Source organism: Nomascus leucogenys, chromosome 17 (genome assembly GCF_006542625.1).
Source record: "Nomascus leucogenys isolate Asia chromosome 17, Asia_NLE_v1, whole genome shotgun sequence".
Taxonomy (NCBI): domain Eukaryota; kingdom Metazoa; phylum Chordata; class Mammalia; order Primates; family Hylobatidae; genus Nomascus; species Nomascus leucogenys.
The window spans coordinates 85434052-85722409 of NC_044397.1; the positions used below are offsets into that span (position 1 = coordinate 85434052).

Here is a 288358-nt window from a genome sequence, read left to right on the forward strand (position 1 = left end):
TTTATTTTATTGCATGGCTACACTGTGATGCTTTATCCACTCGCCTATCGGATTTGACGCTGTGTCCCACTCTTCATGTTGACAAGACATTCTGTGGTGACTATCCTCATACACATATTTTTTCCCTACGTGGAGTATTAATCCAGGAACTCGTTCATTCAGCTCTTATAAAGTACCCTGTGCCAGGCTGTGGGCAAGTCAAGGGCTTTAACAGAGACAGGGCAGGCACAGTCCTGCCTTCTCAGAGCTCACCGCTCAGTGGGGCTCTCGGAAGTGGGATAGTGGTCAAAGCATATGCACACTGAACACAATGAGGCCAGGGCTGGGTGTGATGGCTGAGCTCAAACTTGCAATTCCAGAGCTTCGGGAGGCCAAGGCAGGAGGTTGCTTGAGGCTAGGAGTTCAAGGCTGCAGTGAGCTATGATCATGCCACTGTACTCCTGCCTGGGCAACAGAGCGAGACTCCATCTCAAAAACCCCCAAAAACCCAAAAAATCATGGGCCAAAGTTGTTGTAAGTACTGCAGTCCCATCAGGAATATATGAAAATGTCCATCTCCAGTATCCCCACCTTTCTTGGAATAATGATTGGAGTAGAAAGTGCCTGTGTTCCTATGCCTACCTCTGCCCACACACCATCTTCACTTACACTTAGTCATCCACCACTTACCCTTTCACTAAGTGCTATTGATTATGTCCCTGTGGTGGACCAGATGGCAGGAGCCCCGAGATGTCCTGAGCAGCTCCCTCTATTGGTCCTTCCAAGAGTTCTGGTTCCACAGGTGACACACCTGAGCACAGGTGACCCCTGCAGAACCTGTGATTACCACTGAAGGCTGACAGTGAGTGGTGGGTGTTCCAGGAGGGGCCGTCACCTCCATGTACAGGGTTGGGGAAGGTGGAAGGGAGCAAGTGGCTGATGACTTTGGCTGTAAGGCTGGTGGACAGGCTGATGTGGGCTCCTGGGAAGGGATGGAGAGAAGAGGGGAGGGGAGGGGAGGGGAGGGAAGGGAACGATACAGAAGTTGGAACCTGCCTTCATGGACCAAGAACAGCAGGGAGGCCATCCAGGCTGCAGCTGGGGAGGGAAGACATGGGGAGTAGTGGGTCAAGGGAGAAGCAGACTGTGATTGACCTTGGGGGCTGGGCGGTGAGCAGAGGTATGTTACGTGTGTCTGTCCCTGCCATTGATATGAGGAGGGGTGGGGCTGTGGGTGACACCTGGGTCAGTGGGATTTCCTAGTGTCTGCTGTTCCCCAAAGCCTCTCCATATAGAGGGTCAGTATAGATCTGATGCTGTGTCTGGGGGAAGGGGCTGGTGGTCCGAGGCAGCCTGTGGTGCTTACTGTCCCTAGGGATGAGAGGAAAGGGATAAGGAAGCCTCTTTACAGTGAAGCCTCAGGTATGTGAAGCCACAGGTATCTCACCTGGTGACTGTCATCAGACATGTGCCTTGGGTGACAGTTTCAGGGTTCAGGTGGTTGTTACTGTTATGATGTTTGCCCGACAAGGACCCAGGTATCCAGGGATCCAGAGCACAAGACCCCTGGTGAGGGGAGGGTCAGATGAGAATGAGCAGGTTCAAGTGGTCAGAGTGGGAGGGACTCCTGGAGAGACTGAACTTCAAAACTCTTCCTGTCAGGAGCTGTGGCTGTGTCCAGGAGAGATGACAAAGGTGACCCAGGACATTGAGTGAGTCATTGAGACATTGGATATGAGGACAGGGCAGAGAGGACCCTGGTGACTGCTCAGATGTGGGATGTGAGGAGGGCTCTGACCCATGCACGTTACAGGATCCCCCAACCCCGAGCCCACAGGTGACCCTTACACTGGGGATTCTGAGTGCTGTGTGTGCCCAGCAGGGACACTGGATTGGCTGGACCTGAGTCCCTGTAAGGGCAGGGATGGTCTGTAGGGCCAGAGTCTTCTCTGTGGGTGTGATGTAAGCAGGAATGAGCAAGATGGAGGTGATAAGGTTTGGCTTGGAGGAGTTGGTAGAGGAGCCCAGGGGCTTGGGTCATCTCAGCTTCCCAGGGGCTCAGCTGGGGCTGGAGGAGCAGGATGCTGTGCTCAGGGCGTGCTTCAGGCAGGGTGATGTGTGTGGTTCCAGGGTCAGGCAAGAGGGTCAAAAATTAATCATGAAAAGTCCCCACCTTTTGTAGGTAGAGACAGTGGCCTGAGTGTCAGGGGCAGGAAGATGCATCATGAGGCAGGAACAGGCACTCAGCCTCCCAGAGACCACACCCTGGGTGCAGCACTCAGCCCTGCAGGGAGCGGCAACAGATGTGCCTACAACCCTAATGTCCAGGCACATGCAACAAATGTTTCTCCCTCATTGCATCTTTCTCATGTGGAATAGAATGGGCAGTGATATGATTTGGCTGTGTTCCAACCCAAATCTCATCTTGAATTGTAATTCCCATAATCCCTACATGTTGTGGGAGGGACCTGGTGGGAGGTAATTGAATCATGGGGGTGGTTTCCCCCATGCTAGTCTCATAATAGTAAGTTCTCGTGAGATCTGATGGTTTTATTAAGGGCCTCCCCCTTTGGTTGGCTCTCATTCTTCTCATTGATGCTGCCATTTGAAGGACATGTTTGCTTCCCCTTCTGCCATGATTATAAGTTTCCTGAGGCCTTCCTAGCCATGCTGAAGGTGAGTCAATTAAACTTCTTTCCTTTATAAATTACCCAGTCTCCAGCAGTTCTTTATAGCAGCTTCGGAACGGACTAATACAGGCAGCTTTTCCTGCAGTCTCTTTCCATCCATGTGCTGCCTGCTGTGATGCCTGGGAATGGGGCGGGCCCCCCCGAGTCACTGTCCAGGGTGCTGATGTCCATGAACTGTTGAAGAGCTGAGTTGTGATCTCCCAGTTACTTCTGCTTTCTTTTATTCTTAACAACCGAGCATGTCACCAAGGAGAAGATAGAGAGGTACTAGGGGCATGGAGAGCCCTCTGTCTCCCTCTCTCAGGACTTGGAGGGTGCTGGGGACATCACTACAGTCAGGATGACCTCATCCAGGTACCCATGTATAGTTTGTAATGAATGATGATGAGAAAATGGCCTTGAGAGGAGTGATGGACAGAACAAGAGCATCTCAAAGATGTGCTCATCCTCATCCCCATATCTGTGAATAAGTCTCATGGTAAAAGACACTTTACAGATTCAAGGAAAGATCATGAGATGGGGAGTGATAAGGCTTGGCTGTGTCCCCACCCAAATCTCATCTTGAATTCCCATGTATTATGGGAGGGGCCTGGCAGGAGGTAATTGAATCATGGGGGCAGGTCTTTCCCATGCTGTTCTTGTGATGGTGAGTGGGTCTCAGAAGATGTGATAGGTTTATAAGGGGGAGTTTCCCTGTACAAACTCTCTTTTTGCCTGCTGCCATCCATGTAAGACATGACTTGCTCCTCCTTCCCTTCTGCCATGATTTTGAGGCCTCCCCAGCCATGTGGAACTGTAAGTCCATTAAACCTCTTTCTTTTGTAAATTGCCCAGTCTCGGGTATGTCTTTATCAGCAGCATGAAAATAGACTAATATGGTAAATTGGTACCAGTAGAGTGGGGTGCTGCTGAAAAGATACCCCAAAATGTGGAAGCAACTTTGGAACTGGGTAACAGGCAGGGGTTGGAACAGTTTGGAGGGGTCAGAAAAAGACAGGAGAATATGGGAAAGTTTGGAACCTCCTAGAGACTTGTTGAATAGCTTTGCCCAAAATGCCGATAGCAATATGGACAATGGGCTGGGCGCGGTGGCTCACGCCTGTAATCCCAGCACTTTGGGAGGCCGAGGCGGGCGGATCACGAGGTCAGGAGATCGAGACCATCCTGGCTAACATGGTGAAACCCCGTCTCTACTAAAAATACAAAAATTAGCTGGGCGTGGTGGTGGGCACCTGTAGTCCCAACTACTCAGGAGGCTGAGGCAGGAGAATGGTGTGAACCTGGGAGGCGGAGCTTGCAGTGAGCCGAGATCGCACCACTGCACTCCAGCCTGGGTGACAGCGAGACTCCGTCTAAAAAAAAAAAAAAAAAAAAAAAAAAAAAAAAAAAGCAATATGGACAATAAAGTCCAGGCTGTGGTGGTCTCAGATGGAAGTGAGGAACTTGTTAGGAACTGGAGCAAAGGTGACTCTTGTTATGTTTTAACAAAGAGACTGGTGGCATTTTGCCCTAGCCCTAGAGATTTGTGGAACTTTGAGCTTGAAAGAGATGATTTAGGGTATCTGATGGAAGAAATTTCTTTCTTTTTTTCTTTTTTTTTTTTTTGAGACAGAGTTTCACTCTTGTTGCCTAGGCTGGAGTGCAGTGGCACGATCTTGGCTCACTGCAACCTCTGCCTCCTGGGTTCAAGTGATTCTCCTGCCTCAGCCTCCCGAGTAGTTGGGATTACAGGCATGCGCCACCACACCTGGCTAATTTTGTATTTTTAGTAGAGATGGGGTTTCTCTGTGTTGGTCAGGCTGGTCTCGAACTCCTAACCTCAGGTGATCTGGCCACCTCAGCCACCCAAAGTGTTGGGATTACAGGCATGAGCCACCACACCCAGCCCTCTGGTGGAAGAAATTTCTAAGCAGTGAAGCATTCAAGAGATGACTTGGATGCTGTTAAAGGCATTCAGTTTTATAAGGGAAGCAGAGCATAAACATTTGGAAAATTTGCAGCCTGACAATGCAATAGAAAAGAAAATCCCATTTTCTGAGGAGAAATTCAAGATGGCTGCATAAATTTGCATAAGTAATGAGGAGCCGAGTGTTAATCCCCAAGACGATGGGGAAAATATCTTCAGGGCATGTCAGAGTTCTTCACGGCAGCCCCTCCCATCACAGGCCCAGAGGCTTAGGAGGAAAAAGTGGTTTCATGGGTTGGGCCCAAGGTCTCTGTGTTGTGTGCAATGTAGAGACCTGTGCCCTGCATCCCATCTGCTCTAGCTGTGGCTGAAAGGGGCCAACATAGAGCTTGGGCCATGGCTTCAGAGGGTGCAAGCCCCAAGCCTTGGCAGCTTGCATGTGGTGTTGAGCCTATGGGTGCACAGAAGTCAAGAATTGGGGTTTCAGAACCTCCGCCTAGATTTCAGAAGAGGTATGGAAACACCTGGATGCTCAGACAGGAGTTTGCTGCAGGGGCAGGGCCCTCATGGAGAACCTCTTCTAGGGCAGTGCAGAAGAGAAATGTGGGGTTGGAGCCCCCACACAGAGTCCCTACTGGGGCACCACCTAGTGGTGCTGTGAGAAGAGGGCCACCGTCCTCCAGACCCCAGAATGGTATATCGACTGACAGCTTGTACCACGTGCCTGGAAAAGCTGCAGACACTCAATGCCAGCCCATGAAAATAGCCAGGAGGGAGGCTGTATCCTGCAAAGCCACAGGGGCGGAGCTGCCCAAGACCATAGGAACCCACCTCTTGCATCAGCGTGACCTGGATGTGAGACATGGAGTCAAAGGAGATCATTTTGGAGCTTTAAGATTTGACTGCCCCACTGGATTTCAGACTAGCATGGGGCCTATGGCCCATTCGTTTTCACCAATTTCTCCCATTTGGAATGGCTGTATTTATCTAATGTGTGTACCCCCCTTGTATCTAGGAAGTAACTAACTTGTTTTTGATTTTGCAGGCTCATAGGCAGAAGGGACTTGCCTTGTCTCGGATGAGACTTTGGGCTGTGGACTTTTGAGTTAATGCTGAAATGAGTTAAGTCTTTGGGGGACTGTTTGGAAGGCATGATTGGTTTTAAAATGTGAGGACATGAGATTTGGGATGGACTGGGGTGGAATAATATGGTTTGGCTCTGTCCCCACCCAAATCTCATATTGAATTACCACATGTTATGGTGGGAGGTAACTGAATCATGGGGGCAGGTCTTTCCCATGCTGTTCTTGTGATGGTGAGTGGGTCTCATGAGATCTGATGATTTTATAAGGGGGAGTTTCCCTGAACAAGCTCTCTCTTTTTGCCTGCTGCCATCCATGTAAGACATGACTTGGTCCTCCACCTTCTGCCATGATTGTGAGGCCTCCCCAGCCATGTGGAACTGTAAGTCCATTAAACCTCTTTCTTTCGTTTTTTTTTTTTTTTTTTTCTTTTTTCTTTTTTATTATACTTTAGGGTTTTAGGGTACATGTGCACAATGTGCAGGTTTGTTACATATGTATCCATGTGCCATGTTGATTTCCTGCACCCATTAACTCATCATTTAGCATTAGGTGTATCTCCTAATGCTGTCCCTCCCCCCTCCCCCCACCCCACAACAGTCCCCGGAGTGTGATGATCCCCTTCCTGTGTCCATGAGTTCTCATTGTTCAATTCCCACCTATGAGTGAGAACATGCGGTGTTTGGTTTTTTGTCCTTGCGATAGTTTACTGAGAATGATGTTTTCCAGTTTCATCCATGTCCCTACAAAGGACATGAACTCATCATTTTTTATGGCTGCATAGTATTCCATGGTGTATATGTGCCACATTTTCTTAATCCAGTCTATCGTTGTTGGACATTTGGGTTGGTTCCAACTCTTTGCTATTGTGAATAGTGCCGCAACAAACATACGTGTGCATGTGTCTTTATAGCAGCATGATTTATAGTCCTTTGGGTATATACCCAGTAATGGGATGGCTGGGTCAAATGGTATTTCTAGTTTGAGATCCCTGAGGAATCGCCACACTGACTTCCACAATGGTTGAACTAGTTTACAGTCCCACCAACAGTGTAAAAGTGTTCCTATTTCTCCACATCCTCTCCAGCACCTGTTGTTTCCTGATTTTTTAATGATGGCCATTCTAACTGGTGTGAGATGGTATCTCACTGTGGTTTTGATTTGCATTTCTCTGATGGCCAGTGATGATGAGCATTTCTTCATGTGTTTTTTGGCTGCATAAATGTCTTCTTTTGAGAAGTGTCTGTTCATGTCCTCTGCCCACTTTTTGATGGGGTGGTTTGTTTTTTTCTTGTAAATTTGTTTGAGTTCATTGTAGATTCTGGATATTAGCCCTTTGTCAGATGAGTAGGTTGCAAAAATTTTCTCCCATTATGTAGGTTGCCTGTTCACTCTGATGATAGTTTCTTTTGCTGTGCAGAAGCTCTTTAGTTTAATGAGATCCCATTTGTCAATTTTGGCTTTTGTTGCCATTGCTTTTGGTGTTTTAGACATGAAGTCCTTGCCCATGCCTATGTCCTGAATGGTATTGCCTAGGTTTTCTTGTAGGATTTTAATGGTTTTAGGTCTAACATATAAGTCTTTAATCCATCTTGAATTAATTTTTGTATAAGGTGTAAGGAAGGGATCCAGTTTCAGCTTTCTACATATGGCTAGCCAGTTTTCCCAGCACCATTTATTAAATAGGGAATCCTTTCCCCATTTCTTGTTTTTGTCAGGTTTGTCAAAGATCAGATAGTTGTAGATATGCGGCATCATTTCTGAGGGCTCTGTTCTGTTCCATTGATCTATGTCTCTGTTGTGGTACCAGTACCATGCTGTTTTGGTTACTGTAGCCTTGTAGTATAGTTTAAAGTCAGGTAGCGTGATGCCTCCAGCTTTGTTCTTTTGGCTTAGGATTGACTTGGCGATGAGGGCTTTTTTTGGTTTCATATGAACTTTAAAGTAGATTTTTCCAATTCTGTGAAGAAAGTCATTGGTAGCTTGATGGGGATGGCATTGAATCTATAAATTACCTTGGGCAGTATGGCCATTTTCATGATATTGATTCTTCCAACCCATGAGCATGGAATGTTCTTCCATTTGTTTGTATCCTCTTTTATTTCATTGAGCAGTGGTTTGTAGTTCTCCTTGAAGAGGTCCTTCACATCCCTTGTAAGTTGGATTCCTAGGTATTTTATTCTCTTTGAAGCAATTGTGAATGGGAGTTCACTCATGATTTGGCTCTCTGTTTGTCTGTGATTGGTGTACAAGAATGCTTGTGATTTTTGTACATTAATTTTGTATCCTGAGACTTTGCTGAAGTTGCTAATCAGCTTAAGGAGATTTTGGGCTGAGACAATGGGGTTTTCTAGATATACAATCATGTCATCTGCAAACAGGGACAATTTGACTTCCTCTTTTCCTAATTGAATACCCTTTATTTCCTTCTCCTGCCTGATTGCTCTGGCCAGAACTTCCAGCACTATGTTGAATAGGAGCGGTGAGAGAGGGCATCCCTGTCTTGTGCCAGTTTTCAGAGGGAATGCTTCCAGTTTTTGCCCATTCAGTATGATATTGGCTGTGGGTTTGTCATAGATAGCTCTTATTATTTTGAGATACGTCCCATCAATACCAAATTTATTGAGAGTTTTTAGCATGAAGGGTTGTTGAATTTTGTCAAAGGCCTTTTCTGCATCTATTGAGATAATCATGTGGTTTTTGTCTTTGGTTCTTTTTATATGCTGGATTACATTTATTGATTTGCGTATGTTGAACCAGCCTTGCATCCCAGGGATGAAGCCCACTTGATCATGGTGGATAAGCTTTTTGATGTGCTGCTGGATTCGGTTTGCCAGTATTTTATTGAGGATTTTTGCATCAATGTTCATCAAGGATATTGGTCTGAAATTCTCTTTTTTGGTTAAGTCTCTGCCAGGTTTTGGTATCAGGACGATGCTGGCTTCGTAAAATGTGTTAGGGAGGATTCCCTCTTTTTCTATCGATTGGAATAGTTTCAGAAGGAATGGTACCAGTTCCTCCTTGTACCTCTGGTAGAATTCAGCTGTGAATCCATCAGGTCCTGGGCTCTTTTTGGTTGGTAAGCTATTGATTATTGCCACAATTTCAGAACCTGTTATTGGTCTATTCAGAGATTCAACTTCTTCCTGGTTTAGTCTTGGGAGGGTGTATTTGTCGAGGAATTTATCCATTTCTTCTAGATTTTCTAGTTTATTTGCATAGAGGTGTTTGTAGTATTCTCTGATGGTAGATTGTATTTCTGTGGGATCGGTGGTGATATCCCCTTTTTCGTTTTTTATTGCATCTATTTGATTCTTCTTTCTTTTCTTCTTTATTAGTCTTGCTAGCGGTCCATCAATTTTGTTGATCCTTTCAAAAAACCAGCTCCTGGATTCATTAATTTTTTGAAGGGTTTTTTGTGTCTCTATTTCCTTCAGTTCTGCTCTGATTTTAGTTAGTTCTAGCCTTCTGCTAGCTTTTGAATGTGTTTGCTCTTGCTTTTCTAGTTCTTTTAATTGTGATGTTAGGGTGTCAATTTTGGATCTTTCCTGCTTTCTCTTGTGGGCATTTAGTGCTATAAATTTCCCTCTACACACTGCTTTGAACGTGTCCCAGAGATTCTGGTATGTTGTGTCTTTGTTCTCGTTGGTTTCAAAGAACATCTTTATTTCTGCCTTCATTTCATTATGTACCCAATAGTCATTCAGGAGCAGGTTGTTCAGTTTCCATGTAGTTGAGCGGTTTTGAGTGAGTTTCTTAATCCTGAGTTCTAGTTTGATTGCACTGTGGTCTGAGAGACAGTTTGTTATAATTTCTGTTCTTTTACATTTGCTGAGGAGAGCTTTACTTCCAACTATGTGGTCAATTTTGGAATAGATGTGGTGTGGTGCTGAAAAAAATGTATATTCTGTTGACTTGGGGTGGAGAGTTCTGTAGATGTCTATTAGGTCCACTTTATGTAGAGCTGAGTTCAATTCCTGGATATCCTTGTTAACTTTCTGTCTCATTGATCCGTCTAATGCTGACAGTGGGGTGTTAAAATCTCCCATTATTATTGTGTGGGAGTTTAAGTCCCTTTGTAGGTCACTGAGGACTTGCTTTATGAATCTGGGTGCTCCTGTGTTGGGTGCATATATATTTAGGATAGTTAGCTCTTCTTGTTGAATTGATCCCTTTACCATTATGTAATGGCCTTCTTTGTCTCTTTTGATCTTTGTTGGTTTAAAGTCTATTTTATCAGAGACTAGGATTGCAACCCCTGCCTTTTTTTGATTTCCAGTTGCTTGATAGATCTTCCTCCATCCCTTTATTTTGAGTCTATGTGTGTCTCTGCACGTGAGATGGGTTTCCTGAATACAGCACACTGATGGGTCCTGACTCCTTATCCAGTTTGCCAGTCTGTGTCTTTTGGTTGGAGCATTTAGCCCATTTACATTTAACGTTAATATTGTTATGTGTGAATCTGATCCTGTCATTATGATATTAGTTGGTTATTTTGCTCGTTAGTTGCTATACTTTCTTCCTAACCTCGATGGTCTTTACAGTTTGGCATGTTTTTGCAGTGGCTGGTGCCGGTTGTTCCTTTCCATGTTTAGTGCTTCCTTCAGGAGCTCTTTTAGGGCAGGCCTGGTGGTGACAAAATCACTCAGCGTTTGCTTATCTGTAAAGTATTTTATTTCTCCTTCACTTATGAAGCTTAGTTTGGCAGGATAGGAAATTCTGGGTTGAAAATTCTTTTCTTTAAGAATGGTGAATATCGGCCCCCACTCTCTTCTGGCTTGTAGAGTTTCTGCTGAGAGATCAGCTGTTAGTCTGATGGGCTTCCCTTTGTGGGTAACCCGACCTTTCTCTCTGGCTGCCCTTAACATTTTTTTCTTCATTTCAACTTTGGTGAATCTGACAATTATGTGTCTTGGAGTTGCCCTTCTCGAGGAGTATCTTTGTGGCGTTCTCTGTATTTCCTGAATCTGAATGCTGGCCTGCCTTGCTAGATTGGGGAAGTTCTCCTGGATAATATCTTGCAGAGTGTTTTCCAACTTGGTTCCATTCTCCCCATCATTTTCAGGTACACCAATCAGACGTAGGTTTGGTCTTTTCACATAGTCCCAAATTTCTTGGAGGCTTTGTTCATTTCTTTTTATTCTTTTTTCTCTAAACTTCCCTTCTCTCTTCATTTCATTCATTTCATCTTCCATCAGCGATACCCTTTCTTCCAGTTGATCGCATCTGCTACTGAGGCTTCTGCAATCTTCGTGTAGTTCTCGAAACTTGGCTTTCAGCTCCATCAGCTCCTTTAAGCCCTTCTCTCCATTGGTTATTCTAGTTATCCATTCTTCTAATTTTTTTTCAAAGTTTTTAACTTCTTTGCTATTGTTTTGAATTTCCTCTCGTAGCTCAGAGTAGTTTGATCGTCTGAAGCCTTCTTCTCTCAACTCATCAAAGTCATCCTCCATCCAGCTTTGTTCCGTTGCTGGTGAGGAACTGCGTTCCTTTGGAGGAGGAGAGGTGCTCTGTTTTTTAGAGTTTCCAGTTTTTGTGCTCTGTTTTTTCCCCATCTTTGTGGTTTTATCTACTTTTTGTCTTTGATGATGGTGATGTACAGATGGGTTTTTGGTGTGGATGTCCTTTCTGTTTGTTAGTTTTCCTTCTACCAGACAGGCCCCTCAGCTGCAGGTCTATTGGAGTTTACTAGAGGTCCACTCCAGACCCTGTTTGGCTGTGTGTCAGCAGCGGTGGCTGCAGAACAGCGGATTTTCGTGAGACCACAAATTCAGCTGTCTGATAGTTCCTCTGAAAGTTTTGTCTCAGAGGAGTACCCGGTTGAATGAGGTGTCAGTCTGTCCCTACTGGGGGTTGCCTCCCAGTTAGGCTGCTCAGGGGTGAGGGACCCACTTTAGGAGGCAGTCTGTCCGTTCTCAGATCTCCAGCTGCATGCTGGGAGAACCACTACTCTCTTCAAAGCTGTCAGTCAGACAGGGACATTTAAGTCTGTGGAAGTTCTTGCTGAGTTTTTGTTTGTCTGTGCCCTGCCCCCAGAGGTGGAGCCTACAGAGGCAGGCAGGCCTCCTTGAGCTGTGGTGGGCTCCACCCAGTTCGAGCTTCCTGGCTGCTTTGTTTACCTAAGCAAGCCTGGGCAATGGCGGGCGCCCCTCCCCCAGCCTCGCTGCCGCCTTGCAGCTTGATCTCAGACTGCTGTGCTAGCAATCAGCGAGACTCTGTGGGCATAGGACCCTCCGAGCCAGGTGCGGGACACAATCTCCTAGTGTGCCGTTTTCCAGGCCCGTTGGAAAAGCGCAGTATTAGGATGGGACTGACCCGATATTCCAGGTGCCGTCTGTTTCCCCTTTCTTTGACTAGGAAAGGGAACTCCCTGACCCCTTGCGCTTCCCGAGTGAGGCAATGCCTCGCCCTGCTTCGGCTCGCGCACAGTGCGCTTCACCTACTGTCCTGCACCCACTGTTAGGCACTCCCTAGTGAGATGAAACCGGTACCTCAAGCAGAAATGCAGAAATCACCCGTCTTCTGTGTCGCTGGGGCTGGGAGCTGGAGACCGGAGCTGTTCCTATTCGGCCATCTTGGCTCCACCCCCATTAAACCTCTTTCTTTTGTAAATTGCCCAGTCTCAGGTGTGTCTTTCTCAGCAGCATGAAAATGGACTAATACAGGGAGATTATTGTGGTTTATCCAAGATGCGTCCAAAATAACCACAAGGCCCCTTTCTTATAAGTAAGAGAGGGAGGCAGGTGTGGGTGGAGATGTGGAGACAGAAGCAGGGGACAGAGTGGTTTCAAGATGCTGCGCTGCTGTCTCTGAAGATGGAGAAAAAGGACACAACCAAAGATGTAGGCAACCTCTAGGAGGTGGAAAAGGAGAGGAAACAGACTCTGACCTGGAGCTTCCAGAAAGCACACAGCCATGAGGGCACCTTGGTTCATGTTTTTATGTCACTCAGCTTGTGGTAATTTGTCACAGCATCAACAAGAAACGAAAGAGATGTCACCTTTCCTCATCTGATGGTGTATGCAGGTGGGATAAGGGGTCATTTAGAGTTAAATCCTGATGCAAATCCTGATGTAAATCAACCCATTACCATTTGTTTTCTTACCTCTCGTCTCATGATGAACAGCCTGTGGCAGTGGCAGAACACCCTTGGGAACCGTAGCTCTGTGCTTTAGTGCAGGGACTGGCTTGTTTGTGGGAAGGTGCTGCCTGGTCCAAGTGAACCTACATGAGATCGTCACCCTTCCAGGGGCCCTCAGGGAAGGGCTGAGAGCCGCTGGCCCAGGTGTGTGGAGGAGCTGCAGGTGAGGCAGGGCTGGAGGGGCCAGGGAGAGGAGCAGAGAGGTTGTCCTGTCACCATGGGAGCCTGCATGAGCTTTAGCTTGGGGAGCCCTGCTCCTCTGACCTGGACGGTCCTGTGTGGAGAGGAGGCTTGCTCAGTGAGATCCATGCCAGGGGGTAAATTGGGAACTGATGAAATGAGGGGCTAGAGTCCTGGGTAGTGCCTTGGAGGACCTTGCTTGAGGACTGAATTTTTGGTCTGTCCCCACCTTGATTACTCTGACAGCCCCTCTCTGTGTCCCACCAGGGCTAAAGATGTCCTGAGCAGTGGCCATTGGGACAGAGGAGAACCTGGTGGCCAGGGCTAAGCATCCAGGATCCTGGATTTGGGGACAGGCAAACTCACTTGTGGAGGACAGTGATAGACAGGGCCGCCAGGGCCTGGGTGAAGAGGGCAGGAGGGCTCAGGACACTGGAGGCTGTGTGGGGGTCACACCCACGACCTGTACCACCCATGGATGCTCCTGCATTGCTGACCTTTGTGTGGACATCAGATAGCCCCATCTTCTGTGCTCCTGAGACCCCACATGCATTCACAGAGGGACCCAGGCTGGGGCTGTGCATGGCCATGGTCCCTGGGGTAGTGGGAAGACAGCTGAGTGCTTGGCTGGCTGGGCAGGGCTCCTGTGAATCCCACCCTTTCCTGTATAGGGTCCACCCCAGCCTGACTCCCAACCCCCTACTCCCATCTCCCAGGGAAGAGAGACTGGGGTTGAGATAAGGCGTTGATATTTTTCCTGTGTGACCTGGGAGAGAATGGACATGGAGTTTCAGGGCAGTTTCTGCTAAGTTCCCATGAGCAGAAAAAGCCAATGAGAGAAAGGGTCCTCTTTATTCAGATCCTTTTGAGGTGACCCCGGGTGGGCCACAGGCCCATTCACTTTCCCTGCAAGCCCCCGCTTCCTGTGGTGATGAGAGGCCTTTGTCCTGACCCACCCAGAGCCCAGCGCAGCCTGTCGGGATCTCCAGATATTCAGCAGGGACCCCCATCCCTCCCTGTCCCCAGGCCTGTGTCTCCTCAGGACTCAGAGCTGGTTCTCTGGCTCAGGCTCCATGTCCTTCCCCATCCCCAGGGCTGGGGGCTTTGGGGACGCTCCATCAACCCACAGGAGCAGCTCCCAGAGGAACCTAAGAAACCACATCTGCTTTGTGGTTGACCCAGCAGTAAATGTTTGTGTCATGGTTTAGCGATTCCTGAAAAAAAAAAAAAAAAAAAGAGAAGAGGCCTTGACCCCTGTGGCTTTCTCAGAACAGAGTCTGGTGTCTCCCAGGCTCTGGGCCCATCCAGGGCTGCTCTGATGCTGAACCTGGCTGTGCTCAGGGGGTTCCTGTTCCCAGGCCCCTTCCTCATCTGCTCACCACCCCCGGTTCTGTTTGCAGTTTCCTGAATCTCAGAGCTCAGCCAGGTGTGGGTGGGGGCAGATCCTGGGTCCCCCTGGAGCCTGTGGGACCAGAACACCTGTGGCCCACACTCACCTCATAGATGGAAGCGGCTGTCCTGGGGTCGGGTAGCGGGGCCTGGGCAGGGGAGAGAGGGGATGTCAGGGGACAGAGAGGGAGAGACATGGAAGGTTCCTGTCTCTGATCGGCCGGGACTTACTTCCCTGGGTCTACTTCTGGTCATTTCCCCTCAGGAGTGACCAGCTCTGCCCCTGAGCTCAGCCTCCCAGTGTGGACACAGCACCCCGACCCCTGTCCTGGCTGGGCCCACCCCGCACCCTTGTTAATGTGGGCCCCTGACTGATGCTCCCAGTGTCCACTCTGCACCTGCTGCACTCCAGGGGTCTCCTCAGGTGACAGAGGGCCCCAGGGTGGGGTCAGCACAAGGCGTGGGTGGTCCTGGCCCTGTAGGGAGGCCTGGATCTTGGCTGGAGGCACTCACTTTGACCTGACTGTTCTGGGGAAAGGTGGGTTTGTGCTATGCTGTGGGGTTGATGGTCCCCCTGCCCTGAACCTGTACTGCTGGGACCCCAGTAGAAAGGGGCTGGGGAGGGGATGGGCTTACAGGGTAGGTGGAGTTTTTTGAGGGACCATGGCCTGGGTGACAGAGACAGGAGTCAGCAGCCGGGTGGGAGGAGAGCCTGGGCCCCTCACGGAGGAGGGCATTGGGGTCCTGAACTCCCAGAGAGTAAGGGAGAAGGGGCATCTTACCAGGAGAGACCCTCCAGCCATTTTAGGGGCCAAGTGAGCAAGTGAGTTTGCAGAGGTGACCCATGATGAAGAGCCCACAGGTCAGGGCTGACCTGGCCAGTCGGGGTCCCCTGCAATGACGTTTTATGAGACTCCTCCTTGAAGCCCCATGGAAAGGATCAGAGAACCTCAGAGGGTGACTGGCAGGAGTGGACACTGTGGGCCAGGCCTAGGGGTTCCCAGCCACACCCAGGCTGAAGGGACACCAGGGAGCTGCTCTCTAAAGTCATGCTGGGCACTGGCCCTAGGAGAGGTCAGACTTATTTGTGAGGAGTGCAAGATTAAAAGCCAAACTTTGGAGTTAGAACAGGGGATGAAGAGGGGACCCTATTTCCAAAGAGGGGCATGGAGATCTCCTTTCTCCATTGGTTCTGTAGCAGGAGCTGAGCCAGGTGAGGGGATCGAAGACTTTACAAAGCCACATCTGTCCTGGCCAGAGGGGAAGGACCCTCAGGCAGATGCTGGGCCAGGAGAACATTGACCCAGGGACGCAGGAAAGGAACTGAGGGCCCAGGGAAGGAACCAGATCATGGGGGTTTGCCTGAGAGGAAGGGTTAAGGCCCCAGAGGGAAAGCAGGGCCAGGCACATGTGCAGGACACTGAGGGGACCACAAGTGTCTTGGATTCTCCCAGAACTCAGTGTCCCTACTGTGGCCAGACCCTGCACTCAGGGCCGGTGATGCTGAAATGGGACAACAGCCTTGTCTTCTCTCTCTACCCCTTGGCAAGAGACATAAAGGACATTCTAGGACATGCCATCCTGGGGCCCAGTTTCTCTTGTCTCACAGCTCAGGGGCTGCGGGAACTGCATTAGCCATGGGGGCACTGACCCTACCCAGCCTTTTCTTTTTCTTTTTTTGAGACGGAGTCTTGCTCTGTTGCCCAGGCTGGAGTGCAGTGGCGTGGTCTCGGCTCACTGCAACCTCTGCCTCCCAGGTTCAAGTAATTCTCCTGCCTCAGCCTCCCCAGTAGCTGGGATTACAGGCATGCACCACCATGCCTGGCTAATTTTTGTATGTTTAGTAGAGTCGAAGTTTCACCATGTTGCCCAGGCTGGCCTCCAACTCCTGACCTCAGGTGATCCACCCACCTCAGCCTCCCAAAGTGCTGGGATTACAGGCATGAGCCACTGCTCGGCCAGTTTTTGTTTCTTTTAAAGCAGTTCCAGAAATGTTTCTTGTCTAGCAGAAAAGCCCCAGCTCTTAGAGCCTGGCTGGCAAGCTTTGATATACAAATGAAGGCCATTAGAAACTGGGTCCACCCAAACATGGGGATTCCTGCCCTCTTCTTGCCCTTGCTCCCATATGTGCCTGGCAACATGGTCGCCCCCACATATCCCCACGTGTGTAGAACCATCAAGGCTCCCTGCGTTTGCATATTAAAAGGCCAGGGTGGAAGGGCCAGTTTCTTCTTGGGCTACATGAATGACGTGGCTGGTCAAACCAATCCCCTGAGCCCTACTCAAATCAGACACCACGTCCTCCGGCCTCCTCATACAACTGGCTGTTTTCTGCTGCACTTAGGGTTTCCTCTCTTTGCTTGGAACCCCACTCCATCTGTCCCTGTATGGGGGAGCTTTTTCCTTTTTTTTGCCTATTAAACTCTTTGCTCCACGTGTGTCTGTGTTGTTTTATGTAAATTGGCACAAGACCAAGGATCCTGGTATTGCTCCAGTCATCAGAGCCATATCAGTGTGACCCTAGTCAGTGACTGTGTCCCTATGCCTCAGTTTCCTTTCAATAAATAAGATAAATGCTATTTGGCTACAAGGTTGTTTATGAATTAACCTCAAAATGTTTACAATTACTTGATCTCAGCTCTGCACAGAGCAGCTGCCCAGATGAACAGCATGTATGTATTTGAAATGCTTGTTCCCCAGTGGTGTAAAGAAATAGCACCTGAACATAAATTTAATTTTCTCAGCAAGGCCATTTTATATTTTCTGCCAAAAGGGTACACTCACCAGCAGTTTTGCGATGAGAGTACACTGAACAAAGGAGATAGGGTCATTTATAATCTGACGTGTCTACCTTACTGCTGTGTCCGGTTTCCATTGGCTGGAACAGGACCTCACATTCTGTATTTGTGCCGATTGGCTAGCAACTTAGAACTTTTTAAAAGAGGCAAAGGCAGAGGAGAACAAAGGAAGGAGGAAGTAACTTGTGGAATGCTAAGAAAGGTAAAAACATCTTCAAATAAGGAAGAGGAACAGGCTATGACCTAATGCTTGCTTGGACCAGTATAAGCATACCAGGGCAAATATTTAGGCTAAATTGTGGGAGCTAAGAACATAAAATACATTGATTTTTTTTATTATGGCTAGCAGATATTTAAGAATGTTAGCACATGTCTTTGAGTAAATTTTGCTTCTAAGAGAAAAGTTGCTATTTATTCCTAATTAGACAGAGAGGAAGGTCTTTGAAGAGGAACCTCTACTTTACTTTTTACATATGCTTATTTGCCTCTAAGAGAAAGGGCCCTGGGCCTGATTTCAGGTGGAGAAGGAGCTGCTGGGAGCATCCTCTCTTTGTTTCCCCTAGGAACACTGAACTTCCAATGGAGTCACCGAAGTCCCCCAGGCAATGGGCTCATGCGCTAGTAATCTTGTCCCTCTGTGCTCTACATGCTGAGTCTCAGGTGAATGCTGAGGCTCTGTCCTTGCCCAGATGAGGGCCTGGGGGCTGAGCCCTGGCTAGTGACCAGCTCCAGGAGCCACTGCCCTTGGACAGCTGGTAAATTGTTGCTCCTGGTCAGCCCAGGAGGCAACAACCCAGCTGTGGCATAGGCTCCCCAGGGCTCCACAGGATTCCACAGACCCCTCAGGCCAGACCCTGACTTAGTTCTCCAGGGTCTTCTCAAGGTCATGTCCACAGGGAGGGCACGGGGTTCTTGGCTGAGACTGACCTCCCCCTGCTGAGTGCCCCCCATCAGACTGTCCTTCCTCTGCAGTGAATGTCTGCAGGGTCTGGATACAGGAAAGGAATTCTGATCTGTTGAAGTTTGTCTATCCCATATGTGTCCTGCAGTAAATGTTCAAGCCCCAACATGGGACGTAATACAGAAGGATATGCAGGCACAGCCCAGGCCTGACAATCCCATGTATGTGAAGTAGAACTGACCCCCAACAGTCAGACGCTGTGGGAGAATCACTCACGGTATACATGGAACTGGCCAGATACTTCTTCTTTCTCAGGGTTTATCTTTATGGCATGTAGGGTGTAGAATCCTGTGTCCTGGGTGACATTCTGGATCAGCAGGGATGCATTGGGGTATATTGTCTCTTGAATGCTGTGTGCAGGCCCTGAGGGTAGTTATTAGAGTTCCTATTACATATCCTGTAATATGGTGGTTGGTCTCCACCCTTTCCCCTTTGTACCAGTTGTAGCCAATAAGATCCTGGACCAGATTGTGAGTGAGTAGAAGAACCTCCTTCCAACTCTGTGGCATTGGACAGCATGGCTTCAACAGTGAGCCTGGCAGTAGTGGGTGGGTTCCAGAAAGTTAAAACTGAGGCTAAGGTGGGGGAGAGAGCATCAGTCAATATTGGGACCTATGTATTTGGATGGAAAGATGGGGCCCCGGGTTCTGAGGAGGTCTCTTCACCCCCCAGCCCTGGTGTGTGTGTGTGTGTGGGAGAGAGAGTGAGAGAGAGTGTGAGAGTGTGTGTGTGCATGTGTGGGTCCTGCTGAGTCAAGGTCAGCAGCATAACCCCCATTCCCTCAGCACCTCTGACCTTGGCACATCCCAGTTTGGAATCCTCTTCCCCACGAGTCTGCACAAGCCCCCACCTCTTATTGCCCTCAGATCCTGCTCACATCAGGACATCCTTGGGAGACCCTTCCCCTGACACCTCCTCTAGAGACCCTGGGTCTTTTCTTTCTGACCTTTCCCAGCTCTGTTCCCCCCAGGGCTCTTGTCAGCACCTGACCTCACATTCTAGATCTCTTTGGGTGTCTGTCTTCCTCCCCATGAGAGTGTGAGCTCCGTGAGGGTGGGGACTTGTGTGATATTGGTTGCACCCCAGTGCCTGGGACAGGCTGCAGACTCCTGTGGATGAGTTCATGAGTGTTCCCAGGACCCTCCACGGCCTGGGGTTTATTTGGCAATTTCGGAGGTTCGTGGGTAAGGACAATATTTAGTGGCCCTGCTTCTGTTTTTTCTGGAGAGTTACCCTAACATAACATTTTATTGTCATCAGTTTTCAGAATTTATTGATCAGTGATGGTTCACTTGCAGTATGTTAACGGTGGAGATTGTTTCTCCATTAACAGCTTCAGATCATTGAGATTTTCCTGGTGTGATCCTTGTCCCTCTCTGGTGTCCTCTCCTCTGAGGCTCCAACAGAAGCCCTCTGTCCCCCATCAGAGTCCCATCCTCCCTAGGAGATCCCAGTCAGTCTCTGTGCTCCCTCCTCCCACCCACTCCCAAGGAGTCCTCCCCTCACCTGTGAGAAGGAGCCCCTGCCAGGGGATGTGCCCTCTGCAGGGAGGGATGAGGGAAGAGCTTGAGCTCCAGGAACGCTCTTGTCAGGGCTGGTGTGACTGTCGGCTCTGCTGTCCTTCCTCCCTGTGTGCTGAGTCTCCTCCCAGCGCAGGAGCACTTCCCAGGGTCATAGGTGGGGGTGGGCTCTGCTCAGGAAGCCTCTCTGCCCCTCCCCGCTCAGTCCTGCCTTCTTGACCATTCTTTTTTCCTTTCTATCTTCATTTAAATTCCCCAGACTATGCTTTGAGAAGCAAGGTTTATTTGGACTCCTGTCCCTTAACTGGACAAATCACCCTCCCCAGCACTGATCTCTGCTATGTCTTGGCCTTGGGTTTGTCAACACCACACAGAGAGTTCCTGGGGTCCCTAAACCTGGTTTATTGTCTCTATGACAAAGAATCCCCTGGTGTATTCAGGGTCTTCTTAGTGTTCTTAAATGTCTGGGAAGGTTGGATTTCCTCCCAGCAAGGAGGTCACAAAGATGTCTGGGGTCCTAGAAATGGACACATCTAAGGCTAAAGCCCGGGTCTAAGATTCTTACTTGTTCTTTCTGCAGCGCTATGTGACCCTAATTTCCTGGGAGTAACTGAGAATGAAGCTGCATGTTGCTGTAGTATTATGTCATCCAGACCTCAGACATTTTTAGATCGCCTTTATGATTTTCTCTACAGCTTGTACCACATTTATTATTATTTACTTCATACTATTTTTCTTTTTTTAAGATGGGATTTTGCTCTTGTTGTCCAGGCTGGAGTGCAATGGCATGATCTGAGCTCAATGCAACCTCTGCCTTCCGGGTTCAAGTGATTCTCCTGCCTCAGCCTCCGGAGTAGCTGGGATTACAGGCATGCGACACCATACCCAGCTAATTTTTTGTATTTTTAGTAGAGATGGGGTTTCACTATGTTGGCCAGGCTGGTCTTGAACTCCTGACTTCAAGTGATCCACCCGCCTTGGCCTCCCAAAGTGCTGGGATTAGAGGCATGAGCCACTGTGGCCAGCCCATACTATTTTTTTCTAAATAAACTTAGTTTACAAAACATCTTTGTTCTATCAGGGCACGGTGGCTCACACCTGTGATCCCAGCTACTCGAGTGGCTGAGGTGGGAGGATTGCTTGAGGCCAGGAGTTGGAGACAAAACATCCTTGTCTTATGCAATATAATAGTCCATGAAATTACAGATTTGATGTGTGCTTCAATGTTTTTCTAACATGCATTAAAATAAACACATGAATATTAAAATTAAAAAAATAGCTTATGTAACTTTCACCTAAAATCAGTTGGGAAATGCTGATACAGTGACATAAGCGTGCACTTTATATCCAGATAGACCTGGGGTCAACTACTGGCTCCGTCACTTAACTATGTCAACTTGGACAAGTCACTTGGCTTCTGTGATCCTTGATTCCCTGATTTGTGAAAGGAGGATGGTAAAATCCACCTTGCAGAGTTGTTGGGAATAAGTGAGCTGCTGTGGGAGCCCCGTGCCCAGGCAGGTGTTGAGTACATGATGGTTATCATTGTGGTTATTGCTGTGGAATTCTGGTTATTTTCCAGAGCGAGTGTCTATGCTGGAATATTGGGCTTGTGGCTTTCTGCTGACGTGCATGTGTGATGTTACTTTTTCGCTCGTTAGGACTTGTGGTGCATCTGTCTTTATTTTCATGTCACAGTTTTACTATCTATTTGCTCTGCGATTTTTGTCAAGTTGCCTAACTTTTCTGTGCCTCATTTACCTAATTTGTAAAATGTGGGTAACAGTGAACTAGTGTGAGTGTGTATTTCCCAGATCTGACCACTAGAGGGCACAGAAGCACCAGCACCTGCTAACCGTGGGCCTATCAGTGCCGATGGTCTGCAAACATCATTCTCCCATGAAAGGAACCAGGGCTCACTGGAGACATATAGCTGATTCCAGGGCTGGGTCAGGAAAGCCTAGAGGAGCCTGGAGCTTTTTGTGGGGCCAGAAAGTAAGGAACTACACGAAAAATGATGGGGATGTGTCGAAAGTTCACAGATTTCCAAGGAGCTCTCAATGGTCAATTTTGGGACAATATGAACAACATAATAAATAATGATAGTAATGGATTCCAGTTCATAAATACCCATGGATCCATGCTGATATAAATAAATGATTGAATAAATTAAATAAATGAGGGAGCAGAAATAGTTTTTTTCCTGTAGCAGAATTCCAGTTAATAAATGTAGAAAGAGTGGTGGAAGTAGAAAATCACTATTTGGCTCACAACACAGTAATTGTTATTTGTAGGCAAGGATCATCATGGAATATGAAGGGGCCTGGAATGAGGCAGGAGTGAGAACAGGTGGCGTGATTTTGTTTCCCTGAGAGGAGGGAAGAGGCAAGCCATGAGTCAATGCCCTTTGATTTTTGTTTGACAATTCTTCTCTCTGTGTTTTTAAATTATCCCAGCCTGTTGCCTTGTCACAGAGTTGGTTGTGGGCTTTGCTACTGCAGGGGTTATAAAGCACCTGCAGGGGCCAGGGACTGTTCTAGGCAGTGGAGCCTGTGTGTGAATTGAAGGGTCAGGAAGGGCCTAAGCGTGGTCTGATGCAAACCACTGATGTGACTTTCTGGAAAATTCTAAAAATAATCTCTGCCTTCAGGAGGCTCAAGTCTAATGAGGGAGATGACGTCCACTTTATAAAGCCTAGAGATATGAGTGCAGTCATCTCTCAAAGTGGCAGAAGTGCACGGGGGACTCTGAGTTGGGTGGAGCTTGAGCTGGCCTCACAGGGCAGGGTAGGATTTGGGTTGGTGGAGGGCAGAGAGAACGGCTGTGCGGAGCAGGGATGTGTTGTAGGAGAGGCACTGTTTGGAGCTCTTTGTATGGAGACCATTGAGGGTAGGGGCTGTTTGTGTTCATTTTTGTATTCCCTGAACTCATAGAGCCTGGCCCTTTGGGAGTATTCTATAATTGACTGTCGAATGGAATGATCGTTTTGTAACCTGTTAACTGGGCCTGATGTGTTAGGAAATATGCAAAAGTGCAGCCTGTGTCTTAGAAAATACGTGAAAGTGCAGCCTATGAGCAGAAAGAAAATCTTACTGAAAAATGATCCCACGTACACATGGAGCCTGGTGCGGTCGCTTTACTTATGCTGCTGAGTTCTGCATCAGTCCACACTGAGGCCACCGCAGGGGCCGGGAGCTCCTCCTCAGGCCTTCCTCTGGGTACCTCAGTCTCTTTACCCCTCTGTTCTCCCAGGTCCTGCTCCCTGTCAGTTCACTGCATCTGGTTTCCCCTCCATGCACTTGGGATGGGTGTCACATCCTGTCATCACGGGTGGCTTTGGGACCCTCAGGTCCATTGATTAAAACACCTTTAAAACAAATGGACTTTCCTCTTGTTAACATGACAACTTCTTATAACTCATTTCAAGAACATTATTTGTGTCAAGAGTCTCTCTGATGTACAGAGGCTCTCCCTCCCCCAGGAAGGAGGTCAGGGGAATTTGGGAGAAAACACCGTCCTGTCTGGTTACTTATTTCCCTATTCTGCAGTGTACTTGGTAGACATTCAAAAATATTTGTTGACTTTGTCCATGATCCACATGGCTCTCATAGAGTCATTTATTCACACACACATATTCAGTGAGGCTTTGAGTGCCTAGTGTGTGCCTGGTATTTGCTAGATGGTGGATGCTGAGATCAGGTGTGCTGCTGTCTCTCAGGAGCTCTCACTATACACCTGGACCTAGGGCAATCGAGTCCACCTGCCCCACTTTACAGATGTGGAAATTAAAGTGCAGGCAAGTCATAGGACTAGTTCAATGTCACAAGGTCCCTAGCCTCAAAGTTACAGGAGTAAAGCAAGTTTCCTGACTTGCTGGATTTTCTGTTAGTGTGCAGCCGCCTGGCTGCTGCAGGTGCAGACATGGTGAGCTCCAATAGAAGAGAGAGGATGTTCAGAATGAAGTGGGAGCCCTGAGCACCCTGGATTAACCAGGAGGACATGCCGGGTCCAGCTGTGACTGCACAAAGTACCATTGGGAACATTTGCATTCTCTTTTTCACTTTGAGCTTGAAATGAGGAAAACTGATCCCAGAAAACCAAGAGTGGAAGGTATTTCACAGGGCATTGGTGAGATGGGTCAGAAAACCCTGTGTTGATGTCTGTCATGGTGTTTTTCACTGAACAGTAATGGTCTGACTTTAAATGGTTTCCATCTGTAGCCTGGAGCTCTGTGAGGCAGGGACCAGGTGTGATTCACCTTTGTCTCTCCAGTGACAGTACACGGCAGGCTCCGATAAGTATTTTTTTTTTTTTTTTGAGACGGAGTCTCGCTCTGTCGCCCAGGCTGGAGTGCAGTGGTATGATCTCTGCTCACTGCAAGCTCTGCCTCCAGGTTTCACGCCATTCTCCTGCCTCAGCCTCCCGAGTAGCTGGAACTACAGGCGCCCGCCACCACGCCTGGCTAATTTTTTTTGTATTTTTTTAGTAGAGATGGGGTTTCACCGTGTTAGCCAGGATGGTCTCGATCTCCTGACCTCATGGTCTGCCCGCCTCGGCCTCCCAAGGTGCTGGGATTACAGGCGTGAACCACCACACCCGGCCCTCCGATAAATATTTCTTACAACATAAAACAGAATAAAAAGTAGACACCTACACAGGTGTGGGATGACTAAGCAGGAAAAGTCAGCGTCCCCAGATCAGCTGATGTGGCATTTGGCTTCTAGATAGGGGTGAGGTGCCAGGACGGGGGTCCTGTGGCTCTGCTGCTCTGGGGAACACCCCTAGGATTTGGAGTGTCTGCTGTGGTTGCTGCACTTCACTTGACCATGGGAAAGTGACCAGAGGGTGTGGGGCTTCAGGTGACCCTATATGGGAAATGGCTGAGGGAAGATGGGGTGGGTGGCGCATGGGGTAGTCTACCCATATTTGAAGGTCAGTTCTATGAAAAGATGTTAAACTTATTTCAGCCTATGGGGAGAAAGATGAGGATTGGTGAGTGTGAAACAGACACATTTTGACTCAAGATGAAAAAGAACTGTTACAGTAAAGGAAGTTTCCTTGGAAAATTACAAGTTTACTGGCAGAATTCAAGCCAAGGCTGGGTGTCTGAAAATACCTCTTAGAATGATTTTTAAGGTAACAAGGGCAGAGCTTGGCTTGGAATGTAGTTTTCCACTGATATCACATACTAAAAAAATGTCCTTTGCAATGGGACATTGCTCAGTGATGCAGGCTGAGCTCTCTATGACAGTTACTTTCAGTCATGTGGGCAACTGTGATTCTCTCCAGTCTGTGACTTGGACTTCACCAACTAGCTCTGTTCCTGCCCCTGCCAGCCCTATCCCCTCCTTTACCCCAGGAGTTAGGTGCATTAACTGAAGATGGCCACAAGGTGGCAGTGCTGCTTTTTTTTTTCTTTTTCTGAGACGGAGTCTTACTCTGCTGCCCAGGCTGGAGTGCCGTGGTGCCATCTCGGCTCACTGCAACCTCCGCCTCCCGGGTTCAAGCGATTCTCCTGCCTCAGCCTCCCGAGCAGCCGAGTAGCTGGGATTACAGGTGCGTGCCACCACACCCAGCTAGTTTTTTTGTGTTTTTAGTAGAGACAGGGTTTCACCGTGTTAGCCAGGATGATCTTGATCTCCTGACTTTGTGATCCGCCTGCCTCGGCCTTCCAAAGTGCTGGGATGACAGGTGTGAGCCACCGCGCCCGGCCCTCTCTGGTGTTTTCTAAAACCTCTACCTGAATGTGGGCAAACCAAAGAGGCTTTTAGGATTAAGAAAAGGTCACGAATGAGGTGAAAGGTAAACTTCATTATTATTTTTCTGTTGTGAGGTGACATAGTTGAGTGTGAAATAGTTGCAATTTAGAACTGGAAGACACTGGAGAGAAGTGCTTCACAAATCTTTATGTGTTTATGGGTCACCTGAAGATCTTGATTAAATACAGATTCTGATTCTTTTGGTGGGGCCTGAGATTCTCAATTTCTAAGGCGCTTTTGGATGATGTCATTGCTGCTGGTTGGTGGACCACACTTTGAGTAGCAAGGCTTGAGGGTCATTTAGAGATTAATTCTCATTCCATGTGATTTATGGCTGAAGAGAGACCAAACTACAGAGAGAGAATATAACTTGCCTTCCATAGCCATGCCCTCACTGCATGACTTTTTGCATTTAAACCCAGGGCTTCAGCTTCTCCGTCCAATTCTCGTTTCATGCATCACATGGCCCCTACGCTGTTGTTGGTGCCATCTCTTTACCTTAGGAACCCAGAGCCCCATTTCCACCACCCACTGATCTTGGCTCAAGGTTTCACTTTGATTGGTTCTGCCCTTACTCAAAACCTTGAGGGGCTCTTCTATAATCACAAGATCAAATTTGAACCTCTGTGTCTACTGTTCATGCCTCTACAACATGTGATTCCCCCTTTAGCAAGCTTACATAACTTCCCTGTTTTTTTAACTGACTCTTTCTGCTCTAGCTCTCCCTGCTCCTTCCTGTTCCCTACACATACTTCGTTCAGGTCTCTCAATGTTAGTGGTGGTTACATGGTTTCTGGTGTTAGACTCACCGAGTTTCTAATTCCATATCCACCACCGACCTTGGCAAGTTACTTGCCCTTTCTGAGGATGAGCATCCTTCTCTGAAATAATTTCATGTATCGACTGAGAGATTAAATAAAGTAACATTTGCAAGCCCACTTTCCTTGTCATTCCTCGGACCCTCTTTAAAACTAGCATCTACACAGGGTAGGGAGCATCACACACCGGGGCCTGTCGTGGGGTGGAGGGAGGGGGGAGGGATAGCACTAGGAGATACACCTAATGTAAATGACGAGTAAATGGAGTGCAACACCAACATGGCACATGTATACATATGTAACAAACCTGCACATTGTGCACATGTACCCTGGAACTTAAAGTATAATTAAAAAAAAAAAACCAAAACCAAAAAAAACTAGCATCTACAGTGGTGCCTGACACCTGGTTCCCTGGCTTATGTTTCTCCATGTCTCTGCTTTCATAAGGCTGAAGCATTCAAGGCCTAACCTGAACCCTGTCTCTTTTGTGAGCATTTCTTTCTTTCTTTCTTTTTCCTTTTTTGTTTTGTTTTGAGACGGAGTCTCATTCTGTCGCCCAGGCTGGAGTGCAGTGGCACAATCTTGGCTCACTGTAACCTCCACCTCCCGGGTTCAAGCAATTCTCCTGCCTCAGCCTCCTGAGTAGCTGGGATTACAGGTGCATGCCACCATGCCCAGCTAATTTTTTTTTTTTTTTTTTGTATTTTAGTAGAGATGGGGTTTCACCATGTTGGTCAGGATGGTCTTGAACTCCTGACCTCAAGTGATCCGCCCGCCTCGGCCTCCCAGTGTTAAGATTATGGGCATGAGCTACGATGCCCGGCCTTATGAGCATTTCTGACCCAACTGATCCCACCATTCTATAAATTGTTTCACCCATGTGTTGGCATTTAATTATGTCCCAGTGAGACCCCATAGGGAGGCTGGAAGAGTACTGGCTGTGTGAGAATTGAAGGTGAATTGAGTGAGCTCCTTTCTTACTACCCCCTGAGTGTTAGAGCTGCCATCTCTTTTTTTTTTTTTTCAGCTATTGCCAGCAGCAGTTCCTCCTGCACCAGCTGCACCAGACCCTGGGCAGGCAAGTGAATACCTCAGGGATTGTTCCTGTCAGGGTCCTTCCTGCCTCTGGGTTTTGGTGAAATTGGCGTTTTCTTTTGCATCTTATCAGATGGCCCTTTTGAGGAGGTTATTGATGATATCCCTTTATGGAAACCCTAAGATAATAACTCCAAGGAAGTTGAGCACGGTATTTTCTAACTTAAACAGCTTGGTGGCAGGAGATGTGTACACTTTCCTATTTCATAAAATTTACAACAGATTCAGAAGAGATTAAGGACAAAGGACCAAATGGGGAGGACAGGTTTGTTTAAGGGAGGTCATGTACTTTCAATCTGGAGTCTATCAATTGTTCATTCAACTCTATGTGGAAGTGTGCATCTTTGCATGTGTGGTCATATATTTGGATCACATGATTCATAATTCTGTCCCTGTCAGTGGCAATTAGGAGCTCATGTCATTCTTACAAGAATAAACTATATGGGTGTGCACTATTACTGAAGCCAGGGCTTCTGATATCTGGAGAGAAAATAGGCCAGGAGGGCTGGTCACTTTACTTAGTGCCCTGCCTTTCTCTCTCTCTCTTTTTGAGATAGAGTCTCACTCTGACACCCAGGCTGGAGTGTAGTGGAGTATAGCTCACTTCAACCTCCACCTCCTGGGCTCAAGTGATCCTCCCATATCAGCCTCCTGATTAGCTGGGACCACAAGCACATGCCATCATGCCCAGCCTATTTTTTGTTTTGTTTATTTGTTTGTCTGTTTTTGTAGAGATGGGGTTTCACCATATTGCCCAGGTTGGTCTCGAACTTCTGGGCTCAAGTGATCTAGCCATTTGGGCCTCTTCCAAATGCTGGGATTACAAGTGTGAGCCACCCTGCCCGGCCCTGCCTTCTCTTTTTATTAGACAGCAGTCTACTCACTTGTCATGTTCCCAGTAAGGGGATTTTTAACCTTCTCGTTTTCCTACCAGGGGTCCATGCCAAAGTCCATATGTGTTTAATTGTGTCTAGAATTGGATGTTCTTTTTGAAAAGAGCAGCCCAATTAATGGCTTCTTAGCTGATTTCCAGGATTCTAATCTTCATTGTCTAAACTTTGGGTTTCCATTCCTGGATACTGGTTAGAGTCACTTGTAGGGCATTTAAAATGTACCAGTGTCTGTGCCTTCCCCAAGTACGTCTGATTGGATTGGTGCATTGTGTGGCCCAGGCATTGGTTGTTTAAGAATGCTTCCAAGGAAAATGGTCATTTTATTGTGGAGGAATTTTAGCCCAGGGCTCAAAGTTAACATCCCATTAATTAGAGATATCGACGTCTTAGGGCATCCTAATATAATGGATGGAGAAGGCACAAAATCACCTCTTTGGTTTTCTTGACCGAAGTGTATAACCTCAGTTTAATCATGAGAAAAAATTAGAAAAATTTAAACTGAGGGTGCCTTTACAAAATAACACGCCAATGCTTTTAAAAAATGTTAAGGTCATGAAGGCAAAAGAAATTCTGAGGAACTGTCCCAGATTAAAGGAGACTGAGAGGACAAAACAATGAGATGCAATGTGTAATTGTATATTGGACCCTGTTCCAGAAAAAGGACATTAGAGGGAAGATAAAGAGGATTTGAATAAGGTCTGCAGATTCATTCATTATATGATGTCAGCGATAATTTATTGATTTTAATGTTTGCACTGTGGTTATCTAAAACAATGTTTGGGGAAGTTGAGTGAAAAGTATATGGGGACTCTATTTTTGGAACATTTTTGAAAGTCTGAAATTATTTCAAAATGAAAAGTTTGAAAAAAAAAGGAGAAGAAATCTAGATATTTCTATTAAGTTACCAGAGTTGAAGACCATTTCCCAAGTTATCTTGCCTAATATTGTGGAGTAATCTTCATGGAAATGCTGTTTGTCACGTTTGTGAGCTTCTCAGAGCTTTCCAGTGACTTCTCTTATCTGTAGGATGGAGTTCCCATAACTTTGACTGCCACTGAGAGCCCTCATAGCCCGGCCCCAATCTACTCCCTTGATTTACATTGAAGGACCTGACCCACATTTTACTTTCTCATTTCCAAACATTTTCTAATTCTTTTCCCTGTTCATATCATACCCTTGCCTGTCTTCTCAGCCTCCTGAGTTGTTCTTTGTCCTAAAGGCCCATTTCAGACTCTGTCTCTTCACTGAAGCCTGTATAGTTATTTCTGTTAGAAGCAGTCATCTTTCCTTTCTTTGAATTCTTGTAGGTACAATGGTGTGGAGTGAAACATGAGTTTTATTTTATTATATTATATTTTAGAAAAAAATCAATTTATTCTGCTCATTAAAAGTTTTTCTTTTAAAAAAAATCTTAAAATTTTGATCGGAGAAGGATTAGAGATTAAATTGTTGATGTTTGAATTTCGTTGTGGTTTACGAAAACTTTTATTTTAGGTTCAGGGTACATGTGCAGCTTTGTTATGTAGGTAAACCTGTGTCACAGGGGTTTGATGTACAAATTATTTCATCACCCAGCTACTAGGCCTAATAGTAGTTGTTTCCTGCTCCTCTTCTTCCTCCCACTCTCCACCCTCTGGTAGGCCCCAGTGTCTGTTGTTCCCCTTTTTATGTCCATGTGTTCTCATCATTTAGCTCCCATTTCTTTTTTAATTTTAATTTAATTTAATTTAATTTTTTTTTTTTTGAGACAGAGTCTCTCTCTATCACCCAGGCTGGAGTGCAGTGGCGCGACCTCGGCTCATTGCAAGCTCCGCCTCCCGGGTTCATGCCATTCTCCTGCCTCAGCCTCTGGAATAGCCCGCCACCGTGCCCGGCTAATTTTTTTGTATTTTTAGTAGAGACGGGGTTTCACTGTGTTAGCCAGGAGGGTCTCAATCTCCTGACCTCATGATCCACCCACCTCAGCCTCCCAAAGTGTTGGGATTACAGGCGTGAGCCACCGCACCTGGCCTTAGCCCCACTTATAAGTGAGAACATGCAGTATTTGTTTTTCTGTTTCTGTGTTAGTTTGCTGAGGATAATGTCCTCTAGCTCCACCCATGTTCCTGCAAAAGAGATGATCACATTATTTTTTATGGCTGCATAGTATTCTGTGGTGTATATGTACCACATTAAAAAAATGCAGTTTTCCATTGAGAGGCATTTCGGTTGATTCTATGTCTTCTCTATTGTGAACAGTGCTGCAGTGAACATTCATGTGCATGTGTCTTTATGATGGAATGATTTATATTCCTCTGGGTATATACCCAGTAATGATATTGCTGGGTCAAATGGTAGTTCTGTTTCTAGCTCTTTGAGGAATTGCCATACTGCTTTCCACAATGATTGGACTAATAATTGACACTCCCAGCAACAGTGTATAAGCACCCCCTTTTCTCCGCAACCTTGCCAGCATGTTACTTTTTTTGACATTTTTTATAATAGCCATTCTGACTGGTGTGAGATGGTATCTCACTGTAGTTTTGATTTGCATTTCTGTAATGATCAGTGATAGTGAGCTTTCTTTCCTATGCTGTTGGCCACATGTATGTCTTCTTTTGAAAAGTGTCTGTTCACCAGGTGGAGTGGCTCACATCTGTAATCCTAGCACTTTGGGAGGCTGAGGTGGGTGGATCACTTGAGGTCAGGAGTTCAAAACCAGCCTGGTCAACATGGTGAAACTCTGTCTTTACTAAAAATACAAAAAAATTAGTTGGGTGTGGTGGCGGGCACCTGTAATCCCAGCTACTTGGGAGGCTGAGGCAGGAGAATTTCTTGAACTTGGGAGGTGGAGGTTGCAGTGAGCTGAGATTGCGCCACTGCACTAAAAAAAAAAAAAAGTGTGTTCATGTCCTTTGCCCACTTTTTAGTGGGTTTTTTTTCTTGTAAATTTGTTTAAGTTCTCTATAGATGCTGGATATTACATTTTAGTCAAATGCATAGTTTGCAAATATGTTTTCCCACTCTGTAAGTTGTCTGTTTACTCTGTTGATAGTGTATTTTGCTGGAAGCATGAGTTTTGGATTCAGAAATATGTGAGTCTGAGTCCTAGTTCCACCTTTTATCAGGTGAGATAAGGGACAAGTTAATTGATGTCTTGGAATAGAGGGATAATAGTGCCTATTTAAAGGGTCATTGTGAGCATTGGATGAGGTACAAACATAAAGGTCCCCAGCATGTAGCAGATTACTTCCTCTTCATTCCTGTAGCTCAGTGGTTCCAAAGGTATTGTGGGTGGTGTGAACTTTCTTATCAAAATTTTCTATAGATCCTTCAACTAGGATGACCTTGAACTGAACTGAATGCTTAGGACTTTAAGAAGTTCAACTGACATTTGGATTTTTGTGAACACAACTCAGTAAATAAGTTATCTGTCAACAGAGGAATGTAACTCAACAGAGGAAGAAGGTAATGACAATGGGATTGTAAATGGGAGAAAGCTGTGATGCCTTCCACATCCATCCCTTTGTTCTCAGTCAGACAATATCAAGGAAGTACAACTTCTAAAATTATGTAAAGGAAAATAAACACCTCAGGACTGCCAAACTCATTACACCAAAGGGATACTTCAGCCTGGAGACTGAGTCATGCAAGACCACCATTTTTTCCCCAAATGAACAACTGTTACTTTACAACCTTGTGTCAAAGCATTGTACATTAGCAAGAGCCCCAGGAGAAGACGAAAAGGCCCTAGGCATATCTGGATGACCTCCCTCACAAATTGTTTTTTTGCTGTCCTCGAACCACATTTGAAGTATATTTGTGGAACAGACTCTTACAAGTAGTCTTAAATATTGACTTCTCATAACTATGGAGATCGTGTCATTGGACTAGGAAAAAAAACCCAGGACTTTAGTTAAAAATAAATGCATTCATGATGATTGCTAACCCAACATTAAGCAGAACAAGAGTTAATTACATGAGGGTAAATTGATACAGGACTAAAATGATTTTTTCATGACCTTTTTTTTTTAAAAACAATTGCTGACTTTTTTAATGTTTTGTTCTCCAGAGTCAAAAAAGCTTTTTTTTTTCTTTTGAGCTTTTTAGCTTACAACAAATTGGGTAAAGTATAATTTTGTGAGCAAAATTTGAAAGATTTATCTTTCTCTCTACCCAATTTCTACAAAAATAAACTGTAGATATTCTTAATTTATGGCAATATAGATATTTGCATAAATTCCATAAGAATTTATTTTCTTTTATAACAGGACACAATTGGAGACATTGGTTATTTTACCGAGGCTTTGAGTGAAATGGTATATTTTCAGATATGACCAGAATGTTTTGAGGAATTGAGATTGACTTTATAGAACTGACAAAAAGCCTCTTGGACAGACTGACCTAGTTACTGTGTCTATGCAGTTTCTATAAAAAGTTAATGATCTGTGGTAAGTAAAGAATGTCACTTTCTGATAGGCCCAGGAACCCCCAAGTTATTTTGAGACCTCAAGAAAAGAGGAATTCACCAAATTCATACAGGTATCTACAGACGCAGATGAATTCCTGGCTCGCATAGCCTTGAGAGGCTTTTGGAAGTCTAATCTGAGATTCCTTATGGAAAAAAAGTCTCAGCAAAGCCAATTTAAAAAGACTCTCTATGGCCAACCACTATTCTTGCCATACTTTATGCAAATAATCAGGCCAGGTATAAGACTAAAACTTATTTTGCAAATACATTTGTCCTACTATGATTTGTCTTTCATAAAAATGGGAGCCTGGAGAGAGAAAAATTTGTGTTTCAAAAGAAAACTTCAGGACAACTGTTATTAAATTCTAGGCTTGTTCATTATTTTTGAGTTTTATTATTTGCCTATAATTTGGACTGAATCCTAAATTCTTTCCTGGCTATAAGTATCAAAAGTAATGATTTCAAGCTTTTCTTCATTTTGGAATATTAGAAATTAAAACTGCTTTTCTTCAAGCCCTGCAAACTGAAACTAGACAAGTTAAGTGAACTTTTGGAGAAATCACAGCAACTTATATATAAACAACCTTTGTGCCTGTTGACTACACAAAAGGGTCACATGAGTACTGGATTTGGACTGAGATTCAGAGAAATCTGTGAGATTGTCACTGCAGTTAGAAGATGCTTCAGAGACTCTAGAAAAATGAGTCTATAGGCTGGGCGTGGTGGCTTATGCCTGTAATCCCAGCACTTTGGGAGGCTGAAGTGGGTGGATCACGAGGTCAGGAGATCGAGACCATCCTGGCTAACGTGGTGAAACCCCGTCTCTACTAAAAAATACAAAAAATTAGCCGGGCGTGGTGGCAGGAGCCTGTAGTCCCAGCTACTCAAGAGGCTGAGGCAGGAGAATGGCATGAACCTGGGAGGTGGAGCTTGCAGTGAGCTGAGATCGCGCCACTGCACTCCAGTCTGGGCGACAGAGCCAGACTCCTTCTCAAAAAAAAAAAAAAAAAAAAAAAAAAAAAAAAGAGTCTATAGACTGCTGTAGACAATAGAGGTGAGCCAACATGCAACTGAAAGTGTTAGTGATCATGGCCCAAAGAATTGCTCTAATTGAGGAGGCAGTTGTGTATCCTTAATTGGAGTCCAGGATTATACTTTTTTTTTGTTGTTCTTGCTGTAATTAGTCCTTGGTCCTTTTCTGATTTGACTTCACCCCCTTTTCCATGGGAGATGACTTCCTAGGAATGAGCCTTCATAGTGATGTAAGATCAGATGAAACATAGCCACAAAGTCATGTATTTAACAGTAATTTCTCTGAAAGATTTAGAAGAATGTTGGGGGTGGGCAGGTGTGGTGGCACAGGCCTGTAATCTTCACATTTTGAAAGGCCGAGGTGGAAGGATTGCTTGAAGCCAGGAGTTCAAGACCAGCCTGAGCAACAAAATGAGACCACATCTCTACAAAAAAGAAAATAAAATAAATTAGCTGGGTGCAGTGGTGCATGCCTGTAGTCTCAGCTATTCGGGAGACTGATGTGGGAGGACCTCCTGAGCCCAGGAGTTCCAGGCTGCAGTGAGCTACGATCATGTCACTATACCCTAGCCTGGGTGACAGAGCAAGACCTTGCTTCTTAAAAAAAAAGCGGGAGGTGGGGTGGGGGGAACAGGAAGGCAAAAAGCCTCAGGGATCTCCAGATGACTGTCCTCTAAATAGTTCTTTGCTGGCCTCAAAATCTTTCAAGATGTATAGCGTTTCATAAAACAAGGCATGTCAATTATAACTTCAGGTATGCAATCAAAATCTAGCTCCTAAAACAAAAGCCTGTTAAGTTTTATTCTGATAATATTTATCTTCCCAGGCACAGAACAAAGGCAAGATGAGATCAATTATTCTTCCACCTATCCCATCTCTTTCTACCTGCCTTCCCCCCGTAAGAAAATATATAAATACTAAGCCTTCTGCAACCTCTTCAGAGAGAACACACCCACAGAGGTTTTCTGTGATTCATGTTTTCCCAGGGTGCACCCTCAAGCTCTGGCTCAATAAACCTTAACTGATCAAGACCCTTGCCTCAGTCAGTCATTCTGGATGACCACCATGAGTCTTGCACAGGCCTTCACTGATCCCTTTACTGCCCAGGTGATGTGTACCTAGGTGAGTCAGGTCCCCACGAGTCAAACACTCTTCTCCCTTTCTGCCTCCTCTACCTCCCTCTCCTTATTCAGTGCTGTGTGCCCTGGTCTGGCCCCGGCTCCAGGCCATTAGTATTAGCCTAAGAAAGCAAGGCCAGGAGGAACAGGCTGAGAAGGAAATCAGAGGCCAACAGGCATGAAAAGAGGCAGATGGGACTGTCATTTCTCAGAGCCACCCACTCTGGGTGTGTTTTATGACTGCTACTGGATTTGGAATCTTTTCCTCTTTGTGGCCATAATGGGAACTCACCCTTCTCCTACTTCCTTCCCATTACACTTTCTATGCATAGGGAACTCCTTTTATGACCAGAGAAAGGCTGTAAAAATAGTTGACAATTGAGTAAAACTGATTTTATAATGACTGGGAACCTGGCTCTGTTTTTTTCCAAAAGAGACTGACATTCCTCAAAGCCAGCTTTTATGCAGGGCTGTGCAGTTGTGAGTGTGGCATTAGGGAACAGGTACATAAGTGAAGGGTGAGACAGAAAACAAAATGCTGGCTCTTTGTCAAATCCTGAAAGTAGAGGGGGCAAAAATCATTCTGGAAGATGTATGTCATTCAGGAGACCTTGGAAATCTCAGGGTATCCTCTTCCCAGATGAAGTGGAGGATGAGGTTAAATTATGGAGTTGGGTGGGTGATACTAGGTACATTACTTCTCTGCCTCATTTTTTTTTTTTTTTTTTACGGAGTCTCGCTCTGTTGCCCGGGCTGGAGTGCAGTGGCATGATCTTGGCTCACTGCAAGCTCTGCCTCCTGGGTTCATGCCATTCTCCTGCCTCAGCCTCCCGAGTAGCTGGGACTACAGGCACCCGCCACCACGCCCGGCCAATTTTTTTGTATTTTTAGTAGAGATGGGGTTTTATGATGTTGGCCAGGATAGTCTTGAACTTCTGACCTTGTGATCCACCTGCCTCAGCCTCCCAAAGTGCTGGGATTACAGGTGTGAGCCACTGCACCCAGCCTGCCTCATTTTTTTAATCTGTAAAAATGGGGATAACATCCAGGAATTTTTGTGAAGATGTTAGCTACACGGAAAGATCTTAGGATAGTGCCTGACATATAGTGAGTTCTAAGTCAGTGCAAACTATTATTTTTATGGGAATAGGAAAAGGTGCCACCCTGGACGTGTAGAGTGAGGAGGTGTTTTCCAGCCAGGGTCCTAGCAGGCCAACTGGAGATGAAGATGGTTAAGCAGAAGCAGCTTAACTTCAGGAGTGGAAGGATTGGGGAGCAGTAGCTCATGCACAAGATTCTGTGAAAATGCCTTTACCTAACAGCAGAAATACCCAGAATGGATGTGGCTTCTGTCACAATTATTGTCTAAAAATGTGTCCTAGACTCAAATGGCTTTGCTGTAAGCCAAGTACGGAAAAGGGCTTCAGGGCTGCCTTGCACATAGCATTCATCTCGTCAAAGGAAAGCATTCATCTTGTTGAAGGAAAACATTCATTTTGCTAAAGGAATCCCGTCTTGTAGCCCTGGTTATTATTTTTGTCTCAGTACTATTCTTGTTTATAGTTTGTAAAGAGAAAGACTGAAGAAGTGTGAAATATGGAAGTGCATGTATGAATTAACAGGGCAGAACTGGGACTGGTACGTGTAAGTTAAGAGAAAGTGCGTATAAATTTATGTGAACATAAAGAGGACTTCTTGTTTTAAGCAGACCTCTTTGTATAAATAATGTGGTCTGTCTTGAGTGGATGGCAGACTCTATCACAAGAACATTCCAGCAGAGTCATGAGAGAATGGGGAGCATGACTTCTTTCTAAGTGGCAAGTTAAGAGTGTGTAAGTCGATGAAGAGAGAGGAGATGAAGGAGAAGATGGCTGAGGATGAGAGAAATGGGATGGAGAAAAGAACAGACTGAAAGGAATGTTTACCAAGGGCTCATCAGGTACCAGCCTCTGTGTCTAATACCTTACACATCTTAATTTACTCTTTGACTGTCATTTTCTGATACAGTAAGAGTCATCTTTGTGCCGCAGATGAGAAAAGGCTGTGGGAGGTGAAGTGAGTGGTCCAGGATCATCCAGCCAGTTCATAGCAGAGCTGGTGTGTTTCACCTCAAAGTTTGTACTCTTGCCTGTGATTCACACAAAACAGTGAGATATAGAAAGAAGGCAAATGAAATTTTTGTTGTGGATGATGTTTATGGAAGTTACCAGTGTTAGGCAGAATAACGGCCTCCCCAAAATGTCCACATCCTTATCCATGGAACCTGTGCATGTTACTTTATTTGGCAAAAAGACTTCACTCTTGAGATGGGGAGGTTATTCTGGATAATCTGGGGTGGCCCAGTGTAATCAGAAGGGTCCTTGTAAGTGAAAGAGTGAGGCAGGAAGGTCAGGGTGAAAATGCTGCAGTCTGAGAGACTCCACTAACCATTGCTGGCTGTGAACATGCATCAAAAGACAGAATTTCAACTAATGTAGTTATAGATCTAATTGGCTTTTAATTGTGATTCAGGATTTAGGGCAGCTCTCACTCTACAAATACAGTGATAGCTGCCCCTGGGCAATACAATAACAAAACAATGGGTTTTGTCAAATTGGAACCAGTAAACAGAGCCATAGAAATAAATGGATTGGTTAACATCAGGGTACTTCAGGTTACTCTTTTTGGGGTAAATGTTAAAGCAGAGGGGACTTCCTTCTGATGTTGACTCAGGGAGACTGGAATCTTCTGTTTTCAGAAAACATTGGTTTGTTTTGAGATCTGCTTCCTTAAAATTCAAGTTGGAGTATGTAGCATTTAGCATGAGTGGCTCTAATTTGGAGTCTTTAGACTCTCACTTAAGTGAGAGTGCGACCAAAACTTAAAGCATTAGCATTACTCTCAGTTATCATCATTTTTGGCTTCCATTGTTTATAGGTTATGATATCCTCCTGATCACACATTTCTTTGAGTTTATGTAATTCCAGCCAAATAGAGACCATTTGATATTTGATGGATGACAGCACGCAAACATTTAAAACTTTTAGAGATTACAGCACACCAGGGAGACCACTAGTATGACTATGAGGAAGATAATGTTAAGAGTTTGGAGTATGCACCTTTGGTAAGATACAAACCAACTGAAATAGAGTAGATAAAAGAATGAACCAGATGAGTGTAGCCATTTTAACCAAGTAGCATGTTTATTAACTTTTGCAACTGAGACTCTATAATATCTGATATATTTATCCATGTGCAACAAGAAGAGTCATAAACTACACAGACTCCTCTATGATCAGCCAATAGGGAGCAACTTTATTATCTAGCATTGCATGCCTGGGTTAAATTAAAACAGGCAGTGAGAACAAGTGAGTCTAGGAGTCTGACTCTAAAAGAGACCATAGTACATTTGAACAAAGAGTTGTGTTAAAGATGCTGCTAATGTCAGCCATTGGGTGGACTAAAGGATCTCGTACGTAAAAATTTGGGGTTGACACGATAGATTAGACACTCCGTTAATCTATCATTCTCTGTATTTTCTCAAACATAACATCCCAATCAAAGCCTTGATAATATAACCAATGTTTTAAAATATATCCCATTTTAAAGACAGCAGATTCTCACGGAACTTGTGCAAATAACTGAATTACCATAAACATATGAATACTCATGAATAGTTGCCCAGTTCTGTGGCAGTCAGGAGGGAGCAAAAGTAAATGTTATAATTTTTGTTCACAAAAGTCTACTTTACCAAATTGCAGTAAGGTATAGATAGCTTAAAAGATAAAGAAATTCATAAATCTGAAAAAGAAAACAAAGAATTGGCAATTTGTCAAATAAAAAAATCTTAAAAATGGGCCAGGTGCAGTGGCTCACGCCTGTAATCCCAGCACTTTGGGAGGCCGAGGCAGGCGGATCACGAGGTCAGGAGATTGAGACCATGGTGAAACCCCGTCTCTACTAAAAATACAAAAAATTAGCCGAGCGTGGTGGTGGGTGCCCATAGTCCCAGCTACTCAGGAGGCTGAGGCAGGAGAATGGCGTGAACTCGGGAGGCGGAGCTTGCAGTGAGTGGAGATTGTGCCACTGCACTCCAGCCTGGGCGACAGAGCGAGATTCCATCTCAAAAAAAAATCTTAAAAACATTATCCTCATTATTATTTAGTTCAATGAAATTGATTTTTTTTCCTTCTGTGTTTTGGTCGGCAACTTCACGAAGGTATCAGCCTGTTTGCAAGTTCTTAGGTTCTTAGACAGTCCAGTAGCATGATCTTAAAGTTATCAGAAACTTGTGTTCAAGAGTACTTGTCAGAGTCTTTTCCATAAATCTTGAAGAAGAAGCAATTTTGAACGGTAGCTGGTTGCAAATGCTTTGAGGAAGAATAAAAACAACTGTCTGTGAATGACAAAGATTGAAAATGACTGTGGTTAAAACTATGAGGGGAGTTCATTATGATAAAGACACAGCTCACATAGAAATTTAGTTACTTCTGTGGCATATGACATTATGACTGATAACATATTTGATTTCTAGGAATCTCATATAATTTTGGAACACTTATATCAGTAACATAACCATAAATATAACTTAGAGAAGGTTTAGCACCACTTATCAATTGACAATGCTTTCCATGTAATTTAACATATCAAATAAGGTGGCTTTTCCACTTAGCTTCTGTTTCTCAACTGGATTACTGATTTCTTGGTAGAGCCCATTAATGAACAGGGCCAGCAAAGTATAGGCTTTTATATGTTGAAAAAGTTTTCTAGGAAATTCTAATACTCCCAGCTAAAGAACCATTGTTTTAGCCTCATATTGTACGTATTAGAACAGGAGTTCTCCATCCTGGTTACATGTTAGTAGCATCTGGGAAGCCTTAAAAATTACCAATGCCTGGGTCCCACTCCAGACAGTAGGTCAGAATTTATGGATGGGGCTTTAGCATCATTTAAAAAAACATTTCTCAGTGATTCCAATGTGTAGCTATATTTCCCATCAGGTTTCTCTGATTTCTTGTGGCATTCACTTTTTCTACTTTGGTATCATGATTGTTTTTCATATCTTATCTCCTGTCTTAGGTTGTATGTTCTCTGGGTTAGGGACCTTGCCTTCTTCATTTCTGTATCTTCATGAACACATGAATTGGTCATCAGGAAAAGGTTCTCAACCACACGTAGGCTATGTCCTGAATCTCAGGTTCACACATTAATGCTAGAGTCATTGTTCTCCATGAGGTCAGAGGTTGCTTGCTTTGAAGGGTATATGGGTAACTCCACAGTTCAGATACTGGATGGGAGATTACCCTGTTTCTAGGCATAGCATTGGAACTACGAATTCTATGTGTATATGGGGTAGAGGGGCAGGGATGTGTAGGAAGACAGTCCTAATTAGGATGGAGGAATTATACTAGGGAGTAGAGGGAATGGAAGTGAGAAGAATTAGTAAAGAGAAGAAATGTGAACTTATCAAATAGGCCAGAGTAGGCCTCTGAAGATTCTTGAGTAAGTGAGTGAACTAGATTTTAGGAAGGTAATGAGACAGTCATATGCAAGGAAGATTTCAAATACTAGAGACAAGGAGTCAAGCAGGACTTGGAGCAGTTGTTGAGGTCTATGGGAGTGGAGAGAATGACACAAGTGAGAGATGTTAAGAAAGGATCAAAAGACTTTCGTAGTGCATTGAATCTGGGAAACAAATGAGCAGAGGCTGGGGATAATCACAGCTAAGAGACAGTGGGGTACAGGGAGCATGCAGACCAGGGAAGAAGAGACCTGCAGGAATTAGTGCTGAGAAGCAGGAGTTTATTGGGAGGAGGAGGAGATCCATTCCCAGGATACAGGTCCCTCTCCCAAGCATGGCGGTCAGCCCTGCAGGAAACAGGACAAGAGGAAAGGCCATCATACCTGCCAGTCTTCCTGAAATGCAGAAACTATACCAGGGCTACTATATCAGAGCCACGCTGGCCAGTACTCCAATCATGATGCTGACAGTGGCCCTAGCTGAGAGGCCAGGAGAACTTCCTTGTACTAAAGCATCTGTCATGAAAAGAAAAGAAGAGAAGGAATGAAGTTGATGCCATTTTACAGTGGGGTACCCCAGGAACCAGCTCCTAGCATGAAGTAGTCTCTACTTGTTTTTTCAAGGAATACATTATTTTTGTGGGAAGGTTGCTGGGACATGATTAGCCAACTATATTCTTGCAGGATTTTTTCCTCTCACCATGGTTGACGATCAGTCTTCTGTCAATTTCATCCTGGCATTTCTTTACTCAGATATTTTGAAGACTTTGTGATGTGAAAAAGCTGATTGCTATTTTATGTGTCATTAGAACTTTCTACCTTTTCACGGTTGCATCTTTGTCTCAGTGTCTTAGTTGTGGCAGGTCTCTTTGGCAGGGAGCTGATTGACAGAAGGCCCAGGTCAGTGCATTCCAAATTGACCACCTCCTTTGCACAGAGACCTCTCTTCCCAGGAGCTCCCAGCAGAAGTATGGAAGCAAGCCCAGTTTTGTGAGACTCTGTTTAACTCTGATGGGTGACTAGTTGGAGGACGCCCCATCAGCCTTGCCTAAACTCACTTAGAACTGCACTGCTATCTAAAACTTCTTTTTCTTCCTCCTTTACAGGAATCAAATCTGCATCGTGGTCTGAGGGCTCTCCCAGGCTCCTCTCACACCCGCCCCATTTCCCTCACGGGTGTTTTTCCTAATAAATTATCTTGCATGTCTAATCCCATCTTGGTTGCATCTCAGTGGGTAAAAACTAACATACCAGGTTTGATTCTTTGCGCTTAGCTTTTTTTTCTCTCTCTTTCACATGTAACCAGTAACCATGTCCTCGTGTTTTCTGTGTTGCCTCTTTTTTTTTATATGTGTGTGTATTTACCTAAGATACCTTTTACACACACACACACACACACACAATTTTTTGCATCTGTTTCTTTATTTCTATTGGAACCATTTACTTTTGGCCCTCACCAGTCAACTTGGGCTGATGATTAATGCTATGTTAGCTACTGTTGAGGGGCACCTCCTATGGGCCAGGCCCTGTGCTAAATACTTTACTTGTATCTCATTTGATTTATACAATAACCCTGTCAGGTAGACATTATTTCCATTTTACAGATGAGACGACAAAGGCTTAGAGTGGCAAAAAATCTTTACTGATGTCATATGGCTGGTGAGAAGTAGACTTGAGATTTGATTCTAGGAGTACCCAACTTCAAGCTAATGATAACAGTAGTAATATACCAGCTAAAATTTATGAAACATTTCCTCTGTGTGGGTGTTTTGCTAAAGGTTTCATTGATGATTACATCAAACCCTTAAAACAATGCTATGAAGCAAACACTGTTACTGCAATTTTCAGTTGAGGAATCAGAGGCTCAGAGAAGTTAAGAATCTTGTGCAAGAAATTTATAACTGTAAACCCTTACATTAAAAAAGAAGAAACATCTCAAATCAACAACCAAATTTACAACTTCATGGTATAGGAGAAAAACAAACTAAACCCAAATATATTGAATGAAGGAAGTAATAAGGATTAGAGTGGATATAAGTGAAATGGAGAATGGACAAACAATAGAGGAAATCAATGAAACCAAAAGTTGGTTCTTCAAAATAAGATCAGCAAAATTGACAACCATTAACTAGATTGACTAAGAAAAAAAGAGAGAAATGGAAATTACTAAAATCAGAAATGAAAATGGACTCCTGGCATGGTGGCTTACACCTTCAATCCCAGCACTTTGGGAAGCCAAATCGGGAGGATTGCTTGAGGCCTGGAGTTTGAAACCAGCTGGGGCAACGTAGGGAGACCCTGCCTCTACAAAATTAAAAAAAAAAAATCCGCTGGGCATGATGGCATGCACCTGTAGTTTCAGCTACCTGGGAAGCTGAGTTGGGAGGATTGCTTGAGCCCAGGAGGTTGAGGCTGCAGTGAGTTTTGATCGCACCTCTGCACTCCAGCCTGGTCTGGCCTAAAGAGTGAGACTCTGTCTTTCTCTCTCCCATTCAATGGGGAAAGTGCAGTCTTTTCAGCAAATGATTTTGGGAAAGCTGGAAATCCATGCAGAAGGATGAGCTGAACCTTTACCTGACACCATATACAAAAAACTAACCCACAGTAGATCAAAGACGAAATGTAAGAATAAAAACTATAAAACTCTCAGAAGAAAACACAGGGAAAAAAACTCCATGACATTGGATTTCACAGTGGTTTCTTGGTTATAATAACAAAAGCATAGGCAACAAAAGAAAAAATGGATAAGTTGGACTTCATGAAAATCAGTAACTTTTATATATCAAAGAACATTGTCGAGGAAGTGAAAAGGCAACCCTTGAAGTGGGAAAAATATTTGCAAATCATGTATGATAAGGGATCAGTTTTCAGAATATATGAAGAACTACTACAAATCCACAACAGCAAAAATCCAAAAACCCAGCTAAAAAAGGACAAAAGACTGAAATAGAGATTTCTCCAAGGAAGATATACAAATGGCCAATTAGCACATGCAAATATGCTCAACATCACTAATACTTAGAGATATGCAAAACAAAACCCCAATGATAGAATACCTCAAACACAGGATGGCTTTTATTAAAACACACACACACACACACACACACACACAAACAACAAGTGTTTTTAAGGAGGTGGAAAAGTTGGAGCTCTAGTGCATTGCTGATGGAAGTGTGAAATGTTATAGCCACTGTGGAAAACAGTATGGCTGTTTCTCAAACAATTAAACAAAGAATTACCATTGGATCCAGCAATTCCACTTCTGGACATATATGCAAGAGAATTGGAAGGAATTTGAACAGACATTTGTACACTGATGTTCACAGCAGCATTAGTCACACAATAGCCAAAAGGTGGAAACAACTGAAAAGTCCATTGAAAGATAAGTGGATAGAAAAATGAGGTGTATCCGTACAATGGAATGTTCTTCAATCTTAACAAGGAAGAAAATTCTGATACATGGTGCAAAATGGACGAACCTTAAAAACATTATGTTAAGTGAAACAAGCCAGACACAAAAGGCCAACTGTTATATAATTCCATTTATATAAGGTTGTTAGAATAGTCAATTACATGGAGACAGAAAGTAGAATGGAGGTTGCCAGGGGTTAGGGGGAGAAGGAGTGAGAGTTACTGTTTATTGGGCAGAGAAATTTATTTAATATGGTAAGATGAAAAAGTTCTGGAAATGGATGGTGGTGATGGTTACATAACACTAAATTGCACGCATAGAAATAGTTAATGGTGGCCGGGAGCAGTGGCTCATGCCTGTAATCCCAGCACTTTGGGAAGCCGAGGCGGGCAGATCACCTGAGGTCTGGAGTTCGAGACCAGCCTGATCAACATGGAGAAACCCCATCTCTACTAAAAATACAAAATTAGCTGGGCGTGTTGGCACATGCTGGTAATCCAGCTACTTGGGAGGCTGAAGCAGGAGAATTGCTTGAACCCAGGAGGCGGAGGGTGAGCCGAGATAGTGCCATTGCACTCCAGCCTGGGCAACTGGCCCTACCCCTTCCCTTTCATGCAGAGACCCTGTGGCTGAATCTCCCTGTGTCTCCAAGTGTGCATCACTCACTGTCCTCTGTGCTGTGTCCACAACCTCATACAGCTGTTGACTTCAGAGCCAGGGCACAGCTCAGGAGTCTTCACGGAGGCTCCCTGTCTTCCCATTTTTGTGCAGCCTGACTCGGGGGAGGCTTGGCTTCAACTGGCAACTTGATTTAGCCAGATTTGGGACAGGCCACCTGGGCACCTTCTCCATACACTCGGGTCCCACCCCAGGTGAAGTCAGGGCATGCCCTGTCACCAAGGGAGCTGGGAGTAGAGTCTGAGCTGCTCCTCCCTCATCCAAGGGGCTTCTTCCTCTTATTTGGGGAACGTTGTGGGCTTGTTTCAAAGCTTTGGATGTTTCTTGCAGCTAATGGCATAGGTAAAAGAAAACAAAGGGGTAACGGAAACATAGGGGTGCCATGTGTTGGTGACAAAGAAAAGCAACTTGACCTTGAGGACCCTCCTTCTTCCCCCTTTGTGGAGTCCTTTCCATGACATAGGGCTCTGGGGCTGATGAAGGCCCCTTTCCACGTTTCTCAGGTTAGCCCCAAGGTCAGCCAAGAGAAATCAGAAAAACAGGCAGAAGAGCGTCTATAGAGATAAACTGGGAGGGTTTAGGAGAAAAGTTGGGGATTTGCTTGTGCATTTGGACACAGGCTGGGAATGAAACTTTTTTTCTGGCTCGCCTCTGAAAGCCAGATAGACTCTACCAGAAAACATACTGCCAGTGCTCCAGGGATCCACTTACCAGAGACTGTGATCATCCTGACTGTGGTCCTGTTGCGGCCAGTGGCTGAGTTAGTGGCGTGGCAGGCATAGGATCCGCTGTTCTTTGCAGTGATGTTGGGGATAAAGAGCTTTTGTGTGTGTTGCTGGAATGTGCCATTGACAGACCAAGAATACTGTGAGGGTGGATTAGAGGCCGCATGGCAGGAGAGGTTGAGATTTACCCCTGCATGGTAATAGGTGTCTGAAGGGAAAATGGTGGGGGCATCTGGGCCATCTGGAGCAAAAGAATAAAGTCACAGGTGATGTCATCAGAGGGAAGGGGAAGCTCCTGGTCTGTGGAAGAGCCACAGTGTCCCTCTGAGCCAAGTCACAACCCTGAAGTCCCAACCAAACCCCTGCTGTTTCTATTGAGACAGAGTCCAAGACATTTACCTGTTTCTCCCATCAGAAGATATGGACTCCAAGTCTCCCATGACAGGAGCACCCCCTCCCCTCTTATTCTTGGTCAAGGCTGGGCCTACCCATGTTTGCCTGGGGCAGAAAGTCATGACCAGCTGGGTTTCTAGGGGTGGGTGGGGATCTGCATTTTTGGAGCTGAGAGGGACTGAGAGGCCTGGCCTCTGGCTGTGTGGATTTGGGCTGGCGGCCTGGGCCACAGAGGAACAGAAGATACTCACAGAGGACATTCAGGGTGACTGGGTCACTGAAGTTCGCACTCACTGGGTTCTGTATTTCACACTCATAGGGTCCTGCATCATTCCTTGTGACACTGAGTAGAGTGAGGGTCCTGTTGCCATTGGAGAGCTGCAGCCTGGGACTGACCGGGAGGCTCTGACCATTTACCCACCACAGGTAGGTTGTGTTCTGAGTCTCAGGTTCACAGGTTAAGGCCACAGCATCCTTGTCCTCCACAGGGTTGGAGTTGTTGCTGGAGATGGAGGGCTTGGGAGTCTCCGCTGTGCAGATAACAGAGAGAAGATTGCCCTGTGTGGCACCTTTGATTTCTCCACAGGCATCTTTCAATCAGAGTTGGCATCTCCCACCTCTCAGCCTACTCAAGTCCTTAAAAGCCCACGGCAGGTGTGTGTGTCACAAGACAGATGCACGATGATCAGGGCTCGGAGACCATGAGGCTGCCTTCTCTGCGTGGGAGAAGCACAGACTTTCTCAAGTCTGTGCTTGAGAATTGAGCAGCAGCGCTGGGTTGTGGACAGACCCAGGACTGGGAGTTACAGATCCCGGTGCCTCTTCTGGTCCCTCCCTGACCAGTCTGCCTGCCTGGCCCACCTAGGGGTCCTCACCTGAAACATATAGGTGCTGGGTCCCTTCCAGCTTCACAGTCCTACTTTGCCCTTTGAGGTGTGTTTTTGAGAGTTCTGTTTCCAAGAACATTCTAGAGATGGGAGATGATGGGACTTGCCACTATCCTTAATTCCTGACTGGATGTTTCAACAGAAATAACACAGGGGAGGCCGGGGCAAGCCTGGAGGTCGGTTCCGTCATCAGGCAGTGGAGCCACAAGGTGGGGCAGTTTTTCCCAGGTGTTTCATCGTGACTTACTTGAGCCAGTGACCTCTAAAGATAGAGCAGAGTCCAAGGAATGATCTAGAAGGAGTGAAGGGGACAGACAAGAGCAGGTGGCTTTGGAGCAGAACCCTGTTTCCTTTCCTTGGTTTTTAATGTCCCTTCTTTCCCTGCAGGGGGCAGGTGAGGAGCTGTGGATCCTCCCATAAATACATGTGGACATTTGCAAATGCAAACTGACTGGTGGGAAGGGGGAGCATGAAGTGCTGGAAATTTGGCCCTCATGGACCATGGGTGTTTGACAGTTATGAGAGAGAAATTTGGGAAGAAGTTTTGCAAATATTTTCTCCCACTGGACATTATGCAAAGTGAAATAAGTCACTGACAGGACAGATACTGTAGGATTCTACTTACACGAGGTTCCTAGGGTAGTCACACTCATGGAATCACGTAGTAGAATGGTGGTTGCTATGGGCTGGGAGTGGGGGGAATGGAGAGTTGTTCATGGGTCTGCAGTTTCAGTTACACAGGATGAGGAGGTTCTAGAGATCTGCTGTACAGCTTTGTGCCTATAGTTCATACACAGTATTTCTTATGCATAAGGCTTAGGACCAAAAGTGTTTTGCATTTCTAACTTTTATAAATTCTTGAACATTTGCAGTATACTTACTGGTTTAGCATCTCAAATCTGAAAATCCCAAATCCAAAATGCTCCAGTGAGCATTTCTTTTGAGCATCACATTAGTGGCCAAAAAATGTGGAATTTTGGAGCATTTCAGATTTGGGATTTTTGATGGTCAACGTGTAACTGTAATTTACATTTTAAAATTTGTCAGGAGTTTAGATATTATGTTCTGACTATAGTCAAAAACAAAATTGCGGGAAACATGAATTTTTTTCCATAAGTAGAAATGGCTATTAATTGTCCACAGATCTAAAATCAATTGGTGGAAGGAGTATTTCTCTTGATAACAAAATAAGGTTTAGGCGTCCTGTGAATTCCAGCAGGATCACATTATGCGCAAAGGAAGATCCTGAAGTTCACTTGAAATTAGCAACTTCCAGGTAGAGGGAGGCACGTGAGTCCTGTTAGGAGGACAGAACTGGTCAGAGAGGAACTCTTAGGTGTGTCAATTCCATAAAGGGAGGAACAATGCCAAATTAGGAGAAGCGATGTGTGTTATGTTAGTAAATTTAGAAAGCTTCCTGCCCCTAATTCCTACGCAGAGTTAGGCAAAATTGGGAGGAACCCAAAACAGGCATGCGCAATGCTTTCTTCATTTTCTCTTGACCTCAGGAGACACAAGTAGAGTTGGATTAGGTTTTTGCGAATTGGACAGAGTCTAAGTGAGACGCCAGTGGCTCATGCATCTCCCCACCTGAAGGACCCCATCTTATCACAATGGTGCCATCATGAGGACACAGATTTGTGTGGAACAGGCAGTAAGCCCATCAGACAGCACCTGCCTGGCCATCTAGGATCTAGTCTCTAAAGAGGTTTTGGATCCTTCATTCTCTCATTCATTCCCTCTCTCCTTCATAAGAGAACGATTGAGTGTGTCACATATTGGGCCTGTCCTGGTGCAGGGTGTGAGTGGGGAGAGAAAGCAAAGTCCTCTCTTTTGTCCTCCCATGGGAGTGACAGCAACACATCAGGAAACAGGATTTCAGGTTCAGTGAGGGGGGTTAGGATCTTAGAGGGAGCCTGGACATTCCTCACACTGGCTCTGACAGTTGGGGCAGGTGATTTAGTTCTGGAGTACAAATTAATCAGTTGCTTATTTGCTCTCACTTCTTTGAGCTTTGGATGCTCAGGAAGAAAGGATTTGAGCCAGTGGATGACCATGGGGTCCATGGAACCCAATAAGCCCTGCCTTCTTGTGGAAGAGAGGATGGGGCTGTGGCTGGAGAGAGACCTCATGCGACCCTGATCTGTCCCTTGTGTTTGTGTGACCCTGGTTCAGTGACTGTGTCTTCCTGTGCCTCTGTTTCTTCTCAATAATAAGCTTCTATTAAAAGAAATAATAGGCCGAGCGCAGTGGCTCACGCCTGTAATCCCAGCATTTTGGGAGGCCGAGGCAGGCAGATCATGGAAATAGAGACCATCCTGGCCAACATGGTGAAACCCTGTCTCTAATAAAAATACCAAAATTAGCTAGGGGTGGTGGCATGCACCTGTAGTCCCAGCTATTCGGGAGGCTGAGGCAGGAGAATCGCTTGAACCTGGGAGGCGGAGGTTGCAGTGAGCCGAGGTCGCACCACTGCACTCCAGCCTGGCAACAGAGACTCTGTCTCAAAAAAAAAAAAAAAAAAAAAAGAAAAAGAATTAGAAAAAGAATTATTATTTCTTTCTCAATAGGAAAATGATATTTTCTGCCAGGTTTTCTATGAATTAGCATTAAATTATTCATAGTCACTTGACCTGAAACTTGCACAGAGGAGGCGCTCACACAAACCGCACGGGTTATTATTTGCCTCCATGAGAGTGTCCCCTTGGCATGATCCCTGCTGGACAGGTTGCTGTTAGGAACATCTTTCTTCTATTTCTGCCCCTGGGGACACTGAACTTCCTATGGAGTCTCAGCCTCCCAGGCCAGTTGGCTGATGACCTAAGAAGCTTGCCCATCTGTCCTCTCCACTCTGAGTCTCAGGTGAAGGACAAGACTCTGTCCTTGCCCAGATGAGGCTCTGGAGTCTGAGCCCTGGCTGCTGAGCAGCTCCAGGAGCCACAGCCCTTGGACGGCTGGTAAATCTTTGCTCCTATTTGGCCCTGCCCAGGAGGCTACAACCCAGTGCTGGCATAGGTTTCCCGGGGTTACCTGGAGTCAGGATCCTGGGACAGGGGTCTGGAGCAGGGGCTTCCAGGGATGAGCTTCTCTGTGAGGATCCCAGGGGGCCCCTCAGGTCAGGCCCTGACCCAGTTCTTCAGAGTCTTTCTCAGGGTCAGGTCCATGGGGAGGGCACGGGGTGCCTGGCTGAGACTGATCTCCTTCTGCTGACTCCCCCCATCAGACTGTCATTCCTCTGCCGTGAGTGTCTGCAGGGTCTGGATGAAGGAAAGGAGTTCTGATCTGTGGAAGTCTGTCTCCCCTGAGTGTGTCCTGCACTAAATGTCCAAACCCTAAAGTGGGATGTAATGCAGAGAGGGACACAGGCACAGCCAGGCCTAACAATCCTGTGTGTGTGAAGAACTGGCCCCCAACACCCAGAGGTCATGGGGAATCACTCACGATGTACGCTGAACTGGCCAGTTACTTCTTCATTCATAAGATTTAGCTTTATGACTTGCAGGGTGTAGGATCCTGTGTCATTTCTGGTGACGTTCCGCATCAGCAGGGATGCATTGGGGTATACTGTCTCTCGACTGCTGTACGCAGGCCCTGGAGTAGTTAGTTTATTTGGTATTACATATCCTATAATTCGACGGTTGGCGTCCACCGTTTCCCCTCTGTACCAGTTGTAGCCAAGAGGGTCCTGGGGCAGATTGTGGACAAGTAGAAGAATCTCCTTCCCCTCTGCAGCATTGGATGGCACAGCTTCAATAGTGAGCTGGGCAGTGGTGGGCGGGTTCCAGAAGGTGAAAAGTGAGGCTAGGAGAGGGAGAGAGCATCAAGCAATATTGCAACTTATGTATTGGAGTGGAAAAATGGGGACATCAGCTTTGGAGTTTGTGTGTTTTTGTGTGTGTGTGTGTGTGTGTGTGTGTGTGTCCTACTGAGTCAATCAATGTCAGCAGCACAGTCCCCATTTCTTCAACACCTCTGACCTTGGCATTTCCCTGTGTGGAATCCTCTTCTTCAGGGTTCTGCACAGCTCCCTCCACACTGCCCTCAGATCCTGCTCACATCAGGGCGTCCTTGGGAGACCCTTTCCCTGACACCTCCTCTGGAGACCCTGGGTCTTCCCTTTCTGACCTTTCCCTGCTGTGTTCCCTCCAGGGCTCCTGTCAGTGCCTGACCTCACGTTCTAGATCTCTTTGTGTGTCTGTCTTCCTCCCCAGGAGAGTGTGAGCTCTGTGAGGACAGGGACTTGTGTGATGTTGGCTGCACCCCAGTGCCTGGGACAGACTGCAGACTCCTGTGGATGAGTTCCTCAGCATTCCCTGGGCCCTCTGCTTCCTGGGGTTTAGTTGCCAATGTCTGACGTTGTTGGCTGAGGACAATGTTTCATATCCTGGTTATGCTTTTATTTGAAGTGTCATCTGGTATGGTTATTATTATCATTTTTCAAAATGTAGTGGCCAGTGATGATTAACCAGGAATATGGAACACTTGAGATGTTCCTGCCTCTTACCAAGTCCAGTTCAATGTGATTTTCCTGTTGTGACCCCTGCCCCTCTCTTGTGTCCTCTCCTCTATTAAGGCTCCAACAGAAGCCCTCTGTCCCCTCTCAGAGCCCTGTCCTCCCCAGGAGACCCCAGCCAGTCACTGCTCTTCCTCCTCGTGTCCTCTCCCAGGAAGTCCTCTCCTCACCTGTGAGCAGGAGCCCCTGCCAGGGGATGCACCATCTGCAGGAAGGGGCTGAGATGGGCCCCATGGTCTCTGCTGCCTGCGTGTTCTCCTCTGTGGAGATGAGCCTGGGATCCAGAAACTTTCTGAGCACGGCTGTCAGCTTTGCTGTCCTTCCTCCTTTTGTGCTGAGCCTCTTCCCAGGGCAGGAGCACTTCTCAGGCTCATGGGCGGGGTCTGTGCCCAGGACACCTCTCTGTCCCCTCCCCTCTCAGTCCTGCCTCCCTGTCCCTCCTTTCCCTTTATTTTCTGTCTGTGTTTCAGGCCCCTGGGAATTGCTGAGGTCTCTGACTCCTTCAGCAGTGATTCTCTCACCCAACCTCTGCACACACTATGCAGACACACACACACACAGAGACACACACAGAGACACACACACACACACAAAGAGACACACACAGTCACACACACCCTGGAGATTGGATGAGCACAGCCCTGTGCCCTCAGCATCCTGCAGCCCATGTCTCCAGGTCGGGGTGCACAGTCGCTCCCCCTGCCCTCTCCCATCCCCATCTGGCTCTGCCCTTCAGATCAGGAGGTCAGGGCTCCGCAAGGACCCTGTCACAGGGACACCACCACTGAGCTTTGGGGAGGTGTGTGCTCACTGGTGAGAGCGATCCTCCCCCTCTCTCATTGTGTCAAGCTTGGTTGCAGCTTCCAAGGATGGACATTTAATGTCCTGGATATCCCAGAGGAGACTATCCTTACTGGTGGTGTGCAGGGCAAATAATCTCTTATGCCTCCTGAGAGAGAGGGCTGTTCTGGTTGGTCAGTGGGGGCTGTGGGCCTAGTGGTCATCAGGGACAGGTATCAGCCATTTTCTTGCTCTTTGGGTTCTGGCAGCTGAGCTGGGGCTCGGGCCTTCCATGTTCTCTCTGACCATCTTGGGTGTCCTCTGTTTTCGCCCAGCTGACTGTCCTGTGGTCACCCCACCTTCCCTATGGTTAGTGCAGCAGGAAGTGGGGAGTTGCCCAGGGGCCCCACAAGACAGTGCTCTCTGAGATCCAGGAGAGGGAGCCTGGGACAGAGCAGGGGCTCAGAGCTGGAGGGACTCATCCCAACTTACTCTGCAGCCAGGATGGGCTCAGCCCTCTCCATGCTGATATCTCCTGGGGTCTGTCCTAAGGGTTTGGACCTGGCCAGGCCTCTCTGTGTAGAGGAAGGATGGGCAGTGGCCGGAGAGCCTGTCTGGGGGGACGTTGCTCACACCTGAGAGGGCAGGTAGGGGTGGGCCATGTTCTGGGAACAAAGGGAGCTCATCCCTTGCTCCCCAGGTTGTGTACATGAGAGAGCGCTCTCCTCCCTCCTGGCTTCACGAAGGACAGCAGGGAGCAGGTGGCCACATCCCAGATAGTGCCTGGGCGTGACCATCACATACTCTCCAAGCCTCCTGGGGTGCAGAGGGAAGGTCATAGGGTGCCTGGCTGATTCCCCAGAGGCACTGTGGGCCCTCAGGCAGCTGTGGTTCTGTCAGCGCTGGGCTCAGCCTGTCATGCCCTAGAGAACAGGACACACGGAGCAGGGGTGGGCATTTAGGGAGCAGTCACAGAAAGAATTGATGAGGATAGAAGGAGGTCACGAGGGGAAAGCGCCCAGTGTGGCGTCGCGTGCACCAGCGCTGCCCTGGGAGATGCCTTTAGCTAGGCCCAGGGAAGGATTGGGTGTATGGGGCAGGAGCTGCCTGCAGAGGGAGCGGCCTCATGTTGCCGTCTGCCTGGCTGCAGGGAGGAGCTGACAGAGTCCGTATGGGGAGCTTGGAGGGTAAGGAGGACGTGGGCCGAGGTGCCCTGGTGAGGGTGGACTCTGCTGGGCTGTGGGTTCTGCTGAGGGAGGTCAGCAGCCCCTGGGAAGGCTCCAGGCTGGAGGGACTCTGCCGCCCTCTGGTGGACTGGAAGGGAAGTGTGGGTGGCCGCAGTCCCAGGCCAGGCTGCGTGTTTTATTCCACATGGATCTGCACATTTCACACGAGGTCACCCACATGTTATGTCAGAGCTCCATCACATTCCAGCCACATGAGTCCCAGTCTCTGTGGTTGCAGGTTCACTGTCCTCCCCCTTTCACAATCAGATGTCCCAGACACAGATTTCTGTCACCTGTGAGTTTGTGTTTGTGTGCAGTGGGCTGCACTGTGTATGCCCTGGTGCAGTGATGTCTGGGTGGGGCTGAGCACTGGGCAGGGAGAAGACCCCCTTCTCCAAATTTCATCACGTTAAGGATAAAGGCTTCAATAATTTTGGGGGGACATATTCAGTTTCCAGCAGGGGAGCTGGGAGCTGCTTCATTTCCCGTTCTTGAGACTTGGCTTTCTTTGCTGAGATGGCTTCAAACTCACAGTCCCACTCTGGGCTGTAGCCCCACAGAGCCTGTTTCCTCCTCACTTTTTCTGCCCATTCCTGGGTTTTCTTCCTGTGCTACCATCTCCCTGTGGCTTCACCTGCTCCCGTTCCAAGCAACTTCCCCTAGGTCGCTGCCCCCCCTCACCATCTCTGGCCTCATTGGCCTCTGCCATTTTTTCTGAGGCCTGAGCTCAGAGTTCTGAGCCCTGATCCCAGGAAGGGTGAAGCTGGGATGGGTGCTGTCGAAGGTACTGTTCTCTGTGGACAGCTTGACAGTGAGGCACCCTGATGTGTCACCAAGGAGGAGGCCCTTGAAGAAAGCTGTTCTTCAGGGGTGCTTGCATCATAGTGGGGGTGGGGGGTAGATACTCTGGAGTGGGCTGGACCCATGAACTGCAGGGACCCTGTTCTATCTCAGGGACCAGCTCCTCCAGCCCCGTGTTTTTCTCTGTGGCTGATTCTCTGGTGTGATCTCTGAGCCTGTGTTAGTCCTCCTCACAATGGTCACAGCTGTGTGTGGAGATCTAATGGGGTGTGTGTGGCTCATGTGCTCACACAGAGTGTCCTGGGGTCAGGCTTTATGACCTACCCTGCCCCAACTCCACAACAAGATCTGAATAATGTGCCAAGTAAGATAAAGTCAGAATCCATGGGGGAGGGTGAGAGTCCTGGCAGTGCTGAGGTCTGTGCCTCCAGCTTAACTCTCAGTCTCTTTGCAAATACATTTATGTTGTGCATCTGCAGTTGGCTGGGCAGTTTCATGTCTCTAAATCCTTGAATCTCTCTGTGGATAAGGTCACGAAGGGTCTGCATGTAAGTGCGTGAGGGCTATCTGATTAGGGTGGGTATGTTTTACATAGTAGGTTTTCTTCACCAAAGACTTTTCAACAAATTGTGATAGAGTGTATATATGTACATTCATATATATTTGTATGTGTAAGATAAATATATATTTATAAATATATCTGTAAATATGCACATTTATATATGTATAATGTGCCATTTTAACCACTTTAAAATGTGCAAACAAATGGAGTTAACCACATTCGCAATGTTAAATAACCATCACTAGTATTTTTCCTAGAAAATTTTCATTATTCCAAACTGAAACTTTGTATCTTTTAAACAATAACTCCCTATTTCTTCCACCCTAGACCTTGATTATCTCTAGTCTTTCTGTCTCTATGAATTTGCCTGTTGTTGGGGTTTCTATAAATGGAATCATACACATATTTCATTTTGTTTCTGGCATATTTCATTTAGCATAATGTTTCCAAGGTCCCTGCATGTTCCAGCGGGTGTCAGAGCTTCATTCCTCTTTATGGCTGATTCACATTTTGTTTTTATGTATCACCATATTTGTTTATCCACATTCATGTGTTGATGGACACTTGGGTTGTTTCCATATTTTATCTATTGTGAATAATGCTGCAGTCAACACTTTCATTTGAGTACCTTTTTGAGTCCCTGGATTCAATTCTTTGGGTATAGGGCCGGGCGCGGTGGGTCACGCTTGTAATCCCAGCACTTTGGGAGGCCAAGGCGGGTGGATCACGAGGTCAGGAGATTGAGACCACGGTGAAACATCGTCTCTACTAAAAAAAAAAATACAAAAAAATTAGCCGGGCGTGGTGGCGGGCGCCTGTAGTCCCAGCTACTCGGAGAGGCTGAGGCAGGAGAATGGCGTGAACCCGGGAGGCAGAGCTTGCAGTGAGCCGAGATTGCGCCACTGCACTCCAGCCTGGGTGACAGAGCGAGACTCCATCTCAAAAAAAAAAAAAATTCTTTGGGTATAGAGCTAGAAATAGATGCTGTTTCACATAATAATTCTTTGATTAGCACGTGGAGGAATAGCACAACTGTCTTTCATAGTGGCTCTACCTTTTTATATTCTCACTAGCAATGTATGAGGATTCCAAATTCTATGTAAGGCTGCCACACATTATTTAACATTTTAAAAGAATGGTAGCCATTGTTGTCAGTGTGATATGGTATCTCATTGTGGCTTTGACTTTGCAGTTTTCTAAGAACAAATGATGTTGAGTGTCTTTTCATGTCCTTATTGACTATTTGTATTTCTTCCTCTTCCTCTTTCTCCTCTTCTTCTTCCTCTTCTTCTTGTTCTCCTTCTCCTTCTCCTTCTTCTTCTTCTTTTCTTTTTTTTTTTGAGATGGAGTCTCACTTTTTTGCCCACGCTGGAGTGCAGTGGTGCGATCTCAGCTCACTGCAACCTCCACTTCCTGAGTTCAAGGGATTCTCTTGCCTCAGCCTCCCAAGTAGCTGGGACTACAAGCGTGCACCACCATGCCCAGCTAATTTTTGTATTTTTAGTAGAGATGGGGTTTCACCATGCTGGCCAGGCTGGTCTCAAACTCCTGACCTCATGATCTACCTACCTCAGCCTCCCAAAGTGCTGGGATTACAGGCATGAGCCACTGCACCTGGCCTGTATATCTTCTTTGAAGAAATGTCTATTTGAGTTTTTGCCCATTTATAAATGGGGTGGTTTGTCTTTTTGTTATTGAGTTGTAGCAGTTCTTTATATATTCTGGACAGGAAGCTCTTCTATATGTAATTTGCAAATTTTTTCTCCCATTCTGTGCCTGGTCTTTTCACTTTCTTGATAATGTCCTTTGATGCACAAAAGGCTTGCATCTTTATAAAGCTTAATTTATCTATTTTTCCTTGTTGTTGCTCATGCTTTTGTGTCATGTCTAACAATCCATTACCACATTCGAAGTCATCAAGATTTACCCCTCTTTTTCTTTTTCTTTTTTTTTAAAATATATATTTTATTTACATAGGTTTTTGGGGGAACAGATTGGTATTTGGTTACATGAGTAAGTTTTTTAGTGGTGATTTGAGATTTTGGTGCACCCATCACCCAAGCAGTATACACTGAACCCAATTTGTAGTATTTTTTCCCTCACTCCCTTCCCACCCTTTTTACCTGAGTCCCCAAAATCCATTGTGTAATTCTTATGCCTTTACATCCTCATCACTTAGCTCCCACTTATGAATGAGAATATACGATATTTGGTTTTCCATTCCTGAGTCACTTCACTTAGAATAATAGTCTTCAATCCCATCCAGGTTGCTGAGGATGCCATTAATTCATTCCTTTTTATGGCTGAGTAGTATTCCATCATATATATATATATATATGTATATATATGATGTATATATACACACACACACACACACACACATACACATACATATATACCTACCAAGTTTCTTTATCCACTCATTGATTGATGGACATTTTTGTTGGTTCCACATTTGTTTTGGTGACTATGGCTTTATAGTATAGTTTGAAATCAGGTAATGTGATGCCTCCAGATTTGTTCTTTTTGCTTAGTCTTGTTTTGGCTATGTGGGCTCTTTTTGGTTCTATATGAATTTTAGGATTTTTTTTCTAGTTCTGTGAAAAATAATGGTGGTATTTTGATGGGAATTGCATTGGATTTGTAGATTGCTTTTGGCAGTATGGTCATTTTCACAATATTGATTCTACCCATCCATGAGCATGGGATGTGTTTCCATTTGTTTGTGTCATCTATGATTTATTTCAGCAGTGTTTTGTAGTTTTCCTTGCAGAGATCTTTTACCACCTTGGTTAGGTATATTGCTAAGTATTTTTTTCCAGTATTGTAAAAGGAGTTGAGTTCTTGATTTGATTCTCAGCCTGGTCGCTGTTGGTGTATAGGAGAGCTCCATCACGTTCCAGACCCATGAGTCCGTCTCTGTGATTGCAAGTTCACTGCCCTGCCTCTTTCACAATCAGATGTTCCAAATGCAGGTTTTGCGTCACCTTCTGTGAGTTTGTGTTTGTGTGCAGTAGGTTGTACTGTGTATGCCCGGGGTGCAATGATGCCTTGAGATGAGCACTGGGCAGGGAGCAGAAGAGGGAGGTGCAGGGCGGGAATATCAATGTTAGGGGAGCAGATGGGGAGCAGGGACAAATCATCTTCATTTCTTGTTGTCAGGGACAAATTCTGGGGCACAGCACCTGATTCTGGGGCACAGCAACCCACTGTTCGTGTTCCTGGGTGTCGTGAGTGCTCATAATTTCATGCGTCCTTGGCATCCATTTCTTAAGGTGTAAGCTTAACTGCCTCATATCAGAGGCAGGACTTGGTCACCATGACAGTTTCCAATACTGTACCCAGTCAAAAAGGCTCCAGTTAGTGGCCAGAGATAAAATCTTAGAGGCATCTCTCCTGCCTAGTGTGCTGGGATCCCCTCCCTCCAGCTGCTTCCTTTAAACTGATCGTTCTGACATTTGTCCTCAAATTTAAAGTGACCAACTCTCAGTCACAGTATGACCTCCTTGACCCAGTGTTCACTTGTTTTAAACCCGCCCATTAAAGCTCCCTGTTGTAAACCTGTCAGACAACACTCTGGACCCAGTAAAGCCATTGGCCTACAGGACCCTTCTCTCTTCCCTCCCTGGGCTCCCTGACCTCTGTGTCTGTGGTCTCCAGGTGTGCTGTGTGCTCCCCCATGTCTGTAAGTAGTAAAACTCTTACACTTTATTTTATTATTATTATTTCTAGTTTTTGAGACAGAGTTTCTTTCTGTCACCCAGGCTGGAATGCAGTGGTGCAATCTCTGCTCATGGCAACCTCTACCTCCTGGGTTCATTTTTGCCTCAGCCTCATGAATAGCTGGGATTATGGGCTTGTGCCACCATGTCTGGCTAATTTTTTAATTTTTAGTGGAGATGGAGTTTCATTGTGGTGTCCATGCTGGTTTCAAACTACTGACCTCAGGTAATCCACCTGCCCCTTAAAGTGTTGGGATTACAGACATGAGCCAGTGCATCTGTCCAAAACTCTTACACTTTTGCATTGTGGTTGTGTCACTCACTGAAGCCTCACCTGCCATCTGGGGCCTGACATCGAGGCTGACCCAAGGGACCTATGCAGGTTGAGCCCCTGCTGGAGTGCTTTTCTTGAGGCCTTGGTGCTGCTGGGGACAGGAGCTGCCAGCTAATATGATAGAGAACCTGAAGAGTTTCACTCAAAACCCTGGGCTAGATGATGTATTCCTGGGCTTAGGCTGCTATAACAAACACCATAGCCTGGGTGACTTAAACAATAGAGATCTATTTCTCATCGTTCTGGAGTCTGGGAAATCCAAGGTCAGGGAGACAGGTGACTCAGCCCTGGTGAGGGCTTCCTTGCAGATGCCTACTTTCTTTTTGTATCTGCACATGGTGCGGGTTTTTGAGGGGGTGGAGAGACAGCGAGGGAGAGGGAGAGATGCCATTCTCTTGTATTTTCCTTTTATTATAAGGGAATTAATTCCATCATGAAGCCCCTAGCTTTATGACCTAGTCATTCTCTAATTACCTCCTAAAGACCCCACCTCCAAATTCCATTTCATTAAGGATGAGGGTTTCAACAGTTTTGTGGGGACACATTCAGTTTCTTTTTTCTTTTTTTGAGATGGAGCCTCACTCTGTCATCCAGGCTGAAGTACAGCAGCATGATCTTGGCTCACCGCCACCTCTGTCTCCCAGGTTCAAGTGATTCTCCCCCCTCAGCATCCCCAGTAGCTAGGATTACAGGCATGCACTACCACGCCTGGCTAATTTTTGTGTTTTAGTAGAGATGGGGTCTCCCCATGTTGGCCAGGTTGGTCTCAAGCTTCTGATCTCAAATGAGCCACTTGCCTTGGCCTCCTAAAGTGCTGGGATTACAGGCTGATTTATTCAGTTTCTAGCAGGGGAGGTGGGAGCTGCTTTCCTTCCTGTTCATGGGACCTGGCCTTTTCTGCTGAGATGGATTCACACTCACAATCTCACCCTGGGCTGCAGACCCACAGAGCCTGTGTCCTCGACTCCTCTCCTGCCCATTCCTGGGTATTCCTTCCTGCACCACGTTCTCCATGTGGCCCCACCTGCTCCTGTTCCAGGGAGCTGCCCCTAGGTTGCTGCCCTTCTCACCATCTTTGGGCTCACTGGCCTCTACCATTTCTTCTGAGCCCTGAACACTGATCACTGGCAGGGAGAAACGGTGAAGCTGGGATGGGTGCTGTCCAAGGTGCTGCTTTTTGTGGACAGTTTGACAGTGAGGGAACCTGATGTGTCACCCCAGAGGAGGCCCAAAAGCTGTTTCTCAGGGGTGCCTGGATCGTGGTGGGGTGGGTACATTAGAGTAGGCTGGACCATGGACTGCAGGGACCCTGTTCTGTGTCAGTGACCAGCTCCTCAAGCTCCATGTTCTTCTCTGTAACTGACTGCCTTGTGTGCTCTCTGAGCCCAAGCTAGATTCCTTCCCACAATGTCCAGAGAGTCAGAGCTGTGTTTGGAGACCTAATGGGGGGTCTTGTGTGCTCACACAGAGTGTCCAGAGAACAGGCTTCGTGACCTCCCCTGCCCTACCCCCACATCAAGATCTGGATAGTGCGCTAGGTCAGATAAAGTCAGAATCCTTGGGGAGGGTGTTGTCCTGGGAGTGCTGAGGTCTGTGCCCCCAGCTTAATTCTCAGTCTCTTTGCCAATACATTTAAGTTGTGCATCTGCAGTTGGCTGAACAGCCTCATGTCTCCAAATTCTTGGATCTCCCTCTGGATAAGGTCATGAAGGATCTGCATATATGAGGGCTATATGATCAGGGTTTTACATAGTGGTTTTTTTTTTTTTTTTTTTTGAGAGGGAGTCTTATTCTGTCACCCAAGCTGGAGTGCAGTGGTGTGATCTCGGCTCACTGCAGCCTCCATCTCCCGGGTTCAAGCGATTCTCCTGCCTCAGCTTCCTGAGTAGCAGGGATTATAGGTGTGTGCCACCATGCTCAGCTAATTTTTGTATTTTTAGTAGAGATGGGGGTTTCACCATATTGGTCAGGCTGGTCTTGAACTCCTGACCTTGTGATCCGCCCACCTCAGCCTCCCAAAGTGCTGGGATTACAGGTGTGAGCCACCACACCTGGCTGTGTTTTTTTTTTTAAACCAAAGTCTTTTAAAAAATTGTAGTAGAGTGTATATATGTGTATATATGTAAGATATAAATATATATAAATATACATTTATATACAAATGTAGCATGCCATTTTAACCACTTTAAAATGTGCAATCAAATGGAATTAACCACATTCACAGTGTTAAATAACCATCACCACTATCTTTCCTAGAAATTTCTCATCATTCCAAATTGAAACCCTGTATCTTTTAAACAATAACTCCCTATTTTGTCCACCCTAGACCTTGATAATCTCTAGCCTACTTTCTGTCTCTATGAATTTGCCTATTCTTGATGTTTCATATAAATGGTATCATACACATATGTCATTTTGTTTTGGGCATATTTCAAGAGCATAATGTTTCCAAGGTCTGTGCATGCTCCAGTGTGTGTCAGGGCTTCATTCCTCTTTATAGCTGATTAACTTGCTGTTGTATGTATCACCATATTTGTTTATTTATTCATGTCTTGATGGACACTTGGGTTGTTTCCATATTTTATCTATTGTGAATAATGCTGCAATCAACATTCCCATTCAAGTACTTCTTTGAGTCCCTGGATTCAATTTTTTGGGTATATACCTAGGAAAGAATGTTGTTTTATATGGGAAGTCTGTGAATAGCTCTTTGAGGAAGAAAACAACTGTTTCCCATAGTGGCTGTACCTTTTTATATTCTCATCAGCAATGTATAAGGATTCCAAATTCTACATAAGGCTGCCACTGGTTATTTAGCATTTTGAAAGAACAATAACTATTTCCCGAATGACTAATGAAGTTGAGTGTCTTTTCATGTCCTTCTTGACTGTTTGTATATATTCCTTGAATAAATGTCTATTTGAGTCATTTTCCTATTTATAAATTGGGAGGTTTGTCTTTTTATTATTGAGTTGTAGCAGTTATTTATATATTCTGGACATGATACCCTTGTCTATATGATTTGCAATTTTTTTTTTCTCTTATTCTGTGTCTGGTCTTTTCACTTTCTTTTCTTTTTCTTTTTTTTTTTTTTTGAGATGGAGTCTTGCTCTGTTGCCCAGGCTGGAGTGCAGTGGTGTGATCTTGGCTCACTGCAAGCTCCGCCTCCCGGGTTCATGCCATTCTCCTGCCTCAGCCTCCCAAATAGCTGGGAATACAGGCGCCTGCCACCACGCCCAGCTATTTTTTTTTTTTTTTTTGTATTTTTTAGTAGAGACGGGATTTCACCATGTTAGCCAGGATGGTCTCGATCTCCTGACCTTGTGATCTGTCCACCTCGGCCTCCCAAAGTGCTGGGATTACAGGCGTGAGCCACCATGCCTGGCCCCCTTTTCACTTTCTTGATAATGTCCATTGACATAAAAAAGACTTGTGTCTTGATAAGCCCAATTTATCTATTTTTCATTTTTGTGTCTCATGCATTTGTGTCATATCTAAGAATTTACTGTCACATTTGAGGTCATCACGATTCACCCCTATATCTTTTCTAAGACATTTTTATGGTTTTAGCTCTTATATTTAAGTCACTGATCAATTTTGAGGTAATTGTTTGGTATGGTGGGATGAAGAGTTCCATAAGTTCATTGTTTTTCATGTGGTTATCCAGTTGTCCCTGCACCATTATTTGAGAAGACTATTCATACCCCATTAAATTATCTTGACACACTTGTCAAGGAGCAATTGACCGTAAGTATGAGAGTTTATTTCCGGACTCTCAGTTTTATCCCATTGGTCTCTGTGTGTATCCTTATGCCAGTAGCACACCCTTTTAATAATTGTACTGTTCATGAGCTTTCAAATAAGAAAGTACAAGTCCTCTAATTTATTTTGGCAAGATTGTTTTGGCTATTTAGGGGTAGTTTTTTCTTTTGAAAAACAACTACGTCAACGGTTCACAATTGGGGAAAGCTTTTCTCTTTCCTCCTGGAGGGAATTTGGCTGTCTAGAGACCTTTTTAGGAACCTAATCTAAGTAGATAAATTATCCCCACTTCCCTTGCTGAGGTGTTGTGTTAAAGTGTGCATTGCCTCCCGTGGAAGAATTGAGAGATCCTGGAAGCACTTGGCCACATGGTGAGGGACAGTGAGTTCCATGATAATGGGCACAGAAGACATCGTTTGGAACACAGTGTTGTTGGAGGAGCTGTATGCATCTCTACTACTTTATTTCTCTGTACAACCAACATCTCCACCAGACACAGTAGATATTAAAATCATTGTTTATCGTCTGTTGCACGGATCTTGGCTGACCTGTCAGCAGGAGCTAGAAGTGATACCTGGCAAGGCAGGGGAGGAGCAGGGCTCAGCAGGGTGAAAGCAGCTGGGACCCAGAGAAGCCAGAAAGGTCTGACTCTTAGAAACTAGGGGCCAGGAGGTGGGTGTCCTCAGGGGCAAATGGATCACAGTGGTACCCATTGCAGTGGACTGGAAGAAGGTAAGAGACACTGGGTATCCTATGTCCTCTCTCAGCTCCCTAACTGAAGATTTGGGGTCTGGGCTGGTTCTGTCCTGTAGCAGGCAGGGGGTAGACAGGGATGGCTGCATATCAGGCCAGAGTCCATGTCATCTTGTCAGGCACTGTCACTGCAGATGGAGAATTCTATTCAGACGCCTGGCCTGGGCACATGTGAGGGACCACCTCCTTCTTTTAAAATTATTTTAAGAAAACAATATCAGCAAATGTGATCAATGTTTATTTTTCTAAAATCATTATTAATGTCATGTTTTACAATATGTCTCTTAGGGAAATGGTGAGAACCATGAACACAATGTATGTTTTAAGTGGACTCTCCTATAATTTCAACTTTTATAGATTCTTATAGAAACTATTTTCTCTTTGAACACAAAGGTAATATCTCTGTGTTCATTTCTACTTGGAACTCTGTATTTGGGGTGGAGCGAGTCACATTTCCCCACAAAATATGGAAAGCATTTGACTACCAGAAAAAGTGTCCAAAACCTGCTGGTAATATGATTATAGGGCTGCAGGTGGAGGTCAGTTCAAGAGATGTGAAGGAAACTAATGTTGAGTAGTTTTTCTCAAAATCATGTGCAGAAGGAACAACCTCTGCCCACCTCATATTGGGATGAATGAGGGAGAGAAATAGAGATCAGTAATTTAAAGATCAAATTCAAGAGTCGGCAACAGGTTTGAGATGTGAATGGGTGTGAGAGGTGGACGGGTGAATGGTGAAGATGTTCAAAACACCTTCCTACCCCATATTGAGCCCCTGAGGTTGAGACAGTGTCCAGAGCAGAGGCAGCAGAATGCTGTGAGCTCACAGGGCCGGCATGAGACTTTAGCACAGTCTAGCTACTAGGTCTATTTTGGGATGGATTCATATTTAAGGAATAATCTAACAGTATGCAATTTTGAAAATATATAGAAATTCCTTTGCTATGAATTTTTTCTTCATAAGATATTTCTTCTTAAGGAGAGAATTGATTTTTTTTTGAGATGGAGTCTCAATCTGTCACCCAGGCTGGAGTGCAGTGGCATGATCTCGGCTCACTGCAACCTCCACCTCCCGGGTTCAAGCGATTGTCCTGCCTCAGCCTCCTGAGTAGCTGGGATTACAGGCGTACACCACCAAGCGCAGCTAATTTTTGTATTTTTAGTAGAGACAGGGTTTCACCATATTGATCAGGCTGATCTCGAACTCCTGACCTCGTGATCCGTCTGCCTTGGGCTCTCAAAGTGCTGGGATTACAGGCATGAGTGAGGTGGACTGTAGACCCTTTTGATTTGTGGTTACAGACCCTTGGAAAAGCCTCACCCTTCCTGCTGTGAGGTACAGGTAGTCATGTGGCATCACCTCTAAACGTATCTTCTCCTGAGACATCAAGTTTCTGATTAAGTCAAAGTCATTTCAACAGACATTGAAGATGTCAGTTTTACTCTCACACTCACAATTCTTCTACCAAGAGATGAAAGATTTTACTGGTGACTTGTTTGTAGATATTAAGGTAGATCAGTGGTTCGGACAGGGGAAATTTTGCCCTCCAGGGGGCATCTGGCAATGTCCGGAGACATTGTTGGTTGTCAGAGCTGGGGGAGAGCCCCCAAATGGTGCTGAACATCCTAGAGCTCACAGACAGCCCCACCAGCATGACCACCCCAAATGTCAACGCTGAGGAGTGGAGAGCCCTGCGGTGCCCTTCCTCAGCTTCCCTGGGGCTTCCTCTCACCTGCTCCTCCCCTCTCTCCCGACCACTCCTTCACCTTAGTTTCGTCGTTGCCCAACAGTCCCCTCCACCTGAACTTGCTCTTAGTCCAAGGCCAGCCCTGATATCTGAACTCTCCTGGCTTCATTTTGCTCCTTAGCAGGAGGTGCCCACTAGAGGGCGCACTCGCCCTTCCCGGCACTCAGGCTCTACCTTTCCTTTCTAAGACGAGCGTGGCTGGCCCAATCCCAGCCCTCAACAGTCTTTAGGTTTGCCCTCGGGGCAGCTCTTGGACAGGCATCAGGAACCCCAGGGAGGAGCCTGACTCTGGAGATTTTTGTGCATGGACTGGGGACCCGGAGCCACCCCAGGGCCCAAGTCACTGGGGAGGGGCTGGGTCCATGCACGGGGCGGCACACTCAGGGTCCGGACACTCCTGCCCTGTGTGGGTGCTGGGGACATGGCCATGCGCCTGTGTCCCTAAAGGCTCTGTCACTCAGGATTTGTGCCTGAGGGCCTTGGCTGGGCTGCTGTGTAAACTTCCAGATGGAGCCTTTCCCAGTGGGGCACGAGTCCTCCCAGAGATTTCAAGGAGGGCCTTCACCAGGAAGAATCAGGAGGGACGTGACAGCCACCGGGGTGTAGTTTCCCCCCAGGGCCTGAAAAGAGGGACCTCTTTTCATCATTTGCCCAGAGTGTTTGTACTGTCTCCATCATGATGGAATGATGTGGAATTTCATGCAAGGCCATTTTGCTTCTGTTCTGCTAATAATAATTTTGTTTCTAGCTAATCTGTTGATGTAGTAAAAACAATTGTTAACGTTGCTATGTTAAAGTGTGGCATTTTAACACGATGTTAAAACGCTACATTAAACCTTGCATTTCTGGGGAAGCAACTCAACGTAGTAAATTCTGACTCATTTTGGTCGTACTTCATTTGTGGATTTTCCCTCTTTGTTTCTGAGTAGGGCCTGCAATTTTACTTTTTCATTGTTTCCTGGTTTGCCTTTGATAAGAAGGTTCTACTTCCACAAAAATGAGTTAATGAGTATTGTTTATTTTCTTTTTCTCTGGAAGTGTTGTGTAAGGTTGATAGGAGCTGGTCTTTGATTGTTTTGTGGATTTTAAAAATTTAAACTGAAGAGATTTTTTACTTCTTGTTTGGTGAAGTAACATGGACATAGCATAATGTCTGTATGTTTGTGTGTGCCAATGACAGCCCTGTCCAGATCAAGACAGAGCACATTGTCTGCACCAAGCGACACTCCTGCGCCCCTCCCAGCCATTGCAAGCACCAGGTCACTGTCATTCTGATCTCTATCACCAGAGATGGGTTTTGCCTCTTGGGAACTTTATAGCTGTAGAAGCGGGCTTCATTTTCCCTTCTGCATTGGCTCCTTTCTTGCAACTCGCTGTGTGAGATCATCCGTGTTGTATGTAGCAGGGATCCATTTATTTTCATGTTGTAAATTATCCCTTAGTTTGAATACACCACTGTTTTATCCCCTGTGTTGTTGCATATTTGGACTGCGACACTATTTGGGTCTTCTGAATCATGCTGATGTGGACGTTTCTACACATATATTTTGGTGGCCTTACTCATTTCCTTGAGTGTAGAGACCATTGTATATGCTGGAACTTCTAAGATAGCTACACATTGTAATTTTCCTGTTAGAGAGTTGATCACATCTAAATTCCCACCAGCAACATCTCTGTGTCCAGTTGTTTCAACTCTTGGTATTGGCAGTCTATTGAATTTTAGCCTTTCTTATGTTGTTGGGATGAGATTTCATAATGGTTTTAATATACCTTTCCTAAATAAACAATAGCGCAAATGCATCTTTTCATGTCCTCATGGGCTATTACACATGTTCTACCATCTGGTGCCTCTTAGAGTTTTCTGCCATTTAAAAACATTGTGTTGTCAATCTTTCTCTTATTGTTATTTTGTTATGTATCTTGGGTATGGCTTCTTTGTCATATAGATAGATACACATGTCTGTCTCTGTATGTCTTGTGTATGCAGGAGAGAGAGAAAATTGGGAACCTTTTGTAGAACAGACATTCTCAATGTCAATGAATTTTATCTGTTGTTAAAAGATTATCATGTCATGTGAATTAGAGATATAGATTTATCTTTTTTTCTCTGTAGAGATATTCACGGTCATCTCAAATCATCTGCTTTTTGTGAGTATGCACACGAGTGTGCATGTGTTTGCATGTGTGCAAATATTTTAATTATTAAGTAAGATTTTAAGATGGGTGGCTGGGCATTGTGGCTCATGCCTGTAATCCCAGCACTTTGGGAGGCTGAGGCAGGATTTGAGCCTAGGTGGTGCAGACCAGCCTGGGCAACATGATGAATCCCCGTCTCTATTAAAAATATGAAAGATGGAATACTATGCAGCCATGAAAAATGATGACTTCACGTTCTTTGTAGGGACATGGATGAAGCTGGAAACCATCATTCTCAGCAAACTATCACAAGGACAAAAAACCAAACACCGCATGTTCTCACTCATAGGTGGGAATTGAACAATGAGAACACTTGGACACAGGAAGGGGAACATCACACACTGGGGCCTGTTGTGGGGTGGGGGAGGGGGGAAGGATAGCATTAGGAGATATACCTAATGTAAATGACGAGTTAATGAGTGCAGCACACCAACATGGGACATGTATACATATGTAACAAACCTGCATGTTGTGCACATGTACCCTAAAACTTAAAGTATAATTAAAAAAAAAGACCACGAGATTAAGGTTATTGGAGGGGCCCAAATTTTGCTAAAATGTAGGCATAGTTTCTGCAATCCCTTACTGCTCAGGACTCGTGTACAGAGGTCACCAGATTTGTGACTTCCCTAATTGCTCCTATAGATAACATCACTATTGTAGAACTCGAGATTGGTCTTTTAAGATGTTCCTCAGACTTTTGCGTTTTGGCAACCAGCAGAACTCATCCAGACCCATGATTAATGATTCATCCATTCATGTGGCTTCCATCCAGAGGCAGATTTAACACAGATAATTTTCCCCACCTGCATGATTTCATCCCCAGCCAGTCAGCAGTACTCATTCCTTAGACCTCTGCAGCTGAAACTATCCTTGAAAACCTCTAATTTCTGAGCCTCTAGGGAGGCTAATTTGTACAATAATAAACTTCTGTCCTCCTGTTTGACAGTCTTGGCCTAACTAAAATCTTTTGTAACTGCAAGTCGCCATCTCAGTAAATTGGTTTTGTCTGTGCAGGGTGCAAGAGGAACCCATCAGGTGATTATAAGAGTGGATTGAGGAGTTGCTCATTTCTTTCCAGTGGCCTGTTTCATGTTTTGGCTCCTGGAGGAAGAGATCCCTGGATGGGGACACAGTGGAAGCTTGTTCTCCTGGGGACCTGGGGACATTGGCTCATGATGGAGCCTGGCAGAGGTGACTGCTCTGGCTGATTTCTGTGCCTTTCCTATTGTCCAGGAGGTGGGCCAGGCCACAGTGTGAATAGGAAGGGAACAGAACAGTCAGCCTTGTTAGAGGGAGTGTCTGGGGAAGGCCTATGTGTGGGGGAAGCTGTGCAGGGTGGGGTATCCTAGCTGGAATGAAGGGGGAGGAAAATGAGGGACCTGGAGGAACAGAGACACCCATGGCAGTGAACAGTGGGGGCTACAGTGACCTAAGAGACCTCAGGGTCCAGGGGCCCCCACTTCCTTAGTCCAGGACCAGGGAGCCCTGGAAACCCTTCCATGCCCAGGGAGCCTCAGTGTCACATGAGATGGGGTGGCTTTAGGGGTAGGGGTTCATAGGGATAGAACATGGGTCTCAGGCCCTGAGGGACAGAAAACCAGTGTGGACAGAAACTCCTAGGATCCTGTATCCAGAATCAGGTATTTAAAGAGGTTATAGATTATTCATTCCTTCATTCATTCCCTTCCTCCTTCACGAGAAAGCTACTGAGTGTGTATGTTACATTGGGCCTGTGCGGCTGCAGGGTGCCAGTGGGGAGAGAAAGCAATGTCCTCTCTTTTATCCTCCCATGGGAGTGACACCAACACATCAGTATACAAGATTTCAGGTCCAGTGAGGGGCATTAGGATCTGACGGCGAGGACTGGACATTCCTTGCTCTGACTTTGATTGTTGAGGCAGGCAATTTAGTTCTGGAGTAAAAACTTACCAGTTGTCCATTTGCTCTCACTCCTCTGAGGTCTAGATAAGTAAGAAGAAAGGATTTGAGCCAATGGATGACTGTGGGGTCCCTGGAACCCCAAAATCCCCACTTCTGGTGGAGGAGAGGATGGGGCTGTGGCTGCACCCAGACCTCTAGTGACTCTGATCTGCCCCTTGTGTTTGTGTGACTCTGGTTCAGTGACTATGCCTCCCCGGGTCTCAGTTTTCTCTCAGTCAAATAAGCTAAATGGCAAATGGTCTGTGGCTTGTCACGTTGTCTGTGAATGAAGTTTAAATTATTCACAGTCACCTGACCTAATGCTTGGCACAGAGGACGTGTTCACACAAACAATGTTTATTATTATTTGCCTACATGAAAGAGCATATCTAGGCCTGATCCATGATGAACAAGATGCTACCAGGAACATCTTCTCTCTTCTGTTTCTGCCCCTGAAGACATTGAATTATCTACGGAGTCTCTTAAGTCTCCCAGGGCAGTTGGCTGATGGCCTAAGAAGCTTGTCCATCTGTCCTCTCCACTGTGAGTCTCAAGTGAAGGACTAAGCTCTGTCCATGCCCAGATGAGGCTCTGGGTGCTGAGCCCTGGCTATTAAACAGCTCCAGGAACCATGGCCCTTGTACAGCTGGTAAACCTTTGCTCCCGGTCAGCCCTGCCCAGGAGGCCACAACCTAACCCTGGCACACATTCCCCAGGGTCACGTGAAGTCAGGATTCTGGGACCAGGTTCTGGGGCTGAGGCTTCCAGGGTTGAACTTCTCTAAGAGAATCCCAGAGGGCCCCTCAGGCTAGGCCCTGACCAAGTTCTCCAGGGAATTTCTCAGGGTCATGTCCATGGGGAAGGCACGGAGTGCTTGGCTGAGACTGACCTCCACCTTCTGTGTCCCTCCCATCAGACTGTCCTTCCTCTGCAGTGAATGTCTGCAGGGTCTGGATTTGGGAAAACAATTTTGATCTGCAGATGTTTGTCTCCCCTGTGTGTGTCCTGCACTAAATGCTCAAACCCTAAAATGGGACATAATGCAGAGGGGTACACAGGCACAGTCCAGGTCTAACAGTTCTGAGTGTTTGAAGTAGAACTGACCCCGGACACCCAGAAGTCATGAGGAATCACTCACGGTGTATGCTGATCTGTGCAGTTACCTTTTCAGTCGTAAGATCTGCCTTTAAAATTTGTAGGGTGTAGGATCCTGAGTCATTCAGGGCGATGTTCCAGATCTCCAGGCATGCATTGGGGTATACTGTCTCTTGGCCACTGTATGCAGGCCCTGGGATAGTTACTTCATTGTGTATTACATATCCTGCAATTCAGTGGTCGGCATCTATTGTTTCCCCTTTGTACCAGTTGTGGCCAAGTATATCCTGGGGCAGATTGTAGACAAGTAGAACAACCTCCTTCTTCTCTACAGCATTGGATGGCAGAACTTCAACTGTAACTTGAGCAGTGGTGGGCGGGTTCCAGAAGGTTAAAAGTGAGGCTAGGAGAGGGAGAGAGCATCAGCCAACATTGGGACATATGTATTGGGGGGAAAAGATGGGGCCCTGGGTCCTGAGAAGGTCTCTTCACCCCTCAGCCTTTGAGTGTGTGTGTGTGTCCTGCTGAGTCAAGGTTAGCAGCGTGATCCCCATTCCTTCAACGTCTCTGACTTTGGCATTTTCCTGTTTGGAATCCTCTTCCCCAGGGGTCTGCATGGCCCCCTCCCCACTGCCCTCAGGTCCTGCTCACATCAGGGCATCCTTGGGAGACCCCTCTCCTGACACCTCCTCTAGAGACCTTGAGTCTTCCCTTGCTGACCTTTCCCTGTTCTGTTTACTCCACAACTCCTGTCAATACCTGACCTCACATTCTAGATCTCTTTGTGTGTCTGTCTTCTTCCCATGAAAGCATGAGCTCTGTGAGGGCAGGGTCTTGTGTGATCTTGGGTGCACCTCAGTGCCTGGGACAGGCTGCAGACTCCTGTGGATGAGCTCATGAGCGTTCCCAAGGTCCTCCATGTCCTGGACCAATTTCTGAGGTTGGAGGCTGAGGATAATGTTTCATGCCCTGGTTATGTTTTTATTTGAAGTGTCATCTGATATAGTTATTATTATCATTTTTCAAAATGTAGTGGCCAGTGATGATTAACCAGGAAAACAGAATACTTAAGATTTTCCTGCCTCTTACTAATTCCAGTTCTATATGATTTTCCTGTTGTGACCCCTGTCCCTCTCTGGTGTCCTCTCCCCTATCCAGGCTCCAACAGAAGCCCTCAGTCCCCACTCAGAGCCCCGTCCTCCCAAGGAGACCCTAGCCAGTCACTGTGCTTCCTCCTTGTGTTCACTCCCAGGAAATTCTCTCCTCAACTGTGAGCAGGAGCCCCTGCCAGGTGATGTGCTGTGTGCAGGGAGGGGCTGAAAGGGGCCTCATGGCCTGTGCTGCCTGCGTGTTCTCTTCTGTGGAGATGAGCCTGGAATCCAGAAACTTTCTGAGCATGGCTGTCGGCTGTGCTGTGCTTCCTCCTTCTGTGCTGAGCCTCTTCCCGGGGCAGGAGCACTTCTCAGGCTCATGGGCGGGGTCTGTGCCCAGGACATCTCTCTGTCCCCTCCCCTCTCAGTCCTGCCTCCTTGTCCCTCCTTTCCCTTTCCCTTCTGTCTGTGTTTCAGGCCCCTGGGAATTGCTGAGGCCTCTGCCTCCTTCAGCAGTGATTCTCTCACCCAGCCTCTACACATGCTATGTGCAGACACATAGACACACACACACAGAGACACACAGATACACACAGTCACACAGACACCCTGTAGGTTGGGTGAGCCCTGTCCTGGGTTCTCAGCATCCAGCCGTGTTTATGGCTCCAGGTCAGAGTGCACAGTTACCCCTTCTACCCTCTTCCATCCCCATTTGGCTCTTCCCTTCAGAGCAGGGGCTTGGACTGCACCAGGGCCCTGTCACAGGGATCTACCCTCACTGTGCTTTGGGTGAGCTAAGTGCTGGCTGGTGAGAGGGACACTTTTTCTCATTGTGTCAATATTGGCTACAGTTTCCAAGGATGGACATTCAATGACCCGGGTGTCCCAGAAGGGACTGTCCTTCCTGGAGGAGTGCAGGATGAATCTCTCATGTCTTCTGGGGAGAGAGGCCTCTGCTGGTTGGTCAGTGGGGGCTGTGGGCCTTGTGGTCCCAGGAACTGGTCTCAGCCACTCTCTTTCACCCTGGGTTCTGGTTGTTGAGCTGGGGCTGAGGCCTGTCCATGGTTTCTCTGACCATCTTTGGTGTCCCGTCATCTGCCCAGCTGACTGTCCTGTGGTCACTTTACCTTCCCCAAGGCTGATGCAGCAGGGAGTGGGGGGCTGCCCAGGGACTTCACAGGGCATGGCTGAGTCCCAGGAGAGGGAACATGGGACAGAGCAGGGGCTCAGAGCTGAAGACATTCAATCTGACTTACTCTGTGGCCAGGATGGGCTCAGCCCTTCCTGTGCTGACATTCCCTGGGGTCTGTCCTGAGGGTTTCGACCTTGTTAAGGCCCTCTGTGTAGAGGAAGAACAGGCAGTGGCTGCAGACCCCATGTGGGGGTCACTGCTCACACCTGAGAGGGCAGATGGGGTGGAATTTTGGGATGGATTCGTATTTAAGGAATGATCCAACAGTAGACAATTTTGAAAATGTACAGAAATTCCTATGCTATAAATTTATTCTGCATAAGGTATTTTTTCTTAATGAGAGAATTGACTTTTCATTCATAGATAGCTAAGATGGCCCTAAGATGTTGAGAACATCAGAATGGACTGTTTGGTGTCTTGTGGTGTGGTTTCATGCTTTATTTCTCCCATCCCATATCTACAGAATTCTCCATATCCCATTTTGTAATGTAAGTCAGTGGGTGTCATTCTGGTTCGTGGTTACAGACGATTGGAAAACCCATACCCTTCCTGCTGTAAGGTACAGGCAGCAATGTGGCATCTAAACATGCCTTCTCCCGTGACATCAAATTGCAGATTAAGTAAAATTCATTTCAACAGATATTGAAGATGTCAGTTGTACCCCTCACATACTCACAATTCTTTCACCAAGAGATGAAGGATTTTAGTGGTGAGTTGCTTTGAAAGGTTAGTGTAGATCTATGATTCTGTCAGGGCTAATTTTGCCCTCCGAGGGGGGCATTTGGCAAAGTCTGGAGAAATTGTTGGTTGACAGAAATGGGGGAGGGAGTCCTGTGACATTGAGTGGGTAGAGTTCCCAGAGGGTGCTGAACACCCTGCTGCTCACAGAGCCCCATTAGCATGACCACCCCAGTGTCAGTGCTGAGGAGTGCAGAACCCTGCTCTGCCCTTCTTCAGCTTCCCTGGGTCTTCCTCAGACCTGCTCCTTTCGTCTTTCTGGACTGCTTTCCCATCTCAGCCACCTCCTTGCACCTGGTTCCCTCCACCTGAACTCACACTTAGTCCAAGGCCAGCCCTGATCTCTCAACTCTCTTGGCCCCTTTTTGTTTACCAGGAGGGGACCACTAGAGGGCACCCTCACCCTTCCTGGAGCTCATGCCCTCCCTTTCAATTTTGAGACAAATACGGCTGCTTTTACTGTCACAATTCAAGCCCTCCAGATTCTTTAGATTTGCTCAGGCGGCAGCACTTGGACAGGCATCATGGACCCCACGGAGGACCGTCACTCTGGAAATTTTGGTGGCATGGACTGGAGACCTGAAGCCACCCCAAGGCCCAAGTAACTGGGGAGAGGCTGGGTCCAGGTGAGGGATCTGCACACTCGGTCCAGATGCCCCTGCCTAGTGTGGGCACTGGGGACATGTCCATTTGTCTGTGTCCCTAAAGGTCCTGTCACTCAGGATCTGTGCCTGAGGGCTTTGGCAGGGCTGCTGTGGAGCTTTCCAGATGGGGCCTTTCCCAGTGGAGCACGAGTCCTCCCAGGGATTTCAAGGAGGGCCGTTGCCTAGAAGAATCAGGAGGAATGTGGCAGCCACCAGGTGCAGGTTCCTCGCAGGGCCTGAAAAAAGGGACCTCCTTTCATCATTTGCCGTTCGTGTCTGCACTGTCTGCATCAGGATGGAATGACGTGGAATTTCATGCAAGGTCATTTTGCTTCTGTTCTGCTAATAATTTTTTTTCTAGTTAATCTGTTGATGAAGTAAAGGCAATTGTTGACTTTTGGGTGTTAAACTCACCTTTCATTTTTGGGGAACAACTCAATGTGGTAAATCCTGACTTTTTTTGGGTCATATTTCATTTGTGGATTTTCCCTCTCTGTTCCCAAGTAGGGCATGCAGTTTTACTTTTTCATTGCATGATGTTCTCCTCCCCGTGTCCATGTGTTCTCATTGTTCAACTCCCGCTTATGAGTGAGAACATGCGGTGATAGGTTTTCTGTTCCAGTGTTAGTTTGCTGAGAATGATGGTTTCCAGCTTCATCCATGTCTCTTCAAAGGACATGAACTCATCTTTTTTTATGGCTGCATAGTATTTCATGGTGTATATGTGCCACATTTTTTTTATCCAGTCTATCATTGATGGGCATTTGGGTTGGTTTTAAGTCTTTGGTATTGTGAACAGTGCAGCAATAAACATATGTGTGCATGTGTCTTTATAGTAGAATGATTTATAATCCTTTGGGTATATACCCAGTAATGGGATTGCTGGGTCAAATGGTATTTCTGGTTCTAGATCCTTGAGGAATCACCACACTGTCTTCCACAATGGTTGAGCTAATTTACCCTCCTACCAACAGTGTAAAAGCATTCCTATTTCTCCACATCCTCTCCAGCATCTCTTGTTTCCTGACTTTTTAATGATTACCATTCTAATTGGTGTGAAATGGTATCTCATTGTGGTTTTGATTTACATTCCTCTAATGACCAGTGATGATGGGCTTTTTTTCATATGTTTGTTGGCTGCATAAATGTCTTCTTTTTAGAAGTGTCTGTTCATATTCTTTGCCCACTTTTTGATGGGGATGTTTGATTTTTTCTTGTAAATTTAAGTTCTGTGTAGATTCTGGATATTAGCCCTTTGTCAGATGGATAGATTGCAAAACTTTTCTCCGATTCTGTAGGTTGCCTCTTCACTCTGATGATAGTTTCTTTTGCTGTGCAGAAGCTCTTTAGTTTAATTAGATCCAATTGGTCAATTTTGGCTTTTGTTGCCATTGCTTTTGGTGATTTAGTCACGAAGTCTTTGCCCATGCCTATGTCCTGAATGGTATTGCCTAGGTTTTCTTCTTGGGTTTTTATGGTTTTAGGTCTTACGTTTAACTCTTTAATCCATCTTGAGTTAATTTTTGTGTAAGATGTAAGGGAGGGGTCCAGTTTCAGTTTTCTGCATATGGCTAGCCAGTTTTCCCAATACCATTTATTAAATAGGAGCTTTCAACCCTGCCACAGCTGCGTTTACACCCATTCTTTCTCACTGCTAATGCAGTTTATTTCTTCTTCTTCTATTGCTTTGCTGATGAATTAGTCCAGAAGTTTAAATAACCTTTTATCAACTTTTTTAGCAACATTATTTTTGAGTTTATGGATGCTTTGCATTTTTAAATTTGTCTTCTAGTTTATTATTTTCTACTTTTAAGTTTCTTACACTTTTATTCTACTTGCTTTGTTTTTCTCTCCCTTCTTATTTGGACGATTAACTCATTTTTAATCAATGTTTTCAGTAGAAGCATTTTGGGTTGTGAATTCCCTGGGGCATCACTGTGGCTGCATCTTATGGCTTTTGGTAGATGTAGCTGTTAATCAAGTACCAGGTACTTAATATGTTCATCACTGTGTCTTGATTGACCTGTGCTTTGAAAATCCCTAGATGTCTAATTTTTCTAATTTCTAAAATTTATGTTACAGAGATTACATCTAGATCAAACTGTATACAAAATAGGTGCTTGAGTAAAAATTATTCAATAATATCTGCTAATATATGAGTAAGCCCAGTCTTCATAAATGTTCCTTGTGGACTTGAAGAGAACATCTGTGGTGCAGGGTAGTTGGCTGTAATGTGCCATTGTCATTGCCTGTTGATTGTGTGGTTGAAATGTGTATCATTTGTAGAGATTAGGCATGTTCCTCGAGTATTGCCAAAGTCTTTAAAGTGACTTATTGTGGACAACATGGACATTCAGAGTGTTAGGTGGATAATTAGCAATGGTCTTGAACAGAACAATGTATTCCTGGACATGTTCCAAATGAATAAAAATTAAATGTCAAATCAAAGCCACCAAAGCACCTCAAAGTGGGGAAGGACTTTATTATTGTATAGCCAAGGAAGAAAAGATTGATACCCATGAAAATTTCAAAAAGAGTCTTCATATCAAAAAGTTCTCTTTAAGAAAAACAAATACTATCTTAAAATATTTGCAATTATAATAAACAATGAGATAAGGTGCTACTATATAAAGAATACACAAAATTAACAAGACCAAAGCATAGCAGAGGGCAAATATTTGAAAATCAGTTCACAGAAGAAATGTTAACGCTCACTGTTTTCAAGATCATGATGTTTATTTAACATATTAGAGTTCCTAGCCTAAAGCAATAAGAAATGAAAGATAAATTAGTGGTATGAGGATTAAAAAACTAGAAATAAAACCATCGTTAATTTCAAAGAATAACATTGTTTATATAGAAAGATTCAAAAGAATCTAATGGAAATAATTAGAAATAATAAGAGAGTTTAGGGAGCTGAGTAGTATAAGAATAGACTAAAATATATTAACTTAACAGCAAACAACTATAATGTAATTAAAAAGAACATAATAGTGCCAGAGAATATAAAATATTTAGGAGTCAATTCAACCAAAGACCAAAATGCATACAATCTCTTCAGACAAAATTATAACAATCAAGAAACATTAAAGAAGGCCTAACTAAATGGAGAACTATACCATATTTATGCATCAGAAAAATAAATATTCTAAAGATGTCAATTCTATCTGAATTGATGTGTTGATTACATATAAACAAGTTCACCACATTGATCACAAATCTCTGAGACCAAAAAGTTGTAAAACTTTCCTTTTCTTTGTCTCAACATTTATTTTAGATTCAGAGGGTACATGTGCAAGTTTGTTCCCTGGGTATATTGTGTGATGCTGAGGTTTGGGGTACAAATGTTGCTCTCATCCAGGTATTGTGCATAGCACTGAACATTTTGTTTTTCATTTCTTGCCCGCTTTCTTCCCTCCCGTCTAGTAGTTTCTAGCTTCTCCTGTTGCCATTTTTTATGTCATTGAATACCCTATGTTTAGATCCCTCCCTCTTATCAGGTTATGGTTTATAGATTTTTCTTCCTGTGTTAATTTGCTTAGGATAATGGTCTCCAGCTGCGAACATATTGCTGCAAAGGAATGATTTTTTTTTTTAATGGGTGCCCAGTATTCCATGGTGTATAGGTAGGGATTCCTTATCTAATCTACTCTTGATGGACACCTAGATTGATTTAATGACTCTTAGACATATGAACACAGCTCACCCTCCTATACACAGGAGAAATGAAATTTGAGGTCCAGGGACAGCAAATGTTAAAATACAACCCCAGCCTCAGATGTCCCCAAATAGACGTTTGATCACATAATGTGTGGGAGCAACTGAGGTGATAGCACCCTCCCCTACTTTTCTTGGAAACATAAACATTTGTACACACCGTGTGGAGTAAAATTTCTAAATGCATGTCAAAATTTAAAATATATTTCTTTTTGCCTCCCAAACTTCACTGGGAAGAATTTATTACATTTGCAGTAATGAAAAATGACACCTAATCATAGTTATTCACTGTAGTGATGGTTTCACAGCAAAATATTGAGAAGCCCCTAGATTTTTCACCAGTATAATGCTAATTAATCAGGTTGTTTTATATCTACACAATGGATTATGATACAGCTGTATAAAAAGTAGATAATCTTTTGGCTATTCATATGCAAACACCTCCATGTTCTGTTCTGATTGTAGCATATAAACAACATAAAATGTGATGCATTTTTTGAACTAGATCTTATCTTAAAATGTTATCTTTATTTATTTTTTCAGAGACAGGGTCTTGCTCTCCCACCCAGGCTGAAGTTGCAGTGGTGTGATTATAGCTTACTGTGGCTTTGATTTCCTAGGCTCAAGTGATCCTCCCAACTCCCACTTCTGAGTAGCTGGGACCACAGTATGTGCTATCATGCCCATATAATTTTGTGTTTTGTTTGTTTTTATAGAGATAGAGTTTCACCGTATTGCCCAGGCTGGTCTTGAACTCCTGGGCTCAAGTGATCCACCAGCCTTGGCCTGCCAAAATGCTGGGATTACAAGCTGGAGCCACTATATCTGGCCCTGCATTCTTTTTTTATGGGACAGCAGTCTACTCACTCATTACTTTCCCTATCAGGGGATTTTTTTTTTTTTTTTTTTTGGAGACAGAGTCTCGCTCTGTCGCCCAGGCTGGAGTGCAGTAGCTCAATCTCGGCTCACTGCAAGCTCTGCCTCCTGGGTTCACGCCATTCTGTTGCCTCAGCCTCCCCAGCAGCTGGGACTACAGGCGCATGCTGCCATGCCCGGCTAATTTTTTGTATTTTTAGTAGAGACGGGGTTTCACCGTGTTAGCCAGGATGGTCTCGATCTCTTGACTTCGTGATCCGCCCATCTCGGCCTCCCAAAGTGCTGGGATTACAGGCGTGAGCCACTGCGCCCCGCCTCATCGGGATTTTTAACCTTCCCATTTCTCTACTGTGGGTCCATGCCAATGTCCAGATGTATTTATTTGTCTAGAATCGGATGTTCTTGTAAAAAGAGCGGTCTAAGGAATGGCCTCCTAGCTGATTTCCAGGATTCTAATCTTCACGGTCTAAGCTGTAGGTTTTCAACCATGGATACTGGTTAGAGTCACTGTAAGGCATCTAAAACCTACCCATGCATGTGACTTCCCCTAAGAGTGTCTGATTTGATTGGTGTGTGGTATGGCCTGGGCACTGGTTTTTAAAAAATGCTTCCAAGAAAAATAGTAATTTTGCAGTGGAGCAACCTTAGCCCAGTGCTCAAAATTAACATCCCCAGTAATCAGTGATATGGACATCTTAGGGCATCCTAATATGATGGATGAATAATGCGCAGCATCACCTCTGTGGTATTCTTGCCCAAAGTGCATAACCTGAGTTTAATTATGAGAAACAATTAGAAAAGCCTAAACTGAGGGTTATTCTACAAAATAACTTGCCAATACTCTTCAAAAATGTTAAGATCATGAACGCTAAAGAAATTTTCAGGCACTATCCCAGATTAAAGGGGACTGAGAGGACAGAACAAAGAGATGCAATTTGTGATCCTAGATTGGATCACAGTCCAGAAAAAGGACATTAGTGGGAAGATAGGGAAGATTTGAATAAGGTCTATAGATTCATTAACTGTGCAGTGTGAGATCATTTATTGATTTTGATGACTGGGTAGATATCTATAATGTTAATATTTGAGGAAGTTGAATGAAAAGCATATGAGGACTCTGACTATTTTTGGGATATTTTTGAAAGTTTGAATATATTTCAAAATAAAAAGAAGAAAAAGGAAAAAAAGGAGAAGAAATCTTCCAGATATTTTCATGAAGTTGCCAGAGTTGAAGACCATTTCCCAAGTTATCTTGCCTAATACTGTCAGAATAATCTTCCTGGGAATGTTGTTTATCATATTTGTGTCCTTTTGAAAGATTTCCAGTGACTTCTCTTATCTATAGGATGAAGTTCCCATTCCTTATCTTGCCATTCAAAGCCCTCATAGAATGGCCCCTTGATCAATCTACTTCTTTGATCTGCATTGAAGGACCACATTTTACTTTATCATGTCCAGACATTTTCCAATTCTTTTCCTTGTTAGTATAGCACCCTTGCCTGTCTTCTCAGCCTCTTGAGTTGTTCTTTGTTCCAAGGCCCACTTCAGACCCTGTCTCTTCATTGAATCCTGTATGGTCATTTCTATTAGAAGCAGCTAACTTTCCATTCTTTGAATTCTGGTAGATATAATGGTGTGGAGTGAAGCACGAGTTTTATTTTATTATTATTATTATTATATTTTAGAAAAAAAAGCCAATTTAGTATGCTTGTTAAAAGTTTTCCTTTTTTAGGGCAGGCATGATGGCTCACGCCTGTAATCCCAGCACTTTGGGAGGCCGAGGTGGGTGGATGACTTGAGGTCAGGTGTTTGAGACAAGCCTAGCCCACATGGTGGTACCCTGCCTCCACAAAAAAATATAAAAATTAGATGGGCATGGTGGTCCACACCTGTAATCCTAGCTACTCTGGAGGCTGAGGTAGGAGAATTGCTTGAACCGGGAAGACAGAGGTCGCAGGGAGCCAAGATCGTGCCACTACACTTCAGCTTGGGTGATGGAGTGGGTGAGACTCCATCTCAAAAAAAAAAGGAAAAAAAGGTTTCCTTTGTAAAAAAATTTTTTAAAATTTAATTGGAGAAGGATTAGAGATTAAATTGATGTTTGAATTTCATTGGGATTTAAAAATTTCTATTTTAGGTTCAGGGGTACATGTGCAGGTTTGTTATGTAGGTAAACCCATGTCACAGGGATTTGATATACAGATTATTTCATCACTCAGGTACTAAGCCTAGTAACCAATGGTAATTTTTTTCTACTTCTCTCCCTCCTTTCACCCTCCACCCTCTGGTAGCCTCCAGTGTCTGTTGTTTCCCTTTGTGTTCATGTATTCTCATCATTTAGTTCAGACATATAAGTGAGAGCATGTAGTATTTGGCTTCTTTTCCCACATTAGTTTGCTAAGGTTAATATCCTGTAGCTCTATCCATGTTCCTGCAAAGGACATGATCTTATTCTTTTTTATGGCTGCATAGTATTCCTGCCCCCACACCCCATGTTTCCTGGGGCAGTGCTGGTGCACGTGATGCCACACTGGGCACTTTCCCCTCATGACCTCCTTCCATCCTCATCAACTCCTTCTGTGACTGCTCCCTAAATGCCCGCCCCTGCTCCATCTTTCCTGTTATCTGGGGCATTCCAGGCCTCCAGAACAGCATCTGCCTGAGTGCCCACAGTACCACTGGGAATCAACCAGACACCCTGTAACCTGCCCTCTGCACCCCAGGAGGCTCAGGGCACATGTGACGGTCACACACAGGCGCCATCTGGGATTTGTCCACCTGTCCCCTGCTGTCCCTCATGAAGTCAGGAGGGAGGACAGAGCTCTCCGGTGTGCATGGGGTGGGGAGTAAGCATGAGCTCCCTTAGCTTTTAGAACACAACCCACCTTCACCCGCCCTCTTAGGTGTGAGCACCATCCTCCCAGATGGGCTATCTGACCACTACCTGTGCTTCCTCTACACAAAAGGGCTTGACTAGGTCCAAATCCTCAGGACAGACCCCAGTAGAAGTTGTTCTACTTGTTTATCATCTGCCCCAGGATTATCTTGGCTACAACTGGTACAAAGGGGACCAAGTGGCCACCAACGACCAAATTATAGGATATGTAATTGACACTTAAGTAACTACCCCAGGGCCTGCATACAGTGATTAAGAGATGATAAACTCCTATGCATGCCTGCTGATCCATAATGTGACCCAAAATGACACAGGATTTTACACCCTTCAAGTTATAAAGCTAAATCTTATGAATGAAGAAATAACCTCACAGTTCAGCATATACCGTGAGTGATTCCTCATGTCCTCTGGGTGTTGGGGGTTCAGTTCTACCTTGCACATGCAGGACTGTCAGGCCTGAGCTGTGCCTTATTTCCCTCTGCATTATGTCTCATTTTAGGGTTTGGGCATTTAGTGCAGGACACATACAGGGGAGACAAACTTCAGCAGATCAGAATTACTTTCCTGCATCCAGACCCTGGAGACATTCACTGTAGAGAAAGGACAGTCTGATGTGGAGACTCAGCAGGAGATCAGTCTCAGCCAAGCACCTCATGCCTCTCCCATGGACCTGACTCTGAGAAAGACCCTGGTGAACTGGGCCAAGGCCTGGCATGAGGGACACCCTGGGATTCTCTTAGAGAAGCTCAGCCCTGAAAGCCCCAGCTCCAGACTTGCGTCTCAGGATCCTGACTCCAGGTGACCCTGGGGAGCCTGTGCCAGGCCTGGGTTGTGGCTTCCTGGGCAAGGCTTACTGGAAGCAAATATTTGCCAGCTGTCCACGGGCTGTGGCTCCTAGAGCTGCCTACCAGCTATGGTTTAGCTCCCAGAGCCTCATCTGGGCAAGGACAGAGCCTTCTCCACCTGAGACTCAGAGTACAGAGGACAGAGGGACAAGCTTCTTAGTCCATCAGCCAGCTGCCCTGGGAAGCTTAGTAGACTCCATAGAAAGTTCAGTGTCCCCAGGGACAGAAACAGAAGAGAGAAGATGTTCCTAGCATCCCTTGTTCACAGGGATCAGGCCTATGGGTACCCTCTCATGGAGGCAAATAATAATAAATGCTGTTTGTATGAACACCTCTTCTGTGCCAAGCATTAGGTCAGATGACTGTGAATGATTTAAATTTCATTCACCAAAAACATAACAAGCCATAGACCACTTGCCATTTAGCTTATTTGACTGAGAGAAAACTGAGCCACAGGGAGACACAGTCACTGAACCAGAGTCACACAAACACGAGGGGCAGATCAGAGTCACATGACCCTCTCCTCCAGCAGAAGTGGGGGCTTATTGGTTTCCAGGGACCCCCACGGTCATCCATTGGCTCACATCCTTTCTTCTTTGGCATCCAAACCTCAGAGGAGTGAGAGTAAATGGACAACCGATTAGTTTGTACCCCAGAACGAAATCACCTGCTTTAGCTATCAGAGTCAGTGCGAGGAATATCCAGACTTCCTCCTCAGATCCTAATCTCCCTTACTGAATCCGAAATCCTGTGTTTTTCAGAGTGTCCATGTCACTCCCACGGGAGGCTAAAGGAGAAGACTTTGCTTTCTCTCCCCATTCACACCCTGCGCCAGCACAGGCCCAATGTGAGACACACTCTAGTTCTTGTAGGAAGGATAGAGGGATTGAATGAAGTATCCATAACCTCTTTAGAGACTGGATCCTGGATGCAGAATCCTAATATAATAGAAATTGCTGGCCGTACCCATTCCCCGTTTCTCAGGGGCTGAGACCCATGTTCCATTTCTCTGAACCCCTGCCCCTAAAGCCATCTCACCTCATGTGACTCTGGAGTTCCTTGGCCATGGGAGGGTTTTCAGGGCTCCCTGGTCCTGGTCTGGGGCACTAGGTGCACCTGGTCCCTGGAGTCACTAAGGTCATTGGAACCCCCGCTGCTCACTGACATGGGTGTTTCTGGTTCTCTCTGCTCCTCTGTGCCTCTCATCTTCTTTCTCCTTAATTTTAGCTGCCATGCCCTGTCCTGCACAGCCTCCTCCACCCTTGGGACTTCCCCCGACATTCTCTCTAAAAAGGCTGACCATTCTGTTCCCTTCTTGCTTACATTGTGGCCTGGCTCAGCTCCTAGGAAATAGGACAGGCACATAAATTCAGCTGGATCTGTGGCCCCTGCTAGACTCCATCATGAACCAGTGTCCCCAGGTCACCAGGAGAATGAGCTTCCATTGAGTCCCCATCCAGGGCTCTTTCCCTTTATGAGGCCAACATGTGGAACAGGCCACTAGACAGGGATGAACGGTTCCTCCAGCGACTCTTATAATCACCCGACAGGTTCTTCTTGCCCTGCTGCACAGACAAAACCAATTTATTGAGATGGTGATTTGTAGAAAAGGAAGATTTTAATTACTCTGTTTGCCAAGCAGGAGGACAGAGGTTATTATGACTCAAATCAGCCTCCTCAGTTGCTCAGAGGTTATAGTTTTTCAAGCATAGTTTCAGTGGCAGAGGTCTAAGGAATGGATACTGCTGATTGCTCGGGTATGAAATCATGAGGATGGGGAAAATGGCCTGTATTTTCTGAATCCACCTCTGAGTGGAGGCCACATGACTGGTTGAGCCATTAGTCATGGGTCTGGATGAGGTCAGCTGGTTTCCAGAATGCAAAAGTCTGAGAAACATCTCAAAAGATAAATCTCAGGTTCTACGATAGTGATGTTATCTATAGGAGCAATTAGGGGATTCACAAATCTTGTGACCTCTGTACACATGAGTCCTGAGCAGTAAGGGATTGCAGAAACTATGCCTGCATTTTAGCAGAATTTGGGCTGCTCCTGTAATCCTAATCTCGTGGTCTTTCATTAGTTTTATAAAGCCAGTCCCTGAGCAAGGAGGGAGTTAGTTTTAGAAAGGGACTATTATCATCCTTGCTTCAACATTAACCTATAAACTAAATTCCTTCCAGCGTTAGCCTGGCTTATTCCCAGGAATGAGCAAACACATCCAGTCAGGATAGAGGCCAGATGGAATCAGCCATGCTAGCTTGCTCTCACTGTCCTAATCTTTGCAAAGGTGATTTCACTCTCTACATTGACTCAGCAGGGGGGTCAGAGGCAGGAGTACAGGTCTGCAGTCCCCAAAGCCCACGGGCTCCTTTCACCCATTTCACTTATGACTGCATCCTCATCCTGCTAGCTATGAGGCTCACATCCTCCAGTCACTTCCTGGAGACTTCTGGTTTCCTGTCAGGCCTATAGCAAGCTTGAAATTTGTCACTCAGTTCTAACAACAAGTAAAAAGCTGAACAAACTCAAAAATCAACAACTCTTTTAGATCCCTCAGAGAAGTGAGGTCTCAGTGCTAACTGACCCATATATTGAAGAGACCAACAGGCAAAGACAGACAGCACGCCTTACCTGGTCAGAAACCCCTGGCACAGAAGCCTCAGTGGGAACCATCGCTGGGGTCAGAAAAACCTGAACTGTAAATAATGAATTGCTGGAGGGTCAGTGTGAACAAGACCCAGAGTTAAACACTCAGGGGAATGGATTACTTCTGGGGTTAGGGAGACATGTTTGTGACTCTTAGCTTCTGGAGCCCTACCAGGTTCCTACAGTAATACCCAGTAAGAATCAGCTCATCCTTCCTGCAGGGGAAGGGGGAAAGAAACCACTTTGAAAGATGCCAGTGAATTCTATTCTGGGCAAGACCTGCCTTTAAGAGAAACTATTTTACCAGAGTCTAATCAGCTGGGGTTTGATCAGAGCCTAAATGCCCCGGGGAAGGGGAAATATCCAACTCCAGCCCCCTGTAGCCATCATGTCCTACCTAAGGGAAAGAAAAAACTGAGAGGCACTTACGATGTTCACAGCCCAGGCCACAGCTCTAATCCAATACCACAGAACCCTTCCCTCCATGGCATCACTGAATGCCTCACTCACCACAGCATCACTAAATGCCTTCTCACCCAAGTTTCTTTTACCCAGTACATCATGTCTGGTTTGCAAAAAAAACCATACAAGACAGACTAAGAGGCAACATTAGGCACTACGCAGAAACAGATGGGTGACATAAGTAGAGAGATGGATATTCTAAGAAAGACCCAAGAGAAATGCTAGAAATGAAAAATGCCCTTGATAAGCTTTTGAAAGTGTGTATACTGGTAGGCTTAACACAGCTGAGGAAAAAATCTCTAGCTTTATGGTGTGTTAATAGAAACTTCAAAAACTGAAACAGTAAAGTTTAAAAAGAGTGACAAAAAGTGGAAGAACATATTCAAGTTCATATTGAATATTTTGTATTGACAATAGTGTATTTTATATTTTGTAGTTGTGGGACAACTACAAAGACTGTAACATACACATAATGGGAATATTGGGACCAGGTGGAGGTGGCCAGGTGGGTACTATCTGATGGGTTTACTGCCTGTTTCACACACATCTGTGTCCTCATTGTGATGCCATTGCCATAAGGTAGGGTCTTTCAGGTGGGGAGATGCACAAGCCACTGGCATCTCACTTAGACTCTGCCCAATTTAAACGAAATTAATCAAACTCTAATTGTGTTTCCTGAGGTCTAGGGAAAATGAAGAAAGCATTTCACATGCCTGTTTCAGGCTCCTCCCCATTTTTCCTAAGTCTGCACAGGAATTAGGGATAGGCAGGTCTTTCTAAATTTGCTAATATAACACACATTGCTTCTCCTAATTTGGCATCTTTCCTCCCTTTATGTATTGTAATTAACACATATGACTTCCTCTTTGACTGGTACTGTCCTCCTAACAGGACCCATGAGCCTCTCTCTGTTCAGTGAGTTGCTAATTTCAAACCACCTTCAGCATCTTCCTTTGAGCATAATGCCTTCCTGCTGGAATTCACAGCACATCTTAACTTTATTTTGGTATCTAGAGAAATACTACTTCCAGCAATTGAACTTAGATATTTGCACTATTAATAACAATTTCCACTTATGGAAAAAATTTAATGTTTCCTCCAATTTTTTTGTTACTATAGTCAGAACATAACATGAGTTCTAAACTCCAGACAAAATTTTAAGGGAAAATTACAGTATTACACATGGAGCTCCCCAAATTCAAAAATCAAAAATCTGCAATACTCCAAAATTCAATATTTATCAGCCGCGGATGTAATGCTCCAAAGAAATGCTCACTGGAACACTTTGAATTTTAAAATGTTCAGATTCAGGATGCTAAACCAGTAAGCATACTACAAATATTCACAAATCTAAAAAAGTTAGAAATCCAAAACACATTTGGTCTTAAGCCTTATGCATAAGAACTACTCAGTCTTAATGAACTATAGGAACCAAGCTGTACAGCAGATTTCTAGAACCTCCTCATCCTGCATAACTAAAACGGCATATCCATTGAAAAACTCCCTATTCACCTCAGTCCCAGCTCCTGGCATCCACCATTCTACTCTCTGATTCACTCTGGAATCCACTTTTATGAGGTCCCTAGAGTAGTCAAACTCATGAAATCTGAGTGTAGAATGTCCAACAGGAGAAAATATTTGCAAAACTTCCTCCCACATTTCTGTCTCATATCCATCAAACACACATGGTCCATGAGGACCAGATTTCCAACAGTTCATGTTCCCTGTCTCCACCCGTCAGTTCTGCATTTACAAACATCCACATGTATTTCTAGAAAGATCCACATGGTCTTCACTGCCCTCTGCAAAGGGAGAGGGAACATCAAAAACCCAGGATGGGGAATATGTTTCTGCTCCAAAGCCACCAGCTTTTGCTTGTCCCCTTCACTCTTTCTAGATCGTTCTTGAGACTCTGCTGTATCTTCAGAGGTCACTGGTTCCAGTCATTCACCATGAAATATTTGGTGAAAATTGTTCCACCTAGTGGCTCCACTGCCTGATGACTGAATTGGCCTCCAGGCTTGCCCCTGGTCTCTTCTGTGTTAGTTCTACTAAAACATCCAGTCCCAGGCTAAGGACAATGAAAAGTCCCATTGTCACCCATCTCTAAGATGCCCTTGGAAAGGGAAGCCACAGAGAAAACAACTGGGTGGCGGTGGGTGGGGGGCGGCAAAGTAGGACTGTGAAGCTGGAAGGAGCACAGCACCTGCACATTCCAGGTGTGGATACCAAGGTGGGCTAGGCAGGCAGCAAGTCAGGGAGGGACCAGGAGAGGCACCAGGAGCGGTGACTTCTGCTTTTGTGTTTGTCCAAGACCCAGTGCTGCTGCTCAATTTATACTGGAGAAAGCCTGTGCTTCTCTAAGACAGAGCAGGCAGACTCATGGTCTCTGAGCCCTCAGATCATCATGCCTCTGTCTTGTGACACACACACCTGCCATGGGTTTTTAAAGAGTTGGGTGGGCTGAGAGGTGGGAGAGGCCAACTCTGACTGAAAGATGCCCATGGGGGAATCAAAGGTGCCACACAGGGCAATCTTCTCTCTGTTATCTGCACAGTGGAGCTGCCCAAGCGCTCCATCACCAGCAACAACTCCAACCCCATGGAGGACAAGGATGCTGTGGCCTTAACCTGTGAACCTGAGACCCAGGGCACAACCTACCTGTGGCAGGTAAATGGTCAGAGCCTCCCAGTCAGTTCCAGGCTGCAGCTGTCCAATAACAACAGGACCTCACTCTACTCAATGTCACAAGGAATGACACAGGACCCTATGAGTGTGAAATCTGGAATCGAGTGAGTGCCAGTCACAGTAACCCTGTCACCCTGGTTGTCCTCTGTAGCCCAGGCTGCCAACCCAAATCCACATGGCCAGAAGCCAGGCCTCTCAGTCCCTCTCAGGTCCAAGAACAGAGACTCTCAGCCCTGGACATCAAAGCTGTCCATGACTGCCTGCCCCAGGCAAATTTTGGTAGGCCCAGCCTTATCCAAGAATAAGAGAGGAATGGGATGCTCCTGTCATGGGAGACTCGAGGTCCCCAGTTTGTGATGGAGAAACAGGTGGATGTCTCAGATTCCAGCTCAGCGGACACAGCAGGAGTTTGGTTGGGACTTAAGGATTCTTCTTCTTTGGCTCAGAGGGACACTGTGGCCTTTCTACAGACCAGGAGTATTCTTGGCTTATCAATGAAAAGCTCCAGCAATACACGCAAGAGCTCTTTATCCCCCAAATCACTGCAAAGAATAGTGGGGTCTATGCCTGTTTTGTCCATAACTCAGCCACTGACCTCAGTAAGTTCACAGTCAAGAGGATCACAGTCTCCGATAAGTGAATCCCTGCATGATTGGCAATATGTTTTTGGGTGGAGTCCATCTGGCTTTTAGAGAAGAGTGAGGAAAAATATTTTATTCTCAGCCAACGTCCAATGGACAAAAGGAAATCCCCAATTTTTCTCCTGGACCCTCCCAATGCATCTATATGACTCCCTGCCGCTTGTTTTTCTTTCTCATGGCTGCCCTTGGGTCCAGCCTGAGAAATATGGTGGGGGGCTTTGTCAGCCCTAGAACACTTCACTGAGGGGGAAGGAGGAGGATTCTCAAGGCCACGTTGCTTCTCTCTATTACCAACACATTTTTTTCTGTTACCTCTTTGTTTTCTTTTACCTACTCCTTGAGCTACAAGGAACATCTGAAGCTTTGAAACAAGCTCACACTTTTTCCCAAATGAGAGGAGGATGCCCCTTGGACGAGGAAGAAGCAGCTCAGACTCTGCTCTCTACTCTGCTTCAGGCTCACTTGGTGACTGGCCCTGCCCTGACTCCACCTGTTGTGAGAACGGGGTGGTGGAGAAGGTGCCTGGGTGGCCTGTCCCGAATCTGGCTAAATCTAGCTCCCAGCAGAAGCAAAGCCTCCCCCAGGTTAGGCTGCAGGGAAATGGGAAGAGAGGGAGCCTCAGGGCAGACTCCTGAGCTGTGTCCTGACTCTGAAGTCACCAGCTGTATGAGGCTGTGGGCACAGCACATGGGACACAGCACAGAGGACAGTGAGTGATATGCAATGGAAACATTTGGCGATTAACCCTTGGGCCTTGGGGGCAGGGAAGGGGCAGTGCCAAAAAGTGTGTATTTGTAGAAAGGGTAAGACTACCAGCCACTATATATATGTGTATATATATGTATATATATAATATAAGACTTACCATTAACTATTTCTAAGCATGCAATTTAGTGTTGTGTAACCATTATCACTATCCATTTCCAGAACTGTTTCATCTTACCATACTAAACCTCTGTACTCAATACATGATAACTCTCACTCCTTCCCCCCCAACCCTTACTACTCACCATTCTACTTTCTGTGTCGATGTGATCGACTATTCTAACTATCTTACATAAATGGAATTATATAATAGTTGTCCTTTGGTGTCTGGCTTTTTTCACTTAGCATCATGTCTTCAAGGTTCATTCATTTTGCAGCTTGTATTGGAATTTTATTCCTTGTTAAGATTGAATAACATTCCAATGTGTAGATACACCTCATTTTTCTGTCCACTTATCTTTCAATCAACTTTTCAGTTGTTGCCACCGTTTTGGCTATTGTGAGTAATGTTGTTGTGAATGGCAGTGCATAAATATCTAATCAGATTTCTTTCCATTGTTTTGGGTGTATGTCCAGAAGTGGAATTGCTGGATCAAATGGTAATTCTTTGTTTATTTTTTTTGGGAAATAGCCATACCATTTTCCACAGCAGCTATAGCATTTCCCATTTCCATCAGCAACGCACTAGAGCTCCAGTTTTTCCACTTACTTGAAGATACTTTTTGCTTTGTGCTGTTGTTGTTTTTGTCAAAGCTATCGTAATGTGTGTGAGGTGGAGTATAGTTGTGGTTTTGATTTGCGTATCTCTAAGTATTAGTGATGTTGAGCATCTCTACATGTGCTTATTTGTCATTTGTATATCTTCCTTGGAGAAATCTCTATTTTAGTCCCTTGTTCAGTTTTTGTTTTTTTTTTTTTTTTTTTTGGATTTGTGCTGTTGTTGATTTGTAATAGTTCTTCATATATTCTGGAAATTAATCCCTTATCAGATATATAATTTGCAAATATTTTTCCCATTTCATGGGTTGCCTTTTCACTTTTCTCAATAACGTTTTTTGAAATTTGAAAGTTTTGGCCAGGCGCGGTGGCTCATGCCTGTAATCCCAGCACTTTGGGAGGTGGAGGTGGGCGGATCACGAGGTCAGGAGATCAAGACCATCCTGGCTAACGTGGTGAAACCCCGTCTCTACTAAAAATACAAAAAAAATTAGCCGGGCGTGGTGGAGAGCACCTGTAGTCCCAGCTACTCGAGAGGCTGAGGCAGGAGAATGGCATGAACCCAGGAGGCGGAGCTTGCAGTGAGCCGAGATCGCACCATTGCACTCCAACCTGGGCAACAGAGTGAGACTCCATCTCGGAGAAAAAAAAAATAAATTTGAAAGTTTTTAGCTTTTATGAAGTACAATGTATGCATTTTCTCTTTTGTCCCCTATGTTTCTGTTGTTATAACCAATATATCATTGTGAAATCCAATGTCATGAAGCTTTTTTTCTTTGTTTTCTTCTAAGAGTTTGGTAGTTTTCACTCTTCCATTTAGGTCCTTGATCCATTGTGGATTAATTTTTGTGTATGATTTTAGGTGAAGGTTCAGTTCATTTTTGTCCATGGATATCCAGCTTTCCCAGTATCATTTTTTGAAAAGACTGTCCTTTCCCCATTGAATGGTCCTGGCACACTTGTTGATAATCATTTGGCCATATATGCAAGCATTTCTTTCTGAGCTCTTTATTCTATGCCATTGGTTTCTACATCTTCCTTTATGCCAGTAGCACACTGTATTCATTACTGTGGCTTTGCTGAAATAAGGAAGTGTGAGACTTCCAGCTTTGTTCTTTCTTTTCAAGGTTGCTTGGTTATTTAGGGTCCTGAGATTCCATATAAATTTTGGGATAGATTTTTCTATTTCTGCCAAAAATGTCACTAAAATTCTGGTAGAAATTGCATTGAATCTGCAGCTCACTTTGTGTATTGTCCTCCTAACAATATTGAGTCTTCCAATCCATATAAAATGAAATGTTTTTCCGTTTATTGATGTTGTCTTTAATTTCTTTCAGCAATGTTTTGTAGTTTACAGGGTACAATTCTTTCACCTCCTTGGTTAAACTTATTCCTAAATATTTTATTCTTTTTGAGGTTAATGTGAAATGAAAATTTTTTCTTAATTTCCTTTCAGAGTGTTCATTATTGGTTTATAGAAATACAACTGATGTTGCATGTTAATTTAGCATCCAGCAACGTTACTGAATTTATTTATTAGTTCTTATAGGTTTTTTTCATCTTTAGGTTTTTCTACATACAAGGTAAAGTTACCTGTGAACAGAGAGATAATATAACTACTTTTTCCAATTTGAGTCTTTTTTTTCTTGCCTAATTTCTTTGGCTAGGACATCTAATACTATGTTGAATAGAAGTGGTGAAAGCAGGCATCCTTGTCTTGTTCCTGATCATAGAGAAAAAGCTTTCAGTCTTTCTCCATTGAATATGATGTTTGCCTTGGGCTTTTCACATATTGCCTTTATTATGTTGAGGTGTTTTTTTTTCATTCATATGGAGAATGTTCTTATTATGAAAAATTATTAAATTTTGTCAAATGCTTTTAGTTATCCAATCTTCTTACTAATTATAGGTCTATTCAGATATTTTTTGTGTCTCTAGGAATTTGTCCATTTCATCTAGTTTATCCAATTTATTGGTATACAATTATTCCTAGTATTTTTCTAATCATTATTTCTGTATAATTGATAGTAATATCTAAATTTTCCTTTCTTTTCTTTTTGCATATATAGAGAGACAGGCTTGTACTCTATAGGTGAGATCATGCTGGATTGCAGTGGCATGATCAGGGCTCACTGCAGACTCAACCTCCTGAGCTCAAGTGATCCTCTCACCTCAGCCTCCCAAGTAGCTTGGACTACAGGTGCATGTTACCTTGCTCCGCTAATTTAAAAACTTTTTTTGTAGAGACACCGTCTCCCTTTGTTGCCCAGACTGGTTTCAAACTCCTTACCTCAAGTGATCCTCCCACTATGGCCTCCCAAAGTGCTGTGCTGTGCCCCCTGGTACCCACAAGAAAGCAGAGGCTGGGGTGGGGTCAGCAACCAAATTCCAGTTTAGAGGTGGATTTGAACGTGGACTGGTCAGCCACCTCAGAAAAATTGGAGAGGATTATTTTGCATTGAATAAACTTATAGCCAAAAAAAGTAATTATAATACCAAAATAGAACAAAGTGAATGCCACAAAAATTGAGATAAATCTGATGGGAAATACAGCCACACATTGGAATCACTGGGAAACATTTTTAAAAAATGGATGCTGAAGACCTCACTCCCTATACATTCTGATTTAGTGGTCTGGCGTGGGACCCAGGCATTGATAATTTTTAAGCTTCCCCAGATGCTACTAATGTGTAACCAGTATGGAGAACTCTCCTGTTTAAATAGGTAGGACGTAGAGCTAAATTAATGGTTTTTAGCTAGATGACCCAGGGAGGTTTTTCAACATACATAAGCCTATACTTTGTTGGCCATATTTGTTAATGGGCTACACCAAGAACTCAGTAATCCAGTTAAGAAACACAAGCTAAATGGAAAAGCCACCTTATTTGATATGTTAAATTATATGGGAAGCATTGTCAAGTGATAAGTGATGCTAAGTATTCTCAATGTTAATTTATGGGTATGTTACTGATACGAGTGTTCCAAAAATTATATGAGATTCATAGAAATCTAATATCAGTCATAATGTCATATGCCACAGAAGCAACTGGATTTCTATATGAGCCATGTCTTTATCGTAATGAACTCTCATCGGGTTTTTAACCATAGTCATTTTAACTCTGTCATTCATAGACAGTTGTTTTGATTCTTTTTCAAAGCATTTCCAATCAGCTACAGTCCAAAATTGCTTCTTGCTTCAAGGAGATTTACAGAAAAGACTCTGACAAGGACTCTTTAATACAAGTTTCTGATGAATTTAAGATACCACTGGACTATCTAAGAACTTACAAGTTCTTCTGATAACCTTCATGAAATTGCCAGCCAAGACCAAGCAGGAAAAAACTCAATTTCACTGGACTAAATACTAATAAGGATGAGAATGTTTTCATGACTTTGTGTTTGGAATTTTGCTGATTCTTTAAATGTTTTTTTTTTCCAGATTTATGGAATTTTTCCTTTTAACCAATCTATAGCACACAGTAATTTGACAAAGTATACTTTTGTGAACAAAAATTGAAGCATTTACTTTTGCTCCCTATCTGACTGCCTTAGAACTGGGCAACTATTCATGAGTATTCATATGTTTATGATAATACAGATATTTGCTTAAGTTCAATAAATATCTGCTCTCTTTATAACAGGATACATTTGAAAACATTGGTTATATTACCAAGGCTTTGACTGGGATATTATATTTGAAAATATAAATAGAATGAAACTACATATACTGCAGGCAAGTGTAAAGTAAGCCTTGGTTTGGCTTCCTGGTCTTGAGAGGTTTTTGAAAGTTTAATCTGAGATTCCTTATAAAAAATATCCAGTAAAGTAAGTTTAAGAAGAGCCTATGTGATCCATTACAACTCTTTCTGCACTTCTGTAAACAGTCAGGCCAAGTTTGATGAGACTCAATCTATTTTGCAAACAAATTTGCCTTAGTGGTATTATCTTTGGTAGAAATAGAGATGCCCATAGAGAGAAAAATTATGTTGAGAAGAAAAACTGGAGTACAACTTTTATGAGATTTCAGCTCTGTTCACTGTTTTTGAGTTTTTATAATCCCCCTGTAGACTGGACTGGACCCTGAATTCTTCTAGTTTCTCCAATCCAATTTTCTCCTATGGAATCAGTAAGAACAAGATCTGCTGTGTTCCTGAAGCCCTATAAGCTGGAGGGGGACAACTCAATGTAAATTTCATGGGAAAACCTTCCTATCTGAGGTATGGGCCACTCAGAGCTGACCAAAATGTTTGACACCATAACTAGAGACACTTAACTGCAAACCAGGACAAGAAGTTGATGACCTCACACTGTGGACAGCTTTTCCCAAGATGTCAGAACAAGACTCCCCATCCTGATGAGGCTCTTGCCCCTCTTAATTTGTCCTTGCTCATGTCTGCCTCTTTTTCTTGGTGAGATAATGCTGTCATTAGAATTTCACAAGAAGTATCTTCTGAGGGTAGCTAAACAGAGTGTTAAATCTATCATTCATTTCCTTATTTCCACACAACATAAGAGATCCTTTAGTCCACCCAATGGCTGACATTAGCAGCATCTTTTTTTTTCCTTCAGCAATAACCACTTTTAATGATTTAGTGTATATTTTTATAATCATAAATTTTACTTGTTTGAACAGATAATGCATTAACAGTACAAATTTCAACAGATAGAAAAGCATATACTGAAAGTGTCCCTCGTAACACCTATCCCTCCTCCATCCTATCACCTGGTTTCCCTCTGCAGAGGCAACCAGGAATATCTGTTTCTTATGTCTGATCCAGACATACTCTACGTGTTAGGTTGGTGCAAAAGCAATCGCGGTTTTGCCTGTACTTTTAATGGCAAAAACCACAATTACTTTTGCACCAACCTAATATTTACAAGCACGTTGGAAGTCAGCTATGCTCCCCACTATACCACCGACACATCTTATAAGCACATTGGTCTAGTCTTTCTTCTTTTTTTCAAAAGTAAATGGTAAACATTTGAAGCTCCGGGAGGCGGAGCTTGCAGTGAGCTGAGATGGCGCCACGGCACTCCAGACTGGGCGACAAAGTGAGACTGTGTCTCAAAAAAAAAAAAAGCCATAACTATAAATAATTTCGTTATAGATCTATAGTAATTTTGTCTTTTGATGCACGTTCACAGCCAGTGATGGCCAGTGGTGTCTCTCAGGCTGCATCATTCTCACCCTGACCCTCCTGCCTCCCTCTTTCACTTACAAGTACCCTTATGATACACTGGGCCCACTGAAATAATCCAGAATAACCTTCCCATCTCAAGATTCTTAACCTCATCATATCTTCGAAGTCTTTTTGCCTAATGTAGTAGCATGTGCTGGTTCCAGAAGTCAGGATGTGGACATTTTTAGGAGGCCATGATTCTGTGTAACACATATACCCTTCGTGAACATCAACCACAACAAAAATTAGCTTTGCCTTCCTTCTGTGTCTCACTTTTCTGACTGTGCATAAACTTTAAGATGAAACACAGTAGTTCTGCAATGAACTGGCTGGATGACCATGGACCACTGACTTAAATTCCCTCAGCTTCTCATCTGCAGTAGAAGGTGACTCTTTTTTTTTCCACTTTTAAAATTTTCCTTTTTTTATTATTATACGATAAGTTTCTGGGATACATGTGCAGAACATGCAGGTTTCTTAAATAGGTATACATGTGCCATGGTGGTTTCCTGCACCCATCAACCCATCACCTACCTTAGGTATTTCTCCTAATGCTATCCCTCCCCTAGCCCCCAACACCCCAACAGGCCCCGGTGTGTGATGTTCCCCTCCCTGTGTCCATATGTTCTCATTGTTCAACTCCCACTTATGAGTTAGAACATGCAGTGTTTGGTTTTCTGTTCCTGTGTTAGTTTGCTGAAAATAATGGTTTGAGGCTTCATCCATGTCCCTGCAAAGGACATGAACTCATCCTTTTTTATGGCTGTGTTGTATTCCATGGTATATATGTGCCACATTTTCTTTATCCTGTCTATCATTGATAGGCATTTGGGTTGGTTCCAAGTCTTTGCTATTGTAAATAGTGCTGCAGTAAACATAGGTGTGCATGTGTCTTTATGGTAGAATAATTTATAGTCCTTTGAGTATATACTCAGTAATGGGATTACTGGGTCAAATGGTATTTCTTGTTCTAGATCCTTGAGGAATTGCCACACTGTCTTCCACAATGGTTGAACTAATTTACTCTCCCACCAACAGTGTAAATGTGTTCTTATTTCTCCACATCCTCTCCAGCATCTGTTGTTTCCTGAGTTTTTAATGATTGCCATCCTAACTGGCATGAGATGGTATCTCACTGTGATTTTGATTTGCATTTCTCTAATGACCAGGGATGATGAGTTTTTTTCCATATGTTTGTTGGTCAATAAATGTCTTCTTTTGAGAAGTGCCTGTTCATATCCTTCTCTCACTTTTTGATGGGGATGTTTGTTTTTTTCTTGCAAATTTGTTTAAGTTCCTTGTAGATTCTGGATATTAGCCCTTTGTCAGATGGATTGATTGTAACATTTTTCTCCTATTCTGTAGGTTGCCTGTTCACTCTGATGATAGTTTCTTTTGCTGTGCAGAAGCTCTTTAGTTTAATTAGATCCCATTGGTCAATTTTGGCTTTTGTTGCCATTGCTTTTGGTGTTTTAGTCATGAAGTCTTTGCCCATGCCTATATCCTGAATGGTATTGCCTAGGTTTTCTTCTAGGGTTTTGATGGTTTTAGGCCTTATGTTTAACTATTTAATCCATCCTGAGTTAATTTTTGTATAACATGTAAGGAAGGGGTCCAGTTTCAGTTTTCTGCATATGGCTAGCCAGTTTTCCCAATACCATTTATTAAATAGGGAATCCTTTCCCATTGCTTGTTTTTGTCAGGTTTGTCATGGTTGTAGTTGTGTTGTGGTACTTCTGAGGCCTCTGTTCTGTTCCATTGGTCTATATATCTGTTTTGGTACCAGTACAATGTTTTTTTAGTTACTGTAGCCTTGTAGTATAGTTTGAAGTCAGGTAGCATGATGCCTCCAGCTTTGTTCTTTTTGCTTACGATTGTCTTGGCTATACGGGCTCTTTTTTGGTTCCATATGAAATTTAAAGTAGTTTTTTCTGAGAAGAAAGTCAATGGTAGCCTGATGGGGATAGCATTGAGCCTATACATTACTTTGGGCAGTATGGCCATTTTCATGATATTGATTCTTCCTATCCACGAGCATGAAATGTTTTTCCATTTGTTTGTGTCTTCTCTTATTTCCTTGATCAGTGGTTTGTAGTTCTCTTTGAAGAGGTCCTTCAGATCCCTTTAAGTTGGATTCCTTGGTATTTTATTCACTTTGTAGCAATTGTGAATGGGAATTCTCTCATGATTTGGCTCTCTGCTTGTCTGTTATTGGTGTATAAGAATGCAAGTGATTTTTGCACATTGATTTTGTATGCTGAGACTTTGCTGAAGTTGGTTATCAGCTTAAGGAGATATTGGGCTGAGACAATGGGGTTTTCTAAATATACAATCATGCCATTTACAGAGACAATTTGACTTCCTCTTTTCTTGTATGAATACCCTTTATTTCTTTCTCTTGCCTGATTGCCCTGGCCAGAACTTCCAATACTATGTTGAATAGGAGTGGTGAGAGACGGCATCCTTGTCTTATGCCGGTTCTCAAAGGGAATGCTTCCAGCTTTTGCCCATTCAGTATGATATTGGCTGTGGGTTTGTCATAAATAGCTCTTATTATTTTGAGACACGTTCCATCAACACCTAGTTTATTGAGAGTTTTTAGCATGAAGGGGTGTTGAATTTTATTGAAAGCATTTTCTGTATCTAGTGAGATAATCATGTGGTTTTTGTCATTGGTTTTGTTTATGTAATGGATTACATTTACTGATTTGTATATGTTGAAGCAGCCTTGCATCCCAGGGATGAAGCTGACTTGATCGTGGTGGGTAAGCTTTTTGATGTGCTGCTGGATTCGGTTTGGCAATATTTTATTGAGGATTTTTGCATCGATGTTCATCAGGGATATTGGCCTGAAATTTTCTTTTTTGGTTGTGTCTCTGCCAGGTTTTGGTATCAGGATGATGCTGGCCTCATAAAGTGAGTTAGGGAGGAGTCCCTGTTTTTCTATTGCTTGAAATAGCTTCAGAAGGAATGGTACCAGCTGCTGTTTGTACCTCTGGTAGAATTCGGCTGTGAATCCGTCTGGTCCTGGGCTCTTTTTTGGTTGGTAGGCTATTAATTACTGCCTCAATTTCAAAACTTGTTATTGGTCTCTTCAGGGATTTGACTTCTGCCTGGTTTAGACTTGGGAGGGTGTATGTGTCCAGGAATTTATCCATTTCTTCTAGTACCTTTTTAAACTAAGAACACATTCTACTTTTTATAATATACTTTGCATATAGGGTTGTTTTTTCTATATCTGTTTTAATCACATACCCTAATTACATAATAAGCTCCTAGTAACCCTTTGATATGGTTTGGATCTGTGTCTCTGCCCAAATCTCATATCAAATTGTAATCTCCAATGTTGGAGGTGGGGCCTGGCGAGAGGTGATTGAAATACGGGGGAGGTCTCTCATGATATAACTTCATTGCCCTTGGTGCTGCCATAATGGTTGAGAATTCTTGTGAGATCTGATTGTTTAACCATGTGTAGCACCTCCTCCTTGCTCTCCTCTTCCTGCCTCCATCATGTGAGATGTCTTGCTCCCTCTTTGCCTTCCTCCATTGTAAGTTTTCTGAGGCCTCCCCAGAGGCAGAGCAGGTGCCAGAATTATGCTTCCTGTACAGCCTGCCAAACCATGGGTGGTGAATTCAACCTCTTTTCTTTTTCTTTTTTCTTTCTTTCTTTGTTTCTTTTCTTTTTTCTTTTTTTTTTTGAGACGGAGTCTCGCTCTGTTACTCAGGCTGGAGTGCAGTGGTGCAATCTCAGCTCACTGCCACCTCCGCCTCCCGGGTTCACACCATTCTCATGCCTCAGCCTCCCGAGTAGTTGGGACTACAGGTGCCCACCACCACGCCCAGCTAATTTTTTGTATTTTTTGTAGAGATAGGGTTTCACCATGTTAGCCAAGATGGTCTCGATTTCCTGACCTCGTGATCCGCCCGTCTCGGTCTCCCAAAGTGCTGAGATTACAGGGGTGAGCTGCCGTGCCCGGCCTCAACCTCTTTTCTTTATAAATTACCCAGCCTCAGGTATTTCTTGGTAGCAACATGGGAACAGACTAATACACCCTTATATTCAGTAGAACAAACTAGAAGGTAAGAAGTTCTAACTATGTACCTGATGTGAAGCTCAGGACAAAGAACAGAGCTGTGAAGATAATGCCTGGAATCTCTCCCCGCATGGCCAAGAGGCACAGCTGGGACATGGACTGGCTGTTGTTCCCAGGCTTTGCTATGGTTACATCTCTTGAACTCAGAATCTAAGAGCTCAAATCTAAAGACATGAGCCTACAGACAAATTAAGGAAATGTATATCTGCAGAGCAGCTGTTTGATGACCTTAAAACATCTAGTAGACATTATAAACCTGTCTGCCAGCAGACCCAGGCACAACTATCTAAATTAAATTCTGAAGACATTTCTACTTTATTTTACCAATAATTTAAAAACTATCTTTATTTAAAGATTACTAAAATTGAATGAACTGAAAAGCATTTGTACTTATTTACTTTATTTATGAGTACTCATTTATCTTTACATTAAATTGATACCATGTGTAAAGTATATACAAACATATGGATAGACATATACATATATGTAATGTAACATATTGCATATACATGTACACATAAAGATAAAGGGTGACAAAAAGACTTTAGAGTTTTAATTTTAGGACTTTAAGCATGGGATGGGTAAAACTCACTCTTTTAAAAGGACAGTTGGATTCAAATTGTGCCTTTGTAAATGAAAAAGTTAACATTTATCTGAAGAAGCCCTTACTGAGTTTTAGAAAAAATGGGTAGCAAATTTACATCTCAAAACACAAAAGGGGATAGAATTTAAGCTTTTACGTGAAGGACTTTGGACGTGTTCAAGAAAGGTTAAAAATAAATGCTACGGTAACACAAAAATGTTAAAAATTTACCATAAGATTTTATAAGAAAACTAATTTTATTTTAATAGGTAGCTTTAATTTGGTCTCTGTTTAACAACTGGACCACTGAGCTCAGGACAGAGCCCATTAAAGAAGAGGGTTGACAAAGTCTTTGCAATTGTTAGATCCTAATAATTTAAATATATGAAAAGAAGCACAGTTGGAAGGGAGAGGACCTAGACCTTTAAAAATCAAGGATTTCACTGAATCCCAGGTCCCCAAGAAGAGTAAAATGCCATGGGAACCATAATGTGCAACACTTCCACAGTTTACTTTGCTACAAAGGCATTTTTCTCATTGTTTAAACTATGTCTTTCTTATCTAAACATGCAAAGATATAAGTAGTCTTCTGAAGTAGTAATCATTTATTCTAACCACTGTTAGTCACCTCCAAAACCATAGATTTACCACTGACCCAGCAGCCAGCACACACACAAGATGAAGTATTTGTACAGTACAAAGTAATCTCTGATGACCCTAAAAGCCAGAGGTCAGGTAACACAGCAGAAAACAGAGCAGAGTTTTAGACCGGAAAGGAATCCATTCACTCACAACTCTTGGGGTTCCATGTGGAAAAACACAGAATCTTCCCAAACAGAAAAGTCTGTGGCATCTTTCCTGTTTTTCCTAAGTGGTCCCAGGCTGTTCAGAATTCTGTAGGTCCCCTAATGTGGCATCAAGGGCAGCAAGAGGGAGATAAAGGGAGGAATGAATAAAAGAACAATTGTTAAGAAAGGAATAGAGAGACTAAGCACGTGATTTAAAATGATTCCAGTCACCTGAAAAAAAATTCAAGAAACAAATAAGAAAAGCAGAAAAGTGAAGCAGCATCATTGTCTGGGGTAAATACCCAAGATTTATTGTCTCATGGCCACAGAAAACTAGGTTTAGAGTGAAAGTTTAATAAGTGAAAGAAAGAGAAGAGCTCTCTGCAGCAGAGAGGGGTCCTGGAGAAATGGGTTACTGCTTCTGTGGTGAAATGCAGCAGGTTTTATAGGTGAGCTTGAGGAGGTGGTGTCCGATTTACAAAGGGCATGAGATATTAGTCAGACCAGGTGTTCCATTTGCATAAGGTGCAAAAAACTGGTTAGGGCTAAGTGTGCTATTAGCATAGGGTATGAAAATCTGGCTGCCCCCACCCTAACCTTTTATTATGCAGATGGGTTTTCTACCTGACTGGCACCATGTTGCCAGTTTCTTTACTGTACATGTGGTGACAAAGAAAAGGAAAGATGGAGCCTCCATGTAGAACATGTCTGCCCCCAACCTGCCGGTAGCTCCTTTCTGTTGGCACAGCTGCTGGCATTCACCTGTGCAAGATTGCAGCTTGCTTATCTATTTCTGCAGTTCGATTTCTCAGGCTGCTCTTTGTTAGAAAAGAAATGATTTGGGGGCTGCTTTTTTATTAAAAGGGAAATTTCACCAAGGACTCTGTTGCTTTTACTATCAGCCTAAATAACTTCTTTTTATCTCCTGTATCATATTTCCCCCCTTAGGAGTAGTAACCCTAACTGCTGTTAAAGGGTGTTGGACAATGATTCTTTCTGGCTACTTCCTGCTGAAAAGGGGTGTCTTGTGGGAAACAACAGTTAAGTCTCCTCCTGAGGTCAATCTAAGTGTCCTCAGAAGAGATGCATGTCCATGTGTGGTTCCGTTATGTGCAGCACCATTTGGAGTTTAATAGCTTCTAGATGAGAAGAGATAAATGTTACAAGATGGTTTAGAGTATAGAGTTTGAATATGAGTATTAAGATTATCATTGTTAGTGGGGGTACTACAGGCCACAACCATGACAGTAGAGTTTGATAGCTGTTAGCTGTTCTGATGGGTTGTAATACTGACTTCCTCCACCAGATGTCACTGCACCTCACCAGAAGCGTTAACATAGAAACTATTTTTTTTGGATAAGTGGCATTGGATTGGGTGTTGAGAGTAACTTTAGTGTTAACTTTGGCTAAATCTTTTCTGTAATGATTAGTCCTACTATAAAGATGATAATTAAGCAGAATATTACAGCAATTAGAATTTTCCATCCAGATTTTCACATTGTGAGTGCCACAGTGTATAGTCATGCTGCAAATAGTAGAGTGAATATAACAATTCCCACAAGGGTGGTGTAGTAAATAATTTCCATCTAAAATTTTACTCCCCAAGATATAGAATTTCCCTTTGGGGGACTATGAAATTACAAATGTAAACCCATGGATAATCAAAATCTCCCTGCAAGTATGTGTCAAAAGGAAGTTCTAGTATCTGGTGGTGAATCTTGAGAGGAAAGGTAGAAATGAGAAAGTATCTGGTGAGGTAGGGGTGGGACTGAGGAGGATGAGTAGACCTCACTCATTTACTTATCTTTTATGATTTTTAGGTTAAGTTCTCCTATCTCTTCACATTGATATCTGGGACATTCCTCTAAGCTGTCAGGGGTTGCTCCCTCAGCTTTCCAGACTTTGGCTCAAGCGTCACGTATCCAGGAGTCAATACCTGTAACTTTTACCGCTGAGGGTGTTGAAAGAACAGTGTAAGTTTCTTCCCAGCTTGAGCTTAGGGAAGGAGAGAGAGAAGGGAGAGCTTTCCTAATACCAAATCTCCTGGGTTAAATAAAGGTGGTCTTATTTTCTGTAGTTGGACTTCTGCTGGTTGTGTTAATTTCTGTTGAAAGTGAGCCAGAGAGGTTACATGTTTAACCAATTCAGAGGTTTAATAGAAAATCATTGGTAAGGCCGGGCACAGTGGCTGACGCCTGTAATCCCAGCATTTTGGGAGGCTGAGTCGGGCGGATTGCCTGAGGTCAGGAGTTTGAGACCAGCCTGGCCAACATGGTGAAACCCCATCTCTACTAATAATACAAAAAAAAAATAGCCAGGCCTGGTGGCAGCCACCTGTAATCCCAGCTACTTGGGAGGCTGAGGCAGGAGAATGGCTTGAACCTGGGAGGCAGAGGTTGCAGTGAGTGGAGATTGCACCACTGTACGCCAGTCTGGGTGACAAGAGCAAAACTCCATCTCAGAAAAAAAAAAAGAAAAAAAAAAGAAAATCATTGGTAAGGAAACGTCATCCATACAGAATTTCAAAAGGGCTTAGGCCTAACTTTGAAAAGGTATTTCTTACCCACAGTAAAGCCATGGGAAGAAGAGTGACCCAAGGAAAGTGGGTTTCTTGGAACAGTTTTCTGAGGTGTCTTTTGAGAATATCGTTTGTCTTTTCTACCTTTCCTGAGAATGGGGGTCTCCAAGCACAATGGAGATGACACTGTATGCCTAATGCCTTTGAGACCCCCTGTGTGATGGCTGCCTTCAATGAGGGGCCACTGTCAATTTTGAGGTATTTATGTAGACCAAAGCAGGGAGTTATTTTATTAGCTAACACTTTTATTACCTCAGAGGCCTTTTCTGTAAGGCGTAGAAATGCATCTACCCAGTTAGTGAAAATATCTACCTATACCAGGAGGTATTGGATGCCCTTTGTCTTTGGCATGTCGGTGGAGTCTATCTGCCTGCCAGTACTCCCCTGCATAGTTTCTCATCCTTTAAGTTTGATGAGGAAGAAACTGCCTGTTGGAATTATTTTTAAGACAGACTTCACAAGCATTAACAACACGCTTAACTGTTTTTAATAAGTTCTCTCCTGAAAACAATCTCTGGACACACTGATAAGTTTTATCATTTCTCAAGTGAAAATCTTGGTGAAGGATATTAAGGGTGTTCCACTGGCTGGAGGCTGGCAAGTGGAGTTTGCCATCCTCTGACTATTGCCATCCTGAGGGCTGGAAAGTGTACCCTTGCGAGATGACCCAATCTACCTCTGCAGGAGAATAGTGAGGCTTAATTTTTTCTTATGGAGCCTTCCCAGATTAGAGAGCCTTTTAGTGTGTTAAGATCCTGAGGTTTTCTTGCCATTGACTTGGCTGCCTGATCAGCTAACTTGTTTCCTTTGGCTAATTCATCTGTTCCCTTCTGATGTCCCTTACAATGCATTACTGCTACCTCTTGTGGAAGGAAAACTGAGGATAATAACCTGTTAATTTCCTGGTGGTATTTTATAGGAGATCTATTAGTGGTAAGACTCTTTCCTTCCAAATTGCAGCATGAACATGTGTCAGGGGAACCCGACCTCAATATTTAGGTTCTTTCTATTTTTCATAAGTGTTGGCCGGCTGAGAAATAAAGAGTACAAAGAGATGAATTTTACAACTGGGCCTCTGGGGGTGATATCACATATCGGTAGGACCTTGATGCCCACCTGAGCCACAAAACCAGCAAGTTTTTATTAAGGATTTCAAAAGGGGAGGGAGTGCAAGAACAGGGAGTAGGTCACAAGATCACATGCTTCAAAGGGCAAAAAGGAGAACAAAGATCACATGCTTCTGAGGAAACAGGACAAAAGGCAAAACAGAACTACTGATAAGGGTCTATGTTCAGCTGTGCACGTATTGTCTTGATAAACATCTTAAACAACAGAAAACAGGATTTGAGAGCAGAGAACTGGTCTGACCTCAGATTTACCAGGGCAGGTTTTTTTCCCCACCCTAATAAGCCTGAGGGTACTGCAGGAGACTAGGGCATATTTTAGTCCTTATCTCAACCACGTAAGACAGGCACTCCCAGAGCAGCCATTTATAGACCTCCCCTGAGGAATGCAATTCTTTTCCCAGAGTACAATCTTGCTACATTATGTGGGGTATAAACAGTGAAGCCATTTCCAAGGGTTAATTTGGTGGCCTTCAATACCAGTAGGGCCATTGTGGCAACTGCTTGGAGGCATGCTGGCTATCCTTTAGCCATCAAATCAAGTTCCTTGCTCAGGTAGCCCACTGGCTGTTGAGTTGGTCCTCGGGCTTGAGTTAAAACTCTCAGGGCCGTTCCCTGCATTTCTGATACATAAAGATTGGAGGCCCTCCCTATGGGAAAGCTGAGGGATGGTGCCTTAAGTAAGGCTTGTTTTAGCTGGTTGAAGGCCTTTTGAGCTTCAGGTTCCCAGGTTAGAAAATGAGTTTTAGCCACTTGAGTTTCTTTAATGAGGTGATATAAGGGATGTTCTATCTCACCATACCCAGGTATCCATAGTCTGCAAAATCCTGTAATGCCCAAAAATCTTTAGTTGCTTGAGGGTTTTAGAGAGTGGGAAAAAGGAAATGGACTTAATCCTTTCTTCCCCTAATGCTCTGGTCCCTTCACATAATATTAAGTCTAGGTACTTCACTGAGGTTTGGCAAAGCTGGGCCTTGGATTTTGAAACCTCTGTCTGCTAAGAAATTAAGAAGAGTTTTCAGTGCCTTCCTGAGAAACTTCCTCAGTTGCAGCACAGAACAGCATGTCACTCATATATTGCAAGACCCTGATCTGAGGATGGGAAAAGTCAGAGAGGTCCTTTGACAATGCCTGTCAAAAGAAGTGAGGACTGTCTCAAAATCCCTGAGGCAGCACCATCCATGTTAACTGGGTGGTCTGGCCAGAGGGATCTTCAAAGGCAAACAAGTATTGAGAGTGAGGATGTAATGGTATACAGAAAAAGCCATCCTTTATATCTAGGATTGTGAACAATTTAGTTCCCTCAGGTGTTTGAGTTAGCAAGATATAGGGATTAGGGACCACTGAATAAATTGGGACTGTGGCCTTATTAATGAGGCAGACGTCCTGAACTAGCATCCATGCCCCATTGAGTTTTTGCACTCCTAATATTGGGGTGTTGCAGGGGCTGTTACAGGGTTTGAGGAGGACTCAACCTATCCTTCCTTGAACTGCCCACGCTTCTGGATTAATATTAGCTTCCACTGGGGGAGACAAAGTGTTTATCCTGGGGCTACAAGGATGTTGGCCCCCGTGTGATTAAAAATATTTCTACCTAATAAAGGAGTGAGAGTTTCAGACATACTTAAGAAGCCATGTATAAATAACAGGTCTCCCACTCTATAACTAAGGGGTTGAGAAAAATATCGGGTTAGAACCTTTCCTGAGATGTCTATCACAGTCATGCTACAGGAAGAGGGGAGGCCTGGATTAGAGAGAAGAGAGAGGCTGGCTCCAGTGCCCAGAAGGAGGTCCACCCTTCTTCTTTGAATTTCCAGTATCACCTGGGGTTCCTGTGCAGTAATGGCTGCTTAAGCTGCTGGAGCCAGGGGTTTGAATCCTGGGACCCATGGGTCCCATTGGACCATCTGTGAAACTGATTCTGATCTCAGTGACCTCCATCTCCAGGGGCAGTCTGATGGAATCGGCGCTGTCCAGGTTGCTGCCCTCTCCCGAAGCTTGATAATGAGGAGCCCTGGTGTGTCACTATGGAGGAGGCTGGGAAAAAGCTGTTTCTCAGGGCAGCCTGGATCACAAGGTGGGGGCACTTTTGACTTGGCTGCACCTGTGAATTACAGGAATTCTGCTCCATGTCAGCAACCAGCTCCTTCAACTTCGTGTTCCTCTTTGTAGCCGATTCTCTTGCCTGATTCCTGAGCCTGTTCTAGAGTCCTCCTCACAATATGTGATGGTCAGGGCTGTGTGTGGAGACCTAATGAAGGGTCTTGTGTGCTCACACAGAGTGTCCAGGGGACAGGCTTCATGACCTCCCGTGCCCCAACCCCACAACAAGATCTGGATAGTGGACTGGGTCAGATAAAGTCAGAATCCCCAGCATAGGTGTATGTCCTGGCAGTGCTGAGGTCTATGCCCCAGATTAACCCTTAGTCTCTTTGCAAATACATTTATGTTTTGCATGTGTTGTTGGCTGGTCAGTCTCATGTCTCTAAATTCTTGTGTCACTCTGTGGATAAGGTAACAAAGAGTCTGCATATAAGTATATAAAAGCTATCTGATCAGGGTGGGTGTGTTTTACATAGTGAAGTTGTTTTTCAACAAAGACGTTTCAAAAAGCTGTAATAGAATGTATATATAGACACATATGCATATTTATATGTGTTAGATGTTAATATATATTTCTATAAATATACGTATATTTATAGAAATATACATTAAATTTATATATAATGTGCCATTTTAACCACTTCAAAATGTGCAATCAATAAAATAAACCACACACACAATATTACATTACCATCACCACTATTTTTCCTAGAAAATTTTTATCATTTTAAACTAAAGGTCTATATCTTTTAAACAATAACTCCCTATTTTTTTCCACCCTAGACCTTGATAATCTCTAGTATACTCTCTGTCTCTATGAATTTGCCTATTCTTGACGTTTCATATAAATGGAATCATACACATTTGTCATTTTGCTTCTCACGTATTTCACTTCCCATAATGTTTTCAAGGTCTATGAATGTTCCAGTGTGTGTCAGAGTTTTTTTCCTCTTTATGGCAGATTAACATTCTGTTGTATGTGTCACCACATTTGTTTATTCATGTGTTGATGAACACTTAGATTGTTTTCATATTTGATCTTTTGTGAATAATGCTGCAATCAACATTCCCATGTGAGTACCTGTTTGAGTCTCTGGATTCAATTCTTTGGGTATATACCAAGGCATGGATGCTGTTTCATATGAGAATTCTATGATTAGCTTCTTGAGGAACAGCACAACTCTTTCTCCTAGTGGCTGTACTTTTTATAATCTCACCAGCAATGTATGACGATTCTAAATTCTACATAAGGCTTTCACTTGTTATTTAACATTTTAAAAGAATGGTAGCCATATTTGTAGGTGTAATATGGTATCTCATTGTGGCTTTGACTTTGTATTTTCCTAATGACTAATGATGTTGAGTTTCTCTTCATGTCCCTCTTGATGATTTGCATATCTTCTTTGAAGAAATGTCTGTTTGAGTCCTTTGCCCATTTATATAAATTGGGTGGTTTGTATTTTTGTTATTGAGTTATAGCAGTTCTTTATATATTCTGGGCATGAAACCATTGTCTATGTGATTTGCAAATATTATGTCTCATTCTGTGTTTTGTCTTTTTATTTTCTTGATAATATCCTTCGATGCACAAAAGGCTTGCATCTTTAGCCCAATTTATCTATTTTTCCTTTTTGTTTCTCATGCTTTTGGATCATACCTGAGAATCCATTGCACATTTGAGGTCGTTAAGTTTTACCCCTGTGTCTTTTTCTAAGATGTTTTTATGGTTATAGATGTTATAATTAACTCACTGATCCATTTTTAGATAATTGTTTGATATGGTTGGAAGTATAGTTCGCTAAGTTTATTGTTTTGCATGTGGTTATCTAGTTGTTTCTGCACCATTATTTGAAAGGATGATTGTTCCTCCATTAAATTATCTTGACACCCTTGTGTAAGAGCAATTGACTATAAGGGTGAGGGTTTATTTCTGGACTCTCAATTCTATCACTTTGGTCTCTATTTGTATTCTTATGCCAGCAGCTTCTGTTTTTAATAGTTGTAATGTTTTGTGAGATTTCAAATAAGAAAGTTCAAGTTCTGCAATTTATTTTGGCAAAATTGTTTTAGCTATTTCAAGGGTACTTTTTTGAAAAGCAAGGAGGCCAATGTTTTGCAATTGGGAAAGCCTTTTCTGTCTTCTTTTGGAGGGAAATTTTGTTGTCTAGGGATCTTTTCAGGAACTTTATCAAAATAGGTAAATTATCACCACTTCCTTTGCTGAGCTACTGTGTTAAAATGTGTGTTGCCTCCCGTTGAGGAATTGAGAGATCCTGGAAGCACTTGCCCATGTGGTGAAGGACAGTGAGCTCCATAATGAGGGGCACACAAGACATTGCTTTGGGACACAGTGTTGTCAGGGGAGCTGTGTGCATCTCTACTTCTTTATTTTTTGTACAGCTTGCATATCTGCTGGACATACTAGATATTGAAATCTTTGTTCATTGTCTTGGTTCTGGGTTGGCTGACCTGTCAGCTGGAGCTGGAGGACATGCCTGGCAGGGGAGTGACCCCCATGGGAAAGAGCAGGGCTCAGCAGAGTGAAAGCAGCTGGGACCCAGAGAAGCCAAGGAGCTCTGACTCTCAGAAGTCAAAGAGCAGCAGGTGGGTGTTCTCAGGGGCAAATGGACTGCACTGGTGCCCATTGCAGTGGACTGGAAAAAGGTAAGAGGCTTTGGGTATCTCATTTTCTCTCTCAGCTCTTCGGTAGGAGATTTGGGCTCTGGGCTGGTACTGTCCTGCAGCAGGGACAGGGTAGACAGGAATGGCTGCATATCAGGCCTAAGTCCATGTCATCCTCTCAGGCATTGCCACTGAAGATGGAGAATTTTGTTCAGAAGCCCAGCCTGGGCACATGGGAGGAACCACCTCGTTACAATTAATTTAAGAAAACAGTATGCATACTTTATTCTTCTAGAATAATTATTAATGTCATGTTTTACAATGTATCTCTTAAATGAATGGTGAGAATCATCTACATAATGTATGTTTTAAGTGGTCTTTTCTATAATTGCAGCTTTCATATATTGTTATAGACACCATTTTCTTTGGGAACACGCAGGCAGTATGCCTGTGTTCATTTCTACCAGGAAACATTTATGCAGGGTGGAGAGAGTCACATTTCCTTATGAGAGATGGAAGGCATCTGACTACCAGAAAAAGTGTCCAAATGCTGCTGGTAATGATCATGGGGCTGCAGGTGGAGGTCAGTTTAAGGAGGTGTCAGGGAAAGTAATTTGGATAGTCTTTTTTTTTTTTTTTTTTTTTTTTTTTTTTTTACAAAATCATGGGCAGAAGCCACCACCTGGACCCGCCACATGTTGGAATGGAGGAGGAACAGAAATAGAGTGCAGTAAATTAAGAATGAAATCCAAGAGTGGGCAAGAGGTTTGAGAGGTCGACAGGTGTGAGAGGTGGATGGGTGAATGGTGAGAATGTTCAAAACATCTTCTTTCTCTATAATAAGAGAGTATTTAGGCCTCTGAGTCAGACAGTGTCCAGGACAGGGGGAGCAGGATGTTGTCAGCTCTCCTGGCCAAAAGTGAGACTGCAGCAGTGTCCAGTTACTTGGTCCATTTTGGGATTTATTCATATTTTAAAAATGATGCAACAGTATTCAATTTTGAAAATATACAAAAATCCCTATGCTACCATTCATAGATAGCTAAGATGGCCCTAAGATGGTGAGAGAATCAGAATGGGGTTTGGGTTTACGTTGTGTATTTTTTTCTCCCAATATCTACAGAATTCCCTACATCCCACTTTTTAATGTAACCCAGTGGTTGTCATTCCCATTCGCAGTTACAGACCTTTCCAGTTCATGGTTACAGACCATTGGAAAACCCATACCGTTTCTGCTGTGAGGTACAGGCAGCCATGTGGCATCACCTCTAAACATGCCTTCTGGGACATCAAATTGCTGATTAAGTAAAAGTCATTTCAATAGATATTGAAGACCTCAATTTTACCCCTCTCACACTTGTAATTCTTCTACCGAGAGGTGACGGATTTTAGTGGTGATTTGCTTTTATAGATTAGTGTAGATTAATGCTTCTGCCAGGGGCAATTTTTTCATTCGGAAAAGCATTTGGCAAAGTCTGGAGACGTTGCTGGTTGTCAGAGCTGGGGGAGGGAGTCCTGCTGGCCTTGAATGGGTAGAGTCCCCAGATAGTGCTGAACATTCTAGAGCTCACAGAGCCCCACCAGCATGACCTCTACAAAGTTCAGTGCTGAGGAGGAGTGGAGAGCCCTGATATGCCTTCCCTAGCTTCCCTGGAGCTTTTTAGCTTCTCCTTCCATCTGTCTCTACCACTTTCTCACCTCAGCTTGCTCCTTGAACCTTAATGCCCTCCACTTAAACTTGCCCTTAGTTTAAGACCTGCTGTAATCTCTCAACTCCCCTGGCCCCTTTCTGATCCTTAGCAGGGTGTCCTCTAGAGGGCACCCTCGCCTTTCCTGTAGCTTCCCAGGATCCAGATGCCCCCTGCCCTGTGTGGGCACCAGGAATATGGCCATGTGCCCATGTCCCTAAAGATCCTGTCACTCAGGACGTTTGTGTGAGAGCAACTGAGGTGATCTTACCCTCCCCTGCTTTTCTTGGAACATAAAAATTTGTGCAAACCTTGTAGAGTAAAATTTCTTAATGCATGTGAAAATTTAAAAAATAAATATTTTTGCCTCCCAAACTTTCCTGGGAAAAATTCATCACAGTCACAGTCATAAAAAATGACACCTAATCAGTGTTATTCACTGTATTGTTTAACAGCAAAATATTGGGAACAACCTAGACTTTCACCAGTACAATGCTAATTAAACAGGTTACCTTATATCTACACAATAGAATATGATGCAGCTGCATAAAAAGTATGGAATCTTTCAGCTCTTCATATGGAAACACCGCCATGTTCTGTTTTAATTATAGCATCTGAACATCACAGAATAAGATGCAGTTTTTGTACTAGATCTGACCTTAGAACATTATTTTTACTGTTTTTTTTTTTTTTTTTAAGAGAGGGGGTCTCACTCTCATACCCAGGCTGAAGTGCAGTGGCGAGATCATAACTGACTGCAGCCTCAACCTTGTGAGCTGAAGTGATCTTCCTGCCTCAGCCTCCTGAATAGCTGGAATCACAGGCATTTGCCACCATGCCTAGCTAATTTTTTGTGTTTGTTTCTGTACAGATGGGGTTTCACCCAGGCTGGTCTCAAACTTCTGGGCTCAAGTGATCTGCCCACTTTCACTCCCAAAATGCTGGAATTATAAGCAAGTGTCATCACACCTGATTCTGCTTTTTTTTTTTTTTTAACTGGACTGCAGTCTACTCACTCATCACTTCCCCATCAGGCGATTTCTAGTTTTCCTCTATTTCTCTACCATATGTCCATGCCAAAATCCAGATGTATTTGCTTTTGCCTAGAATTAAATTTTTTTTTGTTAAGGAGAAGCCTTAGGAATGGTCTCCTAGCTGATTTTCAGGATTCTCATCTTCACTGTCTAAGCCATAGGTTTCCAACTCTGGGTACTGATTAGAGTCACTTGCAGGGCATTTAAAGCCTACCAATGCCTGTACCATCCCTCAAGTGTATCTGATTTGGCTGATGTATGGTGTGGCCCAGGGATTGGTTGTTTAAAAATGCTTTCAAGGAAAAGGGTCATTTTGCAGTGGAGGAACTTCAGCCCAGTGATCAAAGTTAACATCCCCAGTAATCAAGAGTAACAACATCTTAGGGCATTCTAATATAGTGGATGGAGAAGGTGCAGCATCACCCCTGTGGTATTCTTGTACAAAGTCTATAACCTGAGTTTAATCATGAGAAAATATTCGAAAAGTCCAAACTGAGGGTCATTCTACAAAATAAGTCACCAATACTCTTCAAAAATGTGAAGGTCTTAAAGGTAAAAGAAATCCTGATTAACTTTCCCAGATTAAAGGAGACTGAGAAAACAGTACAGTGAAATGCAGTATGTGATACTAGATTGGCTCCTGGTCCAGAAAAAGGACATTAGTCAGAAGATAGAGGGGATTTGAATAAGGTCTGTACAGGCATTCATTTTACAGTGTTAATAATCATTTATTGATTTTGATGATTAGATGCATATCTATAACGTTAATATTTGGGGAAGTTGAATGAAAAGCATATGAGGACTTTGCCTATTTTTGGAACATTTTTGAAAGTCTGAAATTATTTCAAAATTAAACATTAAAAGAAAAGAAAAGAAATACAGATCTTTTAGATATTTCTATTAAGTTGCCAAAGTTGAAGACCATTTCCCAACTTATCTTGCCTAATACTGTCAGAGTAATCTTCCTGGAAATGCTGTTTGTCATGTTTGTGACCTCAAAGCTTTCCAGTGACTTCTCTTATCTGTAGGATGAAGTTCCAATTATGTAGGCTGTCATTCAGTGCCCTCATAGCATAGCCCTAATCTCCCTTTTTTCTGATCTGTGTTGAAGGACCTGACCAACATTTTACTTTCTTATGTCCAAGCCTATTCTAATTTTTTCTTGCTTATGTAATGCCCTTCCCTGTCTTCTCAACTGTGGGAGTTCAGTCAGGGTGGTGGGAAAGATTTTAGAAGAAAAATTATAAAGATAGTTATAGGAAATAGTCACAAACCTTGGAAGGCCGGGTGGTTTGCATAGCTTCAGTAAAAGGTTTGGCTGAAGGCAGCTGAATTATCTTAAAAGCTTAGGGTGTAGATACATAGGAATGTAGAGGAGTTTATTTAAATAGCTTGTTTACTCAGGTGGTCCTAAAACCAACATTTAATCTTATGCTGGGGGAACTACTTGGGAGGTCTGCAATGTCAATTACCTTCTAGTGGTGTTTACTCAAGACCTTTGTCATTTAATCTGTACTAAATAAATGTGAACTTTGCTGGCTGATCAGGGCCACAGCTGCTGACTCTTTACCAGAAGGGTCTGGACCCTTCTCTGTATTGGTGAGTAGTGACTTGGCAGCCTAGCCTGCTCTTTCGCTGTATATTTTTGTCTGAGTGTATTTGTTCATCCGTTGCTGGGTCAGGGTGTGCCGGTTGGACCCAGACAGTTGGTGCCCCATGTGAGGACCTGGCATGTTGGTGCCCAGGTCTGAGGTATAGCTGCAAAGAATCGCGAACCCTCAAAAATGAAGAAGACTGTGCCATTGGTAAGCCAGTAAGTCGATAAGTCAGTAAGTCAGTAGGTCATTGGTGCCTGCTTGGGATCTCCAAGTTCGAGGGAATTGTTCAGGCTAGGGTTTGATCCTGGGACAATAGTTATCAGCACAACAGAAGCAGTATATAAAAGTATTCAAACAGCTGCTTAAAGCCACTGGAACCTCTGTTTTGCAGGCTCAATTAAGGGACCTAATGCAAATTGTATCACTTAACCCATGGTTCCTGGAAGAAGGTACACTAGACCTAGAGCTTTGGGAACAAGTGGGAAGAAATTTTTTTTTTTTTTTTTTTTTTTTTGAGACAGAGTCTCCCTCTGTCACCCAGGCTGGAGTGCAGCGGCACAATCTCGGCTTACTGCAAGCTCTGCCTCATGGGTTCATGCCATTCTCCTGCCTCAGCCCCCTGAGTAGCTGGGACTACAGGTGCCTGCCACCACGCCTGGCTATTTTTTTTTTATTTTTAGTACAGACAGGATTTCACCCTGTTAGCCAGGATCGCCTCGATCTCCTGACCTCGTGTGCAAGAGCAACGGGTCCCAGTAATCTTTAATGCTATGGGCTTTAGTGAGGTCTAGTCTGGTCCCATTATACACAGAAGAGCCTAAAAAGGGGAAGAAGGAAGAACCGTCACCTATTTTACCACCCTTGAGTCCCTCAGCCCCACTATCACCATGCCAAAATATCAAAGAGGAAACCGAGGTTTTGCCTCAGCCCCCTCCTCCAATAAATAAGAAAAAAGACAAGGGATACACTACAGCTATGGGACCCTGTCTTAAGCAAGCGGCATTAGAAAGAAGGGGAGCTTTTAGCCTACCCTGTGATGCAAAATCAATAAGGTAATCAGGTGTATGTTTATAGAGAGATAAGGAAAGGCATTAATGGGTGTAGCACACCAACATGGCACATGTATACATATGTAACAAACCTCTACATTGTGCACATGCACCCTAGAACTTAAAGTATAATAAAAAAAAAAGAAAAAGAAAGAAAAAGCATTAGAAGCCGAAGCCGCGCAGCCAGTCGGGCTGCGGGCGAAAGGAAAGCCTCAGCTGCAAAAAAGCTCGCACCGCCCAAGCTGGCAGGGTTCGCCCAGGCCGGCAGCATCCGCGCAGCGGTGGGAGGAGGGAACGGTGCAGACAAAAAGGGGCACGGACAAAAAGTGGAGCCTAAGCAAGCACAGTGCGGCCGCAGCCCAGGACCCGCCCCGCTGTCCTCCGGCTCCACGGGGGGCCCACGTTAAAATCTCCTGTGTTTCTTGTACACAAGGAACATCCCAAATTATAATTCTCTGTTAAGATTGAAGTTAAATTTAAATTATAATTATGGCCACCGTTTTTCCTCCGCTACCCGTGATGTGGCTCTCTCAAAATCTTAATTGGGTGAAAGAGTGACCTCTGAAGGGAGAGAAATTACAAAGAGCCCATGAATTAGTTGAGGAACGATTACAAGCCGGCCATATAGAACCATCTAACGGCCCTTGGAATTCGCCCATTTCATCATTCCCAAAAGTCTGGCAAATGGAAACTTTTGCATGACTTACGTGCTATTAATGCTAATCTACAGCCTATGGGACCCCTTTCCCTGCGGCGATTCCTCAAGATTGGCCTATAATTATTATTGACTTAAAAGACTGTTTTTATACTATTCCTCTTGCAGAACAGAACAGAGAAAAATTTGCGTTTACATTACCAGCTATTAAAGTCTGTGAGATTTTACGCTGATAATGCTGTTTCTTTCTATGTACAGAATAAAGACAAGATGAGACCAAATATTCTTCTCCCTACTTGTCTCTTCCTACCTGCTTTCCCTCCTTTAAGAAGATGTGTAAATACCAGGCCTCCTGAAAACCGCCTCAAAGACACAACAAGCCATAGAGGGTTTCTACAACTTGTGTTTTTCTAGAGTATGCCCTCAAGCTCTGGTCCAATAAACCTCAATTGTTTCAGAAACAAACCTCAACTGATTCAGACACTTGAATCAGGCACTCAATTTGGTTAACATTTTGCCAACCGTGAAGGGGTCCTCTTAATGGAGTTTAGAACCTTTGACCTGCAGTGCTTCTTTTGTTCATGCTCACTACCAACTATAGAGCTTTAGTTCTCACCAGTCGTGTGACTTTCTGAGAACTGGATCCTACTTTCTCTTGAGGTCCCTGCTCTCTCCGATTTTTTTGTTTGAGATGTGAGTTTTGTTTTTTCATGGAACTCCTCTCCTCATGGAGCTTTGCTCACTTCCTAAAAGGGAAATGAGTTTCCTGCTCCTGTGACAATGGAGAGCAGACTACAGCTTGGTCCCTGCTCAACTAAGGAGCTGGTTTGGGATTTTGTTTTAGAATTTGGTAGCTGCAGGATAAGGCTTATTACTACTTCATTCTAAGCTCTCCTTATGCTTAGAGTGTTGAACAGTATGTAAATAGTGCAATCGCTATTTGTGTTTTTGGCTTTTATCATTCTTCCTTTGGATTTGACCAACTCTTCACCTTGTCTAATGTCCAAAACACCTTTTGCTTGGTCAAATCCAAATCTAACAGGAGCTCTAAATTATGGTGAAGCAGGCCTTTAGGTTGGCTAAAATTCTGTAACTGCAGAACATCCAATTCCACCTCTAGAAACACCTGTTTGTTGAAGAAAATACAAATATTTTAACAGACAATATATTTCTTTGACAAATTTTGATGTGTCTGTCAGAGGGCCAGCAAATAGAAGTGGCCATGCACAATTGCCTTTTGTGGAAAAAATCTACATCATAGAGAATCATTATTAATGCAGGCATGTCTTGCCTTATCTGGATCTGGGAAAAATGGACTGAATCTGATACCTTAAAGATAAACAAGTTTAGCATTGATTTTTCTCTGAGGGCTGCTACCTGCAAGGTTTCACTGACACAAGACCAGCTTTGCTAACTGAACTTCCTTTCTTTCTCCCATGACCTGTATTACCACTAAAACCTGATTTACCTCCATAACCTCGTTTTGGACATGCAGAAATGCAGACAAGTAATCAGCCAGCTAAAGGGTAAAATTGTATTAGTCTCAAGTTTCCTGGCTTCTCTCTGTGCATTCTTTCCAATTGGATGGTAAAAATGACTGTTTTCTCCACCAAATTTTGATTAATGGGAGAAGATTTGTGTTGGACTAGTCTTGGTGTAGTAATTCTGGTGTACTTTTTAGTAATGTTGGGGTATGAATATTTTGATTGTTTAATCCATTTCCTCCCAGAAAGTCTTTTCCTTTATCTCTTTCCTTCTGTGTTGTTCATAAAGGGAGGTACTAGATAAGTTTTCTCTCATCTTGTCATATGTCCTTGTGGGCTTGCTTTGTGACCAAGTCAGAGCACTCACTCTTGGTCTCCACCATCGGGGGAGGAGTCATTTTTGAGTCACATTAGGTGACCAGCTGTAACATGGCTGAGAACCTGAGGTTTTTTATTTTGTTTCGTTTTCCAAATGTGTTAAGCTCCCAGGAGGGCTTGTCATAAGAAGTCCCATCCAGGCCGGGCGTGGTAGCTCACGCCTGTAATCCCAGCACTTTGGGAGGCCAAGGCGGGTGGATCACGAGGTCAGGAGATTGAGACCATCCTGGCTAACACGGTGAAACCCCGTTCCTACTAAAAATACAAAAAAATTAGCCGGACATGGTGGCAGGCGCCTGTAGTCCCAGCTACCTGGGAGGCTGAGGCAGGAGAGTGGTGTGAACCAGGGAGGTGGAGCTTGCAGTGAGCCAAGATCATGTCACTGCACTCCAGCCTGGGTGACAGTGAGACTCCATCTCAAAAAAAAAAAAATCCCATCCATCAGGGACTTTTGTCGTCCCAAGTCTTGTTGCTTGGATAGGGCTGTGGCAACAAGAGTCTTTTGCTTTCCTAAGCCTATTCCTGAGAGTACATATTTTATTTTAGGGTGGGGGAAAAGATCATTTGGATTGGTTTTTCACTGAAGAGGCTGTTGGATTGAGTCACTTAGAATCAATACACGACTGGAAATTCTAATTGTCCATGGCCAGAAGATGGATTCTTTAAATTGGGACTTCTAAGTTAAAAGATATTTTAGAGATCTCTTATTCCAAACAGTTGATCAGAGGATTGAATTTCAAAGAAAGATACCTGATAGTGTTATGGCTAGCCTTAACATTTCTTTTGACTAAATTACAGAGCAAAAACTCACCTAAAACAAAGTAATTTTGTTTTGTAAGCTCAAACTGCTTGACTTAGATAGTCTGAGAAAATAAGAATAAAAGCCACTTTACCTTGTCATCGAATAGTTAAAATTTTATGCTTTTACTGCTGCAGCCTGGATTTAATTTCGGGTCAGGGAACCAGCCTTGTTTTAATATTTGTGTGATTTTTGAGTTTTTGAGGTGCTCCTTCACCTCTTTGGAGATGCCTCATACATCCTTGGCTAAGCCATAATCTTGGTTAAGCCTTATTAGTTTCATTTGGGAGGATAGTTTTCGTTCAAAAAAAAAAAAATCAAAAGCCAGAAATATGAGCTGTTTTTCCTACCTAAAATCTGATATTAAGAAGTCTGAGGCCGGGCACGGTGGCTTACGCCTGTAATCCCAGCACTTTGGGAGGCCGAGATGGGTGGATCACGAGGTTAGGAGATCAAGATCATCCTGGCTAACATGGTGAAACCCTGTCTCTACTAAAAATACAAAAAATTAGCCTGGCATGGTGGTGGGCACCTGTAGTCCCAGCTACTGAGGAGGCTGAGGCAGGAGAATGGCATGAACCTGGGAGGTGGAGGTTGCAGTGAGCCGAGATCGTGCCACTGCACTCCAGCCTGGGTGACAGAGTGAGACTCTGTCTCAAAAAAAAAAAAAAAAATTCTGAAAGTGTTACAGTAGGTAGCTGGTCAGACATGAGCAGGGCAGGAGAGATCCTTCCACCCCCACACACTAGAAATGTCTAGTGATCATCACCAGGTGATAGTCAAGTCAGGTGGTTGTTAACTGTCTCTCTAAAGTAATAATTGGTTGCAGGTAGTGCCAGGGAGATATAGTCTCACAATAGATAGAAAACACCTGAAACAGGTGATCAGCAGCTTCCTAAGTTCTCAGAAGTTGAGCAAGTGGGCTCAAATATATGCATTAAGAGGCAACATAATAGAATTTCTGGTATATGACCTTCCAGGGACTTTTTTTTTGTTTTTTTTTACATTTTAGAAGCATCATTTTTTAGGAACTATGTTTTTAAATTTTTTATTTTATTTTATTTTTAAATCTTTTATTTCCATAGGTTTTTGGGGATTTGGTATTTAATTACATAAGTTCTCTAGGGGTGATTTGTGAGATTTTGGTGCCATCACCTGAGCAGTATAAACTGAACTCAATTTGTATAGTCTTTTATCCCTCACCCCCTTCCCACCCTTTTCCCCAAGGCCATTGTATCATTCTTACGCCTCTGCATCCTCATAGTTTAGCTCCCACTTATGAGTGAGAACATACGGTGTTTGGTTTTCGATTCCTGAGTTACTTCATTTAGAATAATTGTCTCCAGTTTCTTCAAGATTGCTGCGAATGCCATTAATTCATTCCTTTTATGGCTGAGTAGTATTCAATCATATATATACCACAATTTCTTTATCCACTCATTTATAGTTTACATTCCCACCAGCAGTGTAGACGTGTTCCCTTTTCACCATTTCCACACCAACATCTATTATTTTTATTTATTTATTTATTTTTGAGATGGATGGAGTTGCTCTGTCACCCAGGCTGGAGTGCAGTGGCATGAGCTTGGCTTACTGTAACTTCTGCCTCCCATGTTCAAGCCATTTGTCTGCCTCAGCCTCTGGAGTAGCTGGGATTACAGACATGTGCCACCTCACCCGGGTAATTTTTTTGTATTTTTAGTAGAGACAGGGTTTCATCATGTTGTACACGCTGGTGTCTAACCCCTGACCTTAAGTGATCTGCCCACCTTGGCCTCCCAAAGTGTTGGGATTACAGGTGTGAGCCACCGTGCCTGGCCAACAACTATTATTTATTCATTTTTTGATTATGAACATTCTTGCAGGAGTAAGGTGGTATCACATTGTGGTTTTGATTTGCATTTCCCTGATTATTAGTGATATTGAGCATTTTTTCATATGTTTGTTAACCATTTGTATATCTTCTTTTGAGAATTGTTTATTCACGTTCTTAGCCCACTTTTTGATGGGATTGTTTGTTTGCTAATTTGTTTGAGCTTCTTATAGATTCTAGATATTGGTTATCTTTCAGATATATAGATTGTGAAGATTTTCTTTCACTCTGTGGGTTATATGTTTAGTCTGCTGACTGTTGCTTTGCTGTGCAGAAGGTCTTTAGTTTAATTGTCTCACCTATTTATTTTTGCTTTTGTTGCATTTGCTTTTGGGTGTTTGGTCATGAACTTTTTGCCTAAGCCAATGTCTAGAAGGGTTTTTCCAATGTTATCTTCTAGAATTTTTATAGTTTCAGGTCTTAGATTTAAGTCCTTGATTCATCTTGAGTTGATTTTTGTATGAGGTAAGAGATGGGGATCCAGTTTTATTCTCCTACATTCAGCTTGCCAATTATTTCAGCACCATTGTTGAGTAAGGTGTCCTGTTTGGCCATGCTTCAAGTGTACTTTACTTTCTTTAATTTCTGCTCTAAAGCTTTTAAATAAACTTTACATAAACTTTCACTCTTGCTCTAAAACTTGCCTCAGTCTTTTCTTCTGCCTTATGACCCTTAGTTGAATTCTTTCTTCTGAAGAACAAGAATTGAGGCTGCTGCAGACTTCTACAGATTTGCTGCCATTAATATACTTTAGTGCCGTTCTACTTGATAGAATATATATAAAATATATGTATTCATAGAGGCCTTGAATCTACATTCTTGCTGCACTTTAGGTAAACAATCCAGGTAAAAGACTAAAACTTATTTTGGAAATACATTGGTCCCATATGATTTCTATTTCATAAAAATGGGAGACAGGAGGGGGAAAATTATTTTTCAGAAGAAAACAACAGAACAACGGTTATTAAATTTTAGATCTGTTCATTTTTTTTGAATTTTGTTATTTACGTACAATTTGGACTGAATCCTAAACTTTTTCCTGGCTACAAATTTCAAAACTAATGGTTTGAGAATTTTCTTCCATTTTTCTTCCATTTTGGTATATTATAAATTAAAACTGTGCTTTAAAAATTTTTTTTATTTTCTTATTACACTTTTAAGTTCTGGGATACATGTGCAGAACCTGCAGGTTTGTTACATAGGTATACACATGGCATGGTGTTTTGCTGCAGCCATTAACCCATCATCTACATTAGGTATTTCTCCTAATGCTATCCCTCCCTCCCCTAGTCCCCCACCCCTCAACAGGCCTCAGTGTGTGATGTTCCCCTCCCTCTGTCCATGTGTTCTCATCGTTCAACTCCCACTTATGAGTGAGAACATGTGGTGTTTGGTTTTCTGTTCCTGTGTTAGTTTGCTGAGAATGGTGGTTTCCAGCTTCATCCATGTCCGGCAAAGGACATGAACTCATCATTTTTTATGGCTGCATCAAATTCCATGGTGTATATGTACCACATTTTCTTTATCCAGTCTATCATTGATAGGCATTTGGGTTGGTTCCAAGTCTTTGCTATTGTGAATAGTGCCACAATAAACATATGTGTGCATGTGTCTTTATAGTAGAATGATCTATAATCCTTTGGGTATATACCCAGTAATGGGATCACTGGATCAAATGGTATTTCTTGTTCTAGATCCTTGAGGAATCACCACACTGTCTTCCACAATGGGTGAACTAATATCCACTCCCACCAACAGTGTAAAAGTGTTCCTATTTCTCCACATCCTCTCCAGCATCTGTTGTTTCCTGACCTTTTAATGATCACCTTTCTAACTGGCATGAGATGGTATCTCATTGGGGTTTTGATTTGCATGTCTCTAATGACCAGTGCTGATGAGCTTTTTTTCATATGTTTGTTGGTCACATAAATGTCTTATTTTGAGAAGTGTCTGTTCATGTGCTTTGCACACTTTTTGATGGGGTTGTTTGTTTTTTTCTTGTAAATTTGTTTAAGTTTCTTGTAGATTCTGGATATTAGCCTTTTGTCAGATGGATAGATTAAACCTTGCAAGCTGAAACTAGATGACTTACGTAAAGTTCTGGAGAAATCATAGCAACTTATATATAAACAACCTTTGTGCCTGCCTGTGTGTGGACTACACAAAAGGTACACATGATCACTGGATTCAGACTGCAATTCAGAGAAATGTGTCAGATTGTCATTGCAATTGGAAGATGCTTCAGAAACTCTAGAAAACCTAGTCTATAGGCTGCTCCAGACATTACAGGTGAGGCAACATACAACTGAAAGGGTTAGAGCAATGTTTGCCAAACGAATTGCTCTAATTGAAGCAGCAGTTGTGTGACTTTAATAAGGTTCCAGGATTATACTGTCCCTTTGTTGCTGTGAATTCCCTTTACCCTTTTCTGATTTGTCTTCATCCCCTTTTCCATGGGACATGACTTCTTAAGAATGAGCCTTCCTAGTGATGTAGGATCAGATGAAACATACAGTCACAAAGTCATGTCTTCTACAATGCTTTCTCTGAAAGCTTTTGAAGAATCGGGGGGCCAGGTGTGCTGGCACAGGCCTGTAATCCTGGCACTTTGAGAGTCCAAGGCAGGAGGATCACTTGAAACCAGGTGTTTAAGACCAGCCTGAGCAACAAAGGGAGGTCACGTCTCTACAAAATATAAAATAAATCAAATTAGCCAGGTGCAGTGGTGCATGCCTATAGTCTCAGATACTTGGGAGGCTAAGGTGGGAGGACCACTTTAGCCCAGGAGTTCAAGGCAGCAGTGAGTAAACTCCAGTCTGGGTGACAGAGCAAGGTTGTGTCTCTAAAAGAAAAAAAAAGAAAGAAAAGAAAAAGAACGGGGTAAACAGGAAAGCCAAAGATCTCGGGCATCTCCAGATGATTGCCTGAACAAATTGTTTTTTCCTGGCTTCAGAACCTTTCAAGATGTATATTTCTTTGTAAAAGAAAGACATGCCAATTGTAAATTTAAGTGAGCAATCAAAGTGTAGCTCCTAAAACTGAAGTATTTTAACTCTCATTCTGATAATATTTATTTTCTCAGGCACAGAAGAAAGATAAGATTAGATCAATTGTTTTTCTGCCCACTCCATCTCTTCCTACCTGCCTTCTCCCCTTTAATCAAATTTATAAATACTAAGCCTCCTGAAACCTCTTCAGAGAAAACACAAGCCACAGAGATTTTTTGCAACTCATGTTTTCCCAGGGTGCACCGTCAAGCTCTGGCTCAATGAAACTCAATTGGTCAAGACCCTTGCCTCAGTCAGTCATTCTGGATAACCACCATGAGTCCTGCAAAGCCCTTCAGTAATCTGTCGCCTTCCTAGGTGATGTGTACCCAGGTGAGTCAGGTCCTCGTGAGTCAAACACTCGTCTTCCTTTTCTGTCTTTCCCAACCCTACCACTCAGTGCTGTGTGTTCTGATCTGACCCCAGCTCCCAGGTTGTTTTTATTGGTCTAAGAAAGCAAGACCAGGAGGGGCAGGTTGAGAAGGAAGTAAGAGGCCAACAGCCAGGGAAAGTGGCAGGTGGGGCTGTCATTGCTCAAAGCCACACACCCTGGGTGAATTTTATGAATTTTTCTGGATTCAGAATCTTTTCCCTGTGTGTCTGTCTAGAAACTCACCCTCCTCCTACTTTCTTCTCATTGCCCTTTCTGTTTCGAGTGCACTCGTTTATGGCCAGAGAATGGCTATGCAAATAGTTGACAATAGAATAAAAAATGACTTTTTGTGAGACTTGGAAGCTGGTGTTTCTCTTTTCCAAAAGAGATTGAGGTTTCTAAAAGCTAGCTTTTATGCAGGGCTGTGTAGTTGTGAGTGTAGTTTTAGGGAACAGGTGGATAAGTGAAGGGTGAGACAGAAAACAAAATGCTGGCTGTTTGTCAAATCCTGAAAGTAAATGGGATAAAAATCATTTTTGGAGGAGGATGTCATTCAGGAGACCTTGTAAATCTTAGAGTGTCCTCTTACCAGGTGAAGTGGAGGATGAGGTTGAATTATGGAGTTAGGTGACAGTGGGTACATGCTTCTCTGCCTCAGTTTTTTGTTTTTTTAATCTAAAAATGGGGATTGTGGCACTTGGGATTTTTTGATGAGGACTGTAGTTACCTGGAAAGCTCTTAGGATAGTGCCTGGTGCATAGTGAGTGTTACATCAGTGTGAGCTGTTATAATTATGGGCATAGACAAAGGTGCCACTCTGGCCATCCAGAGTGGGGAGGTATTTTCCGGTCAGGGTCCAGGCAGGCCAGCTGGAGATGAAGCTGATTAGTGGGGAAGCTTAACTTCCAGGAGTGGAAGAATTTAGGAGTAAACAGAATGCACAACATTCTGGAAACATTCCTTTACCCAACAGTAGGGATACTCAGAGTGGGTGTGGCTTCCGTGGCAATCATTATCTCCTGGGAATCTAAGAATGTGTCCTAGAGTCAAATGGCTTTGATGTAAGCCAAACCCAGAAATGGGCTTCAGGGCTGCCTTGCACATAGCATTCATTCATCTTGAAAAAGGAAAGCATTCATCTTGCTAAAGGAATCCCCTCTTCTGGCCCAGGCCATTATTTTTGTTTTTGTACTATCCTAATTTTTAAGGTGTAAGGAGAAAGACTGAAGAATAAAATAATGAAGTACATGTATGAAATAACAGGATAGAATTGAGACTGGTACGTGTAAGTTAAGAGAAATTGTGTATAAATTTTGTGTGAACATAAAAAGGATTTCTTGTTGCAAACAGACCTCTCCGTATAAATAATACCCATTGCCTTGAGTGGATAGCAGACCACATCACAAGAACATTCCAGCAGAGTCATGAGAGAATGGGTAGTGTGGCTTCTTTAATTGGCAGGTTGGACTGAGTAAGTTACTGAAGAGAAAGGAGTTGAAGGAGAAGATGGGTGAGGGCAAGAAAAATGTGAAGGGGAAAGGAAAGGACTGAAAGGAATGTTTACCAAGGGCTCATCAGGTACCAGGCTCTGTGACTAATGTCTTACACATGTTAATTGACTCTTCCACTGTCATTTTCTGATGCAGTAAGAGTCAGCCTTACACTGCAGATGAGGAAAGAGGCTGAGGGAGGTCAAATGAGTGGCCCAAGGTCACCCAGCCACTTCATAGCAGAGCTAGTGTGTTTCACTGTGGTTTGTGCAGACAGAAAAGTGAGACATGTAAGGAAGGCAAAACATTTTTGTTGTGGGTGATGTTTATGAAAGTGACCTGTATGAGGCAGAATAATGGCCTCTTAAAAATGTCCACATCAGGGCCGGGCGCAGGGGCTCACGTCTGTAATCCCAGCAGTTTGGAAGCCTGAGACAGGTGGATCAAGAGGTCAGGAGTTCGAGACCAGTCTGGCCAACATGGTGAAACCCCGTTTCTACTAAAAATGCAAAAATTAGCTGGGTGTGGTGGGGGACACTGTAATACCAGCTACTTGGGAGGCTGAGGCAGGAGAATCATTTGAACCTGGGAGGCGGAGATTGCAGTGAGCCCAGATTGTGCCACTGCATGCCAACTGGGCAACATGAGTGAAACTCTGTCTCAAAAAAAGAAAAGAAATCCACATCCTAACTCTTGGAACATATGCATTTACTTTTCTTGGCAAAAACACTGTTCAAAGGTGATGAAGTTGAGTATCTTGAGATGGAAAGCTTATTCTGCCTTAGCTGGGTGGCTCCCAGTGTCATCATAAGGGTCCCTGTAAGTGAAAGAGAAAGGCAGGAGGGTCAGGGTGAGAATGATGCAGCCTGAGAGACTCCACTGGCCATTGCTTGCTGTGAGCATGTGTGATAAGACAAAATTACAACTAATTTAGCTATAGATGTAATTGGCTTTTATTTGTGATTTATGATTTGGGGCAGCTCTCCCTCTACAGATGCTTCAGCATCCCAAGTAGCTGGGACTATATTGCGGGATCTGGCCTGCAGCCTGCAATGCAACGGGGCTCTTTCTGTGTTCCCAGACAGATCGGCAGGTTGAGAAATAAAAGACACACACAAGATAGTGAAAGCTGGGCATAGGGGGATCACCGCCTTCTGGTCCTGCGATGCTGCCAATGCACTGGATATACCAGCATTTATTATTAAGTTTAGTGAGAATGGGGGTAGGTTAGTGAGGGATTTAGGGTCATTTATAGGCTCTCCAAAAGGATAACATTCCATTCCCAGAGCTATGGACATCTGCTTTTCTGGGATAATAATCTTGGTAATGTGAAACCTCCCTGACTGCACAACCATTCATAGGCTCTCTGCAGGGGGAAGCACATCATGTGCTGTTGGCTCATTCTGGCAGCCCAACCTGGCATTTGTCTTTACACAATCCTGCATGCAATTTTGTATTTACAATAATCAGGAGCATTTCATCTTTTATTCTATAGCAATAGTTTCAGGGGGTCTCCCTTCATCTCCCCCTTTTCTCTGATTTAAATGAACCATAGCAGTCATAGCTTGGCACTGATCACGATTGGATTGAAGAATATTTTTTCCAATTTTACACATGAACAATAAGCCTATAGCACAAATTATACACAGAACTAAATTAATGATAGTGGATCCTCCCAGATATTTTACCTATTGAATGGGGTTGAGATTAGATAACCCCTCAGAGATACCTTCTAAAACTTCAGCACTGGGTAAAGCAGTTAAGTGTGCTTGAGAGGCCTCAAAAATCTGTTCTTTTACCTTGCTTATGTCTAAACTTAAATTATCTTCACTTCCTTGTTAATGGCATTTTACCAATTCCCAATTGTGAACAGACTCATTATATTGGAATGGAGTTATATATGGCTTCAGGAACAGAGACGCTCTTGTTCTCTCCACCGCATGAGGGAGACTACCAGTATGACTATCAGGAGGAAAATATCAAGAGTTTGGAATATGTATCTTAGGCAAGATGCAAACCAACTACAATAGGATAGATCAAAGAAGAAGCCAGAAGAGTCTAGTCATTTTAAGCAGGCAGCACATTTATTGATTTTTACAACTGAGTCTCTGTAATACCCGATGTATTTATCCATGTGCAACAAGAAGTGTCAGAAACTGCACAGGCTCCTCGCTATTCAGCTGGTAGAGAGCAATTCTATTATCTAGCATTGCACGTCTATGTTAAATTAAAACAGGGAGTGAGAATAGGCAAGTATAGAAGTGGAAGCCTAAAAAAAACTCCATACATTTGAGGAAAAAGTTGTGTTACAGATGCAGCTAACATCAGCCTTTGAGTGGACTAAAGGATCTCTTGTTATGTAAAAATGTGTGGGCTGGGTGCGGTATCTCACGTGTGTAATCCCGGAACTTTGGGAGGCTGAGGCGTGCGGATCACCTGAGGTCAGGTGTTCGAGACCAGCGTGACCAACATGGAGAAACCCTGTCTCTACTGAAAACACAAAATTAGCTGGGTGTGGTGGTGCATGCCTGTAATCCCAGCTACTTGGGAGGCTGAAGCAGGAGAATCACTTGAACCCAGGAGGCGGAGGTTGTGGTGAGCCAAGATTGTGCCATTGTACTCCAGCATGGGCAACAAGGGCAAAACTCCATCTTAAAAAAAAAAATGTGATTGACCTGATATATCTGACACTGTTAACTTACTCTCAGAAGCTACTTCTTGTGAAATCCTAAGTACAGCATTATTCTGGGAAGCAAAGGAGACAGGCATAAGCAAGGACAAATTAAGAGAGGTAAGAGTCTCATCATGATTGATAGTCTTGTTCTGACATCTTGAGAAAAGCTGCCCACAGTGTAAAGTCATCAACTTGTCGTGGTTTGCAGTTTGAGTGCCTCTAAGTTACGGTGTTGAACATTTGGTGAGCTCTTAGTGGCCCACACCTCAGTCACGAGGGATTTCCCATGAAATTTACATAGAGTTGTCCACCTCCAGCTTATATGGCTTCAGGAACAGAGCCGCTCTTGTTCCTAATGATTTCATTGGAGAAAATTGAATGGGAAGAACTAAAATAATTCAGGGTCCAGTCCAGTCTACCAGTGGATTATAAATACTCAAAGATAATGAACAGTGGTTCAATCTGGTAACAGGTGTACTACAGTTTTTCTTTTCAACGTAGTTTTTCTCTCTATAGGAGCCTCTATTTTTACCAAAGACAATTCCAGTAGGATGAATTTGTTTGCAAAATAGGTTGACTCTTACCGAACTTGCCCAGATTTTTTACCTAAGTGCGGCAAGAGTAGCAATGGGCCATAGAGGCTCGTTTTAAACTTCGCTTTGCTAGAAGTTTTTAATAAGAATCTCAGATTAAACTTCCAAAAGCCTCTTGAGACTAGGAAGCCAAACCAAGGCCAACTTCAGACTTTGCCTGCATTCCCTATGGGTTTATTCTATGTATATTCTCAAATATAACATCCCAGTCAAAGCCTTGGTAATATAACCAATGTTTTCAAACGTGTCTTGTTATAAAGAGAGCGGATTCTTACTGAACTTGTGAAAATAACTTTATTATCATAAACATATGAATACTCATGAATAGTTTCCCAATTCTGAGGCACTCAGATAGGGAGCAAAAGCAACTGTTTCAATTTTTGTTTACAAAAGTATTCTTTACCAATTGCTCAAGGAAAAAAGTTCATAAATCTGGAGAATAAAACATTCAAAGAATCAGCACATTTTCAAATAAAAAATTATGAGGACATTATCCTTTTGATTATTTAGTCCAATAACATTGAGTTTTTTTCTTCTTTGTCTTGAATTTCATGAAGGTATCAGCCTGTTCATTAAAATTTTGAAAATTCTTAGTCCAGTGGTATGATCTTGAAGTTATCAGAAACTTGTATTCAAGAGTCCTTGTCAGAGTCTTTTCCATAAATCTCCTTGAAGAAAAAGCAATTTTGGACTGTAGCTGATTGTAAATACTTTGAGGAAGAATCAAAGCAACTGTCTGGGAAGGACAAAGGTTTAAAATGACTATGGTTAAAAATCTAATGAGAGTTTATTATGGTAAAGACACAGCTCACATAGAAATCTGGTTACTTCTGTGGTATATGACACTATGATAACATATTTGATTTCCAGAAATTTCATATAATTTTTAGAATACTCATTAAAAAAATTTTTTTTTGAGACAGAGTCTCACCCTGTCACCCAGGCTGGAGTGCAGTGGTGCGATCTCAGTTCACTGCAAGCTCCGCCTCCTGGGTTCATGCTATTCTCCTGCCTCAGCCTCCTGAGTGGCTGGGACTACAGGTGCCTGCCACCACACCCGGCTAATTTTGTTTTTGCATTTTTAGTAGAGACGGGGTTTCATCGTGTTAGCCAGGATGGTCTCTATCTCCTGACCTCGTGATCCACCCACCTCGGCCTCCCAAAGTGCTGGGATTACAGGCATGAGCCATCGTGCCCAGCCTAGAATGCTCATATTATTAACATTCCCATAACTATTATTTAGAGAAGGTTTAGCATCACTTATCACTTATTCGAAAATGCTTTCTACATAATTTAACATATCAGATAATTTGGGTTTTCCATTCAGCTTCTGTTTCTCAACTGGATTACTGAGTTCTTGGTGTAGCCCATTCATAAATAGGGCCAAAAAAGTATAGTCTTATGTGTGTTGAAAAAGGTCCTTAGGTAATTCCAGTACTTCCAGCTGAAAATCATTGATTTAGTTTTAAGTTCTACCTATTACAACAAGAGTTCTCCATCCTTGTTACATGTTAGTAGTGTCAGGGAAGACTTAAAAATTACCAATGCCTGGGTCCCTCTCCAGACCTTTAAACTGGAACTAATGGGTGGGGCTTGAGCATCCACTTTTAAAAACATTTTCCAGTGATTCCAACGTGTAGCTCTATTTCCCATCAGATTTCTCTGATTTCTTGTGGCATTCAATTTTTTCTATTTTGGTATCATGATTATTTTCAGGTCTCATTTCCTGTCTTAGGCTTTGTGTCTCCTAGGTTAGGGACCTTGCCTTCTTCATTTCTGTATCTTTTTTAAACACATGAACTGGTCATCAGGAAAAGATCTCAACCACACATAGGTTGTGTTCTGAGTCTCAGGTTCACATGTTAATCCTAAAGTCTTTGTTCTCCGTGAGGTCAGATGTTGCTTGTGATGAACGTGTGGTTAAGTCTGCAGTGCAGATGGTGGAGGGGATTTCACTCTGCTTTTAGACATAGCATTGGAACTAAGAATTTTATGTCTATATGGGTGAAGGGGTAGGGATGTGTAGGAAGACAGTTCTAATTAGGATGGAGGAATTATACTAGGAAGTAGAAGTAAAGGAAGTGAGAAGCCTTAGTAAATAGAAGAAAGGTGAACTTATCAAACAGTCTAGAGTAGACCCCTGAAGATTCTATCAAACAGGCTAGAGTAGAGCCCTGGAGATTCTTGATTAAGTGAATTAACTAGATTTTAGAAAGGTAATGAGGCAGTCATATGCAAGGAAGGTTTCAAAGTCTGGAGACAAGAAGTCAAGCAATACTTTGAGAAGTGGTTGAGCTTTATGGGAATGGAGAGAATTACACTATTGAGAGATGTTAAAAATAATGAAGAGGGTTTCACCATGTGGAATTGTGTTTCTCATTTGAATCTGAGAAACAAATGAGCAGAGGCTGGAGATAATTATGTCTAAAAGACAGTGGGGTACAGGGAGCATAGAGGCCAGGGAGAAAGGGAACTGCAGGAATTAGGGCTGAGAAGCAGGAGTTTAGTGGAGGAAGGAGGAGATCCAGTCCCAGACACAGGCAAATAAGTCTTTTCCCTCTCCCAAGCATGGCAGTCAGCCCTGCAGGAACCAGGATAAGAGAAAAGGCCATCATGCCTGCCAGTCTTCCTGAAATACAGAAATGACATCACGGCTGCTAAAATGGATTAAGGCCAGGAAGATGTCCTGTTCCTGAAGGAGCTGTCATGGAAAGAAAACAAAAGAAAGAAGTTGATGTTATTTTACATGGGGGAGCCTCAGGAGCAAGCATGTAACATGAGGTACTCTAGAATTGTTTCTTCAAGGACTACATTATTTCTGTTGGAAAATTGATGGGAGATGATGATATTCTTGCAGTCTTTTCTCCCTCTCACCATGTTTCTAGGTTGGTGACCAGTCCTCTGTCAATTCTCTACTGCACTCAGATATTTTGGAAGGCTTTCGGAGATGAGAAAGGCTGATTGCTATTTTCTATGTCATTAGAACTTACCACCTTTGCACCTTTTCATGGTGGCATCTTTTTCTCAGCGTCTCTGTTGTGGCAGCCTTGAATGAGATCCTGCCAGGTCTCCATGGCAGGGACCTGATTGACAGAAGGCCCAGGTCAGTGCATTTCAAATTCACCACCTCCTTTGCACAGAAAGCTTTTTTCCCACAGGCTCCCAGCAAGGGTGTGAAAGCAAGCCTAGTTCTCTGAGGCTCTCTTTAACTCTAATGGGTGACTGGTTGGAGGACTCCCTATCAGCCTTGTAAAAACTCTTAGAACTGCGTTGGTACCTAAAACTTCTTTCTCTTTCTTTTTCACAGGATTCAGCTCTGCATAGTGGTCTGTGGGTTCTCCCATGCTACCTTCATGCCTGCCCCACATTCCCTCACAGGTGTCTTCCCTGATAAATTTTCTTGTATGTCTAATCCCATCTTGGGTGCATCTCAGTTGGTAAAAACTAACATACCAGGCTTGATTCTTTGCACTTAGCTTTTTTTTCTTTCTATCCCATAAGCAGTCAGTAACCATGTCCTAGTGTTTTCTGTGTTACCTCTTTTTCCATATACATACGGAAAAAGGTAGGTACAGTTGAGGGGCATTTCCTATGTGCCAGGCCATTTGCTAAATACTTTACCTGTATCTCATTTAATCCACACAATAACCCTGTCAGGTAGGCATTATTTCCATTTTGCCGATGAAAAGACAGAAGCTTAGAGTGGTGTAAAAACTTTCCTGGTGTCATATGGCTAGTGACAGGTGGATCTGAGATTTGATTCTAGGACTCTTTGACCTCAAGGCTAATGATGATGGTAGTAATATAGCAGCTGACATTGGTTTCTCTGTGTGTGGCATCTTGTTTCATTGACTGCATTAAACCTTTAAAATAATGGTATGAAGAAATCACTCTCATTGCAATTTTCAGGGGAGGAATCAGAGGTTCAGAGAAGTTGAGTCTTGTGCAAGAAATTTATAACTGTAAACTCTTACATTAAAAAAGAAGAAAGATCTCAGGTCAACAACCTACTTGAATACTTCAGGATATGCAAGAAGAACAAACTAAACCCAAGCACTGTGAATGAGGGAAATAATAAGGATTAGAGTGGATATAAATAAAATGGAGAATGGAAAAAAAAATAGAGGAAATTAATGAAACCAAAAGTTGATTCTTCAAAATAAAATCAACAAAATTGACAACCATTAACCAGATTGACCAAGAAAAAAGGAGAAAAGTTTAAAATTACTAAAATCAGAAATGAAAATGGACTCCGAGCATGGTGGGTCATGTTTTAGTACTAGCACTTTGGGAGGTCACAACAGAAGGATTTCTTGAGACCAGGTGTTTGGACCAGCATAGGTAACCTGAGGGGACCCTGTCTCTACAAAAAAAAAAAAAAAAAAACAAACAAAAAACGAATTAGCTGGGCATGGTGGCATGCACCTGTAGTCCTAGCGTCTTGGGAGGCTGAAGAAGGAGAATTGTTTGAGCCCAGGAGGTTGAGGCTGCATTGAGCCATAATGACACCACTGTATTCCGTCCTGGGCTGGCCTACAGAGTGAGAGCCTGTCTATCTCTTCACACACACAAAAAAAAGAAATGAAGCATGAAGAGATTACTACCAATTCTAATAAAATAATGATTACAAAAGTACTATAAATAATTGTATGCCAATAAATTGGATAAAGTAGATGAAGTAGACAAACTCCTAGAAACACATAAAAATATGAATAGAACTATAATCAGTAATAAGATTGAATCAATAAAAGCATTTGATGAAATTCAATATTTTTTCATAATAAAAACATTCTAAGAATGGAAGGAAACCACCTCAATATAAAGGCAATATGTGAAAAACCCAATGCTAACATCATACTCAATGGAGAAAGACTGAAAGCTTTCTCTGTATGAGCAGGAACAAGACAAGGATGCCTGCTTTTGACACTTTTATTCAACATAGTATCGAAGGTCTAGTCAGAAAAATTAGACAAGAATTTAAAAAAAGACATTCAAATTGGAAGGAAGGAGTAAAATTATTCCTGTTTACAGATAACTTGAACTTATGTGTATGAAATCCTAAAGATGGAACAGACCTATTAGAATTAAGAAATAAATTCACTAATGTTACACAGTACAAAATCAACATTCAAACATCAGTTGTATTTCAAAACACTAACCATGAACAATCTGAAGGGAAATTAAGAAAAAAATTTCAATTTATATTAACATCAAAAAGAATAAAATATTTAGGAGTAAGTTTAACCAAAGAGGTGAAATGATTATACCTGAAATCTACAAAATATTGCTGAAAGAAATGAACGACGACATCAATAAATTGAAAGACATTTTGTTTTCATGAATTGGAAGACTTAATATTGTTAGGAGGACAGTGCTACTCAAAGTGAGCTGCAGATTCAATACAATTCCTATCAGAATCTCAGTGACATTTTTGCAGAAAAAGAAAAATCTGTCCTAAAATTTATATTGAATCTCATGACTCTAAATAGACACACAGCTTTGAAGAGGAAGAATGAAGCTGGAGGACTCACACTTCCTGATTTCAGCATTTACTACAAAGCCCCAGTAATCAATACAGTGTGGTACTGGCATAAAGGAGGACATAGAAATTAATGAAATATAATAGCCCAGAAAGAAATGCTTGCATATATGGCCAAATGATTTTCATCGAGTGTGCCAAGATCGTTCAATGGGGAAGGGACAGTGTTCTCACCAAATGACAATGGGAAAGCTGGATATCGAAGGGCAAGAAGAGTGGAAACTTTACCTAACCATGTACAAAAATTAACCCACAATAGATTAAAGATCTAAATGTAAGAGCAAAAACTATACAACTCTTAGAAGAAAAGCATCATGATACTGGATTTCAGAATGATTTCTTGGTTGTAACAACAAAAGCATAGGCAACAAATAAAATGGATAAATTGGACTTCATAAAAATCAAAACCTTTTATATATCGAAGAACATTATCAAGAAACTAAAAAGGCAACCCATGAAATGATACAAATATTTGCAAATTATATGTGTGATAAGAAATTAATTTCCAGAATACATGAAAATCTACAAGTCAACAACAGCAAACCTCCAAAAACCCAACTAAAAAATGAACAAAGGATTAAAATAGAGTTTTCTCCAAGGAAGATATACAAATATCCAATAAGCCCACGCAAAGTTACTCAGCATCACGAATACTTAGAGATATGCAAATCAAAACCACAATGTTACACCACCTCACACACTTTAGGATGGCTTTGATAAACAACAACAATGGCAGCAACAAAAAACAACAGGTGTTTTCAAGTAGATGGAAAAATTGGAGCTCTAGTACATTGCTGATGGGAATGGGAAATGTTATAGCCACTGTAAAAGGTGGTGTGCCTGTTTCTCAAAAAATTAAACAATAGATTACCATTTGATCCAGCAATTCCACTTCTGGACATGCTCCTTATAGAATTGAAAGAAATTTGAACAAATATTTGTACACTGATGTTCAGAGAAGCATTACTCACAATAGACAAAAAATGGAAACAACTGAAAAGTCCATTGAAAGGTAAGTGGGTAGGCAAAGGAGGTGTATCTATACATTGAAATGTTATTCAACCTTAACAAGGAATAAAATTCCAATACATCATGCAAAATGGATGAACCTTGAAGATATTATGCTAACTGAAATAAGCCAGACACAAAAGGATAATTATTATATAATTCCATTTATAAAAGATAGTTAGAATAGCCAGTTACATAGAGACAGAAAGTAGAATGGTAGGTGCTAAGGGTTAGGGGAAGAAGGAGTGAGAGTTACTGTTTATTGGGTACAGAGGTTTAATATGGTAAGAGGAAAAAGTTCTGGAAATGGATAGTGTGATGGTTACACAGCCCTAAATTGTACACTTAGAAATAGTTAATGGTAAGTCTTATATTAGATATATATAAAGTGTCTGGTAGTCTTACCCTCTCTATAATTACACAGTTTTTGGCACTGCCCCTTTCCTGCCATGCAGAGCCCCAGGGGCAAATCTCCCTATTTCTCCAGCACTGCGTCAGTCACTGTCCTCTGTGCTGTGTCCCACGTGTTGTGCCCACAGCTTCATACAGCCGGTGACTTCAGAGCCAGGACGCAGCTCAGGAGTCTGCCCTGAGGCTCCCTCTCTTCTTATTTCCCTGCAGCCTGGCCCATGGGAGGCTTGGCTTCAACTGGCAGCTCGATTTAGCCAAATTCAGGACAGGCCACCAGGGCTCTTTCTCCACACATGCTGGTCCCACCCCAGGTGGAGTCAGGCAGGGCCAGTCACCAGAGGAGCCCGGAGCAGAGCAGGAAGCAGAGTCTGAGCTGCTCCTTCCTCACCCAAGGGGCTTCCTCCTCTCATTTGGGGAAAAGCGTGAGCTTGTTTCAAAGCCTCAGATGTTCCTTGTAGCTCATGGAATAGGTACAAGAAAACAAAGACGTGGCAGAAGGGGATGTGTTGGTGACAGCGAGAAACAACTTGATCTTGAGGACTCTCCTTGGCCCTCTGTGAAGCCTGTTTTACCACATAGGGCTCAGGGCTGATAAAGCCCCCTCCCTACCTTTCTCAGGGCAGACACAAGGTTAGACATGAGAAAATAGAAAAACAAGGAAGAGAGAGTCTGTAGAGACAAATTGGGAGGGTTCAGTAGGAGATTTTGGGATTTGCTTGTGCCTATGGGACACAGGCTGGGAATAAAAACGTTTTCCTGACTCTTCTCTGAAAGCCGGATAGACTCCACCGAAAACCCTATTGCCAAGGATGCTGGGATCCACTTACCAGAGACTTTGACTGTCATGGATCTGGAGATTTCCTTGCCAGTGGCTGAGTTACGAACATAGCAAGCATAGAGCCCGCTATGCTTTGTAGTAATTTGGGGGATAGAGAGATTTTGTCCTGATTGCTGAAACTTCCCATTAATTGTCCAAGAATACTCTGCCGGTGGGTTAGAGTCTGAGGAGCAGGACAAGGAGAGGTTTTCTCCTGAACGGTAATAGGTGAATGAAGGGTAAATTCTGGGGAGGTCTGGACCATCTGGAGCAAAAAGAATAAAGCCACAGGTGATGTCATCCGATGGAAGGGGATGCTCCTGGTCTCTTAAAGGGACACAGTGACCCTCTGAGCCAAGACACACCCTCAAGTCCCAGCCAAACCCCCTCTATATTCACTGAGCCAAAGCCTGAGGTATTCACCCGTTTCTCCTATCACAAGCTGTGGGCCCCAAGTTTCCCATGACAAGAGCGTCCCCTCCCCTTATATTCTTGGTTAAGGCTGTGCCTACCCAGGTTTTCCCAGGGCAGGGAGTCATGGCCAGCTTGGATGTCCAGAAGTAAAGGTGTCTATACTTGGACCGGAGAGAGACTGAGAGGCCTGGCCTCTGGTCGTTTGGATTTAAGCTGGTGGCCCGGCCCACAGAGGAACAAAAGATACTCACAGAGGACATTCAGGGTGACTGGGTAACTGCGGATGCCACCATATTGGTCCCATATTTCACATTGATAGGGTCCTGTTTCATTTCTTGTGACACTGGGTAGAATGAGGATCCTGTTTTCAATGGGACGCTTTACCCTGGGACTCACCGGGAGTCTCTGACCATTTAGCAACCACACGTAGGTGTGGTTCTTACTGTTAGGTTCACAGGTGAAGGTTAAGTCATCCTTATTCTCCCAGGGGTTTACGTTGTTGATGGTGATGTAGGGCTTGGGCAGCTTCGCTGTGTGGATAAAAGAGAGAAGATTGTCCTGTGTGGCACCTTTGATTCCTCCACAGGCATCCTTCAATCAGAGTTGGCATCTCTCACCTCTCAGCCCACCCAAGTCCTTGAAAGCCAATAGCTGATGCGTGTGTCAGAAGACAGATGCATGATGATCTAAGGGCTCAAAGACTGTGAGACCGCCCGCTCTGTCTTAGGGAAGCACAGACTTTCTCAAGTGTCAATTGAGCAGCAGTTTTGGGTCATGCACAGACACGTCAGTGGGAGTCACAGCCCCTGGTACCCTTCCGAGTCCCTCCCTCATCAGTTGACTGGCTGGCTCACCTTGGGTTCCTGACCTGGAATGTGCAACTGCTGGGCCCCTTCCAAATTCCATCCTACTTTGCCCCCCTAGATGTGATTTCTCTGCAGCTTCCATTTCCAAGGACATTCTAGAGATGAGTAATAATGGGACTTCCCATTGTCCTGAAACCCTGAAGATACTGAGCAGCCTGGCCTGGGACTGGATGTTACAGCAGAAATAACACAGGGGAGACCAGAGTCAAGCCTGGAGGTCAGTTCAGTCATCAGGCAGTGGAGGCACAAGGTGGGGCAGTTTTTTGCAAGTGTTTCATGATGAGTTACTTGAACCAGTGACCTCTAAAGATAGAGCAGAGTACAAGGAATGATCTAGAAAGAGTGAAGGGGACAGGCAAGAACTGGTGGCTTTGGAGCAGAACCATGTTCCCTGTTCTGGGTTCTTTAAGTTTCCTCTCCTTCTGCAGAGGGCAGGTGAGGACCATGTGAATCTTTCCAGAAATACATGTGGACATTTGCAAATGCAGAACTGACTGGTGAAAAGAGTGTGAATGAACTGCTGGAAATCTGGTCCTCATGGGCCATGTGTGTTTGATGGATATGAGACAAATTTGGAGAGAAGTTTTAGAAATATTTTCTTTCGTTGGACATTCTACTCTCTGATTCTGTGGTTTTGACTACTCTAGGGACCTCATGTAAGTGGATTCCAGAGTGAATATGAGAAGAGACTGCTGGTTGCCAGGAGCTGGGAGTGGGGAGAATCAGAAGTTGTTCATGGCTGTGCAGTTTCAGTTATGCAAGGTGGGGAGGTTCTAGAGATCTGCTGTACAGCTTGATGCCTATAGTTCACACAGATTGAGTATTTCTTCTGCATAAGACTTAGGACAAAAAGTGTTTTGGATTTCTGACATTTTTTGATTCTGAAATATTTGTCATATACTTACTGGTTTAGCATCCCAAATCTGAAAGATTCAAAATCTAAAATGCTTCAGTGAGCATTTCTTTTCAGCATCAGATCAGTAGGCAAAAGTGGGTGGTGATAAGCCAAATATATTCTTGCCCTTTTTTTTTCTGTCACCACGTTTCTAGCTTGGTGATTAGTTTTTGGTCAATTCCATACTGGCCATGCTGCACTCATATATTTTTGAAGGCTTTGGGATGTGAGAAAGGCTGATTGCTATTTTCTATGTCATCAGAACTTTCCACCTTTTTGTGGTTGCATCTTTTTCTCAGTGTTTCTGTTGTGGCAGTCATTAATAAAAGCCTTTCAGGTCAGATTTGGGACAGAGTTTTCTAATTCTGCAAAAAATGTTACTGGGATTCTGGTAGGGGTTGCATTGAATCTGCAACTCACTTTGGGTATTATTGTCTTTCTAAGAATATTGATTCTTCCAATCCATGAAAATGAAATGTCTTTCCATATATTGATATCGTCTTTAATTTATTTCAGCAATATTTTGTAGTTTTCAGGGTATAATCATTTGACCTTTTTGGTTAAACTTATTCCAAAATAGTTTATTCCTTTTGATGTTAATGTGAATTGAAATTCTTCTCTTAATTTCCTTTGAGATTGTTCGTTGTTACTGTACAGTCTAAAGAATGATCTAGAAAGAGTGAAGGGGACAGGCAAAAGCTGGTGGTTTTGGAGCAGAAACATATTCCCTGTCTTGGGTTTTGATTTTCCCTCTCCCTTTGTAGAGGGCAGGTGGCTCTTCCCTGATAGCTAGATAGACTTCACTGGAACACATATTGCCAATGCTCCAGGGATCCGCTTACAAGGGACTATCATCCTCTTGATTATGAGATTTGTTCTACCAGTGGCTGAGTTATGGATGAAACAGACTTAGACTCCTCTGTATGTTTTAGTGATTTGGGAGATAAAGCACACTTGTGCTGATTGCTGGAACTTCCCATCAGTCAGCCAAGAATGCTCTGCCAGTGGGTGAGAGTCTGTGAGGCAGGAGAGCTTGGGGACTTCCCCTGTATGGTAATAGGTGTATGAGAAAGAAATGGTGGGGGCATCCAGGCCATCTGGAGCAAAGAGAATAAAGTCACAGGTGATATTGTCAGAGGGAAGGGAAACTCCTGGTCGGTGGAAAGGCCACAGTGACCCTGTGAGCCAAGTCGCAACACTGAAGTCCCAGCCAAATCCCGGCTGTGTTCACTGATCTGGAGCCTGAGACATTCACCTGTTTCTCCCATCACAAGCTGTGGAGCCTGAGTCTCCATGACAGGAGCAGCCTCTTTTCTCCTATTGTTGATCAAGCCTAGGCCTACTCTGGTTTGCCTGGGGCAGAAAGTCATGGCCAGCTTTGATGTCCAGGGGTAAAGGTCTCTGTACTTGGACCTGAGAGGGACTGAGAGGCCTGGCCTCTGGCCATGCGTATTTGGGATGGCAGCCTGGCTCCCAGAGAAACAGAAGATACTCACGGAGGAGATTCAGGGTGACTGGGTCACTGCGGCTGGCACTCACTGGGTTCCGTATTTCACACTCATAGGGTCCCGCAATATACTTTGTGGCACCAAATATAAACAGGGTCCTGTTGCCTCTGGACAGCTGCAACCTGCGAGTCACAGGGAGGCTGTGACCATTCATCAACCACAAGTAGCTTGCGTCCGGAGTCTCAGGATCACAGGTTAAGATCACAGCCTCCATGGCCTCCCTGGGGTTTAAGTTGCTGCTGGAGATGGAGGGCTTGGGAGTCTCCACTGTGCAGAAAACAGAAGATTGACCTGTGTGGCACGTTTGATTTCTCCAAAGACATTTTTCAATCGGAGTTGGCATTTGCCACCTCTCAGCCCACCCAAGTCCTTAAAAGCCCATGGCAGGTGTGTGTGTTACAAGAGAGATGCATGGCAATCTGAGGGCTCAGAGATTGTGAGGGTGCCTGCTTTATGTGGGAGAAGCACAGATTTTCTTAAGTGTGAATCGAGCAGCAGCATTGGGTCATGGAAAGACACAGGACCAGCAGTCACAGCCCCTGGTTCCTCTCTGAGTCCCTCCGTCTCCAACTGCCTGGCCCACCTTGTGGTCCTCACTTGGAGCATGCAGTGCTGGAATCTTCTTAGTTTCAGTCTTACTTTGCCCCCAGAGGTATGTTTTCTCTGCAGCTTCCCTTTCCAAGGACATCCTAGAGATGGATGATGGAACTTCCCATTGTCCTTTAGCCCTTTGGGTACTGGAAAGCCTGGCCTGGGACTGGGTACTTCAGCAGAAATAACACAGGGGAGACCAGAATGAAGCCTGGAGGTCAGTTCAGTCATCAGGCAGTGGAGCCACAAGTTGCGGCCGTTTTCCTAGGTGTCTCATAGTGACAGACTTGAGCCAGTGATCTCTAAAGATAGAGTCCAAGAAATGACCTACAAAGAGTGAAGGGGACAGGCAAGAGCTGATAGCTTTGGACCAAGACCATGTTCCCTGTTCTGGGTCCATGATGCTCCCTTCCCCCTGTAGAGATCAGGTGAGGACCATGTGCATCTTTCTAGAAATACATGAGGATGTTTGCAAATGCAGAACTGAGTGGTGGAAAGGGCGAACATGAACTGATAATGGAAGTCTGGTGCTCATTGACCATATGTGTTTGGTGGATATTAGACCAATATTTGGGAAGAAGTCTTGCAGATACTTTCTCTCATTAGACATTCTACTCTCTGATTCTGAGTTTGACTACTCTATGTACCTCATATCAGTGGATTCCAGGGTGAATCAGAGAGTAGAATAGTAGTTTCCAGGAGCTGGGATCAGGGGAATAGGGCGTTGTTCCGTGGGTGTGCGGTTTCAGTTATGCAGGATGAGGAGATCTCATCTAGAGATCTCCTGTACAGCCTCATGCCTATAGTTCATACAGATAAAGTGCTCCTTATGCAGAAAGCTTCAAACCAAGTGTTTTGGATTTCTCATTTTTTTGTTATTTAGGAATATTTGCAGTATATATACTGGTTTAGCATCCCAAATCTGAAAAAGTTAAAATCCAAAATGCGCCAGTGAGCACTTCTTTTTAGCGTCACACCTGTGCTCAGAAGTGTTGAGTTTTGGAGCATTTCAGATTTTGGATTTCTGGATTTGGGATGCTCAATTTGTACTACTGGAATTTTCCCATTAAAAGTTGTCCGGGGTTTAGACCTCATGTCATGTTCTGACTCCAGTAACAAAAAAAAATTTAGAGGAAACATTAAAATGTTTTCATAAGTGGAAATTTTTACTGATGGTTCAAACATCTAAGATCAATTGCTGGTAGTATTTCTCTTGAGACTAAAATAAGGTTGAGGTGTGCCGTGAATTCCAGCAGGATCACATGATGCTCAAAGAAAGATGCCAAAGGTGATTTGAAATTAGCAACTCCTTAAGTAGAGAGAGTCTCGTTAAAAGGACAGAACTGGTCAGTGCGTCAATTACATAAAGGGAGGAATGATGCCAAATTAAAAGAAGCGATGTGTGTTATGTTAGTAAATATAGAAAGAACTCCCTGCTTCTAATTTCCGTGCAGAGTTAGGAAAAATGGGGAGGACCCCAAAACAGGTATGTAAAATGCTTTCTTCATTTTCTCTTAAGCTCAGGAAACACCACTGGAGTTTACGTTTGTGTGAATTAGGAAGAGTCTAAGTGAGATGCCAATGGCTCGTGTGTCTCTCCACACGAAGAACTCCAACGTATGAAAACGGCATCATCATGAGGAAACAGTTGTATGTGGCACAGGCAGTGAAACCATCAGATAGCACCCACCTGGCCACCTCCAACTGGTCCCCAAAACCACCAGTATTCCCATTACGTGTATGGTACAGCCTTTGTAGTTGTCCCACAACTAGAAAATTTAAAAATTGCTATTGTCAAAATAAAATATTAAATATGAAGTTGAATATGTTGTTCCACTTTTTTTTCCCCACTCTTTTTGAACTTTCCTGTTTCAGTTTTGGAAGTTTCTGTTGACACATCCTCAAGCTTGGTGTTCATTCCTCAGCTGTGTGCAGTCTACCAGTAAGCATCAAAAGCATTGTTCATTTCTCTAACAGCATTTTTTTTTTCTGAGACAGAGTCTTGCTCTGTCGCCGAGGCTGGAGTGCAGTGGCATGATCTCAGCTCACTGCAAGCTCTGCCTCCCGGGTTCACACACCATTCTCCTGCCTCTGCCTCCCAAGTATCTGGGACTACAGGGCCCCGCCACGACGCCCGGCTAATTTTTTGTACTGTTAGTGGACATGTGGTTTCACCGTATTAGCCAGGATGGTCTCTATCTCCTGACCTTGTGCCTGCCTCGGCCTCCCAAAGTGCTGGTATTATAGGTGTGAGCCACTGTGCCCAGCCATCTCTGAGGGATTTTAGCGAGTTGTTGACTTTTGAGTTTGTTCAGCTTTTTACTTAGTGTTAGAACCGAGTGACAAATTTCAAGCTTGGTATGTGCCTGATAGGAAGCCAGAAGTCTCTAGGAAGTGACCAGAGAATGTGAGCTCCATAGCAGGTTGAGGATAGAGTCACGATTGAAACGGGTGAAATGAGCCCATAGGCTTTGGGGACTGCAGACCTGTCCAGCCTCTGAAAGCCTGGTGAGTCAGAGCAAAGATTACAACAGAGACAGCAAACTAGCATGGCTGACTCCATCTGGCATCTAGTCTCAGGCTGGCTGTCCTCACTCATTCCTGGGCATAGGCCAGGCTAACCTTGGGAGGAATTTAGTTTATGGTTTAACTTTGAAGCAGGAATGAGAATAGTTCCTCCATAAAACTAACACCCTTACTTTGCCCAGGGACTGCCTTTGTAAAACTAGTGAAAGACCATGAGATTAAGATGATAGGAGGGAACTGAATTCTGCTAAAATGTAGCACAGTTTCTATAATCCCTGACTGCTCAATTGTCATTTGGCCAGAGTTTATAAAGTTTGTAACTAAGTGCTCCTGTAGATAACATCACTATTGTAGAACGTGAGATTAGTCTTTTGAGATGTGTCTCATTCTTTTGCATTCTGGCAACCGGCTGACCTCATCCATACCTATGACTAATGGCTCAGCCAGTCATGTGGTCCCTACCTAGTAGCGGATTCAAGCACAAACAGATCATTTCCCTCTGCCCGCATGATTCCATCACCAAACAATCAGCAGTACTCATTTTTTAGTCCTGTGCCCCCGAAACTATCCTTGAAAATCTCTAACCCCTGATCCACCGGGGAGGCTGATTTGAGGAATAATAAACCTCCGTCCTCCTGTTTGGCAGACTTGGAGTTGTTATAATCTTTCTTGACTACATATCACCATTTCAATAATTTTTTTTGTGTGTATGTGCAGGAGGCCAGAAGAACTTGTCTGGCAGTTCTAAGAGTGGATGGAGGAACTGCCTATCCCTGTCCCATGGTCTTGTCCACAGGTCAGCCTCACAAAGGGAAAGAGCCCTGGATGGGAATACAGTGGAAGGTCATTCTCTTAGTGACCTGGGGACATTGGCTCGAGATGAAGCCTGGCGGGAGTGGCAACTCCAGTGATTTCTGCACCTTTCCTATTTCCTGGGAGGTGGGCCAGGCCACAGTGTTAGCGGGAAGGGAACAGAACAGCCAGCCTAGTTAGAGGGAGGGTCTGCAGAAGGCCTAGGGGTGGAGGAAGAAGCTGTGCAGGACAGGGCTTGCCAGTCAGAATGAAGTGGGAGGAAGATAAGGGACAGAGAGAAGCAGAGAGAGGCAGAGACACCATGGCAGTGAGCAGTGAGGGCTACACTGACTTCAGAGACCCCAGGGACCAGGTGCCCCCAGTTCCACAGTCCAGGACCAAGGAGCCCCGAGAACCCTCCGGTGGCCAAAGAGCTTCAGAGTTACACGAGGCGGGGTGGCTTTAGGGGCAAGAGGTAGTGGGGGGATAAAACATGGGTGTCAGCCTCTGAAGGACAAGGGACAGGTGTGGCTAGAACCTCCTAGGATTCTGCATCCAAGATCCCATCTCTAAAGAGGTTTTGGATCATTCGATTCTTCATTCGATTCCTTCATTTGTTATGTGAGAGCTCCTGAGTGTGTCTCTCTCACTGGGCCTGTGCTAGTGTAGGGCGTGAGCGCAGAAAGAAAACAAGGTCCTTTCCTTGGTCCTCTCATAACAGTGACATGGACACTTTGGGAAAGACAGGATTTCAGGTTCAGTGATGGGGGTGAAGATCTATGGGGGAGGCCTGGACAGTTTTTTTGCACTGACTCTGACGGTTGAGGCAGGTGATTTAGTTCTGGGGTACAGACTAGTCAGCTGACCATTTGCTCTCACTCCTCTGAGGTTTGGATGCCTAAGAAGAGAGGATTTGAGCCAATAAATGACTATGGGGTCCTTGGAACCCAGTAAGCCCTCACTTCTGGTGGAGGAGAGGATGGGCCTGTGGCTGCAGACAGACCTCATGTGACCCTGATCTCCCCTTTGTGTTTGTGTGACTCTGGCTGAGTGAATGTGCCTTCCTGTGCCTCAGTTTTCTCTCAGTCAAATAAGCTAAATGGCAAATGGACTGTGGCTTTTCATGCTATCTGTGAATAAATTTTAAATTTTTCACAGTCACCTGACCTAATGCTTGGCACAGTGGAGATGTTCACACAAACAGCATTTACTATTGATTTCCTTTCATGAGAAATCACCTTTAGGTCAGATCCCTGGGGACAAGATGCTACCAGGTACATCTTCTCTCTTCTGCTTCTGGAGACATTAGACGTTCTACGGACTGTCCTAAGCCTCCCAAGGCAGTTGGCTGATGGTCTACAAAGCTTGTCTTTCTGTCCTCTCCACTCTGAGTCTCAGGTGAAGAAAACTCTGTCCTTGCCCAGATGAGGCTCTGAGGGCTGAGCCCTGGCTGGTGAGCAGCTCCAGGAGACACAGTCCTCAGACAGCTGGTAAATCCTTAGTCCCAGTAAGCACTGCCGAAGAAGCCACAGCCCAGCCCTGGCACAGGCTCCTCAGCTTTATCTGGAGTAAGGATTTAGGGACAGGGGTCTGGGGTTGAGGCTTCTAGGACTGAGCTTCTCTGAGAGTATCTCAGGGGGCCCCTCAGGCCAAGCCCTACTCAGTTCTCCAGGGTCTTAGGGTGAAATTTATGAAGAGGGCATGAGGTGCTTGGCTGAGACTGATCTCCTGCTGCTGAGTCCCTGCATCAGACTGTCTTTCCTCTGCAGCAACTGTCTGCAGGGTCTGGATGCAGGAAAGGAATTCTGATCGGCTGAAATTTCTCTCCTCTGTGTATGTCCTGCACTAAATGCCCAAACCCCAGCCTGGGACATAATGCAGAGAGGGACACAGGCACAGTCCATGCCTGACAATCCTGTGTGTGTGAAGTAGAAATGATCCCTGCCCTCCAACACCCAGGGATCATGTGGAATCACTCACGGTATAAGGTGACGGTGAAGTGTCCAGTTACTCCTGTAGTCTCATCACCTCGCTTTATGATGTGTAAGTTGTAGGATCCTGCGTCCTCCCGGGTGACATTCTTGATCAGCAGGGATGCATTTGAATATACCGTTTCTCGTCCACTGTATGCAGGCCCAGGTATAATTATTTGACTGTCTGCTACATATGATACAATGTAATGGTAGAGGTCCTTCATTTTCCCTTTGTACCACATGTAGCCAGGAAGATTCTGGGGCAAATTGTGGACAACTAGAAGAACATCCTTCCCCTCGGAAAGTTTGGGTGGCTGGGCTTCAATCATGACTTGGGCAGTGGTGGGCGGGTTCCAGAAGTTTAAAAGTGATGCTAGGAGGTGGAGAGAGCATCAGTTAATATTGAGACCTATGTATTGGGGTGAAAAGATGGGGCCCTGGGTCCTGAGAAGGTCTCTTCAATCCTTAGCCTTGAAGACACACACACACACACACACACACACACAAACACAGACACACAAAAAGGGCATGCATGTTTGTGTGTGTGTATGTTTGTGTGTCCTACTGTCCTACTAGGTCAAGGTCAGCAGCATGACCCCCATTCCTTCAACACTTCTGACCTTGGCATTTTTCTGTTTGGAATCCTCTTCTCCAGGGGTCCACATGGCCCCCTCCACACTGCCCTCAGGTCCTGCTCACATCAGGTCATCCTTAGACGTCTTTCCTGACACCTCCTTCAGAGACCCTGGGTCTTCCCTTTCTGACCTTTCCCTGCCCTGCTCCCTCCAGGGTTCTTGTCAACACCTGACCTCACATTCTAGATCTCTTTTCATGTCTGTCTTCCTCCTCATGGCAGCATGAGCTCCGTGAGGACAGGGACTTTTGTGATCTTGGTTGCACCCCAGTGCAGACTGCACTGGAAGGAACAGGCCGCAGACTCCTGTATATGTGAGATTTCTCAGGGCCCTCCATGCCCTGGTTGTTTTTCTTCCCCCAATTGTTGAGGTTTTTTGCTGAGGACAGTGTTTCATGCCCTGCTTATGTTTTTATTTGAAGTATCACCTGATATAGTTATTATTATCATTTTTCAAAATGTGGTGTCCTCTGATGATATATCAGGAAAACAGAACACTTAAGATTTTCCTACCTCTTACCAATTCCGGTTCAATGTGGCTTTTCTGTTTTGACCCCTGTCCCTCTCTGGTGTATTTTCCCCTATCCAGGCTCCAACAGAGCCTTCTTTCCTTTTTTTTCTTTTTTCTTTTTTTTCTGTTTTTTTTTTTGAGATGGAGTCTTGTACTGTTTCCCGGGGTGGCGTGCGGTGGCGCTATCTTGGCTTGCTGCAACTTCTGCCTCTTGGGTTCACGTGATTCTCCTGCCTCAGTCTTTCGAGTAGCTAGGATTACAGGAGCACACCACCATACCTGGTTAATTTTTTGTATTTTTGTAGAGGCAGGGCTTCACTGTGTTGGCCAGACTGATCTTGAACTCTTGATCTCGTGATCCACCCACCTCAGCCTCCCAAATTGCTGGCTTCTTTTATTTTTTGGAACCCCATCCTCTCCAGGAGAACCCATGCAGTGTCTCTGCTTCCTCCTCCTGTCCTCTCCCAGGAAGTTCTCTCCTCACCTGTGAGCAGGAGCCCCTTCCAGGTGATGCGCTGTGTGCACGGAGGGGCTGAGAGGGGCCCCATGGTCTCTGCTGCCTGCGTGTTCTCCTCTGTGGAGATGAGCCTAGGATCCAGAAGCTTCCTGAGCACGGCTGTCAGCTGTGCTGTCCTTCCTCCTTCTGCGCTGAGCCTCTTCCTGCGGCAGGAGCACTTCTCAAGCTCATGGGCGGGGTCAGGCCCAGGACACCTCTCTGTCCCCTCCTCTCTCAGTCCTGCCTCCTTGTCCCTCCTTCTGTTTTTCCTTTTGTCTGTGTTTCAGGTCCCTGGGAATTGTGGAGGCTCTGCCTTTTTCAGCAGTGATTCTTTCACCAAACCTCAACACACACTTTGTTCAGACACACACATACACACACACACAGAAGAGACACACACAGACCCACACAGTCACACACATACCCTACAGGTTGGGCAAGCACAGTCCGGGGCCTCAGCCTCCTGCTGTCCCCATGGCTCTGGGTCGGGGTGCACATTCCCGGCCTTTGCCCTCTTTCATCCCCATCTGGCTCTCCCCTTCAGTGCAGGAGGCTGCAGCTGCACCAGGTCCCTGTCACGGTGATGTCCCATTGTGCTGCGGGTGAGCTGTGTGTTGCCTGGTGAGAGGGACCCTTCCTTTCTGTAATCGTGTCTAGCTTGGCTGCAGCTTCCAAAGATGGACATTCAGGACCTGGGTGTCTCAGAGGAAACTGTCCTTCCTGGAGGTGTGCAGGGTGAATCTCTCATGTCTTTTGGGAGGAGAGGCCTGTGCTGGTTGCTCAGTGGGGGCTGTGAGTCCCATAGTCAAAGGGACAGTTCTCGGTCACTCTATGGGTCCCTGGGGTCTGGCGGCTGAGCTGGAGCTCAGGGTCTCTCATGTTCTTCCTGACCATCTTTGAGGTCCTCTCTTCTCTGCCCAGCTGATTGTCCTGTGGTCACGACACCTTCCCCGTGGTGGTTCAGGAGGAAGTGGGGAGTTACCCAGGAACCCCGCGGGACATGGCTCATTGAGACGCAGGAGGGGGAGCCTGGGACAGAGCAGGGGTTCAGAGCTGGAGAGATTCATCCCGACTTACTCCGTGGCCATGATGGGCTCAGCCCTCCATGTGCTGACATACCCAGGGGTCTGTCCTGAGGGTTTTGACCTGGCCAAGCTGCTGTCTGTAGAGGAGGAACAGGCAGTGGCCAGAGAGCCTGTCTGGAGGGACGTTGCTCACACCTGAGAGGGCGGGTGGGGGTGAGTTGTGTTCTGGGAGCAAAGAGCAATAACACCCCCCTTCTCCCCTCAAGCACACAGGAGAGGTCTGTCTTCCCAAGGGACAGCTGGGGGTAGGTGGCCACATCCCGGATGGTGCCTGTGTGTGACCATCACACGCGCTGTGAGCCCGCCGGGGTGCAGCGGGCAGGCAGGTCACAGGGTGCCTGGCTGATTCCCGGGGAGGCTGTGGGCCCTCAGGCAGCCGCTGTTCTGTGTCAGCACTAGGCTTGGCCTGGGATGCCCCAGAGAACAGGACAGATGGAGCAGGGGCGGGCATTTAGGGAGCAGTGACAGAAAGAGTTGATGAGGATGGAGGGAGGTCACCAGGGGAAAGCGCCTAGTGTGGCATCTTGTGTACCAGCACTGCCCTGGGAGATGCCTTTAGCTGGGCCCAGGGAAGGAGCAGGTGTGTGGGGCAGGAGCTACCTGCAGAGGGAGTGGTGTTAGGTTGGCGGCCGCCAGGTCAGGGAGGAGCTGACAGAGTCTGTGTGGGGAGCACGGAGGGCGCTGAGGACTTGGGCTGGAGTGACCTTGGTGAGGGTGGACCGTGCTGGGCTGTGGGTTCCACTGAGGGACGTTGGCATCCCCTGGGAAGGCTCCAGGCTGGGAGGGACTCTGTCACCCACTGGTGGACAGGGAGGGAAGTGTGAACGCCAGCAATCCCAGGCCAAGCTGTATGTTTTATTCCACATGGATCTGCACACTTACACACACGGTCAAACATATGTTATGTTACAGCTCCGTCACCTTCCAGCCCCGTCAGTCCCAGCCTCTGTGGCTCTACATTCAGTGTTCTCCCTCTTTCACAATCAGATCTCCCAAACGCAGATTTTTGTCACCTTCTGTGAGTTTGTGTTTGTGTGCAGTAGGCGACACTGTGTATACCCTGGGGGCGGTGATGTCTGGGGCTGAGCACTGCACATGGGCTTGGGAGCAGAAGAGGGAGCAGCAGGGTGGGAAGATCAATGTCGGGGGGGGAGGCACGAATCATTTTCATTTTCTCACTCCCAGGGACCAGAACCCAGGATTCTGACTCCAGGGCACAGCACCACACCCTGCTGGTGTCCCTGGATGTCATGATGCTCATAGTGTCATGTTGCCTTGGCATTCATTTTTTAAGGTGTAAGTTTATTTGCCTCAAATCAGAAGCAGGGCTTGGTCACCATGGCAGTTTCCAATACTGTATCTGCTTCAAGTGGCTCCAGTTGGTGGCCAGAGATAAAATCTTAGAGGCATCTCTCCTGCTTGGTGTTCTGGGCTCCCCTCTCTCCAGCTGCTTTCTTTAAACTGACCATTCTGACATTCGCCCTCACATTTAAAGTGACCACCGCTCAGTCACAGCGTGAGCTCCTGGTCCCAGTGTTTGCTGCTTGCTTTGAACACATCCATTAAAGCTCCCTGCTGGAAACCTGTCAGATAACAGCCTGAACTTAATAAAGCCATTGGCTTACCGGTCTCTTCTCTCCTCCCTGCCTGGGCTCACTGACCTCTGTGTCTGTGGTCTTCAGGTGTGCCGAGTGCTCCCCAGTGTCTGTAAGTAGTAAAAATACTTACATTTTCACGCTGTGGTTGTATCGCTGTGGCCTCACATGCCATCCAGGGCCTGACATTGAGGCTGCCCTATGGGACCTGTGCTGGCTGAGCCCCTGCTGGAGCTCTTGTTTTGGGGCCTCTGGTTCTGTTGGGGCAGGAGCTTCCAGCTAACTTGATTGAAAAGCTGATGCGTTTCACTGAAAACACTGTGTCAGATGATGTACTCATGGGCTTCAGCTGCCATAACAAACACCTCAGCCTAGGTGAATTAAATAATAGAAATCGATTTTTCACAGTTCTGTGAATAATGTGCTATTTTAACCACTTTAAAATGCACAATCCAGCGAAATTAACCACATACACAGTGTTAAATTACCATCACCACTATTTTTCCTAGGAAATTTTTATCATTTTAAACTGAAACTCTGTATGTTTTGAACAATAATTCCCTGTATGTTCCACCCTAGACCATGACCATCTCTACTCTATCTCTATGAATTTGCATATTCTTGATGTTTCATATAAATGGAATTATACAATTATGTTATTTTTTTCTGACATGTTTCACTTAGCATAGTGTTTCCAAAGCCCATGCATGTTCCAGTGGGTGTCAGATCTTCATTCCTCTTTATAGCAGATTAACATTTTGTTGTATGTGTCACCATATTTATTTATTCATGTGTTGATGAGCACTTGGATTGTTTTCATATTTTATCTTTTGTGAATAATGCTGCAATCAACATTCCCATGCAAGTACCTGTTTGAGTCCCTGGATTTAATTCTTTGGGTATATACCTATGAATGGATGTTGTTTCAAATGAGAATTCTATGATTAGCTTTTTGAGGTACAGCAAAAGTGTTTCTCCTAATGGCTGTACCTTTTTATATTCTCACCAGCAATGTATGAGGATTCCAAATTCTTCCTAATGTTGCTACTTGTTTTTTAACATTTTAATAGAATGGTAGCCAGTTTTGTAGGTGTGATGTGGTGTCTCATTGCAGCTTTGACTTTGTATTTTCCTAATGACTAATGATGTTGTGTATCTTTTCATGTCCTTCTTGACTATTTGTATATCTTCTTTGAAGAAATGTCTATTTGAGTCTTTTGCCCATGTATAAATTGGATGGTTTGTCCTTTTGTTATTGAGTTGTAGCTAGTTCTTTATATTATCTGGACATGAAAACTGCCTATATGTGGTTTGCAAATATTTTCTCTCATTCTGTGTCTATTAATTATTTTCTTGATAATTTCCTTTGATGCACAAAAGGCTCACATCTTGATAAAGCCCAATTTATCTCTTTATTTTTCTTGTTTCTCATGCTTTTGTATCATATCTAAGAATCCATTGCACATTTGACATCATCAATATTTACCTTTGTCTATTTTAAGATGTTTTTGTGGTTGTAGGTCTTATATTTAACTCACTAATCAATTTTTTAGAGAACTGTTTGATATGGTGGGTGGCAGAGTTATCTAAATTCACTGTTTTGCATGTGGTTATCTAGTTGTTTCTGCACTATCATTTGAAAGGAGAATTATTCCTCCATTAAATTGTCTTGACACCCTCTTCAAAGAGTAATTGACCATAAGTGTGAGGGTTTATTTCTAGACTCTCAACTCTATCCCATTTGTCTTTATGTCCATTCTTTTGCCAGCAGCTTCTGTTTTAATGATTGTACTCCTTTGTGAGATTTCAAATAAGAAAGTTCAAGTCCTACAATTTATTTTGGCAAGATTGTTTCGGCTATTCATGGGTACTTTTTTGAAAGGTGGGAGGCCAATGTTTCACAATTGGGAAAGCCTTTTCTGTCTTCTTCAGGGAGAGATTTGGGAAAACCTTTTAAGAAACTTTATGTAAGCAGGTAAACTGTCACCACTTTATTTGCTGAAGTGGTATGTTAAAGTGTGCATTGCCTCTTGTTGTTGTGAGACCCTGGAAGCACCTGCCCACGTGGTGAGAGACAGTGAATTCCATGATGAGGGGCAGAGAGGACATTGTTTTGGGATACAATGTTGTTGGGCGAGTTGAATATGTCTCTACTTCTTTGTCTCTGTACAGTAGGTGTAGGGACCAGCCCCGCAGGGTCGGTGGGTTTTTCTCCCCGTGTGCAGAGACAAGAGATTGTAGAAATAAAGACACAAGACAAAGGGATGAAAGAAAAGAGAGCTGGGCCCGGGGGACGACTACCACCAAGATGCGGAGACCGGCAGCGGCCCCGAATGCCAGGCTGCGCTGATATTTATTGGATACAAGACAAAGGGGCAGGATAAGGAGTGTGAGCCATCTCCAATGATAGGTAAGTTCACGTGGGTCACGTGTCCGCTTGGCAATGGGTGTCTTCCCAGAGGCTGGCGTTACTGCTAGACGAAGGAGCCCTCTAGTGGCCCTGTCTGGGCATAATAGTAGGCTCACACTTGTCTTCTGGTGACTTCTCACTATGTCTCCTCAGCTCCTATCTCTGTATGGCCTGGCTTTCCCTTGGTTATGATTATAGAGCGAGGATTATTATAATATTGGAATAAAGAGTAGTTGCCACCAATAATGATTAACGACATTCATATATAATCATATCTAAGGTCTATATCTGGTATAACTATTCTTTTATATTTTATTATACTGGAACAGCTCATGCCCTCGATCTCTTGCCTCGGCACCTGTGTGGCTTTCCACCCACAAGTGGGCATCTCCATTGGATACAGTAGGTTTTGAAATCCTTGTTTATCCTCTGGGGTCTGGGTCTTGTCTTACCTGTTAGCTGCAGCTGAAAGAGATGTCTGCTAAGGCAATGACACCTGTGGGGAGAAGAAGGGTTCAGCAGAGTGAAAGTAGCTGGGGCTGAGAGAAGCCAGGAAAGTCTGACTCTTAGAAACTATGGGTCAGCAGATGGGTGTCCTCAGGGGTAAATGGGCCATGCCGGTAGCCACTGCAGGGGACTGGAAGAAGGTAAGGGATGCTGGGTATCCCATGTTCTCTGTCAGCTCTGCAGCTGAAGATTTGGGCCCTGGGCTGGTACGGCCCTGCAGCTGGGGAAGGGTGTACAGGGATGGCTGCATATCAGGACCAAGTCCATGTCCTCTTCTTAGGCATTGCTACCGCAGATGGAGGATTCTCTTCAGAGATCAGGCCTGGACACACGGGAGGGCCCACCCCATTCTTTTAAAATTATTTTAAGAGAACAGTATTAGCAAATGTGGTACATGTTTTATTCTGCTAGAATCAGTATTACTGTCACGTTTTACAATGTATCTCTTAGGAAACAGCGAGAGCCAGCCACACAATGTGCATTTAAAGGGGACTCTACTATGATTTCAGCTTTCCTACCTCTTTATAGAAACCATCCTCTCTGCAAACACACAGGCAATATCTCTGTGTTCATTTCCATTGATAGCCCTGTATGCAAGGTGGAGAGAGCCACATTTCCCCTGAGATGTTATGTAAAAGTTTGAGGTTGAGATGACATATCCGACACTCTGTTGTTACCCTCAGAAGCTACTACATGTGAAATTCTAATGACTGCATTATCCTGCCAAGTGAAAGAGGCAGGCATGAGCAAGGACAGTTAAGAGGGGTGAGAGCCTCATCATGATGGGGAGTCTTGTTCTGACATCTTGGGAAAAACTGTCCACAGTGGGAAGTCATCAGCTTGTTGTCCTGGTTTACAGTTTGGGCGGCTATCGTTATGGTATCGAACATTTTGGTGAGCTCTGAGTGGCTCACGCTTCAGGTCCAAGGGTTTTCCCGTGAAATTTACGTTGAGTTGTCCACCTCCAGCTTATAGGGCTTCTGGAACAGCGTGGGTCTTGCTCTTAGTGATTCCATGGGAGAAAATGGAATTGGAGGAACTGGTAGAATTCAAGGTAATGTCCACTCTGCAGATGGATAATAAAAACACAGAAACAATGAACAGGGCTGCAATCTCATAACAGGTGTACTACAGTTTTTATTTTCCACATAATTTTTCTCTCTATGGGCATCTCTAGTTTTACCAATGATAATTTCAGTAGAATGTTTGTTTGTAAAATAGGTTGAGTTTCTTTAAACTTGGTCTGATTCTTTACATAAGTGCAGCAAGAGTAGCAATGGACCATGTGGACGCTCTTTTAAAACTTTCTTTGCTCTAAGTTTTTCAAAGGAATCTCAGATTAAACTTTTACAAAACTCTTGAGAATAGGAAGCCAAACCAAGGCTGACTTCAGACTTTGTCTGCGGTTCATATTGGTTCATTCTATCTATATTCTTAAATATAGCATCCCAGTCAAAGCCTTGGTACTATAACCAATGATTTCAAATGTGTCCTGTTACAAAGAGAGCAGATCGTTACTGTACTTGTGCAAACATGTGTATTACCATAAACATATCAATACTCATGAATAGTTGCCCAATTCTGAGGCAGTCAGGTAGAGAGCAAAAGCAAATGTTTCAATTATCATTCCCAGAAGTATAGTTTATTGAACTGCTATAAGCTATAGATAGATTAAAAGAGAAAAATTCCATAAATCTAGAAAACATACCATTGAAAGAATCAGCAAATTTTCAAATAAAAATCATAAAAACATTATCCTCATTATTATCAATTATTTCAATGAAATCAATGTTTTTCCTGCTTGGTCTAGGCTGGGAATTTTATGAAGATATCAGCCTGTTTGTTAAAGTTTTGGAAGTTCTTAGAGAAATTGGGAGGGTTCAGGAGGATAATTTGGGATTTGCTTGTGCCCATGGGACACAGGCTGGGAATAAAAATGTTTTCCTGACTCTTCTCTGGAAGCCAGATACACTCCACCTAAAGCCCTATTGCCAAGCATGCTGGGATCCACTTACCAGGGACTTTGACTGTCACGGATTTGGAGCTTTCCTTGCCAGTGGCTGAGTTACGAACAGAGCAAGCATAGAGCCCGCTATGCTTTGTAGTAATTTGGGGGATAGAGAGTTTTTGTCCTGATAGGTGAAACTTCCCATTAATTGTCCAAGAATACTCTGCCGGTGGGTTAGAGTCGGCGATGCAGGACAGGGAGAGGTTTTCCCCTTTATGGTAATAGGTGAATGCAGGGTAAATTCTGGGGAGGTCTGGACCATCTGGAGCAAAAAGAATAAAGCCACAGGTGATGTCGTCCACGGGAAGGGGATGCTCCTGGTCTCTTAAAGGAACACAGTGACCTTCTGAGCCAAGACACACCCTCAAGTCCCAGCCAAACCCCCTCTATGTTCACTGAGCGAAAGCCTGAGGTATTCACCCGTTTCTCCCATCGCAAGCTGTGGGCCCCAAGTCTCCCACGACAAGAGTGTCTCCTCCCCTTATATTCTTGGCTAAGGCTGTGCCTACCCAGGTTTTCCCAGGGCAGGGAGTCATGGCCAGCTCGGATGTCCAGAAGTAAAGGTGTCTATACTTGGACCAGAGAGAGACTGAGAGGCCTGGCCTCTGGTCGTTTGGACTTAAGCCGATGTCCTGGCCCCAGAGGAACAAAAGATACTCACAGAGGACATTCACGGTGACTGGGTCACTGAGGATGCCACCATATTGGTCCCGTATTTCACATTGATAGGGTCCTGTTTCATTTCTTGTGACACTGGGTAGAATGAGGATCCTGTTTTCAATGGGTCGCTTTACGCTGGGACTGACCGGGAGGCTCTGACCATTTAGCCACCACATGTAGGTGTAGTTCTCACTCTTAGGTTCGCAGGTGAAGGTTAAGACGTCCGTATTCTCCCTGGGGTTTAAGTTGTTGATGGTGATGTAGGGCTTGGGCAGCTTCGCTGTGTGGATAACAGAGAGAAGATTGTGCCATGTGGCACCTTTGATTCCTCCACAGGCATCCTTCAATCAGAGTGGCATCTCCCACCTCTCAGCCCCCCCAAGTCCTTGAAAGCCAATAGCTGGTGCTTGTGTCACAAGACAGATGCATGATGATCTAAGGGCTCAAAGACTGTGAGGCCGCCTGCTCTTAGGGAAGCACAGACTTTCTCAAGTGTCAATTGAGCAGCAGTTTTGGGTCATGGACAGACACGTCAGTGGGAGTCACAGCCCCTGGTACCCCTCCGAGTCCCTCCCTCATCTGTTGACTGGCTGGCTCACCTTGGGTTCCTGACCTGGAATGTGCAACTGCTGGGCCCTTTCCAAATTCCATCCTAGTTTGCCCCCCTAGTTGTGATTTCCCTGCAGCTTCCACTTCCAAGGACATTCTAGAGATGAGTAATAATGGGACTTCCCATTGTCCTGAAACCCTGAAGATACTGAGCAGCCTGGCCTGGGACTGGATGTTTCAGCAGAAATAACACAGGGGAGACCAGAGTCAAGCCTGGAGGTCAGTTCAGTCATCAGGCAGTGGAGGCACAAGGTGGGGCAGTTTTTTGCAGGTGTTTCATGATGAGTTACTTGAACCAGTGACCTCTAAAGATAGAGCAGAGTACAAGGAATGATCTAGAAAGAGTGAAGGGGACAGGCAAGAACTGGTGGCTTTGGAGCAGAACCATGTTCCCTGTCCTGGGTTCTTTAAGTTTCCTCTCCTTCTGCAGAGGGCAGGTGAGGACCATGTGGATCTTTCCAGAAATACATGTGGACATTTGCAAATGCAGAACTGACTGGTGGAAAGAGTGTGAATGAACTGCTGGAAATCTGGTCCTCATGGGCCATGTGTGTTTGATGGATATGAGACAAATTTGGAGAGAAGTTTTAGAAATATCTTCTTTCATTGGACATTCTACTCTTTGATTCCGTGGTTTTAACTACTCTAGGGACCTCATGTAAGTGGATTCCAGAGTGAATATGAGAAGAGACTGCTGGTTGCCAGGAGCTGGGAGTGGGGAGAATCAGAAGTTGTTCATGGGTGTGCAGTTTCAGTTATGCAAGGTGGGGAGGTTCTAGAGATCTGCTGTACAGCTTGATGCCTATAGTTCACACAGATTGAGTATTTCTTCTGCATAAGACTTAGGACAAAAAGTGTTTTGGATTTCTGACATTTTTTGATTCTGAAATATTTGTCATATACTTACTGGTTTAGCATCCCAAATCTGAAAGATTCAAAATCTAAAATGCTTCAGTGAGCATTTTTTTTTCAGCATCAGATTAGTAGGCAAAAGTGGGTGGTGATAAGCCAAATATATTCTTGCCCCTTTTTTTTTTTTTCCTCTCACCACGTTTCTAGCTTGGTGATTAGTTTTCGGTCAATTCCATACTGGCCATACTGCACTGGTATATTTTTGAAGGCTTTGGGATGCGAGAAAGGCTGATTGCTATTTTCTATGTCATCAGAACTTTCCACCTTTTCGTGGTTGCATCTTTTTCTCAGTGTTTCTGTTGTGGCAGTCATTAATAAGAGCCTGTCAGGTCAGATTTAGGACAGAGTTTTCTAATTCTGCAAAAAATGTTACTGGGATTCTGGTAGGGGTTGCATTGAATCTGCAACTCACTTTGGGTAGTATTATCTTTCTAAGAATATTGATTCTTCCAATCCATGAAAATGAAATGTCTTTCCATATATTGATATCGTCTTTAATTTATTTCAGCAATATTTTGTAGTTTTCACGGTATAATCATTTGACCTTTTTGGTTAAACTTATTCCAAAATATTTTATTCCTTTTGATTTTAATGTGAATTGAAATTCTTTTCTTAATTTCCTTTGAGATTGTTCATTGTTAGTGTACCGTCTAAAGAATGATCTAGAAAGAGTGAAGGGGACAGGCAAAAGCTGGTGGTTTTGGAGCAGAAACATTCTCCCTGTCCTGGGTTTTTGATTTTCCCTCTCCCTTTGCAGAGGGCAGGTGGCTCTTCCCTGATAGTTAGATAGACTGCACTGGAACACATATTGCCAATGCTCCAGGGATCCACTTACCAGGGACTATGATGCTCTTGATTATGAGATTTGTTCCACCAGTGGCTGAGTTATGGCTGAAACAGACATAGACCCCTCTGTATGTTTTAGTGATTTGGGGGATAAAGAACACTTGTGCTGATTGCTGGAACTTCCCATCAATCAGCCAAGAATGCTCTGCTAGTGGGTGAGAGTCTGTGAGGTAGGAGAGCTTGGGGACTTCCCCTGTATGGTAATAGGTGTATGAGGAAGAAATGGTGGGGGCATCCAGGCCATCTGGAGCAAAGAGAATAAAGTCACAGGAGATATTGTCAGAGGGAAAGGAAACTCCTGGTCTGTGGAAAGGCCACAGTGACCCTGTGAGCCAAGTCACAACACTGAAGTCCCAGCCAAATCCCCGCTGTGTTCACTGATCTGGTGCCTGAGACATTCACCTGTTTCTCCCATCACAAGCTGTGGAGCAGAGTCTCCATGACAGGAGCAGCCTCTTTTCTCCTATTGTTGATCAAGCCTAGGCCTACTCTGGTTTGCCTGGGGCAGAAAGTCATGGCCAGCTTTGATGTCCACGGGTAAAGGTCTCTGTACTTGGACCTGAGAGGGACTGAGAGGCCTGGCCTCTGACCATGTGTATTTGGGATGGCAGCCTGGCTCCCAGAGGAACAGAAGATACTCACGGAGGAGATTCAGGGTGACTGGGTCACTGCGGCTGGCACTCACTGGGTTCCGTATTTCACATTCATAGGGTCCTGCAATATCCTTTGTGACACCAAATAGAATGAGGGTCCTGTTGGCTTCGGACAGCTGCAACCTGTGAGTCACAGGGAGGCTCTGACCATTCATCCACCACAGGTAGCTTGCGTCCGGAGTCTCAGGATCACAGGTTAAGATCACAGCCTCCATGGCCTCCCTGGTGTTTAAGTTGCTGCTGGAGATGGAGGGCTTGGGAGTCTCCGCTGTGCAGAAAACAGAGAGAAGATTGCCCTGTGTGGCACCTTTGATTCCTCCAAAGGCGTTTTTCAATCAGAGTTGGCATTTCCCATCTCTCAGCCCACCCAAGCCCTTAAAAGCCCATGGCAGGTGTGTGTGTGTTACAAGAGAGATGCATGGCAATCTGAGGGCTCAGAGATTGTGGGGCTGCCTGCTTTATGTGGCAGAAGCACAGACTTTCTTAAATGTGAATTGAGCAGCAGCATTGGGTCATGGAAAGACACAGGACCAGCAGTCACAGCCCCTGGTGCCTCTCTGAGTCCCTCCGTCTCCAACTGCCTGCCTGGCCCACCTTGTGGTCCTCACTTGGAACATGCAGTGCTGGAGTCTTCTTAGTTTCCATCTTACTTTGCCCCCAGAGGTATGTTTTCTCTGCAGCTTCCCTTTCCAAGGACGTCCTAGAGATGGATGATGGAACTTCCCATTGTCCTTAAACCCTTTGGGTACTGGAAAGCCTGGCCTGGGACTGGGTACTTCAGCAGAAATAACACAGGGGAGACCAGAATGAAGCCTGGAGGACAGTTCAGTCATCAGGCAGTGGAGCCACAAGATGGGGCCGTTTTCCCAGGTGTCTCATAGTGACAGACTTGAGCCAGTGACCTCTAAAGATAGAGGAGAGTCCAAGGAATGACCTACAAAGAGTGAAGGGGACAGGCAAGAGCTGATAGCTTTGGACCAAGACCATGTTCCCTGCTCTGGGTCCATGATGCTCCCCTCCCCCTGTAGAGGGCAGGTGAGGACCATGTGGATCTTTCCAGAAATACATGTGGATGTTTGCAAATGCAGAACTGACTGATGGAAAGGGCGAACATGAACTGATGATGAAAGTCTGGCCCTCATGGACCATATGTGTTTGGTGGATATTAGACCAATATTTGGGAAGAAGTCTTGCAGATACTTTCTCTCATTAGACATTCTACTCTGTGATTCTGAGTTTGACTACTCCATGTACCTCATATCAGTGGATTCCGGGGTGAATCAGAGAGTAGAATAGTAGTTTCCAGGAGCTGGGATCAGGGGAATAGGGCGTTGTTCCGTGGGTGTGCGGTTTCAGTTATGCAGGATGAGGAGGTTCTAGAGATCTCATGTACAGCCTCATGCCTATAGTTCACACAGATAGAGTGCTCCTTATGCAGAAAGCTTAAAACCAAGTGTTTTGGATTTCTCATTTTTTTTTATTTTGGAATATTTGCAGTATATATACTGGTTTAGCATCCCAAATCTGAAAAATTTAAAATCCAAAACGCGCCAGTGAGCACTTCTTTTTAGCATCACATCGGTGGTCAGAAGTGTTGAGTTTTGGAGCATTTCAGATTTTGGATTTCTGGATTTGGGATGCTCAATCTGTAATACTGGAATTTTCCCATAAAAAGTTGTCCGGGGTTTAGACCTCATGTCATGTTCTGACTCCAGTAACAAACAAAAAAAAATTTAGAGGAAACATTAAAATGTTTTCATAAGTGGAAATTTTTACTGATGGTTCAAACATCTAAGATCAATTGCTGGTAGTAGTATTTCTCTCGAGACCAAAATAAGGTTGAGGTGTGCCGTGAATTCCAGCATGATCACATGATGCTCAAAGAAAGATGCCAAAAGTGATTTGAAATTAGCAACTCCTTAAGTAGAGAGAGTTCCGCTAAAAGGACAGAACTGGTCAGTGCGTCAATTACATAAAGGGAGGAATGATGCCAAATTAAAAGAAGCGATGTGTGTTATGTTAGTAAATATAGAAAGAACTCCCTACTTCTAATTTCTGTGCAGAGTTAGGAAAAATGGGGAGGACCCCAAAACTGGTATTGTGAAATGCTTTCTTCATTTTCTCTTAAGCTCAGGAAACACCACTAGGGTTTAAGTTTGTGTGAATTAGGAAGAGTCTAAGTGAGATGCCAATGGCTCGTGTGTCTCCCCACACGAAGAACTCCAACTAATGAAAACGACATCACCATGAGGAAACAGTTGTAGGTGGCACAGGCAGTAAAACCATCAGATAGCGCCCACCTGGCCACCTCCAACTGGTCCCCAAAACCACCAGTATTCCCATTACGTGTATGTTACAGCCTTTGTAGTTGTCCCACAACTACAAAATTTAAAAATTGCTAGTGTCAAAACAAAATATTAAATATGAAGTTGAATATGTTGTTCCACTTTTTTTTCCCCACTCTTTTTGAACTTTCCTGTTTCAGTTTTGGAAGTTTCTATTGACACATCCTCAAGCTAGGGATTCTTTCCTCAGCTGTGTGCAGTCTACCAGTAAGCATCAAAAGCATTCTTCATTTCTCTAACAGCATTTTTTTTTTTTTCTGAGACTGAGTCTCGCTCTGTCGCCCAGGCTGGAGTGCAGTGGCATGATCTCAGCTCACTGCAAACTCTGCCTCTGGGGTTCACGCCATTCTCCTGTCTGGGAAGTAGCTGGAACTACAGGCCCCCGCCACCACGCCCGGCTAATTTTTTGTATTTTTAGTAGAGACGGGGTTTCACCATGTTAGCCAGGGTGATCTCTATCTCCTGACCTTGTGCCCGCCTCGGCCTCCCAAAGTGCTGGGATTATAGGTGTGAGCCACTGTGCCCAGCCGTCTCTGAGGGATTTTAGCGAGTTGTTGACTTTTGAGTTTGTTCAGCTTTTTACTTAGTGTGAGAACCGAGTGGCAAATTTCAAGCTTGTCATGTGCCTGACAGGAAGCCAGAAGTCTCTAGGAAGTGACCAGAGAAAGTGAGCTCCATAGCAGGTTGAGGATGGAGTCACGATTGAAACGGGTGAAATGAGCCCATGGGCTTTGGGGACTGCAGGCCTATCCAGCCTCTGACACCCTGGTGAGTCGTGCAAAGATTACAACAGTGACAGCAAACTAGCATGGCTGACTCCATCTGGCATCTAGTCTCAGGCTGGCTGTCCTCACTCATTCCTGGGCATAGGCCAGGCTAACCTTGGGAGGAATTTAGTTTATGGTTTAACCTTGAAGCAAGAATGAGAATAGTTCCTCCATAAAACTAACACCCTTACTTTGCCCAGGGACTGCCTTTGTAAAACTAGTGGAAGACCATGAGATTAAGATGATAGGAGGGAACTGAATTCTGCTAAAATGTAGGCACAATTTCTATAATTCCTGACTGCTCAAATATCATTTGGCCAGAGTTTACAAAATTTGTAACTAATTGCTCCTGTAGATAACATCACTATTGTAGAACGTGAGATTGGTCTTTTGAGATGTTTCTCATTCTTTTGCATTCTGGCAACTGGCTGACCTCATCCATACCTATGACTAATGGCTCAGCCAGTCATGTGGTCCCTACCTAGAGGCGGATTCAAGCACAAACAGATCGTTTCCCTCCGCCCGCATGATTCCGTCACCAAACAATCAGCAGTACTCATTTTTTAGTCCTGTGCCCCTGAAACTATCCTTGAAAATCTCTAACCCCTGATCCACCAGGGAGGCTGATTTGAGGAATAATAAACCTCCGTCCTCCTGTTTGGCAGACTTGGAGTCATTAAAATCTTTCTTAACTACAAATCACCATTTCAATAAATTTTTGTTTTTTTTTTTTTGTGCAGGATGCCAGAAGAACTTGTCTGGCAATTCTAAGAGTGGATGGAGGAACTGCCTATCCCTGTCCCATGGTCTTGTCCACAGGTCAGCCTCACAAAGGGAAAGAGCCCTGGATGGGAATACAGTGGAAGGTCATTCTCTTAGTGACCTGGGGACATTGGCTCGAGATGAAGCCTGGCGGGAGTGGCAACTCCAGTGATTTCTGCACCTTTCCTATTTCCTGGGAGGTGGGCCAGGCCACAGTGTTAGCGGGAAGGGAACAGAACAGCCAGCCTAGTTAGAGGGAGTGTCTGGGGAAGGCCTAGGGGTGGAGGAAGAAGCTGTGCAGGACAGGGCTTGCCAGTCAGAATGAAGTGGGAGGAAGATGAGGGACACGGAGAAGCAGAGAGAGGCAGAGACACCATGGCAGTGAGCAGTGAGGGCTACACTGACTTCAGAGACCCCAGGGACCAGGTGCCCCCAGTTCCACTGTCCAGGACCAAGGAGCCCTGAGAACCCTCCGGTGGCCAAAGAGCTTCAGAGTTACACGAGGCGGGGTGGCTTTAGGGGCAAGAGGTAGTGGGGGGATGAAACATGGGTGTCAGCCTCTGAAGGACAAGGGACAGGTGTGGCTAGAACCTCCTAGGATTCTGCATCCAAGATCCCATCTCTAAAGAGGTTTTGGATCATTCGATTCTTCATTCGATTCCTTCATTTGTTATGTGAGAGCTCCTGAGTGTGTCTCTCTCGCTGGGCCTGTGCTAGTGTAGGGTGTGAGTGCGGAAAGAAAACAAGGTCCTCTCCTTGATCCTCTCATGACAGTGACATGGACACTTTGGGAAACACACGATTTCAGGTTCAGTGATGGGGGTGAAGATCTGAGGGGGAGGCCTGGACATTTTTTTTGCAGAGACTCTGACGGTTGAGGCAGGTGATTTAGTTCTGGGGTACAGACTAATCAGCTGACCATTTGCTCTCACTCCTCTGAGGTTTGGATGCCTAAGAAGAGAGGATTTGAGCCAATAAATGACTATGGGGTCCTTGGAACCCAGTAAGTCCTCACTTCTGGTGGAGGGGAGGATGGGCCTGTGGCTGCAGACAGACCTCATGTGACCCTGATCTCCCCTTTGTGTTTGTGTGACTCTGGTTGAGTGACTGTGCCTTCCTGTGCCTCAGTTTTCTCTCAGTCAAATAAGCTAAATGGCAAATGGGCTGTGGCTTTTCATGCTATCTGTGAATAAATTTTATATTATTCACAGTCACCTGACCTAATGCTTGGCACAGTGGAGGAGTTCACACAAACAGCATTTATTACTCATTTGCTTCCATGAGAAAGCACCTTTAGGTCAGATGCCTGTGGACAAGCTGCTACCAGGTACATCTTCTCTCTTCTGTTTCTGCTTCTGGGGACATTAGACTTTCTAAGGACTGTCCTAAGCCTCCCAAGGCAGTTGGCTGATGGTCTACAAAGCTTGTCTTTCTGTCCTCTCCACTCTGAGTCTCAGGTGAAGAAAGCTCTGTCCTTGCCCAGATGAGGCTCTGAGGGCTGAGCCCTGGCTGGTGAGCAGGTCCAGGAGACACAGTCCTCAGACAGCTGGTAAATCCTTGGTCCCAGTAAGCCCTGCCCAAGAAGCCACAGCCCAGCCCTGGCACAGGCTCCTCAGCTTTATCTGGAGTAAGGATTTAGGGACAGGGGTCTGGGGTTGAGGTTTCTAGGGCTGAGCTTCTCTGAGAGTATCTCAGGGGGCCCCTCAGGCCAAGCTCTACTCAGTTCTCCAGGGTCTTTCTCAGGGTGAAATTTATGAAGAGGGCATGATGTGCTTGGCTGAGACTGATCTTCTGCTGCTGAGTCCCCGCATCAGACTGTCCTTCCTCTGCAGCAAGTGTCTGCAGGGTCTGGATGCGGGAAAGGAATTCTAATCTGTTGAAATTTGTCTCCTCTGTGTGTGTCCTGCACTAAATGCCCAAACCCCAGCATGGGACATAATGCAGAGAGGGACACAGGCATAGTCCAAGCCTGACAATCCTGTGTGTGTGAAGTAGAAATGACCCCTGCCCCCAACACCCAGGGATCATGTGGAATCACTCACAGTATAAGGTGACAGTGAAATGTCCAGTTACTCCTGTAGTCTCATCACCTCGCTTTATGATGTGTAAGTTGTAGGATCCTGCGTCCTCCCGCGTGACTTTCTGGATCAGCAGGGATGCATTGGAATATACTGTTTCTCGCCCACTGTATGCAGGCCCAGGTATAATTGTTTGACTGTCTGCTATATATGATATAATGTAATGGTAGAGGTCCATCATTTGCCCTTTGTACCACATGTAGCCAGCAAGATTCTGGGGCAAATTGTGGACAAGTAGAAGAACATCCTTCCCCTCAGAAATTTTGGGTGGCTGGGCTTCAATCATGACTTGGGCAGTGGTGGGCGGGTTCCAGAAGTTTAAAAGTGATGCTAGGAGGTGGAGAGAGCATCAGTTAATATTGAGACCTATGTACTGGGGTGAAAAGATGGGGCCCTGGGTCCTGAGAAGGTCTCTTCAATCCTCAGCCTTGAAGACACACACACACACACACACACACACACACACACAAAAGGGGCATGTGTGTTTGTGTGTGTGTATGTGTGTGTGTCCTACTGTCCTACTAGGTCAAGGTCAGCAGCATGACCCCCATTCCTTCAAGACTTCTGACCTTGGCATTTTTCTGTTTGGAATCCTCTTCCCCAGGGATCCGCATGGCCCCCTCCACACTGCCCTCAGGTCCTGCTCACATCAGAGCATCCTTAGACTTCTTTCCTGACACCTCCTTCAGAGACCCTGGGTCTTCCCTTTCTGACCTTTCCCTGCTCTGCTCCCTCCAGGGTTCTTGTCAACACCTGACCTCACATTTTAGATCTCTTTGCATGTCTGTCTTCCTCCTCATGACAGTGTGAGCTCCGCGAGGACAGGGACTTTTGTGATCTTGGTTGCACCCCAGTGCAGACTGCACTGGAAGGAACAGGCTGCAGACTCCTGTAGATGTGAGAGTTCTCAGGGACCTCTACGCCCTGGGTGTTTTTTTTCCCCCCAATTGTTGAGGTTTTTTGCTGAGGACAGTGTTTCATGCCCTGCTTATATTTTTATTTGAAGTATCACCTGATATAGTTGTTATTATCATTTTTGAAAATGTGGTGGCCCCTGATGATTAATCAGGAAAACAGAACACTTAAGATTTTCCTACCTCTTACCAATTCCGGTTCAATGTGGCTTTCCTGTTTTGACCCCTGTCCCTCTCTGGTGTATTTTCCCCTATCCAGGCTCCAACAGAGCCTCCTTTCCTTTTTTTCTTTTCTCTTTTTTTCTTTTTTTTTTTTTGAGACGGAGTCTCGTAATGTCGCCCAGGCTGGTGTGCGGTGGCGCTATCTTGGCTTGCTGCAACTTCTGCCTCCTGGGTTCACGTGATTCTCCTGCCTCAGCCTTTCGAGTAGCTAGGATTACAGGAGCACACCACCATACCTGCTTAATTTTTTGTATTTTTAATAGAGACAGGGCTTCACTGTGTTGGCCGGGCTGATCTTGAACTCTTGATCTCGTGATGCACCCACCTCAGCCTCCCAAATTGCTGGCTTCTTTTATTTTTTAGAACCCCATCCTCTCCAGGAGAACCCATCCAGTGACTATACTTCCTCCTCCTGTCCTCTCCCAGGAAGTTCTCTCCTCACCTGTGAGCAGGAGCCCCTTCCAGGTGATGCGCTGTGTGCACAGAGGGGCTGAGAGGGGCCCCATGGTCTCTGCTGCCGGCGTGTTCTCCTCTGTGGAGATGAGCCTAGGATCCAGAAGCTTCCTGAGCACGGCTGTCAGCTGTGCTGTCCTTCCTCCTTCTGCGCTGAGCCTCTTCCCGGGGCAGGAGCACTTCTCAAGCTCATGGGCGGGGTCAGGCCCAGGAGACCTCTCTGTCCCCTCCTCTCTCAGTCCTGCCTCTTTGTCCCTCCTTCTGTTTTTCCTTTTTTCTGTGTTTCAGGCCCTGGGAATTGTGGAGGCCTCTGCCTTTTTCGGCAGTGATTCTTTCACCAAACCTCAACACACTCTTTGTGCAGACACACACACACACACACACACACGCACACAGAAGAGACACACACAGACCCACACAGTCACACACATACCCTGCAGGTTGGGCAAGCACAGTCCTGAGCCTCAGCCTCCTGCTGTCCCCATGGCTCTGGGTCGGGTGCACATTCATGGCCTTTGCCCTCTTTCATCCCCATCTGGCTCTCCCCTTCAGTGCAGGAGGCTGCAGCTGCACCAGGTCCCTGTCACAGTGACGCCCCATTGTGCTGCGGGTGAGCTGTGTGTTGCCTGGTGAGAGGGACCCTTCCTTTCTGTAATCGTGTCTAGCTTGGCTGCAGCTTCCAAAGATGGACATTCAGGACCTGGGTGTCCCAGAGGAAACTGTCCTTCCTGGAGGTGTGCAGGGTGAATCTCTCATGCCTCTTGGGAGGTGAGGCCTGTGCTGGTTGCTCAGTGGGGGCTGTGAGTCCCATAGTCGAAGGGACAGTTCTCGGTCACTCTATGGGTCCCTGGGGTCTGGCGGCTGAGCTGGAGCTCAGGGTTTCTCATGTTCTTCCTGACCATCTTTGAGGTCCTCTCTTCTCTGCCCAGCTGATTGTCCTGTGGTCACAACACCTTCCCCGTGGTGGTTCAGGAGGAAGTGGGGAGTTACCCAGGAACCCCGCGGGACATGGCTCATTGAGACGCAGGAGGGGGAGCCTGGGACAGAGCAGGGGTTCAGAGCTGGAGAGATTCATCCCGACTTACTCCGTGGCCATGATGGGCTCAGCCTTCCATGTGCTGACATACCCAGGGGTCTGTGCTGAGGGTTTTGACGTGGCCAAGCTGCTGTCTGTAGCGGAGGAACAGGCAGTGGCCAGAGAGCCTGTCTGGAGGGACGTTGCTCACACCTGAGAGGGCGGGTGGGGGTGAGTTGTGTTCTGGGAGCAAAGAGCAATAACACCCACCTTCTCCCCGCAAGCACACAGGAGAGGTCTGTCTTCCCAAGGGACAGCTGGGGGTAGGTGGCCACATCCCGGATGGTGCCTGTGTGTGACCATCACACGCGCTGTGAGCCCCCCGGGGTGGAGCGGGCAGGCAGGTCACAGCGTGCCTGGCTGATTCCCGGGGAGGCTGTGGGCCCTCAGGCAGCCGCTGTTCTGTGTCAGCACTAGGCTTGGCCTGGGATGCCCCAGAGAACAGGACAGATGGAGCAGGGGCGGGCATTTAGGGAGCAGTGACAGAAAGAGTTGATGAGGATGGAGGGAGGTCACGAGGGGAAAGCGCCCAGTATGGCGTCGCGTGCCCCAGCGCTGCCCTGGTAGATGCCTTTAGCTGGGCCCAGGGAAGGAGCAGGTGTGTGGGGCAGGAGCTACCTGCAGAGGGAGTGGTGTTAGGTTGGCAGCCGCCAGGTCAGAGAGGAGCTGACAGAGTTCGTGTGGGGAGCACGGAGGGCGCTGAGGACTTGGGCAGAAGTGACCTTGGTGAGGATGGACCGTGCTGGGCTGTGGGTTCCGCTGAGGGACGTTGGCATCCCCTGGGAAGGCTCCAGGCTGGGAGGGACTCTGTCACCCACTGGTGGACAGGGAGGGAAGTGTGAACGCCAGCAATCCCAGGCCAGGCTGTATGTTTTATTCCGCATGGATCTGCACACTTCACACGAGGTCACACGTATGTTATGTTACAGCTCCGTCACCTTCCAGCCCTGTGAGTCCCAGTCTCTGTGGCTCTACGTTCACTGTTCTCCCTCTTTCACAATCAGATGTCCCAAACGCAGATTTTTGTCACCTTCTGTGAGTTTGTGTTTGTGTGCAGTAGGCGGCACTGTGTGTACCCTGGGGGCAGTGATGTCTGGGGCTGAGCACTGCACATGGGCTTGGGAGCAAAAGAGGGGGTAGCAGGGTGGGAAGATCAATGTCAGGGGGGCAGGCACAAGTCATTTTCATTTTCTCACTCCCAGGGACCAGAACCCAGGATTCTGACTCCAGGGCACAGCACCACACCCTGCTGGTGTCCCTGGATGTCATGATGCTCATAGTGTCATGTTGCCTTGGCATTCATTTTTTAAGGTGTAAACTTATTTGCCTCAAATCAGAAGCAGGGCTTGGTCACCATGGCAGTTTCCAATACTGTATCTGCTTCAAGTGGCTCCAGTTGGTGGCCAGAGATAAAATCTTAGAGGCATCTCTCCTGCTTGGTGTTCTGGGCTCCCCTCTCTCCAGCTGCTTTCTTTAAACTGACCATTCTGACATTCGCCCTCACATTTAAAGTGACCACCGCTCAGTCACAGCATGAGCTCCTGGTCCCAGGGTTTGCTGCTTGTTTTGAACACATCCATTAAAGCTCCCTGCTGGAAACCTGTCAGATAACACCCTGGACTTAATAAAGCCATTGGCTTACCGGTCTCTTCTCTCCTCCCTGCCTGGGCTCACTGACCTCTGTGTCTGTGGTCTTCAGGTGTGCCGAGTGCTCCCCAGTGTCTGTAAGTAGTAAATACTTACACTTTCACGTTGTGGTTGTATCGTTGTGGCCTCACATGCCATCCAGGGCCTGACATTGAGGCTGCCCTATGGGACCTGTGCTGGCTGAGCCCCTGCTGGAGCTCTTGTTTTGGAGCTTCTGGTTCTGCTGGGGACAGGAGCTTCCAGCTAACTTGATTGAAAAACTGATGCCTTTCATTGAAAACACTGGGTCATATGATGTATTCATGGGCTTCAGCTGCCATAACAAACACCTCAGCCTAGGTGAATTAAATAATAGAAATCGATTTTTCACAGTTCTGTGAATAATGTGCTATTTTAACCACTTTAACATGCACAATCCAGTGAAATTAACCACATACACAGTGTTAAATTACCATCACCACTATTTTTTCTAGGAAATTTTTATCATTTTAAACTGAAACTCTGTATGTTTTTAACAATAACTCCCTGTATATTCCACCCTAGACCTTGACCATCTCTACTCTGTCTCTATGAATTTGCGTATTCTTGATGTTTCATATAAATGGAATTATACAATTATGTTATTTTGTTTCTGATATATTTCACTTAGCATAATGTTTCCAAAGTCCATGCATGTTCCAGCGGGTGTCAGAGCTTCATTCCTCTTTATGGCAGATGAACATTGTGTTGTATGTGTCACCATATTTATTTATTCATGTGTTGATGAGCACTTGGATTGTTTTCATATTTTATCTTTTGTGAATAATGCTGCAATCAACATTCCCATCCAAGTACCTGTTTGAGTCCCTGGATTTAATTCGTTGGGTATATACCTATGAATGGATGTTGTTTCAAATGAGAATTCTATGATTAGCTTTTTGAGGAACAACAAAACTGTTTCTCTTAACGGCTGTACTTTTTCATATTCTCACCAGCAATGTATGAGGATTCCAAATTCTTCCTAATGCTGCTACCTGTTTTTTAACATTTTAAAAGAATGGTAGCCAGTTTTGTAGGTGTGATGTGGTGTCTCATTGCAGCTTTGACTTTGTATTTTCCTAATGACTAATGATGTTGTGTATCTTTTCATGTCCTTCTTGACTATTTGTATATCTTCTTTGAAGAAATGTCTATTTGAGTCTTTTGCCCATGTATAAATTGGATGGTTTGTCCTTTTGTTATTGAGTTGTAGCTAGTTCTTTATATTATCTGGACATGAAAACTGCCTATATGTGGTTTGCAAATATTTTCTCTCATTCTGTGTCTATTAATTATTTTCTTGATAATTTCCTTTGATGCACAAAAGGCTCACATCTTGATAAAGCCCAATTTATCTCTTTATTTTTCTTGTTTCTCATGCTTTTGTATTATATCTAAGAATCCATTGCACATTTGACGTCATCAATATTTACCTCTGTCTATTTTAAGATGTTTTTGTGGTTGTAGGTCTTATATTTAACTCACTAATCAATTTCTTAGAGAACTGTTTGATATGGTGGGCGGCAGAGTTATCTAAATTCACTGTTTTGCATGTGGTTATCTAGTTGTTTCTGCACTATCATTTGAAAGGAGAATTATTCCTCCATTAAATTGTCTTGACACCCTCTTCAAAGAGTAATTGACCGTAAGTGTGAGGGTTTATTTCTAGACTCTCAACTCTATGCCATTTGTCTTTATGTCCATTCTTTTGCCAGCAGCTTCTATTTTAATGATTGTACTCCTTTGTGAGATTTCAAATAAGAAAGTTCAAGTCCTACAATTTATTTTGGCAAGATTGTTTCGGCTATTCATGGGTACTGTTTTGAAAGGTGGGAGGCCAATGTTTCACAATTGGGAAAGCCTTTTCTGTCTTCTTCAGGGGGAGATTTGGGAGAACCTTTTAAGAAACTTTATGTAAGCAGGTAAACTGTCAACACTTTATTTGCTGACGTGCTATGTTAAAGTGTGCATTGCCTCCTGTGGAAGAATTGTGAGACCCTGGAAGCACCTGCCCACATGATGAGGGACAGTGAATTCCACAATCAGGAGCTGGGAGGACAGTGTTTTGGGATACAGTGTTGTTGGGGTAGTTGTATACACCTCTACTCGTTTGTCTCTGTACAGTGGGTGTAGGGACCAGCCCCACAGGATCGGTGGGTTTTTCTCCCTGTGTGCGCAGACAAGAGATTATAGAAATAAAGACACAAGACAAAGAGACAAAAGAAAAGACAGCTGGGCCTGTGGGATGACTACCGCCCAGATGCGGAGAGAGGTAGTGGCCCCAAATGCCAGTCTGCTCTGACATTTATTGGATACAAGACAAAGGGGCAGGATAAGGAGTGTGAGCCGTCTGCAGTGATAGGTAACGTCACGTGGGTCACGTGTCCACTGGATAGGGGGCCCTTCCCTGCTCTGACTGCCAAGGCAGAGAGCGAGAGGAGAGATAGAGAGCTTACACCATTATTTCTGCTTGTTAGGGACTTTTAGTACTTTCACTAATTTGCTACTGCTAACTAAATGGCAGAGTCAGGTGTACAGGATGGAACATAAAGGCGGACTAGGAGTGTGGCCACTGATGCACAGCATCACTGGGAGATGGTTAGGCTTTCGGATAACTGCGGGTCGACCTGACTAATGTCAGGCCCTCCAGAAGAGGTGGAGGAGTAGAGTCTTCTCTAAACTCCACCAGGGAAAGGGAGACTCCCTTTCCCGGTCTGCTAAGTAGCGGGTGTTTTTCCTTGACACAGAGTACCGCTAGATCATTATCTGCTTGGCAACCGGCGTCTTCCCAGACGCTGGCGTTACCGCTAGACGAAGGAGCCCTCTAGTGGCCCTGTCTGGGCATAACAGAAGGCTCGCACTCTTGTCTTCTGGTCACTTCTCACTATGTCTCCTCAGCTCCTATCTCTGTATGGCCTGGCTTTTCCTAGGTTATGATTATACAGCGAGTATTACTGTAATATTGGAATAAGGAGTAATTGCTACCAACTAATGATAAATGATATTCATATATAATCATATCTAAGATCTATATCTGGTATAACTATTCTTCTTTTATATTTTATTATACTGGAACAGCTCGTGCCCTCGGTCTCTTGCCTCGGCACCTGGGTGGCTTGCCGCCCACAAGTGGTCATCTCCACTGTACACAGTAGGTTTTGAAATCCTTGTTTATCCTCTGGGGTCTGGGTCTTGTCTTACCTGTTAGCTGCAGCTGAAAGAGGTGTCTGCTAATGCAATGACACCTGTGGGGAGAAGAAGAGTTCAGCAGAGTGAAAGTAGCTGGGGCTGAGAGAAGCCAGGAAAGTCTGACTCTTAGAAACTATGGGTCAGCAGATGGGTGTCCTCAGGGGTAAATGGGCCATGCCGGTAGCCACTGCAGTGGACTGGAAGAAGGTAAGGAATGCTGGGTATCCCATGTTCTCTCTCAGCTCTGCAGGTGAAGATTTGAGCCCTGGGCTGGTACTGCCCTGCAGCAGGGGAAGTGTATACAGGGATATCTGCATATCAGGACAAAGTCCATGTCATCTTCTTAGGCATTGTTACCACAGATAGAGGATTCTCTTCAGAGACCAGGCCTGGACACATGGGAGGGCCCAACCCATTCTTTTAAAATTATTTTAAGAGAACAGTATTAGCAAATGTGGTACATGTTTTATTCTGCTAGAATCAGTATTACTGTCACGTTTTACAATGTATCTCTTAGGAAACAGCGAGAGCCATCCACACAATGTGCATTTAAAGGGGACTCTACTATAATTTCAGCTTTCCTACCTCTTTATAGAAACCATCTTCTCTGCAAACACACTGTCAATATCTCTTTGTTCATTTCTATTGGGAGCCCTGTATGCAAGGTGGAGAGAGCCACATTTCCCCTGAGATGTTATGTAAAACTTGAGGTTGAGATGACATATCCGACACTCTGTTGTTACCCTCAGAAGCTACTACATGTGAAATTCTAATGACTGTATTATCCTGCCAAGTGAAAGAGGCAGGCATGAGCAAGGACAATTAAGAAGGGTGAGAGCCTCATCATGATGGGGAGTCTTGTTCTGACATCTTGGGAAAAACTATCCACAGTGTGAAGTCATCAGCTTGTCCTGGTTTACCGTTTGAGCATCTGTTATTATGGTGTTGATTATTTTGGTGAGTTCTGAGTGGCTCACGCTTCAGGTACAAGGATTTTCACATGAAATTTACATTGAGTTGTCCACCTCCAGCTTATAGGGCTTCTGGAACAGTGTGGGTCTTGCTCTTAGTGATTCCATGGGAGAAAATGGAATTGGAGGAACTGGTAGAATTCAGGGTAATGTCCAGTCTACAGGTGGATAATAGAAACACAGAAACAATGAACAGAGCTGCAATCTCATAACAGGTGTACTACAGTTTTTATTTTCCACATAATTTTTCTCTCTATGGGCATCTCTATTTTTACCAATGATAATTTCAGTAGAGTAAGTTTGTTTGCAAGATAGGGTGAGTTTCTTCAAACGTGGTCTGATTCTTTACATAAGTGCAGCAAGAGTAGCAATGGACCATGTAGGCTCCCTTTTAAAATTTTCTTTCCTCTAAGTTTTTCAAAGGAATCTCAGATTAAACTTTTACAAAACTCTTGAGAATAGGAAGCCAAACCAAGTCTGACTTCAGACTTTGCCTGCAGTTCATATTGGTTCATTCTATCTGTATTCTTGAATATAACATCCCAGTCAAATCCTTGGTAATATAGCCAATGATTTCAAATGTATCCTATTAAAAAGAGAGCAGACTGTTACTGTACTTGTGCAAAGATGTGTATTACCATAAACATATCAATAATCATGAATAGTTGCCCAATTCTGGGGCAGTCAGGTAGAGAGCAAAAGTAAGTGTTTCAATTATTGTTCCCAGAAGTATAGTTTATTGAGCTGCTATAAGCTATAGATAGATTAAAAGAAAAAAATTCCATAAATCTAGAAAACAAACCATTTAAAGAATCAGCAAATTTTCAAATAAAAATCATAAAAACATTATCCTCATTATTATCAATTATTTCAATGAAATCAATATTTTTCCTGCTTGGTAGGCTGGGAATTTTATGAAGATATCAGCCTGTTTGTTAAAGTTTTGCAAGTTCTTAGACAGTCCAGTGGTATAATCTTAAAGTTATCAGAAACTTCTATTAAAGAGTACTTGTCAGCATCTTTTCCATAAATCTCCTTGAAAAGGAAGCAATTTTGGACTATAGCTGATTGGAAATGCTTTGAGGAAGAATAAAAACAATATCTGTGAATGACAAAGATTTTAAATGACTATGGTTAAAACTCTGATGAGAATTATGATAACACAGCTCACATAAAAAGTTACTGCTGTGGTTTATGACATTATGGCTGATAACATATTTAATTTCCAGGAATCTAATACAGTTTCTGGAACAATCATATCAGTAACATATACATAAATATACCATAGAGAAGGTTTAGCATCCTTTACCCCTTATGATTTGAAAATGCTTTTCATATAATTTTACATCTAAAATAAAGTGGCTTTTCCATGTAGCTTATGTTTCTCAACAGGATTACTGAGTTCTTGGTGTAGGCCATTAATGAATAGGGCCAAGAAAGTATAGGCTTATGTATGCTGAAAAATTTCCCTAGATAATTCCAATACTCCCAGCTAATAATCATTAATTTAGGTCTAAGTTTTACCTATTAGAACAGCTGTTCTTTATCCTGGTTACACATTAGTAGCATCTGGGAAGACTTAAAAATTACCAATGCCTGAGTCTCACTTTAGACCATTAAATTGGATCCTCTGCATGGGGCTTGGGCATCCATTTAAAAAATCATTTTCTGCTGATTCCAATGTATATCTATATTTCCCATCAGATTTCTCTGATTTCTGGTGGCATTCACTTTTTTCTATTTTGGTATTATAATTATTTTTCGGGTTTTATCATCTATCTTAGGCTTTATGTTCCTCGGGGTAGAAACCTTGCCTTCTTCATTTCTGTATCTTTCATGAACATATGTGTTGGTCATCAGGAAAAGTTTCTCAATCACATGTAGGTTGTGTTCTGAGTCTCAGGTTTACACATTAATGCTAGAGTCATCATTCTCTGGGAGGTCAGAGGTTGCTTGTGATGAAGGGTATGGGTAAGCCCGTACTGCAGATGGTAGATGGGAGATCACCCTGTTTTTAGCCATAGCATTGGAACTAAGCATTCTATGTGTATATCAGATGGAGGGGAAGGGATGTGTAGAAAGACAGATTTAATTAGAATGGAGGAATTACACTAGGGAATAGAGGGAATGGAAGCAATAAAAATTAGTAAAAAGAAGAAATGTGAGCTTATCAAATAGGCAAGAGTAGATCTCTGAAGATTTTTGAATAGGCGAGTTAAGTAGAATTTAGGAAGGTAATAAGGCAGTCATACACAAGGAAGATTTCAAAACCTGGAGATAAGTCAAGCAGTACCTCTAGCAGTTGTTGAGGTGGTGGGAATGGAGAGAATGACATAAGTGAGAGATGTTAAAAAAAGGTATCAAGAGGGTTTTATAAGGTATTGAATCTGGGAAACAAATGAGCAGAGGTTGAGGATAATCATTTGTAGGAGACAGTGGGGTACAGGGAGCATGAAGAAGAGGGGAGAAGAGACCTGCAGGAATAAGTGCTGAGAAGCAGGAGTTTAGTGGGAGGAGGAGGAGATCCAGTCCCAGATACAGGCAAAGAAGTCCTTTCTCTCTCCCAAGCATGGCAGTCAGCCCTGCAGGAAACAGGACAAAAGGAAAGGCCATCATACCTGCCAGTCTTCCTGAAATAAACTACACCAGGGCTGCTATATCAGAGCCACACTGGCCAGTACTCCAATCATGATGCTGACAGTGGCTCTACCTGAAAGGCCAGGAGAACTTCCTTGTACTGAAGTATCTGTCATGGAAAGAAAAGAAAAGAAAAGAAGGAATAAAGGTGATGTTATTTTACAGTGTGGTACCTTAGGAACCATCACTAAGTATGAAGTAGTTTCTACTTCTTCCTTCAGGGATTACATTAATTTTGTGCGAGGGTTGCTGGTAGATGATTAGCCAACTATATTCTTGCAGGTTTTTTTTTTCTCTCTCAACGTGTTTCTAGGTTAGTGATCAGTCTTCTATCAATTTCATCCTGACCATACTGCACTCAGATATTTTTGAAGGCTTTATGATGTGAGAAAGGCTGACTGCTATTTTCTGTGTCATTAGAACTTTCTATCCTTTCATGGTTGCATCTTTTTCTCAGTGTCTCAGTTGTGGTAGGCATGAGTAAGACTCTGTCAGATCTCCATGCGGCTTGTGTTTCTCAAGAGGATTACTGAGTTCTTGGTGGAGCCCATTAATGAATAGGGCAGAGTAAGTATAGGCTTATGTATGTTGAAAAATTTCCCTAGGTAATTCCAATACTCACAGCTAATAATTGATTAATAATCAATTGACTTGATTGACAGAAGGCCCAGATCAGTGCGTTCCAAATTGACAACCTACTTTCCATAGAGTCCTCACTTTCCTCAAGCTCTCAGCAGGGATATGAAAGCAAGCCCAGTTCTGTGAGACTCTGTTTTACTCTCTTGGGTGACTGGTGGGAGGACTCCCTGTCAGCATTGCCATGCTTTCTTTGAACTGAAGCTAAATCTTCTTTCTCTTTCTCCCTACAGGAATCAGATTTGCATAGTGGTCCCAAGGCTCTCCCAGACTTTTTTCATGCCTTCTCCACTTTCCCTCACAGACATTTTTCCTAATAAATTATCTTGCATGTCTAATCCCATCTTGGATGCATCTCAGTGGGTATAAACTAACATACCAGGCTTGATTTTTTTGCACTTAGCTTTTTTCTCTCTCTCCCACATGTAGCCAGTAACTATGTCCTAGTGTTTTATGTGTTACCTCTTTTTTGTGTGTATAGGGAAAATATATATTTCCATATACTTATTTATATATAATATATAATAAAATATATAATAATATAAAATGTATGATAATGTAAAACATATACACATTTCCATATATGTATATGGGAAAAGAGGTAACACATAAAACACCAGGACATTTATACATAATAAAATTGACATTATATGTATATTTATGGTGTCTGGTAGTCTTACCCTCTCTATAAATACACACTTTTTGTCACTGCCCCTTCCCTCCCATGCAGAACTCCCATGGCCAAATCTCCTATTTCTCCAAGTGTGTGTCACTCACTGTCCTCTGTGCTGTGTCCCATGTGCTGTGTCCACAGCCTCCTAGTGTTTTATGTGTTACATCTTTTTCTATGTATACATGTGGAAAAAGCATATACATATTTATCTCTATATATTTATTTATATACAATATATGATAATCTAAAGTATATAATATACAACCATTTTAAATATATACATATTTCCATATATATGAAAAAAGTTAACACATAAAATACTAGGCCATTTATATATAAAATTCACATATGTAATATAAATGCCAATTTTATCATATATAAATAAGTATGTACATGATAGATTTATCATATATAAGGTGAATTTGGAATGCCCTGACCTGGGCCCTCTGTCAGTCAAGTCCCTGCCATGGAGGCCATTCATGGCTGCCACAACTGAGACACCAAGAAAAAGATGCAACTATGAAAAGGAGAAAAGTTCTAAAGCCATAGAAAATAGCAATGAGCCTTTCTCACATCCCAAAACCTTCAAAAATATCTGAGTGCTGCATGTCCAGGATGGAATTAAAAACTTCACTCTTGAAAAGGAAAAAGGAAGCTGGAAGACTCACACTTTCAGATTTCAGCATCTACTGCAAAACTACATTAATCAATAGAGTGTGATACTGGCATAAAGGAGGACATAGAAACTAATGGCATAGAATAGAGAACCCAGAAAGAAAACTCACGTATATGGCCAAATGATTTTTGTCAAGAGTGCCAAGACCATTCCATGGGGAAAGGACAGTCTTTTAAACATGTTATACTGGGAAAGCTGGCTATCCATGGACAAGTATGAGTTGAACCTTTACCTCACACCATATAGAAAAAAAATGAACCCACAATGGATCAAAGACCTAAATGGAAGAGTGAAGACTACCAAACTCTTAGAAGAAAACATAAGGAAAAAGCTTCATGATATTGAATTTCAGAATGATTTATTAGTTATAACTACAAAAGGTTCGGCAACAAAAAAGGGATAAATTGGACTTCATGAAAATTAAAAACTTTTATATATCAAAGGCCATTATCAAGAATGTAAAAAGGCAGCTATGACATAGGGAAAATTTCTGCAAATCAAATATCTGATAAGAGATTAATTTCCAGAATACATAAAGAACACTACAAATCAAAAACAGCAAAAATCCAAAATCCCAGTGAAAAATGGACAAAGGTCTAAAATAGAGATTTTATTAAAGAAGATATACAAATGGTCAATGAGGACATGCAAGGATTCTCAATATTAATACTTAGAGATATGCAAATCAAAACCGCAGTGATACATGACCTCACACACATTAGGGTGAGTTTGATAAAAACAACATGAACAACAACATCACAAAACAATTGTTTTCCAGTATGTGGGAAAAATTGAAGCTCTTAGCGTATTCCTGATGGCAATGGGAAATGTTATAGCCACTGTGGAAAAATGGCATGGCATGGCCAGCTCACGCCTGTAATCCCAGCAGTTTGGGAGGCCAAGATGGGTGGATCTCTTGAGGTCAGCAGTTTGAGACCAGTCTGGCAAGCATGGCGAAACCGCATCTCTACTAAAAATACAAAAATTAGCTGGGTATGGTGGCATGCACCTGTAATCCCAGCTACTCGGGAGGCTGAGGCACGAGAATCGCTTGGACCTGGGAGGTGGAGGTTGCAGTCAGCCAAGATTGTGCCATTGCACTCCAGTCTGTGTGACAGAGCAAGACCCTGTCTCAACATCAACAACAACAGAAAAGAAAATGATATGTCAGTTTCTTAAAGAAATGAAAGAATTACCACTTGAACCAGCAATTCTACTTGCGGACATACAGCCAAAAGTATTGAAAAAAATTTGAACAGATATTTGTACACTGATGTTCACAGCAGCATCACTCACACTAGCCAATGAGTGGAAGCAAACGAAAAGTCTATTGAAAGATAAGTAGGTGAACAGAAAGGTATATCCATGCTTTGGAATGTTCTTCAATCTTAGCAAAGGATAAAATTTTGACACATGGGCTGGGCGCGGTGGCTCACGCTTGTAATCCCAGCACTTTGGGAGGCCGAGGCGGGCGGATCACGAGGTCAGGAGATCGAGACCACGGTGAAACCCCGTCTCTACTAAAAATACAAAAAAAAATTAGCCGGGCGTGGTGGCGGGCGCCTGTAGTCCCAGCTACTCGGAGAGGCTGAGGCAGGAGAATGGCGTGAACCCGGGAGGCGGAGCTTGCAGTGAGCCGAGATTGCACCACTGCACTCCAGCCTGGGTGACAGAGCAAGATTCCGTCTCAAAAAAAAAAAAAAATTTTGACACATGGTGCAAAATGGATGAACCTTGAAGACATTATGCGAAGTGAAATAAGCCAGACACAAAAGGATAATTATTATATACCTCCATTTATGTAAGATAGAATAGTCAGTTACATAGAGACATAGAGACAGAAATTAGAATGGTGATTACCAGGGGTTAAGGGGAGACAGAATGAGGTTATCATTTACTGGGTACAGAGGTTTAGTATAGTAGGATAAAAAAATCTCTGGAAATGGATAGTGTTGATAGTTACACAATACTAAATTTCACGCTTAGAAACAGTTAATGGTAAGTGTTAGATATAAAGTGTCTAGTACTCTTTCCCTCTCTATAAATACACACTTTTTGTCGCTGTTCCTTCCCTGCCATAGAGAGCTTCTGTGAGTTCATCTCCCTTTTTCTCCAAGTGTGTGTCACTCACTGTCCTCTGTGGTGTGTTCCATGTGCTGTGTCCACAGACTCAGACAGGCAGTGACTTCACAGACAGGACAGAGCCCTATTCCCATTTTTTTAAAGCCTTACCCATGGGAGGCTTGGCTTCTACTGGCAGCTTGATTTAGCCAGATTCAGAACCGGCCACCCAGGCACTTTATCCACATGCCCTGGCCCCACCCTGGGAGGAGTCAGGGCAGGATCGGTCACTGGGCGAGCCCACAGCAATGCAGGGAGCAGAGTCTGAGCTGCTTCTCCCTCACCCAAGGGGCTTCCTCCTCTCATTTGGGGAAAAGTGTGGGTTTCTTTTTAAGCCTCTGATGTTCATTGCAGCTCATGGAGTACACACACACACACACATACACACACAAAGGAGACAGAAGGGATGTTTTGGTGACAGAGAGAAACAGCTTGACCCTGAGGACCCTCCTCTTTCTCCCTCTGTGAAGGCCCTTACACTGCATAGGGCTTGGGGCTGATAAAGCCGTTTCCCTACATTTCTCAGGCTGGACCCAAGGTCATCCACCAGAAATCCGGAAAACAAAGGGAAGAGAATCTGTAGATATGAACTGGGAGGGCTCAGGAGAAAAATTTGGGATTTACTTTTGTGCACGGGACACAGGCTGAGAATAAAAATGTTTTCCTGGCCCTTTCTTGGAAAGCCAGATAGGCTTCACCTGAAAGAATATTGCCACTGCTCCAGCGATCCACTTACCAGGGACTGTGATTTTCTTGGTTGTGAAGTTTTTGCCATTAGTGACTGGGTTATGGACATAACACAGATAGTCCCCACTATTCTCTGTAGTGACTTGGGGGATAAAGAGCTCTTGTCCTGTTTGCTGGTTATTCCCATTCAGCAGCCAGGAATACTCTACTGATGGGTTAGAGCCCGCGAGGCAGGAGAGGTTGAGGTTTGACCCTGGATAGTAATAGGTGTCTGAAGAATAAGTTGTGGATTCATCTGGGCCATCTGGAGCAAAGAGAATAAAGCCACAGGTAATGTTATCAGAGGGAATGGGAAGCTCCTGGTCTGTGAAAAGGACACAGTGTTCCTTTTTGCCAAGTCACAACCCTGAAGTCCCAGCCAAACTTCCTCTGTGTTCACTGAACTGGAGGAGTCTAAGACATTCACCTGTTTCTCCCATCACAAGCTGTGGAACCAGAGTCTTCTAAGACCGGAGAAGCCCCTCCCTTCCTGGGCCTACCCAGGTTTTCCTGGAGCAGGAAGTCATGGTCAGCTTGGGGGCCCATGGGTAAGTGTCTTCATACTTGGACCTGCGAGGGACTGAGAGGCCTGGCCTCGGGTTATGTGGATTTGGGCTGGCAGCCTTGTCCTTGAAGGAAAAGAGGATACTCACAGAGAACATCCAGGTGACTGGGTCACTGTGGCTGGTACTCACTACATTCTTCCTTTGACATTCATAGAGTCCTGTGTCACTCCTTGTGACACTGAGTAGAGCAAGGATCCTGTTGTCATTGGACATCTGCAGCGTGGGACTGACTGTGAGTCTATGACCATTTACCCACCACATGTAGATTGTGCCATGAGTCTCAGGTTCACAGGTTAAGACCACAGCCTCCTCATCCTCCACGGGGTTGCTGGTGACATAGGGCTTAGGCAGATTCGCTGTGCAGATAACAGAGAAGATTCTCCTGTGTGGCACCATTGATTTCTCCACAAGCATTTCCCAATCAAAGTTGACTTCTCCCACCTCTCAGCCAATCCAAGTCCTTAGAAGCCCACAGCAGGTCTGTGTGTCAAAAGACAGATGGATGCATGATGATCTGAGGGCTCAGAAACGAAGGGGCCACCTGCTCTGTGTGGGAGATACCCAGACTTCTGAAGTGTGAATCGAGCAGCAATATTGGTGAAGTGTGAATTGAGCAGGGTCAAACAATTAGAGTTTGATTAACTTTGTTTAAATTGGGCAGAGTCCAAGTGAGGCAGCAGTGGCTCACGCATCTCCCCACCCAAAGGACCCCACCTTATGACAATGCTGTTATTGTGAATACACAGGTGTGCATGAAACAGGCAGTAAATCAGACAGCACGCACCTGGCCAGCTCCACCTGGTCCCAGGAACCACCAGTATTCCCATTATGTGTATGTTACAGCCTTTGTAGGCTACAAAATATAAAATACAACTTCAGAATATAAAATAAGCTATTTTTGATACTAAATATTGAATATGAAGCTGAATATGTTGTTCCACTTTTTCTCACTCTTGTTTAACTTTGCTGTTTCAGTTTTGGAAGTTTCTGTTGACACATGCTTAAGCTAGAGATTCTTTCCTCATCTGTGTGCAGCCTACCAGTAAGCCCACGGAGGGCATTCTTTATTTCTCTTAGAGTGTTTTTAATCTCTAGCATTTCTTTTGGTTCTTTCTTAGAATAGCCATCTCTGTTTAAATCACCCATCTATTCCTGAAAGGCGTCTCCTTTTTCCATCATAATCCTTAACCAGAGTTGTTTTAAATTTCCAGTCTGATCATTTCAACATCCCTACCACATCTGTGTCTGGTTTCGATCCTTGCTCTGTCTTTCAAACTGCATTTTTTTTTTTTGCCACAGTCTGTCTTTTACTTTTTTGAAAACCACACATGATGTACTGAGTAAAAGGGACTTGAGTGAGCAGGCATTCAGTGACATGGTGGTGAGTTTGGGGAGAGAAGGGTTCTGTGGTTCTGGATGAGGTCTGTGTCCTGGGCTGTGAATGTCACAAGTGCCTCTCAGGTTTTTCTTTCCATTAGGTGGGATATGATGACTTGAGGAGGTTGGAGTTGGATATTCCGCCCCCACCCCCGGCCAGTTAAGCTCCCATCAAACCCCAGCTAATTAGGCTCTAGTAAAATAGTTTCTCTTAAATGTAGGTCTTACCAAGAAGAATATAATTCACTGACAACTTTCCAAGTGTTTTTTTCTCTTCTTCCTAGAAGAATGATGTGGGGATTCTTTTTGGATATTGACTGTGAGAACCTGGTAGAGCTCCAGGAGCTAAAAGTCATAAAACTGTCCCCCTACTCCTAAGACTAATCCATCCACTGGCGTGTTTATCTCTGTGCTGTGTCCACACTGAGCCTCCGGAATTTCCTCAATTACAGTTCAGGTTTTCTGACCCCAGCACTGGTTCCCGCTGGGGTTTCTGTGCCTGTGTTTCTGCTCAGGTACGGTGCGCTGCTCTGTATTTGCCTGTGGGTCTCTCCAATATGTGGGCCAGTTAGCACTGAGACCTTGCTTCTCTGAGAAATCTAAACGAGTTGTTGATTTTTCAGTTTGTTCAGCTTTTTACTTGTTGTTAGAACTGAGTGGAAATTTTTAAGCTGCTTACATGCCTGACGGAAATTCGAAGTCTCTAGGGCATGACTGGAGGATATGAGCCCCACAGCGGGTTGAGGATGGAGTCATGAGTGAAATTGGTGAAATGAGCCCATGGGCTTTGGAAACTGCAGATCTGCCCTTCTGCCTCTGACCCCCTGGTGAGTCAATGTAGAAACTGAAACAACCTTTGCAAAGCATACGATGCTGAGAGGAAGCTAGCTTGGCTGACCCCATCTCACCTCTAGCCTCAGGCTGGCTGTCCTCTCTCACTCCTGTGCATGGACCCGTGTAAGCATGGGAGGAATTTATAGTTTAACTTTGAAGCAAGGATGGTAATAGTCCCTCCATAAAATTAGCTCCCTCCTTGTCAGGGACTACTTTGGTAAATCTAAGAAAAGACCATGAATTATGGGAGGGACCCAAATTCTGCTAAAATGCAGGCATAGTTTCTATAATCCCTTACTGCTCAGGAGTCATGTATCCAGAAGTCACAAGATTTGTGACATTCCTAGTTGCTCCTATAGATAGCAACACTATTGTAGAATCTGAGATTTATCTTTTGAGATGTTTCTCAGACTTTTGCATTCTGGCAACCAGCTGACCTCATCTAGACTCATGACCAATGGCTCAACCAGTCATGTGGCCCCCAGTCAGAGGCAGATTCAACAAATAAAGACCATTTCCCCTACCTGCATCATTTCATCTCCAGCCAGTCAACAGTATTTATTCCTTAGACCTTTGCCCCTCAAAGTTTTTGAAAAACTGTAACCTCTGAGCCATTGGGGAAGCTGATTTGAGTCATAATAAACTTCTGTCCTCCTGTTTGGCAGGCTTGGGCTAAGTAAAACCATTCTTTACTACACATCACCTTCTCAATAAATTGGCTTTGCCTGTGCAGAGGGCAAGAACCTGTCAGGTGAATATAATAATGGATGGAGGAGTCACTGATCTCTTTCTGGTGGCCTGTTTCATGAGTCAGCCTCTCAGAGGGAAAGAGCCCTGGACTGGGACACAGTGGAAGCTCACTCTCCTGGTGACCGGCGGACATTGCCTCATTATGGAGCCTGGCAGGGGTGGATGCTGTGGCTGATTTTGGTGCATTTTTCATTTCCCAGAAGGGAGGACAGGCCTCAGTGTGAGCAGAAAGGAAACGGAACAGTCAGCTTTGTTAGAGAGGGTATCTGGGGAAATCCTCAGGGTGGAGGAAGTTGTGCAGGACAGGGCTCATCAGGTAGAATGAAAGGGGGATGCGCTTTTTTCACTGAACACCTTTGAGACATCTCACCAACTCTGGCCTCACTGGGCCCTGCCTTTCCTCCTGAGCCCTGAGCCCTGAGCCATGATTCCTGGGAGGGAGGGAGGGAGGGTGAAGCTGGGCTGTGTGCTCTCCAGGTTTCTTCCGTCTCTGGAATCTTGACAGCGAGGGACCCTAATATGTTGCCACAGAGGAGATTGTGGGAAAAAGCTGTTTCTCAGGGGTGCCTGGCTTATGAAGTGAGGGGAATTCAGACCGGATTGGAGTCGTGAACTACAGGGACCCTGTTCCATGTCAGCAACCAGCTCCTCTAGCTCAGGGTTTCTCTCTGTGGCTAATTCTTTTGTGTGATTTCTGAGCCCATGCTAGAGTCCTCCTCATGATGCCTGATGGTCAGACCTGTGTGGGGAGACCTAATGATGGGGTGGGCGTGGTCTTTTGTTTCACACAGAGTGTCCAAGGGACAGGCTTTGTGACTTTCTCTGCCCCAGCCCCACAACAAGATTTGGATAGTGGGCTGGGTCAGATAAAGTCAGAATCCGTGGGGGAGGATATGTGTCCTGGCAGTGCTGAGGTTCGTGCCTCCAGGTTAGTTCTCAGTCTCTGCAAATACATTTATGTTGTGCATGTGCTGTTTGCTGGACTGTCTCATGTCCCTAAATTCCTGAACCTGCCTGCAGATAATGTCATGAGGGGTCTGCATGGAAGTATATGAGGGCTATCTGATTAGGGTTGGTGTGTTTTACATAGTGGGTTTTTTTTTCACCAAACACTTTTCAAAAATTGTGGTTGAGTGCATATATAGAAACACATACATACTTATATTCGTTAGATGTGAATATATATTCATATAAATTTAATATGTAGATACATATGTCTATAAATATACACACATATGTGTATGTGTATATGTATATGTATATATATGTGTGTATATATATATGTGTGTGTATATATATATATATAAAATGTGCCATTTTAACCAATTAAGGAGAGAGAGAGAGAGAGAAGAGAGTTTCTTCTAATACCAAATCTGGGTTAAATAAGGGTGATCCTATTTCCTGGGATTGGGCTTTTGCTAGATGTGTCAATTCCAGTTGGAAGTGAGCTGGAGAGGTTACATGCTTAACCAAGTTAGAGATTTTCTATATCAAAATAATCTGTGAGTACATTGATAAGTTTTATCCTTTCCTGGGTGAAAAGCTTGGTGAAGGATTTTAAGGACTTCCTGTTGACTGAAGGCTGGCAAATGGAGTTTGCCACCCTCTGACTGCAGCCATTCTGAGGACTGGAAAGAATACCCTGAGAAGTGGCCTATTTTATTTCTGCAGGGAGGTACCGAGGTTTAATTTATCTTATGGAGTCTTCCTAGATTAGAAGGCTTCGAGGTGTGTTGATGCCTTGCCAGTGACTTAGCTGCCTGATCAGCGAACCTATTTCCTTTGGCTACTTCATCTGTTCCCTTTTTGATGTTCCCTATAATGTATCAGTGCTATTTCTCATGGAAGAAAACTGAGGATAATAACCTGTTAATTTTTTGGTGATATTTTATAGGAAATCCGTTAGTGGTAAGAAAATGCCTTTTATTTTAAATGGCAGCATGAGCGTGAAGAACTAAAAAAGCATACTTGAATCAGTGTAAATGTTAGCTACCTTTCCCTTGCTTAATTTAAGTGCTCTTGTAAGAACTATTTGTTTAGCTGATTGAGCACCTGCACCTGAAGAGAGACGTTATTTAGAGTGACTACTGCTTATCCTGCCTTATGTATTTGTTGCTTTACCAGCTGTTTGTTAGCTAAGAGCTCCCTCTAGAGGAAAGCAATTTTGCCACATTAAGTGGGAGTGTAAATCGTTTTTTTTCCTAGGGTTAATTTGGAGGCTTTTCTGACTAGTAGAGCTATTGTGACAGTGGTTTGGAAGCAGGTGTAAACAATAGGTCCTCCTAACTGCAAGTAAGAGGTTGAGAAAAATATTGGATTAGAATTTTTCCTGAGACACCCCTTATGGTTGTGCTATGGGAAGAAGGGAGGCCTGGATAAGAAAGGAGTAAAGAGACAGACTGGATCTAGCGTTTAGAAGGAGGTCTGCTTTCCTTCCTATAATTTCCAGAATCACCTGTGTCTCCTGTGCTGTAATGGCAGTTTGAGCTGCTGGAGCCAGGGGTTTGAGCCCCAGGACCCATCAGTCCTGCTGGACCACTGTGAGACTGATTCTGAACCCAGTGACCTCCATCTGTGGGAGCAGTTGCATCTCCAATGTTCTCCACCACAGGCTAGACAGGGTCAAGGTGGCTTCCTCTTGCTGTTCGGACACTCCTTCCTAAAATGCCCTGGCTTGCCACACCGAGAGCAACTAGTGGATACACTTCTGGGATCTTGGACTTTGCAACTCTGCAAAGCAGCTACTAGAGGCTTTGTCCTTCTGTTGAGCTTTCTCTCTTTCTTCTGGGCCTTCTCCTTGTCCCTATTATAAAAGAGTGAAGTGGCAACTCTCAGAAGGTTTTCCAAGGTGCTATCTGCTACTATAGCTTGCCTTTTTTAGGTTCCTTCTAATATTGGGAGCTTTCTGTATAATAAACTTATCTTTTAGAATGGGCTGTCACTTGACTGAATCAGGAGATAAAAAGGTGTGCGCTAACAGTGCCCCCTCAACCTATCCATAAAGGCTGCAGGATTCTCATCTGGCTTTGAGTCTATCATAGACAGTTTAGAGGAATTAAGAGGTCTGGCTTAGTTTTTCTTTTCCATTCATCTGCAGAGCTGTTGGTGTTTCAATCAGTGTTGTCAAGAGGTACTGCTTCACTTCCTATTTGGAATGGTGTTTCTGCTGTTTCTTCACGTTCCATATCTCCTTCCTTCCCTTTTGGTGTATTATAGGAGATATGTTGCTCATCTCCCAAATTCTCTGCTGCTTGCAGAGCTGCCTGTTTTTCAGCTGCAGTTAGGGTTTGGTTTAGGAGCAGCATAACATCCTTTCATGTGAGGTGAAATACCTGACTTAAATTCTGGAAAGCTTCTATATACCTATCAGGATTGTCTGAAAATCGGCCTAAGTCTTACTTCATTTGCCTAAGGTCGTGTAATGAGAAGGGAACTTGGAGGGACCCCAAATTACGGAGATTCTCAGATGGTTCCCTTGGAAGTTGCTTTCCTAATTCTAGGGGATTATTCTTTATAGGCCTGCCTGATATGGCTGTTAAAATATGTAGGTTGTTGTTACAATGCTTGTAAAGGTTTAGTAAAAATGCCCTATCATTGTGCAAAATAGAATGAGTTGCTTTTCTCTTCAAAGTCCTGAGGTTAAAAGAGTTCTAGTGCCTCAGAGTGCACTCCAGAGGGGTGCAAGCTGAAGATGCTCTGTTAGCCATTGAGAAAAAGAAGTGAGAATAAAAGTGTACTTAAAGTCCCCCTTCTTTCGTTGTGACCCAGAGTGGAGTGGAAGACAGTGTGAGCATCCCCCCAACTGTTTTCTCTCATTGGTTCCTGAGTCCTGGCACTGTGTTAAATGTGCTGCCCATGGTTGTAGGTGTGGCCCTCTAAGCCATGGAACTGGATAAATGAAGTGATGGGATTAGCCACACTTTACCCATGCAACCTTAGCTTATCTGCCTGTGATCTACCTGGCTTCCTGAAAAATGGATCTCTGGAGAAACTGTAACAGTTGCCTTTGAGCAAGCTTTCTTTAACAGAGGGAATGTGCCAGTTGCCAGTTATGGCCTGTGCTAAAACATTTACCCTCAGAAAAGTGGTCCTGGTTAACTCTGTTCTTAAAATATCCTTACTAATTAAATACTGTTCTAATTGGAGACAGAATAGGTACCTTAAATGAATGTAGGGACCTAATGGCAGTTTTTCCTGCTGATGGGGCAGTATCAGAACTAAAATTTGGCTATGGAAGACATTTTACTCCTAATTGTTGAAAGCAGAGCTTTCCCATTCACAGAAAGGGCTTTTCTATCAGTGCAAAAAGAGAGAATTGGAAAAGTGCAGTGTTATGGCAAAGGACCAACAATGTGCCTCATGAGGAGGATTTCTATTTCCACTAGGTGACACTGTTGGCTTAGAATTACGATGTGCTTACCAAAGGAAGGAGAGAGAGAGAGAGAGAGGGAGAGAGAGAGAGGGAGAGAGAGAGACCTATTGGGTTAGTTATTATAGCATTTACTTATGTTTCCTAACAGAACTGTTTCCCTGAATTGTAAAAATTTCCACATATTGCATACACAAAAAGAATAGGAGACATAGAGACCATGGATAGAAAGGAAGAACAAATTTGCAACAGGATAGCAAATTAGGAGACCCATTACCAACATCTGGATGGGCTGCCGGAGGCAGTGTTTAGTCCAGAAGCCTTTGAATAACATCAGGTGTGTCCTGTCCAGAAATTCTCAGCTGCTCCAGGACATCCCCCAGCCTCATGTGATGGTGAGGTTCTCCATGAAAGGAAACTAGTTTGAAGAGAACCTTGAAATTAAAGGGCAGATTTGAGATTTGCTCCGTACTCACCATTCTGATGTTTCTATCTTTTATTCTGATCACAATCCCGGATGAGAACTCCCAAATAAAATGGCTCTGCTTGGGAATCTATCCATGGTTCTTTGTCACACACTGATAAAGAATTCAGGACATGGAAACACATGAGGAGTGGGTTTAGGAGTGAAAAATTTAACAGACAAAAATGGAGAGAGAAAAAGCTTTCTCATACTGAGAAAGCAGTCACCCAAGAGAGAGTCTCCAATTTGGGGTGGAATACAATTGATTTTGTACAGAGACTTGAGGAGGCAGTGATTGATTTACATAGGGTCCAGGGGATTGTTTTGACCAGGTGTGCCATTTACATAGCCTGAGAAAAGACAGGCCCTCCCACCCTAATCTTTTATTATGCAAATGTGGCTTCTTCCTAGTGGTCACCATGACACCTGCACATGTGGTGACAAGGAAAAAAGAGCAGAAACGGCCATATTGGGTGTACCTGACTCTTAGCTGCCTGCATCTACATATGCATATCTATGCTTGCAGCCTGATCATTCAGTCTGTTTTCTGTTAGAAATGGTTTGGGGGCTGCTTTTTATTAAAGGAAAATTCCACCAAGAATTCTTTTACCCTTTCTAGCTGCCTAAAAATAATTTCTCAATAACTCCTGTATTAGGACCCCTTCAGGGAAACAGAAAAGATGACACAGACTCTCCTGTAGTGGAGCAACCATAGTTTTTTTTCTCATGGAACCCCAAGAGTTGCGAGTGAATGGATTTCTCTCAGGTCTAAAACTCTGCTATTTTCTCCTTGTATTACCTGACCTCTTTGCCTTTTACATTGCTTTGTACTGTAAAAACATTTGACCTTGTGTGTAATGGTTGCTGGGCCAGTGGTAAGAGCTATGGTTTTGAAGGTGACTAACGGTGGTTATAATAAATTATTCTAGCTTCAGAGGGCTACTCATTTCTTTGCATGTTTAGATGAAAAAGACACGGTTCAAACAAGTAGGGAAATGCCTTTGTAGCAAAGTACTCTGTGGAAGTGTTGCACAGTATGGTCCCCGTTGCATTTTCCTCTTCTTAGGGACCTGGGATTCAGTGAAATCCTTGATTTTTAGTGTCTAAACGTTGTCCCTTCCAACTGGTTCTCTTTTTTACATATTTAAATAATTAGAATCTAAAAATTGCAAAGACTTTGTTGGCCCTCTTCCTTAATGGGCTCTATCTTGAGCACAGTGATTCAGTTGAAGAACAGAGACCAAATTAAAAGCTACATCTCTAAATAAACAACAGGTGCTGGAGAGGATGTGGAGAAATAGGAACACTTTTACACTGTTGGTGGGACTGTAAACTAGTTCAACCATTGTGGAAGTCAGTGTGATGATTCCTCAGGGATCTAGAACTAGAAATACCATTTGATCCAGCCATCCCATTACTGGGTATATACCCAAAGGATTATAAATCATGCTGCTATAAAGACACATGAACACGTATATTTATTGCAGCACTATTCACAATAGCAAAGAGTTGGAACCAACCCAAATGTCCAACAATGATAGACTAGATTAAGAAAATGTGGCACATATACACCATGGAACACTATGCAGCCATAAAAATTGATGAGTTCATGTCCTTTATAGGGACATAGATGAAGCTGGAAACCATCATTCTCAGCAAACTACTGCAAGGACAAAAAACCAAACACCGCATGTTCTCACTCATAGGTGGGAATTAAACAATGAGAACACATGGACACAGGAAAGGGAACATCACACACCAGGGCCTGTTGTGGGGTGGGGAGAGGAGGGAGGGATAGCATTAGGAGATATACCTAATGTTAAATGACGAGTTAATGGGTGCAGCACACCAACATGGCACATGTATACATATGTAACAAACCTGCGCATTGTGCACACGTACCCTAAAACTTAAAGTATAATTAAAAATATAAGTAAAACCCCATGGTAAATTTCTATTATTTTTGTGTTACCTTGGCATCTATTTTTAATCTTCCTTGAACACCAAATTTTTTCTTTTTTTTTTTTTTTTTTTTTTTTTTTTTTTTTTTTTTTTTTTTTTTTTATTATACTTTAGGGTTTTAGGGTACATGTGCACAATGTGCAGGTTTGTTACATATGTATCCATGTGCCATGTTGATTTCCTGCACCCATTAACTCGTCATTTAGCATTAGGTGTATCTCCTAATGCTGTCCCTCCCCCCTCCCCCACCCCACAACAGTCCCCGGAGTGTGATGTTCCCCTTCCTGTGTCCATGAGTTCTCATTGTTCAATTCCCACCTATGAGTGAGAACATGCGGTGTTTGGTTTTTTGTCCTTGCGATAGTTTACTGAGAATGATGTTTTCCAGTTTCATCCATGTCCCTACAAAGGACACGAACTCATCATTTTTTATGGCTGCATAGTATTCCATGGTGTATATGTGCCACATTTTCTTAATCCAGTCTATCGTTGTTGGACATTTGGGTTGGTTCCAACTCTTTGCTATTGTGAATAGTGCCGCAATAAACATACGTGTGCATGTGTCTTTATAGCAGCATGATTTATAGTCCTTTGGGTATATACCCAGTAATGGGATGGCTGGGTCAAATGGTATTTCTAGTTCGAGATCCCTGAGGAATCGCCACACTGACTTCCACAATGGTTGAACTAGTTTACAGTCCCACCAACAGTGTAAAAGTGTTCCTATTTCTCCACATCCTCTCCAGCACCTGTTGTTTCCTGATTTTTTAATGATGGCCATTCTAACTGGTGTGAGATGGTATCTCACTGTGGTTTTGATTTGCATTTCTCTGATGGCCAGTGATGATGAGCATTTCTTCATGTGTTTTCTGGCTGCATAAATGTCTTCTTTTGAGAAGTGTCTGTTCATGTCCTCTGCCCACTTTTTGATGGGGTTGTTTGTTTTTTTCTTGTAAATTTGTTTGAGTTCATTATAGATTCTGGATATTAGCCCTTTGTCAGATGAGTAGGTTGCAAAAATTTTCTCCCATTCTGTAGGTTGCCTGTTAATTCTGATGATAGTTTCTTTTGCTGTGCAGAAGCTCTTTAGTTTAATGAGATCCCATTTGTCGATTTTGGCTTTTGTTGCCATTGCTTTTGGTGTTTTAGACATGAAGTCCTTGCCCACGCCTATGTCCTGAATGGTATTGCCTAGGTTTTCTTGTAGGATTTTAATGGTTTTAGGTCTAACATATAAGTCTTTAATCCATCTTGAATTAATTTTTGTATAAGGTGTAAGGAAGGGATCCAGTTGCAGCTTTCTACATATGGCTAGCCAGTTTTCCCAGCACCATTTATTAAATAGGGAATCCTTTCCCCATTTCTTGTTTTTGTCAGGTTTGTCAAAGATCAGATAGTTGTAGCTATGCGGCATCATTTCTGAGGGCTCTGTTCTGTTCCATTGATCTATGTCTCTGTTGTGGTACCAGTACCATGCTGTTTTGGTTACTGTAGCCTTGTAGTATAGTTTAAAGTCAGGTAGCGTGATGCCTCCAGCTTTGTTCTTTTGGCTTAGGATTGACTTGGCGATGCGGGCTCTTTTTTGGTTCCATATGAACTTTAAAGTAGTTTTTTCCAATTCTGTGAAGAAAGTCATTGGTAGCTTGATGGGGATGGCATTGAATCTATAAATTACCTTGGGCAGTATGGCCATTTTCACGATATTGATTCTTCCAACCCATGAGCATGGAATGTTCTTCCATTTGTTTGTATCCTCTTTTATTTCATTGAGCAGTGGTTTGTAGTTCTCCTTGAAGAGGTCCTTCACATCCCTTGTAAGTTGGATTCCTAGGTATTTTATTCTCTTTGAAGCAATTGTGAATGTGAGTTCACTCATGATTTGGCTCTCTGTTTGTCTGTTATTGGTGTACAAGAATGCTTGTGATTTTTGTACATTAATTTTGTATCCTGAGACTTCGCTGAAGTTGCTAATCAGCTTAAGGAGATTTTGGGCTGAGACAATGGGGTTTTCTAGATATACAATCATGTCATCTGCAAACAGGGACAATTTGACTTCCTCTTTTCCTAATTGAATACCTTTTATTTCCTTCTCCTGCCTGATTGCTCTGGCCAGAACTTCCAGCACTATGTTGAACAGGAGCGGTGAGAGAGGGCATCCCTGTCTTGTGCCAGTTTTCAGAGGGAATGCTTCCAGTTTTTGCCCATTCAGTATGATATTGGCTGTGGGTTTGTCGTAGATAGCTCTTATTATTTTGAGATACGTCCCATCAATACCTAATTTATTGAGAGTTTTTAGCATGAAGTGTTGTTGAATTTTGTCAAAGGCCTTTTCTGCATCTATTGAGATAATCATGTGGTTTTTGTCTTTGGTTCTGTTTATATGTTGGATTACATTTATTGATTTGCGTATGTTGAACCAGCCTTGCATCCCAGGGATGAAGCCCACTTGATCATGGTGGATAAGCTTTTTGATGTGCTGCTGGATTCGGTTTGCCAGTATTTTATTGAGGATTTTTGCATCAATGTTCATCAAGGATATTGGTCTGAAATTCTCTTTTTTGGTTATGTCTCTGCCAGGTTTTGGTATCAGGACGATGCTGGCTTCATAAAATGTGTTAGGGAGGATTCCCTCTTTTTCTATCGATTGGAATAGTTTCAGAAGGAATGGTACCAGTTCCTCCTTGTACCTCTGGTAGAATTCGGCTGTGAATCCATCAGGTCCTGGACTCTTTTTGGTTGGTAAGCTATTGATTATTGCCACAATTTCAGAACCTGTTATTGGTCTATTCAGAGATTCAACTTCTTCCTGGTTTAGTCTTGGGAGGGTGTATTTGTCGAGGAATTTATCCATTTCTTCTAGATTTTCTAGTTTATTTGCATAGAGGTGTTTGTAGTATTCTCTGATGGTAGATTGTATTTCTGTGGGATCGGTGGTGATATCCCCTTTTTCATTTTTTATTGCATCTATTTGATTCTTCTCTCTTTTCTTCTTTATTAGTCTTGCTAGGGGTCCATCAATTTTGTTGATCTTTTCAAAAAACCAGCTCCTGGATTCATTAATTTTTTGAAGGGTTTTTTGTGTCTGTATTTCCTTCAGTTCTGCTCTGATTTTAGTTATTTCTAGCCTTCTGCTAGCTTTTGAATGTGTTTGCTCTTGCTTTTCTAGTTCTTTTAATTGTGATGTTAGGGTGTCAATTTTGGATCTTTCCTGCTTTCTCTTGTGGGCATTTAGTGCTATAAATTTCCCTCTACACACTGCTTTGAATGTGTCCCAGAGATTCTGGTATGTTGTGTCTTTGTTCTCGTTGGTTTCAAAGAACATCTTTATTTCTGCCTTCATTTCATTATGTACCCAATAGTCATTCAGGAGCAGGTTGTTCAGTTTCCATGTAGTAGAGCGGTTTTGAGTGAGTTTCTTAATCCTGAGTTCTAGTTTGATTGCACTGTGGTCTGAGAGACAGTTTGTTATAATTTCTGTTCTTTTACATTTGCTGAGGAGAGCTTTACTTCCAACTATGTGGTCAATTTTGGAATAGGTGTGGTGTGGTGCTGAAAAAAATGTATATTCTGTTGACTTGGGGTGGAGAGTTCTGTAGATGTCTATTAGGTCCACTTTATGTAGAGCTGAGTTCAATTCCTGGATATCCTTGTTAACTTTCTGTCTCGTTGATCTGTCTAATGCTGACAGTGGGGTGTTAAAATCTCCCATTATTATTGTGTGGGAGTTTAAGTCCCTTAGTAGGTCACTCAGGACTTGCTTTATGAATCTGGGTGCTCCTGTGTTGGGTGCATATATATTTAGGAGAGTTAGCTCTTCTTGATGAATTGATCCCTTTACCATTATGTAATGGCCTTCTTTGTCTCTTTTGATCTTTGTTGGTTTAAAGTCTATTTTATCAGAGACTAGGATTGCAACCCCTGCCTTTTTTTGTTTTCCAGTTGCTTGATAGATCTTCCTCCATCCCTTTATTTTGAGTCTATGTGTGTCTCTGCACGTGAGATGGGTTTCCTGAATACAGCACACTGATGGGTCCTGACTCCTTATCCAGTTTGCCAGTCTGTGTCTTTTGAATGGAGCATTTAGCCCATTTACATTTAACGTTAATATTGTTATGTGTGAATCTGATCCTGTCATTATGATGTTAGTTGGTTATTTTGCTCGTTAGTTGCTATAGTTTCTTCCTAGTCTCGATGGTCTTTACAATTTGGCATGTTTTTGCAGTGGCTGGTACCGGTTGTTCCTTTCCATGTTTAGTGCTTCCTTCAGGAGCTCTTTTAGGGCAGGCCTGGTGGTGACAAAATCACTCAGCGTTTGCTTGTCTGTAAAGTGTTTTATTTCTCCTTCACTTATGAAGCTTAGTTTGGCGGGATAGGAGATTCTGGGTTGAAAATTCTTTTCTTTAAGAATGTTGAATATCGGCCCCCACTCTCTTCTGGCTTGTAGAGTTTCTGCTGAGAGATCAGCTGTTGGTCTGATGGGCTTCCCTTTGTGGGTAACCCGACCTTTCTCTCTGGCTGCCCTTAACATTTTTTCTTTCATTTCAACTTTGGTGAATCTGACAATAATGTGTCTTGGAGTTGCCCTTCTCGAGGAGTATCTTTGTGGCGTTCTCTGTATTTCCTGAATCTGAATGTTGGCCTGCCTTGCTAGATTGGGGAAGTTCTCCTGGATAATATCTTGCAGAGTGTTTTCCAACTTGGTTCCATTCTCCCCATCATTTTCAGGTACACCAATCAGACGTAGGTTTGGTCTTTTCACATAGTCCCAAATTTCTTGGAGGCTTTGTTCATTTCTTTTTATTCTTTTTTCTCTAAACTTCCCTTCTCTTTTCATTTCATTCATTTCATCTTCCATCAGCGATACCCTTTCTTCCAGTTGATCGCATCTGCTACTGAGGCTTCTGCAATCTTCGCGTAGTTCTCGAAACTTGGCTTTCAGCTCCATCGGCTCCTTGAAGCCCTTCTCTCCATTGGTTATTCTAGTTATCCATTCTTCTAATTTTTTTTCAAAGTTTTTAACTTCTTTGCTGTTGTTTTGAATTTCCTCTCGTAGCTCAGAGTAGTTTGATCGTCTGAAGCCTTCTTCTCTCAACTCATCAAAGTCATCCTCCATCCAGCTTTGTTCCGTTGCTGGTGAGGAACTGCGTTCCTTTGGAGGAGGAGAGGTGCTCTGTTTTTTAGAGTTTCCAGTTTTTTTGGTCTGTTTTTTCCCCATCTTTGTGGTTTTATCTACTTTTTGTCTTTGATGATGGTGATGTACAGATGAGTTTTTGGTGTGGATGTCCTTTCTGTTTGTTAGTTTTCCTTCTACCAGACAGGACCCTCAGCTGCAGGTCTGTTGGAGTTTACTAGAGGTGCACTCCAGACCCTGTTTGGCTGGGTGTCAGCAGCGGTGGCTGCAGAACAGCAGATTTTCGTGAGACCACAAATTCAGCTGTCTGATAGTTCCTCTGAAAGTTTTGTCTCAGAGAAGTACCGGGTTGAATGAGGTGTCAGTCTGTCCCTACTGGGGGGGTGCCTCCCAGTTAGGCTGCTCAGGGGTGAGGGACCCACTTTAGGAGGCAGTCTGACTGTTCTCAGATCTCCAGCTGCGTGCTGGGAGAACCACTACTCTCTTCAAAGCTGTCAGTCAGACAGGGACATTTAAGTCTGTGGAAGTTCTTGCAGAGTTTTTGTTTGTCTGTGCCCTGCCCCCAGAGGTGGAGCCTACAGAGGCAGGGAGGCCTCCTTGAGCTGTGGTGGGCTCCACCCAGTTCGAGCTTCCTGGCTGCTTTGTTTACCTAAGCAAGCCTGGGCAATGGCGGGCGCCCCTCCCCCAGCCTCACTGCCGCCTCGCAGCTTGATCTCAGACTGCTGTGCTAGGAATTAGCGAGACTCCGTGGGCATAGGACCCTCCGAGCCAGGTGCGGGACACAATCTCCTAGTGTGCCGTTTTCCAGGCCCGTTGGAAAAGCGCAGTTAGGGTGGGACTGACCCGATATTCCAGGTGCCGTCTGCTTCCCCTTTCTTTGACTAGGAAAGGGAACTCCCTGACCCCTTGCACTTCCCGAGTGAGTCAATGCCTCGCCCTGCTTCGGCTCGCGCACAGTGCGCTTCACCGACTGTCCTGCACCCACTGTTAGGCACTCCCTAGTGAGATGAAACCAGTACCTCAAGCAGAAATGCAGAAATCACCGGTCTTCTGTGTCGCTGGGGCTGGGAGCTGGAGACCGGAGCTGTTCCTATTCGGCCATCTTGGCTCCACCCAAATTTTTTCTTGAGAAAGCTTAAGTTCTCTCTCTCTCTCTTTGCTTCGAGATGTAAATGTGCTAGTATTTTCTCTAAAACTCGGTAAAGCCTTCCTCAGATAAATGCGAACCTTTACCATTTACAAGAAAGCAATTTGAATCCAACTATCCTTTAAAATGGTGGGTTTTACTGTTCTCATACCCAAAGTCCTAAAATCAAAACTCTAAAATCTTTTTGTCTCTTTCTATCTTTATGTGAACATGTATATGTTATGTTTCATCACATATATGTATATGTCACATGTTTATATACTGTTTACACATAGTATCAAATTAATGTAAAGAGAAATGAGTACTCAACAAATTAAGTGAATAAGCCCAAATGCTTTTCTATACATGTGATTTTAGTAACCTTTGGTGAATATAGATAGTTTTAAAATTGTTGGTAAAATAAAGTAGAAATGTCTTCATAATTTAATTTATACGTTTTTGCCTAGGTCTGTTGGCAGGCAGGTTTATATTGTCTTTATTAGACGTTTTAAGGTCACCAAACAGTTGCTTCCGTATATATACATTTTCTTAATTTGTCTGTGAGCTTATGTCTTTATATATGAACCTTTAAATTCTGAGTTCTAGATGAGTGACCATAGTAAGAACTGGGGACAAAACCCATCTCATCCTCCAGCTGTGCCTTTTGGCCATGCTGGGAGAGATGAGATTATCCAGGCATTTTCTTCATAGCTCTGTTCTTTGTCTTGGGCTTTGCATCTAGTGCATAGTTAGAATGGTTTACTCCCTAGTTTTTTTTCTACTGAAAATAAGGCTGTATAAGTCTGTTTTTACATTGCTACAGACAAATACATGAACTTGAATAATTTATAAAGAAAAAAGCCTGAATGGCCTCATGATTCAGCAGGTTGTAGAGTAAGCATGATTCTGGCATCTGTTCAGCTTTTGAGGAGGCCTCAGAAAACTTACAATCATGGAGAAAGCCAATGGTGGAGTAAGACATCATATATAATGGGAGCTGGAGGAAGAAATCAAGGGTTGCACACTGGTAAACAACCAGATAAAACTCACTGTTGCTACAAAGCACCAAGGAGAATGGTGTTGAAATATGAGAAACCACCTCCATGGTCCAATCACATCCAACCAGGCTCCACCTCCAACTTTGGAGATTACAATTTGACTTGAGATTTGGGTGGGTTAAAGGTCCAAAAATATCATTCTCTCCATCGTCCCTCCCAAATCTCATGTCTTTCTCACATTTAATAATATAAGAATGGATTCCCAACAGTCTCTAGAGTCTTAACTCATTCCAGCATTAACTCAAAAGTCCAAAATAGCAAGTTTCATCTGAGACAAGGCAAGTTCCTTTTACCTATGAGCCTGTAAATTCAAAAACAAGTTAGTTACTTTCAAGACACAATGGAGGTATAGGCATTGGGTAAATACTCCCATTCCAAAGGGAAGAAATAGGCCAAAGGAAATAGGATACAGGCCCCATGAAAGTATTGTTTTAAGTTCTTTCTTAGAATATCCATCTCTCTGCTTACATCACCCATCTTTTCCTGCATGGTATCTACTTTTTCCTTCATAACTGGTAACCAGAGTTGCTTTAAATTTTCAGTCTGATGATTTCAACATCTCTGCCATATCTGTGTCTGGTTCTGATCCTTGCTCTGTCTTTCAAACCGCATTTTTTTTTTTTTTTTTTGCCATAGCCTGTCTTGTATTTTTTTTTTTTTTGAAAGCCAGACATGATGTACTGGGTAAAAGGAACTTGGGTGAGCAGGCCTTCAATGATATAGTGGTGAATGTGGGGAGGGAGGGGTTCTGTGGTCCTGAAGGAGGTCTGTTCCCTGGGCTGTGAATGTCACAACTGCCTCTCAGTATTTTCTCCTCCTTAGGTGGGATATGATGACTAGAGGGGGCTGGAGTTGGACATTTTCCCTTCCCCAGGCCAGTTAAGCTTCCTTCAAACCCCAGCTGATTTGGCTGTGGTAAAACAATGTTTATGAAGACAGGTCTTGCCAGGAAGAATTGAATTCACTGCCATCTAAGTGGTTCCTCCCCATCCCTCACAAGAAAGATGAGGCAAATTTTATTGAATATTCACTGTGAAAACCTGGTATAGTTCCAGGAAGTGAGAGCCATAAAAGTGTCCTCCTAATCCCATACCTGATCCGTCTGCTGCAGTGTTTAACTCTGTGCCTTGGCCACATTGAGCCTTCAGCAATTCATCAGTTACAGTTCAGGGTTTTTAACTGTATCTGGATAAGGTCAGCTGGTGGCTAGGATGCCAAAGACACCCCACTGAGTTTCTGGGCCTGGGTTTCTGCTCAGGTAAGACGTGCTGCTCTGTATTTACCTGTGGGTGTCTCCAGTATATGGGGGAGTTCGCGCTGAGACCTTGCTTCTCTGAGCGGTCGAAAAGAGTTTTTGATTTTTAAGTTTGTTCGTCTTTTTACTTGTTCCAACTGAGTGACAACCACAGCAGGATGAGGTTGGAGTGAAATGGGTGAAATAAGCCCGTGGGTACTGGGACTGTAGACATGTCCTTCTTTCTCTGATCCCCTGGTGAGTCAGTGGAGAGAATGAAACCACCTTTGGAAAGATTGCAGCAGTGAGATAGAGCTAGCATGGGAGACTTCATCTCACCTCTAGCTGGAGGCTGGCTGTCCTCGCTCATTCCTGGGCATAGGCCAGGCTAACCATGGGAGGAATTTAATTTACAGTGTAATTTTGAAGCAAGAATGATAATATCCCCTTACTGAAATAAACTCCTTCCTTGTCAAGGATGGTCTTTGTAAAAGTAATACAAGACCATAACATTAGGATTATAGGAGGGGCCGAAATCCTGGTAAAATGTGGTCATAGTTTCTATAATCCATTATCTCTCAGGAGTCATGTGGCCAGCAGTCACAAGGCTTGTGATTTCTTTAATTGCTCCTATAGATAACATCACTATTATAGATTATGAGATTGGTCTTTTGAGTTATTTCTCAGACTTGCATTCTGGCAACCAGCTGGCCTCATCCAGACCCATGAGGAATGCCTCATCCAGTCATGTGGCCCCCACTCAGAGGCAGATCAAACACATAGAGGCGATTTCCCCCACCTGCATGATTTCATTCCCATCCAATCACCAGGACCCATTCCTTAGACCTCAAACTTTTTGAAAAACTCCAACCCTAGCCACTGGGGAGGTTGATTTGAGTCATAATAAACTAAGCTCCTGTTTGGCAGCCTTGGGCTAATTAAAATGTTTCTTTACTACAAATTGCCCTCTTCATAAATTAGTTTTGCCTGTGCAGGGGGCAAGATGGACCTGTTGGTCTTCCTGTCAGGTGATTATAAGAGTGGATGGACGAGCCGCTCATTTCTTTCTGGTGGCCTGTTCTATGAGTCAGCCTTTCAGAAGGAAAGAGCCCTGTAACAGGACACAGTGGAAGCTCATTCTCCTGGTGACCTGAAGACATTGGCTCATAATGGAGCCTAGCAGAAGGGGCAACTCTGGCTAATTTCAGTGATTTTTTTTTGGGGGGGTGCCAGGGGTGTCAGACCACAATGTGAGCAGAAAAGGAGCAGAACAGTCAGCTTTTGTCTGAGGAAGTCCAAAGCCTGGAGAAAGCTGTGCTGGACAGGGCATGCCAGCTAGAATGAAGGTGGGGGTGGGGGCAGAAGATGAGGGACACAGAGGAGCAGAGGGAGCCAGAGACACCCATGGCAGTGAGCAGCGGGGGCTACAGTGACCTCAGAGACTCCAGGGACCAGGGGCCCCCAGGGTCTCAGTTCAGTACCAGGGATCCCTGAAAACCCTCCCATGGCCTAGGAAGCCTGGAGTCACATGAGACGAGGTAGCTTTAGGGACAGGGAGTGAGAGGGAAGGAACATGGGTCTCAGCACCCAAGTGACAGGGAACAGGTGTGGCCAGAAAATTCTAGGATCCTGCATCCAGGATCCAGTCTCTAAAGAGGTTATGAATCATTCATTCCTTCATTCAATCGCTCCTTCCCTCATGTGAGAACTACTGAGTGTGTGTCTCACACCGAGCCTGTGTTAGTGTGAATGGGGAGAGAAAGCCAAGTCCTCTCCTTTATTCTTTCATGGGAATGATGCTGACTCTTTGGAAAACACAGGATTTCTGGTTCAGTGAGGAGGTTTAGGACCTGAGGGAAATGTCTGGACATTCCTCACACTGGCTCTGACAGTTGAGGCAGGTGATTTAGTTCTGGAGTACAAACAAATCAGTTGTCCATTTGCTCTCACTCCTCTGAGGTTTGGATGCCTAAGAAGAAATGAATTGAGCCGACAGATGACCATGGGGTCCTTAGAACTTAGTAAGACCTCACTTCTCATGGAGGAGAGGATGGAGATGTGGTTACAGAAAGACCTCGTGTGACTCTGATCTGCCTCTCATGTTTGTGTGACCCTGGTTCAGTGACTGTGTCTCCCTGTGGCTCAGTTTCCTCTCAGTCATATAAGCTAAATGGCAAATGGTCTGTGGCTTGTCGTGTTGACTCTGAATGAACTTTAAATTATTCACAGTCACCTGACCTAACACTTGGCATAGAGGAGGTGTTCACACAGACAGTGTTTATTGTTTGCCTCCATGAGCGAGCACCCTTACACCTGATCCCTGTGGACAAGTTGCTGCCAGGAACATCTTGTCTCTTCTATTGCTGTCCTTGTGGACACTGAACTTTGTATGGGGTCTCCTAAGGCTCCCAGGGCAGTTGGCTGATGGCCTAAGAAGCTTGTCCATCTGTTCACTCTGAGTCTCAGGTGAAAGAGAAGGCTCTGTCTTTGACCAGATGAGGCTCTTGGGGCTCAACCCTCCCTGGGAGCAGCTCCAGGAGCCACATCCATCATACAGCTGGTCAATACTTGCTCCCAGTCAGTCCTGCCCAGGAGGCCACAACCCAGCCCTGGCACAGGTTTTCCAGGGTCACTTGGATTCAGGATCTGAGGACTGGGTTCTGGGGCCAGGGCTTCTAGGACTCAGCTTCTCTGTAAGGATCCCAGGGGGCCCCTCAAACCAGGCCCTGATGTAGTTCTCCAGGGTCTTTTTCCGAATCGTGTTCATGGGAAGTGCACAGGGTGATGGGCTGAAACTGATCTCCTCCTGCTGAGTTTCCCCCATCAGATTGTCCTTTCTCTGCAGCAAGTGTCTGCAGAGTATGGATGCAGGAAATGAATTCTGATCCGTTGAAATTTGTCTACCCTGTGTGTGTCCTGCACTGAATGCCCAAACACTAAAATGGGACATAATGCAGAGGGGGTCACAGGCACAGCCAGGACTAACAATCCTGTGTGTGTGAAGTAGAACTGACCCCCAATACCCAGAGGTCATGAGGAATCACTCACAGTACATGTGGAAATATCCAGTTGCTTCCTCAATGGTAAAATCTGTCTTTATGATTTGTAGGGTACAGAGTCCTGTGTCATCCTGGGTAATTTTCCGGGTCAGCAGGGATGCATTGGCAAATATTACCTCCCAACTACTGTATGCAGGTCCTGAGCTAGATCTTTGAATAGCTGTTGCATATCCTAAAATGTGATAGTTGAGATCCACACTTCTTCTTTTGTACCGGTTGTAGCCCATCACTTTCAGGGGCAGATTGTGGGCAAGTAGAAAAACCTCCTCCTCTTCCTCTGTGGCATTGAATGGGCTTCAATAGTGACTCTGGCAGTGGTGGGTGGGTTCCAGAAGGTTAAAAATGAGGCTAGGATGGGGAGAGAGCATCAGTCAATATCAAAACCTATGTATTTGGGTGGAAAGTTGGGGCCGTTTGTCCTTAGAGGTTCTCTTTACCCATGAGCCTTGGAGAGAGAGAGAATGTGTGTGTGTGTGTGTGTGTGTGTGTGTGTGTGTGTGTGTGTGTGTGTGTGTTGTCCTTCTGGGTCAAAGTCAGCAGCATGACCCCCATTCCTTCACCTCCTCTGAACTTGGCATTTCCCTGTGTGGAATCCTCTTCCCCAGGGGTCTGCATGGTTCCCTTTCCACTGACCTCAGATCCTGCTCACATCAGGGCATCCTTGAAAGAGCCCTTTCTTGACACCTTCACTAGAGACTCTGGGTCTTCCCTTTCTCACTTTTCCCTGGTCGGTTTTCTCCAGGGCTCTTGTCAACACCTAACCTCACATTCTAGATCTCCTTGCATGTCTTGCTTCCCTCCCCATAACAGCATCAGGTTCATCAGGGCAGGGACTTGTATGATCTTGGTTGTACCGCAGTGCCTGGGACATGCTGTGGACTCTTGTGAATGAGTTTGTGAGCATTCCCAGAGCCCTCCAAGGCCTGTGATTTATTTTCCAGTTTCTGAAGTTGGTGGCTGATGACAATGTCTTATACCCTCATTATGTTTTTATTTAAAATGTTATCTGATATAGTTATTATGATCATTTTTCAAAATGTAGTGGCCAGTGATGATTAACCAGGAATAGAGAACACTTGAGATTTGTTTGCCTCTTACCATAAACCTCACTTCCATGTGATTTCCCTGTTTTGATCCTGTCCCTTCTGGTGTCCTCTTTCCTGTTAAGGCAGCAGTAGAGGCTCTAAGTCCTCTTTCCACAGGAGCCCCATTTTCCCCAGGAGACCCCAGCCAGTCCCTGTGCCTTCTCATTTCCTCTTCAAGGAAGTTCTCTCCTCACCTGTGAACAGGAGCTTCTGCCAGGGGATGTGCCATCTGGAGAAAGGGACTGATGGGGGGGCACCATGGTCTGTGCTGCCTGCTTGTCCTCCTCTGTGGAGATGAGCCTGGGATCCAGAAACTTTCTGAGCAGGGCTGTCAGCTGGGCTGCCCTTCCTCCTTCTGTGCTGAGCCTCTTCCTGGGGCAGGAGGACTTCTTAGGTTCATGGGCGGGGTCTGTGCCCAGGACACCTCTCTGTGCCCTCCCCTCTCAGTCCTGCTTCCTTGTCCCTCCTTTCTGTTTCTCTTCTGTCTGTGTTTCAGGCCCCTGGGAATTGCTGAGTCCTCTGCCTCCTTCAGCAGTGATTCTCTCACCCAACCTCTACACACACTATGTGCAGACACACACACACACACACACACACACACACACAAAGACATCCTTTAGGTTTGGTGAGCACAGCCCTGGGCCCTCAGTGTCCTCCCATTTCCATTGCTCCAGGTCAGGGTGCACAGTCACTCCCCCTGCCCTCTCCCATTCCCATCTGGCTTTTCCCTGCAGAGCAGGAGGCTGGGCTGCACCAGGACCCTGTCACAGTGATGCACCCTCACCTTGCTTTGGGTGAGCTGAGTGCTGGCTGGTGAGAAGGACCCTCCATCTCTTTCATTATGTTGAGCATTGCTACAGCTTCCATGGTTAGACATTCGATGACTCGGTTGTCCAAGAGGGTATTTTCCTTCCTGGAGGTGTGCAGGATCAATCTCTTATGCCTCCTGGTAGGAAAGGCCTGTGCTGATTGGTCAGTGGGGCCTATGGTCCCAATGTTCACCAGGGACAGGTCTCAGCCACTCTCTTGGTCCCTGGGTTCTGGTGGCTGAGCTGGGGCTGAGGCCCCTCCATTTGCTTCTTGACCATCTTTAGTGTCCTCTGTCCTTGGCCCAGCTGACTGTCCTGTGGTCACCCCACCTTCCCCATAGCTGGTGCAAAAGGGAGTGGGGTGATGCCCAGGGTCCCCACAGAACACAGCTCTTCAAGATCCAGAGAGAGAGACTGGGAAAGAACAGGGGCTCAGAGCTGGAGAGATTTCTGCAGACTTACTCTGCAACCAGGGTGGGCTTAGCCCTTCTCGCTGTACATCCCTTGAGGTTCCTCTTGAGGGACTGAGGCAGGTCAAGCTCCTCTGTGTAGAAGAACAGGCAGTGGCTGGAGAGCCTGCGTGAAGGGACTTTGCTCACACCTGAGGGTGTGTGGGGGTGGGCCATGTTCTGAGAGGAAAGGGAGCTCATACCCCCCACTTCACCTTCCCCATGCACAAAGGATAGCTCTGCTCTGTCTTCCCTCTCGACTTCACGAGAGACAGAAGAGGGCAGATTGTGGGTGAGTAGAAAAACCTCCAGCAGGTGGCCACATCATGGATGGTGCCTGTGCATGACCTTCATATACCCTCTGCACCTCCTGGGGTGCAATGGGCAGGTCACAGTGTGCCTGGCTGATTCCTAGGAATGCTGTGGGCATTCAGGCAGCTGCGGTTCTGTGTCAGCACTGGAATCAGCCTGGGATAACCTAGAGAACTGTACAGAGGGAGTGGGGTGGGAATGTAGGGAGCAGTCACAGAAAAAGTTGATGAGGATGGAAGGAGGTCACAAGGGTAAAGTGTCTACTATGGCATTGTGTGGACCATCGCTGCCCTTGGAGATGCCCTTTTGGCTGGGTCAGCAGTCCCTGGGGAGTCTCAAGGCTGGGATTCTGCCATCCTCTGGTGAACATGGAGGGAAATTTGGATGACAGCAGCCCCGGGCTGCGTGTTTTATTCCATGTGAATCTGCACATTTCACAGCAGATTATTCACATATGTCACAAATCCATCACATGCCAGCCCTGGGAGTCTCAGTCTCTGTGACTGTAAGTTCACTATCCTCCCTGTTTCACAATCGGATGTCCCAAACACAGATTTCTGTCACCTGTGAGTTTCTATTTGTGTGCAGTGGGCTGCACTGTGTATGCCCTCGTTCAGTGATGTCTGTGGCTGAGCATTGGGCAGAGGTTTGGAAGCAGAAGAGGGAGGTGCAGGATGGGAAGACCAATGTCAGGGGAGCAGAGAGTGAGCAGGGACAAGTCATCTTTGTTTCTCACTCCCAGGGGACCAGAATGCAGGACCCTGACCTTAGGGCTCAACACCACACACTGTTGGTGTCCGTGGATGTCACCAGTGCTCATAATTTCATGTTGCCTTGGCATTCATTATTAAGGTGTAAGTTTACCTGCTTTATATCAGAGGCAGGACTTGGTCACCGTGACAGTTCCCAATACTGTACCTGGCCAAATCGCTGCAGTTGGTGGCCATAGATAAAATCTTAGAGGCAACTCTCCTGCTTAGTGTGCTGGGCTCCCCTCTCCCCACCTGCTTCCTTTAAACTGACAGTTGTGAAATTTGCCCTGAAATTTAAAGTGACCACCTCTCAGTCACAGCGTGGTCACCTGGCCCCAGGGTTTGCTTGCTTTCAACTCACCCATTAAAGCTTTCTGCTAGAAGCCTCAGGTAACACTTTGGACCCACTAAAGCCATTGGCCTACAGATCCCTACTTTCCTCTCTGCCTGGACTCCTTGACCTCTGTGTCTGTTATCTGTAGGTGTGCCATGTGCTCCTCACAGTCTGTAAATAGCAAAAACATTTGTACTTTCACATTGTGGTTGTATCACTGTAGCCTCACCTGCCATCTGGTGCCTGACATTGAGGCTGCCCCATGGGACCCATGCTGGTTGAGCCCCTGCTGGAGCTCTTTTCTTGGGGTCTCTGGTGCTGCTGGGGACAGGCGCTGTCAGATAATTTGATGGAGAAATGGAAGAGTTTTATTCAAAACCGTGTGTCAGATGATGTTTTCATGGGCTTCGGCTTCTATAAGAAACACCTTAGTCTGGGTGACTTAGAATATAGAAATCTATTTCTCACAGTTCTGGGGCCTGGGAAGTCCAAGTTCAAGGTTGCAGCTGATTCAGTCCTGGTGAGGGCTTCGTTGCAGATTCCTGCTCTCTTGCTGTATCTGCACATGGTGGGGGCTTGAAGGTGGGTGGAGAGACAGAAAGAGGGAGAGAGAGACCCTTCTCCCATGTTTTCTTCTATTTATAAAGTCATTAATTTTATCATGAAGTCCCCACTTCTATAACTTAGTCTTACTCTAATTATCTCCCAAAAATGCCACCTCCAAATTTCATCACATTAAGGATGAGGGCTTCAACAGTTTTGAGAGGGCACATTCTGTCTGGAGCAGGAAAGGTGGGAGCTGCATCCCCTCCTGTTCATGAGGCCTGACCTTCCCTGATGAGATGACTTCACACTCAGCCTCATTCTAGGTTGCAGCCCCACAGAGCATGGGTTCTCCTCTGCTCTTCTGCCCATTCCTGGGTTTTCCTTCTTGCACCACCTTCTCCCTGTGGCCCCACCTGCTCCTGTTCCAGGCAGCTGTCCATACGTTGCTGCTGTCTCACCATCTCTGGCCTCACTGGCCTCTGCCTTTTTTATTCTCTGCCCTGAGGCCAGCTCCATTGGAGGGAGGAAGGGTGAAGCTGGGATGGGTTCTCACCAGGTTGCTGCCCATTATGGAAGCTTGATAATGAGGGACGCTGTTGTGTCACCATGCAGGAGGCCCTAGGAAAAGGCTATTTCTCAGGGGTGCCTGGATCAAAAGGGGGGTGGCACTTTTAATTTAGCTGGACCTGTGAACTACAGGGACTCTGTTCCATGTCAGCAACCAGCACCTCCAACTTTTGGTTTCTCTCTGTACCTGATTCTCTTGCCTGTGGTAAGATCCTCCTCAGAATGACTGATGGTCACAGCTGTGTGTGGAGACCTAATGGAGGGTCTCGAATGCTCACACAGAGTGTCCAGGGAACATGCTTCCTGATGTTGGGAATGGGTGCTCAGTGTCATGAAGATAAACACTGAGACAAAGGATCTCTCAGCAAGGCTAGTTTACTTTCTGCAGAAAGTGTGCCACTCGCTAGCAGTCTTGCCATGAAAGCACACACAAACAAAGGAGACAGGGTCATTTATAACCTGACCTGTCCACCCTACTGCTGTGTCTGGCCTCCATTGGCTGGAACGGGACCTCACAATTTGTACTTGACTTGATTGGCTAGCAACTTAGAACTTTCCCAAAGAGGCAAAGGCAGAGAACAAAAGAAGAGAGGAATTAACTTGTGGAATGCGGAGAGAGGCAAAAATATTTTCAAGTAGGGAAAGGAATAGGCCGTGACCTAATGCTTGCTTGGACTGTTTCAGGCATATCAGGGCAAATGTCTAAGCTAAAATGTGGGAGCTAAGAACACAGAGTATATTGATTTCTTTATTATGGCTGGCAGAATTTAAGAATATTAGAACAGGTCTTTGAGAAAATTTTGCTGTTAAGAGAGGTTACTATTTATTTTCAATTAGACTGGGAGGAAAATCCCTTTGAAGAGGACCTCTATTTATTTCATTCTCTACAATTCCCCCCTCTTTTATTTTATAATTCCTCTTCAAACTTGTTTAATATGTTTTGACTTAATTGCTCTGTTTGTCCTTTTAAGAGAAGTAATCTTTTTGAATATGGTGGAGAGTTAGGAAACAATTTTGTGAGAGTAGCAGGTACAAGTTTTTGTATAAAGCTTTGAAGACATTTTTATTTATAGTTACCCGCCAGAACATCATAGATTTAAATCTCACAGCTATTTGATTTCGTGCTTTAAATTTATCTGGCACTTCTTGTGGGACCCCAGTAGCATTTATGTAAACCTGAGTATTAAAGGATTTATAAGGAGTTTCTTTGGGCCTGCAGTGTTTTGTTTTTACTTTTTTTTAGGTTGATAAAATGCCAGGGTGAAAGGGATAGCCAATTGGATTAGAGCACAAATACTCCTCCAATTATCTGGCAGAGTGTCCAGTAAAGGTCCTTCACAGTACTAGCATACATTTGCTCAGGGTTGGCTAACTGCAGACTGATGGATAAGCTCCTGGAAAGGCTTGAGCTTCTTGCACCCTTTTATGCTTCCAAGGAACACGAAATTATCCACTTGCTGTGAGAGGCACGAAGTAAATTTGGCATTTACAGGTGGAAGCTGGATTGCCCTTGAGGGCTGACCCACAGGGTGTCAAACTTTAGGAAAGAGCAGAGAGAGAGTTCCACATGATGGATTATCCCAAGCAGTGGGATTTTGGTAGGATTTAGCCTATGGTAGAATCCTCCTCACAATGACTGGCGGTCACAGCTGTGTGTGACCATATGGTCCATACCTGGTTGATGAGGAGACCATCCGATTGGAAAGGGCACAGTCTGGGCCTCTGTTCACAAGCCTAACAATCGTGTGCACAAGCATAACAATCACTTTTATTTAAAGTGCTGGTGGAATATTTAATCCATTCCAGCCAGGCATTTGCATTATTATACCTTGTCTTAATGGCTAAGGTTTGTTTTAGATCTTTCACTTTTACAATCGACACCCCAGTTTTATTATTAGGTGTAGGAGTAATTGGGATGGGATCTAAAACTGAGGCTACTGAAGAAGGGGAAGATGGGGGAATAATGCATATCTTAAAAATGCCTAGGGGGTGTTTCCCATTTAGGTCGATCCCCATACCATAGAAGCAACTAAGAGTAGGTTTAGAGTCAGTTAAGGTGGAGGTGGTGATAGAGAGAAGGACAGTGTTACACTGATAAGGCTGGCAATTAGAAGGGGTAGTGCCTTTAGTGAAATAGATGAGGGGTTTTAGATCTGCAAAAACCTCTTCCTTGGAAGTCCAACCTTGCTCCTGAGTAGTCCAAAGGACGTAGTCCCAGCTACTACATGGTTGTCAGGCTATAGGAGCAGAAAATTGGTGTCTCGGCTGCAGGTACTCACAACCATGAGTGCTAGGAGGAACTATGTCAGCTAGAGGGCTGGGGCATAAATATTTGTGTGGAAAGGCTAGCTGTCATTGATCCTTCACATTTTTACAAGGTATGACAGAGCATCCATTAAAGGCAATGGTCTGAGGTGAGTCAGACTTAGTTACATTAATAACAAAAGGAACTAGTAACAGAATAAGGAAAGGAAAGGAAACAATATAGAAGAGATATGGAAATTAAGCTTTTGTTTTTTTTTTAACTTAAACTTGTTAAGGCTTGATCCCGCTACACTAACCTATGATTCTGATGAGGAAGATGATTTCTTGACTTAAGTATGGTGGGTCCATCTTCTCTTGGCTGTGCAGATGGCAGTCTTGGTGGTCAACTGTACAGGATAAGGGCCATCCCAGGCGGGCGCAAGTTTCCCTTCTTTTTACCCTCTGATGAGAACATGGTCCCTGGGTTAGTGCTGGTGAGCTAGAAATTCTAGCGGTGATGCCTGTGCTAAGACATCTTTGATCTTAAGAGAAGAAAAGATAGAAGAGAGACCAAGTATATAATTTCTGAGGAACTGATCCTTAGTTTCAAATGTAGGAACATTAGCTGAGGAATGTAAATAAGGCAATCTATATAACATTTTATATGGAGATAGGCCTGTATCCTTTTGGGGAGATGTCCTGATCCTTAATAAGGCAATGGGGAGACATTTGGTCCATGGTAAATGAGTTTCTAGAATTAATTTAGTCAGAAGATTCTTAAGGGTTTGCTTTATACTTTCTACTTGTCTGGAGGATAAGGGATGTCAGGGAATATGATATTCCCATTTTATGTCTAGCACTTGGGCCAGCTTTTTAATAATACGTGCAGCAAACTGTGTTTCATTGTTTGAGTCAATATTTTCTATTATTCCAAACTTGGGTATAATATGCTCAATTAATGGTTTTACCATATTATTGGCAGTTGCCTCAGAAAAGGGGATGGCTTCTACCCAGTAGGTAAGGTAATTAATTATTACCAGCAGGTGTTTTAGCTGACTAATGGGTGGCATTTTAGTATAATTGACTTGGATGTTTTGGAATGGTCTTAACTCCGGAGTTCTTCCTCAGAAAGGTAATTTCCTTTAAGCTTGTTTGTCAGTTTTCTTACAGATGAGACAGCCATTTGTGATCTGCCTGTCTAGAGTATAAATGCCAATACACCTAAAGACTCTGCGAACCACGTCACATAGGGCCTGGGGACCCCAGTGAGTCCCTTGATGTAAATGGGATAATACTTCCCTCATAAGGGGTTTAGATAGCATCTCTCTTTGATCTGGAAGTATCCAGCTTTCTTCTGAATTTTTTTTTTTTTTTTTTTTTTGCTTTGGGATTTCAACTAATTTTTCTTTCTCAGCCAGGGAGAAGATAGGAACAACAGTAGGAGAAGGAAGGTGGGGAGTTAAATGAAAAATGGGCATATCTAAGACTGCAGCCTTTTTGGCCATCTGATCTGCAAGGTTATTCCTTTGGCTCTTAAGGGAAAAATCATGTTGATGTCCAGGAATGTGCATGATGGCTATCTACTTTAACAGCTGGAGGTTATCTAAGACATGAACTACTAATGACTTACAAGCAAGTTCTTGGCCCCTACTATTTATAAGACCTTGTTCAGCCTAAATCTTCCCAAATGTGTGTGCTACCCTAAAGGCATACTTAGAATCTGTGTAGATAGTTTCTATCTGATCCTTTAAATATTTTAAGGCCTGACTGAAGTCAAATAATTTACAAGCTTGAGCAGAATAGCTATTGGGTAACCATCCTGATTTAATTTCTTCAAGTGTCTTTCTACTGCTGCATATCCACTGTGTTATTCCCCATTAAACACCCAGGGGGACTTGTCTATGAATAAGGGTTGCCCCGATCTATAGAGGCCTCAGCTAAATCTGGCTGGACCTTTGTATGGTAGTCAATTAAGTTGAGGCACAAGTGTTCTGTCTGTAGCAACGGATTTCCTGTTAGGAAACCTGCATGGCTCAGTGAGTTATCTGTTGTTATGGTTAAGTTGTTTAAATCATCCTTTTTTTTTTTTTTTTTTAACAGAATAGCCTTATATTTTAAAATTCTGGAATCAGTGGGCCAGCTTCTTGCCTTTTGGCTTAAAATGACCTTGACTTGATGGGATGTGCTCATGGTCAAATACCCCCCAAAGGTTATTTTTCTACTTTTTCCTACTAATGTGGCTGTGGCTGCAATAGATTGAATACACTGGGGCCACCCACTGGCAACATGATTTAAAATCTTACACAGAAAAGCTACTGGTTGTCGCCAGCCTCCGTGTTCTTGAGTGAGCACCCCTAAGGCTACTCCATTACTTACATTAACAAAAAGGTGGAAGGGCTTCTTAAGAGAAGGCAGAGCTAAAACTGGAGCAGACATTAGTCTATGCTTCAGTTTATTAATTTGACCTACTTCTTTAGAGGACCACATAAGGGGGTCAGGACCCTTATTAACTAACTTTTAATATAATAATTTACTTCTTAATGCATAGGAATCGATCCATAATCGGTAGTATCTAATTAATCCTAAAAGCTTTTTAAGTTCTTGTTTGATCCAGGGCAGTGGCAGGGACACAGTTCCTCCCACTCGCTCGGGACCAATTCTTCCTTTGCTGGAGCTAAATGGCCCACGTATTTGACTTCTGGTTCCACACATTGGAGCTTCTCTTTTGAGACTCATAACGCTTCAGTGTATAAATGAATTAGAAAATAGATGGTGTACTCATTTACTTTCTCTATATCCTCTCCAGGTATAAGAATATCATCCATGTGTTAAGTAAACATAGCTGTTTTGGGATAGCAGCCCTCTCTATGACTTTCTCTAAGGCATGACTAAAAGGGTTTGGTGAATCTGCGAACCCTTGATACAGAACTGTCCATCTGTAGTGTTGCTTCTGCCCACTGTGGGGGTCCTCCCACTCAAAGGCAAACAGGTCAGTCTGTTTTCCACCAAAAGACCTGCCCAGAAGGCATCTTTTAAATTTAAGACAGTGAACCACTGATGACTATATGGAATTTTACTTAGAATAGTGTAGGGATGGGCCAGGCGCAGTGGCTCATGCCTGTAATCCCAGCACTTTGGGAGGCTGAAGCGGGCAGATCACGAGGTCAAGAGATTGAGAACATCCTGGCCACTTGGTGAAACCCCGTCTCTACTAAAAATACAAAAATTATCCGGGTGTGGTGGTGGGTGCCTGTAATCCCAGCCATTCAGGACGCTGAGGCAGGAGAATCACTGGAACCCGGGAGGCGGAGTTTGCAGTGAGCCAAGATTGCGCCACTGCACTCCAGCCTGGTGACACAGTGAGATTGTCTCAAAAAAAAAAAAAAAAAAAAAGAATAGTGTAGGGATTTGGCATGATTGGATGAGGAGTCTGCACTATTTCATTAACAGCTTTAAGATCTTGCACTAATCGGTATGACCTGTTAGGTTTCTTGACAGGGAAAACGGGAGTATTATACGGAGACATGCAAGGCTTGAGGACCCCATCTTTTATGTCTTTCTATTACGGGCTTCAACCCTATCTGCCCTTCCAAGGAGATAGGATACTATTTATTCCTTACAATCTCCCCCTGGAGTCTTCAATTTTATTTGGATTGGGGGAATCTGTAACCTCCTTCAGTTTCTTTCTTTTGACCAGACACTAGGGAGAATTTTCAGCTTATTTGCCATAGTTAGGAAATTTAGTGAGGTTAAGAACCCTCTTGGGCTAACCTGTTAAGGGAAGAGACCACCCCTCATATTGTCTTATGTACAATTTCTACCTCCAAAAGAAAGAAGAAGTAAAAACTAAAAGGCAGAAATGAAATCCACAGGCAGACTGCCCAGTGCTGTGCCCTGGGCCTGGTAGTTAAAGATTGACCCCTGACCTAACCGGTTACGTTATCTATAGATTCCAGACATTGTATGGAAAAGCATTATAAAAATCCCTGTCCCATTCACTGCTGCATGCAGCCCCCAGTCACATACACCCTGCTTGCTCAATCGATCATGAGCCTCTCACACGGACCCCCTTGGAGTTGTGAGCCCTTAAAAGGGACAGAAATTGCTCACTCAGGGAGCTCGGCTCTTGAGAAAGGAGTTTTGCCAATGCTCCCTGCCAAATAAACCCCTTCCTTCCTTAACTAGGTGTCTGAGGAGTTTTGTCTGCTGCTCATCCTGCTACACTGTAGACCAATACCTAATTTTAACATTAAATCTCTCTGAAGTAGATTAGTTTCCGCTTTAGGAATTAATAGGAATTGAATGTTAGTTGATCAGTCTTTATATTTTACCTTGGCAATTTCTAAAATCGTTGCTTTAAATCCTTCTCCTTTTATTCCAGAGACTAACAACTCCTCTGGAGAATATGTTAACCCAGTTGGGGGAACACATAGGGAGGAGCAAGTAGAGCCTGAGTCGACTAAGAAAGTAATTGACTCACGGTTAGGTCCTACCTTTAAATTTATCAAGGGCTCCTGGTGGGACTTGAGGTAGAAAAGAAAGAGTCCCTGACCCCCCCGTTCCTCCTCTTTAAAGGCAGGAATGAGCAGAGGAGCTCCCCCTGTAATCTGTCACTTAGGGCATTATCTCTTTTATTTTTATTTTTATTTTTATTATTATACTTTAGGTTTTAGGGTACATGTGCACAATGTGCAGGTTTGTTACATATGTATCCATGTGCCATGTTGATTTCCTGCACCCATTAACTCGTCATTTAGCATTAGGTATATCTCCTAATGCTATCCCTCCCCCAACCCCACAACAGTCCCCAGAGTGTGATGTTCCCCTTCCTGTGTCCATGAGTTCTCATCGTTCAATTCCCACCTATGAGTGAGAACATGCGGTGTTTGGTTTTTTGTCCTTGCAATAGTTTACTGAGAATGATGTTTTCCAATTTCATCCATGTCCCTACAAAGGACATGAACTCATCATTTTTTATGGCTGCATAGTATTCCATGGTGTATATGTGCCACATTTTCTTAATCCAGTCTATCGTTGTTGGACATTTGGGTTGGTTCCAACTCTTTGCTATTGTGAATAGTGCTGCAATAAACATACGTGTGCATGTGTCTTTATAGCAGCATGATTTATAGTCCTTTGGGTATATACCCAGTAATGGGATGGCTGGGTCAAATAGTACTTCTAGTTCTAGATCCCTGAGGAATCGCCCCACTGACTTCCACAATGGTTGAACTAGTTTACAGTCCCACCAACAGTGTAAAAGTGTTCCTATTTCTCCACATCCTCTCCAGCACCTGTTGTTTCCTGATTTTTTTAATGATGGCCATTCTAACTGGTGTGAGATGGTATCTCACTGTGGTTTTGATTTGCATTTCTCTGATGGCCAGTGATGATGAGCATTTCTTCATGTGTTTTTTGGCTGCATAAATGTCTTCTTTTGAGAAGTGTCTGTTCATATCCTTTGCCCACTTTTTGATGGGGTCGTTTGTTTTTTTCTTGTAAATTTGTTTGAGTTCATTGTAGATTCTGCCCTTTGTCAGATGAGTAGGTTGCAAAAATTTTCTCCCATTTTGTAGGTTGCCTGTTCACTCTGATGGTAGTTTCTTTTGCTGTGCAGAAGCTCTTTAGTTTAATTAGATCCCATTTGTCAATTTTGGCTTTTGTTGCCATCACTTTTGGTGTTTAGACATGAAGTCCTTGCCCACGCCTATGTCCTGAATGGTATTGCCTAAACTTTCTTGTAGGATTTTAATGGTTTTAGGTCTAACATTTAAGTCTTTAATCCATCTAGAATTAATTTTTGTATAAGGTGTAAGGAAGGGATCCAGTTTCAGCTTTCTACATATGGCTAGCCAGTTTTCCCAGCACCATTTATTAAATAGGGAATCCTTTCCCCATTGCTTGTTTTTGTCAGGTTTGTCAAAGATCAGATAGTTGTAGATATGCGGCATCATTTCTGAGGGCTCTGTTCTGTTCCATTGATCTATGTCTCTGTTGTGGTACCAGTACCATGCTGTTTTTGTTACTGTAGCCTTGTAGTATAGTTTGAAGTCAGGTAGCGTGATGCCTCCAGCTTTGTTCTTTTGGCTTAGGATTGACTTGGCGATGCGGGTTCTTTTTTGGTTCCATATGAACTTTAAAGTAGTTTTTTCCAATTCTGTGAAGAAAGTCATTGGTAGCTTGATGGGGATGGCATTGAATCTATAAATTACCTTGGGCAGTATGGCCATTTTCACGATATTGATTCTTCCAACCCATGAGCATGGAATGTTCTTCCATTTGTTTGTATCCTCTTTTATTTCATTGAGCAGTGGTTTGTAGTTCTCCTTGAAGAGGTCCTTCACATCCCTTGTAAGTTGGATTCCTAGGTATTTTATTCTCTTTGAAGCAATTGTGAATGGGAGTTCACTCATGATTTGGCTCTCTGTTTGTCTGTGATTGGTGTACAAGAATGCTTGTGATTTTTGTACATTGATTTTGTATCCTGAGACTTTGCTGAAGTTGCTAATCAGCTTAAGGAGATTTTGGGCTGAGACAATGGGGTTTTCTAGATATACAATCATGTCATCTGCAAACAGGGACAATTTGACTTCCTCTTTTCCTAATTGAATACCCTTTATTTCCTTCTCCTGCCTGATTGCTCTGGCCAGAACTTCCAGCACTATGTTGAATAGGAGCAGTGAGAGAGGGCATCCCTCTCTTTTGCCAGTTTTCAGAGGGAATGCTTCCAGTTTTTGCCCATTCAGTATGATATTGGCTGTGGGTTTGTCATAGATAGCTCTTATTATTTTGAGATACGTCCCATCAATACCTAATTAATTGAGAATTTTTAGCATGAAGGGTTGTTGAATTTTGTCAAAGGCCTTTTCTGCATCTATTGAGATAATCATGTGGTTTTTGTCTTTGGTTCTGTTTATATGTTGGATTATATTTATTGATTTGCATATGTTGAACCAGCCTTGCATCCCAGGGATGAAGCCCACTTGATTATGGTGGATAAGCTTTTTGTTGTGCTGCTGTGTTCGGTTTGCCAGTATTTTATTGAGGATTTTTGCATCAATGTTCATCAAAGATATTGGTCTGAAATTCTCTTTTTTGGTTATGTCTCTGCCAGGCTTTGGTATCAGGACGATGCTGGCTTCATAAAATGTGTTAGGGAGGATTCCCTCTTTTTCTATCGATTGGAATAGTTTCAGAAGGAATGGTACCAGTTCCTCCTTGTACCTCTGGTAGAATTCGGCTGTGAATCCATCAGGTCCTGGACTCTTTTTGGTTGGTAAGCTATTGATTATTGCCACAATTTCAGAACCTGTTATTGGTCTATTCAGAGATTCAACTTCTTCCTGGTTTAGTCTTGGGAGGGTGTATTTGTTGAGGAATTTATCCATTTCTTCTAGATTTTCTAGTTGTGTAGAGGTGTTTGTAGTATTCTCTGATGGTAGATTGTATGTCTGTGGGATCGGTGGTGATATCCCGTTTTTCATTTTTTATTGCATCTATTTGATTCTTGTCTCTTTTCTTCTTTATTAGTCTTGCTAGCGGTCTATCAATTTTGTTGATCTTTTCAAAAAACCAGCTCCTGGATTCATTAATTTTTTGAAGGGTTTTTTGTGTCTCTATTTCCTTCAGTTCTGCTCTGATTTTAGTTAGTTCTAGCCTTCTGCTAGCTTTTGAATGTGTTTGCTCTTGCTTTTCTAGTTCTTTTAATTGTGATGTTAGGGTGTCAATTTTGGATCTTTCCTGCTTTCTCTTGTGGGCATTTAGTGCTATAAATTTCCCTCTACACACTGCTTTGAACGTGTCCCAGAGATTCTGGTATGTTGTGTCTTTGTTCTCATTGGTTTCAAAGAACATCTTTATTTCTGCCTTCATTTCATTATGTACCCAATAGTCATTCAGGAGCAGGTTGTTCAGTTTCCATGTAGTTGAGCGGTTTTGAGTGAGTTTCTTAATCCTGAGTTCTAGTTTGATTGCACTGTGGTCTGAGAGACAGTTTGTTATAATTTCTGTTCTTTTACATTTGCTAAGGAGAGCTTTACTTCCAACTATGTGGTCAATTTTGGAATAGGTGTGGTGTGGTGCTGAAAAAAATGTATATTCTGTTGACTTGGGGTGGAGAGTTCTGTAGATGTCTATTAGGTCCACTTTGTGCAGAGCTGAGTTCAATTCCTAGATATCCTTGTTAACTTTCTGTCTCGTTGATCTGTCTAATGTTGACAGTGGGGTGTTAAAATCTCCCATTATTATTGTGTGGGAGTTTAAGTCCCTTTGTAGGTCACTCAGGACTTGCTTTATGAATCTGGGTGCTCCTGTGTTGGGTGCATATATATTTAGGATAGTTAGCTCTTCTTGTTGAATTGATCCCTTTACCATTATGTAATGGCCTTCTTTGTCTCTTTTGATCTTTGTTGGTTTAAAGTCTATTTTATCAGAGACTAGGATTGCAACCCCTGCCTTTTTTGATTTCCATTGCTTGATAGATCTTCCTCCATCCCTTTATTTTGAGTCTATGTGTGTCTCTGCACGTGAGATGGGTTTCCTGAATACAGCACACTGATGGGTCCTGGCTCCTTATCCAGTTTGCCAGTCTGTGTCTTTTAATTGGAGCATTTAGCCCATTTACATTTAAAGTTAATATTGTTATGTGTGAATCTGATCCTGTCATTATGATGTTAGCTGGTTATTTTGCTCATTAGTTGGTGCAGTTTCTTCCTAGCCTCGATGGTCTTTACAATTTGGCATGTTTTTGCAGTGGCTGGTACCAGTTGTTCCTTTCCATGTTTAGTGCTTCCTTCAGGAGCTCTTTTAGGGCAGGCCTGGTGGTGACGAAATCACTCAGCGTTTGCTTGTCTGTAAAGTATTTTATTTCTCCTTCACTTATGAAGCTTAGTTTGGCTGGATATGAAATTCTGGGTTGAAAATTCTTTTCTTTAAGAATGTTGAATATCAGCCCCCACTCTCTTCTGGCTTGTAGAGTTTCTGCTGAGAGATCAGCTGTTAGTCTGATGGGCTTCCCTTTGTGGGTAACCCGACCTTTCTCTCTGGCTGCCCTTAACATTTTTTCCTTCATTTCAACTTTGGTGAATCTGACAATTATGTGTCTTGGAGTTGCTCTTCTCGAGGAGTATCTTTGTGGCGTTCTCTGTATTTCCTGAATCTGAATGTTGGCCTGCCTTGCTAGATTGGGGAAGTTCTCCTGGATAATATCTTGCAGAGTGTTTTCCAACTTGGTTCCATTCTCCCCATCATTTTCAGGTACACCAATCAGATGTAGGTTTGGTCTTTTCACATCGTCACAAATTTCTTGGAGGCTTTGTTCATTTCTTTTTATTCTTTTTTCTCTAAACTTCCCTTGTCGCTTCATTTCATTCATTTCATCTTCCATCAGCGATACCCTTTCTTCCAGTTGATCGCATCTGCTACTGAGGCTTCTGCAATCTTTGCGTAGTTCTCGAAACTTGGCTTTCAGCTCCATCAGCTCCTTTAAGCCCTTCTCTCCATTGGTTATTCTAGTTATCCATTCTTCTAATTTTTTTTCAAAGTTTTTAACTTCTTTGCTATTGTTTTGAATTTCCTCCCATAGCTCAGAGTAGTTTGATCATCTGAAGCCTTCTTCTCTCAACTCATCAAAGTCATCCTCCATCCAGCTTTGTTCCGTTGCTGGTGAGGAACTGTGTTCCTTTGGAGGAGGAGAGGTGCTCTGCTTTTTAGGGTTTCCAGTTTTTCTGCTCTGTTTTTTCCCCATCTTTGTGGTTTTATCTACTTTTGGTCTTTGATGATGGTGATGTACGGATGGGTTTTTGGTGTGGATGTCCTTTCTGTTTGTTAGTTTTCCTTCTACCAGACAGGACCCTCAGCTGCAGGTCTGTTGGAGTTTACTAGAGGTCCACTCCAGACCCTGTTTGGCTGGGTGTCAGCAGCGGTGGCTGCAGAACAGCAGATTTTTGCGAGACCACAAATTCAGCTGTCTGATAGTTCCTCTGGAAGTTTTGTCTCAGAGGAGTACCTGGCCGAGTGAGGTGTCAGTCTGTCCCTGCTGGGGGTGGGGTGCCTCCCAGTTAGGCTGCTCAGGGGTGAGGCATCCACTTTAGGAGGCAGTCTGTCCGATCTCAGATCTCCAGCTGCATGCTGGGAGAACCACTACTCTTTTCAAAGCTGTCAGTCAGACAGGGACATTTAAGTCTGTGGAGGTTCCTGCTGAGTTTTTGTTTGTCTGTGCCCTGCCCCCAGAGATGGAGCCTACAGAGGCAGGCAGGCCTCCTTGAGCTGTGGTGGGCTCCACCCAGTTCGAGCTTCCTGGCTGCTTTGTTTACCTAAGCAAGCCTGGGCAATGGCGGGCGCCCCTCCCCCAGCCTCGCTGCCGCCTTGCAGCTTGATCTCAGACTGCTGTGCTAGCAATCAGCGAGACTCTGTGGGCATAGGACCCTCCGAGCCAGGTGCGGGACACAATCTCCTAGTGTGCCGTTTTCCAGGCCTGTTGGAAAAGCGCAGTATTAGGGTGGGACTGACCCGATATTCCAGGTGCCATCTGTTACCCCTTTCTTTGACTAGGAAAGGGAACTCCCTGACCCCTTGCGCTTCCCGAGTGAGGCAATGCCTCGCCCTGCTTCGGCTCATGCACCGTGCACTTCACCGACTGTCCTGCACCCGCTGTTTGGCACTCCCTAGTGAGATGAAACTGGTACCTTAGACAGAAATGCAGAAATCACCCATCTTCTGTGTTGCTCAGGCTTGGAGCTGTAGACCGGAGCTGTTCCTATTCGGCCATCTTGGCTCTGGCATTATCTCTTAAAGTGGCCTAACTTTCCACGTTTGTAACATCTATCTTTCCCTCCTTTTCTGCCTATTCCGGAGCTTCCCTGTCTCTGTCATTTTTCTTCTCTCTTATGTTACACCCTTTACAACACTTGCTGTGACTGTTTTCCCTTCAACCTTGATTCTGTCTTCTCCTGTTTTGCATCCGCAGGTCCCAGAGTGTCGGCCGAAATTTTGCTTCTGGCATTGATTGCCCTGGTGAATTTTGCGAAAAGATTTTTGCCTTTTGCTTTTCTTTTTTTAAATTTTGTCTGTCCTGACATATACTTTCTGTGTTTCCTCTAAAAGCTCTTTGATGGAGCGATTTTTTCATCTTTTTATTTTTTGTAACTTCTTTGCTATATTAGGCTATTTGTGACAAAATGCAATTTTAGTATCCCTTGTCCTTGGGGGCTACCTCGATCTAAATTAGCATACACTCTCATTTGCTCTCTTAATCTGTTTAGAAATTGCACAGGCCCTTCATGTTTCTCTTGTTGTACATCAAAGGCCTTAGTAAGACTTTGAGGTCGGGGTGCTTATTCTTTAATCCCTCTAACAATTAATTCTCGTAAATTTTTATATGGTCTTGGTTGGTTGCATTATTATTATTATCCCACTGTGGGTCTTGAGTGGGAAATTTAGTATTTGCCACCAGATTATCCTGGCCAGCAGGGTGATCACTTTCCCAGGCTGCCATAGCAGCTGCGTGGATTATGTTTCACTTCTCTTTTTAGAAAAGGACACCTAGGATCGACATTAACTCCATCCAGGTATACAACTGGGGACCTAAAAACTGGTCTATCTGTTCTGCCCCTCCTTTTGGATCATTTAGCAGGGGCTTGAGTTCCCTCTTTAGGCCGCGGACCTCAGAGGCAGTTAAGGAAGCATTTATAAAGCCAGTTACGCCCCCTTCTTGTGGAACTTATTTTAGAGGGAAGAGCTGGGAAGTCGATCCTTTAGGAGTGCAAGGAAAAGGAAGATCCGGAATGTCCCTTTTGCATTGTTCTATCTCTTTTTGGAGCCCTCTTTTTGAGGAAGGACATTTAGATGTGCAGCGGCGATGTTCAAGCCACTGAGGTGGTAATTCCTCGGGACCAGAAGTCTCCAAGTCCAGAGTGATCCCTGGGGTGGGGGGGGGGATCAGAACTTCCGCCTGAGGAGGAGTCGGGGGCAGGACTTCCTCCTGAGGAGGAGGCGGCCATGCAGCAGACGGCAGCGGCGCATTGGGATTCAGAAATGAGAAGATAATTTAAGGGATCCCACTGACTGCTCTGGGCCTTTTTTTCTGTCTGTTATCTTCTTTAAGTCATTTAAGGGATAAAGAAGGGCAGGACCTTGCTGCTAGCATAAGGCATAATCCATTTTTTCTGGGGACACGGGGCTTTGGTTGTTAACATACATTATTAAAAGTTGACAGACCCAATCGTCAACTGAACCAAAGTTTGGCCAGAAAATGGCAGGTTTTAAGGTTGGCTCTTGGGTCCAGAGGAAACAGCAATATTTAATCATCTGTTGTTTTGTCTTATATTTAGTCCACTCCTCCTCTTTCCAGTACTTCAGCATGAATCCTAAGGGACTATCAGAAGAAATTTCATCACTGTCCCCTCCCTTGTTGCCTGGTCTATTTCCTGTCCCAATCCTACTAGAAGCATTTCCCATGTTGAATCCCAGATAGGCCCAATCCCTTGTGCTAGGGATGTTTTGCCTCTTCCTTTTCCGGAAAGACTGTATCCCCTGGATACCGGGGATGTCTCATCTGTCCTGTCATTAAAGGCTTGCAAAAGGCTTAATCTCTCACACCAGAGGTGTTTCACTGATTCTCTTTCCCCAGGAGGTTAACTTTCCTCCGTTTCCCTTTTGGAGGTTCCTTACATTCTTCCTGTTTGTGTCCACGCACAACGAATAACATGCTGGCAAGCTTGCAAAGAAAAGGGAATCCTTATATACTGTGTTTGCTGTTCCTGACTTTGTGTCTATGTGTTCTCATCATTAAGCTCCCACTTATATGTGAGAACATGCAGTATTTGATTTTCTGTTCCTGTGTTAGTTCGCTAAGGATAATATCCTCTAGCGCCATCCCTGTTTTTTCAAGATACTTAATGTCATTCTTTTTTATGGCTGCATAGTATTTCATCATGTATATGTGCCAGATTTAAAAAATCCAGGTTTCATTAATGGATATTTAGGTTGATTATTGTGTACAGTGCTGCAATGAACATTCAAGTGCAGGTGTCTTTATGGTAGAGTGATTTATATTTTAGGGGTATATATTTCATAATGGATTGCTGAGCCAAATGGGAGTTCTGTTTTTAACTCTTTGAAGAATTGCCACACTGCTTTCCACAGTGGTTGAACTAATTTACCCTCCCACAAACAGTATATAAGGATTCCCTTTTCTTTGCAAGCTTGCCAGCATGTTATTTTTTGACTTTTTTGTAATAGCCATTCTGACTGGTTTAAGATGGTATTTCATTGTGGTTTTAATTTGTATTTCTCTAACGATCAATGATATTGAGCTTTTTTTATATTCTATTGACCACATGTATGTTTTCTTTTAAGAAGGATCTGTTCATGTCCTTTGCCTGCTTCTTAATGGGGTTAATTTTTTTTTTTTGTAAATTTGTTTAAGTTCTTTTTTGATGTTGGATATTAGACCTTTGTCAAATGCATAATTTGCAAATATTTTCTCACATTCCTTAGGTTGTCTGTTTACTCTGTTAATAGTTTCTTCTGCTGTAAACATGAGTTTTAGATTACAAAATATGTGAGTCTGAGGCCTGGTTCTACTTTTTATCAGGTCTTAGGTAAGGGGCAATTTAATTGAGGTCTTGAGATAGTGGGATAATAGTAGCTACTTAAAGAGTCCTTTTGAGCATTATATGAGGTGCAAACACAAAGGTACTCAGCGTGTCACGGGGTCTTTCCTCTTCTATATATATATGTATATGTATATATATTATACCTTAAGTTCTAAGGTACATGTGCACGACATGCAGGTTTGTTACATATGTATACGTGTGCCATTTTGGTGTGCTGCACCAATTAACTCGTCATTTACATTAGGTATATCTCCTAATGCTATCCCTCCCCCATCCGCCGACCCCTTCCTCTGTCCAAGTGTTCTCGTTGTTCAATTCCCACCTATGAGTGTTAACATGCGGTGTTTGATTTTTTGTCCTTGCGATAGTTTGCTGAGAATGATGGTTTCCAGCTTCATCCAGGTCCCTACAAAGGAAATGAACTCATCATTTTTCATGGCTGCATAGTATCCCATGGTGTATATGTGCCACATTTTCTTAATCCAGTCTATCGTTATTGGACATTTGGGTTGGTTCCAACTCTTTGCTATTGTGAATAGTGCTGCAATAAACATACGTGTGCATGTGTCTTTATAGCAGCATGTTTTCTAATCCTTTGGGTATATACCCAGTAATGGGATGGCTGGGTCAAATGGTATTTCTAGTTCTGGATCCCTGAGGAATGGCCACACTGACTTCCACAATGGTTGAACTAGTTTACAGTCCCACCAACAGTGTAAAAGTGTTCCTATTTCTCCACATCCTCTCCAGCACCTGTTGTTTCGTGACTTTTTAATGATCACTGTTCTAACTTATCAGTGGTGTGGAAAAGTGTTGTGGTTGGTGTGAAGGCTCTCATCAAAAACTTCCATGAGTCTTTATTAAATATTTATACCTGTTATTCACTAAAATGACCTTGAACTGAACTGAGTGCTTAGTACTTTAATGAGGTATGATTTGTTTTCCTGGGAAGACAACTGAGTAAGTGATCTATAAACAGAGGAGTGTAACCCAACAGAGGAAGAAAGGAAGGACAATGGGATTTTAAAGTGGAGACAGCTGTGATGCCTTCCACACCCATCCCTTTATCTCAGTCAGACAGCACCAAGGAAGTACAAGAAAATATTTAAAATGTAAAAGAATGTAAAAGAAAATAAAAATCTCAGGACTGTCAAACTCTTTACACCAAAGTGATAGTTCCACCTGTAGACTGAGTCATGCGAGGCCACCTTTTTTCCCCATATGAACAACTGTTACTCTACAACCTTGTGTGAATGCATTGTACATTTTTCAAACACCCATAGAAAGGCAAAAAGGGCCTTGGGCGTCTCTGGATAACTGCCCTGACAAATTGTTTTTTGCTGAACTCAAAGCTTTTCAAGATGTATATCTTCCCATAAAACAAGGTCACATCAATTGTAACTTTAGGTGTGCAATCCAAGTCTGGCCCCTAAAACTAAATCCTGTTAGAGTTCACATTGATAATGCTTTATTTTCCAAGTACAGAAGAAAGACAAGGCGGGACCAACCATTTTCCCTCCTAGTCTCTTTCTACCTGCCTTACCCCCTTTAAGAAGATGTATAAATATCAGGCCTCCTGAAAACCTCTTCAGAGACAAAACAAGCCATGGAGATATTTTACGACTCATGTTTTTCCAGAATGCACTATCAAGCTCTGGTTCAATAAAACTCAATTGAGGCTGGGCGCGGTGGCTCACACCTGTAATCCCAGCACTTTGGGAGGCCGAGGAGGGTGGATAACGAGGTCAGGAGGTCGAGACCATTCTGGCTAACATGGTGAAACCCTGTATCTACTAAAAATACAAAAGATTAGCCAGGTGTGGTGATGGGCACCTGTAGTCCCAGCTAGTCGGGAAGCTGAGGCAGGAGAATGGCATGAACCCAGGAGGCGGAGCTTGCAGTGAGCCAAGATCATACCACTGCACTCCAGCCTGGGCGACAGAGTGAGATTCCTTCTAAAAAAACAAAAAAACAAAAACTCAATTGACTCAGACACTTGCCATAGTCCCTCATGTTGGTTAACCTTTTGGTGGCTGAAATAGGGACCCTGTGAGTGGAGTGTAGCCTCTTTGACCTGTAGTGATTCTCCTGTTGGTGCTCAGTACCAACTATAGAACTTTAGCTCTGACTGTGTGACTTTCTGAGGACTGGATCCTATTCCCTCTCGAGGTCCCTGCTCTCCCCAGTTGTTCATTTGAGATCTGAGTTTTGTTTTGCCATGGAACTCCTTTACTCATGGAGCTTTGCTCTCTTTCTATAAAGAAGATGAGATTTTTGCTCTGTGACAATCAAGAGCAGCCTTCAGCTTGGTCTCCCCTCAGGTAAGGAAGGGGTTGGGGTTTTGTTTTGGAATTTGCTAGCTGCAGGTTAAGGCTTATTGCTACTTGGCTGTAACCTCTGATTACGCTTAGAGTGTTCAACAGTATGTAATTAGTATAATCGCTCTTTGTGTTTTTGGTTTTCATCATTCTTCCTTTGGATTTGACCAATTCTTCAGCCTGTCTGGTGTCCAAAAACCTTTCAATTTGGCGAAATCCAACAGGAGCTGTAGATTATAGTCAATCAGGACTCTAAATTGGGTAAAACCCTTGCAGCTGAAGAACATCAAATTCCACCTTTAGAAACACCTGTCAGTTGAAGGAACTAGACATATTTGTTTGACAAATTTTGAGATGGCTACCAGAGAGAGCCAACAAATAGAAGTGGCCATGCAAAGCTGCCTTTTATGGAAAAATTTACATCATAGAGACTCTATTAATGCAGACAGGTCTTCCCTAATCTGGATGTGATTAGGGAAAATCAACTGGAAAAAAATTGGCTGAATCTGATACCTTTAAAGATGCAAAACAATAATTTAACATCAATTTTTCTCTGAGGGCTGCTTCCTGCCATGTGTCATCTATACGAGACCAACTTGGCTAGTGAAACTTTCTTTCCTCCTTCCGTAAACCTGTCTTGCCACTAAAACCTGATTTACCACCATAACCTGTTTGTGGGTATGCCGGTATGCAGGGAAATAATCAGCCCCCAAAAGGGTAAGAATTTATTACACTCAAGACTCTTGGCTTTTCTCTGTGCAGCCTTATCAATGGAATGGTAAAAATCACTTTTTTCTCCACAAAATTTCAACTAATGGGAGATTTGTGTTTCACTAGTCTTGGTTTAGTGACTCTGGTGTACTTTTTAGTAATTTTGGGTGTGAATATTCATATTGTTTAATTTTTTTCTTCCAGAAATAGTTTTTCCCCTTATTTCTTTCCTTCTGCTTTGTTAATAAAGGGGAGTGCCAGATAAGGTTTCCTGTTATCTTGTCTCATATCTTTGAGGGTTTGTGGCCAAGTGAGAGCACTCTCTTTTAGTCTGTGTGATATGGTGGGGTTTTTTTTTTGAGTCACATAAAATGATCAGCCTTCAAGTAGGTGGGAACTTGAGATTTTTTGTTTGTTGCAAATGTATTAATGTATCAATTAATTATTAGTTGTAATTAATTAATTGTTTAATGTATTGATTGTCACAAATGTATGTATTTTGTTTGTTGGAAATGTATCGCGCTCCTAGGAAGTTTTGTCATAAGAAGTTCAATCCTTAAGGGACTTTGGTCATCCCAATTCTTGATGCCTTGGTAGGGCTGTGGCAACAAGAGTCTTTTGCTTTCCTAACCTATTCCTGGGAGTGAATATTTTATTTCACTGGGACCAGGGAAGAGATGATCTTTGGGACTGCATCTTCACTGAAGAGGCTGTTAGATTGAGTCACTTAGAATCAATACACCATTGGAAATTCTAATTGTCCATGGCCAGAAGTTAGATCATTTAAAGCGTACTTCTAAGTTAAAAAAATTTTTAGAGATTTCTTATTTCACACAGTTGATAGAAGGATCAAATTTTAAAGACACATAATAGTGTCACTGCTAGCCTTAAAAATTCTCTTCACTAAATTACAGAGTAAAAATCTGACCTAAAGCAAAGTTAAAGTCTTTTTTTCCATAAGCTCAAACTGCTTGTTTTAGATTCCCTGAGGAAATATAAATAAAAGCCACTCTACCTTGTCATTAAATAGTCAAAATTCCATGCTTTCACTATTGTGACCTGGTTTTCATTTACAGTCAGGAAAACAGCCTCCTTTTTTGTTTGTTTGTTTGTTTGTTTCTTGAAACAGAGTCTCACTCTCTCACTAGGCTGGAGTGCAAGTGGCACGATCTTGGCTCACTGCAACCTCCGCCTCTCCGGTTCAAGCGATTCTCCTGCCTCAAACTCCCGAGTAGCTGGGACCACAGGCGCCTGCCACCATGCCCAGCTAATTTTTTGTAGTTTTAGAAGAGACGTGGTTTCACCGTGTTAGCCAGGATGGTCTCGATCTCCTGACCTCGTGATCTGCCCACCTCGGCCTCCCAAAGTGCTGGGATTACAGGCGTGAGCCACCGTGCCCGATCCAAATCACCAAATTTTCAAATAAAAAATTACAAAGACATTGTCCTTATTATTATCATTTATTTCAATGAAATTAATTTTTTTCCTGCTGGTCTAGGTTGACAATTTCATGAAGGTTTCATCTTGTTTGTTAAAGTTTTGGAAGTCCATAGACAGTTTAGTGGTATGATCTTAATCTTATCAGAAACTTATATTCAAGGTTCCTTGTCAGCATCTTCTCCATAAATCTTTTTGATATAGAATCAATTTTGGACTGTATCTGATTGCAATGCTTTGAGGGAAAATCAAAACAACTGTAAATGACAAAGATTTAACATGTCTTTGGTTAAAACACTTACGAGATTTCATTATGATAAAGGCACAGCTCAAATAGAAATGTAGTTACTTCTTTGGCATAGGACATTATGACTAACTTCTGTGGAATATGACATTATGACTCTTATGATAACATATTCAATTTATAGGAATCCCATGTAATTTTTGGAACAGTCACATCAGTAACATACCAATAAATATAACTTAAAGAAGGTTTAGCATCACTTACCACTTATCATCTGCAAATGTTTTTCATGTAATTTAACATATCAAATATGGTTTCCTTTCCATGTAGCTTCTGTTTCTTTCTTTTCGTTTTTTTTTTTTTGTTTTTTTTTTTTTTTTTTTTTTTTTTTTTTTTTTTTTTTTTTTTTTTTTTTTTTTTTTTTTTTTAGACGGAGTCTCACTCTGTCGCCAGGCTGCAGTGCAGTGGCGTGAACTTGGCTCACTGCAACCTCTGCTTCCTGGGTTCAAGTGATTCTCCTGCCTCAGCCTCCGGAGTAGCTAGGACTATAGGTGGACGCCACTATGTCCAGCTAATTTTTGTATTTTTAGTAGAGACAGGGTTTAACTATGTTGGCCAGGACGATCTCAATCTCTTGACCTCGTTATCTGCCCATCTCAGCGTCCCAAAATGTTGGGATTACAGGAGTGAGCCACCGCGCCCAGCCAGCTTCTGTTTCTTAACTGGATTACTGAGTTCTTGATGTAGCCTATTAAAAAATAGGGTCAACAAAGTATAGGCTTATGTATGTTGAAAATGCTTTCTAGGTGATTCCAATACTCCTAGCTAAATACCATGGATTTTGTTCTAAGTTCTACCTATAAGAACAGTGGGTTCTCCATCCTGGTTACACATTAGTAGCATCTGGGAAGACTTAAAAATTATCAATGCCTGGGTCCCACTCCAGACCATTAAATCAGAACTTGTGGGTGGGTCTTGAGCACTCATTTTTAAAAAATGTTTCCCAACGATTCCAATTTGTAGCTATATTTCCCCTCAGATTTCTCTGATTTTGTGGCCCTCATTTTTTTTTTTTTTTTTTTACTTTGGTATTATGATTATTTTTCAGGTCTTATCTCCTGTCTTAGAATTTACATTCCTTTGGGTAGGGACCTTGCCTCCTTTATTTCTGTATCTCTCATGAGCACATAAATTGGTCATCAGGAAAATATTCTCAGTCACATGTAGGTTGTGTTCTGATTCTCAAGTTCACACATTAATGCCAGAGTCTCTGTTCTCCATGAGGTCGGAGGTTGCTTGTGATGAAGGGTGTGGATAAGTCTAGAGAACAGATGGTGGAGGGGAAATGACCTTGTTTTTAGGAATAGCATTGGAATTGAGAAATCTATGTGTCTATGTGTTGGAGGGGCAAGGATGTATAGAAAGACGGACCTAATTAGGATGGAGAGATTACACTAGGGAATAGACGTAATGAAAGTAAGAAGAACTAGTAAAGAGAAAAGATAAAATTATATCAAATAGTAGACCCCTTGAGATTCTTGAGTAGGTGAGGTAACTAGATTTTAAGAAGGTAATGAGGCAGTCATATGCAAGGAAGATTTCAAAGACTAGAGACAGGACGTTAAGCAGGACTTCTAGTAGTTGTTGCGATCTATGAGAATGGAGAAAATGACTCAAGTAAGAGATATTGAAAAGGAACAAGACGGTTTCATAATGCATGGAATCTGGGAAACAAATGAGCAGAGGCTGGGGATAATCATGTCTAAGACACAGTGGGGTACAGACAGCATGAAGACCAGGGAAGAAGAGATCTGCAGAATTTAGTGCTGAGAAACAGGAGTTTAGTGGGAGGAGGATGAGATTCAGTCCTAGACATAGGCAAAGGAGTCCTTTCCCTTTCCTAAGCATGAAAGCCAGCCCTGTACAAAACAGGACAAGAGGAAAGGCCATCATACCTTCCAGTCTTCCTGAAATACAGAAACTTACCAGGGCTGCTATATCAGAGCAACCCCAGCCAGTACTCCAGTTATGATGCCGAAAGTGGCCCCAACTGAGAGGCCAGGAGAACTTCCTTGTCCTGAAGCAACTGTCGTGGAAAGAAAAGAAGAGAAGAAATAAAGGTGAGGTTATTTTTACAGTGTGGTCTTTCCAAAACCAGCACTCGGTATGAAGTAATTTCCACTTGTTCCTTCAAGGAATACATCAATTTTGCGAGAAGGTTTCTGGTAGATGATTAGCCAGCTATATTCTTGCAGTGTGTTTTTCTCTCAACATGTTTCTAGGCTGTTGATCAGTCTTCTGTTAATTTCATCCTGGCCATGCTGCGCTCAGATATTTTTGAAGGCTTTGGGATGTGAGAAAGGCTGATTGCTATTTTCTATACCATTAGAACTTTCCTCCTTTACATGGTTGCATCTTTTTCTCAGTGTGTCAGTTGTGGCAGCCATAAATAAGACACTGTCAGGTCTCCAAGGCTTTGACTTTGACAAAATCAACAGTTGTGTTATTGTGTCACCCAGGGGAAGCTATCACTGTATTTATAGAATGATTTCTGCCCCAAATCATGAATCACAATTAAAAGCCAATTAGATCTTGCCAGGTTTGGTGGCTCACACCTGTAATCCCAGCATTTTTGGAGGCTGAAGTGGGCAGATCGCAAGGTCAGGAGATCGAGACCATCCTGGATAACATCGGGTATTTTTTGTACTAAAAATACAAAAAAAAAAAAAAAAAAAAAAAAAAAGCCAGACATGGTTGCAGGCACCTGTAGTCCCAGCTACTCAGGAGACTAAGGCAGGAGAATGGCGTGAACTTGAGAGGCGGAGCTTGCAGTGAACTGAGATGGTGCCACTGCACTCCAGCCTGGGCGACAAAGTGAGACTCCATCTCAAAAAAGAGAAAAAAAAGCCATAACTATAACTAATTTCGTTATAGATCTATAGTAATTTTGTCTTTTGATGCATGTTCACAGCCAGTGATGGCCAGTGGTGTCTCTCAGGTGGCATCATTCTCACTCTGACACTCCTGACTCCCTCTTTCAATTACAAGTACCCTTATGATACACTGGGCCCACTGAGATAATTCAGAATAACCTTCCCATCTCAAGATTCTTAACCTCATCACATCTTTGAAGACTTTTCGCTGAATATAGTAACAGGCGCTGGTTCCAGAAGTCAGGATGTGGACATTTTTAGGAGGCCATGATTCTGTGTAACACATGTACCCTTCATGAACATCAACCACAACAAAAATTAGCTTTGTCTTCCTTCTGTGTCTCACTTTTCTGACTGTGCATAAACTTTATGATGAAACACAGTAGTTCTGCTATGAACTGGCTGGATGACCATGGACCACTGACTTAAATTCCCTCAGCTTCTTCTCATCTGCAGTAGAAGGTGACTCCTTTTTTTCCCACTTCTTTAATTTTCTTTTTTTTTTTATTATTATACGTTAAGTTCTGGGATACATGTGCAGAACGTGCAGGTTTGTTACATAGGTATACATGTACCATGGTGGTTTGCTGCACCCATCAACCCATCACCTACATTAGGTATTTCTCCTAATGCTATCCCTCCCCTATCCCCTGAACCCCAACAGGCCCCAGTGTGTGATGTTCCCCTTCCTGTGTGCATATGTTCTCATTGTTCAACTCCCACTTATGAGTTAGAACATGCAGTGTTTGGTTTTCTGTTCCTGTGTTAGTTTGCTGAAAATAATGGTTTGAGGCTTCATGCATGTCCCTGCAAAGGACATGAACTCATCCTTTTTTATGGCTGTGTTGTATTCCATGGTATATATGTGCCACATTTTCTTTATCCTGTCTATCATTGATAGGCATTTGGGTTGGTTCCAAGTCTTTGCTATTGTAAATAGTGCTGCAATAAACATACGTGTGCATGTGTCTTTATGGTAGAATAATTTATAATCCTTTGAGTATATACCCAGTAATGGGAATACTGGGTCAAATGGTATTTCTTGTTCTAGATCCTTGAGGAATTGCCACACTGTCTTCCACAATGGTTGAACTAATTTACTCTCCCACCAACAGTGTAAATGTGTTCTTATTTCTCCACATCCTCTCCAGCATCTGTTGTTTCCTGACTTTTTAATGATTTCCATCCTAACTGGCATGAGATGGTATCTCATTGTGATTTTGATTTGCATTTCTCTAATGACCAGGGATGATGAGTTTTTTCCCATATGTTTGTTGGTCAATAAATGTCTTCTTTTGAGAAGTGCCTGTTCATATCCTTCTCTCACTTTTTGATGGGGACGTTTGTTTTTTTCTTGTAAATTTAAGTTCCTTGTAGATTCTTGATATTAGCCCTTTGTCAGATGCATTGATTGTAAAATTTTTCTCCTATTCTGTAGGTTGCCTGTTCACTATGATGGTAGTTTCTTTTGCTGTGCAGAAGCTCTTTAGTTTAATTAGATTCCATTGGTCAATCTTGGCTTTTGTTGCCATTGCTTTTGGTGTTTTAGTCATGAAGTCTTTGCCCATGCCTATATCCTGAATGGTATTGCCTAGGTTTTCTTCTAGGGTTTTGATGGTTTTAGGCCTTATGTTTAACTCTTTAATGAATTCTGAGTTAATTTTTGTATAACATATAAGGAACGGGTCCAGTTTCAGTTTCTGCATACGGCTAGCCAGTTTTCCCAATACCATTTATTAAATAAGGAATCCTTTCCCCATTGCTTGTTTTTGTCAGGTTTGTCATGGTTGTAGTTGTATGGTGCTACTTCTGAGGCCTCTGTTCTGTTCCATTGGTCTATATATCTGTTTTGGTACCAGTACAATGTTTTTTTGGTTACTATAGCCTTGTAGTATAGTTTGAAGTCAGGTAGCGTGATGCCTCCAGCTTTGTTCTTTTTGCTTATGATTGTCTTGGCTATACAGGCTCTTTTTGGTTCCATATGAAATTTAAAGTAGTTTTTTCTGAGAAGAAAGTCAATGATAGCTTGATGGGGATAGCATTGAATCTATACATTACTTTGGGCAGTATGGCCATTTTCACGATATTGATTCTTCCTATCCACGAGCATGAAATGTTTTTCCATTTGTTTGTGTCTTCTCTTATTTCCTTGATCAGTGGTTTGTAGTTCCCTTTGAAGAGGTCCCTCAGATCCCTTGTAAGTTGGATTCCTTGGTATTTTATTCACTTTGTAGCAATTGTGAATGGGAGTTCTCTCATGATTTGGCTCTCTGTTTGTCTGTTATTGGTGTATAGGAATGCAAGTGATTTTTGCATATTGAATTTGTATCCTGATAGGTTGGTGAAGTTGGTTATCAGATTAAGGAGATTTTGGGCTGAGACGATGGGGTTTTCTAAATATACGATCATGCCATTTACAGAGACAATTTGACTTCCTCTTTTCCTGTATGAATACCCTTTATGTGTTTTTCTTGCCTGATTGCCCTGGCCAGAACTTCCAATACTATGTTGAATGGGAGTGATGAGAAAGGGCATCCTTGTCTTGTGCCAGTTTTCAAAGGGAATGCTTCTAGCTTTTGCCCATTCAGTATGATATTGGCTGTGGGTTTGTCATAAACAGCTCTTATTATTTTGAGACACCTTCCATCAACACCTAGTTTATTGAGAGTTTTTAGCATGAAGGGGTGTTGAATTTTATCAAAAGCCTTTTCTGTATCTATTGAGATAATCATGTGGTTCTTGTCATTGGTTTTGTTTATGTAATGGATTACATTTATTGATTTGTATATGTTGAACCAGCCTTGCATCCCAGGGATGAAGCTGACTTGATCGTGGTGGATAAGCTTTTTGTTGTGCTGCTGGATTCGGTTTGGCAATATTTTATTGAGGATTTTTGCATCGATGTTCATCGGGGTTATTGGCCTGAAATTTTCTTTTTTGGTTGTGTCTCTGCCAGATTTTGGTATCAGGATGATGCTGACCTCATAAAATGAGTTAGGGAGGAGTCCCTATTTTTCTATTGTTTGGAATAACTTCAGAAGAAATGGTACCAGCTCCTGTTTGTACCTCTGGTAGAATTCGGCTGTGAATCCATCTGGTCCTGGGTTTTTTTGGTTGGTAGGCTATTAATTACTGCCTCAATTTCAGAACTTGTTATTGGTCTCTTCAGGGATTCGAATTCTGCCTGGTTTAGAGTTGGGAGGGTGTATGTGTCCAGGAATTTATCCATTTCTTCTAGTACCTTTTTAAACTGAAAACACATTCTACTTTTTATAATATACTTTGCATATGAGGTTGTTTTTTCCATATCTGCTTTAATCACATACTGTAATTACATAATAAGCTCCTAGTAACCCCTTAATATGGTTTGGATCTGTGTCTCTGCCCAAATCTAATATCAAAGTTTAATCTCCAGTGTTGGAGGTGGGCCTGGTGAGAGTTGATTGAGATGTGGGGGAGGTCTCTCATGATATAACATCTTTGCCCTTGGTGCTGCCATAATGATTAGAATTCTTGTGAGATCTGATTGTTTAACCATGTGTAGCACCTCCCCCTTGCTCTCCTCTTCCTGCTTCCATCATGTGAGATGCTTTGCTCCCTCTTTGCCTTCCTCCATTGTAAGTTTTCTGAGGCCTCCCCAGAGGCACAGCAGGTGCCAGAATTATGCTTCCTGTACAGCCTGCCAAACCTTGGGTGGCGAATTCAACCTCTTTTCTTTTTCTTTTTTCTTTCTTTCTTTGTTTCTTTTCTTTTTTTTTTTTTTGAGACAGAGTCTCCCTCTGTCACTCAGGCTGGAGTGCAGTGGCACAGTCTCAGCTCACTGCAACCTCCGCCTCCCGGGTTCATGCCATTCTCCTGCCTCAGCCTCCTGAGTAGTTGGGACTACAGGTGCCCACCACCACGCCCAGCTAATTTTTTGTATTTTTTGTAGAAATAGGGTTTCACCATGTTAGCCAGGATGGTCTCGATCTCCTGACCTTGTGATCTGCCTGTTTCAGTGTCCCAAAGTGTTGAGATTACAGGCATGAGCCACCGTGCCCGGCCTCAACCTCTTTTCTTTATAAATTACCCAGTCTCAGGTATTTCTTGGTAGCAACATGGGAATAGACTAATAAACCCTTATATTCAGTAGAGCTAACTAGAAGGTAAGCAGTTCTAACTATGTACCTGATGTGAAGCTCAGGACAAAGAACAGAGCTATGAAGATAATGCCTGGAATCTCTCCCAGCATGGCCAAGAGGCACAGCTGGGACATGGACAGGCTGTTTTTCCCAGGTGTTGCTATGGTTACATCTCTTGAACTCAGAATCTAAGACCTCAAATATAAAGACATTAGCCTACAGACAAATTAAGGAAATGCATGTATGCAGAGTAGCTGTTTGATGACCTTAAAATATCTAGCAGATGTTACAAACCTGTCTTCCAACAGACCCAGGCACAACAATCTAAATTAAATTCTGAAGACATTTCTACTTTATTTTACCAATAATTTAAAAACTGTCTTTATATAAAGATTACTAAAATTGCATGAACTGAAAAGAATTTGTGCTTATTTACTTTATTTATGAGTACTCATTTATCTTTACATTAAATTGATACCATTTGTAAATTATATACAAACATATGGATAGACATATACATATATGTAATGTAACATATTGCATATACATGTACCCATAAAGATAAAGGGTGACAAAAAGACTTCAGAGTTTTAATTTTAGGACTTTAAGGATTGGATGGGTAAAACTCACTATTTTAAAAGGACAGTTGGATTCAAATTGTGCCTTTGTAAATGAAAAAGGTAACATTTATCTGAAGAAGCCCTTACTGAGTTTTAGAAAAAATGGGTAGCAAATTTACGTCTCAAAACACAAAAGGGGATAGAATTTAAGCTTTTACAAGAAGGACTTTGAATATGTTCAAGAAAGCTTAAAAATAAATGCTAAAGTAACACAAAAATGATAGAAATTTACCATAAGATTTTATAAGAAAACTAATTTTATTTTAATAGGTAGCTCTAATTTGGTCTCTGTTTAACAACTGGACCACTGAGCTCAGGACAGAGCCCATTAAAGAAGAGGGTTGACAAAGTCTTTGCAATTGTTAGATCCTAATAATTTAAATAGGTGAAAAGAAGAACAGTTGGAAGGGAGAGGACCTAGACCTTTAAAAAATCAAGGATTTCACTGAATCCCAGGTCCCCAAGAAGAGTAAAATGCCACGGGAATTATAATGTGCAACACTTCCAGAGTTTACTTTGCTACAAAGGCATTTTTCTCATTGTTTAAACTGTGTCTTTCTTATCTAAACATGCAAAGATATAAGTAGTCTTCTTAAGTAGTAATCATTTATTCTAACCACTGTTAGTCACCTCCAAAACCATAGATTTACCACTGACCCAGCAGCCAGCACACACACAAGATGAAGTATTTGTACAGTACAAAGTAATCTCTGATGAACCTAAAAGCCAGAGGTCAGGTAACATAACAGAAAACAGAGCAGGGTTTTAGATTGGAAAGGAATCCATTCACTCACAACTCTTGGGGTTCCATGTGGAAAAACACAGAATCTTTCCAAACAGAAAACTCTTTGGCATCTTTCCTGTTTTTCCTAAGTGGTCCCAGGCTGTTCAGAATTCTTTAGGTCCCCTCATGTGGCATCAAGGGTAGCAAGAGGGAGATAAAGAGAGGAATGAATAAAAGAACAATTGTTAAGAAAGGAACAGAGAGACTAAGCACATGATTTAAAATGATTCCAGTCACCTGAAAAAAAATTCAAGAAACAAATAAGAAAAGCAGAAAAGTGAAGCAGCATCATTGTCTGGGGTAAATACCCAAGATTTATTGTCTCATGTCTACAGAAAACTAGGTTTAGAATGGAAGTTTGATAGGTGAAAGAAAGAGAAGAGCTCTCTGAAGCAGAGAGGGGTCCTGGAGAAATGGGTTACTGCTTCTGTGGTGAAATGCAGCAGGTTTTATAGATGTGCTTTAGGAGGTGGTGTCTGATTTACAAAGGGCATGAGGTATTATTCAGACCAGGTGTTCCGTTTGCATAAGGTGCAAAAAACTGGTTAGGGTTAGGTGTGCCATTTGCATAGGGTGTGAAAATCTGGCTGCCCCCAACCTAATCTTTTATTATGCAGATGGGTTTTCTACCTGACTGGCACCATGTTGCCAGTTTCTTTACATGTGGTGACAAAGAAAAGGAAAGATGGAGCCTCCATGTAGAACATGTGTGCCCCCCACCGGCGGGTAGCTCCTTTCTATTGGCACTGCTGCTGGTATTCATTTGTGCAAGATTGCAGCTTGCTTATCTATTTCTGCAGTTCGATTTTTCAGGCTGCTCTTTGTTAGAAAAGAAATGATTTGGGGGCTGCTTTTTTATTAAAAGGGAAATTTCACCAAGGACTCTGTTGCTTTTACTATCTGCCTAAATAACTTCTTTTTATCTCCTGTATGATATTTTCACCCTTAGGAGTAGTAACCCTAACTGCTGTTAAGGAGTGTTGGACAATGACTCCTTCTGGCTACTTCCTGCTGAAAAGGGGTGTAGTGTGGGAAACAACAGTTAAGTCTCCTCCTGAGGTCAATCTAAGTGTCCTCAGAAGAGATGCATGTCCATGTGTGGTTCCATTGTGTGCAGCACCATTTGGAGTTTAATAGCTTCTAGACGAGAAGAGATAAATGTTACAAGATGGTTTAGAGTATAGAGTTTGAATATGAGTTTTAAGATTATCATTGTTAGTGGGGGTACTACAGGCCACAACCGTGACAGTAGAGTTTGATAGCTGTTAGCTGTTCCGATGGGTTGTAATACTGATTTCATCCTCCAGATGTCACTGCACCTCACCAGAAGCTTTAACATAGAAACTGTTTTTTTTGGATAAGTGGCATTGGATTGGGTGTTGAGAGTAACTTTAGTGTTAACTTTGGCTAAATCTTTTCTGTAATGATGAGTCCTGCTATAAAGATGATAATTAAGCAGAATATTACAGCAGTTAGAATTTTCCATCCAGAGTTTCACATTTTGAGTGCCACAGCGTATAGTCATGCTGCAAATAGTAGAGTGAATATAACAATTCCCACAAGGGTGGTGTAGTAAATAATTTCCATCTAAAATTTTACTCCCCAAGATATAGAACTTCCCTCTGGGGGGTCTATGAAATTAGAAGTGTAATCCCATGGATAATCAAAATCTCCCTGCAAGTATGTGTCAAAAGGAATTTCTAGTATCTGGTGGTGAATCTTGAGTGGAAAGGTAGAAGTGACAAAGTATCTGGTGAGGTAGGGGTGGGACTGAGGAGGATGAGTAGACCTCACTGATTTACTTACCTTTTATGATTTTTAGCTTAAGTTCTCCTATGTCTTCACATTGATATGTGGGACATTCCTCTAGGCTGTCAGTGGTTGCTCCCTCAGCTTCCCAGACTTTGGCTCAAGCCTCACGTATCCAGGAGTCAATACCTGTAACTTTTACTGCTGAGGGTGTTGAAAGAAGAATAGTGTAAGTTTCTTCCCAGCTTGAGCTTAGGGAAGGAGAGAGAGAAGGGAGAGCTTTCCTATTACCCAATCTCCTGGGTTAAATAAAGGTGGTCTTATTTTCTGTAGTTGGACTTCTGCTAGTTGTGTTAATTTCTGTTGAAAGTGAGCCAGAGAGGTAACATGTTTAACCAATTCAGAGGTTTAATAGAAAATCATTGGTAAGGCCTGGAGCAGTGGCTCACGCCTGTTATCCCAGCATTTTGGGAGGCCAAGTCAGGTGGATTGCCTGAGGTCAGGAGTTTGAGACCAGCCTGGCCAACATGGTGAAACCCCATCTCTACTAAAAAAAAAAAAAAAAATTAGCCAGGCCTGATGGCAGCCACCTGTAATCCCAGCTACTTGGGAGGCTGAGGCAGGAGAAGGGCTTGAACCTGGGAGGCAGAGGTTGCAGTGAGTGGAGATTGCGCCACTGCACGCCAGTCTGGGTGACAAGAGCAAAACTCCATCTCAAAAAGAAAAAAGAAAAAGAAAAAAGAAAATCATTGGTAAGGAAAGGTCATCCATACAGCATTTCAAAAGGGCTTAGGCCTAACTTTGAAAAGGTATTTCTTACCCACAGTAAAGCCATGGGAAGAAGAGTGACCCAAGGAAAGTGGGTTTCTTGGAACAGTTTTCTGAGGTGTCTTTTGAGAATATCATTTGTCTTTTCTACCTTTCCTGAGAATGGGGGTCTCCAAGTACAATGGAGATGACACTGTATGCCTAATGCCTTTGAGACCCCCTGTGTGATGGCTGCCTTCGATGAGGGGCCACTGTCAATTTTGAGGTACTTAGGTAGACCAAAGCAGGGAGTTATTTTATTAGCTAACACTTTTATTACCTCAGAGGCCTTTTCTGTAAGGCATAGAACTGCTTCTACCCAGTTAGTGAAAATATCTACCTATACCAGGAGGTATTGGATGCCCTTTGTCTTTGGCATGTGGGTGGAGTCTATCTGCCAGTACTCCCCTGCATAGTTTCTCATCCTTTAAGTTTGATGAGGAAGAAACTGCCTGTTGGAATTATTTTTAAGACAGACTTCACAAGCATTAACAACATGCTCAACTGTTTTTAATAAATTCTCTCCTGAAAACAATCTCTGGGCACACTGATAAGTTTTATCATTTCTCAAGTGAAAATCTTGATGAAGGATATTAAGGGTGTTCCACTGGCTGGAGGCTGGCAAGTGGAGTTTGCCATCCTCTGACTATTGCCATCCTGAGGGCTGGAAAGTGTACCCTTGAGAGATGGCCCAATATATCTCTGCAGGGGAATAGTGAGGCTTAATTTTTTCTTATGGAGCCTTCCCAGATTAGAGAACATTTTAGTGTGTTAAGATCCTGAGGCTTTCTTGCCACTGACTTGGCTGCCTGATCAGCTAACTTTTTTCCTTTGGCTAATTCATCTGTTCCCTTCTGATGTCCCTTACAATGCATTACTGCTACCTCTTGTGGAAGGAAAACTGAGGATAATAACATGTTAATTTCCTGATGGTATTTTATAGGAGATCTATTAGTGGTAAGACTCTTTCCTTCCAAATTGCAGCATGAACATGTATCAGGGGAACCCACCCTCATTATTTCAACATAGGTTCTTTCTATTTTTCATAAGTGTTGGCCAGCTGAGAAATAAAGAGTAGGAAGAGATGAATTTTACAACTGGGCCTCTGGGGGTGATATCACATATCGGTAGGACCTTGATGCCCACCTGAGCCACAAAACCAGCAAGTTTTTATTAAGGATTTCAAAAGGGGAGGGAGTGCAAGAACAGGGAGTAGGTCACAAGATCACATGCTTCAAAAGGGAAAAAGGTGAACAAAGACCACATGCTTCTGAGGAAACAGGACAAAAGGCAAAACAGAACTACTGTTAAGGGTCTATGTTCAGCTGTGCACGTATTGTCTTGATAAACATCTAAAAGAACAGAAAATAGGATTTGAGAGCAGAGAACTGGTCTGACGTCAGATTTACCAGGGTGGGTTTTTTTCCCCGCCCTAATAAGCCTGAGGGTACTGCAGGAGACTAGGGCATATTTTAGTCCTTATCTCAACCACGTAAGACAGACACTCCCAGAGCCGCCGTTTATAGACCTTCCCTGAGGAATGCAATTCTTTTCCCAGAGTATTAATGTTAATATTCCTTTCTAGGAAAAGAATTTAGTGATATCTTCCCTACTTGCATGTCCACTTATGTGCTGTCTGCAAGAAGAAAAATATGGTTCTTTTTGCCTGACCCCACAGGCAGACAGACCTTATGGTTGTCTTCCCTTGTTCCCTAAAATCGCTGTTATTCTGTTCTTTTTCAAGGTGCACTGATTTCATATTGTTCAAACACACATGTTTTACAATAAATTTGTACAGTTAGATACAATTATCACAGGGTCCTGAGGTGAGGTACATCCTCAGCTTATGAAGATAACAGAATTAAGAGATTAAAGTAAGACAGGTATAAGAAATTATGAAAGTATTATTTGGGAAGTGATAAATGTCCATGAAATCTTCACAATTTATGTTCCTCTGCCATGGTTCCAGCTGGTCGCTCTTTTTCGGGTCCCTGACTTCCTGCAACAAGCATGGAGAACTAAGAAAGCATACTTGGAGTCAGTCCAAGCAAGTCCCTTGCTTAATTCAAGTGTTGTTGTAAGAGCTATCAGTTCAGCTAGTTGAGCATTTGTGCCTGGAGAGAGGGGCCCACTTTCAGTAACATCATTCAGAGTGACTATGACATATTCTGCCTTTTGGACTTTGCTTTCCAAAGAAACTTCCATCCATGAAGAGGCTGCAGTTTGGATTTTGTAGAGGAGGTTCCCTGAGATCCTCCCTGGCTATGCAGGTCTGTACCACAACTTCTTCATAGTCATGTTCAGGTTCCTCAGGGTGGAAAGTGGTTAGGTTTAGGTGAGAACAAGTTTTCAATTGGATTGTTTCAAGTTTTCAATTTCGATTGGATTCTGCTTCTAACAGCAGAACATAATATTTAAGGAGCCAGCTGTCTGTTAGCTAAAGGCTACCCCTAGAAGACAGCAATCTTGCTACATTATGTGGGGTATAAACAGTGAAGCCATTTCCAAGGGTTAATTTGGTGGCCTTCAATACCAGTAGGGCCATTGTGGCAACTGCTCAGAGGCATGCTGCCCATCCTTTAGCCATCAGATCAAGTTACTTGCTCAGGTAGCCCACTGGCTGTTGAGTTGGTCTTTGGGCTTGAGTTAAAACTCCCAGGGCCATTCCCTGCATTTCTGATACATAAAGATTGGAGGTCCTCCCTATGGGAAAGCTGAGGCATGGTGCCTTAAGTAAGGCTTGTTTTAGCTGGTTGAAAGCCTTTCGAGCTTGAGGTTCGCAGGTTAGAAAATGAGTTTTAGCCACTTGAGTTTCTTTTATGAGGTGATATAAGGGATGTTGTATCTCACCGTACCCAGGTATCCATAGTCTGCAAAATCCTGTAATGCCCAAAAATCCTTAGTTGCTTGAGGGTTTTTGGGAGTGGGAAAAAGGAAATGGACTTAATCCTTTCTTCCCTTAATGCTCTGGTCCCTTCAGACAATATTAAGTCTAGGTACTTCACTGAGGTTTGGCAAAGCTGGGCCTTGGATTTTGAAACCTCTGTCTGCTAAGAAATTAAGAAGAGTTTTCAGTGCCTTCCTGAGAAGCTTCCTCAGTTGCAGCACAGAGCAGCATGTCACTCATATATTGCAAGACCCTGATCTGAGGATGGGAAAAGTCAGAGAGGTCCTTTGACAATGCTTGTCAAAAGAAGTGAGGACTGTCTCAAAATCCCTGAGGCAGCACCATCCATGTTAACTGGGTGGTCTGGCCAGAGGGATCTTCAAAGGCAAACAAGTATTGAGAGTGAGGATGTAATGGTATACAGAAAAAGCCATCCTTTATATCTAGGATTGTGAACAATTTAGTTCCCTCAGGTATTTCAGTTAGCAAGATATAGGGATTAGGGACCACAGGATGAATTGGGAGTGTGGCCTTATTAATGAGGCAGAGGTCCTGAACTAGTGTCCATGCCCCATTGAGCTTTTGCACTCCTAATATTGGGGTGTTGCAGGGGCTGTTACAGGGTTTGAGGAGGACTCAACCAATTCTTCCTTGAACTGCCCACGGTTCTGGATTAATATTAGCTTCCACTGGGGGAGACAAAGTGTTTATCCTGGGGCTACAAGAATGTTGGCCCCCCCCGTGTGATTAAAAATATTTCAACCTAATAAAGGAGTGAGACTTTCAGACATACTTAAGAAAGCATGTATAAATAATAGGTCTCCCACTCTACAACTAAGAGTTTGAGAAAAATATCGAGTTAGAACCTCTCCTGAGATGTCTATCACAGTCATGCTACAGGAAGAGGGGAGGCCTGGATTAGAGAGAAGAGAGAGGCTGGCTCCAGTGCCCAGAAGGAGGTCTACCCTTCTTCTTCTAATTTCCAGTATCACCTGGGGTTCCTGTGCAGTAATGGCAGCTTAAGCTCCTGGAGCCAGGGGTTGAATCCTGGGACCCATCGGTCCCATTGGACCATCTGTGGAACTGATTCTGATCTCAGTGACCTCCATCTCCAGGGGCAGTCTGATGGAATAGGCACTGTCCAGGTTGCTGCCCTCTCCTGAAGCTTGATAATGAGGAGCCCTTGTGTGTCACTACGGAGGAGGCTGTGGGAAAAAGCTGTTTCTCAGGGCGGCCTGGATCACAAGGTGGGGGCACTTTTGACTTGGCTGGACCTGTGAATTACAGGAATTCTGCTCCATGTCAGCAACCAGCTCCTTCAACTTCGTGTTCCCCTTTGTAGCCGATTCTCTTGTCTGATTCCTGAGCCTGTTCTAGAGTCCTCCTCATAATACCTGATTGTCAGGGCTGTGTGTGGAGACCTAACGAAGAGTCTTGTGTGCTCACACAGTGTCCAGGGGACAGGCTTCATGGCCTCCCCTGTCCCAACCCCACAACAAGATCTGGATAGTGGGCCGGGTCAGGTGAAGTCAGAATCCCCAGCATGGGTGTGTGTCCTGGCAGTGCTGAGGTCTATGCCCGAGATTAACCCTCAGTCTCTTTGCAAATACATTTATGTTTTGCATGTGTTGTTGGCTGGTCAGTCTCATGTCTCTAAATTCTTGTATCGCTCTGTGGATAAGGTAACAAAGAGTCTGCATGTAAGTATATAAAAGCTATCTGATCAGGGTGGGTGTGTTTTACATAGTGGAGTTGTTTTTCACCAAAGACATTTCAAAAAGCTGTAATAGGCTGCGTGCGGTGGCTCACGCTTGTAATCCCAGCACTTTGGGAGGCTGAGGTGGGCGGATCACGAGGTCAGGTGATCGAGACCATGGTGAAACCCTGTCTTTACTAAAAAAACACAAAAAATTAGCCAGGCATGGTGGCGAGCGCCTGTAGTCCCAGCTACTCAGAGAGGCTGAGGCAGGAGAATGGCGTGAACCCAGGAGGTGGAGCTTGCAGTGAGCCGAGATTGCGCCACTGCACTCCAGCCTGGGCGACAGAGAGAGACTCCGTCTCAAAAAAAAAAAAAAAAAAAGCTGTAATAGAATGTATGTATAGACACACATGCATATTTATATGTGTTAGATGTTAATGTATATTTCTATAAATATACATATATTTATAGAAATGTATATTAAATTTAAATATAATGTGCCATTTTAACCACTTTAAAATGTGCAATCAAATAAAATAAACCACACACACAGTATTACATTACCATCACCACTATTTTTTCTAGAAAATTTTTATCATTTTAAACTAGAGGTCTATATCTTTTAAACCATAACTCCCTATTTTTTCCACCCTAGACCTTGATAATCTCTAGTCCACTCTCTGTCTCTATGAATTTGCCTATTCTTGATGTTTCATATACATAGAATCATACACATGTGTCATTTTGCTTCTCGCGTATTTCACTTACCATAATGTTTTCAAGGTCTATGAATGTTCCAGTGTGTGTCAGAGTTTTGTTCCTCTTTATGGCAGATTAACATTCTATTGTACATGTCACCACATTTGTTTATTTATGTGTTGATGAACACTTGGATTGTTTTCATATTTGATCTTTTGTGAATAATGCTGCAATCAACTTTCCCATGTGAGTACCTGTTTGAGCCCCTGGATTCAATTCTTTGGGTATATACCTAGGAATGGATGCTGTTTCATATGAGACTTCCATGATTAGCTTCTTGAGGAACAGCACAACAGTTTCTCCTAGTGGCTGTACTTTTTATAATCTCACCAGCAATGTATGAGGATTCTAAATTCTACATAAGGCTTTCACTTGTTATTTAACATTTTAAAAGAATGGTAGCCATATTTGTAGGTGTAATATGGTGTCTCATTGTGGCTTTGACTTTGTATTTTCCTAATGACTAATGATATTGAGTTTTTCTTTGTGTCCCTCTTGATGATTTGCATATCTTCTTTGAAGAATTGTCTATTTGAGTCCTTTGCCCATTTATATAAATTGAGTGGTTTGTATTTTTGCTATTGAGTTGTAGCATTTCTTTGTATATTCTGGGCATGAAACCATTGTCTATGTGATTTGCAAATATTATGTCTCATTCTGTGTTTGGTCTTTTTATTTTCTTGATAATATCCTTTGATGCACAAAAGGCTTGCATCTTTAGCCCAATTTATCTATTTTTCCTTTTTGTTTTTCATGCTTTTGGATCATACCTGAGAATCCATTGCACATTTGAGGTCGTTAAGTTTTACCTCTGTGTCTTTTTCTAAGATGTTTTTATGGTTATAGATCTTATAATTAACTCACTGATCCATTTTTAGATAATTGTTTGGTATGGTTGGAAGTATAGTTCTCTAAGTTTATTGTTTTCATGTGGTTATCTAGTTGTTTCTGCACCATTACTTGAAAGGATGATTGTTCCTCCATTAAATTATGTTGACACCCTTGTGCAAAAGCAATTGACTATAAGGGTGAGGGTTTATTTCTGGACTCTCAATTCTATCACTTTGGTCTCTATTTGTATTCTTATGCCAGCAGCTTCTGTTTTTAATAGTTGTAATGTTTTGTGAGATTTCAAATAAGAAAGTTCAAGTTCTGCAATTTATTTTGGCAAAATTGTTTTAGCTATTTCAAGGGTACTTTTTTGAAAAGCAAGGAGGCCAATGTTTTGCAATTGGGAAAGGCTTTTCTGTCTTCTTTTGGAGGGAAATTTTGTTGTCTAGGGATCTTTTCAGGAACTTTATCAATATAGGTAAATTATCACCACTTCCTTTGCTGAGCTACTGTGTTAAAAATGTGTGTTGCCTCCCATTGAGGAATCGGGAGACCGTGGAAGCACTTGCCCATGTGGTGAAGGACAGTGAGCTCCATAATGAGGGGCACAGAAGACATTGCTTTGGGACACAATGTTGTCAGGGGAGCTGTGTGCATCTCTACTTCTTTATTTCTTTGTACAACTTGCATATCTGCTGGACATATTAGATATTGAAATCTTTGTTCATTGTCTTGGTTCTGGGTTGGCTGACCTGTCAGCTGGAGCTGGAGGACATGCCTGGCAGGGGAGTGACCCCCATGGGAAAGAGCAGGGCTCAGCAGAGTGAAAGCAGCTGGGACCCAGAGAAGCCAGGGAGGTCTGACTCTCAGAAGTCAAAGAGCAGCAGGTGGGTGTTCTCAGGGGCAAATGGACTGCACTGGTGCCCATTGCAGTGGACTGGAAAAAGGTAAGAGGCTTTGGGTATCTCATTTTCTCTCTCAGCTCTTCAGTAGGAGATTTGGGCTCTGGGCTGGTACTGTCCTGCAGCAGGGGCATGGTAGACAGGAATGGCTGCATATCAGGCCTAAGTCCATGTCATCCTCTCAGGCATTGCCACTGAAGATGGAGAATTTTGTTCAGAAGCCCAGCCTGGGCACATGGGAGGAACCACCTTGTTACAATTAATTTAAGAAAACAGTATGCATGCTTTATTCTTCTAGAATAATTATTAATGTCATGTTTTACAATGTATCTCTTAAAGGAATGGTGAGAATCTTCTACATAATGTATGTTTTAAGTGGTCTTTTCTATAATTGCAGCTTTCATATGTTGTTATAGACACCATTTTCTTTGGGAACCCACAGGCAGTATGCCTGTGTTCATTTCTACCAGGAAACATTTATGCAGGGTGGAGAGAGTCACATTTCCTAATGAGAGATGGAAAGCATCTGACTACCAGAAAAAGTGTCCAAATGCTGCTGGTAATGATCATGGGGCTGCAGGTGGAGGTCAGTTTAAAGAGGTGTCAGGGAAAGTAATTTTGATAGTCTTTTTTTTACAAAATCATGGGCAGAAGCCACCACCTGGACCCACCACATGTTGGAATGGAGGAGGAACAGAAATAGAGTGCAGTAAATTAAGAATGAAATCCAAGAGTGGGCAAGAGGTTTGAGAGGTCGACAGGTGTGAGAGGTGGATGGGTGAATTGTGAGAATGTTCAAAACATCTTCCTCCATAATAAGAGAGCATTTAGGGCCTCTGAGTCAGACAGTGTCCAGGACAGGGGCAGCAGGATGTTGTCAGCTCTCCTGGCCAAAAGTGAGACTGCAGCAGTGTCCAGTTACTTGGTCCATTTTGGGATTTGTTCATATTTTAAAAATGATCCAACAGTATACAATTTTGAAAATATACAAAAATCCCTATGCTACCATTCATAGATAGCTAAGATGGCCCTAAGATGGTGAGAGAATCAGAATGGGGTTTGGGTTTACGTTGTGCATTTTTTTCTCCCAATATCTGCAGAATTCCCTACATCCCACTTTTTAATGTGAGGCAGTGGTTGTCATTCCCATTCGGAGTTACAGACCTTTCCAGTTCATGGTTATAGACCGTTGGAAAACCCATACTGTTTCTGCTGTGAGGTACGGGCAGCCATGTGGCATCACCTCTAAACCTGCCTTCTGGGACATCAAATTGCTGATTAAGTAACAGTCATTTGAATAGATACTGAAGACCTCAATGTTACCCCTCTCACACTTGTAATTCTTCTGCGGAGAGGTGATGGATTTTAGTGGTGATTTGCTTTTATAGATTAGTGTAGATTTACGCTTCTGCCAGGGGCAATTTTTTCATTTGGAAAAGCATTTGGCAAAGTCTGGAGACATTGCTGCTTTTCAGAGCTGGGGGAGGGAGTCCTGCTGGCCTTGAGTGGGTAGAATCCCCAGATAGTGTTGCACATTCTAGAGCTCACAGAGCCCCACCAGCATGACTACCACAAAGTTCAATGGTGAGGAGGAATGGAGAGCCCTGATGTGCCTCCCCTAGCTTCCCTGGAGCTTTTTAGCTTCTCCTTCCATCTGTCTCTACCACTTTCTCACCTCAGCTTGCTCCTTGAACCTTAATGCCCTCCAATTAAACTTGCCCTTAGTTTAAGACCTGCTGTAATCTCTCAACTCCCCTGGCCCCTTTCTGATCCTTAGCAGGGTGTCCTCTAGAGGACACCCTCGCCTTTCCTGTAGCTTCCCAGGATCCAGAAGCCACTGCCCTGTGTGGCCACCAGGGATATGGCCATGTGCCCATGTCCCTAAAGGTCCTGTCACTCAGGAAGTTTGTGTGAGAGCAACTGAGGTGATCTTACCCTCCCCTGCTTTTCTTGGAACATAAAAATTTGTGCAAACCTTGTAGAGTAAAATTTCTTAATGCATGTGGAAATTTAAAAAATATACACTTTTGCCTCCCAAACTTTACTGGGAAAAATTTATCACAGTCACAGTCATAAAAAATGACACCTAATCATTGTTATTCACTGTATTGTTTAACAGGAAAATATTGGGAACAATCTAGACTTTCACCAGCACAATGCTAATTAAACAAGTTACCTTGTATCTACACAATAGAATATGATGCAGCTGCATAAGAAGTATGGAATCTTTCAGCTCTTCATATGGAAACACCTCCACGTTCTGTTTTAATTATAGCATCTGAACATCACAGAATAAGATGCAGTTTTTGTACTAGATCTGACCTTAGAACATTATTTTTACTGTTTTTTTTTTTTTAAGAGAGGGGGTCTCACTGTCATACCCGGGCTGAAGTGCAGTGGCAAGATCATAACTGACTGCAGCCCCAACCTTGTGAGCTCAAGCCATCCTCCTGCCTCAGCCTCCTGAATAGCTGGAATCACAGGCACGTGCCACCATGCCTAGCTAATTTTTTGTGTTTGTTTCTGTAGAGATGGGGTTTCACCCAGGCTGGTGAAACCCCAGGCTGGTCTCAAACTTCTGGGCTCAAGTGATCTGCCCACTTTCACTCCCAAAATGCTGGAATTACAAGCAAGTGTCATCACACCTGATTCTGCCTTTTTTTTTTAATTGGACTGCAGTCTACTCACTCATCACTTCCCCATCAGGTGATTTCTAGTTTTCCTCTATTTCTCTACCATATGTCCATGCCAAAATCCAGATGTATTTACTTTTATCTAGAATTAGATTTTTTTTTGTTAAAGAGAAGCCTTAGGAATGGTCTCCTAGCTGATTTTCAGGATTCTAATCTTCACTGTCTAAGCCATAGGTTTTCAACTCTGGATACTGATTAGAGTCACTTGCAGGGCATTTAAAGCCTACCAATGCCTGTACCATCCCTCAAGTGTATCTGATTTGGCTGATGTATGGTGTGGCCCAGGGATTGGTTGTTCAAAAATTCTTTTCAAGGAAAAGGGTCATTTTGCAGTGGAGGAACTTTAGCCCAGTGATCAAAGTTAACATCCCCAGTAATCAGAGATAACGACATCTTAGGGCATTCTAATATAGTGGATGGAGAAGGTGCAGCATCACCCCTGTGGTATTCTTGTACAAAGTGTATAACCTGAGTTTAATCATGAGAAAATATTAGAAAAGTCCAAACTGAGGGTCGTTCTACAAAAGAAGTCACCAATACTCTTCAAAAATGTGAAGGTCTTAAAGGTGAAAGAAATCTTGATTAACTTTCCCAGATTAAAGGAGACAGAGAGAACAATATAACGAAATGCAGTATGTGATACTAGATTGGATCCTGGTCCAGAAAAAGGACATTAGTCAGAAGATAGAGGGGATTTGAATAAGGTTTGTACAGGCATCCATTTTACAGTGTTAATAATGATTTATTGATTTTGATGATTAGGTGCATATCTATAACGTTAATATTTTGGGAAGTTGAATGAAAAGCATATGAGGACTTTGCCTATTTTTGGATCATTTTGAAAGTCTGAAATTATTTCAAAATTGACCATTAAAAGAAAAGAAAAGAAATATAGATCTTTTAGATGTTTCTATTAAGTTGCCAAAGTTGAAGACCATTTCCCAACTTATCTTGCCTAATACTGTCAAAGTAATCTTCCTGGAAATGCTGTTTGTCATATTTGTGACCTCAAAGCTTTCCAATGACTTCTCTTATCTGTAGGATGAAGTTCCCATTATGTAAGCTGTCATTCAGTGCCCTCATAGCATAGCCCTTATCTCCCTTTTTTCTGATCTATGTTGAAAGACCTGACCAACATTTTACTTTCTTATTTCCAAAACTGTTCTAATTTTTTCTTGCTTATGTAATGCCCTTCCCTGTCTTCTCAACTGTGGGAGTTCAGTCAGGGTGGTGGGAAAGATTTTAGAAGAAAAATTATAAAGATAGTTATAGGAAATAGTCACAAACCTTGGAAGGCCGGGTGGTTTGCATAGCTTCAGTAAAAGGTTTGGCTGAAGGCAGCTGAATTATCTTAAAAGCTTAGGGTGTAGATACATAGGAATGTAGAGGAGTTTATATAAATAGCTTGTTTACTCAGGCGGTCCTAAAACCAACATTTAATCTTATGCTGGGGGAACTACTCGGGAGGTTGGGGATGTCAATTACCTTCTAGTGGTGTTTACTCAAGACCTTTGTCATTTATTCTGTACTTAATAAATGCAAACTTCACTGGCTGATTAGGGCCGCAGCTGCTAACTCTTTACAAGAAGGGTCCGGACCCTTCTCTGTATGGGTGAGTAGTGACTCGGCAGCCTAGCCTGCTCTTTCGCTGTATATTTGTGTCTTGAGTGTATTTGTTCATCCGTTGCTGGGTCAGGGTGTGCTGGTTGGACCCAGACAGTTGGTGCCTGGTGTGAGGACCTGGCATGTTGGTGCCCAGGTCTGAGGTACAGCTGCAAGGAATCGTGAATCCTCGAAAACGATGAAGACTGTGCCATTGGTAAGCCAGTAAGTCGATAAGTCAGTAAGTCAGTAGGTCATTGGTGCCTGCTTGGGATCTCCAATTCCTGCTTGGGAATTGTTCAGGCTAGGGTTTGATCTTGGAACAACAGTTATCAGCACAACAGAAGCATTATATAAAAGTATTCAAACATCTGCTTAAAGCCACTGGAGCCTCGGTTTTGCAGGCTCAATTAAGGGACCTAATGCAAATTGTATCACTTAACCCATGGTTCCTGGAAGAAGGTACACTAGACAAAGAGCTTAAGTGGGAAGAAATTTTTTTTTTTTTTTTTTTTTTTTTTTTTTTTTTTTTTTTTTTTTTTGAGACGGAGTCTCCCTCTGGCACCCAGGCTGGAGTGCAGCGGGGCGATCTCGGCTCACTGCCAGCTCTGCCTCCTGGGTTCACGCCATTCTCCTGCCTCAGCCCCCTGAGTAGCTGGGACTACAGGTGCCCACCACCACGCCTGGCTAATTTTTTTGTATTTTTAGTAGAGGCGGTATTTCACCCTGTTAGCCAGGATGGCCTTGATCTCCTGACCTCACGCTCAAGAGCAACAGGTCCCAGTAATCTTTAACGCTATGGGCTTTAGTGAGGGCGACTCTGGTCCCATTATACACAGAAGAGCCTGTAAAGGGGAAGGAGGCAGAACAGTCAACTATTTTACCACCCCTGAGTCCCTCAGCCCCTCTATCACCGTGCCAAAATAACCAAGAGGAAACGGAGGTTTTGCCTGAGCCCCCTCCTCCAATAAATAAGAAAAAAGACCAGGGATACACTACAGCTATGGGACCCTGTCTTAAGCAAGCGGCATTAGAAGGGGAGCTTTTAGACTGCCCGGTGATGCAAAATCAATAAGGTAATCAGGTATATGTTTATAAAGAAATAAGGAAAGGCATTAATGGGTGTAGCACACCAACATGGCACATGTATACATACGTAACAAACCTGTACGTTGTGCACATGTACCGTAAAACTTAAAGTATAATAAAAAAAAAAAAAAGAAAAGGCATTAGAAGCCGAAGCTTGGCAACCAAAGGGTGGCGGGCGAAAGGAAAGCCTCAGCTGCAAAAAAGCTCCTACCGCCCAAGTTGACAGGGTTCGCCCAGGCCAGCAGCATCCGCCCAGCGGTGGAAGGAGGGAGCCCTGCAGAGAAGCAGCTGCACAGACAAAAGTGGCGCCTAAGCAAGCACAGTGGGGCGGCTGCCCAGGACCTGCCCCGCTGCCCTCCGGCTCCACGGGGGGCCCACGGTAAAATCTCCTGTGTTCCTTGTATACAAGGAACATCCCAAATTATAATTCTCTGTTAAAATTGAAGTTAAATTTAAATTATAATTATGGCCACTGTTTTTCCTCCGCTACCCGTGATGTGGCTCTCTCAAAATCTTAATTGGGTAAAAGAGCGACCTCTGAAGGGAGAGAAATTACAAAGAGACCATGAATTAGTTAAGGAACGATTACAAGCCGGCCATACAGAACCATCTAACAGCCGTTGGAATTTGCCCATTTCGTCGTTCCCAAAAGTCTGGCAAATGGAAACTTTTGCATGACTTACGTGCTATTAATGCTAATCTACAGCCTGTGCGACCCCTCCCCCGTGGCGATTACTCAAGATTGGCCTATAATTGTTATTGATTTAAAAGACTGTTTTTATACTATTCTTCTCACAGAACAGAACAGAGAAAAATTTGCGTTTACATTACCAGCTATTAATAATCAAAGGCCAGCTTGCCGATTTCATTGGAAAGTGCTTACTAAAAAAAAAAGTGCTTCCTCAGGGAATGCTGAACAGTCCTACCATGTGTCAGTAATATGTAGATCAGGCTTTGTTCCCCAGTAGAAAAGAATTTTCTAATAGCAAGATTATTCAGTTTATGGATGATATAGTACTGGCAGCCCCAAGGGAGCCAGTACTTTTAAGTGCATATGCCTCTGTCATAAAGAATACACAGTTGGCCGGGCATGGTAGCTCACGGCTGTAATCCCAGCACTTTGGGAGGCCGAGGCAGGCGGATCACGAGGTCAGGAGATCAAGACCGTTGTGGCCAACATGGTGAAACCCTGTCTCTACTAAAATACAAAAAATTAGCCGGGCATGGTGGCATCCGCCTGTAGTCTCAGCTACTCGGGAGGCTGAGGCAGGGGAATCGCTTGAACCGGGGAGGTGGAGGTTGCAGTGAGCGGAGATTATGCCACTGCACTCCAGCCTGGTGAGAGAGCAAGACACCATCTCAAAAACAAACAAACAAACAAACAAACACAGTTAAGAGGTTTAATCATAGCACCTGAAAAACTACAAATGTCCTCTCCTTCAAAATATCTTGGGTACATACTAACTTCCCAGTCAGTAAGACCTCAAAAGGTTAAATTAAATACTAGCAACTTACATACCTCAAATGATTATCAGAAATTTCTGGGCGATATAAACTGAGTTTGCCCCGTCTTGGGCATAACTACTTATCAGTTGCAAACCTGTTTTCTATCTTAAAGGGCAGTACAGCCCTAGATTCTCCCAGATATTTAACCCCTGCCGCAAAAAGGGAGATTGAGGAAATAGAAGAAGCCATCTCTCACAGGCAACTACATCCCATAGACCTGCTCTATTCAGTTCAGTTGTTTATTTTTCCCACCAAACACTCCCCTACAGGGTTAATAGGACTGATGATCCTGGGACTGTGCTTTCTAGAATGGGATTTTTGCTCACATACCAAGGCTAAAACACTATCTCCCTATATCCAGTTAATAAGTAAAGTCATGTATTTGGGCCACAGACGATGCAATCAGTTGCTAGGTTATGATCCTTCTATCATCAGGATTCCTTTAAGTAAAAAGCAATTTGAAGCAGTTTTTCCTCTATAGTGAAATAAAGGGAAAGAATGAGTAAGAGAGAGACTAGAAGAGACAGATCAGAGAGACACAAAAAGTAAGACAAAGAATAGAGATAAAGTAGAAAGAAGAGAAAGAAATATTAATAAAGTTATAGATATGAGAATGCACTTCCAGTAAGGAAGGTTATAAAACAAAGTCAGAAACTTAAGGCATGTCGAAGCTTGTGAAGTTGTAAAAAATATAAAAAGGAATTTATGCAAGAAATGTTGTGTAATTTTTGTTTTGAAGGTATAAGCGAGTTTTAAAACATTAATTTTAAAAGAAATTCTGTGTGTTAACATATTGGCTAAAGAAGTATCCAGTTATTCTGTAAACGGGATATTAAAATAAAGCACAACAGGTTTTTCTTAAAGCACTAACCTGCTTTTTAACAAAGACTATAAAAGATCTCTTAGCACAGGCACCACCCCTAGAATTTCCAGTACACCAACACCAGCCTGGATACTACATCCTCATCAAAGGATGAAAAGAAGAAAAAGCTCAATCCAGCCTATGAAAGACCCTACACGACCCACAACCCCAGACAATGTGACTTCTGCAGACAACACAAGCCTGGGACATTACTTGGGGGATGCTGAAGAAGACAACTCAGGAGGCTGAAGGAATCCTGCTCTGGACACAGACACCATTCATTCCAGATAATTTGTTCCTTGCTATGCTCTCTGTTGTACACTGCAACTCATGTAGGGTATTGATCATTTTTATGCTCTCGCTTTGTCTGCAACCTGCACCTGCTATAATCTATTGGGCTCATATCTTAGATCTGCCTTTCTTTCGCCCTGTCACCTGGGCAGACCCTCCCTTCCCAGCCTCAAAGGATGCGACTGCTTGGCTAGAAAGGATTAACACACCTTCTGCGGGGTTTCTCAGTAATGACATACAGCGAACTGAGGTGCCAAGTAACACTACAGGTCACTCCTTGATTGGAAAAGAGTGTTGCTGATTATGTTTGTCTTATGTGATTTGCTAATTCTAGGATTCGAAGCTGGAATAAGGACTGTCTCAACTGACAGACCTGTTGCTGCACACAACTGTGCTCTTCAATCAGCAAAGCCTGATACAAGAAACAGAAAAGGGGGAGATGTGGGAGTTCAGTCAGTGGGTGGGAAAGATTTTAGAGGAAAAATTATAAAGATAGTTATAGGAAATAGTCACAAACCTTCTTGGAAGGCCGAGGGGTTTGCATAGCTTCAGTAAAAGATTTGCCTGAAGGCAGCTGAATTCTCTTAAAAGCTTAGGGTGTAGATACATAGCATTGTAGAGGAGTTTATTCAGGTGGTCTTAAGAACGACCTTTGATTATCTGCAGGTGCATGATTGCTGTCTACTCGGGAGGTTGGTAATGTCAATTACCCTCTAGTGGTGTTTACTCAAGACGTTTGTCATTTAATCTGTGCTAAATAAATTCAAACTTAGCTGGCTGATTGGGGCCACTGCTGCTAACTCTTTTCTGGAACTTTCTCGGTATCAGTGAGTGGCTGGGCCGCCCAGCCCGCTCTTTCACTGGATATTTGTGTCTGAGTATATTTGTTCATCTGTCACTGGGTCAGGGTCTGCCGGTCCAACCCAGACACTCAACCTCCTTAATTGTTTTTTATCCTAAGGCCCATTTCAAACCCTGTCTCTTCATTGAAGTCTATATGGTTATTTCTTTTTCTTTTTTATTATACTTTAGGTTTTAGGGTACATGTGCACAATGTGCAGGTTTGTTACATATGTATCCATGTGCCATGTTGATTTCCTGCACCCATTAACTCGTAATTTAGTATTAGGTATATCTCCTAATGCTGTCCCTTCCCCCTCCCCCAACCCCACAACAGTCCCCAGAGTGTGATGTTCCCCTTCCTGTGTCCATGAGTTTTCATTGTTCAATTCCCACCATATATGGTTATTTCTATTAGAGGCAGCCAACTTTCCTTTCTTTGAATTCTGGTAGGTATAATTGTGTGGAGTGAAATACGAGTTTTATTTTATTATTATTTTAGAAAAAAGCCAATTTATTCTGCTCATTGAAAGTTTTCTTTTTAAAACAAATCTTAAAATTTTGATTGGAGAGGGATTAGAGATTAAATTTTTGATGTTTGAAATTCATTGTAGTTTTTTTAAAAACATGCTTATTTTGGTTTCAGGGATACACGTATTGGTCTGTTATATAGGTAAACCCATGTCATGGGGGTTTGATGTACAGATTATTTCATCAGTTAAGCACTAAGCCTAATACTCAATAATTATTTTTTCTTCTCTTCTTTTGCCTCCCACCCTCCATCCTCAAGTAGGTCCTGGTGTGTGTTGTTCCCATCGTGTCCATGTGTTCTCATTATTTAGTGCCCACTTATACATGCAATATTTAGTTTTCTGTTTCCTGCATTAGTTTGCTAAGGATATTATCCTCTAGCTTCATTTATGTTCCTGCAATAGACAAGATGTCATTCTTTTTTTTATGGATGCATAGTATTCCATGGTGTATATGTACCACATTCAAAAAATCCAGGTTCCATTGATTGACATTTAGGTTGATTCCATGTCTTTCCTATAGCAAATAGTGCTGCAATGAAAATTTGTGTGCATGTGTCTTTATGGTAGAATGATTTATATTCCTCTGGGTATATGACCAGCAATGAGATTGCAGGGTCAAATGGTAGTTCTGTTTTTAGCTGTTTGAGGAATTGTCACACTGCTTTCCACAATGGTTGAACTAATTGACACTGCCACCAACAGTGTATAAGCATTCCCTTTTCTCTGCAACTTTGCCAGCATGTTATCTTATTATTTTTTGATAATAGCCATTCTGATTGGTGTGAGATAGTGTCTTGTTTTGGTGTGAGATAGTGTCTTGTTGTGGTTTTGATTTGTATTTTTCTTTCTTTTTTTTTTTTTTGAGACGGAGTCTCTGTCACCCAGGCTGGAGTGCAGTGGCGCAATCTCAGCTCACTGCAAGCTCCGCCTCCCGGGTTCATGCCATTCTCCTGCCTCAGCCTCTCCGTGTAGCTGGGACTACAGGTGCCCGCCACCACGCCTGGCTAATTTTTTTTGTATTTTTTAGTAGAGACGGGGTTTCACCGTGGTCTCGATCTCCTGACCTCATGATCTGCCCGCCTCGGCCTCCCAAAGTGCTGGGATTACAAGCATGAGCCACAGCGCCCGGCCTGATTTGTATTTTTCTAATGATCAGTGATATTGCACTTTTTTGTGTGCTGTTGGCCACATGTGTATCTTGTTTTCAAAAGTGTCTATGTCCTTTTCCCACTTTTTTATGGTGTTTTTCTTGTAAATTTATTTAAGTTTTGTATAGGTGCTGGATATCAGACTTTTGTCAAATGCATAGTTTCTAAGTATTTTCTGTCATTTCTTAGGTTGTCTGTTCACTCTGTCGATAATTTCTTTGCTGGAAGCATGAGTTTTAGATTCAGAAATATGTGAGTCTGAGTCCTGTTTCCACCTTTAATGGGCTCTGAGATAAGGGACAAGTTCATTGATATTTTGGGATAGAAGGATAATAGTAACTGATTAAAGGGTCATTGTGAGCATTATATGAGGTGCAAACATAAAGGTCCCCAGTGCATAGCTGGTTTTTTCCTCTTCATTTTCATCTGCATCTTAAGATATTTATTCTCTCATAAAACAAGGTCACATCAATTGCAGCTTTAGGTGTGCAATCTACATCTGGCTCCTAAAACTAAAGTCCGTCAGATTTTACACTGATAATGCTTTTTTTCTATGTAGAGAATAAAGACAAGATGAGACCAAATATTCTTCCCCCTACTTGTCTTTTCCTACCTGCTTTCCCTCCTTTAAGAAGTTGTATAAATGCCAGCCCTCTTGAAAACCTCCTCAAAGACACAACAAGCCATAGAGGGTTTCTACAACTTGTGTTTTTCCAGGGTATGCCCTCAAGCTCTTGTCCAATAAACCTCAATTGATTCAGACATAAACCTCAACTGATTCAGACACTTGAATCAGGCACTCAATTTGGTTAACATTTTGTCAACTATGAAGGGGTCCTCTTAATGGAGTTTAGAACCTTTGACCTGCAGTGCTTCTTTTTTTTCATGCTCAGTACCAACTATAGAGCTTTAGTTGTGACCAATCGTGTGACTTTCTAAAAATTGGATCCTACTTTCTCTTGAGGTCCCTGCTCTCTGCGATTTTTTTGTTTGAGATATGAGTTTTGTTTTTTCATGGAACTCCTCTCCTCATGGAGCTTTGCTCACTTCCTAAAAGGGAAATGAGTTTCCTGCTCCTGTGACAATGGAGAGCAGACTACAGCTTGGTCCCTGCTCAACTAAGGAGCTGGTTTGGGGTTTTGTTTTAGAATTTGATAGCTGCAGGATAAGGCTTATTACTACTTCATTCTAACCTCTCCTTATGCTTAGACTGTTCAACAGTATGTAAACAGTGCAATCGCTATTTGTGTTTTTGGTTTTTATCATTCTTCCTTTGGATTTGACCAACTCTTCACCTTGTCTAATGTCCAAAACACCTTTCACTTGGTCAAATCCAAATCTAACAGGAGCTCTAAATTATGGTGAAGCAGGCCTTTAAATTGACTAAAATTCTGTAACTGCAGAACATCCAACGCCACCTCTAGAAACACCTGTTTTGTTGAAGAAAATACCAATTATTTTAACCCACAATATATTTCTTTGACAAATTTTGACGTGTCTGTCAGAGGGCCAGCAAATAGAAGTGGCTGTGCACAGTTGCCTTTTGTGGAAAAAATCTACATCATAGAGAATCATTATTAGTGCAGGCATGTCTTCCCTTATCTGGATCTGGGAAAAAGGGACTGAATCTGATACCTTAAAGATAAACAAATTTAGCAATGATTTTCTCTGAGGGCTGCTACCTGCAAGGTTTCACTGACACAAGACCAGCTTTGCTAACTGAACTTCCTTTCTTTCTCGCATGACCTGTATTACCACTAAAACCTGATTTACTGCCATAAACTCGTTTTGGACATGGAGAAATGCAGAAAAATAATCAGCCAGCTAAAGGGTAAAAATCTATTAGTCTCAAGTTTCCTGGCTTCTCTCTGTGTATTCTTTCCAATTGGATGGTAAAAATCACTGTGTCCTCCACCAATTTTTGATTAATGGGAAAAGATTTGTGTTGGACTAGTCTTGGTGTAGTAATTCTGGTGTACTTTTTAGTAATGCTGGGGTATGAATATTTTGACTGTTTAATCCATTTCCTCCCAGAAATAGTCTTTTCCTTTATCTCTTTCCTTCTGTGTTGTTCATAAAGGGATGTACTGGATAAAGTTTTCTCTCATATTGTCGTATGTCCTTGTGGGCTTGATGTTAGGACCAAGTCAGAGCACTCACTCTTGGTCTCCACCATCAGGGGGAGGAGTCATTTTTGAGTCACATTAGGTGACCAGCTGTAACATGGCTGAGAACCTGAGGTTTTTTATTTTGTTTTGTTTTCCAAATGTGTTAAGCTCCTAGGAGGGCTTGTCATAAGGAGTTCCATCCAGGCCAGGAGCGGTGGCTGACGCCTCTAATCCCAGCATTTTGGGAGACCGAGGCAGGCGGATCACGAGGTCAGGAGATTGAGACCATCATGGCTAACACGATGAAACCCCATCTCTACTAAAAATACAAAAAAATTAGCCAGGCATGGTGGCAGGCCCCTGTTGTCCCAGCTACTTGGGAGGCTGAGGCAGGAGAATGGCGTGAACTGGGGAGGTGGAGTTTGCAGTGAGCCGAGATCATGTCACTGTACTCCAGCCTGGGCAACAGAGCGAGACTCCATCTCAAAAAAAAAAAAAAAAAGAAAGTGCCATCTATCAGGGTCTTTTGTTATCCCAAGTCTTTTTGCTTGGATAGGGCTGTGGCAACCAGAGTGTTTTGTTTTCCTAAGCCTATTCCTGAGAGTACATATTTTATTTTAGGGTGGGGGAAAAGATCATTGAGATTGGTTTTTCACTGAAGAGGCTGTTGGATTGAGTCACTTAGAATCAATACACGACTGGAAATTCTAATTGTCCATGGCCAGAAGATGGATTCTTTAAATTGGGATTTCTAAGTTAAAAAATATTTTAGAGATCTCTTATTCCAAACAGTTGATCAGAGGATTGAATTTCAAAGAAAGACACCTGAGAGTGCTATGGCTAGCCTTAACATTTCTTTTGACTGAATTACAGAGCAAAAATCTCATCTAAAACAAAGTTATTTTGTTTTGTAAGCTCAAACTGCTTGACTTAGATCCTCTGAGAAAATAAGAATAAAAGCCACTTTACCTTGTCATTCAACAGTTAGAATTTTATGCTTTTACTGCTGCAGCCTGGATTTAATTTTGGGTCGGGAACCAGCCTTATTTGTTTTGATATTTGTGTGATTTTTGAGTTTTTGAGGTGCTCCTTCACCTCTTTGGGATTGCCTCATACAATCTTGGCTAAGCCATAATCTTGATTAAGCCTTATTAGTTTCATTTGGGAGGATACTTTTTGTTAAAAAAAAAATCAAAAGCCAGAAATATGAGCTGTTTTTCCTACCTAAAATCTGAAAGTCTGAGGCCGGGCACGGTGGCTCACGCCTGTAATCCCAGCACTTTGGGAAGCTGAGACAGGCAGATCACAAGGTTAGGAGATCAAGACCATCCTGGCTAACACGGTGAAACCCCGTCTCTACTAAAAATACAAAAAATTAGCCTGGCATGGTGGTGGGCACCTGCAGTCCCAGCTAATGAGGAGGCTGAGGCAGGAGAATGGCATGAACCTGGGAGGTGGAGGTTGCAGTGAGCTGAGTTCGTGGCACTGCACTCCAGCCTGGGTGACAGAGCAAGACTCTGTCTCAAAAAAAAAAAAAAATTCTGAAAGTGTTACAGTGGGTAGCTGGTCAGACATGAGCAGGGCAGGAGAGATCTTTCCACCCCTACACACTAGAAATGTCTAGTTATCATCACCAGGTGATAGTCAAGTCAGGTGGTTGTTAACTGTCTCTCTAAAGTGAGAATTGCTTGCAGGTAGTGTCAGGGAGCTATAGTCTCACAATAGATTGAAAACACCTGAAACAGGTGATCAGCAGCTTCCCAATAAGTTCTCAGAAGATGAGCAAGTGGGCTCAAATATACGCATTAAAAGGCAACATAATAGAGTTTCTGGTATATGACCTTCTAGGGACTTTTTTTTTTTTTTTTTTTTTTTTTTACATTTTAGAAGCATCATTTTTTAGGAACTATGTTTTTGAATTTTTTATTTTATTTTATTTTTTCATAGGTTTTTCGGGATTTGGTATTTAATTACATAAGTTCTCTAGGGGTGATTTGTGAGATTTTGGTGCCATCACAGGAGCAGTATACGCTGAACTCAATTTGTAGTCTTTTATCCCTCACCCCCTTCCCACCCTTTTCCCCAAGGCCATTGTATCATTCTTATGCCTCTGCATCCTCATAGTTTAGCTCCCACTTGTGAGTGAGAACATACGGTGTTTGGTTTTCCATTCCATTACTTCACTTAGAATAATAGTCTCCAGTTTCTTCAAGGTTGCTGTGAATGCCATTAATTCATTCCTTTTATGGCTGAGTAGTATTCAATCATATATATACCACAATTTCTTTATCCACTCATTTATAGTTTACATTCCCACCAGCAGTGTAGACGTGTTCCCTTTTCACCATTTCCACACCAACATCTATTATGTTTATTTATTTATTTATTTTTGAGATAGATGGAGTCTTTCTCTGTCACTCAGGCTAGGGTGCAGTTGCATAATCTTGGCTTACTGTAAATTCTGCCTCCTGGGTTGAAGCCATTTGTCTGCCTCAGCCTGTGGATTAGCTGGGATTACAGACATGTGCCACCTCACCCAGGTAATTTTTTTGTATTTTTAGTAGAGACAGGGTTTCATCATGTTGTACATGCTGGTGTCAAACCCCTGACCTTAAGTGATCTACCCACCTTGGCCTCCCAAAGTGTTGGGATTACAGGTGTGAGCCACCGTGCCTGGCCAACAACTATTATTTATTCATTTTTTGATTATGAACATTCTTGCAGGAGTAAGGTGGTATCACATTGTGGTTTTGATTTGCATTTCCCTGATTATTAGTGATATTGAGCATTTTTTCATATGTTTGTTAGCCATTTGTGTATCTTCTTTTGTGAATTGTTTATTCACGTTCTTAGCCCACTTTTTGATGGGATTGTTTGTTTGTTTGCTAATTTGTTTGAGTTTCTTATAGACTCTGGATATTGGTTATCTTTCAGATATATAGATTGTAAAGATTTTCTTTCACTCTGTGGGTTATATGTTTAGTCTGCTGACTGTTGCTTTGCTGTGCAGAAGGTCTTTAGTTTAATTGTCTCACCTATTTATTTTTGCTTTTGTTGCATTTGCTTTTGGGTTCTTGGTCATGAACTTTTCGCCTAAGCCAATGTCTAGAAGGGTTTTTCCAATGTTATCTTCTAGAATTTTTATAGTTTCAGGTCTTAGATTTAAGTCCTTGATTCATCTTGAGTTGATTTTTGTATAAGGTAAGAGATAGGGATCCAGTTTTATTCTCCTACATTCAGCTTGCCAATTATTTCAGCACCATTTGTTGAACAAGGTGTCCTTTACCCATTTTATGTTTTTGTTTGCTTTGTCAAAGATAAGTTGGCTGTAAGTATTTAGGTTTATTTCTGGGATCTGTATTCTGTTCCATTGGTCTATATGCCTATTTTTATACCAGCTCATGCTATTTTGGACTTAGAGTATTGTTTGAAGTCAGGTGATGTGACACCACCAGATTTGTTCTTTCTGCTTAGTCTTGCTTTGGCTATGTGGGCTCTTGTTTGGTTCCATAGGAATTTTGGAATTGTTTTTTCTAGTTCTGTGAAGAATGATGGTGGCATTTTGATGAGAATTGCAATGAATTTGTAGATTGCTTTTGTCAGCATGGTCATTTTCACAATAATGATTCTATTCATCCATGAGCATGGGGTGCATTTTCATTTTTTACGTCATCTCATTTCTTTCAGCAGTGTTTTTTAGTTTTTCTTGTAGAGGTCTTTCACCTCCTTGTTTAGATACATTCCTAGTTATTATTTTTTTATAACCACTGTCATAAAAGGGGTTCAGCTCTTGATTTGATTCTCTGCTTGGTCGCTGTTGGTGTGTAGCAGAGCTACTGATTTGTGCACGTTAATTTTGTATACTGAAACTTTGCTTAATTCATTTATCAGTTCTGGGAGCTTTTTGGAGGAATCTTTATGGTTTTCTAGGTATACGATTATATCATCAGCAAACAGAGACAGTTTTACTTCCTCTTTGCCAATTTGGATGCCCTTTATTTATTTCCCTTGTTTGATTGATTTGGCTAGGACTTTCAGTACTCTGTTGAATAAAAGTGGTGAGAGCGAGCATCCTTTTCTTGTTCCCCTGCTCAGAGTGAATGCTTTCAACTTTTTCTCATTCAGTATTGTGTTGGTTGTGGGTTTGTGTGCCAATTTTGCTGAGGGTTTTAATCATAAAACAATGCTGGATGTTGTCAAGTGCCTTTTCAGTGTCTATTCAGAGGATCATGTGATTTTTAAATTCTGTTTATATGGTGTACCACATTTATTGACTTGTTTAATTGGAACCATTCCTGCATCCCTAATATGAAACCTACTTGATCATGGTGGATTATGTTTTTGATGTGCTGTTGGATTCAGTTAGCTAGTATTTTGTTAAGCATTTCTGCATCTGTGTGCATCAGGGATATTGGTCTGTAGTTTTCTTTGTTATGTCCTTTCCTGGTTTTGGTATTAGGGTGATACTGGCTTCATAGTATGATTTAGGGAGAATTTCCTTTCTTTCTAGCTTGTGGAATAGTGTCAATTAAATTGGTACCAACTCTTCTTTGAATGTCTGGTAGAATTCAGCTGTGAATCTGTCTTGTCCTCGAATTTGTTTTACTGTTAATTTTAAAATTATCTTTTCAATCTTGCTGCTTTTTGTTGGTCTGTTCAGGGTTTCTTATTCTTTCTGATTTAATCTAGGAGAGTTTTATATTTCCAGGAATTTATTCATCCCCTTTAGGTTTTCTAGTTTATGCACATAAACCTGTTCATAGTACCTTTGAATGATCTTTTGTATTTCTGTGGCGTTTGTTGTAATAGCTCCCATTTCATTTCTAATTGATCTTATTTGGCTCTTCTCTCTTCTTTTCTTGGTTAATCTTGCCAATGGTCTATCAATTTTATTTATTTTTCCAAGAAACCAGCTTTACATTTTATTTATATTTTGTATTATTTTGTTTCAGTTTCATTTAGTTCTGCTCTGATCTTGGTTATTTTCTTTCTTCTGGGTTTGGGTTTGGTGTGTTCTTGTTCCTTGAGTTTCTAGAAATGTAACCTTAGATTGTCTATTTGTGCTCTTTCAGTCTTTTTGATGTGGGTATTTAAGGCTATGAACTTTTAACATGCTCTCTGCTGTATTCCAGATGTTTTGATAGGATGTGTCATTATTGTTCAGTTCAAAGAATTTTTAAATTTCCATCTTGATTTCATATTTGACCCAGTGATCATTCAGGAGCAAGTTATTTAATTTCCATGTGTTTGCATGGTTTTGAAGGTTCCTTCTGGAGTTGATTTCCAGTTTTATTCTACTGTTGTCTGAGAGAGTACTTCATATGATTTCAATTTTCCTAAATGTATTGAGACTTGTTTTGTGGCCTATCGTATGGCCTATCCTGAAGAAAGTTCCATGTGCTGATGAATAGAATGTATATTCTGTGGTTGTTGGATAAACTTTTCTGTAAATATCTCTTAAGTCTATTTGCTCGAGGGTATAGTTTAAATCCATTGTTTCTTTCTTGACTTTCTGTCTTGATGACCTCTCTAGTGCTGTCAGTGGAGTATTGAAGTCCCTCACTATTATTGTGTTACTGTCTATCTCATTTCTTAGGTCTAGTAGTAATAGCTATAAAAATTTGGGAGCTCCAGTGTTAGGTGTATATATATTTAGGATTGTGATATTTTCCTGTTGGACAAGTCCTGTTGTTATTATATAATGTCCCTCTTTGTCTTTTTTAACTGCTGTTGCTTTAAAGTTAGTTTTTTTCATAAAAGAATAGTTACTTCTGCTCAATTTGTGGCCATTTGCATGGGGTGTCTTTTTCTACCCTTTTACCTTAAGTTTATGTGACACTTTATGGTTAGGGGAGTCTCTTGAGGGCAGCAGATACTTGCTTGATGAATTATCATCAATTCTGCAATTCTGTATGTTTTAAGTGGAGCATTTAGACCACTTACATTCAATGTTAGTATTGAGATGTGAGATACTGTTCCATTCATCCTGCTATTTGTTGCCTGAATACTTTGGTTTTATATATTTATTTATTGTATCTTTGTTTTATAGGTCCTGTGAGATTCATGCTTAAAGAGGTTCTGTTCTGATGTGTTTCCAGGATTTGTTTCAAGATTTGGAGCTCCTTTTAGCTGTTATTGTAGTGCTGGCTTGGTAGTGGCAAATTCTCTCAGCATTTGTTTTTCTGAAAAAGACTGTTATCTTTCCTTTATTTACGAACTTTAGTTTTGCCAAAATTCTTGGCTGATAATTTTTTTTAAGGAGGCTGCACATAGGTATGCATGCTCATTTGAGGTGTATTTCCCTTATTGAAGATTACTAAAATGACATGTGTTGAAAAGCGTTTGGGATTACTTACTTAATTGATGAGTACTCATTTCTTTTTCCATTAATTTGATACCATGTATAAACAATATATAAACATAGGTATGGACATTTACATATAAATGATACAACATAGAACATATACATGTGCACATAAAGATAGAGGGAGACAGAAATACTTTAGATTTTTGATTTTAAAACTTTATGCATGGAACCCATAAAACTCACTATTAAAAAATAAAGTTGGATTTAAATTGTGCTTTAGTAAATAGAGAAAGTTAACATTTATCTGAGGAAGACCTTGCTGAGTTTTAGAGAAAGTAGGTAGTAAATTTACATCTCAAAGCACAGAGAAAGAGAGAGAGAGAGAAAGAGAAGGAATTTGGGTGTGTTCAAAGAATATTAAAAATAGATGCCAAGGTAACACAAAAATGATAGAAATTTATAACAGGATTTTATAAGGAGATCAATTTTATTTACATACATAGCTTTTATTTTGGTCCCAGTTTTCCAACTGTACTCCAAGAAACACACTTCACAAGCTCCCTTCTTAAGTGCTGGTGGGCCACTGCACATGCAGACAGCCCACTTTAAGGGAAGAATCAGGGAAGAAGAGATGCAGACCCCAGAATTATGCCAACATACAAAAGCCTAAGTCAAAAGTCAAACCACACACTTGAAATCTCATCGCCTGTTTTGCCCTGTTTTAAGTGTACTTTACTTTCTTTAATTTCTGCTCTAAAGCTTTTAAATAAACTTTCACTCTTGCTCTAAAAGTTGCCTCAGTCTTTTCTTCTGCCTTATGACCCTTAGTTGAATTCTTTCTTCTGAAGAAGCAAGAATTGAGGCTGCTGCAGACTTCTACAGATTTGCTGCCATTAATATACTTTAGTGCCATTCTACATGATAGAATATATATATATTCTTATATTTATGCATATATATAATATATATGTATTCATAGAGGCCTTGAATCTACATTCTTGCTGTACTTTATGTAAACAATCCAGGTATAAGACTAAAACTTATTTTGGAAATACATTGGTCCCATATGATTTCTATTTCATAAAAATGGGAGACAGGAGAGGGAGCATTATTTTTCAGAAGAAACCAACAGAACAATGGTTATTAAATTTTAGATCTGTTCATGTTTTTCTGAATTTTGTTATTTACCTATAATTTGGACTGAATCCTCAATATTTTCCTGGCTACAAATTTCAAAACTAATGGTTTGAGAATTTTCTTTTATTTTTCTTCCATTTTGGTATATTATAAAGTAAAACTGTGCTTTTTAAATTTTTATCATATTTTTTTTTATTACACTTTTAAGTTCTGGGATACATGTGCAGAACCTGCAGGTTTGTTACGTAGGTATACACCTGCCATGGTGTTTTGCTGCACCCATTAACCCATCATCTACATTAGGTATTTCTCCTAATACTTTCCCTTCCCTAGTCCCCCACCCCTCAACAGGCCCCAGTGTGTGATGTTCCCCTCCCTGTGTCCATGTGTTCTCATTGTTCAACTCCCACTTATAAGTGAGAACATGCGGTGTTTGTTTTTCTGTTCCTGTGTTAGTTTGCTGAGAATGGTGGGTTCCAGTTTCATCTATGTCCCTGCAAAAGACATGAACTCATCCTTTTTTATGGCTGCATCGAATTCCATGGTGTTTATTACCACATTTTCTTTATCCAGTCTATCATTGATAGGCATTTGGGTTGGTTCCAAGTCTTTGCTATTGTGAATAGTGCCACAATAAACATATATGTGCCTGTGTCTTTATAGCAGAGTAATCTATAATCCTTTTGGTATATACCCAGTAATGGGATGACTGGGTGAAATGGTATTTCTTGTTCTAGATCCTTGAGGAGTCGCCACACTGTCTTCCACAATGGTTGAACTAATTTACACTCCCACCAACAATGTAAAAGCATTCCTATTTCTCCACATCCTCTCCAGCATCTGTTGTTTCCTGACCTTTTAATGATTGCCATTCTAACTGGCATGAGATGGTATCTCATTGTGGTTTTGATGTGCATTTCTCTAATGACCAGTGGTGATGAGCTTTTTTTCATCTGTTTGTTGGTCACATAAATGTCTTATTTTGAGAAGTGTCTGTTCATGTGCTTTGCTCACTTTTTGATGGAGTTGTTTGTTTTTTTCTTGTAAATTTAAGTTTCTTATAGATTCTGGATATTAGCCTTTTGTCAGATGGATAGATTAAACCTTGCAAGCTGAAACTAGATGACTTATGTAAACTTCTGGAGAAATCATATCAACTTATATATAAACAACCTTTGTGCCTGCTGACGTGTGGACTACACAAAAGGTACACATGAACACTTGATTCAGACTGCAATTCAGAGAAATGTGTCAGATTGTCATTGCAATTGGAAGAGGCTTCAGAAACTCTAGAAAACCTAGTCTATAGACTGCTCCAGACATTACAGGTGAGCCAACATACAACTGAAAGGGTTAGAGGGGTGTTTGCCAAAAGAATTGCTCTAATTGAAGCAGCAGTTGTGTGACTTTAATAAGGTTCCAGGATTATACTGTCCCTTTGTTGCTGTGACTTCCCTTTGCCCTTTTCTGATTTGTCTTTATCCCCTTTTCCATGGGACATAACTTCTTAAGAATGAGCCTTCCTAGTGATGTAGGATCAGATGAAACATACAGTCACAAAGTCATGTCTTCTACAATGTTTTTTCTGAAAGCTTTTGAAGAATCAGTGGGCCAGGTGTGTTGGCACAGGCCTGTAATCCCAGCACTTTGAGAGTCCAAGGCAGGAGGATCACTTGAAATCAGGAGTTTAAGACCAGCCTGAGCAACAAAGGGAGACCATGTCTCTACAAAATATAAAATAAATCAAATTAGCCAGGTGCAGTGGTGCATGCCTATAGTCTCAGATACTTGGGAGGCTAAGGTGGGAGGACCACTTCAGCCCAGGAGTTCAAGGATGTAGTGAGTACACTCCAGTCTGGGTGACAGAGCAAGGTTGTGTCTCTAGAAGAAAATAAAAAAGAAAAGAAAAAGAACGGTATAAACAGGAAAGCCAAAGATTTCGGGCATCTCCAGATGATTGCCTGAACAAATCGTTTTTTCTTGGCTTCAAAACCTTTCAAGATGTATATTTCTTTGTAAAAGAAAGACATGCCAATTGTAAATTTAAGTGAGCAATCAAAATCTAGCTCCTAAAACTGAAGTATTTTAACTCTCATTCTGATAATTTATTTTCTGAGGCACAGAAGAAAGACTAGATTAGATCAATTGTTTTTCTGCCCACTCCATCTCTTCCTACCTGCCTTCTCCCCTTTAATCAAATGTATAAATACTAAGCCTCCTGAAACCTCTTCAGGGAAAACACAAGCCACAGAGACTTTTTGCAACTCATGTTTTCCCAGGGTGCACTGTCAAGATCTGGCTCAATAAAACTCAACTGGTCAAGACCCTTGTCTCAGTCAGTCATTCTGGATAACCACTATGAGTCCTGCAAAGCCCTTCAGTAATCTATTGCCTTCCTAGGTGATGTGTACCCCGGTGAGTCAGGTCTTCATGAGTCAAACACTCGTCTTCCTTTTCTGTCTTTCCCATCCCTACCACTCAGTGCTGTGTGTTCTGATCTAACCCCAGCTCCCAGGTTGTTTGTATTGGTCTAAGAAAGCAAGACCAGGAGGGGTAGGTTGAGAAGGAAGTAAAAGGCCAACAGCCATGGAAAGTGGCAGGTGGGGCTGTCATTGCTCAAAGCCACAAACCCTGGGTGCATTTTATGAATTTTTCTGGATTCGAAATCTTTTCCCTGTGTGTCTGTCTAGAAATTCACACTCCTTTTACTTTCTCCTCATTACACTTTCTGTTTCTAGTGCACTCGTTTATGGCCAGAGAATGGCCATGCAAATAGTTGGCAATAGAATAAAAATGACCTTTTGTGAGACTTGGAAGCTGGCCGTTCTTTTTTCCAAAAGAGATTGAGGTTTCCAAAAGCTAGCTTTTATGCAGGGCTGTGTAGTTGTGAGTGTAGTTTTAGGGAACAGGTGCATAAGTGAAGGGTGAGACAGAAAACAAAATGCTGGCTCTTTGTCAAATCCTGAAAGTAGACGTGGCAAAAATCATTTTTGAAGGTGGGTGTCATTGAGGAGACCTTGTACATTTTAGAGTGCCCTCTTACCAGATGAAGTGCAGGATGAATTATAGAGTTAGGTGACAGTGGGCACATCCTTCTCTGCCTCAGTTTTGTTTTTTATTCTGTCAAAATGGGTACGATAACACTCAGGATTTTTTGGTGAGGACTGTAGTTACCTGGAAAGCTCTTAGGATAGTGCCTGATGCATAGTGAGTGCTGCATCAGTGTGAGCTATTATAATCATGGGAATAGACAAAGGTGCCACCCTGGCCATCCAGAGTGGGGAGGTATTTTCCAGTCAGGGTCCAGGCAGGCCAGCTGGAGATGAAGCTGATTAGTGGGGAAGCTTAACTTCCAGGAGTGGAAGAATTTAGGAGGAATAAACAGAATGCACAACATTCTGGAAACATTCCTTTACCCAACAGTAGGAATACTCAGAGTGGGTGTGGCTTCTGTGGCAATCATTATCTCCTGGGAATCTAAGAATGTGTCCTAGAGTCAAATGGCTTTGATGTAAGCCAAACCCAGAAATGGGCTTCAGGGCTGCCTTGCACATAGCATTCATTCATCTTGAAAAAGGAAAGCATTCATCTTGCTAAAGGAATCCCCTCTTCTGGCCCAGGCCATTATTTTTGTTTTTGTACTATCCTAATTTTTAAGGTGTAAGGAGAAAGACCAAAGAATAAGATAATGAAGTACATGTATGAAATAACAGGGTAGAATTGAGACTGGTACGTGTTAAGTTAAGAGAAATTGTGTATAAATTTTGTGTGAACATAAAAATGATTTCTTTTTGCAAACAGACCTCTCCATATAAATGACACCCATTGCCTTGAGTGGATAGCAGACCACATCACAAGAACATTCCAGCAGAGTCATGAGAGAATGGGTAGTGTGGCTTCTTTAATTGGCAGGTTAGACTGAGTAAATTACTGAAGAGAAAGGAGTTGAAGGAGAAGATGGGTGAGGGCAAGAAAAATGGGAAGGGGGAAGGAAAGGACTGAAAGGAATGTTTACCAAGGGCTCATCGGGCACCAGGCTCTGTGACTAATGTCTTACACATGTTAATTGACTCTTCCACTGTCATTTTCTGATGCAGTAAGTCAGCCTTACACTGCAGATGAGGAAAGAGGCTGAGGGAGGTCAAATGAGTGGCCCAGGGTCATCCAGCCACTTCATAGCAGAGCTAGTGTGTTTCACTGTGGTTTGTGCAGACAGAAAAGTGAGACATGTAAGGAAGGCAAAACATTTTTGTTGTGGGTGATGTTTATGAAAGTGACCTGTATGAGTCAGAATAATGGCTTCTTAAAAATGTCCACATCCGGGCCGGGTGCAGGGGCTCACGCCTATAATCCCAGCTGTTTGGAAAGCTGAGACGGGTGAATCACGAGGTCAGGAGTTCAAGACCAGTCTGGCCAACATGGTGAAACCCCGTTTCTACTAAAAATGCAAAAATTAGCTGGGCGTGGTGGGGGACACCTGTAATGCCAGCTACTTGGGAGGCTGAGGCAGGAGAATCATTTGAACCTGGGAGGCGGAGATTGCAGTGAGCCCAGATTGTGCCACTGCACGCCAACTGGGCAACATGAGTGATACTCTGTCTCAAAAAAAGAAAAGAAATCCACATCCTAACTCTTGGAACATATGCATTTACTTTTCTTGGCAAAAACACTGTTCAAAGGTGATGAAGTTGAGTATCTTGAGATGGAAAGCTTATTCTGGCTTAGTTCTGTGGCTCCGAGTGTCATCATAAGGGTCCCTGTAAGTGAAAGAGAAAGGCAGGAGGGTCAGGGTGAGAATGATGCAGCCTGAGAGACTCCACTGGCCATTGATTGCTGTGAACATTTGCGATAAAACAAAATTACAACTACTTTAGTTATAGACGTAACTGGCTTTTATTTGTGATTTATGATTTGGGGCAGCTCTCCCTCTACAGATGCCTCAGCATCCCAAGTAGCTGGGACTATATTGCGGGTTCTGGCCAGCAGCCTGCAATGCAACAGGGCTCTTTCTTTGTTCCCAGGCGGATCGGCAGGTTGAGAAATAAAAGACAGACACAAGATAGTGAAAGCTGGGTCCATGGGGTCACCACCTTCTGGTCCTGCGATGCTGCCAATGCACTGGATATACCAGCATTTATTATTAAGTTTAGTGAGAGTGGGGGTAGGTTAGTGAGGGATTTAGGGTCATTTATAGGCTCTCCACAAGGATAACATTCCATTCCCAGAGCTATGGACATCTGCTTTTCTGGGATAGAAATCTTGGTGATGTGAAACCTCACTGACTGCACGTCCGTTCATAGGATCTCTGTAGGGGGAAGCACATCACATGCTGTTGGCTCATTCTGGCAGCCCAACCTGGCATTTGTCTTTACACAATCCTGCATGCAATTTTGTATTTACAATAATCAAGAGCATTTCATTTTATTCCATAGCAATAGTTTCAGGGGGTCTCCCTACATCTCCCCCTTTTCTCTGATTTAAATGAACCATAGCAATCATAGCTTGGCACTGATCACAATTGGATTGAAGAATATTTTTTCCAATTTTACACATGAACAATAAACCAACAGCACAAACTATACACAGAACAAAATTAATGATAGTGGATCCCCCCAAAGATTTTGCCTATTGAATGGGGTTGAGATTAGATAATCCCACAGAGATACCTTGTAAAACTTTAGCACTGGGTAAAGCAGTTAAGTGCTCGAGAGGCCTCAAAAATCTGTCCTTTTAGCTTGCTTATGTCTAAACTTAAATTATCTTCACTTCCTTGTAAATGGAATTTTCTGATTCCCAATTGTGAACAGACTCATTATTTTGGAATGGAGTTATAAAAAAATCAGAAGTATTCCAATCACTTTGCATTTGTAATCTACGTTCTAAACTCATAATTCTATCTCCCATCCATATAACAGAAGCACATCCTGCACTGTAGGCTCATTCTGGCACCCCAATCTGGCATTGTCTTTACACAATCCTTCATGTATTTACAATAATCAGAAGCGTTTCATCTTTTATTCTGTAACAATAGTTTCAGGGAGTCTCCCTACAGGACTACAGGTGCGCGCCACCATGCCTGGCTAATTTTTGTATTTTTAGTAGAGACAGGGTTTCACCATATTGAGCAGGCTGGTCTCAAACTTCTGACCTTGTGATCTGCCTGCCTTGGCCTCCCAAAGTGCTGGAATTACAGATGTGAGCCACTGCCCCTGGCCTATAAATCACACATTTCTTTGAGTTTTTGTAATTCCAGCCCAAGAGAAACCATTTGATATTTGAAGAATGGCTGCACAGAAATAAAAACATCTGTAGATTGCACCGCATGAGGGAGACTACCAGTATGACTATCAGGAGGAAAATATCAAGAGTTTGGAATATGCACCTTAGGCAAGATGCAAACCAACTACAATAGGATAGATCAAAGAAGAAGCCAGAAGAGTCTAGTCATTTTAACCAGGCAGCACATTTTTTGATTTTTACAACTGAGTCTCTATAATACCCGATGTATTTATCCATGTGCAACAAGAAGTGTCAGAAACTGCACAGGCTCCCTGCTGTTCAGCTGGTAGAGAGCAATTCTATTATCTAGCATTGCATGTCTATGTTGAATTAAAACAGGGAGTGAGAATAGGCAAGTATAGAAGTGGAAGCCTAAAAAAGACTCCATACATTTGAGGAAAAAGTTATGTTACAGATGCAGCTAACGTCAGCCTTTGGGTGGACTAAAGGATATCTTGTTATGTAAAAATGTGTGGGCCGGGTGCGGTGGCTCACTCTTGTAATCCCAGCACCTTGGGAGGCTGAGGCGTGCGGATCACCTGAGGTCGGGATTTCGAGACCAGCCTGACCAACATGGAGAAACCCTGTCTCTACTGAAAACACAAAATTAGCTGGGCGTGGTGGTGCATGCCTGTAATCCCAGCTACTCGGGAGCCTGAAGCAGGAGAATCACTTGAACCCAGGAGGCGGAGGTTGCAGTGCACCAAGATTGTGCCATTGCACTCCAGCATGGGCAACAAGAGTGAAACTTCATCTTATATAAAAAAAAGTGTGGTTGACATGATATATCTGACACTGTTATAAACCCTCAGAAGCTAGTTTTTGTGAAATCCTAAGTACAGCATTATTCTGGGAAGCAAAGGAGACAGGCATAAGCAAGGACAAATTAAGAGAGGTAAGAGTCTCATCATGATTGATAGTCTTGTTCTGACATCTTGAGAAAAGCTGTCCACAGTGTAAAGTCATTAACTCGTTGTCGTGGTTTGCAGTTTGAGTGTCTCTAAGTTATGGTGTTGAACACCTGATGAGCTCTTAGTGGCCCATACCTCAGACACGAGGGATTTCCCATGAAATTTACATAGAGTTGTCCACCTCCAGCTTACACGGCTTCAGGAACAGAGCCGCTCTTGTTCTTCATGATTTCATTGGAGAAAATTGAATTAGAAGAACTAAAAGAATTCAGGGTCCAGTCCAGTCTACCAGTGGATTATAAATACTCAAAGATAATGAACAGTGGCTTAATCTGGTAACAGGTGTACTACGTTTTTCTTTCAACATAGTTTTTCTCTCTATAGGAGTCTCTATTTTTACCAAAGATAATTCCAGTAGGATGAATTTGTTTGCAAAATAGGTTGAGTCTCATCAAACTTGCCCAGAAATTGTACCTAAGTGTGGCAAGAGTAGCAATGGACCATAGAGGCTCGTTTTAAACTTTGCTCTGCTAGAAGTTTTTAATAACAATCTCAGATTAAACTTCCAAAAGCCTCTTGAGACTAGGAAGCCAAACCAAGGCCAACTTCAGACTTTGACTGCATTCCCTATGGGTTTATTCTATGTATATTCTCAAATATAACATCCCAGTCAAAGCCTTGGTAATATAACCAATGTTTTCAAATGTGTCCTGTTATAAAGAGAGCAGATTCTTACTGAACTTGTGCAAATAACGTTATTACCATAAACATGTGAATACTCATGAATAGTTTCCCAATTCTGGGGCACTCAGAGAGTAAAAGCAAATGTTTCAATTTTTGTTTACAAAAGTATTCTTTACCAATTGCTCAAGGAAAAAAGTTCATAAATCTGGAGAATAAAACATTCAAAGAATCAGCACATTTTCAAATAAAAATTATGAAAACATTATCCTTTTGATTATTTAGTCCAATAAAATTGAGTTTTTTCTTCTTTGTTTTGAATTTCACGAAGGTATCAGCCTGTTCATTAAAATTTTGAAAGTTCTTAGTCCAGTGGTATGATCTTGAAGTTATCAGAAACTTGTATTCAAGAGTCCTTGTCAGAGTCTTTTCCATAAACCTCCTTGAAGAAAAAGCAATTTTGGACTGTAGCTGATTGTAAATACTTGAGGAAGAATCAAAGCAACTGTCTGGGAATGACAAAGGTTTTAAATGACTATGGTTAAAAATCTAATAAGGGTTTATTATGGTAAAGACACAGCTCACATAGAAATCTAGTTACTTCTGTGGCATATGACACTATGATAACATATTTGATTTCCAGAATTTCATATCATTTTTAGAATACTCATTAAAAAAATTTTTTTTTTGAGACAGACTCTCACAGTTACCCAGGCTAGAGTGCAGTGGTACGATCTCAGTTCACTGCAAACTCCGCCTCCCGGGTTCATGCCATTCTCCTGCCTCAGCCTGCTGAGTAGCTGGGACTACAGGTGCCTGCCACCACACCCGGCTAATTTTGTTTTTGCATTTTTAGTAGAGATGGGGTTTCACCGTGTTAGCCAGGATGGTCTCGATCTCCTGAACTCATGATCCACCCACCTCGGCCTTCCAAAGTGCTGGGATTACAGATGTGAGCCATCGCGCCCAGCCTAGAATACTCATATTATTAACATTCCCATAAATATTATTTAAGGAAGGTTAAGCATCACTTATCACTTATTTGAAAATGCTTTCTATATAATTTAACATATCAAATAAAGTGAGTTTTCCATTCAGCTTCTGTTTCTCAACCAGATTACTGAGTTCTTGGTGTAGCCCATTTGTAAATAGGGTCAAAAAAGTATAATCTTATGTATGTTGAAAAAGGTCCTTAGGTAATTCCAGTACTTCTAGCTGAAAATCATTGATTTAGTTTTAAGTTCTACCTATTACAACAAGAGTTCTCCATCCTTGTTACATGTTAGTAGTGTCAGGGAAGACTTAAAAATTACCAATGCCTGGGTCCCTCACCAGACCTTTAAACTGGAACTAATGGGTGGGGCTTGAGCATCACTTTTAAAAATGTTTTCCAGTGATTCCAATGTGTAGCTCTATTTCCCAGCAGATTTCTCTGATTTCTTGTGGCATTCAATTTTTTCTATTTTGGTATCATGATTATTTTCAGGTCTCATTTCCTGTCTGAGGCTTTATGTCTCCTGGGGTAGGAACCTTGCCTTCTTCCTTTCTGTATGTTTTTCAAACACATGAACTGGTCATTAGGGAAAGATCTCAACCACACATAGGTTGTGTTCTGAGTCTCAGGTTCACATGTTAATCCTAAAGTCTTTGTTCTCCACGAGGTCAGATGTTGCTTTTGATGAAGGGTGTGGTTAAGTCTGCAATGCAGATGGTGGAGGGGATTTCACTCTGTTTTTAGACATAGCATTGGAACTAAGAATTTTATGTGTATATGGGTGAAGGGGTGTGGATGTGTAGGAAAACAGTTCTAATTAGGATGGAGGAATTATACTAGGAAGTAGAGGTAAAGGAGTTGAGAAGACTTAGTAAACAGAAGAAATGTGAACTTATCAAATAGGTTAGAGTAGACCCCTGGATATTCTTGATTAAATGAATTAACTAGATTTTAGAAAGGTAATGAGGCAGTCATATGCAAGGAAGGTTTCAAAGTCTAGGGACAAGAAGTCAAGCAATACTTTGAGAAGTGGTTGAGCTTTATGGGAATGGAGAGAATTACACTATTGAGAGATGTTAAAAATAATGAAGAGGGTTTCACCATGTGAAATTGTGTTTCTCATTTGAATCTGAGAAACAGATGAGCAGAGGCTGGAGATAATTATGTCTAAAAGACAGTGGGGTACAGGGAGCATAAAGGCCAGGGAGAAAGGAACTGCAGGAATTAGTGTTGAGAAGCAGGAGTTTAATGGAGGAAGGAGGAGATCCAGTCCCAGACACAAATAAGTCTTTTCCATCTCCCAAGCATGGCAGTGAGCCCTGCAGGAACCAGGATAAGAGAAAAGGCCATCATACCTGTCAGTCTTCCTGAAATACAGAAATGACATCATGGCTGCTCTAATGGATTAAGGCCAGGAAGACATCCTGTTCCTGAAGGAGCTGTCATGGAAAGAAAAGAAAAGAAGGAATGAAGTTGATGTTATTTTACATGGGGGAGCCTCAGGAACAAGCATGTAACATGAGGTACTCTAGAATTGTTTCTTCAGGGACTACGTTGTTTCTGTTGGAAAATTGATGGGAGATGATTATATTCTTGCGGTTTTTTTTTTCCCTCTCACCGTGGTTCTAGGTTGGTGATCAGTCCTCTATCAATTCCATACTGCACTCAGATATTTTGGAAGGCTTTCGGAGATGAGAAAGGCTGATTGCTATTTTCTATGTCATTAGAACTTGCCACCTTTGCACCTTTTAATGGTTGCATCTTTTTCTCAGTGTCTGTGTTGTGGCAGCCGTGGATGAGACCCTGCCAGGTCTCCATGGCAGGGACCTGATTGACAGAAGGCCCAGGTCAGTGCATTTCAAATTCACACACTTTAGGATGGCTTTGATAAACAACAACAATGGCAGCAACAAAAAACAACAGGTGTTTTCAGGTAGATGGAAAAATTGGATCTCTAGTGCATTGCTGATGGGAATGGGAAATGTTATAGCCACTGGAAAAAGTGCTGTGGCTGTTTCTCAAAAGATTAAACAATAAATTACCATTTGATCCAGCAATTCCACTTCTGTACATACTCCCCATAGAATAGAAAGAAATGTGAACAAATATTTTTTTTTTTTTTTTTAAGATTTATCCATCAAAACCTGCTTTGGTAGGTAAGTAGGTTTTTTTTTTTTTATTATACTTTAGGTTTTAGGGTACACGTGCACAATGTGCAGGTTTGTTACATATGTATCCATGCGCCATGTTGATTTCCTGCACCCATTAACTCGTCATTTAGCATTAGGTATATCTCCTAATGCTGTCCCTCCCCCCTCCCCCCACCCCACAACAGTCCCTGGAATGTGATGTTCCCCTTCCTGTGTCCATGAGTTCTCACTGGTGAACAAATATTTGTACACTGATGTTCAGAGAAGCATTACTCACAATAGCTAAAAAACGGAAACAACTGAAAAGTCCTTTGAAACATATGTGGGTAGGCAAATGAGGTGTATCTATACATTGAAATGTTATTCAACCTTAACAAGGAATAAAATTCCAATACAGTGTGCAAAATGGATGAATCTTGAAGATATTATGCTAACTGAAATAAGCCAGACACAAAAGGATTATTATATAATTCCATTTATAAAAGATAGTTAGAATAGCCAGTTACATAGAGACAGAAAGTAGAATGGTAAGTGCTAAGGGTTAGGGGGAGAAGGAGTGAGAGTTACTGTTTATTGGGTACAGAGGTTTAATATGGTAAGAGGAAAAAGTTCTGGAAATGGATAGTGTGATGGTTACACAACACTAAATTGCACACTTAGAAATAATTAATTGTAAGTCTTATATTAGATATATATATAAAGTGTCTGGTAGTCTTACCCTCTCTGTAATTACACACTTTTTGGGAATGCCTGTTTCCTGTCATGCAGAGCACCAGGGGTGAATCTCCCTATTTCTCCAGCACTGCATCAGTCACTGTCCTCCGTGCTGTGTCCCATGTGTTGTGCCCACAGCCTCATACAGCCGGTGACTTTAGAGCCAGGACGCAGCTCAAGAGTCTGCCCTGAGGCTCCTTCTCTTCTTATTTCCCTGCGGCCTGGCCTGGGGGAGCCTTGGCTTCAACTGGCAGCTCGATTTAGCCAAATTCAGGACAGGCCACCAGGGCTGTTTCTCCACACATGCTGGTCCCACCCCAGTTGGAGTCAGACAGGGCCAGTCACCAGAGGAGCCTGGAGCAGAGCAGGAAGCAGAGTCTGAGCTGCTCCTCCCTCACCCAAGGGGCTTCCTCCTCTCATTTGGGGGAAAAGTGTGAGCTTGTTTCAAAGCCTCAGATGTTCCTTGTAGCTCATGGAATAGGTTCAAGAAAACAAAGACGTGGCAGAAGGGGATGTGTTGGTAACAGCGAGAAGCAACTTGATCTTGAGGACTCTCCTTCTTGCCCCTCTGTGAAGCCTGTTTTACCACATAGGGCTCAGGGCTGATAAAGCCCCCTCCCTACGTTTCTCAGGCCAGACACAAGGTCAGCCATGAGATAACAGAAAAACAAGGAGAAGAGAGTCTGTAGAGACAAATTGGGAGGGTTCAGGAGGAGAATTTGGGATTTGCTTGTGCCCATGGGATACAGGCTGGGAATAAAAATGATTTCCTGACTCTTCTCTGAAAGCCAGATAGACTCCACCTAAAACCCTATTGCCAAGGATGCTGGGATCCACTTACCAGAGACGTTGACTGTTACGGATCTAGAGCTTTCCATGCCAGTGGCTGAGTTACGAACAGAGCAAGCATAGAGCCCGCTATGCTTTGTAGTAATTTGGGGGATAGAGAGATTTTGTCCTGATAGCAGAAACTTCCCATTAATTGTCCAAGAATACTGTGCCGGTGGGTTAGAGTCCGCGAAGCAGGACAAATAGAGGTTTTCTCCTGAACGGTAATAGGCGAATGAAGGATAAATGCTGGGGAGGTCTGGACCATCTGAAGCAAAGAGAATAAAGGCCACAGGTGATGCATCCGAGGGAAGGGGATGCTCCTGGTCTCTTAAAGGGACACAGTGACCCTCTGAGCCAAGACAAACCCTGAAATCCCAGCCAAACCCCCTCTATGTTCACTGAGCCAAAGCCGGAGGTATTCACCTGTTTCTCCCATCACAAGCTGTGAGCCCCAAGTCTCCCATGACAAGAGCATCCCCTCCCCTTATATTCTTGGTTAAGGCTGTGACTACCCAGGTTTTCCCAGGGCAGGGAGTCATGGCCAGCTCAGATGTCCAGAAGTAAAGGTGTCTATACTTGGACCGGAGAGAGACTGAGAGGCCTGGCCTCTGGTCGTTTGGATTTAAGCTTGTGTCCTGTCCCACAGAGGATCAAAAGATACTCACAGAGGACATTCAGGGTGACTGGGTTACTGTGGATGCCACCATATTGGTCCCGTATTTCACATTGATAGGGTCCTGTTTCATTTCTTGTGACCCTGGGTAGAATGAGGATCCTGTTTTCAGTGGGTTGCTTTACCCTGGGACTGACCGGGAGGCTCTGACCATTTAGCCACCACATGTAGGTGTAGTTCTCACTCTGAGGTTCACAGATGAAGGCTAAGACATCCTTATTCTCCCAGGGGTTTAAGGTGTTGATGATGATGTAGGGCTTGGGCAGCTTCGCTGTGTGGAAAAGAGAAGATTGTCTTGTGTGGCACCTTTGATTCCTCCACTGGCATCCTTTAATCACAGTTGGCATCTCCCACCTCCCAGTCCACCCAAGTCCTTGAAATCCGATAGCTGGTGCGTGTGTCAGAAGACAGATGCATGATGATCTAAGGGCTCAAAGACTGTGAGGTAGCCTGCTCTGTCTTAGGGAAGGACAGACTTTCTCAAGTGTCAATTGAGCAGCAGTGGTCATGGACAGACATGTCAGTGGGAGTCACAGCCCCTGGTACCCCACCCAGTCCCTCCCTCATCAGTTGACTGGCTGGCTCTCCTTGGGTTCCTGACCTGGAATGTGCAACTGCTGGGCCCCTTCCAAATTCCATCCTACTTAGCCCCCCTAGATGTGATTTCTCTGCAGCTTCCATTTCCAAGGATATTCTAGAGATGAGTAATAATGGGACTTCCCATTGTCCTGAAACCCTGAAGATACTGAGCAGCCTGGCCTGGGACTGGATGTTACAGCAGAAATAACACAAGGGAGACCAGAGTCAAGCCTGGAGGTCAGTTCAGTCATCAGGCAGTGGAGGCACAAGGTGGGGCAGTTTTTTGCAAGTGTTTCATGATGACTTGCTTGTACCAGTGACCTCTAAAGATAGAGCAGAGTGCAAGGAATGATCTAGAAAGAGTGAAGGGGACAGGCAAGAGCTGGTGGCTTTGGAGCAGAACCATGTTCCCTGTCCTGGATTCTTTAGGTTTCCTCTCCTTCTGCAGAGAGCAGGTGAGGACCATGTGGATCTTTCCAGAAATGCATGTGGACCTTTGCAAATGCAGAACTGACTAGTGGAAAGGGTGGGAGTGAACTGCTGGAAATCTGGTCCTAATGGAACATGTGTGTTTGATGGATATGAGACAAATTTGGAGAGAAGTTTTGCAAATATTTTCTTTCATTGGACATTCTACTCTCTGATTCCATGGGTTCGGCTACTCTAGGGACGTCATGTAAGTGGATTCCAGAGTGAATATGAGAAGAGACTGCTGGTTGCCAGGAGCTGGGAGTGGGGAGAATCAGAAGTTGTTCATGGCTGTGCAGTTTCAGTTATGCAAGGTGGGGAGGTTCTAGAGATCTGCTATACAGCTTGATGCCTATAGTTCACACAGATTGAGTATTTCTTCTGCATAAGACTTAGGACAAAAAGTGTTTTGGATTTCTGACATTTTTTGATTCTGAAATATTTGTCATATACTTACTGGTTTAGCATCCCAAATCTGAAAGATTCAACATCTAAAATACTTCAGTGAGCATTTCTTTTCAGCATCAGATTAGTAGGCAAAAGTGGGAGGTGATAATCCAAATATATTCTTGCCCTTTTGTTTTCTCTTATCACGATTAGTTTTCAGGCAGTTTCGTACTGGCCATGCTGCACTCGTATATTTTTGAAGGCTTTGGGATGCGAGAAAGGCTGATTGCTATTTTCTATGTCATCAGAACTTTCCATCTTTTCATGGTTGCATCTTTTTCTCAGTGTTTCTGTTGTGGCAGTCATTAATAAGAGCCTATCAGGTCAGATTTAGGACAGAGTTCTAATTCTGCAAAAAATGTTACTGGGACTCTGGTAGGGGTTGCACTGAATCTGCAACTCACTTTGGGTCATATTGTCTTTCTAACAATATTGATTCTTCCAATCCATGAAAATGAAATGTCTTTCCATATATTGATATCTTCTTTAATTTCTTTCAGCAATGTTTTGTAGTTTTCAGGGTATAATCATTGACCTTTTTGGTTAACCTTTTTCCAAAATATTTTATTCCTTTTGTTGTTAATGTGAATTGAAATTCCTTCCTTAATTTCCTTTGAGATTGTTCATTGTTACTGTACAGTCTAAAGAATGATCTAGAAAGAGTGAAGGGGAAAGGCAAAAGCTGGTCGTTTTGGAGCAGAAACATATTCCCTGTCCTGGGTTTTTGATTTTCCCTCTCCCTTTGTATAGGGCAGGTGGCTCTTCCTTGATAGCTAGATAGACTTCACTGGAAAACATATTGCCAATGCTCCAGGGATCCACTTACCAGGGACTATGATGCTCTTGATTATGAGATTTGTTCTACCAGTGGCTGAGTTATGGATGAAACAGACATAGACCCTGCTGTATGTTTTAGTGATTTGGGGGATAAAGAACACTTGTGCTGATTGCTGGAACTTCCCATCAATCAGCCAAGAATGCTCTGCCAGTGGGTGAGAGTCTGTGAGGCAGGAGAGCTTGGGGACTTCCCCTGTATGGTAATAGGTGTATGAGGAAGAAATGGTGGGGGCATCCAGGCCATCTGGAGCAAGGAGAATAAATTCACAGGTGATATTGTCAGAGAGAAAGGAAACTCCTGGTCTGTGGAAGGGCCACAGTGACCCTGTGAGCCAAGTGGCAACACTGAAGTCCCAGCCAAATCCCCGCTGTGTTCAGTGATCTGGAGCCTGAGACATTCACCTGTTTCTCCCATCACAAGCTGTGGACCCTGAGTCTCCCATGACAGGAGCAGCCTCTTTTCTCCTATTGTTGATCAAGCCTAGGCCTACTCTGGTTTGCCTGTGGCAGAAAGTCATGGCCAGCTTTGATGTCCAGGGGTAAATGTCTCTGTACTTGGACCTGAAAGGGACTGAGAGGCCTGGCCTCTGGCCATGTGTATTTGGGATGGCAGCCTGGCTCCCAGAGGAACAGAAGATACTCACGGAGGAGATTCAGGGTGACTGGGTCACTGCGGCTGGCACTCACTGCGTTCCGTATTTCACATTCATAGGGTCCTGCAATATCCTTTGTGACACCAAATAGAATGAGGGTCCTGTTGGTTTTGGACAGCTTCAACCTGTAAGTCATAGGGAGGCTCTGACCATTCATCCACCACAGGTAGCTTGCATCCGGAGTCTCAGAATCACAGGTTAGGGTCACAGCCTCCATGGCCTCCCTGGGGTTTAAGTTGCTGCTGGAGATGGAGGGCTTGGGAGCCTCCACTGTTCAGAAAACAGAGAGAAGATTGACCTGTGTGGCACCTTTGATTCCTCCAAAGGCGTTTTTCAATCAGAGTTGGCATTTCCCACCTCTCAGCCCACCAAAGTCCTTAAAAGCCCATGGCAGGTGTGTGTGTTACAAGACAGATGCATGGCAATCTGAGGGCTCAGAGATTGTGAGGCTGCCTGCTTTATGTGGGAGAAGCACCGACTTCCTTAAGTGTGAATTGAGCATCTTTTTGGCATCACATCAGTGGTCAGAAGTATTGAGTTTTGGAGCATTTCAGATTTTGGATTTCTGGATTCGGGATGCTCAATTTGTAATATTGGAATTTTCCCATAAAATGTTGTCAGGAGTTTAGATCTCATGTTATGTTCTGACTCTAGTAAAAACAAAAAATTTGGAGGAAACATTAAAATGTTTTCATAAGTGGAAATTTTTACTTATGGGCCAAACATCTAAGATCAATTGCTGGTAGTAGTATTTCTCTCGAGACCAAAATAAGGTTTAGATGTGCCATGAATTCCAGCAGGATCACATTATGGTCAAAGAAAGATGCCAAAGGTGATTTGAAATTAGCAACTCCTTAAGTAGAGAGAGTCCCGTTAAAAGGACAGAACTGGCCCCTGTGTCAATTACATAAAGGGAGGAATAATGCCAAATTAAAAGAAGAGATGTGTGTTATGTTAGTAAATATAGAAAGAACTCCCTGCTTCTAATTTCTGTGCAGAGTTAGGAGAAATGGGGAGGACCCCAAAACAGGTATGTGAAATGCTTTCTTCATTTTCTCTTAAGCTCAGGAAACACCACTAGAGTGTAAGTTTGTGTGAATTAGGAAGAGTCTAAGTGAGATGCAAATGGCTCGTGTGTCTCCCCACACGAAGAACCCCAACTTATGAAAATGGCGTCATCATGAGGAAACAGTTGTATGTGGCACAGGCAGTAAAACAATCAGATAGCGCCCACCTGGCCACCTCCAACTGGTCCCCAAAACCACCAGTATTCCCATTACGTGTATGTTACAGCCTTTGTAGTTGTCCCACAACTACAAAATTTAAAAATTGCTATTGTCAAAACAAAATATTAAATATGAAATTGAATATGTTGTTCCACTTTTTTTTCCCCACTCTTTTTGGACTTTCCTGTTTCAGTTTTGGAAGTTTCTATTGACACATCCTCAAGCTAGGGATTCTTTCCTCAGCTGTGTGCAGTCTACCAGTAAGCATCAAAAGCATTCTTCATTTCTCTAACAGCATTTTTTTTTTTTCTGAGACAGAGTCTCATTCTGTTGCCCAGGCTGGAGTGCAGTGGCATGATCTCAGCTCACTGCAAGCTCCGCCTTCTGGGTTTACGCCATTCTCCTGCCTAGGCCTCCCAAGTAGCTGGGACTACAGGCCCCCGCCACCACGCCCGGCTAATTTTTTGTATTTTTAGTAGAGACAGGGTTTCACCATGTTAGCCTGGATGGTCTCTATCTCCTGACCTTGTGCCCGCTTCGGCCTCCCAAAGTGCTGGGATTATAGGTCTGAGCCATTGTGCCCAGCCATCTCTGAGGGATTTTAAAGAGTTGTTGACTTTTGAGTTTGGTCAGCTTTTTACTTAGTGTTAGAACCGAGTGACAAATTTCACGCTTGTTATATGCCTGACAGGAAGCCAGAAATCTCTAGGGAGTGACCAGAGAATGTGAGCTCCATAGCAGGTTGAGGATGGAGTCACGAGTGAAATGGGTGAAATGAGCCCATGGGCTTTGGGGACTGCAGGCCTGTCCAGCCTCTGACATCTTGGTGAGTCAGTGCAAAGATTACAACAGTGACAGCAAACTAGCATGGCTGACTCCATCTGGCATCTAGTCTCAGGCTGGCTGTCCTCACTTATTCCTGGGCATAGGCCAGGCTAACCTTGGGAGGAATTTAGTTTATGGTTTAACCTTGAAGCAAGAATGATAATAGTTCCTCCATAAAACTAACACCCTCACTTTGCTCAGGGACTGCCTTTGTAAAAGTAGTGAAAGACCATGAGGTTAAGATGATAGGAGGGAACTGAATTCTGCTAAAATGTAGGCAGTTTCTATAATCCCTGACTGCTCAAATGTCATTTGGCCAGAGTTTACAAAATTTGTAACTAATTGCTTCTGTAGATAACATCACTATTTTAGAACATGAGATTGGTCTTTTGAGATGTTTCTCATTTTTTTGTACTCCTGCCACCGGCTGACCTCATCCATACCTATGACTAATGACTCAGCCAGTCATGTGGTCCTTACCTAGTGGTGGATTCAAGCACAAACAGATCATTTCCCTCTGCCCGCATGATTCCATCACCAAACAATCAGCAGTACTCATTTTTTAGTCCTGTGCCCCTGAAACTATCCTTGAAAATCTCTAACCCCTGATCCACCGGGGAGGCTGATTTGAGGAATAATAAACCTCCGTCCTCCTGTTTGGCAGACTTGGAGTCATTAAAATCTTTCTTGACTACAAATCACCATTTTGATTTTTTTTTTTTTTTTTTTTTTTTTTTTTTTTTGCAGGAGGCCAGAAGAAGTTGTCTGGCAATTATAAGAGTGGATGGAGGAATGGCCTATCCCTGTTCCATGGTCTTGTCCACAGGTCAGCCTCACAAAGGGAAAGAGCCCTGGATGGGAATACAGTGGCAGGTCATTCTCTTAGTGACCTGGGAACATTGGCTTGAGATGAAGCCTGGCAGGAGTGGCAACTCCAGTGATTTCTGCACCTTTCCTATTTCCTGGGAGGTGGGCCAGGCCACAGTGTTAGCGGGAAGGGAACAGAACAGCCAGCCTAGTTAGAGGGAGTGTCTGAAGAAGGCCTAGGGGTGGAGGAAGAAGCTGTGCAGGACAGGGCTTGCCAGTCAGAATGAAGTGGGAGGAAGACGAGGGACACAGAGAAGCAGAGAGAGGCAGAGACACCATGGCAGTGAGCAGTGAGGCCTACACTGACTTCAGAGACCCCAGGGACCAGGTGCCCCCAGTTCCACAGTCCAGGACCAAGGAGCCCTGAGAACCCTCCGGTGGCCAAAGAGCTTCAGAGTTACATGAGGTGGGGTGGCTTTAGGGGCAAGAGGTAGTGGGGGGATAAAACATGGGTGTCAGCCTCTGAAGGATAATGGACAGGTGTGGCTAGTACCTTGTAGCATTCTGCATCCAAGATCCGGTCTCTAAACAGGTTTTGGATCATTCATTTCTTCATTCGATTCCTTCATTTGTTATGTGAGAGCTCCTGAGTGTGTCTCTGTCACTGGGCCTGTGCTGGTGCAGGGTGTGAGTGAGGAAAGAAAACTAGGTCCTCTCCTTGATCCTCTCATGACAGTGACATGGACACTTTGGGAGACACACGATTTCAGGTTCAGTGATGGGGATGAAGATCTGAGGGGCAGGCCTGGACATTTTTTTGCACTGACTCTGACGGTTGAGGCAGGTGATTTAGTTCTGGAGCACAGACTAATCAGCTGACCATTTGCTCTCACTCCTCTGAGGTTTGGATGCCTAAGAAGAGAGGATTTGAGCCAATAAATGACTATGGGGTCCTTGGAAGCCAGTAGGCCCTCACTTCCCGTGGAGGAGAAGATGGGCCTGTGGCTGCAGAGAGACCTCATGTGACCCTGATCTCCCGTTTGTTTGCGTGACTCTGATTCAGTGACTGTGCCTTCTGTGCCTCAGTTTTCTCTCAGTCAAATAAGCTAAATGGCAAATGGACTGTGGCTTTTCATGCTATCTGTAAATACATTTTAAATTATTCACAGTCACCTGATCTAATGCTTGGCACAGTGGAGGCGTTCACACAAACAGCATTTATTACTCATTTGCTTCCATGAGAAAGCACCTTTAGGTCTGATCCCTGTGGACAAGCTGCTACCAGGTACATCTTCTCTCTTCTGTTTCTGCTTCTGGGGACATTGGACTTTCCTAAGCCTCTCAAGGCAGTTGGCTGATGGCCTACAAAGCTTGTCTTTCTGTCCTCTCCACTCTGAGCCTCAGGTGAAGAAAGGTCTGCCCTTGCCCAGATGAGGCTCTGAGGGCTGAGCCCTGGCTGTTGAGCAGCTCCAGGAGACACAGTCCTCAGACAGCTGGTAAATCCTTGGTCCCAGTAAGCCCTGCCAAGAAGCCACAACACAGCCCTGGCACATTCTCCTCAGCTTTATCTGGAGTAAGGATTTAGGGACAGGGGTCTGGGGTTGAGGCTTCTAGGGCTGAGCTTCTCTGAGAGTATCTCAGGGGGCCTCTGAGTCCTAGCTCTACTCAGTTCTCCAGGGTCTTTCTCAGGGTGAAATTTATGAAGAGGGCATGAGGTGCTTTGCTGAGACTGATCTCCTGCTGCTGAGTCCCCCCATCAGACTGTCCTTCCTCTGCAGCAAGTGTCTGCAGGGTCTGGATGCGGGAAAGGAATTCTGATCTGTTGAAATTTGTCTTCTCTGTGTGTCCTGTACTAAATGCCCAAACCCCAACATGGGACATAACGCAGAGAGGGACACAGGCATAGTCCAAGCCTGACAATCCTGTGTGTGTGAAGTAGAAATGACCCCTGCCCCCAACACCCAGGGATCATGTGGAATCACTCACGGTATAAGGTGACGGTGAAATGTCCAGTTGCTCCTCTAATCCCATCACCTCGCTTTATGATTTGTAAGGTGTAGGATCCTGCGTCCTCCCGTGTGACATCCTCGATCAGCAGGGATGCATTGCAATATACTGTTTCTCGTCCAGTGTATTCAGGCCCAGGTATAACTTTATGATTGTGTACTAGATATGATGTAATGTAATGCTGGAGGTCCGTCATTTGCCCTTTGTACCAGATGTAGCCAGCAAGATTCTTGGGCAAATTGTGGACAAGTAGAAGAATATCCTTCCCCTCAGAAAGTTTGGGTGGCTGGGCTTCAATCGTGACTTGGGCAGTGGTGGGTGCGTTCCAGATGTGTAAAAGTGATGCTAGGAGGTGGAGAGAGCATCAGTTAATATTGAGACCTATGTATTGGGGTGAAAAGATGGGGCCCTGGGTCCTGAGAAGGTCTCTTCCATCCTCAGCCTTGAAGACACACACAGACACACACACACACACACACACACACACACAAACACACACACACACCAAAGGGGCATTTGTGTTTGTGTGTGTGTATGTGTGTCTGTCCTACAGTCCTACTAGGTCAAGGCCAGCAGCATGACCCCCATTCCTTCAACACTTCTGACCTTGGCATTTTTCTGTTTGGAATCCTCTTCTCCAGGGGTCCACATGGCCCCCTCCACACTGCCCCCAGGTCCTGCTCACATCAGGGCATCCTTAGACTTCTTTCCTGACACCTCCTTCAGAGACCCTGGGTCTTCCCTTTCTGACCTTTCCCTGCTCTGCTCCCTCCAGGGTTCTTGTCAACACCTGACCTCACATTCTAGATCTCTTTACATGTCTGTCTTCCTCCCCATGACAGCGTGAGCTCCGTGAGGACAGGGACTTTTGTGATCTTGGTTGCACCCCAGTGCATGTAACAGGCTGCAGACTCCTGTAGATGTGAGAGTTCTCAGGGCCCTCCACACCTGGGGTGTTTTCTTTTCTTCCCCCAATTGTTGAGGTTTTTTGCTGAGGACAGTGTTTCATGCCCTGTTTATATTTTTATTTGAAGTGTCATCTGATATAGTTATTATTATCATTTTTCAAAATGTGGTGGCCCCTGATGATTAATCAGGAAAACAGAACACTTAAGATTTTCCTACCTCTTACCAATTCTGGTTCAATGTGGCTTTCCTGTTTTGACCCCTGTCCCTCTCTGGTGTATTTTCTCCTATCCAGGCTCCAACAGAGCCTTCTTTCCTTTTTTTTCTTTTTTCTTTTGTTTCTTTTTTTTTTTTTTTCTGAGAAGGAGTCTCGTAATGTCGCCCAGGCTGGCGTGCGGTGGCGCTATCTCGGCTCACTGCAACTTCTGCCTCAGCCTCCTGAGTAGCTAGGATTACAGGAGCACAACACCATACCTGGTTAATTTTTTGTATTTTTAGTAGAGACGTGGCTTCACTGTGTTGGCCACACTGATCTTGAACTCCTGATCTCGTGATCCACCCACCTCAGCCTCCCAAAGTGCTGGCTTCTTTTATTTTTTAGAATCGATCCTCTCCAGGAGACCCCATCCAGTGACTCTGCTTCCTCCTCCTGTCCTCTCCCAGGAAGTTCTCTCCTCACCTGTGAGCAGGAGCCCCTTCCAGGTGATGCGTTGTGTGCACGGAGGGGCTGAGAGGGGCCCCATGGTCTCTGCTGCCGGCGTGTTCTCCTCTGTGGAGATGAGCCTAGGATCCAGAAGCTTCCTGAGCACGGCTGTCAGCTGTGCTGTCCTTCCTCCTTCTGCGCTGAGCCTCTTCCCGGGGCAGGAGCACTTCTCAAGCTCATGGGCGGGGTCAGGCCCAGGACACCTCTCTGTCCCCTCCTCTCTCAGTCCTGTCTCCTTGTCCCTCCTTCTGTTTTTCCTTTTGTCTGTGTTTCAGGTCCCTGGGAATTGTGGAGGCCTCTACCTGTTTCAGCAGTGATTCTTTCAGCAAACCTCAACAGACACTTTGTGCAGACACACACACAGACACACAAAGACACAGACAC

General features: G+C 43.4%; 4 protein-coding genes and 2 pseudogenes across 17 annotated transcripts; 1 reads left to right on the forward strand and 5 right to left on the reverse strand.

Moving 5' to 3' along the window:
• Positions 1 to 18334: 18334 nt before the first annotated feature.
• On the reverse strand, positions 18335 to 23647 carry LOC100604200 (annotated as a pseudogene).
• Positions 23648 to 38082: 14435 nt separating this feature from the next.
• On the reverse strand, positions 38083 to 146659 carry LOC100604542 (carcinoembryonic antigen-related cell adhesion molecule 8). Of its 3 annotated transcripts, XM_030797140.1 has the most exons (7): positions 146592 to 146659; positions 51089 to 51164; positions 49847 to 50206; positions 45770 to 46048; positions 45112 to 45366; positions 40695 to 40826; positions 38083 to 39186 (listed from the first exon to the last, which is right to left on the reverse strand). In XM_030797140.1, exons 2-6 carry the CDS (start codon positions 51150 to 51152, stop codon positions 40735 to 40737), a joined length of 1050 nt encoding a protein of 349 aa, XP_030653000.1. In that variant the 5' UTR covers positions 51153 to 51164; positions 146592 to 146659; the 3' UTR covers positions 38083 to 39186; positions 40695 to 40734. The 3 variants fall into 3 exon arrangements, with proteins under 3 accessions (XP_030653000.1, XP_030653001.1, XP_030653002.1); XM_030797141.1 differs by lacking the exons at positions 38083 to 39186; positions 146592 to 146659 and having other exon boundaries at positions 40029 to 40811; positions 51089 to 51152; XM_030797142.1 differs by lacking the exons at positions 38083 to 39186; positions 45112 to 45366; positions 146592 to 146659 and having other exon boundaries at positions 40029 to 40826; positions 51089 to 51152.
• LOC115830831 lies at positions 73366 to 87921 on the forward strand (annotated as a pseudogene).
• Positions 127822 to 146705, reverse strand: LOC100599558 (pregnancy-specific beta-1-glycoprotein 6-like). 7 transcript variants are annotated; one of them, XM_030797116.1, is made up of 6 exons: positions 146516 to 146705; positions 144894 to 145259; positions 135987 to 136265; positions 135332 to 135586; positions 130164 to 130247; positions 127822 to 128214 (listed from the first exon to the last, which is right to left on the reverse strand). In XM_030797116.1, exons 1-5 carry the CDS (start codon positions 146577 to 146579, stop codon positions 130204 to 130206), a joined length of 1008 nt encoding a protein of 335 aa, XP_030652976.1. In that variant the 5' UTR covers positions 146580 to 146705; the 3' UTR covers positions 127822 to 128214; positions 130164 to 130203. The 7 variants fall into 7 exon arrangements, with proteins under 7 accessions (XP_030652976.1, XP_030652977.1, XP_030652978.1 ...); XM_030797117.1 differs by having other exon boundaries at positions 127822 to 128282; XM_030797118.1 differs by lacking the exon at positions 135987 to 136265 and adding an exon at positions 138993 to 139271 and having other exon boundaries at positions 146516 to 146703.
• A 5794-nt stretch (positions 146706 to 152499) lies between these two features.
• LOC100584155 (putative pregnancy-specific beta-1-glycoprotein 7) lies at positions 152500 to 165586 on the reverse strand. Of its 6 annotated transcripts, none has more exons than XM_030797126.1 (6): positions 165343 to 165531; positions 163729 to 164094; positions 157802 to 158080; positions 154794 to 155072; positions 154140 to 154394; positions 152500 to 153190 (listed from the first exon to the last, which is right to left on the reverse strand). In XM_030797126.1, the coding sequence occupies exons 1-6, from the start codon at positions 165404 to 165406 to the stop codon at positions 153174 to 153176; spliced, it is 1260 nt and encodes a 419-aa protein (XP_030652986.1). In that variant the 5' UTR covers positions 165407 to 165531; the 3' UTR covers positions 152500 to 153173. The 6 variants fall into 6 exon arrangements, with proteins under 6 accessions (XP_030652986.1, XP_030652990.1, XP_030652987.1 ...); XM_030797127.1 differs by having other exon boundaries at positions 152503 to 153104; positions 165343 to 165532; XM_030797131.1 differs by having other exon boundaries at positions 153126 to 153784; positions 165343 to 165586.
• A 112229-nt stretch (positions 165587 to 277815) lies between these two features.
• LOC100606651 (pregnancy-specific beta-1-glycoprotein 4-like) lies at positions 277816 to 288014 on the reverse strand. The gene is made up of 5 exons (XM_030797136.1): positions 287951 to 288014; positions 286345 to 286710; positions 281492 to 281770; positions 278509 to 278787; positions 277816 to 278108 (listed from the first exon to the last, which is right to left on the reverse strand). The coding sequence occupies exons 1-5, from the start codon at positions 288012 to 288014 to the stop codon at positions 277816 to 277818; spliced, it is 1281 nt and encodes a 426-aa protein (XP_030652996.1).
• Between the last annotated feature and the right edge of the window lie 344 nt (positions 288015 to 288358).

Excerpts from the sequence above, each read along its gene's own strand:
- LOC100606651 (XM_030797136.1), bottom strand. The coding sequence starts at position 288,014 with ATGGGGCCCCTCTCAGCCCCTCCGTGCACACAACGCATCACCTGGAAG. Across the intron at positions 281,771-286,344 it reads TTTCACCGTCACCTTATACC|TGGAGGCTCCCAAGCCCTCC; the intron begins GTGAGTGATTCC and ends TTTTCTGAACAG. Across the intron at positions 278,109-278,508 it reads AGTCACCCTGAATGTCCTCT|ATGGTCCAGACCTCCCCAGC; the intron begins GTGAGTATCTTT and ends TCTTTGCTTCAG.
- LOC100584155 (XM_030797131.1), bottom strand. The coding sequence starts at position 165,406 with ATGGGGCCCCTCTCAGCCCCTCTGTGCACACAGCGCATCACCTGGAAG. Across the intron at positions 155,073-157,801 it reads AGTCACCCTGAATCTCCTCC|CGAAGCTGCCCAAGCCCTAC; the intron begins GTGAGTATCTTC and ends TTATCCACACAG. Across the intron at positions 154,395-154,793 it reads AGTCACCGTGAATGTCCTCT|ATGGTCCAGACCTCCCCAGA; the intron begins GTGAGTATCTTT and ends TTTTTGCTCCAG.
- LOC100604542 (XM_030797140.1), bottom strand. The coding sequence starts at position 51,152 with ATGGGGCCCATCTCAGCCCCTTCCTGCAGATGGTGCATCCCCTGGCAG. Across the intron at positions 46,049-49,846 it reads TGGCCAGTTCAGCGTACATC|CGGAGACTCCCAAGCCCTCC; the intron begins GTGAGTGATTCC and ends TTATCTGCACAG. Across the intron at positions 45,367-45,769 it reads AGTCACCCTGAATGTCCTCT|ATGGCCCAGATGCCCCCACC; the intron begins GTGAGTATCTTC and ends CTTTTGCTCCAG.
- LOC100599558 (XM_030797113.1), bottom strand. The coding sequence starts at position 146,579 with ATGGGGCCCCTCTCAGCCCCTCCGTGCACACAGCGCATCACCTGGAAG. Across the intron at positions 145,260-146,515 it reads GAAGGGGCTCCTGCTCACAG|CATCACTTTTAAACTTCTGG; the intron begins GTGAGGAGAGAA and ends TCCACCTCCTAG. Across the intron at positions 136,266-138,992 it reads AGTCACCCTGAATCTCCTCC|CGAAGCTGCCCAAGCCCTAC; the intron begins GTGAGTATCTTC and ends TTATCCACACAG.